The sequence below is a fragment of the Gopherus flavomarginatus genome, chromosome 4, assembly GCF_025201925.1.
Source record: "Gopherus flavomarginatus isolate rGopFla2 chromosome 4, rGopFla2.mat.asm, whole genome shotgun sequence".
Classification (NCBI taxonomy): domain Eukaryota; kingdom Metazoa; phylum Chordata; order Testudines; family Testudinidae; genus Gopherus; species Gopherus flavomarginatus.
This window is the reverse complement of record NC_066620.1, coordinates 47,784,509-48,042,460: the sequence shown is the minus strand read 5'-3', so window position 1 is coordinate 48,042,460 and position 257,952 is coordinate 47,784,509. Positions and strand designations below refer to the sequence as shown.

At 44.9% G+C, this 257,952-nt stretch overlaps 1 protein-coding gene and 1 pseudogene across 1 annotated transcript; both read right to left on the bottom strand.

Moving 5' to 3' along the window:
- Positions 1-17,285: 17,285 nt before the first annotated feature.
- Positions 17,286-44,012, bottom strand: LOC127049829 (centromere protein F-like). Its single transcript, XM_050951099.1, has 5 exons — positions 43,914-44,012; positions 39,024-39,131; positions 29,841-29,973; positions 19,359-19,491; positions 17,286-17,359 (listed from the first exon to the last, which is right to left on the bottom strand). Exons 1-5 carry the CDS (start codon positions 44,010-44,012, stop codon positions 17,335-17,337), a joined length of 498 nt encoding a protein of 165 aa, XP_050807056.1. The 3' UTR covers positions 17,286-17,334.
- A 58,651-nt stretch (positions 44,013-102,663) lies between these two features.
- LOC127049827 (spermatogenesis-associated protein 7 homolog) lies at positions 102,664-233,872 on the bottom strand (annotated as a pseudogene).
- Positions 233,873-257,952: the final 24,080 nt, after the last annotated feature.

Below are 257,952 nucleotides of genomic sequence, written 5' to 3'. Positions count from 1 at the left end.
CCTGCGGATGGTCCACCGAAAGCTGCGGGACCAGCAGACCCTCCACAGGCACGCCTGAGGGAGGTCCACCAGAGCCGTTGCCGCCCTCCCAGCAACCAACAAAGCGCCCCCCGCGGCATGCCACCCCAAGCATGCGCTTGGCGCGCTGTGGCCTGGAGCTGGCCCAATGACATGTCTCCACAGACGGCTGTTAAATAACTACATTACACTCCCCCGGAAGTTAGGAGCTTTGGTGGAGTGACTCCTACCATAAGGAAGTCTGAGCCTGTTCATTTTTCCATTTTGTCCTTTTCCAGATTTTCCTCTTGAGATCTGTGTCTCAGACATGAGCAAAAACAGCTGATGCATCATAGACTTACTCCCACAGGGTTACCGACGTGTAAGTTCTCAAAGGCCTCGAGAAAGGCATCTGTGACTGGTTGGATCACAGAAACCCCTGGGAGCTGCCACCTGATGAGCCCAGACTACTTCCAACCCCTGCTTTCCCTGCCAGCTCAGGACCCCAGCAACCTGTCTGGCTGAACCAGACACTCCCGTCTGCTCCAACACAGACCCAGGGTCTGAATTACTTGCCCCAAAGATGCAGGTTTACCGAAAGAGGCTAACAGAAGTGTTCCTGTCTTTAACAACCAGATGCCCAACTCCCAATGGGGTCTAAACTCAAATAAATCCCTTTTACCCAATATAAAGCTTCAAATGTGCAAATCTATATCTAATCAAACTGAATACAGATAAGATCCTCACCAGTTCCAGAATGCTCCTTTTACAGACCAATCTCCTTTTAGCCTGGGTCCAGCAATCACTCACACCCCTTGCAGTCGCTGTCCTTTGTTCCTTTTCTTTCAGGTATCCTGGGTGTGGGGGTGGGGGGGGGGGGGTGGGGATGGAGCTGGAGAGGCTCTCTCTTTAGCCAGCTGAAGACAAAATGGAGGGCTCTCCCAAGGGTTAAATAGACTTTTTCTTGTGGGTGGAGATCCACTCCTCACTCTTATGCAAAGTCCAGCTTCAAGGTGGAGAGTTGGAGTCACCTGGGCAAGTCACATGTCCATTCATGACTCACAGTTTTTAAAGGGAGCATCCACTGTTTACATGCTACCTTGAACTTCCTCAAGTAGACTTCTTATGTGGATTGGAGCAGTCCAAGATCCATTGTCCTTTAAGTGTTTCTTGATTAGTACTTAATTTCAACATTCCTTTCCCAGGAACTGACCAAATGCTCTACTACGGTTATTTAGAAATCAAGCGGTACACAGCCAACATTCATAACTTTGAATAGAAAATGATGCATGGATGCAAATAGGATTGATACATTCAGTAGATGATAACCTTTATGGAGATATGTTACATGGCATGTGTAGCATAAAACACATTCTAAGCATATTTCCATAAAGCCTTAAGGGAGGTACCGTCACACCCTCCCCCTGAGCTTACTCTCAGAGACTTGGACACTGTCCATGGCGGAGGCAGTACATGGAAAATCCCTGTTTGTCTTTGGTCACACTTCTTTCAAGTACTTTTAAACTATATGATGTCATTCCTAAAGGTCCTAGCCAGTTTTGGGGTTCCTGGTCCCCAGATGCCGGAAAACAGGTTGGGCTGTAGTATTGTTAACAGAATGCAGACAGCAATATCTTTTACAGTGGAGGTGTTTTGGCATTTAGCTACCAATGCCATGAGGCGGTGTGCCTCAGTTTCCCCTTCTACACAGCAGCATGGGCCTGTTATGCTTTTGCTGCTGTGCCAAGCTTCCAGACTGTTTACAGGATATAGGCTGAAAAGTAACATGCCTGTGGGGCTCTTCTGTCACCCTCCCTAGCATGTACAACAGTTTCTTCCACAAAGCCGGGATGTCCCACATCTTTAAAGGCTTTAACACTAGTACAAATTCCTTTGTTTTATCCCATAGGTGAATTAGCAAAAGACACAAGGTTAATAGCAAATCTACGGTGCACGGGCTTCGTTCACTCAGTTTGACTCATTTAGTGTCTATTGCATTTTCCCAGTTCTTTGTACCCTCTGGTAGGCACTCTGCCTCTTTGGAGAAGGCTTTTAATTCAGGCATGTGGTTGAGGCTTGGGCAAGGAGAGGGTGTACTGCAATCATGCCTGCCCTCGGCCCCTCCCTCTGGAATTTCTCTGGGCTGGACCTCACTCCATTGGGAAGTACCACCCATGCAGAGATTCCCCCCCCCCCACTCCTCTTGGAAAGAGAGTTTTATCTCTTACAGGTGTAAGAAGAACAACATCTTTCAAAGGGGTACTCTGGACCCCTTTGGGCACCCCACTTTCTGTTCCCAATAGGTCAGCTGGATGGACTCCCCCTTTCAGGAGATCTGACCCCCAGGTTTCCCTTAAAACTGATCAACAGAAGAAGGGGCTGGCATTTGAAATGCAAACTTTTCACCCTCCTTCTGGGAAAGTCCCTTCCCACAAAAGGTGGGCGGACTGTCTGCCCCCCCTTCCATCTTGACTTCAATCTCTGGACTCCCCTCTGAGTCAGACACTCCTGTGTCCCCCGAAAGGGAAGGTGACCCTTGGTCCAACTGTGGGCTCACAGCTACCAGCTATGGCAGACTCTTCACTGGCCAGCAAAATTCCCCCCTTTTCACTCAGGTTGGGTTTGCTTCCAGCTACTGAGATCTTGGGGTCTGTTTCCACCACAGAGGTCACCAGGACCCCAACTTCCACCTTTGGGACACCTCTCTATGCACCCCACCCCTGCTGACCTGCAACTTCCTGGCAGTCAGCAGCTGTGGTGGCCCTCGTTACAAGGTGGCACATCCTCCTTGCCCAGGGAGATGATTACGGGACAGGAGCTGGCTTCGACCAGCCCCTCCCTCTGGAACTTTCCTTCAGCCCCAGGACTACAGGAACTAGCCACAACCATCCCTGCCCCTAAAGCTGCATTCTTTACTGCCGCAGAGCAATCTAAGAGACACCCTCCTATTCCCCCAGCAGTCCATGTGACTTCACCCCGCACCGACCTCTCCCCCCCCGGGGCTTTTACCTCAGGATTCCTTCTCACTGCTAACCAGCCCTGGGACACATTCTGCCACACTAAAGAAATCGTTTCCCAGTAGAAACGCTGCAAAATTGTGTGCCACCGTTGCAACAGTCAGTTCGGCCTGCAAATCCTTAGTTTGCATGTGTACTTTCGCTAAAGGTGCAAAGACTTTGTAACCCACTAACAACTCTAATTCTGCCATTTTACCTGGCAACAAATCTTTCTTCTGGATAAGGTCCCTCCTGACCACAGAAATCTCAGCACCTGTGTCCCTCAATCCAAGAAGCACTGCACTATACATTTTAAGAGCATGCATATGCTCATTGCTTGGTTGTGTGAAGCAAGCTTCACAAATCCTGTGTGGAAAGAGGCCACAGCCTGGCTCTGAGAAGCTGCAGCTTCATGTGTTACTTGTTGCTTGTTTCTACTCAGAAAGGGACACTTAGTCCTCAGGTGCTCAGCTGACTTACAATCATAGCACCTCTTGGGCTCCTCTGCTTGCATAGGAAATTTGGGACGAGTACCAAGGGAATGGGGAGGTGACTGCCCAGCCTCCTTTTTCCCCAGGGGTAAAACGGTGATTCTGCTTTCCCACAACCCTGTACCCCTCTCCCAGTGGTTTATGTTTGATTGCAGCTTGTGCTTGCTCATAAGAGTCTGCACACCCAGATAATTCAGCCCCTGCATTTACCTTTTTGTCTCACAAATACTGTTTTACATCATCACTGCACATATTCAGGAAGTGTTCCTGTGTAACCAGATCACACATCCCTTCGAAGCTTGTAATGCCTTTTCCCTGCACCCACTTGTCTACCAAATCTCTCATTTCATTGCCATAAGCCACATTACTCAATCCACATCCCCTATTAAGACTTCTGAATTTAACCCTGTAGGTTTCAGGTATAATCTGAAACTCTTTCAAAACCAGATCCTCAAATTTACCATAGTTTGAAGCATCATCAATAGGCATCTTACTGAATATGTCCAGAGCTCTACCAGTCCATTTTGCTATCAATGTGGTCATCTTTTGATCTTCAGGGATGGTATGCAGGGTGCCCAGTCTCTTGAAGGTGAGGAAATATTCGGCAATATCGCTGGAGTCCTCATACTATGGACACAGTTGCTCCCATTTAGGGCTTTTTGGGGAAGTGGACCCAGCAGGTGAGAGTTTTGTCTCTTCAACTCCATTACAGCCAGTTCATGCTTCTGGGCCTCCATAGCTCTCTTGTGGGCAGCCTCTTCCCTGGCTTTTTTCTGCATCCACCCTTGCTGTCTCTGCCTCCATAGCTCTCTCGTGGGCACCCTCCTCCCTCTCCATTACTCCTTTATGTTCATTTTCTTTCTCTTTTGCTTCCAGTCTAGCCAGCTCTAGTTTGTTAGCTGCTTCACTGGTATTCATTTTCTTGCTTTCTTCTTCTGGGCCACACCCCCTCTGCAGTTCACTGAAACTGGGATGCACTCAGCTCAGGAGATTCTTAGTTAACAGAGACTTTCACAGTTCCCAATGTTCAGCCTTTCTGGGCAATTTGCACCCTGTGCAGTTTTAGCACCTTCAGATCTTCTTTCTTATTTATTTTGCTTCCTTTTCTGTCCCTACTTTCCTTATCCAAAATAAGCAAACAGAAAATAACAAAACCAGTAACCACTTGGTCTGTTCTCCAGCCACCACCCTCAAAACTCATTTAACATCACTACCCGGACCTCAAAGCAATCAGAGGTGCACAAATCCTGCCAACTACGCCACTGTGACAGGTTGGATCACAGAAACCCACTGGGAGCTGCCACCTGATGTGCCCAGATTACTTCTACCCCTGCTTTCCCTGCCAGCTCAGGACCCCAGCACCCTGTTTTGCTGAGCCAGACACTCCCGTCTGCTCCAGCACAGACCCAGGGTCTGAATTACTTGCCCCAAAGTGCAGGTTTACCTGAAAGCAGCTAACAGAAGTGTTCCTGTCTTTAACTCTCAGATGCCCAACTCCCAATGGGGTCTAAACCCAAATAAATCCCTTTTACTCTGTATAAAGCTCATACAGGGTAAACTCATAAATTGTTTGCCCTCTATAACACTGAGAGAGAGATAGGCACAGTTGTTTGCTCCCCCAGGTATTAATACATACTCTGACTTAATTCATAAGTAAAAAGTGATTTATGAAAGACAGAAAGTAGGATTTAAGTGGATCCAAGTAGTAAAAGACAAACAAAGAAGTAGCCAAGCAAAATAAAACAAAATGTGTAAATCTATATCTAATCAAACTGAATACAGATAAGATCCTCACCAATTCCAGAATGCTCCCTTTTACAGATTAATCTCCTTTTAGCCTGGGTCCAGCAATCACTCACATCCCTTGCAGTCATTGTCCTTTGTTCCCATTTCTTTCAAGTATCTCGGGGAGAGGGAGGGAGGGCTCTCTCTTTAGACAGCTGAAGACAAAATGGAGGGCTCTTCCAAGGGTTTAAATAGACTTTTTCTTGTGGGTGGAGATCCACTCCTCACTCCTGTGTAAAGTCCAGCTCCAAGATGGAGTTTTGAAGTCACTTGGGCAAGTCACATGTCCATGCATGACTCACAGTTTTTACAGGGAGCATCCTTTGTTTACATGCTATCTTGAACTTCCTCAAAGACTTCTTATGTGGATTGGAGCATTTCAAGATCCATTGTCCTTTAAGTGTTTCTTGATTAGGTACTTAATTTCAACATTCCTTTCCCAGGAACTGACCAAATGCTCTACTACAGTTATTTGGAAATCAAGCCAGTACACAGCCAACATTCATAACTTTGAATTCAAAAATGATACATGCATACGAATAGGATTAATGCATTCAGTAGATCATAACCTTTATGGAAATATGTTACATGGCATGTATAGCATAAAACACATTCTAAGCATTATTTGAGTTATGTGAGTTACTGTCACAGCATCGTCAAACTGTTGAGAGATTTTCAGAAAACAAACAGTGTAAGAACCCCATTGCTTGTTTTTAATTTATGCAATCCCTGGTTTTTTGCCCCATTACACCCTCTCCTCGACCACTGCTTTTTAATCATTCATTACCTGAGTGACATCTTTTCCGCTCACTGTGTCTGCCTGTGACTCCCCTAAGCCATGATCACTTTCCACCTCTAGGGAGATGAATGAGAGGCCGTCACACTCATCGTGGTGCCTAGCAAGGGTTTCGGGGTCGGATTCCAATGTATCCATCAACAGTTGATTCAAAGGGTCCTCCTTGGAACTGTCACTGAGGTAGCGCTTTCTCCACACAAGTCCTAAAAGTGCTCGGGGTTAAAACAAAGTCCAAAGTTCTCATGGGAGTGGTAAAGGAGTACACGTTTCCTGTCAGTAGCCTTTCCACAATTTCTAAAACAACGTGTCCTTGTCAGAGATGGCCTCCTCTGCCCAGAGCTGGGACTTCTGGGGTAATAGTGCTGCTCTCTGATTGGCAGAGGGTGTTTTGGAGGAGTTCTTAGAATGGTCACACGACCACTTCCGAACAGGTCACCCCACCCCAGAACTCACTCTGATTGGTCAAATCTCCTCTCAGGACAGTCTATCGGGGTGAACCCCATCCTGATTGGGAGAGGGAAGTAGGTGGAGTTCTTAGAGGGGTCATATGACCCACTTTCAGATGGGTCACTCTGCCGCGGAACTTGCCCTGATTGGTCAAATCTCCTCTCGGGGAGGTCCCCAGCGGCTGCAACCCTTCCTGATTGGTAGAGGATGGTCACATGACACATCTTGCTTCCGGTCATGTGGCCATCTTGACCCCGAAAGTAAAACCCCCCTGGAGAAAGACTTCTGGTGACAGGTGAGCAGGGTTTAAGGGGTCAAGGGGCAGAGTTTAAGGCATCAAGGGGTGGGGTTAGGGTTTGATTCATGGTAGGGGCCTGAAGGGTATGGTTGTGTTTATTTTAAATAAAATGTGGTTTACAGGGTGCTTATGCATAGGGAAGCATGCTGTGGCTCACCGGCCTAGCAACATGCTGGAGAAGGCCATGGGGAGGGGTGTGAGCTGGGCATGTGGACTGGAGCACTATGAGCATGTGATAAACAAACCCATATATGGGTTTGTTTAACTCTGATTGGTTAAGGTTCATGTTATGTAAGTTGTTATATAACTTGTTATATAAGCACCATGTGCTATAAAGTAGCGAGGGGAGGGGCTCCTTGCTGGAGGGACTCTGCCTGATTTCTTTGTACCAGGTGTCTCTCTGTGCACATGTTGAATTAAAGCTTTATTGAATTGAATCGCATTGGATCGAAGTCCCATGATTTCTAACCCAGCATCAGACTTACTGGGAACCACCAAAACCCAACAGTGTCTTGGCGCAGCGAGCAGGGTTTGAAATATCCTTCAGGATCACGACCTACAATCAAATTAGAGAGTGAGATTGTTCATTTTTTATTTGGTTGTGTGTGTCTCTGACCTCACTGGTGACTCTCATACCTTTTGTAGTAAGCAAGTCTAGGTGCTTGGGAATTCAGGGGGTTTGTTGCAGTCTTAAGGCATTGTACTTAGTGTGGGGGCTGGCCAAGCTATAAGTTCCTCTGACTAAGTGCTGTGAAGTGGGAAATCATAGAGGCTGTAGGGACCAACAGTTAGTGTAGGGGCAGGTATAGTCATAAGTACCTCTAGCTGATGTGTTGGCAGGCTCAGATCTCCTAACTGGAATTTGTTGCAGTCTAAGGCATTGTACTTAGTGTGGGGGCTGGCCAAGCTGTAAGTTCCTCTGACTAAGTGCTGTTGAAGTGGGAAATCATAGAGGCTGTAAGGACCAACAGTTAGTGTAGGGGCAGGTATAGCCATATAGTGCCTCTAGCTGATGTGCTGGCAGGCCCAGATCTCCTAACTGAAATTTGTTGCAGTCTTAAGGCATTGTACTTAGTGTGGGGGCTGGCCAAGCTGTAAGTCCTCTGACTAAGTGCTGTTGAAGTGGGAAATCATAGAGGCTGTAAGGACCAACAGTTAGTGTAGGGCAGGTATAGCCATAAGTACCTCTAGCTGATGTGTTGGCAGGCCAGATCTCCTAATTGGACACTGTAATTGTGCAGATCAAATAAATTGGAGAAAGGATTAATCTGCTGATTGAGCATTTCAGTCTGTTGTGTTTTATTGGAATAAATTGTTGTTAGTCTGTAAACAGAATTTGTAGATATAATGATCCACAATATGAAAGAGTATATGGTTAGTGGCTTTTATAACTATTGTAGTTGTAAGTTTATTAGCTTTCTTGTGGAGATATTTTGGCTGTATGGTTAAAATAAAGGATGACCACCCCCCATTACAAGCAGGCAACATTGATTTTGTGCATAAACCACAATATTTATCTGAGGAAGATGATGTCCTCAGTGTAGATGTAAGGTTGCTGGCTGTGAAATCTGTCCTGTCTCAGTATGACAAGGCATTGAAACAAGGATATCCAACACATGATGATTATCCAACTAAACATCCCTATTATATTGCTTGTTGGTGTACAAGGTTAAAAAACAGCAAAGAGAAGGATGAAATGGCTGGTATGTGTTTAATTGTTGATTATGAACAGCTGGTTAGAAAGAGTAATATGATAAAAGGAAGGGTAGAAGAGTTAGAAGCAGAGGTAGAAAAACTGCAAGGAGAAACAAAAAAGTATAAAGAAGCAGACTTGCAGGGAAAGAGATCTTGTCCCTCAGCACCTTTGGACCCTACATATGGAACATGGGGCTATCAGTCTAGTTTCATGGCTCCAGTGAGAGTGCATACTGTCCCTAATCCTAATCAAGGGGAAGGGAACCCTGCTATTGTTAGTCGTCTAGAGCATACTCCTATAAGCCCATCTGATTTGCGGAGCATGTTAAAAGAATTGCCATCTTTGCAGCTTAATAACCCAAACCTACCCTTCTGGGGGAAGGTACAGGAGTGGATGGTAGTGGGAGGCTTATATGCTTTCGATGATCACATAGTGTTTTTAGCCTTGGACATTAGCAGTGGCTTTTGGTCTGTTCCTGTGCACCCTGACAGTAAATTTTGGTTTGCATTCACTGTTAAAAGGAAGCAATATACCTTTACTCACCTAAACCAGGGTTTTCATAACTCACCTAGTTTGTTTCATAGAGTGTTAGCTGATGTGCTGGCAAAGCTGCCAGACATGACTTTTTGTGTTGTACAGTATGTTGATGATCTTGTCTCCTCACCAGATGGCCAAACGCACATGAAAGACTTAGAAGTGATCCTGCAGCACTTGGCAGACAGTGGGGTAAAATGTAATGCTAAAAGGCTCAGATCGCAAAGGAGGAAGTATCATACCTGGGGTATCTAAGATCCAAGGGTACAAGTGTTTAACTGTTGACCTCATTGAGGCTATGAATGCATGCCCACAACCAATTACGGTCAGGGGAGTTAGGAAAGAGTTGGGGCTATTCAATTTCTGCCAAACTCAAATCCCAAGTTATTCAAGGATTGTCCAGCCCCTTAATAATCTCCTAAAGGGTGCTGGTGGACCACATAATGCAATTAAGTGGATATTTGAATGTGAACAGGCATTTACCACATTGAAACAGAGGCTAAGTACTGCCCCAGGGTTGGGACTTCCTAATCCATTAATGCCTTTTACATTGTACACGCATGTCAGTGAGGGACATATGGCAGCAGTGTTAACACAAAAACATGGGGATAAACAGCACCTAGTAGCATACTACTCTTCTAAACTAGATGCTGTCGCTCAAGCAATGCCACTGTGCCTCCAGGCAGTGGAAGGAGCTTCTATGGCCCTAAATCAGGCCTTACCACTTATTGGTGCACAGGATGTAAATATTGTTGTGCCTCACGCTGTCCTTGCTATTTTATCAGGAAAGAAATCTTCGGCAGTCCATGTGGCAAGATGGACTCGATGGGAAATAAGCTTGCTAATGCCTTCAGTACATCTGCAACGAGCATCATCGCTAAACCCTGCCACCCTCATTCCTAGCCCAGATGAGGGACACCTGCATCATGGTTGCCTTAAGGTAGAGCCCATGGACCTTCCATTGGTAAAAGAAACTAAAATACCTGATGCTCCTTGCCTATACGTGGATGGTTCTTCCTTCTATGTCAACGGCAAGCGACACACAGGATGGGCTGTTTGTACTCAAGATGGGCAGCTGGTGGCGCATGGCAGTTTACCTGGACCATCGGCCCAAGTAGCAGAACTACAAGCATGAATTGCAGCATGTGAAGCTGTGGAAGGTCATGCTATAAACATATATACTGATTCTAGATACGCATTTGGGGTTGTACATGATTACGTTAACTTGTGGGTAAATCGAGGATTCCTGACAAGTACAGGATCCCCAATACAAAATGGGGGGATAGTGCAGAAACTTCATGCAACCATGCAGAAACCTACTGAAGTAGCAGTAATAAAAGTAAAGGCCCATACAAAAGGGACAGATCCTCATAGCAAGGGGAACCGAAGGGCAGATGAACTAGCTAAACAAGCAGCAGTGGAAAGTAAAGAGACCCAATTAATAGCTGCAACACAGCCTCTCATAAAAACCCCAAACTTTTTTGAATTACAGGACATTCATCACGCTGCACCAAGGGCAGAGAAGTGGTTATGGATGGATAATGGGGGCAAACTGTGTGATGATAACACTTGGAGAGGTCCAGGGAACACATTAGTGTTACCAAATGTGCTAATGGGAACTATGATACAAGTGTATCACATGTTGGGACATGATGGAGCACGGAGGGTGATTCACCGTATGTCAAACACCTGGTGGCACCCTAAGCTTAATGCAAACGTGCATGATTATGTGAGAAGGTGTGTAATGTGTGCCCAATGTAATTCTGCTCCCACAGTGAACGTGAGAATGCGACATCAGCCAAGACCCACACAGCCCTTCGAGCAGTTACCAATAGATTTCATTGGTCCCCTGCCAAGGTGCAGAGGGAAAGAATATGTTCTGGTGATCATGGATCACTTTACTAAATGGGTAGAAGCTTTCCCAGTGGCCAAGGCCACTGCAGCTGATGTAGCTAAAATATTAATGTAATTACCTGGGGAGGAGTCACTGGATCAGTTGTAAATGCCATCACTCAAATATAATACTAGGGACTGGGTTAAAATTTGTTAGTAGCAGGAATGACAGTTTACTGTGGTAAAAGTGGGGTTCACGTCTAATCAAGTTAGATACTACCTTAACTCAGCAACAGTTGGTCAGGTCCTCACTGCTGTACTCAGCCATCTATTAAGAACTTCTAAAATGTATGAGCAAGCATTGGTCTAGGCATGTGGAAAAATTGTGTTATCTTCCTGGCATGGTAACATCCTGGTGTTCAACATGAAAGTTGCAGCCCTGCTAGGAGACTCACTTGTGCCACAAGTGCCATGTTGGGTGACAGCTGTGGTTCTTGAGAACTGAACGTCTTCACCTTGAATGGTGGCAGGGGAGTGGTCCCTATCGATAACAGGGGTATGTTGAGATGGTCATTGCATCCTTGAAGGGATGTTAATTCCTGAACTGGAGGCTCAGCCAGGGCACCCACTTCCTTTCGCATGTCACAGACACCTGTGTAACATAAGGGCCGGAGATAACTACATGGCTTTCCCACGGGACCAACGTTCCATCCTAGGAGGATGGGTTTTGTGTATGGGAAACCTGAAGTCAGGACAAGCCTTATCTCAAATGTTGGGACCTGACTTAATGATGCATGTAATGTAAGTTAATGGATGATATAGCAGTGAGGAAGGACTCCACTATTTGGTGTGAAAGTAAGTGGTTAACTTTGGCAGGCAAGCCTTGCTTAAATAACTAGTTCTTCCTATTGTTTTAAGCCTTTTAAAAGAAATATTGAAAGAAGTTGTAGGGCACTTACACTGATTCAGTGAATAAAAGGGTTTGCCATTGTAAAAACAAAAACAAATGAAAATGGATTTGGGTTGTGTTCTCGCAATGGCATAAGGACTTATTATTTTATTGTAAATATTACGTATTAGTTTATTTGTTCCTAAAATTATAGTTAAGTGTTAATAAAGCTAATTATTGCTCCTAATAAATTCAAGGAAGTGGTGTTAATGGGGTCTAAAAATTGTTCTTAGCCCCAAAACCAAATGGGGGAGCTGAAGGGTATGGTTGTGTTTATTTTAAATAAAATGTGGTTTACAGGGTGCTTATGCATAGGGAAGCATGCTGTGGCTCACCGGCCTAGCAACATGCTGGAGAAGGCCATGGGGAGGGGTGTGAGCTGGGCATGTGGACTGGAGCACTATGAGCATGTGATAAACAAACCCATATATGAGTTTGTTTAACTCTGATTGGTTAAAGGTTCATGTTATGTAAGTTGTTATATAACTTGTTATATAAGCACCATGTGCTATAAAGTAGCGAGGGGAGGGGCTCCTTGCTGGAGGGACTCTGCCTGATTCTTTGTACCAGGTGTCTCTCTGTGCACATGTTGAATAAAGCTTTATTGAATTGAATCGCATTGGATCGAAGTCCCATGATTTCTACCCAGCATCAGACTCACTGGGAACCACCAAATCCCAACAGGCTCTTATACTACTCAGGTTTACTGTACTATACAGTTTTTATTTTGTTCACTTTGATCAGGTAGTTTTTGTGTGCTCAGGGAACATCTGCCTTAGAGTGTGTTGAGATTCTCCCTAGAGTTCTCAGCAACAGCTTTTGGGGGTTGCTTATTCATGCAAAGAGGAGATCTTGAACGAGATTCCACGGGTTCAATAGTTGTTTCTGCTTGGCACTGCTGAGTATCATCTACCTGCAATACAAACAAAAAAATTCTCATGCTTTAGTGGTATTGGAGAACCTTGTTAATTACCAGCAGGAAGTGAAAGATCCATTCCAAGCAACTGAATAATATGAATTAGCAGACACACGGTAAAAGCAAGACTCTTCAATGTTTACAGTTATCACTTTGAAAATACAACAGCGCTATGCAGAATGCTTTACAGTAACTACCTACTCCTCACCATGTTCAAGATTAGAATGGGCATTATCATCCATGCTTTACAAATCACAAGTCACATAATTTAACAAGGTATAGGCAAAGCTAAGGAGTAGTACACAGTAATTCCTTGTCTAATCTCTTCTTGCTCAATCACTGCAGAACTGTATTTGAGAGATGTAATTTAAGATTAATTACTGATATTTCATAATGAATTTGTAAATGTCCTATAGTTTATTCTGTAAATATGATAGCACTTGAAAAAGTTGTTTAGTCCCGAAGCATTTACATTGGCCTGCAGAGGATATCTTGTCCAGATGTATTGTGAAATATTCAGGAGAATGTCATGTCATTCTAAATGTTTAACATCATCTTCACAATATGGTTGTTGTGATGTTCAACACTAGCTTTGTAAAACTGTTGAAAATTTTCACAATACGTATACCTTTGAGGTTCTCTCAAATTCCGGTCCCCAGGGCCGTCCTTAGGCATAGGCAGAATAGGCAGCCGCGTAGGGCCTCACTCTGCCTGGGGGCACCACTCTGCAGGCAGCCCAGGCAGTGTCCATTCCTATGTTTTTGTTCCAACACTACTGAATTCTGTAGAAATAAACTAAAAGGAAGTATACCCTGACATATTGAAAATTGTACAGCTGTTTAGAAAGCTGGATGCTCTTTTTTCTGAGTGACCCACCATAACCCTGGGGGCATCTTGTCTTCCAGGTATGCTTTTCACCAAGTGAGGTGTGTTCCTGTAGCAATCATACAAGGAGCCAAAGTGAAAACTGGGTTGGCTTAAAGTATGTTCCTGCTACTTACCTGCCCCAAAAGAGACATTTGGACAGGATCCGAGAATGACGTGTCCACAAAAGGAATTTCTGGAGGCACATTGTGAAATCCCACTTGGAGGACAGTACCAATGCATGGCATCAGCACCCTGGCCACTGGGGAAGACTAGCTACAGGGTGAGTGTCTGCTGCCAGGATACAATTGATGAGATGAAGTTTTGGGTCTTTGTAAATCTTTACCATAGTGGTAAATTTAGAGTCAAAGCCATGCCTATTTTAGCCTGGTTGAACAATGTCCTGCACTAGATTCAGAATATTCTGATTTTGAACTCTAGGGGGGTTGGAATCCTTTCTAGCAGCTGGCAAATTGTGAATGGATCTGTTTCTCTGGACAGGGCACAAACAGTCATGTTGTCTGTAAATGGACAGGGTTGTGTAACTTGAGACCTCAGCCTTGCTGTGATACTACCAGCCATTTAAACTTCTCGACACAGAAGGTAGGTCAAAACAAAGAGTCTTGTATAGGAATTGTAAACTCTTCACACACAAATGTTCATTTTGTCTTTGTGATGCTGAAGATTTAATTGTTTGAGAAGAAAAATATTTAGGTCTTCCATGTGAGCTTCTGCTTCATACTTTCCCCTCTGCTAGGCAAACATTCCCTTCATGAATACCTTTGGTGTTGGCAGTGACCAATGGATTACTATGCCGGCTTTGACAAGCAGGGTTCAGGCTTTTGTTGTCTCAGCTACTAATTTCACTGGTTCCCCAAACAGCCTTGCGCTTGTGAAAGTGGATGCACGGGATGGGTGATTTTTTTTCACGTTCATGAGTGTAAACGGTTTCCTTATAGCCAGAGAGTAAGAACGCTTTGCCACGAATCACATCAAGAAAGAGAAAAAGTTGCCATGAAAGAGTATCTTACACAACACTTCTAGGATTTGACAAGAATGTCATCCAGAGAACTCTCACACTCAAACTGAGGATCATACCCTAGAGACTATGGCCTACTTGCCTGCCACCAACTAGATTTTCCTTACTAAGTATAAGAAATGGTCACAGTTGGAGTTTTGAAATTTGCTGTAGTATCCTCACTCTTTTGGTCAATGGAATCGTTTGGAAGGAACCCCCTTCCAGAGGCCTGGCCATGTCTTTCTCTGGTAGGACTACTGCTGCACTTAGGTTCCCCAAACTTACAAGTTTTCCTTATATTTTTACAAAACATTTTAGTTTAATATCTAGATTTAATCGGAAATGAATGGAATTCTCTTGTGCCTCTGTTCTGGGCACACACTGTCTAAAGTGCTCTTTAATCCTTCAATGCTGAGCAAGCCTATGGAGAAGGGGAGGAGACTCCAAACTCCTTTCCCTGGTAAAGCCTGGGTCCTTGACCTGATAAATGGACAGGGAGAATTCTCACTCCATTGTGCCTAAAATTTAGGTCCTCTTCCCTACTTGAAAGAGGATCCCTGGCTGAAAAGCAGAGATGAACAATTTACATTATCCTGCCACCTGAGACAGGGCTTCACAGAAGTAATACGTGTCTCTGCACACCCAGATATATTCGGGGGTGGGGGGGAGGACAGGCAGAGGGGAGGCAGTGAGTCTGATACAGAGCACTCCAGGAGACCCATATATAGGAGAAAATCACAGCAAACACATCCTAAGAGTATGTCCAGACTACTCCCCCTATCGGCGGGTAGCGATCAATTTATCGGGGATTGATATATCGTGTCTCATCTAGATGCGATATATCGATCCCTGAACGCGCTCCCCATCGACTCCGGAACTCCACCGGAGCTAGCGGCGGTAGCGGACTCCATGGGGGAGCCGTGGACATCAATCCCGTGCCGTGAGGACCCGAGGTAAATCGATCTAAGATACTTGGACTTCAGCTATGCTATTCATCAGCCCTAAGACTGGGAAGGCAAGAGAAAAGATTTAAAGCCTGATGTTTATACAACCAGCTCATTAATTGTACGTATTACTTCCTTACAAAGGGGACAATTCCTTTTGTCTTTCGGGACCCAGAGCATATGGAGTTTCCAAGTATCATTCCTGAGCAGACTATGTCGGGTTCTCAACCCTTGGAGAATCCTCATGCTCCTGATCAAGCCTTCTCACAATGGAGTCAGAGCTTCAAATGGGTGTGTTTATGTGCACATGCATGGCACTAGTGCGCTGGTCCAACAAAGCCCCGTCCCCTCACAGAGCAAGGGTTGGTGGCTTGTAGCAGCAAGACATAGGTTACCCTCTAAGACCCCTAAAAAGCTGCCTGCTGAACTACTTGGACTTAGCTTGATCTTGCAGGGCTTTTCTAGCAGTCAAAGGGAGTTACTGAGAGGTGCTGTGTTTGCGGATCCAGAGAACTTACTTGAGGAAAGGGAAAGAGGAGTAAGAAGTTGAAATAAAATCAGTATTGCAGAAAAATGCACAATAATTAATTAGAAAACAAAGTTGTTGGGAGAAACTGAACCGCCAACTTGTTCCGCTGGTGGACACACTTTCTGGTGGCCTGAAGTGAAGGATGGTGCTTACTCCTGGGGCCTTCAGCAACAACACTGGCCCACCTCCCAGTTCTACAGGTGAGAGGAATCACCTCTTTGTTACGAATGAGAAGAAAACCTGGGCCACAGAATAGACAAAACGTGCACATTTTATCATGTTTTGAGGTGTCCCGCTAAAGACCTCCTGTATCTTTGATAGCCAGAAGTTTATAAGATAACAGATTTAATCACATTTCCATGCTACTAATGGAGAAGTTATAGCAAATGTTATATTAGAATAGAGAATAGATATTAAAAAGGACACAATTTAATATTATGGCTGCTAAAAGTTTAAGTAGAAAATGCCTTATTAACTGTCAGCAAAGGATATTGATATTGCTCTTCTCCGCCATTGATAACAGAGACTGAAAATAACATGGCTTTGTTGGCTTCTGTATTGTACCATTTCAACTAAGATATAGGACAAATCATTTTAAATAGTTCATGACAGGTAAAATGGAAACTAAGTAACGTGCTACTGATTCATTCTCTCTTTTCATTACCTTCCTCAGTTGCTCATTTGCTTGAAGCAAGATGTTATGTTGTTCTTGCAGTTTCTTTTGCTCTGCCTTGATGTTTAACATTTCCTGTTTTAAACAAGGCAACTCAGCTGAAGATAGATTTTGCAGATAGGCAATCTCAGCTTGTTTAAATTGCAAGTCTGACTGCACTTTCTCAAGTTGCTGGATCAAATCTTGATTTTTTCCCCTCTAAATCTCGAATCTCTGCTTGTTTCTTTTTTAATTGTATTTCCTGAGACAAAGTCTTATCTATAGTAATAAAAACAATTAAGTACTTAATTTGTGAAAACAAACTACGTCAAATATGCAATATTAGCTTTTATGGGTAACACTATAAAATGGCAATATTGACAATTTTCAATTTTTCACCTAGCAATACATTTTCTTAGTATTTCAGAATATACTTACTTATGTGTTGTAAAGCTGCCTTTATTCCCAAACCATGACATTGTATAGCTGAGACAATCTGAGATTGCCATAATTCAGTTTTGCAGAAAGAACATACTACTAGTCAAATCGCTCCGTGCTTCACAATTGTAACGGTTTCTACAGCCCATCTTTACTGAGGTCTGACGGCTTGTACTCTGAAACCCATGGTTGACAGGTAACAGTACCAATGGCTAGATCAAGAATTTTGGTGCCCTATTTGTCCGTTTTCCTCTCTTCAAAATCCAGAATATATAAAAATGATCAAGGTGTTTGATGAACTGATGTATGGAGTAAAATTAAGAGACACGGACCATACAAGAGATTTCCTGTATTGCAAAGAGAATTCTATTGAATAACACCAACTTACCATATAAAACAAGACTACGCATTCCCTTCCTACAGGACAAGGAAAATTCAGTGTCTCCAAGACCCAGAACTTGGCGAGAAACAGGAGCAGAGAGAGGGGAAGGGAAATGATAGCAATCAACAGTTATTTGAAATATGTCAACACCTAGGATGGAGAAGGATTATTTAGGGTGGTGATTCAAAGGGGGGTGTAGCGGGCCGGTTGGCCGCTCTAGCCCTGAAGGGGTTGGAACAGCCCTGCAGAGGGCTGTGGCTGAGGAAAGCAGCAAGCCTAGGCTGATTGGGGAGGCAGCTACTGCTGGGCCACGTCCCAATCAGGCCACAGCTGGCAGGCACTTAGTCTCCCTCTAGCTCTGAAGGGAGAGGTACTTAGCTGCTGGGGAAGCTAAGGGCACTAGAGTGAAGCAGGGCTAGGGAAAGGCCAGAGGAGCTGAGGAGCTCCAGACTGGCAACTCCCCAGGCTGCAGGGCCTTGTCCAAGGCCCACAGAGGTACTGAGTTGCAGGGAAAGGCAGCAGGTCCAAATCCCCTGGCCAGTGATGAGTGGCCATTACGGACTGCAGTCAGCCCCAGTGAAAGGGGGCTAGATGGTGACTGGAAGTAGCCACTGAGCGAAGGTGGAGAATAGGGGTGGGGATTCCCCAGGGTTGGGAGACCCAGAGAGTGGGCTACTGCTGGGGGCAAGACTCTGACGGGGGAGGGTACCGGGGTCTGGGAGGGACATGGGGGCCAGTGAGGAGAGGGATAGTGACCAGGAGAGAACGCTCCGGCTAGAAATGAGCTCAGTCACTGGATGACCAGAAGAAGCCCCGCAGGGGTGAGAGGATAATCAGAGACTTGTTAGAGAGGAAGAACTGTCCGGGAGTTAAGGGTGACAGCCTAGGACTCTGGGCACCCACATTCAGTTATGTTTCAGTTAGGAAAAGTTTTTGTCGGTTGCAGTGCAGAGCTACAGCACAAGCATCTTCTGACTTATTTTTTGTTCATAATTATTCCCTCCAGAAAATGGAGATAATGCTACCATTTGACACCTTAAGAACCACAGATAGAAGATAGCGAAAGCAAGAAAATAGACTTAGAAAGCATTACATTTTATTAGCTAGCCGAAAGTGCTGCCACTTGCCAAGAATAAGATCAAAACACAAAGCACTTATTTGGATGTCCTCATGGATTGGAGTGTGCAAACTATTGATTAAAATGGGAGCAGGACTGGGTCCATACATTTAATTTTGAAATCTCATTAAGTAAGGTTAGACTTCCACAGGGATAAGAGGGAGCAGTCTCCTTCTTTACAATGGCTATTTAGCAGTATTACCTGTTCTCCTAAACCTCAGTCTGCAAAATGCATTTTCTCAAGGGAAAAGTCAAATTAGAGCTCGGCAGGTAACACTTCATCACGTTTAAGCTTGATGGAGTCCACATACAAGCTAAAGGATAATAGTTTGAGGTATATTTGTTTGCTTGGGATTTTAAAACACAGGAGCACATTGTAGTATTTAATTTGCTGACCACATAGTTCTGTTTGGGACATATTTATTCCTCATTTTAAATTGCTTTAAAACCATATAATTTTATGAGTTAGTACTATATATTTGTATGAAGAAGTTCCATCTGAGTTTGGAAAGAGAATTGTGTGTATTAGCTGAAAGTTAATTTAACTATTCACACAGTGAGAACTTTTTTTTCTTGGATATTCTTCAAATAACCATTGATAATGAAGTTTACGGATCCTCCACACTGAAGTAATAGTTAGTAACGGGATTTAAATAGGTAGAAATGTGTAACTCACTTTTCATCTCTTCCGCATAATTCTGCATCTCCTTCAGAAAGTGTCTGACTGTTTTCAGTTCTTCTTCCAGAAGATGGATTTTTTCTGACTTTTGAGCAGACTGGAAGGAAAGAAGGTTTTTTTCCTTCATTTCCTACAACAAAACATTAGTTACAAAACAGCTGATTAAGTCAATAAACTGAGAGTAGTGTCACTCTCATCACTCTCCTGCACATCACTGCAAAGGTGAGATCTACCAGTATTGATTAGAGCCTAGTGTAGGACAGGTTGAGTATTTAAAAATAGCCTGGACATTACTCAAAAATCACTCTGCTTTTACTACAGAATAAGTCAGCCTCAAACAACTAGAGCAGCTTCAGTACAAGACTAATTTAGAGGGAAAGTCTTAGACATGCCAGAGGCAGCAAATTATATTCTCCACTAGGCTCTGAAATTCATTAGTTAAAAAACTGAAAACACGGAAGTTAAAAATGTATTTAAATACAATTGAGGCAAAAAAAAACACTTTAAAAAATGGGTCTAGGCTAGTTAGAGCTCATTCTGTTTACATGAGCATAGAGAAAGCAGGGAACTATACTTGTCTTGATTCTCCACCACTTTGGTCCTTGTGTCGTACAAAGGAGGTATACAGTGCCAGCAAATGCACTCTGCATTCACTTTGCACATACATAAATGACTATGTGCAGCTGAGCTGCTGCATTTTAAAGGGCTTTTTAATTATTGCCCCCATGTGTTTGTTTAGGTACCTTTGAAAAACGCCAAACATCCGGCCCACATGCTCAGGGTTTAGCAGATCACTATATTTGGGGTCGGGAAGGAATTTTCCTCCAGGGCAGATTGGCAGAGGCCCTGGAGGCGCTTTGCCTTCCTCTGCATCATGGGGCATGGGTCACTTGCTGGAGGATTCTCTGCACCTTGAAATCCTTAAACCACAATATGAGGCCTTCAATGGCCCAGACATAGGTTGGGGGTTTGTTACAGGAGTGGGTGGGTGAGATTCTGTGGCCTGCATTGTGCAGGAGGTCAGACTAGATGATCAAATGGTCCCTTCTGACCTTAAAGTCTATGAGTCTATGATGTGGTATACTACCCATCTGAGTCCCATGAAGACTCTGGAAAGTTGAGCCTTGGTTTCTAAACACATGCATGAGTTAGGAACACGAATTGCACTCTTGGCAGTCCTCAGAGGGCAGACAATCCTTTTGGGATGTCTCCCAGCTGGCACAGATCACAGCAGTACTTAGGTGGCTCGGGATATGGAAACCAGGGAGCTGCAAACCAGTTCTCTGTTGCCTGCCCCTAGCAGATCTTGACACAGGATAGAATCCAGCCCACAAAAACTGAGAGTCAGTGAAGTTAAGTGACTTGCCCATAGCCACAGAGGGGAGTCAGTATCAGAACACAGGAGAACTTTCCAGTTCTAGCTCCTGTTCTCAGACCACCCATCTGTCCGTGTGGATCAGTCAAATATATGAAGTTGCTCTTGTTCGCAAGATAGCATTAGATGTAAAGTATTATTAGTCAAGTAATACCTGGGGGTTCGGGATAGTACATTTTCTAAGCATCTTTTTTTCCAAATAAGTTAAGAAAAGTTAAAATACCCCATACAACTATGTCCTACCTGGGAACTGAAATAAAGTTATTTCTAAGAAACTAACTCCTTGCACCCAACTCCTGCATTGCTGGGTAACAGATGGCATGGCACTGGTGGGACTCTATTGGAAGCAAGCCATCATTTATTCATCTACTTACTACAAGCAGATGGGCACCAGTGCACAGAAGCCAAATTCAAGAAAACGGAGGGTCTGGATGGAAAACAAATTTAAACCTTGCTAGCACAGCAGGTCTGTATTTTCATCTATTTAAACAAGTCACCCAAAGAACATAACTAAAACCGTTGATGCTTCTAGTTATTTTCCTTTTGTCTCACAATCTCCTAGTCCAAAATATCCAACTGCTGTACCGAAACAAACACATTGTGACAAAGTTCCTCCTCTACCTTGGTGGGTCCTGCGCTTATTGGCAGATTTGCTCACCTCAGTGATCTCCCCCACAGTCTGGATCAGCCCCTCCTGTGTCTGATCAGGAGTTGGGAGGACAGTTGGAAGAATTCCTCTGGGCGGTGTCCACTGACTCCCTTGGTGCCTTCGAGGAGCAGTGGGCACTGTCCAGGGTTCTCTGCTCGGTGTCCCATCAGGTTCCCTTTGTTTGACTCTTTGACAGCACTTCTGTCCCTGTTATTGCATTAGCTGTCCCCTGAAACAACTTGGTTTCCAGGCCTTGTTGATCCCCCCTTACGACTGGGGGGATCTTTAAGCAGTGGGCTCGCCCGCTTCCTGGATCCCAATAGGATCACTCTCCTGTAGCCCTCTGGCCCGACCCTGTCACAAGACCTATAGCTGTGATACAAGATAAGGCACTTTTTGCAATTGATTCTATGTGGACTGAGCCCAGGCAAAAAATTGGTTGTATGGTCAGGGTTTAAAAAAGTGATTTTGCACCAGCATACTACAGATTGGGTTACAGTTCATATAGAATTATTTGTCTAATCTAATTCTGTAGTATGGTTCAAGAGACTCTTTCTTTAGTCCTAAAAATAAAATACATGACATATCTGTTTGAGTTCATTTGGAACTTCTACAATCATTAGCTGCTTCCTAAGTATAAATGTGTGTTGCCTAGTTCTAAGATTTCATGGAGGAATGGGTACTTTTTTGGTCACACAATCAATTTAAAGCAAGAGAAAATCCCCCAAATGATTTCTACATTTTTACTTTTTCAAGCACTATAGACCAGCATCAACAACAAAATTCTAACTAGGAAGCCAGATCCTGATCTGGCATATATCAGCATAGCTCCGTTGAAATCAGTAAAGTTATTCTAATTTACACAAAAAGGATCTGACTGTAAATTTTGATTTTTAGAAAACCTTGATTGTAGATTCAAAGATTTTTCCTTTAATTTGGCGTTAGAAGGAAAATGAAAGGGAAGAGAACTCAGAATAGTCATAGAAGCAACATCAGCGATTGGGGTTTTTTTAAGTTCTTCAGTTGTGCCAATTGCTGTTGTATCTAAATGCTTTCCAGAGTTAAGAATAATTAAGTATCAGAGGGGTAGCCGTGTTAGTCTGGATCTGTAAAAGCAGCAAAGAATCCTGTGGCACCTTATAGACTAACAGACGTTTTGGAGCATGAGCTTTCGTGGGTGAATACCCACTTCCTCAGATGCATGTAATGGAAATATCCAGGGGCAGGTATATATATGCTAGGAAGCAAGCTAGAGATAACGAGGTCAGTTCAATCAGGGAGGATGAGGCCCTGTTCTAGCAGTTGAGGTGTGAAAACGAAGAGAGGAGAAACTGGTTCTGTAATTGGCAAGCCATTCCCAGTCTTTGTTCAATCCTGAGCTGATGGTGTCAAATTTGCAGATGAACTGAAGCTCAGCAGTTTCTCTTTGAAGTCTGGTCCTGAAGGTTTTTTGCTGCAGGATGGCCACCTTAAGGTCTGCTATAGTGTGGCCAGGGAGGTTGAAGTGCTCTCCTACAAGTTTTTGTATATTGCCATTCCTAATGTCTGATTTGTGTCCGTTTATCCTTTTCCGTAGAGACTGTCCAGTTTGGCCGATGTACATAGCAGAGGGGCATTGCTGGCATATGATGGCGTATATTACATTGGTGGATGTGCAGGTGAATGAACCAGTGATGGTGTGGCTGATCTGGTTAGGTCCTGTGATGGTGTCGCTGGTGTAGATATGTGGGCAGAGTTGGCATCGAGGTTTGTTGCATGGATTGGTTCCTGAGCTGGAGTTATTACGGTGCGGTGTGCAGTTACTGGTGAGAATATGTTTCAGGTTGGCAGGTTGTCTGTGAGCAAAGACTGGCCTGCCACCCAAGGCCTGTGAAAGTGTGAGATCATTGTCCAGGATGGGTTGTAGATCCCTGATGATGCGTTGGAGGGGTTTTAGCTGGGGGCTGTATGTGATGGCCAGTGGAGTCCTGTTGGTTTCTTTCTTGGGTTTGTCTTGCAGTAGGAGGCTTCTGGGTACACGTCTGGCTCTGTTGATCTGTTTCCTTATTTCCTCGTGCGGGTATTGTAGTTTTGAGAATGCTTGGTGGAGATTTTGTAGGTGTTGGTCTCTGTCTGAGGGGTTAGAGCAGATGCGGTTGTACCTCAGTGCTTGGCTGTAGACAATGGATCGTGTGATGTGCCCGGGATGGAAGCTGGAGGCATGAAGGTAGGCATAGCGGTCGGTGGCTTTTCGACTAGTGAAGAACTAGAAGGATGAGTTCAGCTCTTTCCTCTTCCCTTGTCTTCAACTGTCTTGTAAAGCAGCAGATTCTTCTCTACCTCTGACATTATTTCCATGGCCTCTGAGAGAAGTTCTGACCTTTAGTTACTCACTTATGTTGAAAGGTATACAAACATTCATACTTCAGAGCACAAGCCAACCTCTAACAGGAGATAGGAAGAAATTTCCCTTGTGGGTCCGTTATTCCATAACTGCCCTCTACAGGTTTCTTGAACCTTCCTCTGAAGCAACTGCTACTGGCCACCGTCAGATGACATACAGGAGACTCAATGGACCACTGGTTTGAACCCATCTGTCCATTCCTATGTTTTGTTCCAACACTACTGAATTCTGTAGAAATAAACTAAAAGGAAGTATAGCCTGACATATTGAAAAACTGCACAGCACAAGGTGTGCTGTTTAGAAAGCTGGATGCTCTTTTTTCTGAGTGACCCACCATAACCCTGGGGGCAATCTTGTCTTCCAGGTATGCTTTTCACCAAGTGAGGTGTGTTCCTGTAGCAATCATACAAGGGCCAAAGTGAAAACTGGGTTGGCTTAAAGTATGTTCCTTCTACTTACCTGCCCCAAAAGAGACATTTGGACAGGATCTGAGAATGACGTGTCCACAAAAGGAATTTCTGGAGGCACATTGTGAAATCCCACTTGGAGGACAGTACCAATACATGGCATCAGCACCCTGGCCACTGGGGAAGACTAGCTACAGGGTGAGTGTCTGCTGCCAGGATACAATTGATGAGATGAAGTTTTGGGTCTTTGTAAATCTTTACCGTAGTGGTAAATTTAGAGTCAAAGCCATGCCTATTTTAGCCTGGTTGAACAATGTCCTGCACTGGATTCAGAATATTCTGATTTTGAACTCTAGGGGGGTTGGAATCCTTTCTAGCAGCTGGCAAATTGTGAATGGATCTGTTTCTCTGGACAGGGCACAAACAGTCATGATGTCTGTAAATGGACAGGGTTGTGTAACTTGAGACCTCAGCCTTGCTGTGACACTACCAGCCATTTAAACTGCTCGACACAGAAGGTAGGTCAAAACAAAGAGTCTTGTATAGGAATTGTAAACTCTTCACACACAAATGTTCATTTTGTCTTTGTGATGCTGAAGATTTAATTGTTTGAGAAGAAAAATATTTAGGTCTTCCATGTGAGCTTCTGCTTCATACTTTCCCCTCTGCTAGGCAAACATTCCCTTCATGAATACCTTTGGTGTTGGCAGTGACCAATGGATTACTATGCCGGCTTTGACAAGGAGGGTTCAGGCTTTCGTTGTCTCAGCTACTAATTTCACTGGTTCCCCAAACAGCCTTGCGCTTGTGAAAGTGGATGCACGGGATGGGTGATTTTTTTTCACGTTCATGAGTGTAAACAGTTTCCTCTATAGCCAGAGAGTAAGAACGCTTTGCCACCAATCACATCAAGAAAGAGAAAAAGTTGCCATGAAAGAGTATCTTACACAACACTTCTAGGATTTGACAAGAATGTCATCCAGAGAACTCTCACACTCAAACTGAGGATCATACCCTAGAGACTATGGCCTACTTGCCTGCCACCAACTAGATTTTCCTTACTAAGTATAAGAAATGGTCACAGTTGGAGTTTTGAAATTTTCTGTAGTATCCTCACTCTTTTGGTCAATGGAATCTTTTGGAAGGAACCCCCTTCCAGAGGCCTGGCCATGTCTTTCTCTGGTAGGACTACTGCTGCACTTAGGTTCCCCAAACTTACAAGTTTTCCTTATATTTTTACAAAACATTTTAGTTTAATATCTAGATTTAATCGGAAATGAATGGAATTCTCATGTGCCTCTGTTCTGGGCACACACTGTCTAAAGTGCTCTTTAATCCTTCAACGCTGAGCAAAGCCTATGGAGAAGGGGAGGAGACTCCAAACTCCTTTCCCTGGTAAAGCCTGGGTCCTTGACCTGATAAATGGACAGGGAGAATTCTCACTCCATTGTGCCTAAAATTTAGGTCCTCTTCCCTACTTGAAAGAGGGTCCCTGGCTGAAAAGCAGAGATGAACAATTTACATTATCCTGCCACCTGAGTCAGGGCTTCACAGAAGTAATACGTGTCTCTGCACACCCAGATATATTCGGGGGTGGGGGGGAGGATGGGCAGAGGGGAGGCAGTGAGTCTGATACAGAGCACTCCAGGAGACCCATATATAGGAGAAAATCACAGCAAACACATCCTAAGAGTATGTCCAGACTACTCCCCCTATCAGGCGGGTAGCGATCGATTTATCAGGGGATTGATATATCGTGTCTCATCTAGATGCGATATATCGATCCCTGAACGCGCTCCCCATCGACTCCAGAACTCCACCGGAGCTAGCGGCGGTAGCGGACTCCATGGGGGAGCCGTGGACATCAATCCCGCGCCGTGAGGACCCGAGGTAAATCGATCTAAGATACTTCGACTTCAGCTATGCTATTCATTAGCCCTAAGACTGGGAAGGCAAGAGAAAAGATTTAAAGCCTGATGTTTATACAACCAGCTCATTAATTGTACGTATTACTTCCTTACAAAGGGGACAATTCCTTTGTCTTTTTGGGACCCAGAGCATATGGAGTTTCCAAGTATCATTCCTGAGCAGACTATGTCGGGTTCTCAACCCTTGGAGAATCCTCATGCTCCTGATCAAGCCTTCTCACAATGGAGTCAGGGCTTCAAATGGGTGTGTTTATGTGCACATGCATGGCACTAGTGCGCTGGTCCAACAAAGCCCCGTCCCCTCACAGAGCAAGGGTTAGTGGCTTGTAGCAGCAAGACATAGGTTACCCTCTAAGACCCCTAAAAAGCTGCCTGCTGAACTACTTGGACTTAGCTTGATCTTGCAGGGCTTTTCTAGCAGTCAAAGGGAGTTACTGAGAGGTGCTGTGTTTGCGGATCCAGAGAACTTACTTGAGGAAAGGGAAAGAGGAGTAAGAAGTTGAAATGAAATCAGTATTGCAGAAAAATGAACAATAATTAATTAGAAAACAAAGTTGTTGGGAGAAACTGAACTGCCAACTTGTTCCGCTGGTGGACACACTTTCTGGTGGCCTGAAGTGAAGGATGGAGCTTACTCTTGGGGCCTTCAGCAACAACACTGGCCCACCTCCCAGTTCTACAGGTGAGAGGAATCACCTCTTTGTTACGAATGAGAAGAAAACCTGGGCCACAGAATAGACAAAACGTGCACATTTTATCACGTTTTGAGGTGTCCCGCTAAAGACCTCCTGTATCTTTGATAGCCAGAAGTTTATAAGATAACAGATTTAATTACATTTCCATGCTACTAATGGAGAAGTTATAGCAAATGTTATATTAGAATAGAGAATAGATATTAAAAAGGACACAATTTAATATTTTGGCTCCTAAAAGTTTAAGTAGAAAATGCCTTATTAACTGTCAGCAAAGGATATTGATATTGCTCTTATCCGCCATTGATAACAGAGACTGAAAATAACATGGCTTTGTTGGCTTCTGTATTGTACCATTTCAACTAAGATATAGGACAAATCATTTTAAATAGTTCATGACAGGTAAAATGGAAACTAAGTAACGTGCTACTGATTCATTCTCTCTTTTCATTACCTTGCTCAGTTGCTCATTTGCTTGAAGCAAGATGTTATCTTGTTCTTGCAGTTTCTTTTTCTCTGCCTTGATGTTTAACATTTCCTGTTTTAAACAAGTCAACTGAGCTGAATATAGATTTTGTAGATGGGCAATCTCAGCCTGCAAGTCTGACTGCACTCTCTCAAGTTGCTGGATCAAATCTTGATTTTTCCCCTCTAAATCTCGAAGCTCTGCTTGTTTCTTTTCTAATTGTATTTCCTGAGACAAACTCTTATCTATAGTAATAAAAACAATTAAGTACTTAATTTGTGAAAGCAAACTACGTCAAATATGCAATATTAGCTTTTATGGGTAACACTATAAAATGGCAATATTGACAATTTTCAATTTTTCACCTAGCAATACATTTTCTTAGTATTTCAGAATATAATTACTTATGTGTTGTAAAGCTGCCTTTATTCCCAAACCATGACATTGTATAGCTGAGACAATTTGAGCATTGCCAGAATTCAGTTTTGCAGAAAGAACATACTACTAGTCAAATCGCTCCGTGCTTCACAATTGTAACTGTTTCTACAGCCCATCTTCACTGAGATCTCATTGCTTGTACTCTGAAACTCATGGTTGACAGGTAACAGTACCAATGGCTAGATCCAGAATTTTGGTGCCCTATTTGTCCGTTTTCCTCTCTTCAAAATCCAGAATATATAAAAATGATCAAGGTGTTTGATGAACTGATGTATGGAGTAAAATTAAGAGACACGGACCATACAAGAGATTTCCTGTATTGCAAAGAGAATTCTATTGAATAACACCAACTTACCATGTAAAACAAGACTACGCATTCCCTTCCTACAGGACAAGGAAAATTCAGTGTCTCCAAGACCCAGAACTTGGCGAGAAACAGGAGCAGAGAGAGGGGAAGGGAAACGATAGCAATCAACAGTTATTTGAAATATGTCAACACCTAGGATGGAGAAGGATTAGTTAGGGTGGTGATTCAAAGGGGGGTGTAGCGGGCCGGTTGGCCGCTCTAGCCCTGAAGGGGTTGGAACAGCCCTGCAGAGGGCTGTGGCTGGGAAAGCAGCAAGCCTGGGCTGATTGGGGAGGCAGCTACTGCTGGGCCACGTCCCAATCAGGCCACAGCTGGCAGGCACTTAGTCTCCCTCTAGCTCTGAAGGGAGAGGTACTTAGCTGCTGGGGAAGCTAAGGGCACTAGAGTGAAGCAGGGCTAGGGAAAGGCCAGAGGAGCTGAGGAGCTCCAGACTGGCAACTCCTCAGGCTGCAGGGCCTTGTCCAAGGCCCACAGAGGTACTGAGTTGCAGGGAAAGGCAGCAGGTCCAAATCCCCTGGCCAGTGATGAGTGGCCATTACGGACTGCAGTCAGCCCCAGTGAAAGGGGGCTAGATGGTGACTGGAAGTAGCCACTGAGGGAAGGTGGAGAATAGGGGTGGGGATTCCCCAGGGTTGGGAGACCCAGAGAGTGGGCTACTGCTGGGGGCAAGACTCTGACGGGGGAGGGTACCGGGGTCTGGGAGGGACATGGGGGCCAGTGAGGAGAGGGATAGTGACCAGGAGAGAACGCTCCGGCTAGAAATGAGCTCAGTCCCTGGATGACCAGAAGAAGCCCCGCAGGGGTGAGAGGATAATCAGAGACTTGTTAAAGAGGAAGAACTGTCCGGGAGTTAAGGGTGACAGCCTAGGACTCTGGGCACCCACATTCAGTTATTTTTCAGTTAGGAAAAGTTTTTGTCGGTTGCAGTGCAGAGCTACAGCACAAGCATCTTCTGACTTATTCTTTGTTCATAATTATTCCCTCCAGAAAATGGAGATAATGCTTCCATTTGACACCTTAAGAACCACAGATAGAAGATAGCGAAAGCAAGAAAATAGACTTAGAAAGCATTACATTTTATTAGCTAGCCGAAAGTGCTGCCACTTGCCAAGAATAAGATCAAAACACAAAGCACTTATTTGGATGTCCTCATGGATTGGAATGTGCAAACTATTGATTAAAATGGGAGCAGGACTGGGTCCATACATTTAATTTTGAAATCTCATTAAGTAAGGTTAGACTTCCACAGGGATAAGAGGGAGCAGTCTCCTTCTTTACAATGGCTATTTAGCAGTATTACCTGTTCTCCTAAACCTCAGCCTGCAAAATGCATTTTCTCAAGGGAAAAGTCAAATTAGAGCTCGGCAGGTAACACTTCATCACGTTTAAGCTTGATGGAGTCCACATACAAGCTAAAGGATAATAGTTTGAGGTATATTTGTTTGCTTGGGATTTTAAAACACAGGAGCACATTGTAGTATTTAATTTGCTGACCACATAGTTCTGTTTGGGACATATTTATTCCTCATTTTAAATTGCTTTAAAACCATATAATTTTATGAGTTAGTACTATATATTTGTATGAAGAAGTTCTCTCTCAGTTTGGAAAGAGAATTGTGTGTATTAGCTGAAAGTTAATTTAACTATTCACACAGTGAGAACTTTTTTTTCTTGGATATTCTTCAAATCACCATTGATAATGAAGTTTACGGATCCTCCACACTGAAGTAATAGTTAGTAACGGGATTTAAATAGGTAGAAATGTGTAACTCACTTTTCATCTCTTCCGCATAATTCTGCGTCTCCTTCAGAAAGTGTCTGACTGTTTTCAGTTCTTCTTCCAGAAGATGGATTTTTTCTGACTTTTGAGCAGACTGGAAGGAAAGAAGGCTTTTTTCCTTCATTTCCTACAACAAAACATTAGTTACAAAACAGTTGATTAAGTCAATAAACTGAGAGTAGTGTCACTCTCATCACTCTCCTGCACGTCACTGCAAAGGTGAGATCTACCAGTATTGATTAGAGCCTAGTGTAGGACAGGTTGAGTATTTAAAAATAGCCTGGACATTACTCAAAAATCACTCTGCTTTTACTACAGAATAAGTCAGCCTCAAACAACTAGAGCAGGAGCTGTTCAGCCAGCTTCAGTACAAGACTAATTTAGAGGGAAAAGTCTTAGACATGCCAGAGGCAGCAAATTATATTCTCCACTAGGCTCTGAAATTCATTAGTTAAAAAACTGAAAACACGGAAGTTAAAAATGTATTTAAATACAATTGAGGCAAAAAAAAAACACTTTAAAAATGGGTCTAGGCTAGTTAGAGCTCATTCTGTTTACATGAGCATAGAGAAAGCAGGGAACTATACTTGTCTTGATTCTCCACCACTTTGGTCCTTGTGTCGTACAAAGGAGGTATACAGTGCCAGCAAATGCACTCTGCATTCACTTTGCACATACATAAATGACTATGTGCAGCTGAGCTGCTGCATTTTAAAGGGCTTTTTAATTATTGCCCCCATGTGTTTGTTTAGGTACCTTTGAAAAACACCAAACATCCGGCCCACATGCTCAGGGTTTAGCAGATCACTATATTTGGGGTCGGGAAGGAATTTTCCTCCAGGGCAGATTGGCAGAGGCCCTGGAGGCGCTTTGCCTTCCTCTGCATCATGGGGCATGGGTCACTTGCTGGAGGATTCTCTGCACCTTGAAGTCCTTAAACCACAATATGAGGCCTTCAATGGCCCAGACATAGGTTGGGGGTTTGTTACAGGAGTGGGTGGGTGAGATTCTGTGGCCTGCATTGTGCAGGAGGTCAGACTAGATGATCAAATGGTCCCTTCTGACCTTAAAGTCTATGAGTCTATGATGTGGTATACTACCCATCTGAGTCCCATGAAGACTCTGGAAAGTTGAGCCTTGGTTTCTAAACACATGCATGAGTTAGGAACACAAATTGCACTCTTGGCAGTCCTCAGAGGGCAGACAATCCTTTTGGGATGTCTCCCAGCTGGCACAGATCACAGCAGTACTTAGGTGGCTCGGGATATGGAACCAGGGAGCTGCAACCAGTTCTCTGTTGCCTGCCCCTAGCAGATCTTGACACAGGATAGAATCCAGCCCACAAAAACTGAGAGTCAGTGAAGTTAAGTGACTTGCCCATAGCCACAGAGGGGAGTCAGTATCAGAACACAGGAGAACTTTCCAGTTCTAGCTCCTGTTCTCAGACCACCCATCTGTCCGTGTGGATCAGTCAAATATATGAAGTTGCTCTTGTTCGCAAGATAGCATTAGATGTAAAGTATTATTAGTCAAGTAATACCTGGGGGTTCGGGATAGTACATTTTCTAAGCATCTTTTTTTCCAAATAAGTTAAGAAAAGTTAAAATACCCCATACAACTATGTCCTACCTGGGAACTGAAATAAAAGTTATTTCTAAGAAACTAACTCCTTCCACCCAACTCCTGCATTGCTGGGTAACAGATGGCATGGCACTGGTGGGACTCTATTGGAAGCAAGCCATCATTTATTCAATCTACTTACTACAAGCAGATGGGCACCAGTGCACAGAAGCCAAATTCAAGAAAACGGAGGGTCTGGATGGAAAACAAATTTAAACCTTGCTAGCACAGCAGGTCTGTATTTTCATCTATTTAAACAAGTCACCCAAAGAACATAACTAAAACCGTTGATGCTTCTAGTTATTTTCCTTTTGTTTCACAATCTCCTAGTCCAAAATATCCAACTGCTGTACCGAAACAAACACACTGTGACAAAGATCTTCCTCTAACTTGGTGGGTCCTACGCTTATTGGCAGATTTGCTCACCTCAGTGATCTCCCCCACAGTCTGGATCAGCCCCTCCTGTGTCTGATCAGGAGTTGGGAGGTTTGGGGGGAACCAGGGCCTATCCTCTACTCCGGGTTCCAGCCCAGGGCCCTATGGATTTGCAGCCATCTATAGTGCTTCTTGTATCAGCTGTATGACAGCTACATCTCCCTGGGCTACTTCTCCAAGGCTTCCTCCAAACACGTTCTTTATCCTCACCACAGGACCTTCCTCCTGGTGTCTGATAATGCTTGTACTCCTTAGTCCTCTAGCAGCACAGCCTCTCAGTCTCAGCTCCTTGTGTCTTTTACTCCCAGCTCCTCACACGCACTTCCTCTCCTCTAGCTCCTCCCCATCTGATTGGAGAGAGCTCCTTTAAAAACCCAGGTGCCCTGATTAGCCTGCCTTGATTGGCTGCAGGTGTTCTAATCAGCCTGTCTGCCTTAATTGGTTGTAGCAATTTCCTGACTACTTTAGCGCAGACCCTGCTCTGGTCACTCAGGGAACAGAAAACTACTCACCCAGTGACCAGTATATTTGCCCTCTACCAGACTCCTGCACCCCACTGGCCTGGGTCTGTCACAACACACACACACACACACACACACTCTGCTATCAATCAATCAATCAATCAATCAATCAATCAATCAATCACAGGTGTCAAGAGACAAAATTTTCAGACAATGCTGATGTATGACAAATGTTTCAAAGCTGTATGAATTCTCACTTCCTGTGTTCAAAATACCAACGAAATTCAAGGGTTTAAATGGCTGAAATGCCCACCCCTCTTGCTGTGACTCAGCACAAGTGGCTCTGATTAAGAAGCATTCAACAAAAATCTGGAACCAACAAACTAACATAGCTGCAAAAAAAATCCCATGCTCTGATGCTGGACTTTCACAAAACCGTTTACAAGAAATGCATTCAGCCACCTTAGTCTGGTAAGGCTACATCCCATCATTTGCAATTACAATTTGGCCTCAATCACATAGGCCATCATTAACTCTTGCGTGAATCATCAAAATCCAATGTATTTAGACTTGAATGCATCTGCCCTGCAAAATCTGCAGGAGTTACAGAACACAGCAGCACACCTCCTCAGTAATACAGGTTCATTTGAGTACATCAGTCCTATGTTTCACTCACTCCGCTGATTCCCCAACAGAACACTGAATCGAATCTCAGTCTTTATTTTCAAAGCTATAAAGGAAATGCGCCCAATATACCATCTTACTCTCTCAGACTTCAGTAGCTGTTTTCCTCAGGAACAACTGTCTACACATCACATGTAAAACTAAAAGATGCAGGAGACAGGGCCTTTTCAGGAGCTGGCCCAATACTATGAAATTCACTCCTGCAAAAACTTAGAATGACAACTAACATCACCATTTTTCATATATACACCCCCCCACCCACACACACACACCCTCCCTTTGCCCTCTGGGAAAGTGGTTTTCAATCTCTTTTCCATTTGCAGACCCTAGAAAACTTCAAAAGGAGGTGCAGACCTCTTTGGAAATCTTAGACATAGTTTGTGGACCCCCACAGGCTACGGCTTGAAAACCACTGTTCCTTTTTAACGATAACCTTTCAAGAACCCCTTAGACAGTCTGCAAACTCCCACAGGTCTGGGCACCACAGGTTGAAAACCACTGCTCTGGGGGATATGGGAGAAATAGAAACCTCAAACAACATATGCTAGTCACCTTAATTATTCTTAACTCTGGAAAGCATTTAGATACAACAGCAATTGGCACAACTGAAGAACTTAAAAAAATCCAATGGCTGATGTTGCTTCTATGACTATTCTGAGTTCTCTTTCCTTTCATTTTCCTTCTAACTCCAAATTAAAGGAAAAATCTTTGAATCTACAATCAAGGTTTTCTAAAAATCAAAAGTTACAGTCAGATTCTTTTTGTGTAAATTAGAATAACTTTACTGATTTCAACAGAGCTATGCTGATATATGCCAGATCAGGATCTGGCTTCCTAGTTAGAATTTTGTTGATAATGCTGGTCTATAGTGCTTGAAAAAGTAAAAATGTAGAAATCATTTGGGGGATTTTCTCTTGCTTTAAATTGATTGTGTGACCAAAAAAGTACCCATTCCTCCATGAAATCTTAGAACTAGGCAACACACATTTATACTTAGGAAGCAGCTAATGATTGTAGAAGTTCCAAATGAACTCAAACAGATATTTCATGTATTTTATTTTTTAGGACTAAAGAAAGAGTCTCTTGAACCATACTACAGAATTAGATTAGACAAATAATTCCATATGAACTGTAACCCTATCTGTAGTATGCTGGTGCAAAATCATTTTTTTAAACCCTGACCATACAACAAATTTTCTGCCTGGGCTCAGTCCACATAGAATCAATTGCAAAAACTGCTATAGCTATAGGTCTTGTGACAGGTTCGGGCTACTGGGCTACAGGAGAGTGATCCTATTGGGATCCAGGAAGTGGGGGAGCCCACTGCTTAAAGATCCCCCCAGTCGTAAGGGGGGATCAACAAGGCCTGGAAACTAAGTTGTTTCAGGGGACAGCTAATGAAATAACAGGGACAGAAGTGCTGTCAAAGGGTCAAACAAAGGGAACCTGATGGGACACCGAGCAGAGAACCCCGGACAGTGCCCACTGCTCCTCGAAGGCACCAAGGGAGTCAGTGGACGCCGCCCAGAGGAATTCTGCCCAGATGTGTGAATGGATGGAGGACCAGAAAGAGGTCCCACAGTTACAGGAGACTCCATCGGCCAACCTCCTCTCCCTGCTTTTATAGATGGCCATTTTAGCCATGGCCAGGAGGAGGTTGACCAGGAGGTCCCGTGACTTTGTGGGTTCACCGATAGTGAGTGCATAAATAAGGAAATGAGGGGAAAAGTGCAGCCAGAAATGCAACAGGCTATCTGTGAGGAGACAGAATTGAGGATGCAGCCTGGTGCACTCCAGGTAAACATGCACCAGAGTCTCCCTTACGCCGCAGAAAGGTCAGGTGTCCAGGATGGGGGTGAACTGCGCCAATTACATGCCCGTGCTCACAGCCTCGTGAAGGAGCCGCCAGCTGACATCCCTGGTGAGCCTTGGGAGCAGGGTGGTGTATAAGCTGGCCCACTGGGGCTCCCCACCCTCTAGAGGTGGCAGGAGGTCCCTTCACTTTGTGTCTGGGTGGGACGCGAAGGTGAGGAATAGATGTTTCCTTGACACGGTCTGGAAATGAACCAGCTTTAAGTCATGAGGACAGCTTATGGTGAAGGGGCAGGAAGGCCAGTTGGATTCATGGGGCAGGGGCCCGCTATAGGAGAGTGAGAGAAGGCAAATATATTAGCCCCACATTAAGCAGGTCCCTTTTCCCTGGGTAAGATAACAGGGGCAGTTCCAGAAAAATCAGGAACTTGCTGGAACCAATTAAGGCAGGCAGGCTAATTAGGACACCTGGTTTAAAAAGGACCTCACTTCAGTCAGTGAAGGGTGCGCAACGCGCTGAGAGTGAGAGGGCCTGCGGCTGGAGGACTGAGAAGTACATACGCTATCTGGCATCAGGAGAAAGGTCCTGTAGTGAGGATAAAGAAGATGTTGGGAGGAGGCTATGAGGAAGTAGCCCAGGGAGTTGTAGCTGTCATGCAGGTGTTACACGTAATACTGTAGACAGCTGTGATGCACAGGGCCCTGGGCCGAAATCCAGAGTACAGGGCGGGTCTGGGTTTCCCCCCATTCCCCTCCCCTTTACTGGATATAAGAGGAGTTGACTTGGACTGTGGGTCCCACCAGAGGGGAAAGTCCCTGGCCTGTCCACGTGACTCACAAAGTAGGTCAGGAGAGCCTGTGGGGATTGTTCTCCTTCCTTTTCCCCATGCTGCTCAGTGATGAGGTTAGCTGAGTGAATGGCAGGTTTGAGCCACAAAAATGGCCAAACTGAGGGCTGCCATGAATCTCTGAGGTGAGCAAATCCGCCAATAAGTTCAGGACCCATCAAGGCAGAAGAGGAACTTTGTCACAGTCGTTTAAGATGGTCCAAAAAAGGACAGCCAGAATAAGACATTATCGAAACACAACTTCTGGTGGAAATACACTATTCTCCAACACAGAGCTTGCAGAGTTCCCCTGTGAGTCAGTAAGGCATAAATGGAACCAGTTCTTACTGATTTCCAGTTTAAATTATTAATTATTCCAGTTCCTTTGACTGGTTTGCAAGTAAAGCCTGTTCTGCTCTGCACAGCTTCTGTGTTAAGCTCAATGCAGTCGTTTTCCAAACGGTGTTTCACTGCTATTGCCTATGAGGAAAACACATCACATTTTATTTGTAGTCATATTTAATCTATTTTAAAAGATTAAAAATTCCTGATGTCCCTTTAAATGGTGAGCTCCAAAGATACCTTAGAAAACAGAGCAAAAAGGATAAGCTATGTTCTACTTCCTCCTGCAGAAAGGGAAGTTAGGAGTAACTGTTGACTTCTATGTTGTATAATAAAGAGCAGAATTTGGCCCTAAACCTTGAAACGCAGCATGATGGCTTTAAAAAAGTGCTATTAAAAATAGCCCCGATATCTGAAAAATCCATCCTCCTCTCACTGTCCCGTCCTGGGTTCTAGACTCTGTATCATACCAAAACCAGAACAGGTTAAGGTAACACAAATCTTTAACTCAAGACTGGGAAAGGTTGTGAAAAATATTTTCAGGCACATTTTCAAGTATAGAGTTGTAATGTATAAATTTATTCATAATTTAAGCAATAGTTATAGTACAGTCTGTTAATCATTGGGAATGCTAACCAGTGCTTTCTTTTAAGCTCAGTCATAAGGGCAGCAGATTTAACACTTGCTCTCCATTTTTTAAACGTAACATATTTGGTCAAAGGGAGCACCTATCGGGTTTAGAAGATCCTTCCCCATTCCCACTCAGTCCTCAACTGCTCATTTGAGAGGTAACATGTAGGTGTTGGACTGATGATCAGCTATCACCAAATATGCCATTGAACAGCCAACAAACAGAAAGGATCAATACCAAACTAGACTTAATTCGGTACAATCCAAATACCAAGAAATTGACAAATTACTCTACTTTTTCCACTTACTATATACTTAAGGAATAGGTTACATGTTGGGAAAAAACAGTATTTGTACATCTTAATTCCCCATATTTATGGACCAACAAAGACATTCAGCTTGCACCTCTGTCTCCATAACCACATTCTTTGGGGCTAAGGGAAATTAGTGTCATGCTATCTTCTATCTTAAATTTATCACCTGACTTTATATCACAGGGGTAGGCAACCTATGGCACGTGTGCCGAAAGCGGCACACGAGCTGATTTCAGTGGCACTCACACTTCCCGGTTCCTGGCCACTGGTCCAGAGCCTCTGCATTTTAATTTAATTTTAAATGAAGCTTCTTAAACATTTTAAAAACCTTATTTACTTAACATACAACAATAGTTTAGTTATATATTATAGACTTATAGAAAGAGACCTTCTAAAAACATTAAAATGAATTACTGGCACGCGAAACCTTAAATTAGAGAGAATAAATGAAGAGTTGGCACCAAGGGCAAATCTAGACAATTCGCCGCTCCAAGTAGGGCGGCATGCAGCGGGGGGAGCCCTGTCGGTCGCCGGGAGGGCATCAGGTGGCTCCGGTGGACCTCCCGCGGCTTTGGTGGATCTTCCGCAGGCACGCCTACAGGAGGTCCACCGGAGCCACCTGACACCCTCCCGGCGACCGGCAGAGTGACCCCCGTGGCATGCCACCCCAAGCACGCGCTTGGCATGCTGGAGCCTGGAGCCGCCCCTGCTTGGCACCACCACTTCTGAAAGGTTGCCCACCCCTGTTATATCGCTAGCTAAACCAGGAAGTTAACAAGATCATAACTGTAACACCACCAAATTCTAACTGCTTTTCAACCTTTTTAATCTGTTTTATATTGGTCATAATAGCTCTATAGTACTCCAAATTAAAAAGGAGGTAAATTTATTACCAACATCAAGAGAGAAAAAAATGAGAATGAAATAACCTAGTTCCATTCTAGAAAGGAGTAGGCTTTTCTCAATAAAAACCTATAGACATCCAAGTTTCAGTATGAATCGAGTGTTTCAAGAGTAAACCTGGAAAGAAGAGTATGTGTAGAGAAAATACTAACCACCTCTGTAGAAAATGATTGATTAATGTGCTCACACAGCTAGGATGACACATCGCTATGGCAGACAGCTATCGTGGACAAATTTACAACCTCTGTATTAAGTCAGTGTAGACCATGTGTATCATAAATAAAAAAGCAGTTTTCTATTAGAGAGTGTGGGTAGAAAAGAAGCAGTGCTCATATCAGAACGATGCTAAAGGGAATGGTTGTAGGGCATTAACCCCAGATTGCCTTTGGGCCCATCTGCTACCTCAGTTTACCTTCAATCTTGCATCAAACCAGCTGTCACATGTGGTGATTTTACAGTAGTGTTCTCTTCCAGGTTTGTTTATTAGCATAACACAACACTCAAACATATCCTTACCAGCCTCAATTATTCCTTTCTGCTTATAATGCCTCAAGTTTTTCCAGGTCTTGACCAGAGCATACAAATCCTTGTAGTCCAACCCCTCTCCTAACTGAGACTTCTGCATCCTGCAGGTCCATCAATGGAGGTTCCTGCACAGTTTCCAGTTCCTTGTAAATCTCTTCCCCCAAAAGGCTTCTGTCTTGGAGTTCTGGAAAATTGTCACCTGTCCTCTTCACAGACTCTCTGCCTGGGCGCTAATGAGACAGAGTCTGTCTCTGAACTTTTGGGGTGGATGGGGGGGGTGTCTTTCTCTTGAATGACCACAGGCTGCCCTTTTACCTGCCAGCAGGCCTGGTTTAGATGCATACTTCTGTCACATAACCCTTGTATTTATTTCCATCATACAGGGAGATGGGCTAAACCTGACAAAAGGTGCAGCTGTGCCCCAATCTTTTAATGGACCAGCTCACCCTGTGACAGGAACATACCGCAGCTTGCTCTGACCTGTGATATATTTAGTTGCACTTAAATATTTGTCATATATAGATCGTCAAACACAATAAAGAGGACAGTTAAATTTTACATAAAATAAAAACTCAGCATCACCACTTCCATTTGAATTCCATTTGAAGATATTAAAAATCTTACTTTGTCGAGTTCTGCCTGTAGAGTATTATTGGCTTGCTGCAAGTCCTGGTTTATCTGTTCGCACTGCAGATCTTCTGTCAGTAAGTCATGTAGCTGACGAAACACTTCCTAGAAATGTAGAAGATTTGTGGGGAAGAGCAGGTAGGGGAGAGAAACACACTCCTGTTACATGTTTCTAGTCAAGTTACTATAACTATTAAAACTGGAAAACGCGGGAGAGGGACTGGGAATCACCTCTGTAAATAGTTACTAATTATACTAAAGTGCTCTCTGACAGAAGCAAAAAGAGTTTAAAAACCATTTTTAAGTAAAGCATAAATTCTGTTATGGCCATTAATGGCCATGACCCACTTTGGCCAATCAGAGTAGCCTACTTCATCTGGTACGCCAATACAGGTGGATCAAAAAAATACTAGCAAATCATGGAATGAAGCTTCTATATCGATTTAAAAGTAGATCTCCATAACAACATTGAGCATTACAACAAAGCAACCAGACTAATCCCCAATAATCATGATCCTTTGGGGTGGGGGGAATTTCCTTCTTTGCTATGATGACATGTTTAACTTAGTGCTGTAAAAATGTTTTTCATGAGGAAAATGCCTTATTTATTTTCAATTTGACTTAACACAAGATTGAGCAGCAACAGAAGTTTGGTAGAGGGGCATTGACTCCTCCCACCTCAGGTCTTGGGGAGCAGAACTTCACTTATGCACATCTCCTAAGATCCTTAGGAATCTAGCCCATCTCCTGCAATCTTTAGGAGATGCAAAGTAGATATCCATCCAGGTATAATTAGTTTTTGAGGCTTCTGGTTGGGGCTCTACATGAATTTGGGAGGGGATTTATATGGGGGAATAGGGCTATGAGGGGCATGGGACTTTTAGTAGGGAGTGTTGGGGTTGGTAAAGAAGAGAGAGGGCTAAGCAGGGGAGCAGAAAGCGGAGGAAGATAGGGAGAGAAAGCACCAGTGGCGTCTCCTGGCAACAAAGCTCTCTGCCAAACTTCTCTTGGCAACAGCTGCAGGACTCCCCTTTAACAAATCATAGCAGGTTTGTCGGATGGAGAAAGTAGTGAAGTGCTAGTGCTTCCCCTCTGCTTTCTCCTAAGCACCCTCCTATCCCCCAGCAAGACACCTGCTCCATCCCATGTCCTGAAGTACCCCCACAGCCTGTTCCCACTCTCATTGCCAGCCATCCTATGAAGTCCCCAACCCTCTTGGATCCCAGTGATCCACTTCCCCAAATCTTTATGTCTCCTCCCCTTATTATACCCAGCCTCTCTGCCCTCATACCCTTTCCAAAGACCCACTCCTATCCTGCGTTGGCCTGCCAGGAGCAGAAGAATGCAGGCGGGGAGAGTCAAACTCAGGAATAAGTGAGCAAATTATTAGCAAAATGTTCAAACTTTTTTCTGATTTTATTTTTATCATCTAACTATAAATTAGAGGTGTCATAAACAGATAGGTAAGGGTTAATAGAACAGGAGTACTTCATGTCTCTTTTGACTGTAAAAGGTTAACAAGTTCAGTAAGCCTGGCAGTCACCTGACCAGAGGACCAATCAGGGGACAGGATACTTTCAAATCTTGAGTTAGGGAAGTTTTTGAGTGTGCTGTTAGTGTTTGGTTGTTGTTCACTCTGGGGGTGCAGAGGGAGCAGACATGCAACCAGGTTTCTAGCCAATCTCTTTGATATAGTCTCTTATATGTCCAGAATAGTGAGTACTAGGTAGATAAGGCGAGTTAGGCTTATGTTTGTTTTCTTTATTTGCAAATGTATATTTGGCCGGAAGGAGTGCAAATGTGTATTTGGCTGGAAGGAGCTCAAATTTTTATTTTGCTGAAAGGGTTTTAATTTGTACTTGTATACTTAGGCTGGGAGGGTATTCCCAGTGTCTATAGCTGAAAGGCCCTGTAACATATTCCATCTTAAATTTACAAAGATAATTTTTACTATTTTTCTTTCTTTAATTAAAAGCTTTTCTTGTTTAGGAACCTGATTGCTTTTTTATTCTGGTGAGAGATCCCAGGGGACAGGGTCTAGATTCACCAGGGAATTGGTGTGGAGAAAGGAGGGAAAGGGGAGAGAAAGGTTAATTTCTCTCTGTGTTAGGATTACTTTCTCTCTCAGGGAGAGTCTGGGAGGGGGAGAGAGAAGGAGGGGGGAAGGTGGATTTTCTTCTCTGTTTTAAGATTCAAGCAGTTTGAATCTCAGTGATCTTTCAGGGTAACCCAGGAGGGGAAGCCCGGGAGAGGCAATGGAGAGGGAAAGGGTTTCCTTTTCTTGTGTTAAGATCCAGAGGGACTGGGTCTTGGGGGTCCCCGGGCAAGGTTTTGGGGGGAGCAGAGTGTACCAGGCACTGGAATTCCTGGTTGGCGGCAGCGCTACAAGTACTAAGCTGGTAATCAAGCCTAGGGGAATTCATGCTGGTTGGTACCCCATCTTTTGGACGCTAAGGTTCAGAGTGGGGAATTATACCATGACAAGATTGGTAGCCTGCCTGCCCAGCCTACCTTGAACAAATACGGATTCACTTCCTCTTACCAAGTTATAACCACCAGACTACTATTATCAACAGCTAGGGAACATGGCTTTAGTCAACTTAATTCGTGGTAGGCCCGTAAATTGTTTCATTAACAAATGCAGATCCATTCAGCTGACAAACTAAAATAAAAGAAAAATCCAAATAAAAATAGCAAGGAAGACAGTGACAAAGGAGAAAAAAAATGAAAGGGGGAAGGTCAAAGTGGAAATACTTAAAATATTTTCCCATTAACTTTCCCTCAATTTGCATACGAGCTACTAAAATTTGCCCCTTAGTAGCAAAATCAGAATATCATGTTACAAAAAAGTTATTTTCCTTACACTAACTGGTTTCTTTTGAGATGTTTTCTCTACATGGATCCTGCTCTAGGTGTGCATGTGCCCCATGTGCATGAGATTGGGTTCTTTTGGGTCGACAGTGCACAGGTGTAGCATCAGCAGGTATCTTAATATGCACGCGCGCACACATGCCCCCCCACACACACACATAACACCTGCGGGCAAAGCAGGCCCAGCCACTTCTCAGTTTCTTTGCCAATACACAATCCCAAAACTAATGGATTTCACAGTAGTAGAGAAAGAGGAGTGGTCGGGGGCTTCATGTGAGCAGAACAGACAGAAGAACCAGAATTACTGTAAGGTAAGTAACTGGGGTTTTGTCTCCCAGTATCTGTTAACATGGATCTCACTTTAGGTGACTAGCAGTTATCTCCCTATGGAGGGGGATGTCAAGAGTCTAATTTACATGAAGACTGCAGGACTGCCTTGACAAACTTGGCGTCAGATCTAGTAGTTGCAACTACCGAGTAGTGCTGAATAAAAGTACGCAATGAGCTCCAAGTGGCTCCCTAGCATATTTCTGACATAGGAACATTCCTCAAGCCTGCCCGTGTCACCTGGGGCCTAGTATAGTTTGCTTTAATATGAGAAGGTGGAGCTAATTTATTTAGTTCACAGAAGATCTGTATGCAGTCAAATCTCCATTTCAAGAGTCCCTGAACTGAAACAACGAGCCCTCTAGACCTGTCTCAAATATTACAAAAAAAGTTCTAGGCCAGTTATGGAAAGGCTTTGTTCTATGGAGGTGGTAGAAAAGTGCCGTAAACACACCACTCATATGAAATTTTGCCTCTCCAGGAGTCAAATGAGGTTTGGGGGAAAATACTGAGGGTGTATGCACTGATGCAAACAAAAGCATGAGACCACTCTGAATAAGAACCTAGGGCAAGATCAAAGAAGAGTCATCTTGTCTTTGTAAAATAGAGTAAAATATAGTAAAAAAACAGCCACCAAAAATCCTATCTTGATAGAGAGGTGATAAAGGCTCTAACAATCCAATACTTTGGTCCCAGGAAGGTCCCTCACTTGGGGAAGTGTAGTTGCTGTAGCCAAGATGTTGAACAGGTGGTGTGGCTGCTGCCAGATGTGGCTCTTGGGGAAATCGAGCAGCCCTGTGCAGGTCTCGACTCGTGTGGGAACTCCCAGGTAGCTGTGCGTGGTGCCAGAGAATGACCTTGTTCCAGCCGTGACTTCTTATGCCTCTTCTTAGGCATGGGAGAAGGGGAGCAGCACCAAGAAGATCCTGGTGTCGGAGGGGCACTCCGCACCGAAGCCGAGGTGCTCAATTCAGAGTCGGAGCGGCATGGTTCCAATGTGGGGCGCAGGGCAGCCTCCATCAACATGGTTTTTAATTGGATATCACTGTCTTTAAGAGTGTGAGGTCTGAAGTTGTTGCAGATTCTGCATTTCTCTTTAATATGAGCCTCTCTGAGGAACTTAAGGCAGCTCGTGTTCAGGTCACTAATAGGCATAGGTTTGCTGCACCCAGAACATGGCTTGAACCCCAGGGACTGGGGCATACCCCATCCTAGGGGCTATATCTCTAATGGGACTCCACTCCTAAATACTAACACTACGAGTAACAGTAACGAAATACAAGAAAAACTCAGAGTCTAAAGTTAGAGAAACCACTGTCGGACTTGCGAAAACAAGGAGCGTTCCAACAACCATCACTGGTGGAAAGAAGGAACTGAGAGGGTGTGGGACCACCAGGGCCCAATGTACTGACGCATAAGCACAGGGCTCCAGAGTTTGCCAAAGTAGGTCCTAGGGATACCATTAGGGGGAAAAAAATCTGACAGCGTGTACGTGGGCACACACACATCAAATATGGAATCGTCATGAGCAAGCACTCAAAGAAGAAGAATCCAATCTTGCGTGCCTGAAGCACATATGCACCTAGAGTGGGATCTACATGGACAAATACTAAATTAACAAGTTGTTCGCTCCGGTAATAGCAGTCTGGAGGCAACTTTAAACTTGTGAAAAAATAGGTCTCGTCTTACCTTTTCCTTTTCTTTTATTTTCTGTTCTAAGGACAGACGATTCTTTTCGACAAATTGTCTGTGATCACTCAGTAGGGCATCCACTTTTCGCTCCAACATTTCATTCTATACAAAGTTTAATCATAAATCACAGTGATGCAAGGGGAATATTTATTATTTGTACTACAATAGCAATCCTGCCCTCACAATCAGGATTGAAATCCCACCTTAGTAGGCACTGTTAACAAACAAACAAACAAACAAACAAACAAACAAACAAACAAACAAGACATACATATGAGGAAGTCATGGTCTCTGCCCCAAAACTGCTTAAAGTGTTCCATGACTTAGTGAATACTCACACAGGTATCCCATACCAAACTGAGAACAGATTACACTTGGCTATAATTGATTGAACAGAAAAAAATTACTGAACTATTTTGAACGTATTTACTAATATAATTTGCCATCCAATCAGATTTCAAACTCATGTAAAGGAGCTAGATTATAATAAGAAAAGCTCTCAACAATCACACCTAGAGGTTATGGTGACAGAGCTCTGCCAGTAACTCAGGTGATTTACAAGTAGCATCATTGTGACATCAGAAGTAGCAACCAATCAATCTTTCCTCTGCACTTTGCTATCAGTCAGTGAAGTGGAGAGTGCCTATTCACAGCTCAAAAGTTCTCATTGTTAAATTACTTGAACATCTGTATACAAACATGATAATAACCCTGGATTGACTCAATGTCCCTGACCTCAACCTACTCCCAGCCAAGACCTTCTCTCAATGGGGTCCTCACAGAGGTAGCAAAGAACCGCCATTACCCTACCTCTCCAGAGGCAAATTCTTAACCCCTGTTCATATGATGGTATAATCTTCAGCATCCTGTATATAGGATGTAGGAAGCAGCAGAATTTTCTAACATTCTTAAGTAGGCAGCAGAATCTGCATGCCAGCAAAGGGTAGGTGACAACCATCACACCTATAGAAGACATATGTGGTGGTGCCTTTCCCCACGGCAACATAACTTCTTTAATCTAAGTGTGTATGGAGGGGCAGAAAGGAGATGGGAAAAGAGTTAATCTAAAGATAAATATGAAGAATCGTGGAATCCATGACTTGCATGAGCTACAATGTTCTACCCAATGCACATGGAAACTGTGGAGCTGCAACAATTGGCAGAGGCCAAAACATTCAGCTGGACTATATTCCCCATGTTACATATGGTGAAAAGTCAATGATTTTCAAAGGAGACAGTGGTGCTGTTAAAACATATTTTTATGACACTTTCAAATGGTTTTAGTATATATACAATATCTGTGTTTCTTATATATTTGTTATCGTTATTCACTCTACCGCAATAACAATACTGCATTGCTGGCTGCCTCATTAGAGAGCTGGCCTGCTATTTGTTCAGCGTATCAGAGCAACTTATCCATAAAGGAAAAGTTCCCTTGTGCCGATCTTCCTCACAGCACACACCCACGTAACTGGTATTTTAAAAAAAAAATGATAGGGGAAAAAAGGAACCAATCACTAATCCCAAAAGTCATAGAGCAGCAGATGATCCACTAGTTTCCATAGTTCTCCTGCTATGTTGTCCAGTATATCAGTGCAGTGGTTGACCCACTAAACCAAACAACCACAGCATGCAGTGGCAAGGAAGCTCCCGCAGAGAAAGGAAGTGCTGTGCAGGCTGCTGAAATCTTGCCCACCCTATCCCGTATAGCAAAATGCAGGTCCCTTCACGGGAATGGAAAGATGGGGCCAACTAAGGATTTGCCTCTTAATGAAAGGTTGGGTTTGAATGGCTTTATTTCTTTACTCTTATCAGTGTACACCTGTTTGGCATCTGTTTTAGCTAGCCAAAAAAATCCATTTTATATGATTCACACACATTTGCTCCACTAATACAAATTATTTCAACATTTCAATTATATCAGTACTATAGCCACAGAAATTTCTTGGCTTCCTTGCACTGAATACAAGAGGGCCTTTTCCCCCTTGATTCTTCTGCAGCAAAACAGAGAGGTCTTGGAAGGACCCAAGATCTTGCATTCTGAGCACTTTAAAACTCTTCAGTATAGTGTGTGAATTCTTTCCTGTCATGGAAGGAATCCAGAGGTACCACCAGAATTTAGAGGGTCCAAAGGATATAAAAAAATTCTGTCCTGCATCGTGCAGGTCTGTGACTCTAAGTTTTCTTGTTTATATACCAGCCTCACAAACTGCAATACAGTTCTAATAATCACCTGTATTAACTTCTGCCTGTGCTAGTGCTGCATAAGCAAAAGCACGAGATGTTTTAGCTCATGTAAAGCTATTTAAATCTTTTAAAGGCACAGAGAAATGGTGGATTTAACTATACAATAGAACCTCAGAGTTACGAACTCGGGAATGGACGTTGTTCGTAACTCTGAACAAAACATTATGGTTGTTCTTTCAAAAGTTTACAACTGACCATTGTCTTAATATAGCTCTCAAACTTAACTATGCAGAAGAAAAAATGCTGCTTTCCCTTCATTTTTTAATCATGTAACACAGTACAGTACTGTGTTTGCCTTTTTTTGCGTGCGGGTGGTGGTGGAAGGGATGTGTCTCTGCTGCTGCCTAATTATGTTCTTCCGGTTCCAAATGAGATTTGTGTAGTTGACTGATCAGTTTGTAACTCTGGTGTTTGTAACTCTGAAGCTCTACTGTAAATTATGGAGCCACCATTAGCAAGCACATACATAGTTAAGCTTTGTTGGAGAACTGTGTAATGAATTGTGTTAGTGAAATATGTACTAAGTAATGTTAGAGAAATTATTATACATAATTCTAGAAGAAAATAGGACTGTTTGCTTTTTGTATGTAGTTCTGCTGCTTTAGATCATCAGATTTTGCTGAAACAGTCTGTAAATCAGAAAACTGGTTTTTATGTCTCATATATAAAGTTCTTGACCAAGCAGATAGCAGGGTAGAGAAGAGAGCCGTTAGCTTTCAGTAAGTCAGGTACAATCCCTCATCCCCCCACCATCCATTCAACAAGCTAACAAGTTTTTTTTTTAAATCACAATATTAATAAAATTCACTGCTTGTTCTCTCACCTTATTCTTGGCTTTGATTATTTCAATGACAGAACACCCCAGACTCTTCATATATTCCATAGTTACTCATATAATTTGCAATTCAATAGGATTTCAAACGTATGTAAAGAAGCTAGAGTATAATAAGAAAAGCTCTCAACAGTCACCTCTAGAGCTTATGGTGACAGAGCTATACCAGTAACTCAGGTGATTTACAAGTAGCATCATTGTGACATCAGAAGTACCAACCAATCAATCTTTCCTCTGCAATTTGCTCAGTAACTCAGGTGATTCATAAGTAGCATCATTGTGACATCAGAAGAACCAGCCAATCAATCTTTCCTCTGCACGTTGCTATCAGTCAGTGAAGTGGAGGGGGCCTATTCACAGCTCAAAAGTTCTCATTGTTAAATTACTTGAACATCTGTATACAAACTTGGTAATAACCCTGGATTGACTCATTGTCCCTGGCCTCAACCTACTCCTAGCCAAAACCTTCTCTCAGTGGGGTCCTCACAGAGATGGTAAAGAACCGCCATAATCCTACCTCTCCAGAGGCAAATTCTTAACCCCTGTTCATAAAATGGCATAATCTTCAGCATCCTGTATATAGGTTGTAGGAAGCCGCAGAATTTTCTAACAAGCAGCAGAATTTTCTAACATTCTTAAGTAGGCAGCAGAATCTGCATGCATAGATAAAATCCCTGACAGCAAAGCGTAGGTGACAACCATCACACCTACAGAAGACATATGTGGTGGTGCCTTTCCCCATGGCAACATAACTTCTTTAATCTAAGTGTGTATGGAGGGGCAGAAAGGGGATGAGAAAAGAGTTAAGCTAAAGATAAATATGAAGAATTGTGGACTCCATGACTTGCATGAGTTACAATGTTCTACCCAATGAACAGGAAAATTGTGGAGCTGCAGCAATTGGCAGAGGCCAAAGCATTCAGCTGGACTAACTTCCCCATGTTCTCAGGCATTCCTGTAGCCCCTCAGAGTTTCTCCACAAAACTCAACTCAGAGTGCCTGCAAAGTTCAGTAGCTCCACCAGAACCTCCAATCCTCCTGGTAACCACAGAACCTGAGGGACCCCTATCGTACTTCTAAGTACTACAATGTTCCCTGTTTCTTAGCTCCTCCATTGTTCTCTGCATAACACTGGGGGCTCCTGCCAGCTTTCTTTCTTTGTATGGGAAAGATTTGAAAATGTCTTAAAAAAATAATCAAGAAAATCCCCAGCCAGAAACCAAACAAAACAAATCATTAAACTCTGTGAGTAAAGGTGACAGTACATGTAAGTGTTGGTTTTTTAAAAAATTCATAACGCTGTAGTTATTAAAAACAAACAAAATGAAGCATTAGAAACCAAGGTAATTCAGAGTTAAGATCAAAATAAAAGACAGCCTAACATTTGAAAAGTAGGCAAGATCAGGGCCTTCTCCAGGCACGAGGCTAGCAAGCAGGTGCCTGGGGCAGCTAGTGAAGAGAGCGGTGGCACATGCAGCAGTTCGGTGGCAATTCGACGGTGGGGTCGTCACTCCCTCTCGGAGCGAAGGACCTGCCGCAGAATTGCCGCCATAGAAGAAGCTGCGGTAGAGCTGCCACCAATCGCAAACGTGGCTTTTTTTATTATTATTTTTTGCTGCTTGGGGCAGCAAAAATGCTAGAGCCAGCCCTGCTTCAGATGCAAGTCTGTGACAACTGTCAGTAGGAACACAGGATGTGTCCAAAAGACACTTTGTCCGGACATAAGATAAGCAGAAGCATAAGTTGGGTCTGCATAAAAGCCTGGATTTCTCCATCCTTCTCTTTGAGGAGATCTTAGTCTGGGATCATCTCTGGACTCTTCCATGCTCTGTACCTTTTTCATGGAAAACTTCTTGTCCAACATGCCAGATTTTAAAACAGGATGTTGCTGATGAGACCCAGGAAGTTAGGGACCCAGTACTAGCACTCTAAGGAGCAGAGAAGGCATTTACAGGATGATTATATGACCCAGGGCCTGAAGCTACTCTCATTGCTTTACCCATTAAGTACATCTGGAGCAGGGCTTCTCTAGATTTGCAGGTCCTGCAAGTGAAGGACTTGCAAATAGGACATTTTCCAGGAACATTCCCCCAGACAAAATACATATTTTAAATGCCAAACATTACAGGGTATAGTGCCCTTGTTTGATGGGTAGTATGTTAATCCAGGGGACTTAAAAGAAGCCATCCTGACACCAGAAAGAAATAGCTATTCTGGTTAAAAAACCAAAATGCCAATGGGCAACAACTAACTATCTCTATCTACACTCTGCACAGATTTGAAAAGAGTCAGGTATTTTGTTAGCACTGCTCACTGCCCATGTTCATCTCAAAGCCAGGAGGCACGAGAGGAACTGAGTGGTAGCTGGCCTGCTCCACCCTTTTATGCCCTCGGTGCAGGATATAAGGATGCTCAAGGTGCATGAGACTCTGAACATGGGTGAGTGGGGTACATTGCACACCGTTAGCAAACTGTGCAAATGGATAACTACTCGAAGGGAAAAAAGTTACACAGGGATAGCAGTGGTTTGTTCATTAAACCAGTAATACACTGGCTTTTACAAAATGTCCTGGAGCCAGTACAAAAAGCCCTTGATCAAAACACCAGTTCTGTATGGAGACCTTATCTCGCAAACTCTTATGTGAAGGACTTGAAAACAGCACATTTTCCAGAAAGAAAGATTAGAGGCTAGAGTCACTGAAGAGGCAGAGTTGAGGTTGTTTGAAAGCCTGAAATATACATTTCCAAACTTATAAATGTTGGGTTGCGATTTACGTTTAACTTAACTTTGAATTTCCCATATTTTTAATACTTCTTTTTAATTACTACAAATTTATTGTAAGGCACTCTCATCCTTAACTCGAATTTACCCAAGCATTTAGCCTGCGATAGTTTAGAATCCAAGTAACTTTCCCCTGAATTTATGGCAGTTTAGGCTGAAAATGTTAAACTATATGACAGGGTCTCTTTAAGGTCACAATTGGCCACCAGGTGTCAGTCTTGCTCTATATAATATTATTGGTAGGGACCTACGGTCCATTTTTGGCAATTTTACGGTCATAAGATTTTAAAAACCATAGATTTCATGATTTCAGCTATTTCAATCTGAAATGTCACAGTGTTGTAATTATATGGGTCCTGATCCAAAAAGGTATTGTGTGTGTGTGTATTGGGAGGGGGAATGTCACAATGTTATGGGGGTGGTTGCAGTGCTACTACCCTTCCCACTGTGCTGCTGCTGGTGGCGGCGCCACCTTCAAGCTGCGAGGCTGGAAAGTGGCAGCTGCTAGCTGGAAGCCCAGCTCTGAAGGCAGAGATAGTGTCAGCAGCAGCACAGAAGGATGGCATAGTATGGTATTGTCACCCTTATTTCTGCGCTGCTGCAGGTGGGGCACTGCCTTCAGGACTGGGTGCCTGGCCAACAGGCACTGCTCTCCGGCTGCCCAGCTCTGAAGGCAGCACAGAAGGACCCTCAATTTGAGAAACCCTGGTCTCCCCCATGAAATCTGTATGGAATAGGGTAAAAGTACACAAAAGACCAGATTTCATGGTCCATTTGGAGAGAAACCATGGCCCCGCACCTGCTGGGGATAGAGAACTCCAGGGCTGTGGGCGCCGGTGCTCTCTGTCCCCGGCAGGCACGGGGCCGCAGCTTCTCTCCCCAGCTCAGGCACTAGGGGCACTAGGCGGCACACATCTATGCACCGCATTGGGGACCACTGACTTAAACTGACCGGTTTGAAACCCCGCTATATCGCGACCCCGCATTTATCGCGATGGAATTTTTTGGACCCCAAACATTGCGTTATAACGGGGTTTCACTGTACTTACTGTATTAGTACTTTAAAGCAGCCTACACATTCTAATTAGACACTTGATAAGATGCAAATTAGAAAAAAAACTATTTAAAAACTGCTTATCAGGTTAAGTATGTAGCAATATAAAACATTTTAAAAATCTATTATCAAATTAGGAAAATTGAAAGGCCTTTAAAAGTCTGGTTGGCACAATTTATAATTTTTTTTGAGCTTGGATAATGGCTGTAGATCAGTTTCACTTTGTTTTTTACTAGCTTCATTTTCTGATTCTTATGCATTGGCACAACACCGCAGTGTTTAGGCCACAAATTTTGCAGAGGTTCTTTGTCAGGGGTTCTCAAACTAGGGGTTGCGACCTCTTAGGGGGTCCTGAAGCTATTATGTGGGGGAGTCTCAAGCTGTCAGCCTTCACCGTAAACCCTGCTTTGCCTCCAGCATTTATAATAGCGTTAAATATATTTAAAAGTGTTTTTAATTTAACCGGGGGAGTGGGGGGCTTGCTATGTGAAAGGGGTCACCAGTACCAAAGTTTGAGAATCACTGCTCTTTGTTTATAAGAACTACCTCCACTGGAATTTTCTAAAACGTTATTGAAACATTTCTACTTGGTCTTAAGTTTTGAAAAAGCTGCTTCTGAAGAAAAGCTATTAGAAACCTATATTTTGGGCCAAATTTAACCCAATAGTGTTCATTTAACTTATTCAATGCATGTCTCCCTTTTTGGAAGGGGCCTTTAGTAAATATCATATAGGGTCTTTTTTTTTCACATCACTAAAACACTGTGATCTAAAAATCAAAACTGCTTTTCTCATGATACACGTGTGTGTGTTTGGGGAGGCTCAGAATCTATAGTTTCTCTTCCACAGACTTCAATGGAATTTTGCACATGAAGAACAGTAATCATCAATTTCAGATTATTAGCATGTGAAATAAATGATCTGATCATTCTTTTATGAGGACCTATTCCACTGGTACTCTATCTGCGAACAAACAGATGGCAGCCTATGGCAGTTGAGAATTTTCCTTTTTTTGGTCACTGATCCTTCTCCCTGCCTCATCCCCTTCCTCCCCTCCCAACACTAGTCACCCACATGAGTGACATAACTTTCACAGAGTTAAGCATCGGTGCGGACAGCACTGTGTCGGCAGGAGACATAGCTGCCACTGCTTGCGGGGCCCGGAGTAATTAAGCCAGCAGGAGACCTCTGTCCCATCGGCTTAGAGTGGCTACACTAGAGAGCTTAAGCTCAGAAGACTTCTCAGTTGAAGAAGCTCCAGATGCTCATTCTACTATGGTTTTAGTTTAAGCAGGCAAGGATCGCCATGAAAAATGACATCTTGATAGAGCAGATTACTCTACAGAACCTTCCAAAGAATTAAATTCAAAAACACAATAAAACAACTCAGTTTCTTAGCTCAGTTAATTTTTTCCTACTGGAAAAACTTTATAAACCAAGAAAATAATTAATAAACATGTACATAGTGTTTTTTACCCAGAGATCTCAAAAAGTCTTACACGTTGAGTAGGTATTTTACCTCCATTTTATATCTCAAATAGTCTTAAATGAAGTCCTTAAACACAGAGGGTTTTTATCTTTAAAAAAAAAGATGTTCTTATTTACAAAATAGATTTAACGTCATAAAAGATGGTTACTCACCTTTGTAACTGTTGTTCTTCGAGATGTGTTGCTCATATCCATTCCAGTTAGGTGTCCGCGCGCCACGTGCATGTTCATCGGAAGACTTTTTACCCTAGCAACACTCGGTGGGTCGGCTGGGCACTCCCTGGAGTGGCACCGCCATGGCACCGGATATATACCCCAGCCGACTCAGCCACCCTTCAGTTCCATCTTGCCGGCTACTCAGACAGTGGGGAAGGAGGGTGGGTTTGGAATGGAAAGGAGCAACACATCTTGAAGAACAACAGTTACAAAGGTGAGTAACCATCTTTTCTTCTTCAAGTGATTGCTCATATCCATTCCAGTGAGATGATTCCCAAACCTTACCTAGGCGGAGGAGTCGGAGCGAGATGTGGCAGAGTGCAGAACCACTGAGCCAAAGGCTGCATCATCTCTACACTGTTGGACCGGAGTATAGTGCAAAGCAAAGGTGTGGACCGAGGACCAGGTAGCTGCATGACATATCTCCTGGATTGGTACATGGGCCAAGAAGGCAGCTGATGAAGCCTGAGCTCTGGTAGAATGTGCAGTGAAATGGCCCGAGGGAACATGAGTCAGGTCATAGCATGTGAGGATGCACGCCGTCACCCATGAGGAGATCCTCTGGGAGAAGACAGTGAGGCCTTTCATCCGGTCAGCCACAGCAACAAAGAGTTGGGGCGATTTCCGGAAGGGCTTCATCTGATCGATATAAAAAGCGAGCGCCCTATGGACATCTAAGGAGTGTAACTGCTGTTCCCGCCGAGGTGAGTGAGGCTTCAGGAAGAAGACCGGAAGGAAGATGTCCTGTTGGTATGGAAGGCCGACACCACCTTAGGGAGGAATGCCGGATGTGGTTGCAACTGTACCTTGTCCTTGTGAAAGACAGTATACGGTGGGTCCACCGTTAGCGCTTGAAGCTCGGAGACTCATCTGGCCAATGTAATGGCTACTAAGAAAACTGTCTTCCAGGACAGGTATAGCAGCAAGCAAGTTGCCAATGGCTCGGATGGTGGAAGCATAAGCCTGCTTAGGACTAGACTGAGGTCCCAGGTAGGGGCAGGGCGGCGTACTTGGGATTAGAGGTGCTTCAGGCCCTTGAGAAATCTAGTAACTAAAGGATGGGAAAACACGGAGTGTCCACTCTCCCCTGGATGGAATGTGGAGATGTCCGCCAAGTGCACCCTCAGAGACAATATCGCCAGGCCCTGCTGCTTAAGGGACCAGAGGTAGTCAAAGATAGTGGGGATCGAGACCTGAGAGGGAGTAGTATTCTGCGTTTCACACCAGCAGGAAAAACATTTCTACTTGGCCAGATATGTTGACAGAATGGAAGGCTTTCTGCTACTTAGGAATATATGTTGTACCGGAGAGGAGCAGCGTAACTCCGACCTGTTTAGCCACGCAGGAGCCACGCCGTGAGTTGGAGGGCCTGCAGGTCCAGGTGGCGAAGATTGCCATGGTCCTGCGTTATGAGGTCCGGGTGGAGAGGCAGGGTAATTGGGCTGGCTAAGGACAGGTTGAGCAGTGTGGTGTACCAGTGCTGTCTGGGCCACGCTGGCACGATCATGATTAGGTGCGCTCGCTCTGTCCCTGAGGAGTTTTATCAGGACCTTGTGAACCAGTGGGAACAGAAGAAAGGCACAGAGCAGCCGGTGCTTCCACGACATGAGGAATGCGTCTGAGATTAATCCCGGTGAAAGACCCTGGAAGGAGAAGAACGCTTGGCATTTCCTGCTCGTGCGATAGGCGAACAGGTCTATGTGGGGAAAGCCTCACTTCTGGAAGACCGAATGAATAACATCTGGTCTTATCGACCTTTCGTGGCAGAGGAAGGATCTGCTCAGCTGATCCGCTAGAGTGTTCCGAACCCCTGGGAGAAAGGAAGCTACCAGGTCTATCGAGTAGGCTATGCAGAAGTCCCAGAGTCGGATGGTCTCCTGACAGAGGGGGGGAAGATAGAGTCCCTCCCTGTTTGTTGATATAATACATGGCCGTTGTGTTGTCTGTAAACACTGAGACACAACGGCCGTGTAGATGCTGCTGGAATGTCTGGCACGCCAGGTGGACCGCTCTCAGCTCTCGGACATTTATGTGAAGCGTCAGCTTCTGTGGTGACCAAAGGCCCTGGGTACGAAGGTGTCCGAGGTGAGCTCCCCATCCGAGAGATGACGCGTCCGTCGTCAGGGACAGTGAGGGTTGTGGCGGATGGAACGGTAACCCTGCACATACCAGGGAGGGTGTTAGCCACCAGTCAAGGGAGCGTAGGATGCTCGGGGGAATGGTGACTATTGTGTCTATCGGGTTCTTGCCTGGACAGTAGACCAAGTTGAGCCACATTTGGAGGGGTTGGAGGCGGAGCCTGGCATATTTGGTCACATAAGTACAGGCAGCCATGTGACCTAGGAGACCGAGACAGGTGGGAGCCGAGGTCGTCGGGAAGTTCTGCAGACCTCGAATGATCGTTGCCATTGCCTGGAATCGCGGCTGGGGTAGGTAGGCCTTGGCTAGATTGGAGTCCAGGGTAGCTCCTATGAAGTCTAGCCTTTGTGTGGGGACCAGTGTGGATTTCTCCACATTGAGTATCAGGCCTAAGCCTGTGAATAGATCCCTGACAATGTCTATCTGCTGTCTGACCTGTGTCTCGGAGGTCCCTCTGATGAGCCAGTGGTCCAGATACGGGAATACGTGTATCCGACATTGGCGGAGGTGTGCGGTGACTACGGCCATGCACTTTGTAAACACCCTTGGGGCCATGGAGAGGCCAAAGGGGAGGACTGTGAATTGGAAGTGCTGGTGGTTGGCTACAAAGCAAAGGTACCTCCCGTGTGGAGGAAAAATGGCGATGTGAAACTACTCGTCCTTCATATCGAGGACAGCATACCAGTCTCCAGGATCCAAGGATGGGATAATGCTCCCTACGGGAGACCATGTGGAACTTCAACTTTATCATGAACTTGTTGAGGCCTCGCAGGTCTAGGATGGACCTGAGGCCTCCTTTCGACTTGGGGATCAGAAAGTACCGGGAGTAAAACCCTTTTCCCTTCTTGTTTTGCGGCACCTCCTCTATTGCTCCTATTGCGAGGAGTGTCTGCACCTCTTGTAGGAGGAACTGCTCGTGAGAGGGGTCCCTGAAGAGGAACCGGGTGGGAGGGTGGGAAGGCGGGGATGAAACAAATTGGAGGTGGTATCCTTGTTTCACAGTGCGTAGGACCCATAGGTCTGAGGTCAATTGGGACCACGCCGGGAGGAAGTAGGAGAGGCAGTTGGAGAAGGGAGGAAAAGGATCCTGTCCTGAAACTGGTACGCTGTCCTCGGGCATACTTTCAAAAGGCAGACTTAGGCCCCGCTGGTGGTTTTGAGGAGCCGTGGTTTTGGGCCCCTTGGGGTCCAGACTGGCATCTATGGCCACCCCGCCCACGCCGTCTGCTCAAGTCTTGCCTGTGTCTGGGCACAAAGTACGCGCGGTGAGTCTGGGGACGGAAAGGTCTGCGTTGGGTCACAGGTGTATGCATGCCCAAGGAGGGCATGATGACCCTGTTGTCTTTCAAGCTTTGTAGCCTGGGGTCAGTCTTCTCCGAGAACAGACCCTTACTGTCAAAGGGTAAGTCCTGGATGGTATATTGTAATTCAGATGGTAGGTTGGACACCTGTAGCCATGAGATGCGTCTCATGGTGATACCAGAGGCCAGAGTTCTGGCTGCCGAGTCGGTCGCATCTAGAGAAGCCTGGAGGGAGGTTCTGGCCACCTTTTTCCCCTCCTCTAGGAATGCAGCGAATTCCTGTTGGGAGTCCGAGGGGAGTAGCTCTGTATATCTACCCACCTCTGCCCAGGTGTTGTAGCTATAATGGCTCAGTAGAGCCTGCTGATTTGCCATCTGGAGCTGTAGGGCGCCTGCCGAATACAATTTGCAGCTGAGTAGGTCCATTCACCTAGCCTCCTTTGACTTTGGGGCTGGTGCCGGTTGGCCATGGCGCTCCCTCTCGACCGATTGGACAACCAGTGAGGAGGGAGGATGGTGGACATATAGATACTCGTACCCCCGAGAGGGTACTATATATTTGCGCTCGACCCTCTTCACCGTAGGGGGGATGGAGGCTCGGGACTGCCATAAGGTGTCTGCATTAGCCTGGATGGTCCTGATAAAGGGCAAAGCCACCCTAGTGGGGGCATCTGCCGACAGGATCCTCACTACAGGGTCCTCGACCTCCAGGACCTCCTCCACCTGTAGGTTCATGTTGAGCGCCATTCTCCTGAGGAGGTCCTGATGGGCTCTTAGGTCTATGGGAGGCGGCCCCAGGGAGGAAGTCCCTGCCACTGCCTCATCTGGAGAGGAAGAAGATGAAAAGCCGGGGACAAGCGGGTCCTGTATGGCCTCTTGCTCCTGCGCCGGTTCTTGCTCCAGTGGTACCAGGGAACCCGGTGGGTGGACTAGTGGCTCCTCTGTCCTGGGTGGAGGACGACGACTAACTGTGACCTTTGGTGCTCGGTGCTCTGATGAAGCGGAGCAGGCCAGAACTAGTGGAGCACCTTGGGCCTGGTGGTACAGCCAACGCGTCCAAAAGGACCACAGGTGAAGTCCTGGGTCCTGAGACCAGGCTTCTTGAAACACTCCGGTGGGCACATCGGAATCTCGGTCTTGGCTATAGTAGCTGTCCGCGTGGGAGGACACCGACGTATGCCTGGATGGCCATGGAGGAGCGGAGAAGCCTTGTGCAGATGTTCCATCAGACCTGGCTCCCCTCGGTATCGGGGACCGGTGCCGGGATGCATATTGGTACCGGGATCGAGAGCAGGACCTGCGACCAGATTGGTGCCAGGAGGTCAACCGAGATCTCGAATCCCGGCGTCATGAATGGCTTCGGGAGGCACGGTGCCTGGAGTAGTGCCAAGTACTGGAGCGGTGCCACGGATAATGAGCTGGTGAATGAGAGTCCAATCGGTGCCATGATTCTGACCAGTGCCGTGTAGTAGAACTGTGCCGGGACTGCGAACGGCGTCGAGAGCGGGAGTGCCATCTGGACCTGGAGCGTCTGCGGGAGCGCGACTGTGAGCGGTGCCTGTCAACTGCGCTGACAAAGGGTGGTCTAATCAAGGTCGGCTTGCCTATGGATTGGATTACACTCACTGGCGGTGCCGGGGGTAGAGGCAGTGCCGAGTCCATCAGAGCGATCAGGTCCCTCATCGCTGAGAATGCCTCTGGCATGGATGGCATGGTGAGCTCTACCGTGGCATGCGCCAGGGAGCTAACAGGTGCCAGACTTGATGGTCTTTGTGGGACCAGAATTGACGGTGTCGATTTAGTCAGAGCCACAGCGGGTGTCGGCGCCGGGCGATACGACTTAGGCATACTTTCTGTCTGCGGTGCGGTCGGTGCCGAAGCAGCAGGAGTCTTGGCCTTCCTCAACCTCAGGGAGCAGGAGCGTCGTTGAGCTGACTTCAGTGCCGGCAACGTCTGGTGCCATGAGTCCTTAGGCATACTGGTGCAGTCCGGTGCCACGGAGGCGCTTCTGCTCACTGATTGACCAGCGCTCGGTGCCGAAAGTGGAGGGGTGAGGGCCGCCTCCATGAGGAGCTGTTTAAGCCTGATGTCCCTCTCCTTTTTTGTTCTCAGCTTGAAAACCTTGCAAATGGGGCACTTAGCTGTCAAGTGTGATTCCTAGAGGCACTTCAAACAGGAGTCGTGCGGATCTCCTGTCGGCATCGGCTTGTGGCAGGCCGAGCATGGTTTGAAACCCGGCGAGCCAGGCGTGGGCTCTGGCACTGGGTGCGGGGAAGGGGCTACTCCCCGAACTCTGCTAACTATTACTAAACTAACTATTCTAGTAAAGAAAAAAGTATAACTATATATATATATATATATAAAAGGATTATAATATATAACTATATACACGATAACGAACGAGAACTATGAGAAGCTAGGGGAGTGGAGGTCAGCTAAGCCGCGCTCCACTGTTCCAACGACCGACACGGGCAGTAAGAAGGAACTGAAGGGTGGCTGGGTCGGCTGGGTATATATCCGGTGCCATAGCGGCGCCACTCCAGGCGGTGCCCAGCCGACCCACTAAGTGTTGCTAGGGTAAAAAGTCTTCCGATGAACGTGCACGCGGCACGCACACACCTAACTGGAATGGATATGAGCAATCACTCGAAGAACAACTATACTTGCAAGATACCTTGGTTCTGTGTTTTTAACTGTTCGATGACAGAAGAATTACTACAATTTTCAGGGAACTTGTTGTTGAAATCTGTCTTCTTTGATCTTAAGCCACTGTGACTAGGAATTGCCTCTTGTCCCCATGGAAAATGGGATGAAGTATATATCTAAGCTGGCCAGCATCTCAATGACAAGAAGTTTGATCTGTGGTTCCTTATATTTAGTATACCAAGTTTTTTGTTTTGTTTTTTAAGAGAGGCATCCTATCAATTAACATTGAGGTACCTTCCCTGCACATTCCTCACAATCAGATCAGTTTTCTAAAACTAGCTGTTGACATGCATAATATTCATTTTTCTATTTCGTTCTAGACTTACTGTACATTAGAACTGACCTTCATTTGTGTTCTGTGGACAAATATAGCTACATTTTAGACTGTGGGTTCTAGTCATCTCCAAATGTGTGGTGATCCCATTAGCAAGAATTCTACATGTAAATCGTTCCACACACAAGAGAGAGAGACTCATTTATTTGCACTTACTTTTACAAAATCCCTGGACTCAGAAAACATGCTTTGGCTCTAATATCACATATTTTTCTTTCCCTAAACCTCTGACTGCCAGAAGCAGGGACTGGATGACAGGGGAGGAATCACTCAATAAATAAATTGCCTTGTTCTGTTCATTCCCTCCGAAGCATCTGGCACCATCCAGAAGCCAGGATAATGGGCTAGATAGACCATTGGCCCTACTGGATCAGACCACTCTTATGTTCTAAAAATACAAGAAAGCTGCTATTGGTACTTACTGAACTTGGTTTTCCAATACGTCTAACATTTGAATGAGTTTTTGACTAAAGCACTCAAGGCCCCAATACTGCTCCCCAAGATTAACAAGAATGTAATCCCTGACATCAGTGGGAACATGTAGCGGAGCAACTTCCTCACTCAGGTAAAGCAGGGCTTAAAAACAGCCAAGCTAAGCTGATTGGGGAAGCAGCCACAGCTGGCCCTGATAAGACGGCTGTGAGCCAGCACCTGAAGGAGTCTCTCTTCAGCCCTGGAGGGAGAAGGGTGAGCTATCTGCAAGCAAGGTACCCGAAGCTGAGCAGAGCTGAGGGAAAGGGCAAGGGGAGCTGGAGAGCTCTAGCTTGGCAACTCCCCAGGCTGCAGGTCTTCATGGAGGCCTATTGAGGTACTAGTGCTGCAGAGGGGCAGCCCAGGAATAGGCAGAGGCAGCTGGCTCTAGCCCCTTGCCAACAATGAGTGGTCATTACAGACTGCAGTCTGCCTTAGTGAGCGGGGGCAGGATGATGATTGGCAGCAGGCACTGAGGCAAGGTGGTTTTAGAGGGTTGGGGGCTCCCCTGGGAGGGGAGACCCAGAGAGAGTGGGGGTATTGCTGGGGCAGAACCCCGAGGAAAAGGGCACCGGGGTCTGGGAGAGACACAGGGCCTGAGGCTGGCAAGACATCTGCCGGTTGAGAGTGCTCCAAAGGCTGGGAAGAGCTAATTCCCAAGACGAACAGCAAGAGGTGCCACGGCGGTGAGTCTTTGCCTCGCTACAGAGCGCTATCAGTCTTTAAAAGTGCTACAAAGGAAGCACCAACTGAAAAACAGTAATGGGAATATTCCTGGATATTTACACTGAGTTTATTGTGTAAATAAACTTCTAAATTTACTAGAAAGTGATTGTACATGTATTTGATTAATTTTGTTTCTAGGTTTTCAGTACACATTTCCTAAAAAGAGGATTTAAGCATGTTGAAGTAGTATAAATATTCTTAAGGTGGTAAAACAGAACTATGTCCAACTTGACTAGGTTAGGTTTTTTGTTTGTTTTGTTTTTAAAACAGAAAACATAAGTGGTCATTTTCAGATTTTAAATGTAAAAACATATACATTTCGCATAAATTCTTTCCCTCTTTATAACTGTAAGTATTGAGAAATTATCAGGCACGTGATTATTTATGTGAAAACAATATGTTTAAAAAGTCCTTTTTGTGTATTCTAATTAGTACTACTTCTCAAAATGCTGTCAGGAAATTAACCATACCCATTGCTTACTCTTCTTAAATCTACACTTTAATCTCAATGGTATGAACAATGAGCAAATTTAATTTAACCACTTTCCCTGAAAAATTCTATGGCTAATTTTGAAGAACTGCACCTTTCTCCATTTCACACGTTAAATGAGATTCTAATGCTGAGATACTCTAGCCCGATACTTTAATCTGGATATTTCTCAGCTTTTTTCTTTCTTCAACTTCTTTATTGTATTTTTCTTGGAGTTCTTCAGACTTAAAATCTACAAATTGACAGTGAATATTTACTAATAATCTGGCTTATTTCATACATAATCTTCCCATTCCATTTCTTAGGCCTAATATTAGACAAGGGTGATAAAAGCAACAGCCCTCATAAATCTCTACTGATATATTAAGACGATAACTCAACGGGAGTTCTTCTAAAACCGAACAGTTCAGGAACTGAAAACTGAGATCTGGAACTCAGTGCCACAATGAAATTGCAACCACTAGACTGCGGGACCAATACCAGGGGTACAAATGTATATTGTAATATCACCTGAATGAAGATTTTTTTCCCATCGCTCCCCTGGCATTAACATTCATTTGTAGCATGATTAAAAAATCAGGCATTAACATTCAAAGGAGCTTCAAAAGAACAATCAGTGGGAGTTGGACACCTAACTTCTTGCTAATGGGACTCACCACACATTTGAAAATCTCAGCCTAAAGTCACATCTTGCTTCTCTCCACTTTAATTCCTTCATAACTGTAGCAGCCACTTTCTCAAGGAACACTATAACCAGAATGCTCTGCCTCTTTCAAAAGCATCTGAAATCTCAGCTTTCAAATGAGAACAAGGACTGGGGATCTCCAGCTCCAGTTCACCAGGTAGCCAAATGCAAGTTTTTGGCAGTACCTTCTTTTGGTGTCCATGAAATCTGTGTGTTTTGTTTTGTATTGTAGAGTCTGAATTTCACAACCCTAAACTCAAGCAAATTGTGTGATGGTACATTGCCACTGGTAAGCATTTTGAACTCTGAGCGCTTACTACTAAATCCCTCAAGCCCCCGATTCGCCAGCTAGCAAAACTGAATTTCAGTTATTTTGAATAAAAACTTCACCTGAATATTTTGTTATAGAACATAATTAGGATGTACGTATGCTATGTCCATATTAGTATCTGCATTTGTACGCTCCTCTGAATCAAGGCAAACCATAGTCTTGGAATCACAAAGCATACTCACTTAAATTCCTACATATTCACTCATGGGAATTAATTTTCAAATATTGGAAAATTATAGACATTAACAGATTATAAGCCAAACACATGGTCACCTGTTTTTCTCATTCACCTTTTGTTTTCTTTTATGCTTTCTGGAGTGATCCGTACTTTCAAAGGAATTCACATTTTATTCAATTGCATACTAGAGGGGGAGAGGGGGAGTGACCATTGTGATTTTGATTCGGTGTTAAAAGAGCAGTAAAGTTCTTCTGTGGTGTAGTACTGAGTGATAAGTCTCCTGTAATCAATGTTTGCTGACTTCTCTCAAGTTCAGATTTGTACCTGTTTAAAAGAGAATTAGAAGTACAAGGAATTAGTTACAGAAAAAAATAGGGCCCAATCCTACATTTTTAAGAGGCCCCAAGTGCACATTGAATGGCAATTTTGGTTGCTCAAGGAATATAAAATTAGGCATAATAAAGATATAGCACTAAAAATATGATTCTAGATGACAACACGACACCTTCAAATAAATATTGGAATCTGTACTTTCACTTCTAGGGATATTGGGTTGTTGTTTCAATTCTTTCTTCTATGAAAGAAACAATTATCTTATATTTTATATATACACTCAAGGTTTAATATTTCAGAAGACTCATAACTAAAAGAATTATACACAAAAAGGACACAGAGATGAAAAGCAGTTACAACGATTATCCCCTCTTAAAATCAGTCACAGCTCTGATAAGGCTCCCTCTGCTGGACATTCGCAAGACTGCTGTGTTTGGGTCTCAATATGCTGGATTTGTGCTCTTAAGCTTCCCTTGGCCTGAAAAGGTTGCAGCAACTGCTGTTTCCCTTGGCTTCTCTGGTACACTTCCAGGGCACAGGCTCCTAGTTTCACTTCCCAGAAACAGGACCACACAACCTAGCTCTCTTAAGCCACCAGGCCAGCACTGACCCCTCAGACTTAAACATACCCTTTTTCCAGAGCTTCAACATTTTCCAGAGCAAAGAATCCTGTGGCACCTTATAGACTAACAGACGTTTTGGAGCATGAGCTTTTGTGGGTGAATACCCACTTCGTCAGATGCAAGTAGTGGAAATTTCCAGGGGCAGGTATATATATGCAAGCAAGAAGCAAGCTAGAGATAATGAGGTTTGTTCAATCAGGGAGGATGAGGCCCTCTTCTAGCAACTGAGGTTTGAAAACCAAGGGAGGAGAAACTGGTTTTGTAGCTGGCAAGCCATTCACAGTCTTCGTCTAATCCTGAGCTGATGGTGTCAAATTTGCAGATGAACTGAAGCTCAGCAGTTTCTCTTTGAAGTCTGGTCCTGAAGTTTTTTTGCTGCAGTATGGCCACCTTAAGATCTGCTATTGTGTGGCAGGGAAGTTGAAGTGCTTTCCTACAGGTTTTTGTACATTGCCATTGCTAGTACCTGATTTGTGTCCATTTATCCTTTTCCGTAAAAGAGCAGAAGACTTTGTTGGACTAGAGAACATTAAATGTGGACATACACCAAGCTGTGGTGTAAAGAAAAATGAAAGTTGTCTTGGCAAAATTTAAGTGTAAGCAAGGGCCTTACATAAAAGGCCTTATCTTGACAGGCACAAAGTAACGGGTTTGAACCACAACTTTTTTGCCCAACAAAGGAAGAGCCAAATATTCAAATGTGCTGAGTACCTATGAATTCCACTGAGGTTAGTGGGAGTTTCAGGTGCACATCACATCAGATAATCTAAACCACTTTATTCAGAAGCCTAACCATTGTAGGGACAGGATTGTATATAGCACTAGAAGAATTAATGTATGATTCGCTTTCATCCTGCTAGCCACCCTCTTTGAATAGTAGAAAGAAATGACCCTCTGGGACCATGAGATTCTGATTTCCCTATGCATTACAAATGGGGCCCTCTTTACTCTTTGTTTTCAGATTTAGTTAGTAAGAGACAGGATTCTGTATTGTGTCTATCTTAAGTAGGTTAGAGGAACCTTGAAGGCCTGGGTCTCAGTGTAAATTGTCTTGCTTATTGATTGTAAAACGTAGCAAGGTTTAATTTGCAATGCCTTTTTGCTGGATATAAAATACTACTGTTTGTATTCTCAATCTGTTTGTGTGAGTAAGGAATGTACGCATCAGGAAAAGATAAGGTGTGAAGGCCATTGTTAACCAGATGGTCAAGAAAGGAGGAGCGAAGACACTTATCAAGATTTGTTGACTCCAAAGAACCATCAACGCGTAACCATGATTGAGGAAGGGCAAATTGACAACACTGAGGTGAAGGCTGGCACCCCTAAGGGCAACTGATTAAATCGGAACCAGCACAGGATGCCCCTCTCGGAGGTGTATTGGAATGGTTACATCAAAAGATACTTCTTAATTGGTGTAACCCGATCACAAACTGACACAGCAAACTGACACAGCAAAATCCATAGACTTCAACAAAGAAAAAGGACTCTGAGAACAGGGTGCTTGGCCATGAGACTTTGAGGGTTTGTCTTGCCACACTCCCGAAGCATCAGATCATGACCGACAAAGCCCTGCTCCCCTTTGCGACCAATCTGGCTGGCCACTAGATTGATCCAGATGCTGGACTGGTAACTATAAACATCAACTGGCAGGACTGTGTGCATGGTGTGTGTGTGTGTGTGTGTAAGAGACAGAGATTGAAAAGCATATGCTAACTGTAGAATTCTCAATAAATGCGGCACGCTGCCTTCTTCCTTATAAAGATGTCTTGTGCTTCTTATAAGTATAAGAACATGGGACTCAGGAACCTTGTTTTAGGCACCCAGGTTTGAAAATTTTGGCCACAAACTCAAACGTCTATTTAAATATGGAGTACGGTTAAAGTAAGATTAAGTGGACAAAGACAGTAATTCGAGAGTCATTTACATATCTAAGCAAAATAATACATATATGAGATAACAGCCACACTTAAATTAAAGCAGAACAGTACGGTCTCATCTTTTAAGTTTCCGTTCTAGTCTTTCAATTTGTTTCTTGCTTGAAGTTAGCTGTCCTGCTTGATAATTAACTTGTGATTCTTTTACTTGAAGATCATATAAAATTTTCTGCTTTGTTTTCTCAAGATTATCACACAATTCCACCAACCTCTGGTTTTCTCTTTTTAGTGTTGCTCCTTCATTTTTTTCATTTTCAACCTAATTTGATTTTATTGGTTATGAAAAGCACCTATCCAGACCAGTAAAGTGCTTATAGCCCTTGCACATCATCAGAAGAGCTAAACTTAAAAGCCATACGACTCTGATCATCATCTTGCTCCTCTTCCTTCAAATCTGTCAGTGTTAGCAACCAGTATTTCCTGAATGACTAGTGTTACAGATCAATGCTTAAGTTGTGTTTCCTCAAGATAGCAGCTGGAACAGCCATGTCTGATTTGAAGCAGGGATGCAAGATAGGAATCAGATTAATGCAATTTCAAGATCCTCTCTCTCATGATCTGTGTTGCGTTATGTAGCATTGGACTTTGCAAGGTATACAGCATACATTCCTATCCCTGACAGTTTATCAGATATTGGACATAGAATGGTCCCAGAAAAGTACTACCAGAGCAAGAGGCCAGTGACAGTTTAAGACTGAATACACAGCAAGGCCTGGATAGTGGGCTAGTGTAATTTTCCTTCACCACTTTACACAGGTGTCAATCACTGCTCACAGAGTGAGTATTAGCACCGAAAAACTGTTAGTGAGTAGTCTACATTTTACTGACATGTCAATTGTTTGAAGGCAGCAATGATGTTATGCAGATATTAATCTTATCAGCTATAAACCTAGGTGTTATGGCTTTTTTGTGACTAAAGCCCTGATTAAATTGGAGGCTCTGTACCGAAGAGTTAAATCCTTTTAGCTCAAGCGATAGCCATCTGTGCTACAATGACGACGGTTTGGGGTTCAGACTATACTGATGATGCATAAGTGGGGAATTATTACTGTTATACAGAATATTTTTAAATGTTTAAGTCAAGTTTTCTCTAAAAGATCTGCTCTAGGAATTACTTCTGGGAGGTTCTGTGACTTGTATAAAAGATCAGAACAGATGATCAGAGTGGTCCCTTCTGGCTTAAGAATCTATGAAAATAAAAGCAGCAATTTTTAATAGGCCATTACAACAGAACGTATTCCAGTATTGTAAAACCACCATGTTCATGTAGACAAGTTGGTGTAAATTCTGCACGAGCCTGTTGTTGGGTAAAAAAAAAAAGTTGAGCTAATCCTTCACAAAGTACCAATGAGTATCTGATATGAGAAACTGGGCGCAAATTATCAACATGACAATTTCGGTATGTTTATAAAAAATATATTTTATATGAAGTGATGAGTGTTCACAGATATCCATTTGTAGAAATAATTTGTTTTACAAAGCACCCTTTACAATCAATTTATCAAAACAATTTACATAAAGATATTTTTAAAATGTTTTGCTTTTTCCACTGTGCCTCATAAGTTTAACGTTTGCACAGCATTCTAGACGCATAGTATAGGAGACTGTTTGCTAGCACCTAGGAGCCCTCATCATGGACCAGCACCCCACTATGTTAGGCACTGTAGAAATAGAGTAAAAAGACGATCCCTACCTCAAAGAGCTTATAGAAGAAGGAGGGTGATTTAAAAAAAAAAAAAGGGTAGAAGGTTAAGGGACCATTACAGTTGGTGAAGCAGCAATGGAAGGGGTTTACGCCTTCTCCAGGAACTAACATTCTGGACTTTGTAAGCAACCTTCAAAGCACCCTCCGACACTCTTTAGCCCTTGCTAGAGAAAACCTAAAGGATGCTCAAGAAGAGCAAAAGGCCTGGTATGACAGACATGCCAGAGAACGTTCCTTCAAGGTAGGAGACCAGGTTATGGTCTTGAAGGCACAACAGGCCCATAAGATGGAAGCATCATGGGAAGGGCCATTCACGGTCCAAGAGCGCCTGGGAACTGTAAACTACCTCATAGCATTTCCCAATTCCTCACTAAAGCCTAAAGTGTACCATGTTAATTCTCTCAAGCCTTTCTATTCCAGAGACTTACAGGTTTGTCAGTTTACAGTCCAGGGAGATGATGCTGAGTGGCCTGACGGTGTCTACTACGACGGAAAAAAAGACGGTGGCGTGGAAGAGGTGAACCTCTCAACCACCCTGGAACGTCTGAAGCGGCGACAAATCAAGGAGCTGTGCACTAGCTTTGCCCCATTGTTCTCAGCCACCCCAGGACGGACTGAACGGGCATACCACTCCATTGACACAGGTAATGCTCACCCAATCAGAACTCCACCCTACCGGGTGTCTCCTCATGCCCAAGCTGCTATAGAACGGGAGATCCAGAACATGCTACAGATGGATATAATCCGCTCATCTACCAGTGCATGGGCATCTCCAGTGGTTCTGGTACCCAAACCAGATGGGGAAATACGCTTTTGCGTGGACTACCGTAAGCTAAATGCGGTAACTCGTCCGGACAACTATCCAATGCCACGCACCGATGAGCTATTGGAGAAGTTGGGACGTGCCCAGTTCATCTCTACAATAGACTTAACCAAGGGGTACTGGCAAGTACCGCTAGATGAACCTGCCAAGGAGAGGTCAGCATTCGTCACCCATGCGGGGGTGTATGAATTCAATGTCCTTCCTTTCGGCCTTCGAAATGCACCCGCCACCTTCCAGAGGCTGGTAGATGGTCTACTAGCAGGACTGGGAGAATTTGCAGTTGCCTACCTCGATGATGTGGCCATTTTTTCAGACTCCTGGCCCGAACACCTACTACACCTGGAAAAGGTCTTTGAGCGCATCAGGCAGGCCGGACTAACTGTTAAGGCCAAAAAGTGTCAAATAGGCCAAAACAGAGTGACTTACCTGGGGCACCAGGTGGGTCGAGGAACTATAAATCCCCTACAGGCCAAGGTGGATGCTATCCAAAAGTGGCCTGTCCCACGGTCCAAGAAGCAGGTCCAATCCTTCTTAGGCTTGGCCGGATACTACAGGCGATTTGTACCACACTACAGCCAAATCGCTGCCCCACTGACCGACCTGACCAAAAAGACCCAGCCAAATGCAGTTAAGTGGACTGATGAGTGTCAAAAGGCCTTTACCCAGCTTAAGGCGATGCTCATGTCTGACCCTGTGCTCAGGGCCCCGGACTTTGACAAGCTATTCCTAGTAACCACAGATGCATCTGAGCGTGATATAGGAGCAGTGCTCATGCAGGAAGCAACAGATCACAACTTCCATCCTGTCGTGTTTCTCAGCAAGAAACTGTCTGAGAGGGAAACTCACTGGTCAGTCAGTGAAAAGGAATGCTATGCCATTGTGTACGCCCTGGAAAAGCTACGCCCATATGTTTGGAGACGGCGGTTCCAACTACAAACTGACCATGCTGCACTAAAGTGGCTTCATACTGCCAAGGGGAACAACAAGAAACTTCTTCGTTGGAGTTTAGCTCTCCAAGATTTTGATTTTGAAATTCAACACATCACAGGAGCTTCTAACAAAGTTGCTGATGCACTCTCCCGTGAGAGTTTCCCAGATTTCAGTAGTTAAAAAGTGTTCTTAAAATGTAGAAGTCTGTTAGTTATATACTTAGTAGTATATGTAAAGGTGCATGTGTTGTAGTAATCTGTTTATTTTAAAGTTCTAAAAGGAAATCGCCGCCAGTGAGCTTCCCCACTGTCTGCAATTTGGGGGGCATGTCATAAACAGATAGCTAAGGGTTAATGTCTCTTTCACCTGAAGCACCTGACCAGAGGACCAATCAGGAAACCGGATTTTTTCAACTTTGGGTGGAGGGAATTTTGTGTCTGAGGTCTTTGTCTGTCTGCCTGCTTTCTCTGAGCTTTGGAGAAGTAGTTTCTGTTTTCTAATCTTCTGTTTCTAAGTGTAAGGACAAAGAGATGAGATAGTAAGTTATATGGTTTCTTTTCTTTGGTATTTGCATGAATATAAGTGCTGGAGTGCTTTGATTTGTATTCTTTTTGAATAAGGCTGTTTATTCAATATTCTTTTAAGCAATTGACCCTGTATTTTGTCACCTTAATACAGAGAGACCATTTGTATGTATTTTTTCTTTCTTTTTTATATAAAGCTTTCTTTTAAGACCTGTTGGAGTTTTCTTTTCTGGGAAATTTCAGGGAAATTGAGTCTGTACTCACCAGGGAATTGGTGGGAGGAAGAAATCAGGGGGAGATCTGTGTGTGTTGGATTTGCTAGCCTGATTTTGCATTCTCTCTGGGTGAAGAGGAAAGTGCTTTTGTTTCCAGGACTGGGAACGGAGAGGAGGAGTCACTCTGTTTGGATTCACAGAGCTTGTGTCTGTGTATCTCTCCAGGAGCACCTGGAGGGGGGAAGGGAAAAAGGATTATTTCCCTTTGTTGTGAGACTCAAGGGATTTGGGTCTTGGGGTCCCCAGGGAAGGTTTTTCAGGGGGACCAGAGTGCCCCAAAACACTCTAATTTTTTGGGTGGTGGCAGCAAGTACCAGGTCCAAGCTGGTAACTAAGCTTGGAAGTTTTCATGCTAACCCCCATATTTTGGACGCTAAGGTCCAAATCTGGGACTAAGGTTATGACAAGAGGGTTTATTTGTTTTTTCACCGCAATGGATGACTTAGTATGGGCATTGATACAAGCTACAGCAGCCCAGCAGGAGGCTACCCATGTCCAGGCAGCTGCCCAACAGGAGGCAGTGCGGCTGCAGCAAGAGACTAATCGCCTGCTGATGGACCAGGCTTCTCAAGACTGAGCTATGTTGTGAGAACTGGTGAACCAGGTAAAGACCCTTACAGAGTTGAACTGCGGCCATGATAAGACGCAGATCATACGGGCCAGCCATTGGCTGCAAAAAATGACCCAGGAGGATGATGTAGAGGTATACCTTCTGGTCTTTGAGAGGACAGCCCTATGGGAGGTCTGGCCTCGAGATCAGTGGTCTGGCATCCTTGCCCCATTCCTGTATGGGGAGTCCCAGAAGGCTTACTATGATCTGCCTGAAGAGGCTGCAGCAGACTACCCCCAGCTGAAAGCAGAGATCCTGACCAGATCTGGGGTAACGACTGCAGTGCGGGCCCAGCGGTATCACGAGTGGAGGTACCAGGAAAATAAAACCCCGCGGTCGCAATTGTATGACCTCATCCATCTCGCACAAAAGTGGTTGCGAATGGAGTTCCGGAGTCCAGAAGAGATATTAGAGGTTTTGGTCATTGATGGATACATGAGGGGACTACCGCCAGACCTTCATGCCTGGGTAAGCCAGAACGAACCCTCCACCTATGATGAGGTTGTTGCACTGGTAGAAAGGCGAAGGATAGCGAGGGAGCTGACCCGACCAGTTAAGGAAGAGGCTCCCCGGGTTAAACTAGCAGCACTAAGCCCTAGAGCTCAAGTGACGGGGCCACTAGGAGAGCCCAGGTGGAAAAAGAGAGGGGCTGAAGGCTCACCAGAAGCCACAAAGAGTCAGAGCACTGAGAGAGAAGAGGATCATGATAGATTGCCCAAACCAAGAGATCGGGGAATGCCTAGGGCTCCACACAGATGTTATGCCTGCGGGGAGTGGGGACATATAGTTGCACAGTGTCCCAATGCTGAGGTTCCGATGCAGTGTAACCTGGGGAATTGGGCAGACCCATGCTCCCTAATCCACCTTGTGTGGGTCTCAGTAACCCCACATATGTATACCAGACCAGTAAAGCTACATGGGGTCGAGACCATGGCACTGGTTGATTCGGGGAGTGCTATCATGCTTCTCTTGGGGAAGCTTGTGAAGTGTAGTCAGCTGCTGCGGGCTAAGCATAGGGGGATAACATGTGTCCATGGGGCAGTTGGTTATTACCCTACCATCCCAGTAAAATTCGAAGTTCAGGGGAACACTACTGAGGTAGCAGCAGGTGTAGTCCCTAAACTCCCATACCCGGTGCTCATAGGGAGGGACTTCCCAGGGTTTGGAATCTTACTCTCAGTAGGAGAATTGGAGGAAAAGGGGAACCCTGAAGTTAGTGAAGCCTCCATAGTAGACTGTCAACCCACAGTTTTCTCTGAAATATCCCCAGATTTATTTTCCAGTCCCAGACAGGGCAGGTCAAAAAGGGAAAGGAGGGTATCTAAGGCCTTTGGAACCCAAATACTGACTCAAAGCCAGAGTGTCCCTCTCATAGGTAGGCGGACCCGAACAGCTGAAAAGGAGGCCACCCAGGAGGGAGAAACACCTGAGTCTGACCCCCACCCTAACGCTTCAGAGCCAGTAGAGGCAACAGAGACTAGGCCCCTAGATGTCGGGCAGATTAGCCCCTGGAGAGGAAATTTTGGGCGGGACCAGGCCGAAGACCCAAGGTATGACAACATTAGGAAGGAGGTGACTGAAATAGATGGGGTACCCGTGGAAGGGAAAACCCAGGGACCAGGACCCTACTTCTTAATGAAGAAGCAACTCTTATACTGGGTTGCACCAGTACAGGGGCAGAAGATACAGCAGATCCTAGTACCTCAAAAACTCCAGAACGCGATGGTGTCCTTAGCTTCTGTTGCTGGAAGCTGGGAATGGGAAACAAGGGATGGATCACTTGATGATTACCTGTTCTATTCATTCCCTCTGAAGCACCTGGCATTGGCCACTGTCAGAAGACAAGATATTGGGCGAGATGGACCATTGGTCTGACCCAGTATGGCCATTCTTATGTTCAGATGTTCTCAGGGTCTTCAGATGTGCTGGTTTCAAGCAAAGTTTCTCTGGAAATATCATCAGCTACTACTACAGGTGAAACGTCAGTACTACTGCACATATCGTTTTCCTGACTTAAACCATGACACGACAGATTCATGCTTGCTGCACTGAGAGGATGCCCAGAGGCCTGGAGAAGCTACCTTACAAGAAGAGACTTAAGGAGCTTGGCTTGTGTAACCTAACCAAACGAAGGCCGAGGGGAGATCCAGTTGCTCTCTATTAGAGGAATAAACACCTGGGAGGGAGAGCAGCTATTTAAGTTAGGGATAATATTGGCACAAGAACAAATGAGTATAAACTGGCCATCAATAAGTTTAGGCTTGAAATTAGATGAAGGTTTATAACCATCAAAGTAGAGCCCTGCAGTGGGACTGGGATCCCGTAGGACTCACTGCCATAATAGCGGGAGCGGGTTAAATGTTTTGTTATGGATGGGAGTGGATGTGCAAAAAAATCAGACCATGGTATTTTGTGGGAAAACATTAAATCTCTCATCAGTTGGTCATAAATAGAATTTCAGCAGTTTAAAGCAAGTTTTTCTTTTTTATTAAATAAAGATTTTAATACTAAAATTTAAGCCAGAGATTGAACGAAATTAATGGCTGTTATAAGAAGTGTTAAAGTATTTTTTTACATGGTTAAAAAGCAAGATTTGTGTTATTCTTTTAGTGGTAAAAATTGTGTCTGGATTCCATTTATATATATATATAAAACATATTAACCAACTGTGGTGGGGTTTTTTTGTTTGTTTGTTTTTGTTTTTTTTAATAGCCCGAGGGAATCTTTCTTGTGGGATTTGCAGACTCTTGTGTTTTTTTGCGGATCGGAGTGGGATAAATATAAAAGAAACAATGCAGGAGCAGGTGGAAGTAGATATTGCAGGGCAGGACGGGAGTGGGATTAAACAAATAGTCCCCCATAGGGCTTTACATCAGATGAGTGAAGTTTTGGAACATCTTTCAAAGGGGCATAGTGGGGGACAAAAATCCTAACTTGTTTTGAGACTGAGCTTGCTGAATTCATGGAGGAGATGGTATGATGTGAGTGCCTACAATGGCATATGGCCCACCTGCAACTACTGTTAGCAAATATCTCCAACAGCACTAGATGGGAAGGGCTATGAGTTACTAGAGAGAATTCTTTTCCAGGTGTCTAGCTCAGGGGTAGGCAAACTTTTTGGCCCAAGGGCCACATTGGAGTTCAAAATTGTATGGAAGGCTGGGTAGGGAAGGCTGTGCCTCCCCAGATAGCATGGCCCCTGCCCCTATCCACCCCTCCCACTTCCTGCCCCCTGTACTCCCTCATAATCCCCGACCCATCTAAACCCCCTGCTCCTTTTCCCCTGACTGCACCCTCTAGTGACCCCTCCACCCTAAATGCCCCCCCTGCTCCCTGTCCCCTGACCCCTATCCACACCCCTGTCCTCTGACAGGTCCCCTGGGACTCCCATGCCCTATCCAACCGCTACCTGTCCCCTGACCGCCCCGACCCGTATCCACAAACCCGCGGCATGACTGGCTGCGGCGAATGAAGGGATGGGGGGCAGTCAGGGAACAGGGAGCACTGGATGGAACGGATACTCAGGGGGAGGGGTGTCAGGGGAGGAGAAGTGGGGGAAGTGGTGGAGCTCGCCTTCCCAGCCGAGAGCTCAGGTGGGTAGGAGAGGACGGTCTTGTGGGCTGGATATGGCTGCAGGCAATAGTTTGCCCACCCCTGGTAGAGATCAACCTCCCTGAGCCACCCGCTGCTGCCCTTACTTCAGCTGCGTGTGTAAGCATGGCCCATAGCGGGCTGCCTATGCTCACAGGGAGCGTGCTGTGCTGGGTCAGCCTGCACAGAGCACTGGCCAGTAGGAGTAGATTTGCGGCGGGCACTCTATAGCAAGTGCCAGCAGGTCATTGTTTCTCAAAACCCTCGTGTACACTCCCCCTTGAAAAACTGTTTGTTTGTGTGCAGATCTCTTTGTTTAGCATCTTTTGACTCCTGTTGCACTGTTTTTTTTGGTGACTGCTGTCAACTGTTATAAGAAAAAGTCTTTCTTTGAAGCAAATGGCGAGCAATTTGGCCTGCTGATAGGATGTTATCTCTTTTTCTGGTGCCACCTTGGATGACTTGGGCTCCATATCTAGTTGGCAGCCAGTATCAAGTGGAGTGCCCCAAGTAGCGGTCCTGGGGCCGGTTTTGTTCAATAGCTTCATTAATGATCTGGAGGATGGCGTGAATTGCACTGTCAGCAAGATTGCAGATGACACTAAACTGGGAGAAGTGGTAGATACGCTGGAGGGTAGGGATAGGATACAGAGGGACCTAGACAAATTACAGGATTGAGCCAAAAGAAACCCAATAAGGTCTAGTAAGGACGAGTGCGGAGTCCTGCACCTAGGACGGAAGAATCCCATGCACTGCTACAGACTAGGGACTGAATAGCTAGGCAGCAGTTCTGCAGAAAAGGACCTAGGAGTTACAATGGATGAGAAGCTGGATATGAGTCAAGAGTGTGCCCTTGTTGCAAAGAGAGCTAACAGCATTTTGGGCTGTATAAGTAGGGGCATTGCCAGCAGATGGAGGGATGTGATCATTCCCCTGTATTCGACATTGTTGAGGCCTCATCTGGAGTACCGTGTTCAGTTTTGGGCCCCACGCTACAAGAAGGATGTGGAAAAATTGGAGAGAGTCCAGCGGAGGGCAACAAAAATTATTAGGGTGCTGGAGCACATGACTTATGAGGAGAGGCTGAGGGAACTGGGATTGTTTAGTCTGCAGAAGAATGAGCGGAGGGGGGGATTTGATAGCTGCTTTCTACTACCTGAAAGGGGGTTCCAAAGAATCATAGAATCATAGACTTCAAGGTCAGAAGGGACCATTATGAGCATCTAGTCTGACCTCCTGCACAATGCAGGCCACACAATCTCACCCACCCACTCCTATATCGAACCTGTGTCTGAGCCATTGAAGTCCTCAAATCATGGTTTAAAGACTTCAAGGTGCAGAGAATCTTCCAGCAAGTGACCGTGCCCCACTTTTCAGAGGAAGGTGAAACCCCCCAGGGCTTCTGCCAATCTGCCCTGGAGGAAAATTCCTTCCCGACCCCAAATATGGCGATTAGCTAAACCCTGAGCATGTGAGCATGACTCACCAGCTAGACACCCGGGAAAGAATTCTCTGTAATAACTCAGATCGCACCCCATCTAACATCCCTTCACAAGCCACTGGGCATGTATACCGTTAGTAGTCAAAGACGAACTAATTGCCAAAATTAGTCTATCCCATTATAACCATCCCCTCCATAAACTTATCAAGCTTAGTCTTGAAGCCAGATATATCTTTTGCTCCCACTACTCCCCTTGGAAGGCTGTTCCAGAACTTCACTCTTCTAATGGTTAGAAACTTTCATCTCATTTCAACTCTAAACTTCCTAGTGTCCAGTTTATATCCATTTGTTCTTATGTCCACATTGGTACTGAGATTAAATAATTCCTCTCCCTCCCTGGTATTTATTCCTCTGATATATTTATAGAGAACAATCATATGTCCCCTCAGCCTTCTTTTGGTTAGGCTAAACAAGCCAAGCTCTTTGAGTCTCCTTTCATAAGACAGGTTTTCCATTCCTCGGATCATCCTAGTAGCCCTTCTCTGAACCTGTTCCAGTTTAAATTCCTCCTTCTTAAACATGGGAGACCAGAACTGCACACAGTATTCCAGATGAGGTCTCACCAGTGCCTTGTACAATGGTACTGACACCTCCTTATCTCTGCTGGAAATACCTCGCCTGATGCATCCCAAGACCGCATTAACTTTTTTCATGGCCATATCACATTGGTGGCTCATAGTCATCCTGTGATCAACCAATACTCCGAGGTCCTTCTCCTTCTCTGTTACTTCCAACTGATGCCTCCCCATCTTATAACAATAGTTCTTGTTATTAATCTCTAAATGCGTGACCTTGTACTTTTCACTATTACATTTCATCCTATTACTATTACTCCAGTTTACAAGGTCATTCAGATCTTCCTGTATGATATCCTGGTCCTTCTCTGTATTGGCAATACCTCCCAGCTTTGTGTCATCCGCAAACTTTATTAGCACCTTCCCACTTTTTGTGCCAAGGTCAGTAATAAAAAGATTAAATAAGATTGCTCCCAAAACTGATCCCTGAGGAACTTCACTAGTAACCTCCTCCCAGCCTGACAGTTCACCTTTCAGTATGACCTGTTGTAGTCTCCCCTTTAACTGGTTCCTTATCCACCTTTCAATTTTCATATTGATCCCCATCTTTTCCAATTTAACTAATAGTTCCCCGTGTGGAACCATATCTAATGCCTTACAGAAATCGAGGTAAATTAGATCCACTGCGTTTCCTTTGTCTAAAAAATCTGTTACCTTCTCAAAGAAGGAGATCAGGTTGGTCTGGCACGATCTACCTTTTGTAAAACCATGTTGTATTTTATCCCAATTACCATTGACCTCAATGTCCTTAACTACTTTCTCTTTCAAAAATTTTTCCAAGACCTTGCATACTACAGATGTCAAACTAACAGGCCTAGTTACTTGGATCACTTTTTTTCCCCTTTCTTATAAATAGGAACTATATTAGCAATTCTCCAGTTGTACAGTACAACCCCTGAGTTTACTGATTCATTAAAAATTCTTGCTAATGGGCTTGCAATTTCATGTGTCAGTTCCTTTAATATTCTTGGATGATTGATGCCCTTCTCTAGGAACAGGCAGAATCCCACTGAAGATCACCTGAGCCTCAATTTCATTAAGCATCTTCCCCAGTCTGGCATAGTCTCCCTTGATACGTTCCAGCGAGAATCTCGCCATATCATTCATGCCCACATGAAGGAGAATCAGCAGATTCTTTCCCACTCCCATTAGGATCCTTTTCAGCCACAGATCCACATCCTGTATCTTAGCACCCAGCAGACAGCACACCCTCCTGTTCTCCGGATAAGCTCTAGTTACAGGCCTGTCTATTCTTCTCATTAAGGATTTCCCAATCACGTAGACCTGCCTTTTCCTGGTGACAGTGTGATTCGACGGTCTATCCCCTGTTCCTTCTGGCTGCAACTCCTCTCAATTTCTATTGTCTCTTGCAATCCTCCAGAACCCATCCCATATCCTCCTGGGGCTCATATTTGGTGCTGTCTCCATTGACTCTTCTCTTCTTCCCATAGGACTAGCTGCTCTTCTCTTCTTCCTTGCTCTCTCACCTTCAGCAACCACATGCTGTGCCCCTTCTTCATTTTCCAACTCTGCAAACCTGTTCCTGGGCTCTATTTCTTCTTCACTGGCCCGTCTTTTTTTCTGCCTGGTTCTCCTAGTCACGTGCTTCCACCATCCACTTTCCTCACCCAGCAGTCTCCCCTCAGAATTCTTTGGTCCTGCTTCCATCTGCAAGACTGAGCTTTTCCCTTCAGCATCCTCATGTCTTTGCTCCATCATCCGCTCGAAACCCCTTCTAAACTCGACCAGAGTATCCACCTGCATCTCCAGTCCTTGGATCTTTTCTTCCATCAGCTCTATCAGTCAGCACTTCAGGCAGCTGAAACTCTTTTCAGGTACCCCCTCCAGATTTATGTACATGCAGCAGCTTCCATATCCAGTCATCCTCATTCTATCTTTCACTGCTGCCTCTGTATTGGTCGTAGCCTTCCCACCTAAAACTTGTAAGTCCAGGAAACACAAACCGAAGCAAACCACCACCACCTACAGCAAAACAAACCCACAACAGGCACCAGAACACCGTCAGAACACCACCGACTCCCTTCACTAGCCTGTCAATTCCTCTGCCTAAGTCTCTTAGTCTCCCCTGCAAATTCCCCTTGCAAATTCCCTTCTCCTCCTCCTCCTCTTAGCTCTGTGTCTTCTCTGTGTCTCCTCTACATTCCTTTCCCCCTCCCCCTGCCTTGTCTCATAGTCTCCCAGACCTAGCATCGCCTACCAGCTCCCTGTCCTTGGCCCCCTCCCCTCATCCCCATTCCAGTCCCAATCTTGACATACTCCTTGTCCCAGTCTGCCCCTCCCGCCCCTCCATTTCTCTTTTGTCCCCTCTGCATTTGACTCCAGTATCTTCCTCCACCACCGTGCTTGTGCAGCAGCTTGGAGGGGTCATTGAGAGTTTATTGAGAGAAAAGTTCCTGCTCTCAGTTCTGGTGCCTGGACCAAAGCAGCTGGGAAGAACCATTGCAGGGAAACTCTGGCTTTGATCCTTATAGGCCTGGGCTGGAGCATATCAATTGCTCTGCGGAGATGGCACAGTGTGCCCTGTTTTCACATCCAGGAGCTGTGGGGAAGTGGCACATGTGCAGTTACTCTGTGAGGAATAGTTCATGCACAGTTTGGTTAGCACAAAGAGCTGTACGAGATTCAAATATACTCAGCGAGGACGAAATCTTCAGAGATTTTAGCTGCTACAAGTCTAAGAATTCTCTCTGAGTATCCGTGAACTGTGATTTTTTTCAAAGGCTTATAACTTGGCCAAATTTGGGCAGGTTTTCATGGGGATGGCAAAAAGGACATTCTCTGCACAAAGGCCACTCCCTGCCAAATTACAAGTCCCTGCTCCAACACATGGAGTTTTTCAAAGAAAAGTTGCCAGAATATTTTAATATGAGAAAAATGTAGCTTTTCCTAGTCTTGATCTTGGGAATAGCTGAACCATTTTGGCTGAAATTCTGCCTCTGTCCCCACCCCCGAAGAAAAAGAGCATGAGGCAGACATACAGCATGGAAAATTTCAGCCCAAGCAATGAAAGTTTGTGAAGTTATAAGCAGCAGAAAACAGGGTCTTGTAATGGGAGGAGTCAGGTACCCTTAATAATAAATGGTCCTGCTAGCTGTGCCAGTAATATATGTTGGTAACAATTTTGTTTTTGCTGTTGCATTGCTGTGAACTTAGCCAATTTAAACAACACACAAAATCATTCTTTAAATAACAATCTCTACAAAAACAATCGCACTTCAACACATTGTTTAAAGAGAGATTCTTTCCCCAGAGTTTTCATTTTTAGGGCCAGACCCTGAAGTCTTTTCTCAGTCCTTACGCAAACTTGATCTGATTTTTTTCCTTTGCCTTTTATTAATGAGGACACTGGAATGAAAATTGATCGCCTTTGTTAGAAGTTCTGGTACTGAACTTTGTCTTAATGCTTGTATTGTGATAGCCTCAACCAGACACTGGTCACTGCATGTCTGCAATCTGAGATTTTGCCCATTGCTAGAAAAACACTGTTAGAGTGAAGGAAGAATTAGAGAGGTGGCACTCTATCCCCACAACTTTGGGGTCTAAAAAGGAATGCTTCCACATTCTCTGCTTTCAGTGGTAAAAATCATTTATTTTTAGATTTAGTCTCATATTTCTCAAGCCATTATTACAGTGACAGAAGTGTAAGGACTGTCTTCCCTTTTTCCACTTGACATCAAAATTTTAACAGCTTTTATTTTGATAAGTATTGGCACTAGAAGGATAAGCCCTGATGCTCAGCTCTCACACAGGACCCACATCAGTGTCAGTGGGATGAGAATTGGGGCCAATTACCTATACTCTCAGAAGCTTTGGCATTCAGGATTTCAATTGTCATGAAGCACACATTTATAACTACTGAAGTTTTAGCTAACTGATGCTAAAATCATGTCAGAATTTGGTGGGGAGTGCAGGGGAAACAAGGACGATTGTTAATAGCAGTGGGCACCAGAATTTGAGAGAACCCCACAGGTATACATATTGTGAAAATTTTCAACAGTTTTACAAAGCTAGTATTGAACATCACAACAAACATATTGTGAAGATGGTGTTAAACACTTGGAATGACATGACATTCTCCTGAATATTTCATAATACATCTGGACAAGATATCCTCTGCAGGCCAATGTAAATGCTTCAGGACTAAACAACTTTTTCAAGTGCTATCATATTTACAGAATAAACTATAGGACATTTACAAATTCATTATGAAATATCAGTAATTACGTTTAAATTACATATCTCAAAATACAGTTCTGCAGATTAGTGATTGAGCAAGAAGAGACTAGACAAGGAATTACTGTGTACTACTCCTTAGCATTGCCTATACCTTGTTATATTATGTGACTCGTGATTTGTAAAACATGGATGAAAATGCCCATTCTAAACTTGAATGTGGTGAGTAGGTAGTTCCTGTAAAGAATTCTGCATAGCGCTGTTGTACTTTCAAAGTGATAAATATAAAGATTGAAGATTCTCGCTTTTAGCGTGTGTCTGCTAATTCATGCTATTCGGTTGCTTGGAATGGGTCTCTCACTTCCTGCTGGTAATTAACAAGACTTTTTTTTTGTTGTGTTGCAGGTAGATGATACTCAACATTGCCAAGCAGAAACAGCTATTGAACCCATGGAATCTCGTTCAAGATCTCCTCTTTGCATAAATAAGCAACTCGCAAAAGCTGTTGATGAGAACTGTAGGGAGAATCTTAACACACACCAAGGCAGATGTTCCTTGAGCATACAAGCATTACCTGATCAAAATGAACATGACAAAAACTGTATAGTACAGTAAACCTGAGTAATCTAAAGGCTCTACCATCAATCAAACCCTAACACCGCCCTTGATCACTTAAACCCTGCCCCTTGACCCCTTAAACCCCGCCCACATGTCACTGGAAGTCCTGCCCCGGAGGTATTACTTCCAGGGTCAATGCGGCCGCGACTGGAAGCAATGTGTGTCATGTATCCCCTCTAAAAACTCCTCCCAGTGCCCTCTACCAATCATGATGGGTTTCACCCTGATAGGACTGCCATGAGAGGAAATTTGACTAGTCAGAGTGAGTTCCAGGGTGGAGTGACCTGTCAGGAAGTGGGTCGTATGACCTCTCTAAGAACTCCTCCCAACGCCCTCTGCCAATCCGAGTGCAGCACCATTACCCCATAAGTCCCAGCTCTGGGCAGAGGAGGCCATCTCTTACTAAGGACACATGTTTTAGAAATTGTGGAAAGGCTGCTGAGAGAAAATGAGGACTCCTTTACCACCCCGATGAGAACTTTGGACTTTGTTTTAACCCCCACCACCTTTGGACTTGTGTGGAGAAAGCGCTATCTCAGTGACAGTTCCAAGGAGGACCCTTTGACTCAACCCCGAAACCCTTATGAAGCACCCCGAGGAGTCTGACGGTCTCTCATTGTTCACCTCCCTAGAGGTGGAAAGCGATTATGACTTGGGGGAGTCACAGGCAGACAAGGTGAGTGGAAAAGACATTGCTCGGGTAAATGAATGATTAAAAAGCAACGGTCGAAGATGAGGTGTAATAAGCCTAGGAACCAAGGATTGCATAAATTAAAAGCAAGCAGTGGGGTGCTTACACTGTTTCTTTTCTGAAAATCTCTCCATAGCTTGACGATGCTATGACGGTACCTCCTATAAGGCTTTATGGAAATATGCTTAGAATGTGTTTTATGCTACATATGCCATGTAACACATCTCCATAAAGGTTATGACCTACTGAATATATTAATCCTATTTGTATGCATGTATCATTTTTGTATTCAAAGTTATGAATGTTCTGGATGTTGCCTGTGTACTGGCTTGATTTCCATTTTATTTTGCTTGGTGACTTACTGTGTTCTGTCTGTTACTACTTGGAACCACTTAAATTCGCCTTCCTGTATTTAATAAAATCACTTTTTATTTATTAATTAACTCTGAAGATGTATTAATACCTGGGGGAGCAAACAACTGTGCCTATCTCTCTATCAGTGTTATAGAGGGCGAACAATTTATGAGTTTACCCTATATAAGCTTTATGCAGGGTAAAACGGATTTGTTTGGGTTTAGACCCCATTGGGAGTTGGGTGTCTGAATGTTAAAGACAGGAACACTTCTGTTAGCTGCTTTCAGGTAAACTTGCAGCTTGAGGCAAGTAATTCAGACCCTGGGTCTGTGCTGGAGCAGACAGGAGTGTCTGGCTCAGCAAGACAGGGTGCTGGGGTCCTGGGCTGGCAGGGAAAGCAGGGGGAGAAGTAATCTGGGCACATCAAGTGGCAGCTCCCAGTGGGTTTCTGTGATCCAACCTCTCATGGTGATGTAGTTGGCAGGATCTGTGCACCGTTGATTGCTTTGAGGTCCTGGTAGTGATTTTAAGTGAGTTTTGAGTGTGGTGGCTGGAGAACAGACCAAGTGGTTACTACTTTGTTATTTTCTGTTTGCTTATTTTGGTTAAGGGAAGTAGGGACAGAAAAGGAAGCAAAATAAGTAAGAAAGAAGATCTGAAGACGCTAAAACTGCACAGGGTGCAAATTGCCCAGAAAGGCTGAAAACTGGGCACTGTGAAAGTCTCTGTTAACTAAGAATCCCCTGAGGTGAGTGCATCCCAGTTTCAGTGAACTGCAGAGGGGGTGTGGCCCAGAAGAAAGCAGGAAAATGATTACCAGTGAAGCAGCTAACAAACTAGAGCTGGCTAGACTGGAAGCAAAAGAGAAAGAAAATGAACATAAAAGAGTAATGGAGAGGGAGGAGGGTGCCCACGAGAGAGCTATGGAGGCAGAGACAGCAAGGGTGGACGCAGAAAAAGCCAGGGAAGAGGCTGCCCACGACAGAGCTATGGAGGCCCAGAGGGAGGCCCAGAAGCATGAACTGGCTGTAATGGAGTTGAAGAGACAAAACTCTCCACCTGCTGGCTCCACTTCCCCAAAAAGCCCTAAATGGGAGCAACTGTGTCCACAGTATGAGGAATCCAGCGATATTGCCAAATATTTCCTCACCTTTAAGAAACTGGGCACTCTGGATGCCATCCCTGAAGATCAAAAGATGACCACATTGATAGCAAAATGGACTGGTAGAGCTCTGGACATATTCAGTAAGATGCCTATTGATGATGCTTCAAACTATGGTAAATTGAAGGATTTGGTTTTGAAAGAGTTTCAGATTACACCTGAAACCTACAGGGTTAAATTCAGGAGTCTTAATAGTGGACCTGGATTGAGCAATGTGGCTTATGGCAATGAAATGAGAGATTTGGTAGACAAGTGGGTGCAGGGGAAAGGCATTACAAGCTTCGAAGGGATGTGTGATCTGGTTACACAGGAACACTTCCTAAATATGTGCAGTGATGATGTAAAACAGTATTTGTGGGACAAAAAGGTAAATGCAGTGGGTGAATTAGCTGGGTATGCAGACTCTTATGAGCAAGCACAAGCTGCAATCAAACATAAACCACTGGGAGAGGGGTACAGGGTTGTGGGAAAGCAGAATCACCGTTTTACCCCTGGGAAAATGGAGGCTTGGCAGTCACCTACCCATTCCCCTGGTACTCATCCCAAACTTCCTGTGCAAGCAGAGGAGCGCAAGAGGTGCTATGATTGTCAGTCAGCTAAGCACCTGAGAACTAAGTGTCCCTTTTTGAGTGGAAACAAGCAACAAGTAACACATGAAGCTGCGGCTTCTCAGAGCCAGGCTGTGGCCTCTTTCCACACAGGATTTGTGAAGCTTGCTTCCACACAACCAAGCAATGAGCATATGCATGCTCTTAAAATGAATAGTACAATGTTTCTTGGATTGAGGGACACAGGTGCTGAGATCTCTGAAATCAGGAGGGACCTTATCCAGAAGAAGGATTTTTGCCAGGTAAAATGGCAGAATTAGAGTTGTTAGCGGGTTACAAAGTCTTTGCACTGTTAGCTAAAGTACACATGCAAACTAAGGATTTGCAGGCTGAACTGACTGTTGCAACGGTGGAACACAGTTTTGCACTGGGAAACGATTTCTTTAGTGTGGCAGAATCTGTCCTAGGGCTGGTTAGCAGTGAGAAGGAATCCGGAGGTAAAAGCCCCAGGGGGGAGAGGTCGGTGCTGGGTGAAGTCACATGGACTGCTGGGGGAATAGGAGGGTGTCTCTTAGATTCCTCTGCAGCAGTAAAGAATGCAGCTTTGGGGGCAGGGATGGTTGTGGCCTGTTCCTGTAGCCCCGGGGCTCAAGGAAAGTTCCAGATGGAGGGGCTGGACGAAGCCAGTTCCTGTCCCGTAATCATCTCCCTGGGGGAGAGGGATGTACCACCTTGTAACAGGGGGGCCACCACAGCTGCTGACTGCCAGGAAGTTGCAGGTCAGCAGGAGTGGAGTGCACAGAGAGGTGTGTCCCAAAGGTGGAAGTTGGGGTCCTGGTGACCACTGTGGTGGAAACAGACCCAAAGATCTCTGGAAGCAAACCCAACCTGAGTGAAAAGGGGGGAATTTTGCTGGCCAGTGAAGAGTCTGCCATAGCTGGCAGCTGTGAGCCCACAGTTGGACGAGGGTCACCATCCCTTTCGGGGGACACAGGAGTGTCTGACCCAGAAGGGAGCCCAGAGAGGGAAGCCAAGATGGAAGGGAAAGGCAGAGAGTCCGCCCATGTTTTGTGTGAAGGGACTTTCCCAGGAGGAGGGTGAAAAGTTTGCATTTCAAATGCCAGCCCCTTCTTCTGTGGATCAGGTTTTAAGGGAAACTTGGGGGTCCGATCTCCTGAAGGGGGGAGTCCATCCAGCTGACCTGTTGGGAACAGAAAGTGGGGTGCCCAAAGGGGTCCAGAGCATCCCATTGAATGATGTTGTTCTTGCTACACCTGTAAGAGATAAAACTCTCTTTCCAAGAGGAGTGGGGGGGGGGGAATCTCTGCATGGGTGGAACTTCCCAATGGAGTGAGGTCCAGCCCAGAGAAATTCCAGAGGGAGGGGCCGAGGGCAGGCATGTTTGCAGTACACCCTTTCCTTGCCAAAGCCTCAACCACATGCCTAAATTAAAAGCCTTCTCCAAAGAGGCAGAGAGTCTACCAGAGGATACAAAGAACTGGGAAAATGCAATAGACACTAAACGAGTCAAACTGAGGCCACGTCCACACTACAGAGTAAAATCAAAATTAATAAAATCTATTTTATGAAACAGATTTTATAAAATCGATGTTACACGTCCACAGTAGGGCACATTACTTTGGTGGTGTGCATCCATGGTCCCAGGCTACCATCGATTTCCAGAGCGGTGCACTCTGGGTAGCTCAGTAAAAGAATGGGACCAATAACTTCGATTTCCGTCCACACTAATCCTAAATCGATATAGTAATATCGATTTTAGGGTTACTCCTCTCGTTGAGCAGGAGTACAGAAATTGATTTTAAGACCCCTTAAAATCGATTTTAAGTGCCTTGTAGTGTGGACGGGTACAGCGTTAAATCGATTTAACGCTGTTTAAATCAATTTAACGCTGTAGTGTGGACCAGGCCTGAGTGAACGAAGCCTGTCCACCGTAGATTTGCTGTTAACCTTGTGTCTTTTGCTAATTCATCTATGGGATAAAACAAAGGAATTTGTACTAGTGGTAAACCCTTTAAAGATGTGGGACATACCTGCTTTGTGGAAGAAACTGTTGTACATGCTAGGGATGGTGACAGGAGAGCCCCACAAGCATGTTACTTTTCAGCCTATACCTGTAAACAGTCTGGAAGCTTGGCACAGCAGCAAAAGCATAACAGGCCCATGCTGCTGTGTAGAAGGAGAAACTGAGGCACACCGCCTCATGGCATTGGTGGCTAAATGCCAAAATACCTTCACTGTAACGGATATTGCTGTCTGGTTTCTGTTAACAATACTATACCCCAACCTGTTTTCAGGCATCTGAGGACCAGGAACCCCAAAACTGGCTAGGACCCTTAGGAATGACATCATATGGTTTAAAGGTACTGAAAAGGAGTGTGACCAAAGACAAACAGGGATTTTACATGTACTGCCTCCACCATGGACAATGTCCAAATCTCTGGCAGTAAGCTCAGGGGGAGGGTGTGACGGTACCTCCCATAAGGCTTTATGGAAATATGCTTAGAATGTATTTTATGCTACATATGCCATGTAACATCTCCATAAAGGTTATGATCTACTGAATATATTAATCCTATTTGTATGCATGTATCGTTTTTGTATTCGAAGTTATGAATGTTGGCTGTGTACTGGCTTGATTTCTAAATAAGCATTTGGTCAGTTCCTGGGGAAACCAATGTTGAAATTAAGTACCTAATCAAGAAACACTTAAAGGACAATGGATCTTGGACTGCTCCAATCCACATAAGAAGTCTACTTGAGGAAGTTCAAGGTAGCATGTAAACAATGGATGCTCCCTGTAAAAACTGTGAGTCATGCATGGACATGTGACTTGCGCAGGTGACTCCAAATCTCCATCTTGGAGCTGGATTTTGCATAGGAGTGAGGAGGGGGTCTCCACCCACAAGATAAAGTCTATTTAACCCCCGGGAGACCCCTCCATTTTGTCTTCAGCTGGCTATAGACAGAGCCTCTCCACCCTCCCACCCACCAGAAATTGGAACAAAGGACAGTGACTGAAAGGGGTGTGAGTGATTGCTGGACCCAGGCTAAAAGGAGATTAGTCTGTAAAAGGAACATTCTGAAACTGGTGAGGATCCTATCTGTATTCAGTTTGATTAGACATAGATTTGCGCATTTTAAGCTTTATATTGGGTAAAATATATTTATTTGGGTTTAGATCCCATTGGAGTTGGACATCTGAGTGTTAAAAACAGGAACACTTCTGTTAGCTGCTTTCAGGTAAACCTGCATCTTTGGGGCAAGTAATTCAGACCCTGGGTCTGTGTTGGAGCAGACGGGAGAGTCTGGCTCAGCAAGACAGGGTGCTGGGGTCCTGAGCTGGCAGGGAAAGCAGGGGTAGAAGTAGTCTGGGCACATCAGGTGGCAGCTCCCAGGGGGTTTCTGTGATCACACCTATCACAGATGCCTTTCTAGAGGCCTTTGAGAACTTACATGTCGGTAGCCCTGTGGGAGTAAGTCTATGATGCATCAGCTGTTTTTGCTCATGTCTGAGACACAGATCTCAAGAGGAAAATCTGGAAAAGGACAAAATGGAAGAATGAACAGGCTCAGACTTCCTTATGGTAGGGGTCATGGCGTCCATTTTTACAGGTGGCTGTAAAAGGTTGTGTTAGACTCATAGACTTTAAGGTCAGAAGGGACCATTATGATCATCTAGTCTGACCTCCTTCCCAGCGCAGGCTACAGAATCTCACCCACACACTCCTGTAACAAACCCCTAACCTATGTCTGAGTTATTGAAGTCCTCAAATTGTGGTTTGAAGACCTCAAGCTGCAGAGAATCCTCCAGAAAGTGACCCCTGCCCCATACTGCAGAGGAAGGCGAAAAACCTCCAGGGCCTCTGCCAATCTGCCCTGGAGGAAAATTCCTTCCTGACCCCAAATATGGCAATCAGTTAAACCCTGAGCATGTGGGCAAGACTCACCAGCCAGACACCCAGGAAAGAATTCTCTGTAGTAACTCAGATCGCACCCCATCTGACATCCCATCACAGACCACTGAGCATATTTTCCTGCTAATAATCAAAGATTAATTGCCAAAATTAGGCTATCTCATCATACCATCCCCTCCATAAATTTATCAAGCTTAGTCTTAAAGCCAGATATGTCTTTTGCCCCCACTACTCCCCTTGGAAGGCTGTTCCAGAACTTCACTCTTCTAATGGTTAGAAACCTTCATCTAATTTCAAGTCTAAACTTCTTAGTGTCCAGTTTATATCCATTTGTTCTTGTGTCCACATTGGTACTAAGCTTAAATAATTCCTTTCCCTCTCTAATATTTATCCCTCTGATATATTTATAAAGAGCAATCATATCCCCCCTCAACCTTCTCTTGGTTAGGCTAAACAAGCCAAGCTCTTTGAGTCTCCTTTCATAAGATAGGTTTTCCATTTCTCGGATCATCCTAGTAGACCTTCTCTGAACTGGTTCCAGTTTGAAGTCATCCTTCTTAAGCATGGGAGACCAGAACTACACACAGTATTCCAGATAAGGTCTCACCAGTGCCTTGTATAACGGTACTAACACCTCCTTATCTTTGCTGGAAATACCTCGCCTGATGCATCCTAAAATCGCATTAGCTTTTTTAATGGCCATATCACATTGGTGGCTCATAGTCATCCTGTGATCTACCAATACCCCAAGGTCCTTCTCCTCCTCTGTTACTTCCAAATGATGTGTCCCCAATTTATAACTAAAATTCTTGTTATTACTCCTTAAATGCATGACCTTGCACTTTTCACTATTAAATTTCATCCTATAATAATTATTACTCCAGTTTACAAGGTCATCCAGATCTTCCTGTATGATATCCCGGTCCTTCTCTGTGTTAGCAATACCTCCTAGCTTTGTGTCATCCGCAAACTTCATTAGCACCTTCCCACTTTTTGTGCCAAGGTCAGTAATAAAAAGATTAAATAAGATTGGTCCCAAAACCAATCACTGAGGAACTCCACTAGAAACCTCCTTCCAGCCTGACAGCTCACCTTTCAGTACAAGCTGTTGTAGTCTCCTCCTTAACCAGTTCCTTATCCACCTTTCAATTTTCATATTGATCCCCATCTTTTCCAATTTAACTAATAATTCCCCATGTGGAACCGTATCAAATGTCTTTCTGAAACCAGGCAATTAATAAAACTTATTTAAATATGTCAATATGAATGTGTCCCCCTCCATACTTGTGTTAGGAAACGATGGTACATGATATGTCTCCTCAGACGGCTGTGTTAAATAAATATATTACACCCTCAGGGAAGTTGGGAGCATCAGTGTGGTTGCCCCTTTTTCCAAAGCACCTTTGGTTTTAGATACTTTGACGTGGTAGCCTTTTCTAAAACGGGCAACAACCAGTTTTATTTTAAAACCATCTCCACAAACCGTTTTCCATACCTTCAGAGAATTTGAAGGTTTAACATCAGCAGGTCTGGTACATATAGTTCTGTGAAAGCTCTCGTTCTAACTCTTTATAAAGTCAAGTAACATGTTGATGTAGTGAAAGGTGTTATGGGCTGTAAAATATCTCCGCATCTTAGTTTTTAAAGTTCTGTTAAGTCACTCCACAACCCTTGCTTTGACTTCAAACATTCACCATTTTGTTACTAATAATGAAGGTTTGTTTCAAAACTCTTTCCCCTAACTGGTTTGTAAATTTTGAGGCACGCCCCTTTTCCTAAAAAGAGCTTTAAAGGCCTTGGATACCTCACCACTTGTCTTGTCTTTTAGGCCTAAGACGTAGGCATATTTGGATAGAATGTCTATCACTGTTAAGATGTACTTAAAACCGCTCTTTGTGTTTGGAGAACCAGTGCATATCCACCAATGATCCACATCTGAAACCATGGTCTTGTTTCTTTTAAAACGTATTTGAGCCGATTTGTGTAAAGTGTAAGCATCCTGGTCTGAAACCCAAGCTGAAACCTGTCTTCTATTTAGAGTTTTACTATGCTTTTTGGCCACCTGAAAAAGAGGGTTCACCTCGCCGAAGCTCCCAACTTCTCTGGGGGTGTAATATATTTTCTTTAACAGAGCCATCTGTGGAGACATGTCATGTACCATCTTTTACTAACAGAAGTATGGAGGGGGACACATTCATATTGACAGATTTAAATAAGTTTCATTAATCGCCTGGTTTAACACAACCTTTTACAGCCGCCTGTAAAAATGGACGCCATGACCCCTACCATAAGGGAGTCTGAGCTGGTTCATGTTGTCAGTAGCTACTGGTGTGATGCTCCCTGACAATGGACACAGCTGTCAATGGTGGGACTTTCCACTGAACCCTAGACCGGACAAAGATGTGCTCTCTGTTACGTATTCTTATACACAGGTGCAGAACAGATTACTCATCACTCCTGATGCATTGAGGTACAGCCCCTTTACACATTACTGCCTTTCTCCTGGCACAGGTCGTTTCAAACAAATCTAGCCATCACATTATGTACCCATCATACTGTCTGTCCATCGTATTGTCCTTTCATATTGTCTATTCGTCATATTGTCCTTTTACACTGTCATTAGGCTGGATCTGTCTGTTCCTTGTTATCTGTGTGGCATGTGTTCGTACCCAGCTGTTCTGGTGCTGTCTTGGCATATGTTCCTCTTCTAGCAGCCCTCTTCTTGCCAATTTCCATGAGCAGGGCCTGCCTCTGACTCACAGCCTAACTTTGCTTAGCAACATCTTGACCCTTACTTCAGATCAGGCCTCAGGCCTCATCTTATTACAGTTCATTCTTCTATTTTGTCCTTTTCCAGATTTTCCTCTTGAGATCTGTGTCTGACATGAGCAGAAACAGCTGATGCATGATATATTTACTCCCACAGGGCTACCGATGTGTAAGTTCCCAAAGGCCTCTAGAAAGGCATTGTGGAGCTGTTGAATGATTTTCAGTAAAGAAACAGTGTAAGTGCTTGTTGTTAATTTATGCAATCCCTGGTTCCTAGCCTCATTACACCCCATCCTTGACCATCACTTCTTAATCATTCATCTACCTGAGCGACGTCTTTTCCATTCGCCTTGTCTGCCAGTGACTCTCTCAAGCCATGATTGCACCTTTGGGAGGTGGACAATGCACCTTGCACCTTGCACCTTTGGGAGGGTGGACAATGAGAGGCTGTCACACTCATCAGGGTGCACACAAGTGTTTTGGGGGCAGATTCCAACGTATCCATCAATGGTTGAGTCAAAGGGTCTTGCTCGGAACAGTCACTGAGGTAGCGCTTTCTCCACACAAGTCCAAAGGTGCTTGGGACTAGAATCAAGTCTGAAGTTCTAACGAGGGTGGTAAAGGAGTCCATGTTTCCTCTCAGCAGCCTTTCCATAATTTCTAAAACACATGTCCTTGGTAAGAGATGTCCTCCTCTTCCCACCGCTGGGACTTATGGGGTAATGGTGCTGCACTCTGATAGGCAGAGGGCATTGGGAGGAGTTCTTAAGAGAGGCAACATGACTCACTTCTGGACAGATCACCTCGCCCCAGAACTCACTCTAATTGATCAAATCTCCTATCTGGGCGGTCCTGTCAGGGTGAACCCCTATTGATTGGTAGAGGAGAGTGGGACGTGTTCTTAGAGGGGTCACATGACCCACTTCAAGATGGGTCACCCCACCCAGAAACTCGCCCTGATTGGTCAAATCTCCTCTCGGGCCGGTCCCCAGTGGCTGAAACCCCTACTGATTGGTAGAGGAGGGTGGGAGTAGTTCTTAGAGGGGTCACATGAGACACCTTGCTTCCAGTCATGTGGCTGCCTTGACCCCAGAATATCCTCTGGGGCGGGACTTCCAGTGACAGGTGGGTGGTGTGTAAGGTGTCAAGGGGTAGTGTTTAAGGTGTCAAGGGGTGGGGTTAGGGTTTGATTAATGGTAGGACCCTTGTACTACTAACCTGCAGTTCTTCTTCGAGTGCTTGCTCATATCCATTCCAGTTAGGTGTGCACATGCTGCGTGCACGTTCGTCAGAAGATTTTTACCCTAGCAACACTCAGTGAGCCAGCAGGGCACCCCCTGGAGTGGCACTGCTATGGTGCTGGATATATACCCCTGCCGGCCCATCCGCCCCTCAGTTCCTTCTTACCGCCTGTGTTGGTTGTTGTAACAGTGGAGCGTGGCTTAGCTGATCTCCACCTCCCTAGCTATCCGCTCGTTTCTAATAGTTATTGTGTATATAGTTTGATCTTCTATATTTCTAGTTAGTTTCTAGTTTTAGTAGTTCTTTGTAGTAGTTATTGTATATAGTTAAGGGGGATCGGGGGTTAGCCCCTTCTCCTCACCCAGTACTGGGGCCCATGCCCGGCTCACCAGGCTTCAAACCGTGCTCGGCTTGTCATAGGCCGATGCCCACAGGAGACCCTCATGACTCCCGTTTAATGTGGTTGGGCGAATCCCGCCTCGCAGACAAGTGCCGCATCTGCAAGGCTTTCAAGCCCCAAACGAGAAAGGAACGGGACATTTGTCTAAAGCAACTCTTGATGGAGGCAGCTCTAATTTCTCCATCTTTGGCACCAACTGTGGCACCGGGGACAAGTTCCTCCTCCGCACCAGAGCGCACGGCTACAGTGAAGGCTCCTCGACACCAGCCTTCACTGGCCCAAGCTCCTGCCAGCATCACTCTCTCTCCCCAAGAAGCAAGAAGCATAAGACTCCTGCGGCTCCCGTATCTATGCTGCAGTCAGAGCGTACAACTAAGTTGGACTGCTCAGCACCGTCAACTGCTGCGGTACCGAAGTCTTCTGCACTGTTGATTCCGGTCTGCAAGAGCCGTTGAGTCTGGTGCCTATCAGCTCCCTGGCACACACCGTGATTGAGCTTATCATGCCCTCCATGCCGGAGACATTCTCCACTGCAAGGGAGTTGATTGCCTTGATGGAGCCCAAGCTGCCTCAACCCCTGGCACTGCCGGTGCGGGTTGTTCAATCATTAGGCAAGCCCGCCATGATGAGACCATCCTTGCACGGTACCACCGAAAGTCACCGGTCACGATCCAGGTCTCGCAGACACTCTCAGTCCCATCATTGATCCCGGTTCCGACGCCGCTCGCAGTCCCGGTACCGCTCTCCATCTAGGTACCGGTCGTACTCGCAGCACCGTTCGAGATCCCGGTCGCCGTCCCGATAATCTCGGCACCGGTCCAGGTCCCGGTACCGCTCACGGCACCGTACCTCTCGCAGCCGATCTCGGCATGGAGATTCAAGGCACTGGTCGACCTCCCAGCACCGCGCTGATTGCAGGTCCTGGTCTCACTCCTGGCACCGGTACGACTCCCGGTACTATTCTCCAGTACTGCGTGGAGAAGGATCGAATGGACGCAGAGACCCTGCCCAAACGGCCTCAGCTCCTCCGTGGCCTTCTCGTCATCCATCCATCTCATCCCATGTGGACAGTGTTTCCTATGGGGATTCGGATACTCACACCCATGGTCTGGACCAGGGACATCATCAGTGGTCCTTTTGGACACCTTGGGCTTATCAACAAGCCCAAGAGGAATCCATTGGCCCATCACACTCCGGTCGCTCAGAACATTGCGTGCCAGAGGCCATTGTTAGCAGACCTCCCCCAGCTAGTACGGAGAAAGCTCCTACCCACGCACCGGACCCACACGATCTTCCTGCTCCAGAGGTCCCCCAGGATCAGGAGTCAGTACAGGACCCACTCGTCCCGGGGCTGCCATCCTCTTCTTCTCCGGATGAGGCAGTAGCAGGGACGTCATCATTGGGCCCACCTCCGATTGACCTCAGGTCACACCAGGACCTTCTGCGGCGTTGTCATAAACAGAGTGTTAAGGGTTAATGTCTCTTATACCTGTAAAGGGTTACAAGCAGGAAACTGGACACCTGACCAGAAGACCAATCAGAAGACAAGATACTTTTAAATTCGGGTGGAGGGAAGTTTGGGTGTGAGTTCGTTGTTCTTTGTTCTTCTCTCGGAGGGTCTGAGAGAGACCAGACATTACTACAGGCTCTCTAAGTTTCTTTTCAAATAGAAGGTAAAAACCAGGCGGTTTAGGCTTTTTTAATTGTTTTACTCTATTTGCAATTGTGGATCTGGCTGGTTAACTTTTATATGTGTAGTTGCTGGGAATATTTTGATTTGTATTGGTACTGAGGGGAAAGTCTCTCTGGTATCTGTAAGCTATAGGACCCTGTATATTTACATCTTGAAGTTACAGAGATAATTCTTTACTTTTTCTTTCTTTTATTAAAAGATATCTTTTTAGAGAATCTGACTGATTTTTTTCTTGTTTCCCTTGTTTTATCCCAGGGGATTGGGATAACTCACCAGGACGGGTGGGGAGATGGGAGGTGGAGAGATAAAATCTCTCTCTGTTTTCCTTGAATCTGTTTGCCTCTTTGTGGAAGGGAAGGGAGATGCTTCTCTGTATGGTGATTTAAGAGGTTAGATCAGTATCTCTCAGAATAGCCCAGGGAGGGAAATTCTGGGAGGGGGAGAGGTGGGGGAATGGCTTATTTCTCCTTGTTTTAAGAACCCAAGGGATCTGGGTTCTTGGGGGCCCCAGGGAAGGTTGGGGAGGTCAGAGTGCCCCAAAACACTATATTTTTGGGTGGTGGCAGCCTATCAGATCTAAGCTGGTAATTAAGTTTAGGGAAATTCATGCTAGTATCTCATTCCTGGACTCTAAGGTTCAGATTTGAGAAAGAATGCTATGACAGGCGTGTTGCACAGAATATCAACTTGCCGGTAGAGGAAGTTCCAGAGGTGGAAGAGCCGGTGATAAGTATATTGTCAGCGGAGACACCAACTAGAGTGGCTCTCCCCTTCATCCATTCAATCTAGGCTAGAGCAGACACCATCTGGCAATCCCCGGCATCCATCCCGCCCACAGCCAGAGGGGTCGAACGGAAATATATGGTGCCTTCCAAACGGTATGAGTACCTATATGTGCACCCCCCTCCCCGTTCATTGGTTGTACAGTCCGTCAACGAACGGGAGTGCCACAGCCAACAAGCCCATGCACCTAAATCAAGGGAGGCCAGGCGAATGGATTTGTTGGGACAAAAGATCTATTCTGCGGGAGGCCTCCAACTCAGGGTAGCAAACCAACAAGCCCTCCTGAGTAGGTACAACTACAACACCTGGGAGGCCGTAGGGAAGTTTATAGAGCTGGTCCCGCAGGACTCCTGCCAGGAATTTACAGCACTCCTGGAGGAAGGAAAGAGTAGCATGGACTTCCCTACAGGCCTCGCTGGATGCCGCCGATTCGGCAGCTAGAGCAGTCGCCTCTGGAACAGCCATGTGACGTATATCATGGCTGCAAGTGTCAGGCCTGCCACCTGAACTTCAACATACTATACAAGACTTACCATTTGATGGCCAGGGCCTGTTCTCACAAAAGACGGACCTTAGGCTTCAGAGTCTAAAAGACAACTGCGTAATTATGCATTCGCTGGGAATGCATACGCCACAGACTCAAAGACGGTCCTTCCGCTCCCAACCTCAGCGCTCTTACCCCCCGCCTAGGCCAAGGCAAGACTTTACCAGAAGGTGAGGTCATACCAACCGCAGACATCAGTCTGGACCTCAAGGGGGTAACAATTCCGGTCCCACCAAGCCAACAGCGGGACCCAAATCAAACTTTTGAGAGTGCGCCTGAAAGCAGTGTACCAATTGTCTCCCAGGATCCTTTTCAGTTCTACAACCACCTTTCCCCGTTCCTCCCTGCGTGGTCCCAATTAACTTCGGATCCTTGGGTCCTATGCACGGTGGAGCTTGGATACCATCTTCAGTTTCTTTCACTCCCTCCCTCCCAACCCCCCTCCTCGTCCCTCTTCAGGGACCCCTCTCAAGAGCAATTCCTCCTGCAGGAGGTTCGGAGGCTCCTTACACTCGGAGCTATAGAGGAGGTACCGGATGAATTAAGGGGCAAGGGGTTTTATTCCTGATATTTCCTAATCCCCAAGGCGAAAGGGGGCCTCCGGCCTCTCCTAGACCTGCAAGGACTGAACAAATTCATGAAAAAGTTCAAGTTCCACATGGTATCCCTGGGAACCATCATTCCTTCCCGGATCCCGGAGACTGGTACGCCGCTCTCGACATGAAGGACGCATATTTCCACATTGCAATTTAGTCCCCACACAGACGGTATCTACGCTTTGTGGTGAATCATCAACATTATCAGTTTACGGTCCATCCCTTTGGCCTCTCCTCGGCCCCTTGGGTATTCATGAAGTGTATGGCGGTAGTCGCCGCTTCCCTACGTCGTCGTCGAATACATGTCTTCCCATACCTCGATGACTGGCTTATCTGAGGGACCTCCGAGGCACAAGTCACCAGTCATGTGACCATCATCAAGGACCTACTCATGCGTCTAGGCCTGATAATCAATTTAGAAAAGTCCACTCTGGTGCCTACGCAGAGGATAGAGTTCATCGGAGCCATGCTGGACTCCAATCTTGCAAAGGCCAGTTTGCCTCTACCTTGTTTTCAGGCTATAGTCTCCCTCGTACAAAGACTTCAAGGCTTCCCAACAAGCTCTGCCTGCACTTGCCTTGGCCTCCTCGGTCACATGGCTGCATGCACATTCGTCACAAAGCATGCCAGACTGCGCATGCGTCCTCTTCAAACTTGGCTCGCCTCAGCCTATTGTCCGGGCAGAGATGCCATAGACATTATACTCATCATCCCACTGAGCATTCTAGGCTCCCTCGACTGGTGGTGGATGCCATCCCTGGTGTGTGCAGGTCTGCCGTTCCACCAACTGCAGCCCTCCACGTCCCTAACAACGGACGCGTCATCTCTTGGATGGAGTGCTCACCTAGGGCACCTTCGCACTCAAGGCCTTTGGTAGTCTCGGGAGCTGGCGTTACACATAAATGTCTGAGAACTGAGAACGGTCCGACTGGCGTGCTGAGCGTTCCAGCATCATCTACAGGGCCGTTGTGTTGCAGTGTTCACAGACAACACAACGGCCATGTATTACATAAACAAACAGGGACGGACACGGTCCTCCCCCCTTTGTCGGGAGGCCATTCAACTGTGGGACTTCTGCATAGCCCACTCAATAGACCTGGTAGCCTCCTTTCTCCCAGGAGTCCGGAACACTCTCGCAGATCAACTGAGCAGATCCTTCCTGTCTCATGAGTGGTCTGTCTGTCTGGACATTCTCCATTCTGTTTTCCGGAAGTGGGGCTTTCCTCACATAGACCTCTTTGCCTCCAGAGAGAACAGGAAATGCCAAGTGTTCTGCTCCCTACAAGGTCGCTCCCCAGGCTCCCTCTCGGACACGTTCCTAATTCCGTGGAAAGGTCGCCTATTTTATGCCTTCCCACCATTTCCTCTCATCCACAGAGTTCTACTCAAGCTCTGCAGGGACAGAGCCTAGCTAATACTGATCGCTCCGGCATGGCCGAGACAGCACTGGTACACCCTGCTGCTCGACCTCTCTCTGGCAGACCCGATACCTCTGCCACTCTGCCCGGACCTCATAACGCAGGACTTCAGCAGGCTTCACCACCCAGACCTGCAGTCCCTCCATCTGACAGCATGGCTGCTGTCTGGTTGAGCCAATCTGAGTTGCGCTGCTCCACCTCAGTGCAACAGGTGCTGCTTGGAAGCAGAAAGCCTTCCACGCAGACGACATATCTCGCCAAGTGGAAGCGCTTCTCCCACTGGTGCCCCAGCGTGACTTTATCCCAGAAGGTGTATCGATCCCCATTATCTTGGACTATTTATGGTCCCTCAAGGAGCAGGGCCTGGCGATCTCTTCTATAAGGGTGCATCTTGCAGCTATTTCCACCTTCCATCCTGAGGAAACTGGCAGTTCAATCTTTTCTCATCCTATAATTTCCAGATTCCTCAAAGGCTTGGAGCGGCTCTACCCTCAGGTCAAGCGCCCAACCCCTACCTGGGGTCTAAACCTCGTATTAGCTAGGCTCATGGGTCCCCCCTTTGAGCCTCTAGCCACATGATTGCTGCTGTACCTGTCCTGGAAGACAGCCTTCCTCATCGCTATCACCTCGGCTAGGTGAGTCTCGGAACTTTGAGCTTTGACTGTGGATCCCCCGTATATGGTATTCCACAAGGACAAGATACAGCTGCGACCACACCTGGCATTCCTCCCTAAGGTGGTCTCTGCCTTCCACATTAATCAAGACATCTTTCTACCAGTCTTTTTCCCGAAGCCGCACTCATCGCGTCAGGAACGACAGCTGCATACTCTGGATGTCCGCAGGGCTCTTGCCTTTTATATCGAGAGGACCAAACCCTTCCAACGTTCACCTCAGCTATTTATAGCTGTGGCAGAGCGCATGAAGGGCATGCCAATCTCTTCCCAACGGATTTCATCTTGGGTGACTTCCTGTATCCGGGCATGCTATGACTTGGCTGACGTCCCAACTGGCCATCTCACCGCCCATTCTACTCAGGCTCAAGCCTCATCTGCCGCTTTCCTGGCCCATGTTCCCATCCAGGAAATATGTCGTGCGGCTACCTGGTCTTCCATCCACACCTTTGCACCACACTACGCTTTGGTCCAGCAGTCCAGAGACGATGCCGCATTTGGCTCAGCGGTCTTACATTCCGCAATGTCTCGCTCCGACACCACCGCCAAGGTAAGGCTTGGGAATCACCTAACTGGAATGGATATGAGCAAGCATTCGAAGAAGAAAAGACGATTACTCACCTTTGTAACTGTTGTTCTTCGAGATGTGTTGCTAATATCCATTCCAAACCCGCCTTCCTTCCCCACTGTCAGAGTAGCCGGCAAGAAGGAACTGAGGGGCGGATGGGCCGGCAGGGGTATATATCCAGCACCATAGCGGCACCACTCCAGGGGGCGCCCTGCCGGCCCACCGAGTGTTGCTAGGGTAAAAATCTTCCAACGAACGTGCACACAGCTTGCGCACACCTAACTGGAATGGATATGAGCAACACATCACGAAGAACAACAGTTACAAAGGTGAGTAACCGTCTTTTATATCACTTTCGATCAAAATAACCTTTGAAGATAGTTTTCATGACTAGGTATGAAAATTATATGCTCACAATTTTTTGTCAATATACTTTGTATAATACTTTGAACACTAAATCATTTTTACATGTCTTGTTGCTAAACATTTACTGATAACTATGTAAGTAAAACTATGCTGAAAGAATGGACATATCCATTTTTATTTCTCAACATGTTGGTAATATAGGTGATCTTTGTACAATATTCTGTAAATAATTCTGTAGAAACTTGTTTGAAATAAAATTTAATAGAAATGCAGTTAAATACCAAACCACACTTTACATTAGCAGTATTCCTTCTGTATATCAATGTTTCATTAAATTTCCAAAACACATTTCTGAGACTATTTATTACTAGAAGTTCAGCTTGATCGATCGGTCCTTCAGCTCTTGTCTCGATTGCGCCAATTGCAACACATCTTCCATTCTTCTCGTATCATGGCCTTCCTTCTCCACCTGCGGCCATGTCTTTTCATGATAACATCTTCCCATCTCTTTGGAGTTTGGCCAAGTGCAGCTGCAGTCCATCGATTGTCAGTGAGCCTCATTATATGCCCAGCCTATCAGCTTTTACTATGCCTGCTCTCAACTACGACATCCAGCACTCCATTCTGCTGTCTGATCTCTTTGCTGGGGACTTGGTCGTGGACTGAAATTCCCAGAATTCTTCTTTCCATTGCCCTCTCCATGATAGACAGTTGCTGCTCCTCTGTTAGCACCCATGTTTCGCTACCGTATAACATTGCAGTACAGTAATTCCTCACTTAACGTTGTAGTTATGTTTCTGCAAAATATGACTTTAAGCAAAACGGTTGTTAAGCAAATCCAATTTCCCCATAAGAATTAATATAAATGGATGGGGTTAGGTTCCAGGGAAATTTTATTCACCAGACAAAATATATATATATATATATATATATACTTATATATACTTATATATATATATACACATACATATATATATACACACACACACACACTAAACATTTTAAACAAACAATTTAATACTGTACAGATTGATGATGATTGTGAAGCTTGGTTGAGGGGGTGGAAGAGGGTGGGATATTTCCCAGGGAATGCCTTACTGCTAAATGATGAACTAGCTTTTGGCTGAGCCTTCAAGGGTTAAAACTTTGTTAATGTAGCCTCACACTCTACAAGGCAGCACCAATGGGGGGAGACAGTATGGCAAACAGACACACATGCCCTGTGTGAGGGAGAGAGAGAGAGAGATGTGCATTGCCCCTTTAAGTATGCTGACCCCACTCTTCAGTACACTGTCTTTTTAAGTCTATCAGGAGTTGAGACAGCTACTGCTGCCCCAAGCTCTCTCTGTCTCTCTCCATCAGTGTCCCCACCCTGCTCTACATGGAGAAGAGGTAAGCAGGGTGCAGGAGCAGGGGAGAGGAGGAAACCCTGACATAGCCCCTCTCCCCCGCACAGCAAGCAGGAGGCTCCCAGAAGCAGCTCCAAGGCAGAGGGCAGGAGCAGCACATGCCAGTGGGTGGAGGGACAGCTGAACTGCTGGCAATTGATAGCCTGCTGGGCAGCTGCTGCACAGGAAATTTAGAGGAGCAAGGAGCTGACGGGGGTGGGAGGCTGCTGGTCCACCTGGATTCTAAACCCCCACCAGCTAGCTGCAAGAGACTGCTATTCCTGCAAGCAGTGGACAGAGCAGGTAGCTACCAGCTAAACAATGTTATAAGGCAGCATTGCACAAATTTAAACGAGTGTGTTCTGTAACTGATCGGCAACATAACAATGAAACACTGATAACAGGGATGACTTTAAGTGAGGAGTTACTGTACTGTTTAGTTGAAGAGGCTTGCACGTGTTGCCTTGTTGATTTTTCCTTGGAGGACATTCTTGATAGAATTGAATGTGCACCAATGTGCTTTCTTTCTTCGCAAGAGTTCAGCTTCCTGATCGTGGTGCATGTTAATTCCTTGGCCCAAATAGACATATCACTCAACTTCTTCTATTTCTTCTCCCTTCACTGTTTTTTGGGCTATTGGCAAGGTATCAGATCGTATAAATTTCATTTTGAAGCAGTTAATTTTCAGTACAATTTGGCTGCCTTTTGTGTTGAGTTCTCGCAGCATTTTCTGTAGTTTGATAGTATTTTTGGCAATCAATACAATATAGTCTGCGAATCCAAGATGGTTAAACTGCTTTCTGTTGATATTGATTCCACCCTTCCAATTCATCTGCCTCATTACCATTTTGAGGCAGGCTGTGAAGAGTTTCGGTGAAACCATGTCGCCTTGTTTCACACCATTCTTAACTGGGATGGGGAGTATCAAATAAGGTTGTATCTGTTGTGCCGTCAATTTGCTTCCTTTAAGAGTTTGATATAGTTTGTGTCAATGCCCTGCTCTGCAAGAGTATTCAAGACTATATTGACCTCTATGCTGTCCAATGCTTTTTCATAGTCGACACAGGCAACACATAAAGGGAATGTAGTGAAAATATGGTCCATGTGCTGAAATTCCTTCGAAAACCTGCCTGTTCTCTGGGCTGTTGCTCATCCAGACTCTGTGAGAGTTGGTTTGTTATTATTTTGGTGAACAGCTTGTAGACATGTGACAGCAGGCATATTGGACGATAGTTCTTTAGATCTTCATGAGCACTTCTTCTACAGTAGAATGGTGTTGGACTCCTTCCAGTTAGATGGTATCTTCTGCATTTCTAAGTAATGGCTAAATTTCTGAGCAAGGGTTTCCCAGAGGTCTTGGCCTCCAGCTCTTATCATTTTGACTTCTAAGTTCATCTTTACCTGAGGCTATTAATAGAATTTACTGTAAATATAACAAAGTTAAATGGACAAAGGATGACGTACAAGTGGATGATTAAGTCCACAGTAGAATGCCTACAAGCCTAGCTGCATTTCAGTAAAAATGGGAATTCCACCTTTTTCATCATAATGCACTTGAGTTTGGGATAAATCATCCAAATAAACTCTACATTAAAAAAATGTATTCACCACTTCAAAAGGCCTTAGTGGGCTCAATCTAGCAGCCCACTGCAATGCAGTGGAACATATAAAGGGTCACATCAGCTGAATCAATTAAAATCAGTAATTGTCCAGCTGAATAGAAATGACTTTTCCCAAAGCAGTGCTGATCATGTTTCCCTATCCAAGCCATGCATTAGAAAATTCAGATAGGCTATGACACTAATATTAACACTGTAAGACTGTAACTTGTGTAATATATACAGATTTAATTTTTTCTTTGTATCTTCTACTTTTTACAGTCTCTCTTCTTCAGTTAATGATCTGAGTTGGAAGAAAAAAATTGATCTTTCAAGAGCTTTATTAACTAAACAAACAGTATAATTTTGCTCTAAGCTAAACTGGTGTTAATGGTTCATTTTTTCAGTTATTATGAAGGTACTAGTATTGACAGCATAATAAAGGTTGAGCATTAGACTCAAATAAGGATTCAACGTCTTTTATGTATGGAAAACACAGCATTATCCTATCTGCTCAAACTTACAGGACTTTCCTTTTGAGCACAGAATTAATTTTCTGAGAATTACAAGAAAATAAATAAATTAGTTAAATTAATTGAAAACTGGGACCCTTAAGAAATTTAGCATTTGTATCACTCTTTTCTACGTCCCAAATGATCTTAACACAAACTCTTCAAATGTTTTATATAATTAAAATTAATTGAAAACTTGTGCGTAGGCTATATTGCAAGAAATTAGGTTGCAATTAAGCTATGTTAATGATTTTTTAATCTAATTGTTATATAGATTACACACTGGGTCAGTTCAACTGGTCAGGTAACTTTTAATTGGGACCATTATGACATCAGATGGAATTTCACCAATCCCACCCCCGTTTTTCTAAAGTTAAGCTTCATGCAATAGTTCTATGAGGGGTAATGACTCTGTGGATGAAGGAGACTGGACATGAGTTGAGTGCTCATTGGTAGATTAGTTGGCCCAATTTCACAGCTCTTTGAAGGTTCCATGCTAGCACACTAGCTTGGGTATCAATGCCTGAAAGGATCCCGATGGCACTGCTGCCTTAGCTCTACTGTGCATCCAGGCATCCCCTGCAGGGAAACTGAGGTGCATAGGAGGAGTCTTTAAATTTCACAGACATTGAGACCTGCAGACTGTGCTTTACTCATCCCCTTTTCACACAGCATGACTCTCAGTAATACCGCTCTCTAAAGCAACAAGTCAATTGCAAATTAAGAGAGAGATTCACCAGTACACTTTATCGGCTTTGTGTTGTTCTAGTGATGCCAATTAGCATTAAGTTTAAATGGCCAATTCGTCCTGGCTACTTTAGGCTGTTCTGGTACACCACCAAATCTGACCTTAACAGTTAAAATTAAAATAAAATGATTAAAGATTGACACAGCATATCTTCTAATAATTAGAAATATCATAGTAGCATTTTCTTTTGAGTCCTTGTTTGGTGATCATGTGTGAAATTTTCAGTAACTAAAAATTAACAAAGCTCATACAAAATGTACATTAAGATGAAGTTATGGTTGTGAGTATATATCAGTAATGTAAGGGTAAAGAAGATTATAGGAGTGTTATAATTTTTCCCAACCCATCTTGACTTTGTGGTGACGACACGAGGGAGATGAGTTCGGAAAACAGTCTTTTAAGAAAATCAGTTTTAGCTGAACGGGGGTCACAAAAACTAAAACATTTATTGTCCTACAGTTATTGCATGGTGTCACTACAGGGAAGAGTTAAGGTTGTATTAACTGTGTATTTTCATTTCTTAACCTGTGTGTACTACTTTTTAAATGTAACTTTAATGCTGAATTTCCTGGATTTATGGTACTTAGTTTTGGGAAAATTTAAAGCATTCCTGTAATGTGTTTTAGTGGTATGGACTCTCTACCTTAACTCCGTCTAAACTGAAATTTTTTTGTATGATAAAATTTTCAAAGGCTCCCAAATTGCTTAGGAGCTTAAGTGTCTGGAAACAAATGGGACATGATCTCCTGAGTTGTTTAGGTGATTTTGAACATTTTACCCTCAGTTCTTAATTTCTGATCTATCTATAACCAGGGGTGTGGCACATAAAACAAGAAGAATTCCTAGAGTGAATTCCTGGTAAGATGGTTGTATAAATTAAGGCAACTTTGTGAGCCAGGGCTGATAAATAATCAGTGAAAGCACACTTGTCTTTAGCACTCCATTTTGATTTATGAAAGTCTCCATACAAATGCTGCCATTGGCATTCCAGTATTGTTCTGTGCACAGTAACCTGACTATTACAACAGTGATATTAAACCATTTTATATTCTGTTGCAGAGAATGCATTGGCTGGATTTTTCCTTTTTGTGCAAGGCTCACAGTACAATTCATGCTAATATAGGTCTAGTTTGTCTCCTGAAGTGTCAGGAAATGGGAAAAAAAATCAATGTGACTTGATAGTAGTAGGCTACAAACATGTTTTAAAGGTGCTTGTATCACTATGCTGTATGCCAATGTAGCTGATGGAACGGTCTAGTTGATAAGTGCGGTTCAGCTCATCCTTCAGGTCTTGAAATAGTCTTCTCATTTTTACCTAGTAATGAAAGAAAAAAGTACAAAACTGAGATTTGTTTGGTTGCTGCTCATTTGTAGGATTATTACCAAGGATGAATGTTTTGAGTTAGATTCTAGTACTTTGGATTTTTAAAGTTCACTAGGCTGCTCTACTCTGATTTCTTTGCAACCTATTCGACACCATTGATTTCAATGGGATTCCAAACTAGAAAAGCACTGATGTAAGCAGAGTCAGAATGAGCTCTACCCTGACATCTGATGGAAAGAATTTCAGAGAGTGTATTTGCATAGGCACGCCTACCACATCCCAGGCTGCCAAGCTGTGGGACCGCTTTGTGACAGAAATGACTCAACCTCAGTTGGGTGGTACTTGCTAGACAAGGGACATGGGTTCCAAAACCCAGTGAATTGAGAGAGGCTGGGGACAGGTATCTGTGCCTGGTGGTGCAGTCTCCTTGTGGAGCCAGAAGCACCAGTTCCACCCCCTCCTCTCTCCACTGTGGAATGTCAGAGTTGATTTTTTTATTCCCTCAAGAATCTAGATACAGATTACTGAGCTGAACTCACTTTGGGCTAATGGTGCACTAGCATTGGGGCTCCCCTACTAAGAGCTGAGATCACTAAGAGCTGAAATTACTGAGTACTGTGCTAACTAGTGGGGGAGCCTGAAGCTATACTGTGGAACAGAGCAGTTGGCGGAGTGGAGCAGTTTGTGGGGATGGCTGGAGCGGATCATGGGACAGCTGGTGGAGCAGAGCGGCTGGCAGAGTGGAGTAGCTGTGGGATGGGTGAAGCGGCCCACAGAGCGAGCGGAGCCGAGCAGTTTGCAGGGAGAACTGGAGCAGCTCATGGAGCAGAGCAGCTGGTGGAGCGGAGCAGTTTGTGAGGATGGCTGGAGGAGCAGAGAGGAGCGGCTGGTAAAGCGGAGCAGTTCATGGAGAAGGCGGAAGCAGAACCCACGGAGAGGCAGGGCAGTTGGCCTTGGACCACGTAAGGTGCCCCTTTCTACCCAGGCTGCGGGGAGGGACCTCTACAGATAAACTCTCCAACTCTGGAGTGGCACTGACCAGAGACTTTTGGGTTGTTGGACTTTGGGGTGATTGGACTTAAAACCCTAAGGGGAAAAAGGACATTGCCAAACGTACTTGGAGGTGGGTTTGTTTATGGTTTGTGTTATAACCCTGTTTGTGGTGTTTCTCCAATGGGATGCCGCATTGATTCCTTCCTTTATTAAAAAGATTTTGCTACACTCAGACTCCGTGCTTGCGAGAGGGGAAGTATTGCCTCCTAGAGGCGCCCAGGGGGGTGTGGTATGTAAGTGTCCCAGATCACTGGGTCGGGGCTCGAGCCGGTTATGCATTGTGTTACTGAAACGGAACCCCTGGATACTGAACCCGGCCCTTGTTGCTGCCAACTCAGAGGGGCAGAAGGGTTACACTAAGAACCCTCTGTCACAAAACCTCCATAGGTTTACATGTACTCCAAGAGCAATGTGTCAGTGATCACACTGTAAAGGCACTCAAGGCTAGCTCAGTGGACCTCTTTTGAGATACTCAAGCACTAAGTCACCAGGGTAATACTGGACAACCGCATAAAGAAAAGGAGATGAAGTTGTTGCATATAGGAATGAAGAAACCCTTGATGTACAGTAAGGACCTGACCTGTTCCCATTGAAATCAACAGAAGATTTGTCATGGGACTGAGCAATAGTGAAGTAATTAGGTTTTGCCATGATTAGTGAGTTGACTTATCATAAGAACGGCCATAGTGGGTCAAAACCAATGGTCCATCTAGCCCAGTATTTGGTCTTCTGACAAGGCCAATGCTCTCAGCTTTTGGAATTTAGTGGCTAGGAACACCCAGAGCTTGGGGTTGCATGCCAGACCATCCTTAGTAATAGCCTATCTTCCATTACCTTATTTAATTCCTTTTTGAACACCTTTGTAGTTTTGGACTTCAACATCTCTTGCCAATGAGCATAGATTGACTGTTCACTGTGTGAAGAAGTATTTCTTTTCATTTGATTTAAACCAGCTGCCTATTAATTTCATTAGGTGACCCCTGGTTCTTGCATTACGTGAAGGAATAAATAACTCTTCCTTATTCACTTTCTCCACTTATCATGATTTCTCAACATTTGCCATGACAGCTACAGTCGACCTAGCAACTCAGATCATTCATGTCCAACAGTGCACATATCTAGCTCTCAACTGAATTAAACACATTTACCAAACCTCATCCTGTGCTGCTTTTTGAAGCACTAGTATTCAAAAAGAACATGGGACTGCCCTGTTGTGTACACCACTGCAGCAGTTAATGCTAGCTATACATCACACTGTTCACAAGAATTTACTAGTCCTGTAAGGATTTTTCTTGAGAAGAGGAAAAAATGCCTTAACACCATCCATGTTGTTGCTTTTTCTGGTTCTCTCTGTTGTCTGCTGCTGGTATTGATTGCACACAATTGTGTCACATGTTAAGGAGAAAATGTTAATAACGTATTAGGTGGAGCTACTATCTATATCCAAAACCTAAGCAGATTCACACAAGTACGTTGGAATATAATTCCACATAGTCCTACAATTCTTAGAAGAAGATCAGAGAGAGAAGTAGAACATGTGTACTAAACTGGATTTTCTTTGCATCATGAATTACAAATGTGCTCATTTTACAAATGAAAACTTGGCAGACTAAGGTAAATGTGCCCTGTCCTGAAGAAAAACATTGGCCCTTGGTGTAGATTACAGCTCTTCACTATAGATTTTCCCCTGTGACTAGTTCTGCCTGGCTGCTTCATGTTCCTGTTCATTAGGATTTAGGCCAACTTGAGCCTTGTAATGGCTTTAATTCCCATCACCACTATGAAGGAAAACATGGCCTACCTAGCAACAGCCTAATTAAGCAAGACATACTGAGGCTTTCAATCCTCTGTGGAGAGTTCAGTTGCTCAAAACATTTTTAAAACTTTCTGGCAATGCTGATAAGTATTTATTTGGTTGTCTTCTATAAAATTTGGATTACAATATAATCTCAACCATGATAGTACTTCAGTTGAATTTATAAACCCATGGTAAATTCCTGGATTTGCATCAAAATGGAACTGTTAAGACTGCGGTTCCAAAGATGGTATGGTCATATATAAAACTTTTCAATTTGTAATGTGCTCAGAAACTGAACAGCACTTTGAAAAGCTAGAGGGTAGCTTTAAAACAATTCAGCGTCCTCAAATATATTTGCACTGATTTGTCTTCTTTGAATGCCTGACAAATCAGTCTATATTCATAATTCAAGCTTTCAGATGTTTATGTAAATGCTTCTGAGATTGATCTGTGTGCTGCAAAATCCGCAGCCCTCAATGTTCTCCTTTCCATTTCCCATTTTACAAATTAAATAGAAAAATGACAGATTAGTGAGAGTCTGTTTTCAATATTCCATACTGTCTTTTGAGAGTTGTGAGTTCCTTGAGGGGAGCCACTTAGAGTAGGTATGGAACACCGATGTAAATGCTTCTAATAACATTGCTGAAAAGACAAAAGGCAATCCATCCAGACCAGATTAACATGTTCTACATTTTGAGTTTCATTGTCCTACATCTTTTAGAGGCATATGAGACAGAATTGGTTTTTTTCCATTAATTTGCACTGAAATAAGTATTTGTTTTTATTCTTTCAGCCTTGTGCTAAGTAACTCTCAATACACTGTGCTACTACTGATTTTTAAAAGTATGAATGGCCTGGATTTATTATATAATTGAGAAATAACCTATCAGTAGTTTTGTACAGCAGTGATCAATTAGGGTCCTCAATTCTTCTGAGGAAGTCAAAAAGAAATGTAAGCAAAACACAAGAAGTAATTCTACCACTCTATTCAGCACTCATAAGACCCCAACTGGAGTATTGTGGTGAGTTATGGACACCACACTTTGGCAATGAAGTGGACAAAATAGAGGAAGTGACGAGGAGAGCAACAAAAATGATTCAAGGTCTAGAAAACGTGACCTATGAGGAAAATTTGAAAAAATTGGGTTTGTTTAGTCTGGAGAGGAGAATACTCCCATGGAGGCAACACTCCAGGGGTCACTGGGGCGCTCCTCCCTATGGGTATTGCTAGGGGGAAAACTTCTGGTGCATGTGGCGAGCATGCACACCTACTGTGGAATAGACATGAGCAACACATTTCGAAGAACACCAGTTATGGAAAAGGTAACTGTCTTTTCCCCTCTATTCAGCATTGATGAGTCCTCATCTGGAGTACTGTGTCCAGTTTTGGGCCCCAACTACAAGGAGGAATTGGAAAAATTGGAAAGAGTCCAGCGGAGGGCAACGAAAATGATTAGGGGGCTGGAGCACATGACTTACGAGGAGAGGCTGAGGGAACTGGGATTTTTTAGTCTGCAGAAGAGAAGAATGAGGGAGAATTTGATAGCTGCTTTCAACTACCTGAAAGAGGGTTCCAAAGAGGATGGATCTAGATTGTTCTCAGTGGCACCACATGACAGAACAAGGAGTAATAGTCTCAAGTTGCAGTGGGGGACATTTAGGTTGGATAGTAGTAAAAACTTTTTCACTAGGAGGGTGGTGAAGCACTGGAATGGGTTACCTAGGGAGGTGGTAGAATATCCATCCTTAGATGTTTTTAAGGTCAGGCTTGACAAAGCCCTGGCAGAGATGACTTAGTTGGGAATTGGTCCTTCTTTAGGCAGGGGATTGGAATAGATGACTTCTTGAGGTCCCCTCCAACCATGATATTCTAGGATTTCCCATTTATGTGTGTGCAACTGTTTGTTCCTTCATAAATGGAGTACTTGGCATTTGTCCTTATGGAATTTCATCCTATTTACTTCAGATTATTTCTCTAGTTTGTTCAGATCATTTTGAATTTTAATCCTAACTTCCAAAGCACTTGCAAACTGTGATGCCCCAGGGCCAGGGCAGCAAAGCACAATGGTCAGAGTCTATTGAGCAGCCCTTAGTGCAGGGCAGTTAGGCCTATTGACCAGAGTCTATCAAGGATGGAGTGCCCACCGAGGGGTGCAGCGGTCCTGGTACAGAGGCCCAGACCCACCCGACTGCACGAGGCCCCCAACCTAACAGTGGCATAGCATCCTGCCACTGATTCAGCCAGGTGTCCTACCAAAAGACGCTGAGTTTTCCCAGGTGGGAGGTACCACTCTGTCACCTTCCCTGGGTCACTTCTTACTGGTCTCTGTGTTGGTCTCCCATAAGCCTTCGGAGTCTCCCTGGACAGCTGGGCTGGCCACCTGCTCTGACTCCTCCAATTGCCTGAGTTCAATCGGGCCCAGCGAGGCTCTGATTCCCGGTGCAGTCAGGGGCTGTGGCTGACCTACTACAGAAGCTTCCCAGACAGGTCCTTCCCCTGCACCTGCCATCCCAGAATGAGCTGGGCTTCCTCCCTTTATACTACTAGAGCATTTAGAGCATTCCCAGTCCTGCGGGACTTCTGCTGTCAATAATATGTGCCTAACACTGTCTGGGCTAGTGCAGGGTCAGCAGATCCTGTCACACAACCCCTCTCAGCTTGGCATCATCTACATAATTTATAAGCGAATTCTCTATGCCATTATCTAAATTATTGATGAAGATATTGAACAGAATTGGACCCAGAACTGATCCAGCTTGACTATGAACGGATAACTACTCTCTGGGAATGGTTTTCCAACTAGGTATACAGCCACCTTACAGTAGCTCCATCTAGGTTCTGTTTCCCTAGTTTGTTTATGAGAAGATCATGCAAGATAGTACCAAAAGCCTTACTCAAGTCAAGATATACCACATCTACTGCTTCCCCGCATCCACAAGGCTGTCAAAGAAAGCTATGAGGTTGGTTTGATGTGATTTGTTCTTGACAATTCCATGCTGACTATTGATTATCACCTTATTATCTTCTAGCTGTTTGCAAATTAGTTCCCCCATTATCTTTCTGGGTACTAAAGTTAAGCTGACTGGCCTGTGATTCCCTGGGTTGTCCTTACTTCCCTTTTTATAGACAGACACTATATTTTCCCCTTTCCAGTCTTCTGGAATCGCTCCCATCTTCCATGACTTTTCAAAGATAACCAAAGACATGCTCCAACATGTTCTGGAGGGTAGTCACAAACAAGTCCCCCAGAGACAAAAGGCTGGCCAGTGGCTTAGCCAGGTGTTAATGAGCTCAAATGGACCACTACCTGTGTAAGTGGCCAATCTTTGGCAGAAGAGAGGTATGGGGGAAAACATCTACATGTTGACAATGAAGTAGTTTGTTTCCTGGCCAGACATCAGCTGGAGATGATACTTGAGCAAGAGACAGGGCTATAAGAGGAGAGGGCCGATGTCTCAAATCATCTCTCCTTTGCTCTCTGTCCTTGGCATCATCCACACCTGAAGAATAAAGGAAGTAGCACTGGACTGGGGGAGAGATCCTAACTGAACAAGGTTCACTCAGTAAGACTGCTGGAACATGTGGTGAGAGAGAGAGGGAGAGATCTTTGCTTTGTATTCATTTATCTTGTTAAAAGGTAAAACATAATGAATTCCTAACTTATTTCTTTGTAACCAATTCTGATTTAGATGCCTCATTACTTATAGTAATTTAAAATCTATCTTTCAGTTGTCACTACATTTGTTTTGTTGTTTTATCTAAGACAGTGTGTTTGGACTGAAGTATTTGGGAAGCTACCTAATCAAAATGTTTAGGATTTCTTCACAAGAAAACCCCAGCAGTTCTCTCCTCCTTATGATTTGCTGGGGACGAGAGGGTTTAATATACTTGCTTTTCACAACTGCTGAGCTGGGGAATTTGGAGAAATAAGTTTCTCACTTCAGTTGGACATGATTGGCAGTCTGTGCATAGGAGGCCCCAAACTGCACACTCTGGCAGATCAAAGCAAGTTCAATATAATGCGGTTTCACCTATAACACAGTAAGATTTTTTGGCTCCCAAGGACAGCGTTATATCGGGGTAGAGGTGTACTATTTTTGCTTTCACCATCTCATTCATTTATATCTTTTAGCTCATTAAAAGGAGACTCAGTGACTTGGTATCTTTCTTTTTATTCAGCGCCTTTCATCTACAAGCCTCCCAAAGAGATTTGCACCCCACTATTCAGACTGCATAGCCCAGGCTCACTTCAATCAGCAACAAAATGCAGCCAGTGCTGGGATGAAATATAATAGCCATTTAACAGAGTACAGGAGTGCAATGCAATAGCGTGGTGTGGGAAGTGAAAAGTTCTCCCGTATCAAGTTGAAACTGCAGAGTGAGTTTAAGTAAGCCAAATGTAACTACTTGTGGCAGAAGACTGTCCTCATGGCATTTTCTAACCAGAGAATAACCACAGCATGTTGATGAAAGAATTGCAGGACATTCTGTGATTGTTCTGGGGGAACCAATTTTAACTGTCTATCAGCACCAATATGCTTTCTATCTACACTAGAACGGCAACACAGCTAGCAGCAAGAATTCCTTTAAGGAGGTGTAATTGTAACTGCTGGCAGTGCTTGTGAACCACTGCAAGCACTTTTTTTGTGCACAGACACATGGTTTCTTACCAAGCATGGCAGATGTTTGCAATTCCAAAATTCTCTAGTGTAATCAGATTTTTCTGTGCTATCCTATGACCGACTTTTGTCCACTGCAACCTTATAAGTTATGGGATATGTGCTAAATGCATCTGTGATCCAGCATAATAAGTGAGCAAGAGAAAGACTGATTTGAAGATGCGTCAACAGGTTAGATTCCTTCTAGTAAGTGGACCCATCAATAGGTTATTCTTACAGACTAGTAAGGAGCCCTACTCATAGCACTATTCCATATTTAAATAGTGCCTTTCATCATATAGGCATTCATATACCAAGCTGATCAGTGCTATTTTAAATATATACAGTGACAGATTCCAGAGAATCAGAAAGTGCTCTGCAAATGTAGAGTCTGATCCTACAACCTTTACTCAACTTGCAGGGCATTACTTGCATGAACTCATGTGGAGAGAAGGGTTGCAGGATTGGGCCCGCAGCCCACTGAAGTCAATGGGAAAACTGACTGCAACAGTAATTGAATGGCACAGAGGGATCACTATGTCCACCACCAAAATGCATGAAATAAGGCAAGTTTAACAGTATATAGCAGAGCTCTACCCTAGGTCAGGACAGGCAGTAAAGAACAGTGTATCCAAACAAAACCTCAAAGAGAATACAAGTAAGCAAAATGTAATCACTCAAGCTAGAATTTGACTAGGAAAGCACGGATAATGCTTCTGCTCTTACAGAGAATTACCATGGTATTGTTAATGGGCATAAAAGATCCCTGTTTTTAAGTCTCATCCTGAAGCTGCATCCTCCTGCAGAAAAGTATCATGCTGGGGCCATTGCTTCTGTGTTGACTCCAAGAGAAGAGTTCCATTTACTGGCTCACTTGCAGAATTTTCTGTAAGTCAAAAAACAATACAGAATTCTATCTAGAAAGTGCAACAGATTAACAGTTGGACCCTGTTTTAGTTTCACAGCAGGAATATTTTGATATTTACTGCTACCTGTCTTAAAATAGCTCTGAATGCCACATCTAGTAACAGCATATAAGAAAACCAAATTGTTGTTACCTTGGATTTAAACAATACCAGTACATGATGCTGAAAATGTTTGCTGTAAATGCTTATAAGTTTTGATGATTAAGCTGGTAATTAATGCTTTCACATATCTCAAGTTACGCTGGCCTGCAGCTATTCCTCCTTATATTGTGATCCCATTTGATCTGCCAATCTAAGTAGGGGAGGGGTTAGTACTGGGATAGGGGAAAATACCTAACCAGAGAACATCTAGGAGACAGTATTGAGGGATTCAGTACAGGCATTCTTTCTTCTGCTTCAGTACTGAACCAATGAGCCAGCATAGTGTTAGCACTGTGCTTCTAGCCTGACCATCTTTTGGATATAAGGTACTAAAACTATGGTCCTGACCACTTATGACTATTAAAATCCGATAGTGCTTTCTGCAGGATGTTGAATGTCCTACACAAATTCCAGATCTAGTAATTACTTTCTGCCTAGTTAAATGGCTCCCTGCTAGATGAGGCATAATATTCTTCACTTCCTATCCTAAAATGTTTAATAACATTGCTAAGTGCTGTTTAACAGCTGCTGTGCTTCATCCCCCAGGCTAGCTGGAGTGGTGTCTGGGTACCGTTGGCTGAAAGAGCACTTCAGGATCAGCTGAAATTAAAGGCATTCCATAAATGTCAGATATTGCTACACTGTCTTCTAAATCTATTTATCTTTTGGTTTCTATGACAAATTTCCAGGAAAGAAGTTACTTGGAATGAGCTGTTTTGCAGAAGAAGAGCCACCAGGGCCGCCCCCCAGCCCCTCCCCACAGCTGCTGTTATTTACCAGCCATTTCACAAAATGATATGCTGTATTTACTAACATATTGCAGCAGCTAGCTTAGGGCTACTTGATATCAGTCAGCTCTGTGTTCTTCGGGAACCAGGGCACAGTATGCAGCCTGTCTGATTCATGAAAGATACCCTCCGACCAGCCTCTGCTTAAACCAAAACCTATCAGAGAAAAGACTTGCAGAGAGCAGTGAAGGGCGGTGGGAGACACACCTGGACCCCTCCTGACAAGGGTGACAAGATTAAGACATCTCTATTAGCATACAGAATGAAGAAGAAAGACAACTCCCCTAGCCTTATCTGCATGAAAGATGGGACAGGGAGACATCTCAATTTGCATACAGAATAGAGAACAGAGAACCGCCCTGAACTCTAGGACCAGAAAAAGCAGGGAAGCACTGCATCATGGGAATCTCTGCTCCAGATGCTAATGAACCTACACCTGCACACACCCAGCTCAGCAATTATCAGACCAATTCTAGTAATAAATCCTTGATTTGTATCTAAAATACTGAGGCAGCCTAGTTGCACTATGAGATCCCTGGAAGAAAACATCACCCATAGCCAAGAGTGATCAGCTCCTATTGTCTAGCCTAAAGAAAATCCTTGAGCCATCAGCTTACCTATACACAAACCTAGTGTTCTCCCTTCAACCATTGTATTTTCTCTACTAAAATCCCTACTCACCCTCCAGTCAGTGTTCTGATGCTTAGATTCAAACTATGCATCAGTTCCACTGGGACTCCATATTCTCCCTCATTCACTCTACAGCAACACTTCTTTTACCTAAGCTAAAGATCCCTGCAGCGCCCAAAATACTGTGGGGTTTGCTCATCAAGTAGGTTACTGCCAGTACAATTGTGATGCGAGAGTGGGGATAGGGACGTGCTGAATCTAGGACGCATAAGGGTAACAGCTTGCAAGTGCTGCTTGACCCAATCCATGGAGCCCAGGGGCATATAAGGAGATACAGCTTGAAAGTGCTGCTTCCTCGAGCCAGTGAGTCCAAGGACAAATAAGAGGTCAGCTTGACAGTGCTGATTGACCCGGTCTGCTCAGACTTGCTCTGTTAATGTATATGTGGGTGTTCATCAGGTTCTGGGGCTGGAAGAACCCTGCCCTAGGGAACCTAGGTCCTGCAGGATAGCTCCACTGGGAGGGAACTTGCCGAAGGGAGAAGTAGAGTGCCATAGAAAAACACAAGTGACACAAGCAGTACATTGACAGAATTACAGAACACCTCAGACCTCCCTCCCAGAAGAGTAACCCAAATAAATGAGTCTACCCCAAAGTAACGGGCAAATCTGGTAACATAAGAGTGACATTTTCCACCTTGTTGAATTCCTAGAAGCCTTTTTAGGTCCTAACATGAGAAGATACATTTTTTTAAAGAAAATTTCCCATGGAAATTATGGCTTCTTGAATTGAATCTGAGCATGGAACAGATTTTGAGAATGATCTTCTGCATCACTAATGTACTTCTAAGGGTTAATGGACGCCCAAATTTATTTTTTGATCGGGGGAAAGGTAAGCAGCCCTTAAGACAGTAATCTCCAATCAGGATGATCCTTACTGCAGAAAATGGAGACAATATCTCTCCATAAAAGGCTGTCAGAAAACTCCTGGATTCCTTAATGTTAAAGATAAAAGGCTGCCATAAAGCCTAAGGAAATATTTATGTATGTCCAGGGCTGGATAGGTGCAAATAGTTTGGAATTATGTGTTCCTCATGCAAGAACATTAACTCCAAATGCAAACAAAATTGCTCCTCGAAGTATTTGGCTGAGCCTGGGATGAAAGTGGTGTCAGGGTGGAGACTAGTGAAGGGACTGAACTCCACCAGAGAGAGTACTCCCCCTTGTGCCTCCACTTGCCACTGATAAATACATAGTCTATATAAATCAGCCACTTTGGGTGTTTTATTTTAACACTTCTTAAATATTATAACTTCCTGTGGCTCCAGTGTTTGTCCTTCCTTCACTTTCCTTCCCAGAGTACCTTGTAGTGTATCGTTCCCTGTGTCATTCTACACACTTTCCCTCCCTCCTCCCTCCCAGCTTTCCCATTCTCCTCTTTCTTTTCTAACCTATCTGTTCAAATTCTCATCTCCCCAATATCCACGCAAGCACATAATCTCCTTCCCTAACTTGGCTATGATTCTGCTCTATCTTGCCTCTTCTCCAGAGATTGAGAGGAGGCTACTGCTGCTGCAGATGCTTGTCTCCTCATATAATATGGCTCCACGCACCACATTGGTGGCTGCTGCAGTTGTACTGGGGATTAGCTCCGCAGATCAGTACTCCCACTCCCAGTGGTTCCTCACCTGCCATCACTTCTGCTCTCAGACCCACATTACTCCAAGGACTACAGCATTGTCTTCAAAACACAGCCCTTAAGTCGCGTCATGATCTGTGCTACCCTATTCCAAGGGCAAGTGTTGCAGTCCAACTGTCCCACCATTTCCTCAGTTGTGACTGCAACCAACTGTCCAGCCACTTCTCTGTGGCCCTTGCACCCTCTTCACCCTTGCCTCAGCCTGCAAACCCCAGCAACCACCCAGCTCCCCTGGTCCTTGCTAGCAGCACTGCTCTGTCCAGGGTGATAGCTTCTTTCTGCCTGCCAGGCACCCAGTTCTCCCTCCGTGAGCTCCAGGGAGTAGCTGATCCTGCTCTGCCCTGCAGCTCTTCTTAAATAGGCCTGCTGTGCCCAGATTGGCTGTTCCTTGCAGCTCCTATTGCACACTACTGTGGGGTGGATGCTCTATCACACCTAGTAAATAAGAGGAAAAGCTTCAAGCCAAATTGAGTGGCACATGAGGCTCAGCACAGGCAAGTTAAAAGAACAATGGGCAAGGCCACTCAATTCACCTTAGCTCCCTGGTGATGCACACATAGCAAGGTCCATAGTAGGTACTGTTTCTATGTTTAGGTCTGAGGAACTGTGCTGTACATTCAGCTGCCATCAGGAATAGAGAGATCAACACTGACTTTGGAGAGTATCATGGTCGGCTCTAGGTTTTTTGCTGCCCCAAGCAAAAAAATTTTTGACTGTCCCCCACCCCAGCCCTGGGCTCTCCCCACCCCCACCTGCACTCCCTGCCACCCCAGCCCTGGGTCACTGGTAACTCACTCCCAGGGCGGGTCATTTAGCAGGAATTTTGGATGTGCACAAAACACAGACAGGATTGGGTCCCATATGGTTACAGAACTGCAGTAAAGTGGAACAATTTTCAGCTTGTGTGATTTGAGGATATCTGGATGCATATTATAAGACTGTCCTACATAAAAGAAGAAAAGTTGATTTTGTTCCACTCTTTCTTTCTATGGGGAGTTTGCCAGTGCAATATCACTGTCATCCTTTTAAACAAATAAAACAACAACAAAAAAGGCAATGGCTATTGAAAATAGCTATTCCAGTCCTAATAACCACTGGGAAGCATTTCTTGCTCAATTTTATCCTACTTTTTCTACAGCAAGTTACAGTGGATCAGTATATTTGATTTGGGAGAAATGAAGTAACAGTTGCCCAAACTGAGCTTGAGCACTCCTGAATTTTTAGGGTGTTCAAATCTGGAAGGCAGGTGCTAGAATCCCTTTCTGAATATAGCTAAATCTGAAAAGAAGGAGTCAATTTCTGCGTCCATAGCTCAGAACTGGCAATCCTCTACGTGCCTGGTACTGTATCTAAAGCTGCCAAGGTCCTCTAGTAGATTCTCCTCTTTATTATGTTTCATTTTAAATTCTAGTGGGATCCACGTACCTCCCTTGCTAGGCTTCAGATAGAGAGGTGCACTGTCCATTTAGCCCACCCAATTCTTTCTTTAGGGGCTGCAAAGTGAGGTCACACCATTATCCCTAATCCAGCCTGGGGATGTCTTCTGAAGGGAATATCTGGGCCAAAGCCTTCTACTCCTTGGGCATACTTGTTCCCCGTTCTAAGGTTACCTACCATACGTTCGTATTTTCATGGATATGTCCGGCTTTTTGGGTTTTAAATAGCCGTCCGGGAGGAATTTGTAAAACTCTCAAAAGGTCCAGGATTTTCCTCCCAAACATGGCACAGTTGACAGGGTGGCCCGGCCAATTGAGCCACTCACATCGGGGCCTCCAGCAGCCAGAACCCCTCCCCTGCGCCTCCCCTGCAGCCTCAGTGCACCGTGCCAGCAGCACTCTGGGGGGACGAGGCTGCGCACTCCACAGAGGAGTGCAGCAGTGTGTCTGCGGTAGCGTGTCTGGCTCCACACGCAGCACGGTAACGGGGTTAGGGGGCTGGAGGAGGGGCATGGGATCCCAGGGGGCAGTCAAGGGACAGGGAGCAGGTGGGGCTGGATGGGTCGGGGGTTATGGGGGTGCTGTCAGGGGACTGGGGTGTGGATAGGGATCAGGGCAGTCAGGGGACCGGGGTGGAGTCCTAGGGGGGCAGTTATGGTGGGGGTATTTCAGGAGGGAGAAGTCAAGAACAAGGAGAAGAGAGGTTTAGATAGGGGGTGGGGGTTCAAGGGGGCGATTAGAGGCAGGGGTCCCGGGAGAGGGCGATCAGGGGACAAGGAGCAGGGGGGGTTGGATGGGTTGGGGATTCTGAGGGGGGAAGTCAGGGGGCAGGAAGTGGGAGGGAGTGGATAGGAGACAAGGCTAACCCTCCAGCCCCTCCCCCGGTGGAGTGTCCTCTTTTTTGAATGTTAAAATATGGTATCCTACTATTCACAGTGCCACTCCATTCTTGCACTGAACTCTCCATTCACAGCAAGCTGCAGGATGAGGTCTCAACTACCTCCCTCCTCCCCATCCCTTTCCTATTGATAGCTGCCAAGAGAATGCTGGGAAATGTAGTTCTTTCCCTCCTTTATAGCAGGGGTCTCAAAGACATGGCCCGCGAGGTTATTTTCTGTGTCCTGCGAGGTCCTTGCAGTCCCACCCCCCGCCCTCATCCAGCATTTAGCTATAGCAGCTCTGGCCCGACGCGCACCCAGGGCAGGACCTCTTCCTCCCTGCCTGCCTGCCCTGCCCCTGCGCCGCTCCAGGAAGCGGACAGAACCTGCGGGAGAAGAGGCATGGGTGTGTGTGTTGCTGTTGCTTGATTCCCTGTTCCTGGCCAATGGGAGATGCTGGGGGCAGTGCCTGAAGCAACAGCAATACACACTCCCCGTGCCCCTGCTCCCCTATGTTCCAGCCACTTCATGGAGTGGTGCGGGGACAGGGTGGGCAAGCAGGCAGGGAACCTGCCCTGCCCCCCGTGTGCGCCGGGCCAGAGCCCGCCCCCCGAACCTCTTCTGCAGTCGACCCCCCTACCCTGACCCCCTGCCACACCCCTCCTGTACCCCAACCCACTGCCCTGAGCACCCTGCCATACCCTGCACCATGACCCCCTACCCTGAACCCTCTGCTGCACCCTGCACCCCTCCTGTACTTCTATCCCCTGCCCTGATCCCCTGCTGCACTCCTTATCCCTCCTGCACCCCACACCCCAACTCCCTGCCCTGAGCCCCTACCACACCCCACATCCCTCCTGCTCCCCCTGGGGGCAGGGAGGGGATGGAGTTGGGATGGGGATTTTGGGGAAGGGGTTGGAATGGGGGCAGGGAAGGGGTGGGAAGAGGCGGGGCAGGGGCAGGGGTTCATGGAAGAGGTGGAGTGGGGGCAGGACCAAGGGCTGTGGGGGACGGGAGATGTCAGTAATGCGGCCCTTGGGCCAATGTACTAGTCCTCATGTGGCCCTTGTGGTCATCTGAGTTTGAGACCCCTGATCTAGTAGATCATCCAGACCCTGCCAATGCAGGATTCTTCTATAAAGAGCTGATAGGGACAATGCACTAAAGTCTCAAAGTATTTGGGCTTCCATCACCTCCCTTTTGTGTGGGTGGAGAGTAAGGGAAACTATTCTCCATCTTACCTTGTCAGCAAGTTTCTGACAATCAGAATACATTTCTCATTTATTTAACCTAATCCTTATTTATACCTCTTTGTACCCTTCTATATGATACCCCTCCCTTCTCAGTGCTTACACTTTTCAAACTCATCTAGATGATCTTGCTGTTCCCCAGCAATCACTGCTTAGCCAACCTCAGTTATAGCTGGCATTTAAAAAACTCTCCCTTATAAATCAATTCCTCCTCTGCTCTAATCATTGTTGTTGTTTTCTGAATTCACTCTAGTTAGTTAATAATTTTGACAGGAATATGCCCAGACCTCAACTTTTTAGTCCAGGGAACAGTACAGTAAATTCTTGGGTAACAAATACAGTGCAGTGGCATAGAATAAAAAAATCCACTACCACTTAAGGATCCTATCTTTAGAAGTGCTGAGTGCCTCCCGTGAGGAATAAAGCCCCCTCCAACTCCCACTGGAGTTGAGGGTGCACAGTATCACAACATATGGCATTCAGGATTGGGTAGGATTAGAGCTTAAGCAATATACACTCAGCATTGTCTAGTCAAGACTAAATTACAGATCCTTTCAATTTAATGCATCCCTTCAGAAAGTTCCTTTGTCTATGAAATTAACCTAGAATTCACTAACTTCAGCTTTGACTGTTCTTCAATAGATTTTCCCCTGCCTACTGACTGTCACTCAGACTAATGTCTAAACTGCTACCAAAAACACCCATTCTAGCTGAACTGAGGCACTTCAAAAGACATAAAATCATGTTTTGCATTCCAATTACTTTGTAATTATCTAGATTGTTATTTAATCTTCACGCAAGGCACATGGTTTAACTCCCACATAACCTACTGCTTAAGAGAGTATACCAGACAGCACTCCTACACTATGGAAACAAGTAAGCAAAGACAGCCCTACAGTTTTAAAGGGCATTTCATGCCAATTCCTCAAAAACTGATTCTACCTGAATCTATTGCAGCAGTGTGACTTTTAAACAGCAATGTCCTAAGCCTTACCCAATTAACTCCTGTTGATCATTAAACCCTAGGAAATTCCCTGTATTAAGGTCTTAGTCATTATAAATCACACATTGTTGGTTTGTGTGACACTCAGTTTAGCTCTGTTGTGTATATATATTCTTATAACATACCCAGTATTTCTGAAGAATGAATGCCCGGTGCACCAATAATAAATACTGTTAATTTATATGTGTCTTTCCTCCTTTCATCTAAAAAGATGTCAAAGCACAGTACATAAATACACAAAGTCATATGGAAAAGGGCTCCCTACACCCTGAACTAAAAGGGACTTTGAGGGTGTGTTGGTCAAGGATACAGTGACTAATCTCTTCTCCTGTGAAAGGAACCATGAAGTCTTAGTTGTCTACTCAGAAGAGAAAGAAACTCAATTTTTAAATTTCTCACCCAAGGGAACCCCATGCAGTGAGCTGTATAAATACCCTGTTATATTTTAGTACTTTGTGCCTAGCACAACAGGGCCCTATTCATTGACTGGCAAAGCTCCAGATGCTACCAGAATGCAAATAATAATACATATATATCAATGATGGAAAGACACAGCAGTCAGCCAGTCTGACTCTGCTAAGCATTTAGGACCTGGGCATCCTGCCCACTAATGCAAGTGCAGAGACACAGATCAGAGGAGGTGGGCCTAGGGGAACGTGGTCTCTTTGACATTCTCCCTTTTCATTCCCCCCCCCACACACCTCTCCCAGCCCCTCTATATAGTTACTGGCTCTCTGAATGAGCATGTGGTGTGCTACATGCAGTGCCCCTCTCACATTGTATTCATGGGGCTCACTGGTGGAAATTAACAGTACAAGGTGCAAGACAATAGTGAATCAGACCCTTAGTGAGCATGCTGGTAGCTTACAGAAGGAAATCCAATTACTCATCCAGAATAATGCTTCAACAAGCAACAGATTTGAGTCTCATTGGAAAGCTGTTTCTTTCAGGGGCAGAGAATTGAATACTAAAATATTTAACATTTGTGAGAAAGTTTCTAATGCAAATGTTTCAGTGGCGTAATGTGAGCAACATGGTCCTGGGTCAGATATATGCATGAAGGAAAACAAAAAAAAGCTGAAGTTAGTGTCCAGCAGTACTGCCAATGAGAAGGACCCAGAACTTTGATTTCCATAAAGGTAAGTACCACAAGCTAGTGCAAGGGAAGCAAGTGACAGCTACTTTTCTCTAAATGTGCCATTCACCAGTTTCGTAAGGATCCAGGTATTTTGGGGGGGTCCCAGGCCACACACCCTACGGCCCTCCAGCCCAAGTTTTAGTCAGGGGTATGCAGTACAAGTCATGGACAGGTCACTGGCTGTGAATTTTTGTTTACTGCCCGTGACCTGTCCATGACTTCCACTAAAAGTACCCATGACTAAAATGTAGCCTCAATAATAGTTCACTGAAGGGTGGTGTGTAAGGTGTCCATCAAGAGCCAGAAGCCAATTGGTTGTCAAAATCATTGTGAAATGTATGTACCGATAATATTTAAGGAGGTATGTATCTATACTGAAAATTATGTTCTTAAGGTCTTGGAGTTAAGGCAGGTCACCAGGAGCTGTCATACCTTGGAGATGATCCTTTCAGGCCTGAAGTAACAGACACCTATCTCCCTGTCTGGCTGTTCGTGTACTGTATGCCTCACAATGTATGACTATCTGCATACTGAACCAGCTGCCAAATAAGGCACAGCGAAATCTACAGGATGGAACAAACAGAGGGAGGGAGGTACCCTCTTTATGAATAAAGACAAATGACTGATCTGATACATCATGGAGTGCAGAGTGACATACTAAATCCTTCACCAAGGGAGCAAGCTGATGGGATGCTTGTCTTGTGAAAGGAGGGTCATAGGCAGCCTGGTTGTATAGTGCTGCAAGGATTTTGGATGAGCAATACTTTACATGACATGAGAACATCTTGTTAATTAAATCTAGGCTCTCAAATGCCTGTTATGATTTTATTTTATATGTAACCATTTGTTTCCAGTCCTTCTGCTTGCTACAACTTGAGTCTCTCCGCTATGTTTTGCCAAATAAACTTAGAATTGATTTCACTATGTGCTGAGCAGAGGTGTGTGTATTGTTTCTTTGAAGCAGTGAATCTGAATACTGCAAGTGTCCAGTAGACCAGGTGCTGGACAATCCAGGGAGGCACTCAGAGGGATTGAGGTGTGCCAACAGCTAACCTGCAGAGTAACAGCAGGACCTGCATGGCTTACAGGGACATGCTTGTGTTGCTTGGGGCCTGTGAAGTGAGACAGGCACTGAACTCATTCCCAGAAGAAACTACATAGGTGCCTATGCCAGGGGAGGGGTTCCTGTTCATGGATGATTTGCCAATCTAGGCACCTCCCTGCGGCCTTGACTTAGATACCTATCTGTGAGAAAGGGGCTGGGCTTAGCGCATTAGATGCTCCCAGTGTCTAGCTTAGACAGGGAGCCATCTAGCAGGCTGGCTTTATGGACCATAGTCTAAAGCGCTCCCTCCCTCCTTGCATTATATAGACCAGTAGCTCTCAATCTTTCCAGACTACTGTACCCCTTTCAGGAGTCTGATTTGTCTTCAGTACCCCCAAATTTCACTTCACTGAAAAACTACTGGTACAAAATCAGATAAAAAAATACAAGCGTCACAGCACATTCTTTCTGAAAAATTGCTGACTTTCTCATTTTTACCATATAATCATAAAATAAATCAACTGGAATATAAACATTGTACTTACATTTCAGTGTGTAGTATAGAGCAGTATAAACAAGTCACCATCTGTATGAAATTTTAGTTTGTACTGACTTCACTAGTGCCTTTTATGTAGCCTGTTGTAAACCTAGGCAAATATCTAGACGAGCTGATGTACCCACAAAGGACCTCTGTGTACCCCCAGGGGTACATGTGCCTTGGTTGAGAACCACTGGTATGGAGGGGTGGGGGCTTAGCCACCTAGGTCGGCTTTGTGGATCATCGTGTTGTTCCTGTGATTCTTCTGGGTGTCTAAAAGTTCAGCGCTGTCAGGCTCAGGATTGCAATGCCTCAGTCTCTTCATGGATCCCACTCTAAGTGACTTGGCGAAGTTCACACGGGCAGTCTGTGTCACAGAAGAGACTTGAACCCAGTCTCCCAAATCCTAGGCGAGCACTCTAACCACTGGATCATCCTTCCTCCTTTTTTTTTAACTGTCCTAAGTGGTTATCAACTAACTTTATGATCCAGTATGGGTCAGTCCTAGAGCTGGACAAACCATTTCCAGAGAACAAGGTATTACTTTAAACCCCTCTTTCTGTTTGTGAGTTATCCAGAAGGAGGCTTCATGCTTTTCAGATTAGCTCATTATTTGACACGATTTGTGTGAGTGCATTGCTACATATGTGTAGCTCACAAACTCTTTGTCAGGGCTTTCGCTTAAAATGTTTCCTCTGAGTAATTTGCTGTTTGCAGTGACTGGTTTCCTGTTCTATTATTTATTTGAGTGGGATAATGTGGGCTAGTGGCTAGTGCACTGGAGTGCGATGCAGGAGCCCAGGGTTCTATTCATGACTTGGCCACTAGACTGCTCATTGACCTTCAGTAAGTCACATCACCCCTTCCGTGTCTCAGTTTCCCCATCTGTAAAACAGGGGATTGATCCTTACCTCCCTGGTAAAGCACCTGGAGCTCTACGGATGAAGAGCACTACAGAAGAACTAGATGGTGTGTTATTGGTGCCTGGGAGCCACCGCCAAAGGTCAGAACCCCATTTTGCTAGACACTGTATAAATATAGAACAAACAGGCTGTTCCTGTCCCACAGACACTACCCATGCTGACTGCTATCCGACTGGATGACTCCAAAACCCACAAAACCTTCAAGATGGCTGCCAAACACTTTCAGCATGGATGCATAGTCATAGCTCTTTTACATTTTTTTGCAAATGAAAATTTGCTTAGAAATACCGAGGGTGTGAAAACAAAAGGTATTACCTATAGCATCCAGACAGATCTGCTGTTCTTGTCTGAATTAATGTTCATGATGCTTTGCAGTGTTTACTTGGCTTCACTCAGCCTGCATTTTGGTCCACAACATGCTGCAGGGAATGGCTTTTGAAGCTGAGGGAACTTCAAAGTTTGTTGCTGAGCTTTGAAGTTCATCCTTCTATCAACCCACTTTCAAAACTAGGGCTACAAATCCTCCCTTGCTTTGTCTGCTACAGCAACGGCAGAAACAGCAGAAATCTGTAGAGACAAACACTTATTGCACAGAGGCCCTGTGCAATTTAACCAATCTGACCATTAAGTACTTTATCAAAAGCTTTTGGGAAGCCACACTAGAAATGTACATACAAGCATGTAGGAAAAATCCTTTTCTTGCTAGCTTTAGCTATAACACACCCTGTGGCTGTTGCCTTTTGTCAGAACAGGGATTCTTCTCTCCTTGCCACCTCACCTCTTTTCATTTAAATTCCGTAGGAGTCAGAATGGCATAAATTGTTGTTGCACGCTGATATTAAACCACTTCTGCTGCTCTGGGTGACAGAGTATTTAATAATAGATATTTTTGCTCACCTCATCAAGGTCATGCCTTCTACTTCTAATGTGCATTTGAAATATATCTTCTATTGCCCTTAGAAAGAGAAGAAAAAAAAAAGATCAGCACACAAAAAGACCACTCAAAAGACAATAAATTTTCAAATAAAAAATACCAATTGGTCCATCTTTCAAATCTTTATAGATACATCCCAACTTCTCACTTTTACTCTAGATCCCTATTTTTCTACCAAAGGTATAATCATATTTTTTTAACGTCACAAGTATCTGAAAATTAAAAAAAAAATCTAATGCCCTTCATTCTAAAGTACACACATCAATTAGTGAGAGTTCTGTCTGAGATGAAATACAGGCAGATAACAGTAGGGATCTCCCTTCATGCTTTTAATTTCAATCCCTATATATTCCTTTCTTCCACCTTTAATGGAGGCTCTGTCTATGGTACCAATATAACACTCAATTACAACATGGTGGCCCCCTTATCACACTTGTATTGCAGGTGGGATCTAAGTCCCAGTAAGCCACTTCAGACTCTCCTGCTATGTCCCAACCACACCACAAATTGTAACTGTGGGGCCAAGGGATTATTGCACCCTTTGTCCCAGCCATTTCTGGACAGATCAGAACCTGACAGCAAGACCTACGAAATTATGAGTTAGAGTTATCAGCAAGGTGTCCACCCAACAACTGAATCCACGGAGGAAGGCTCCTTGGACAAAGTGAACTGATAAAACATAGCTCAGGTAAAGAGATTATAAAAAGCGGAGGTCAAGGCAGTTCTAATGGGGTAGGAACTGACCTGGGGTTGTGTAAATCTAAACAGGGGACTTACAGCTGTTTCTTTTCTGAAAATCTCTCAACAACTTGACAACACCTTTCTAGAGACCTCTGAGAACCTACACAATGGTAGCGCAGTAGGGGTGAATCTATCATGCATCAGTTGTTTTTGCTCATGGCTGAGACACAGAGCTCAAAGAGGAGACCCTCCTCCTCAAAGAGGAAGAATGAACCAGCTCAGACCTTGTAATTGTCATGGGTCACAGCATTCTTTTTCCACAGGCTGCTATAAAGCGTGTTAAACCATGTGACTAATAAAACTTGCTTTTGTTTAAATTTGTCACTATGAACATCTTCTCCATATTCGTGTTAGTAAAAGACATTATAACTGTCATATCTACACAGGCGGCTCAGTTAAAGAAAACATATTACACCCCTGGGAAAGTTGGGAGCTTCAGAGGGTGAACACTCTTTTTCAAGCAGCCGAAAAACATACCAAAACTTTGCAGAGAAGACAGGTAACAGCTTGGCTTTCAGTCCAGGATGCTAACACTTTACACAAACTGGCGCAAACACATGTCAAAAGAAACAAGACACTGGTTTCAGATGTGGACGCACAATGGCAGATAGATTTGGTGAATATGCAGCAGGTCTCCGCAGACAACAATGGTTCTAAGTATATCTTAACAGCGATAGACATTATATTTAAACATGCTTAGGCCCTGGCCCTAAAAGACAAGATGGGAGGTGAAGTATCCAAGACCTTTAAAACCATTTTCAGCAAAGGTCTCGTGCCTCAAAAATTACAAACCAAATGGGGAAAAGAATTTTAAGTAAACTGCTAAAGCAACGTAATGTTCACCATTTTATTACTAATACTGAAGCTAAAGCAGGAGTTGTATAGCCGTTTAACATAACTTTAAAATCTAAGATGTGGAGATATTTTACAACCCACAACAGCTTTCATTACAATGACGTGTTACCGGAGTTTATAAACAGTTACAACTATACGTACCAGACCTGCTGATGTTAACCCCTCATCCTTTGAAGGTATGAAAAATATTCTTTGAAGAGAGTTTTAAACAAAACAAGATTGTTGCCCCTTTTAGAAAAGGTGACCACATGCAACCATCTAAAAGCAAAGGAGCTTTTGAAACAGGTTATGAAGAAACATTTACTGATGAAATATTCAAAGTGGATGAAGTCTTAACCCAGGAACAGAGAACTATATGCTGATGAAAAGATTATGGGGGAGAGAAAGTTGCTGGCTCTTTTTACCCTGAACAATTACAAAAAATTAACCCCAAACCGGACAAGATTTACAGGATTGGAAAAAAAAAGTTCTAAATGAGAAAAGAAAGTGGAAAAAAAAGTGGCTACTAGTGAAATGGTTAGGGTGGCCCAGTAAGAGTTGGGTGAAAGGTTCTCAATTGTGTGACATTTAGATGTGAAAGAAAACAATTATTCCTGCAAAGAGTGAAAAAATGAGTGACAGAGTCTTTACACTTGCACTGATTGGTCACATTGCTCTTGGGGAGGACCTATGGTGCTGAAACCATTTCCATTTGGTAGAGAGCAGTGGAGAGAGTTCTTAGAAGACTCACATACTAGCCTTTCCTTCCTGTCATGTGCTAATCTCAGCCCTGGAAGTAATACAGCATGGGAGGGTCTTATGGAGCAGGGAAGGGGCCTTACAGAGTTGGGGCAGGGTCAACATTTGAGTGACATTGTACCCTTACACTACTTACAAGCTATCAGTTTAAATTCTAAGAATTTCTTGGTCTTGCTTGCAGGCTAGGGAATCTCTGAGGGAAGCAGTGACTTGGGTCCTCTGAAACAGTCTGCAAAAGAGCCAGTCGGGAGAAAAGTGGGTTGAATTGTGCCCCTTTGCCTTAAGTGGCAGCCAGCTATATCACTCCCTATATTTGATTGTTGTGTGCTAGATTTGTGAATTCTAAGCAATAAAGTAGTGTTATGCTGCAACCTTCCAGGAAGAGTACCGATGTTTTGTTTCTAACTCTATATGTATATGACGCGAACATAGCACTATTCAGACAAAAATTTTTGGATTTCAAAATATGTTACCTTTTGGTATCCACATAGGTCATTTGTAGGCTCTCTCTAAACAGGCTTCCCTTTCAATGACTCTTAAGGGAATCACTAAGGGGTGAACTTTCAAAGCCCAAATCCTTGTTAACCTGAACACAACCTTTTATACTTTATGTACTACAAGGTGTGTTCTGTTGTGAAAATGCTTTCGGAATGTGTTGCTTAGTCCATTAGGTAAATCCCTATTTTTCGAGATGGCTGTGACCAAATGTAAAAGAAACACTAATGGAAACAGGTAGACATAAGAAATAAGGGTTTAACTGAATAGGGAAATTAGCGCTTCATGTTCAGATCTAGTTTTGCCCCAGTGATTGAAAACCAGACAGCCATGAAGAATGCATAACTGTAGTGAACTGGAAGTCTCAGTCCAATTCTTCAAGCATTATACTTATACTGCATATCTGAACTGGGCATTTTCCTTTGGAGATAGTGAGCTAAATGAGGGGAGTCTTTAAAACATACATCTATTGTATTCATTCTGCAAGAAATCAGCCAAGGCCACCAGTTGTGTCTTTTATAGGCTCTCCTTAAAATCAATTTAGCAATTCAACTTTGAGTTTTTAAAAAGAGACCATTACTGATCAGTTTTAATCTTAAAGGTTATTAAATGTTGTTGATAGAGTCAGCAGAACAACACTGAGTACTATTGACTTTTTATAAAAATATCTATCTTAGAGTTTTAGTCTGCCACCCATCACCTTAGTATCTGAGTGCCTTCGACAGAAAATCAACAGGAAAGTCCCCAGCAGACTTTGATTCATGCAGCCTATAGGCCTGTAGTGTGGACAACCTGCATCAAACTATATGTCCCAAGACCCATATATGTTCAGAGTGCAAAAGGGCAAACATTGTGGCTTTGAGCTGTGGGGAAGTGAGGCTGGGTGGAAGAAAGGCTATGTTCTGATGGCTGTTCCCAAAGACACTGTGATAGAGACAGGTAAGATACCTATGGGAGCCTCACACAGCAGCATCTGTGACTATATCAATTGAGAGCATGTGGTGCACACTCTTCTCTCATTCCCATGGATCAGCTCAGCTCTACTGGTCAATGGAAACAGGAGAAGCAGGACGATGACCTCATCCCACCTTATTTAAGGAGTCTAGCTCTGCTCTGGCTCCGCAGATCTCCTAGTACTTGCATGACAGAGGTGCTAGACTGGGATTGTGCCTGTATCCCACATTGCAGAGGATAGGCACCCTGCACCCTCTGTGCACCCAGACAGGATGAGGCATAATCTAGTATTACGTATGCCTAAGGAAAAGCTAAAAGGTGAACTGGCAAAGAGAACCACTTGTGACTCTTTTGGGAAACCACACTAAAGAAGGTTCATTTAGCTACAGTTGTATGATTTTTATTCATTATTATTTGCAGTATTTTCTGATGGACACCAATCCTTCCAATTAATTTAGTTGCTGCCAGTGCATGCTTTTAAATAATATCTAAGTTACAAATATATTCACAGGCACACAAAATATTTAATGAATTGCAACTTCCCAAACCTAGCAAAGCTTCCGTATTTTTTAAACGAATGATGAATGTTCCTAAGCAATTAAAAATGTAAACTGATATAAACCAGTTTGTAGAAGTGTGCTTTCGGCTGAGCCTAACGTAGTCAGAGACCTGTTCCATTTATCCTTGATGGTGCAGGAAGAAAACCCTGAACTTTAAGAAATTTCTCAAAAAAATCCAACAAGAACCAAAATCTCACAATTGTGTTAATGGCTGTTTGTTTGTTTGTTTTTTAATTTTATTTCAATCTTAAAGATTTTGGTTGGAGCCTGCTAGAAGGAAAATGAAAGATTCTGATTTGGTGTCAGTGACGAAAATAACTAGGAGATCCTAGCATTAATTCAACAGAAAAGAATTTCGTTCTGCAACTGGCAAAATGATTCCTCTAACCAACGAAAACATGAGGCTTACCACCTGCTCAGAGCTGAAGTCCAAAGGAGGCAATGAGATATCAAAAATAAGTGTTGGTAAGAGATCCTCTGAGATACAGGGTTTCAAAGACCGGGATGGCAGAAGCTTCTTTTAAGCAATAAAAGCTACATATGGGCCAAGCTCCAAAGGCCAACCCCTTTATGTTCCCAGGATGAGTGGGATAATGCACCATTAAACAACGCTGGAAGGAGAACTTTGAGAGCCTACTAAACCGTGAATCCATGGTCTCTGAAGACACCATTGAGTCTATTCCACAATGCTTGGCAATGGAACACCTTGCTGATCCCCCATCTTCTGAGGAAGTCCAGTATGCCATCACTAAGACAACAAATTCACAAGACATCAGGCCCAGATGGCATCCTAGCTGAGGTTTTAAAAGATCATGGAACAATGTTCCAGCACAAACTTTGGCAACTCCTCGCCAAAATCTGGATCTTTAAGAAATTCCACCTGACTTTAAGAACGTGAACACTGTTACAAAATTCAAGAAAGGGGACAAATCTTTGTGTGAGAACTACAGAGGTATTGCCCTTCTCTCTATCACAGGGAAGATCATTGCCCTAAACCGCCTTCTCCCCCTTGCTGAGGAACTTCTCCCCAAATCATAGTGTGGCTTCAGGCCATCCCATGGAAAAACTGACATGATCTTTGTGGCATGACAGATTCAGTAGAAGTGCAGAGAGCAACACCAGGAACTGTTCATGACATTCAGTTGTGATGCCCTATGGAAGGTGCTGTGTAGGTCTGGCTGTCCACAGAAATTCATTTCCAGCATCAGACTACTCCATGATAGGACAACTGGCATCACTCTGTGCAATGGCTCAGAGACCGAACCATTCATCATTCACACTGGTGTGAAGCAAGGCTGGGTCATTACTCCCACACTCTTCTCCATTCACCTTGCTGTGATCCTGATTCTCATCTGTGACCACCTTCCTGATGGAATCAGGATTGAGCTTTGAATGGTTGGTGAACTCTTCAATCTCTGACATCTCCAAACAAAATCTAAGATCATGAGAATTGGCATCACTGACCTTCAGTATGCAGATGACTGTGTCATTCTCGCACACACACAGGCCAACCTGCAAAGTACCCTAAATCTTTTTGCAGTTGCCTATCACAGCCTGGGTTTCTCTCTCAACATCAGGAAAACCAAGGTACTCTACCAGCCCTCACCTGGACTCTTTGTACTCCACAAATCACCATCAGCGGAGAACTCCTGGAAAATGTGGACCATTTTCCACACCTTAGCAGCCACCTCTCCCAGAGAACCAGCACTGACACAGAAATTGAATACAGGATCCACTGTGCCAGCACATCCTCTGGAAGACGACTCAAACAAGTCTTCAATGACAGGGATCTGCAAACAGGCACCAAGATCTTGGTTTACAAGGCAGTTGTCATCCCACCCTTCTCTATGGGCGTGAGACCTGGGTAACCTACAGATGACATCTCAAGCGGCTGGAGTGGTTCCAACAGCACTGCTTTAGGGGGATTCTCAGAATCAGCAGGGAAGACCAACACACTGACATCATAATTCTCTTTGCAGCCCATATCATCAGTATAGAGGCACAGGTCATGAAACTCCACTGGGCTGGCCACTGTGTACGTATGCCTGACACTCGCCTCCTGAAGCATGTACTCTTCTCTCCGTTAAGTCAGGGAAGAAGGGCTCATGGAGGGCAGCAGAAGTGCTTCAAAGACATATGAAAGAACACCTTAAAAAGGGAGACATCAACCCAACAAACTGGGAAGACTCGGTGCGGAACAGAACACAGTGGCACCACATCATACACCAAGCCGCAGCTCATTTTAAGGAGAACAGACATACTTATGAGATGGAGAAGTGACAAAGGAGGAAAGAAAGGGCACATCAGTCCAGCCAACAACTATGTCTCCTCCAAGATTATACCTGTCACTTCTGTGGGAAAATCTGCAGGGCATGAATTGGGCTCCTCAGCCACTTAAAAACCCACCAACGAACTCCCCTTGGAAGACGTTACCCTCGCATCAAGGGATAGCCAAAGAAAAAGACATGACTGATTGTGAAGGTTGGCACCTCTCCCTTCTTTAGATGGCACTTCACAAAGACCAAGGCCTAAACATGCTTGCAGTTAAATTCTCTCTCCTCCTTACAGCAAAAGCACCGTCCAGTTAGGGTGCAGGGCATCAAGTAGAATAGGAGAGAGTAGACTTACATCAAAGTATATTTTGTCATGCTTGGATTCACTGAGGGCAAACAGGGAAGTGTAGCTTATTAGAATCCTCCACAACCTTCATTATTAGAAATGTAAAACAGTGTGTGAGAGTGTAAATGCATAATTTAAATTAGGCAATATGAAAACTGCACATGATGTCACAGTTAGATACCGGAGTTGGCTGGGCATATTATTTTTTGATCTTCATTAATGATTGAACAAGAGAAGAAATCAAATGGAGTAATGCTTTGTATGCTATATAGATATTAATTTATTCCACCTTTTTTGTTCTTGTGTTGGGGAGAAAAATCCCACTGCGCAAAATCTCTTGCTCTGAGGAACTTTATTACAAAAGACTCAATGTAGCTCTGTGTTACTTTATCTAGGCTCTGAGAAACTAATTAAAACCAGAACTGGAACACAGAGCCATCACTACAACAACAATGCATCTCACCATTTTATGCAATGGCTCAGTCCTACAAATAGACTCTGAGAACATATGTCTGTTTACATCTACTCCATGTTATCCGGAAATAGGAAGATCACTGCAAATATTTCCCATTTTGTTTCTCAGCTGTGTGTGTTATTGGTGATTCTATTACAAAGTGTAAAAGCCAGGAGAAAAAAGGACAAATCAAAGGAATCGATTTCAAGAATATCATTATGGCCTTCTGTCATAACCTTAGTCCCAGATTTGGACCTTAGCGTCCAAAATATGGGGGTTAGCATGAAAACCTCCAAGCTTAGTTACCAGCTTGGACCTGGTACCTGCTGCCACCACCCAAAAAATTAGAGTGTTTTGGGGCACTCTGGTCCCTCTGAAAAACCTTCCCTGGGGACCCCAAGACCCAAATCCCTTGAGTCTCACAACCAAGGGAAATAATCCTTTTTCCCTTCCCCCCTCCAGGTGCTCCTGGAGAGATACACAGACACAAGCTCTGTGAAACTACACAGAGGGACTCCCCCTCTCCGTTCCCAATCCTGGAAACAAAAGTACTTTCCTATTTCCCCAGAGGGAATGCAAAGTCAGGCTAGCAATCCAACACACAGATCTCCCCTTGACTTCTTCCTCCCACCAATTCCCTGGTGAGTACAGACTCAATTTCCCTGAAGTAAAGAAAAACTCCAACAGGTCTTAAAAGAAAGCTTTATATAAAAAGAAAGAAAAATACATACAAATGTTCTCTCTGTATTAAGATGATACAACACAGGGTCAATTGCTTAAAAGAATATTGAATAAACAGCCTTATTCCAAAAGAATACAAATCAAAGCACTCCAGCACTTATATTCATGCAAATACCAAAGAAAAGAAACCATATAACTTACTATCTGATCTCTTTGTCCTTACACTTGGAAACAGAAGACTAGAAAAAAGAAACTACTTCTCCAAAGCTCAGAGAAAGCAGGCAGCCAGAAAACAAAGACTTCAGACACACAATTCCCTCCACCCAAAGTTGAAAAAAATCCGGTTTCCTGATTGGTCCTCTGGTCAGGTGCTTCAGGTGAAAGAGACATTAACCCTTAGCTATCTGTTTATGACACGCCCCCCAAATTGCAGACAGTGGGGAAGCTCACTGGCGGCGATTTCCTTCTAGAACTTTAAAATAAACAGATTACTACAACACATGCACCTTTACATATACTACTAAGTATATAACTAACAGACTTCTACATTTTAAGAACACTTTTTAACTACTGAATTCTGGGAAACTCTCACGGGAGAGTGCATCAGCAACTTTATTAGAAGCTCCTGTGATGTGTTGAATTTCAAAATCAAAATCTTGGAGAGCTAAACTCCAACGAAGAAGTTTCTTGTTTTTCCCCTTGGCAGTATGAAGCCACTTTAGTGCAGCATGGTCAGTTTGTAGTTGGAACCGCCGTCCCCAAACATATGGGCGTAGCTTTTCCAGGGCGTACACAATGGCATAGCATTCCTTTTCACTGACTGACCAGTGACTTTCCCTCTCAGACAGTTTCTTGCTGAGAAACACGACAGGATGGAAGTTGTGATCTGTTGCTTCCTGCATGAGCACTGCTCCTATACCACGCTCAGATGCATCTGTGGTTACTAGGAATGGCTTGTCAAAGTCCGGGGCCCTGAGCACAGGGTCAGACATGAGCGTTGCCTTAAGTTGGGTAAAGGCCTTTTGACACTCATCAGTCCACTTAACTGCATTTGGCTGGATCTTTTTGGTCAGGTCGGTCAGTGGGGCAGCGATTTGGCTGTAGTGGGGTACAAATCGCCTGTAGTATCCGGCCAAGCCTAAGAAGGATTGGACCTGCTTCTTGGACCGTGGGACAGGCCACTTTTGGATAGCATCCACCTTGGCCTGTAGGGGGTTTATGGTTCCTCGACCCACCTGGTGCCCCAGGTAAGTCACTCTGTTTTGGCCTATTTGACACTTTTTGGCCTTAACAGTTAGTCCTGCCTGCCTGATGCGCTCAAAGACCTTTTCCAGGTGTAGTAGGTGTTCGGGCCAGGAGTCTGAAAAAATGGCCACATCATCGAGGTAGGCAACTGCAAATTCTCCCAGTCCAGCTAGTAGACCATCTACCAGCCTCTGGAAGGTGGCGGGTGCATTTCGAAGGCCGAAAGGAAGGACATTGAATTCATACACCCCCGCATGGGTGACGAATGCTGACCTCTCCTTGGCAGGTTCATCTAGCGGTACTTGCCAGTACCCCTTGGTTAAGTCTATTGTAGAGATGAACTGGGCCCGTCCCAACTTCTCCAATAGCTCATCGGTGCGTGGCATTGGATAGTTGTCCGGACGAGTTACCGCATTTAGCTTACGGTAGTCCACGCAAAAGCGTATTTCCCCATCTGGTTTGGGTACCAGAACGACTGGAGATGCCCATGCACTGGTAGATGGGTGGATTATACCCATCTGTAGCATGTTCTGGATCTCCCGTTCTATAGCAGCTTGGGCATGAGGAGACACTCGGTAGGGTGGGGTTCTAATTGGGTGAGCATTACCTGTATCAATGGAGTGGTATGCCCGTTCAGTCCGTCCTGGGGTGGCTGAGAACAATGGGGCGAAGCTAGTGCACAGCTCCTTGATTTGTTGCCGCTGCAGACGTTCCAGGGTGGTTGAGAGGTTCACCTCTTCCACGCCACCGTCTTTTTTCCCGTCGTAGTAGACACCGTCAGGCCACTCAGCATCCTCTCCCTGGACTGTAAACTGACAAACCTGTAAGTCTCTGGAATAGAAAGGCTTGAGAGAATTAACATGGTACACTTTAGGCTTTAGTGAGGAATTGGGAAATGCTATGAGGTAGTTTACAGCTCCCAGGCGCTCTTGGACCGTGAATGGCCCTTCCCATGATGCTTCCATTTTATGGGCCTGTTGCGCCTTCAAGACCATAACCTGGTCTCCTACCTTGAAGGAACGTTCTCTGGCATGTCTGTCATACCAGGCCTTTTGCTCTTCTTGAGCATCCTTTAGGTTCTCTCTAGCAAGGGCTAAAGAGTGTCGGAGGGTGCTTTGCAGATTGCTTACAAAGTCCAGAATGTTAGTTCCTGGAGAAGGCGTAAACCCCTCCCATTGCTGCTTCACCAACTGTAATGGCCCCTTAACCTCGTGACCATACACAAGTTCAAATGGTGAAAACCCTAAACTGGGATGTGGTACAGCCCTGTAGGCAAACAGCAACTGCTGCAACACTAGGTCCCAATTATTGGAGAATTCGTTGATGAATTTTCGTATCATGGCCCCCAAAGTTCCATTGAACCTTTCCACCAGGCCATTGGTTTGATGGTGGTACGGGGTGGCAACCAAGTGATTCACCCCATGAGCTTCCCACAGTTTTTCCATGGTCCCTGCCAGGAAATTAGACCCTGAATCTGTAAGGATGTCGGAGGGCCAACCTACCCTGGCAAAGATGTCTGTTAAGGCCAGGCACACAGTGTTAGCCCGGGTGTTACCTAGAGCTACTGCTTCCGGCCATCGGGTAGCAAAGTCCACTAAAGTCAGTACGTACTGCTTTCCTCTGGGCATCTTTTTTGGGAAAGGGCCCAGAATATCCACAGCTACTCGCTGAAATGGGACCTCAATTATGGGGAGTGGCTGGAGAGGGGCCTTGACCTGGTCTTGAGGCTTTCCCACTCTTTGGCATACCTCACAAGACCGGACATACTTGGCAACGTCCTTGCCCATCCCCTCCCAGTGGAAGGACTTCCCCAACCGGTCCTTGGTTCTGTTCACCCCAGCATGGCCACTGGGATGATCATGGGCTAAGCTTAAGAGCTTCCCCCGGTACTTAGTTGGAACCACCAACTGTTTTTGCGGCTGCCATTCTTCCCGGTGTCCACCAGAAAGAATTTCCTTGTATAAAAGTCCTTGGTCTATAACAAACCGGGATCGATTAGAAGAGCTGAGAGGCGGTGGGGTGCTCCGTGCCGCCGCCCAAGCTTTCTGAAGGCTGTCATCTGCTTCCTGCTCAGTCTGGAACTGTTCCCTTGAGGCTGGGGTCACCAGTTCTTCCTCAGACTGTGGACTTGGGCTTGGTCCCTCTGGAAGCGATGTAGGTGATGGGGTTGTTTCCGTTGCTGGTGAACCGCTCTCCGCTGGTGCACCTGAGGGTATTTTAGGCTCTGGCTGAGCCTTTTGGGCATGGCTGTCTGTTGCTTCTGCCAGTTTTGGCTCGCTGGCGCCCTCTGGCGTTGAGTTTGAAGATGTAGTTGCACTTGCTGGTGCTGGTTGTTGTTCCAGTTCCGGGCCTGGGACTGGAGATGCTGTAGCTGTTTCAGTGGTAGGCATGGAATCTGGGTCCACTACCTCTGTCTGGGTCTCTGGTAACACAGACGGGGCCTCTGTGGACGGCTCAGGAACAGGAATGGGTCTGGAAGCTTGCCTGGTTTGGCTACGTGTAACCATTCCCACTCTCTTGGCCTGCTTCACCTGGTTGGCCAAGTCTTCCCCCAGTAGCATGGGGATAGGATAATTGTCATAGACTGCAAAAGTCCACATTCCTGACCAGCCTTTGTACTGGACAGGCAGTTGAGCTGTAGGCAAGTCTACAGCTTGTGACATGAAGGGGTAAATTGTAACTTTGGCCTTTGGGTTGATGAATTTGGGGTCAACGAAGGATTGGTGGATAGCTGACACTTGTGCCCCCGTGTCTCTCCACGCAGTAACCTTCTTTCCGCCCACTCTCAAATTTTCCCTTTGCTCCAAAGGTATTTGAGAGGCATCCGGGCCTGGGGATCTTTGGTGTGATGGTGGTGTAATGAATTGCACTCGCATGGTGTTCTTGGGACACTTGGCCTTGATATGTCCCAGTTCATTACACTTAAAGCATCTTCCATCTGATGGGTCACTGGGCCGAGGTGAGTTACTGGAGACTGGTGAGGTTGAAGGGTAGGGTATCTGTGGCTTTACTTGGGTGGTATGTGGGGTCTTTGGCTGTCCTCGGTTGTAGGGTTTATGGTCTGTGTGCCCCCTGGGGTAATCGTTCCCCTTGACAGTAGCTTTCTTGCTTTCTGCCAGTTCCATCCATTTGGCTCCAATCTCCCCCGCCTCAGCGATATCTTTGGGATTTCCATCTTGTATGTACCGCGTGATGTCTTCAGGAACACCATCCAAGAACTGCTCCATTTGTATGAGGAGGTTCAGTTCTTCCAAGGTTTGAATGTTGTTTCCTGTTATCCAGGCCTCATAGTTTTTTGCAATGTAGTAGGCGTGTTTGGGAAATGACACCTCTGGTTTCCACTTTTGGGTTCTGAAGCGCCGACGGGCATAATCTGGGGTTATCCCCATCCTGTATCTGGCCTTGGTTAGAAAAAGTTTATAGTCATTCATTTGCTGCTTAGGCATTTCAGCTGCCACCTCTGCTAAAGGTCCACTGAGCTGTGACCTCAATTCTACCATGTACTGGTCTTCGGGGATGTTGTACCCAAGACAGGCTCTTTCAAAATTTTCCAAGAAGGCCTCGGTGTCATCACCTGCCTTGTAGGTGGGAAATTTCCTGTGCTGTGGAGCAATAATGGGCGCCGGGTTGTTAGGGTTGGCTGGCACATGCAACCCAGCTTTTGCCATTTCCAGTTCATGTTTTCTCTGTTTTTCCTTCTCTTCATTCTCTTTTTGTTGTTTTTCCATTTCTTTTTGTTGTTTTTCCATTTCTTTTTGGTGCTTTTCCATTTCTTTTTGGTGTTTTTTCCATTTCTTTTTGGTGTTTTTCCATGTCTCGGCGGTGGGCCGCCTCTTCTTCTGCTTGTTTCCTTCGGTAGGCCACCTCTTCTTCTTCTAGTTTTCTTTTGTGTGCTGCCTCTTGGGCTGCCTGTTCTCTTTGGAAGGCTGCCAGTTCTCTTTGGTAGGCTGCCTCTTTGATCTGTTCTTCTCTTTCTTTCATCTCCATCTCTTTTTGTTTTATTTCCAGTTGTCGCCTGTGTTCAGCTTCTTTGATTTGTTCTTCGGCCTCAATTTTTGCCTTAGAAGTCATGATTCCTGTTTTCTTGTGTTGGGGTGCCCTCCGGTGTTTATCTTCTGAACTGCAGGTTCTCTGTTGCCTCCTGAAGTCTGCCTAGCAACAGTGCCTTTAGCTAATTTTCCTTTTCTCTCTCTAGCTAATGTTCAATGAAGGGAAACCAGAAAAACCACTTTATTTGCATGCCTATAAGTGCTGGTACTTGCCTCCTAATGGGAGGGCTATTGCATGACAAAAGACCCTTAACATGCAAGCCACAAACTGCGAGAGAGAGCAGAAAAAAAAATTCTCTCTGGTTCCCTTTTAAAACCAACTGCTTCTCTCTGCTAAAAAGCCCTTAGCAGAGAAAAGAAAAATACAATATTTCCACTGGCTTCTGGATTCTGTCTATCCCGTAACCGCTGCTACACCATGTCATAACCTTCGTCCCAGATTTGGACCTTAGCGTCCAAAATATGGGGGTTAGCATGAAAACCTTCAAGCTTAGTTACCAGCTTGGACCTGGTACCTGCTGCCACCACCCAAAAAATTAGAGTGTTTTGGGGCACTCTGGTCCCTCTGAAAAACCTTCCCTGGGGACCCCAAGACCCAAATCCCTTGAGTCTCACAACCAAGGGAAATAATCCTTTTTCCCTTCCCCCCTCCAGGTGCTCCTGGAGAGATACACAGACACAAGCTCTGTGAAACTACACAGAGGGACTCCCCCTCTCCGTTCCCAATCCTGGAAACAAAAGTACTTTCCTATTTCCCCAGAGGGAATGCAAAGTCAGGCTAGCAATCCAACACACAGATCTCCCCTTGACTTCTTCCTCCCACCAATTCCCTGGTGAGTACAGACTCAATTTCCCTGAAGTAAAGAAAAACTCCAACAGGTCTTAAAAGAAAGCTTTATATAAAAAGAAAGAAAAATACATACAAATGTTCTCTCTGTATTAAGATGATACAACACAGGGTCAATTGCTTAAAAGAATATTGAATAAACAGCCTTATTCCAAAAGAATACAAATCAAAGCACTCCAGCACTTATATTCATGCAAATACCAAAGAAAAGAAACCATATAACTTACTATCTGATCTCTTTGTCCTTACACTTGGAAACAGAAGACTAGAAAAAAGAAACTACTTCTCCAAAGCTCAGAGAAAGCAGGCAGCCAGAAAACAAAGACTTCAGACACACAATTCCCTCCACCCAAAGTTGAAAAAAATCCGGTTTCCTGATTGGTCCTCTGGTCAGGTGCTTCAGGTGAAAGAGACATTAACCCTTAGCTATCTGTTTATGACACCTTCAACTTCACAAGTCCTTCAATACTTCATACTGATTATAAAATTAGTCACAATTTATTTTTTCAGATGACTAAATAGGAAGAAATGTCAAGTACTTACTCCTTGCAGTAACAATGTCTAATCAAAATATCATTTGTAACTTCTTGAAGAAATTGAAGGTATTTCAACTCTTCTTCTCTATACAAACATGAAACAGACCATCAGCATCAATATTCCCAGATAAGATAGGGCTTTGTGTTTTATTTCCATCCTTTTTTAATGTATACAGAAGACAAACCAACTTACAGTACTAATGAGTGTGACCTCATTTCAACAAAGGTGTCTTTCATTTTTTACTACTGATTGCATTTTAAAGGTTTGTCTTCATTAGGAAATCTTATTGTGTTTCAATACAGCGTTGAGGAGTCAAGTTAGCAGAGTTCATGCTGATCACCATATTATCCTTGTCTGCGCTGACCAGTTTGTTGTAAAGAGAGACAAACCTTAAGAGGCTTTGTTAAAATGTTAACAAAAGTTCAAAGGTGTCTAGTAAAGTAAGCCTATGTGCCAACTCAGAGCATGGACAATGCACCCTTTCCCAGAGATACAGACAGGAAAACAGAGATCTTTTGGGGATGTCCCTACTCCTGTATGGAGGGCTTGCTGTCTGCCAATTGTTCCTATTTGCAAGGATTGTAAATATGCTGGTTGCTCTGAGATATAGGCCTTTCTTTCTTTGACCCTTGCTCTTCCCGGAGAGCAGTTCATGCTAGTCAGTGGTCTCCACCCCATTCCTTTATTATTCATCCTTATCTTAGCACGGTGCTTTTTCTGGGCCATTCTCAATGTTCTCTTACTGCAATCCCAATACCACTGATTTTAACATTCAAAAGAGATGCTTTGTTTTATTTGCATCTCTTCTTTAAGGACTGGTTTTACTGAGCAATCCTGCGGACGAAAACATTTACTGAAGAACAGTTCTTATTTGGCTGGCATTCATGGTGATTATAAGACGTTTCTAATAAAGAATTTGGTCAAGATTTTAGTAGTGACTATGGATTTTTGGGTGTCCCCACTTTTGGTTGCCCAACCTGAAAGACCTGGGACCTGATTTTCAGAGGCAGGGTGCTTTGCACTTTCTGAAAATCAAGCTTCTTTAAAGTATCTAAAGTTGGACACACAAATATTACTATGAAAAATCTTCGCCTTTTATGTATAACCTATTTAAGAAAAATAACAGCAACGTCTCGAGGTATGGTTACTGTGAAATAATCCCCCACCTATGTGACAAAAATCTGTATCATCTGTGTTGTCACTTCTGCTTACTGTAGTGTACCTGTTTCCTGGTGGTTAAACAAGCTCTGGTGATATGGTTTCAATTTTCTGTTAGCTTCTTACTTTAAATATTTCAACATATAATAAAAATAATTGAAAGGGAGAACAAATAATTCACTTACTTCTCCTTAAATTGTGATCTTAGAGAATGAGGTGTTTGAGGCTTCATAAACCACAATTCATGTTCCTATCATTTTCAGATGAAGAGAAATAAGATTCTTTAATACCTCTGTATTAACATTTTATAGTCCCAATGAAATAGTCAAGGGAAAACTATTTGGGCTTGAAACACATATAAGATCACTACAGTTCTGCTGCTTTTACACAGCAGCACAATGAAGCAACAGGCCAAATCAAACACAGTAGATGACCCAGTAGCACATGAAGCCCCCTGGTACCAATAATCAGTATGAGCAAAGTACAGGGGAAATATATCCTTTAAAGCAGAATGTGTGTATGCAGATATAGAAACAAACATATACAACCTCATAGACTTTAAGGTCAGAAGGGACCAATGTGATCATCTAGTCTGACCTCCTGATATGAAGGACACAAGCAATACAATAAATAGAAATGGCAGGTTCTGAGGAATGGAGAAAAGTTGAGGAGTTTACTAAAATAATTTCAAGACTTCTTCCAAGAAGCATCCTAAAATACATTTCTTTTTCTATAAAAGAGAGTGTGAGAAAGTGGGAATTTTTGTATTTTTTTAATGAAGCCAATGTGTGCCTCAGTTTGCCCTATGTGCTGCAGTGTTACCTAGGGAATAGAATGGGTTGTTTAGTTTCCATAAAGGCTCAGAGACTCAGGCATGAATGGCTCCTAGCTGTCTAGGGTTTGGCCCCCATATCAAAGGAGCTTTTGAGGAGACAATGGCAACCCTACTCAGCGGGACTTTGATATCTGGCAACCAACAACCATGGATGGTCCACCTCACTTCAAGAAGGCCAACTCTGTTTACCCATCTGGAGAACAAAGGACTGGGAGGTGCTAGGGATGGTGGGTAAGAGTTGGCTGCTGAGCGTTTCTGGCACACGCCTGAACTAGGACAAAGAGAGGTCAGAGGGACAGGGCTTTGAGCTCTGTGCTGACCAAGATGGACTATGCTATCACTTTCTTTTCTCTGTGCTAACCAAGGACTTCCAATGCTGTGTTTCCAGCCGACTAACAAACCCTACTGTTTGATAATGCTGGCTGAGTGTCCCTGCAGATACTGGCAGAGGTGCCTGGCTCCCTAAGATTGTACAAGTCTCCCTCAGGGGTCTGCCTCAGCTGGACTTGCTGAACAGAGCTCACAATGTGAAGCAGGGGTGCTGAAGGACAAGAGGTCCAGCTTAGGGAGGTAGTGAAGCCATGTGGTTTCCCCTGGAGGAAGAGTGAGACCTCTAGCGGGTCTGGCTCACTGAAGGGGTCCTCCCAGATACCGTTCCAAAGCTGGAGCCATAGCACCAATCCTTTGGATCCATGACAGGCAGACGCAAAACATTAATGAGGAAGGGGGTTGTATGGGACATATCTCCCACCGGAAGGTGCACAAGGGCTTAGCAGTTGGGAGCGGGGTTGAGTTTAAGGAGGATGCAGGAAGGTTTTGGCTGCTGGATTAGGGATATTGAAAGGCCCAAACTCCACTGCATTCCTGTGTGCTTAATGTTTCTATCGAGTGCTTCTGGGCTCCTAATCTTAAGGTTGGAGAGCATCCGGAGGTCAGCAGGGCTGAGGGAGTTCAGAGAAAGGATGGTTAGTAATGGGGGATGTTGGCCAGCTAGGATAAGAGAAAACTTTGCTTTGAGCAGAATGGGCTTGTGCATTCTCAGACAATCACGGCATCTGGGTCCAATCCAATGCATAAAGCACCTTCATCATATTGCAGGATGGATGAGATGCTGCATTTTTTATATCCCTGCACTAGAACAACTGCCCACTGTGTGAAGCTGTGTAACTTACCATTAGAGTGGCTTTGTTTACCAGCACATCTCCACTCATCAGTCTTACCTAACCACTACATTACAAGATGCATACAATGTTATTGTCTCACAAGGATCTAGAAGCATTTACTAAAAATACCAGTCCTTGCTCTAATGGTTAAGAAACCAAATCCAGTAAATGTTTCTCATTTCGCAGAGCTCCATGAATTCCTTCCTAGCTGTGAATTCTTTTTTCATCATCATGGTAGAGAATAAGATACATTCCATTACAGATACTGTAGATACACTTGGCTTTTGATTTGGGGTCACTCTTGCTGTCTTTGAAGACCCTTAGGAACTCTTCAGAGTACTTGGAGTCCCCACTGCCTTTGTAATATTCAAGACTGGCCAAATGGAAAAGAAATAGGGGAAGCTCTGCAAGATGGTTTCAGACTTCTTGTTCCCTATTGCTTTGACATTTCAAAAGCAAAATAAATATAGGATATAGTTTGAGAGCAAGAAAACAGCACTGAGAAACGGAATTGTGCATTTTCCCATCTGATAACTAACTATATTAGTCTAGTTTCACACATGAATAGGCCTTCACACTCATTCCCTGCCTAAAGAGCTCAGGGTGCTGGAATATATCGAGCTATTATTTTTATATACCTCAGAACCTAATTTGTGTTTTCCAAAGAACTCAGTTATTTTAGCTGTTTCTATTGTAACCACACACACCTATGTCATTATCTAGCCTAACATGCTAGATTCCTCAAATTTCTCACTTCTCAATAGCTTACATATCCTGTTTAAATAAATCACACCTTATAACATAATTCAATTTTTTGTTACTCTCCTTTAGCTATGTCCCATAAAGCCCCATTATGTTATCAATTGCTCTAAAAGCACATTACACTCGGAACCAGGTCAGCTTTTGTCTCTGAATATTGCTGACATATACTTTCACCTCATACCAAATTGGGTACAATAACCTTAACTGGATGCCGCGTGGAGTAATCTGCATCAGATCTCAGATGTGCATCTTCTACAGAGCTGAAAGATTAAATGGAAAATGCTCAGCAAAGATGACTGCAGTTTTAAATGATTTTCTTGGGAATGAAATCAATTAATTTTTAGCATTAATGTGCAAACAGAATGGAGAAGTACCCCTTTTCTTCCAGTATTTTACCTGCATAATTCTCTTGGCCTTACACTGTATGTTCCAATTGATCTAAGAGATGGTCTTCCGGGTGAGATATTCTTCATTTTGTGGGGAGGATTATAATACCTGTACTTTGAAAGAAATGATTGACTTGATGTCTTTAAAATTTGGGGGGCAAAAGGCTGGTTTTTTTCTGTGAACCAATCAGATGGTTGTCAAGAAGGTCGCCACTGTATGTTTTCTTCTGAGGGTCTTGAAATGTCAGCTTCCTGCTGCAAACCACTGCACACAGGTGAGCCTGGCTATGTGGTGTAGTGGATAGTTTGAGCATATTAGATCTGTGAACAGGAGTCTGAGACAAAGCTTGCTGAACCATGTCTCGAATAGTTTCTCTCACAGTTAAAACTGGTGATCGAATTCTTGAGGGGGGCTTCTGAAAGGGTACAGGTGAGCGCTGTTCTTCCTGAGTCACGAAGCAGACTTTCCCACTTGGTGCCAAATACAGGCGACTCTTATCCAGCCACTGCAGTTCAGAGAACAAAACAGTTGAGACACAAATGCCAAAGCTTACCAAAGACAGAGTGTCTCTAAAGAATCGATTTCACCATAGTATTCTGTTTAAGAATGATTAAGAGGAGGCTCACTGCCCCAGCAGGAGCTCTGAAAGGTCTTGGGTCACAATGATTTTCAAAGCTCTGGGGACTGCAAAGGAAGCAAAGCTGCTGTTCCACCCTTACACCTGGTCATGGCCTTGCCCCCAACTCCATGCCCTTTATGGAGGTTAAGGTTGGTAGTAACATTAGCTCTGGAGAGTCACTGTTCTCCCTCAGCTCAAGAGCTCCTGGTATGCTGGGCCTGGCTCAAGAAGAGGGATCGGAAGGGGAGAAAGGCTCTTTCATCTCCACGGGCTTCTGTGTATTCCCGCTTGTGGAACTGATGCCCCCTGGAACCAAGCTTACAGACTCTCTACCAAAACAGAATCCACTGAGACTGCATCATCCACTCTCTGCCTTATATACACATGCAGGTGTTAGCACTACTGGTCCCCAATGTTTGGATTCAAATAGGAAGTCGTATGCTGTCTGATTGCTCTAAACATAAATAGTGAAATCCTGGCCCTACTGATGTCAATGGGAGATTTGCCACTGGCTTCAATGAGGTCAGGATTTCATCTGTCAAGTGTGCTTGCCTCTTACATAATTGTCATAGGGTATGGCTACATCTGGAATTTCAAAGCGCTGCCCCGGCAGCGCTGCAGGAGCGCTGCCGCGGCAGCGCTTTGAAGTGTGAGTGTAGTCAGAGCAGCAGCGCTGGGAGAGAGCTCTCCCAGCGCTGCATGTAAACCACATCCCTTACGGGTGTAGCGTGCAGCGCTGGGAGCCGTGCTCCCAGCGCTGCTGCCCTGATTACACTGACGCTTTACAGCGCTGTATCTTGCAGCGCCCAGGGGGGTGTTTTTTCACACCCCAGTTGCAGCGCTGTAAAGTGTGAGTGTAGCCAAGGCCATAGATATGAAGATTTTAAGACCAGGGAACACCATCAGATCATCAAGTCTGACCTACTGTACAACACAGGCCATAGAATTTCACCCAGTTACCCTTGTGTTCAGACTAAAGCATATCTTCCAGAAAGACACCCAGCCTTATTTCATACAAGCTCCAGGAAAACATTTGTCATACCACAAACAAACAAACAAACAAAACCCCCAAACCGTCTAAGAAAACCTGAACCTCACAGTGTCGCTGGCTGAGCAATTTCTGCTCAAGACAGCGTCAGGGACTGATAGTAGAAAGTAGGGGGCTTGCAGGTCAGAAGTGAGGTCCTTTAGCAGAGTTTGGTATGGAAGATTTCACAGCACCTACCCACAGTGACATAAGTCTCTGCATGCTGCGGTAATTGACAGTTAACAAACACGTAGCCAGATTAAGCAAATTCTATTTGTCTTCATTTCTTCCTGAAATAATGAAATTACTGTATGGTGAATGGCACAACTAATTGAAAGATTGTATTCAAAGAGTAATCATCAATGGTTCCAGCTGTGAGAACATATCAAATGGGGTCCCAGAGGAGTCAATCTTGGGTCTAGAACTGTTCAATATTTTCCTTAATGACTTGTATGAAGGAGTGGAGAGTACACTTATAAACTTTATGGCCAACACTAAGCTGGGAGAGATGCAAAAACTTTGGAGGACAGGGTTAGCATTCAAAATGATCTTGATCAAATTGGAGAATTGGTCTGAAATCAGCAAGATGAAATTAAATAAAGACTATTGCAAAGTACTACATTTAAGAAGGAACAATCAAATGCTCAAATATAAAATGGGAAATAAGTGGCTAGGAAGTAGTAATGCTGAAAAGGATTTGGGGATTGTAGCAGATCACAAACTGAACATGAGTCAATAGTATGATGCTGAGTGTTGTATGTAAGAGAAGGGAGGTAGTTGTCCTGGTCTATTCGGCAGTGGTGAGCCCCAAGTACAGTGTCCAGTTTTGTGCATCAAAGGATGTGAACAAACTGGGAAGAGCTCATAAGAGAGCAATAAAAATGATCAGAAGTTTAGAAAACATGACCTATAGAGACAGATTGAAAGAATAGGGCATGTTTAGTCTGGAGAAGAGAAGGCTATGATTGTACAAAACAAACTTCAAATATAAAGGTTGTTATAAAGACGACGGTGATCATGCTAGATTCCTCAAATTTCTCACTTCTCAATAGCTCCCATATCCCGTTTAAATAAATGATACCTTATAACATGATTCAATTTTTTGCACTCTCCTTTAGCTATGTCCCATGAAGCCTCATTATGTTATCAATTGCTCTAAAAGCACATTACACTTGAAACCAGGACAGCTTTTGTCTCTGAATCAGCTGTTCAACTGTTCTCCATGTCTACCGAGAGTAGGATCAGAAGTAACCAGCTTAGGCCTTGGCTAACCGGCGCTTTACAGCGCTGCAACTTTCTCGCTTAGGGGTGTGAAAAAAACACCCCTCTGAGCACTGCAAGATACAGCGCTGTAAAGCACCAGTGTAAACAGTGCCGCAGCGCTGGGAGTGTGGCTTCCAGCGCTGCAAGCTAATCCCCATGAGGAGGTGGAGTACATGCAGCACTGGGAGAGCTCTTTCCCAGCGCTGGCCCTGCGACCACACTCACACTTCAAAGTGCTGCCGCGGCAGCGCTTTGAAGTTTCGAGTATAGCCAAGCTCTTCGTTTCTAGTAAGGGAGATTCTAGTTAAATATTATGGATGAGAATTTTTAACTGATCACTTTGCATTGATCCTTGGGGCTGATGGGTCAATATCAAAGTTGGAAAACAAAAATGACATGCCATTACATGTTAAAGAATCATTTGAAATAATTCACTTGTAAAACATTAACGAGGTACTTTTCATGACTGCTGTCAGGAAGGACTAGTTTTGTAAGAATACATTTTCAAAAGAGCTAAATGTCAGTCATTTCCATAGCATACACAAAAAATGCAATAGCCTTTTCTTGTATCATACTTCATAGAATCATAGAAATGTAGGGCTGGATGGGATCTCAAGTGCTGAGGTAGCATTACACATACCTAGATCACCCCTCACACATATTTCTCTAACTTGTTCTTAAAAACCTCCAGCGTCGGGAATTCTACAACCTTTTTAGATAACCTGCTCCAGGGCTTAAGTATCTTTCCTTTGCTGTACATTAAGACACCTTGGTTCAAATGAACAAACGTATTCTAGGAAGACCTATTTTGTCAATGGGGAGGCCAAGTAAGGATAAGAATAGTGAGATGAGTAGGTTGCAGTAGGCATAATGTGTAGCTATCATCAGACATGACTAAAGGCAGTGTATTGCAGCTTGTGTCAAATCTTCCGTCAGCGTGGTTTAGCTTTATTCAGCGTGAGAGTAGCAAAGGGGCTTTGGGTGGTGTTTTTTTTTAGTTTGTTCCCCAAACTTAAATCAAACATTAGCCTTGATTTAATAACTGTGTTAAACAATTACAATACAGTTGATTGATTAAAACACAAAGAACCCATAGGTAATAAAATTGCATTTACTACTGCACTACATATCTTTTAGACTACAGCCATTTGAGAGAAAGCGTGTGTCTGCTTTTCATGCACTTCAATGCCATCTCAATGCAAATGTACTCAGATCCTACAACAACAGCTGGCAAGGAATATGCTTACTTTTTGCTGTCCCATGGAAACACTCCTGCAGTTCAATTTGGGGGCAGAAACTATCCGTACACGTTCCTTCTTATATTTTTCAACTGCTTTGATAAGTCTTTCTTTTTTTTGCTGATCCCTGTTTGTACATGTGAGAATGCAAAAGGAACTGTTACAAGGCTAAGCAATGGTCAAGTCATGGAACAGTATTTCCCCGCCCCACCCCCCCATGGTGATATTTCCTTCTTTTGACACCCACTTACATACAGAGATGATAACTCCTCCGTCTTTGGAGGGTGATATCTGCAAGTTCACTCAGTTACTCCCCAGAGCTCACCAAAAATACACACTTCTTTGTATTTGGGGTGAAATTCAGCCCAGAACCTTGCATGAGCCATCTACACTAAAGAGATTTTCCCACTGGACAGTGAATAGAAACTGCACTCTCTAGTCTCTGTCTCCACTCAGTACAAAGTGGTCAAAGGACAAGGGCTTGGAGAAATGGAGGGGAACAGAGTTAAGCCAAAATGGAGTGCTTTGAAAATCCCACCCTTAAAACCCGTATATTAGAAGGAATTGGGAATCAAATGAACATTGAAGTCAGTGGGAGCAGATTTAAACCTTCACTGAGTACTTTTGAAAATCCCATCGTTAATATTATCTGGTCTTTTTAGCTTTTCAAAACTATCAGCGGACACAATAATTAATCACCAAAGGTCTGATTCAACTCCCACTGAATGAAAGGCTCTCCACTGATTTAAACAGGAGGTGGTTATGATCCAAAGTACAGTAAACAACTTCCTGATACTTTGCATATCAACACTACTCCTCAGCGACCTGTTCTGATGACCATTCAGAGAGCTTAATGTGAAGTGATCCATTACTAGCTGAAACACAAACGTGTTTGTCAATTATTTCAGTCCAAGGTTTGCAGTCTTTTTCAGGATCACCAGTGACAAAGGTTTTAGATATCTATGCAATCAAACAGACATACATGCCATGTCAATTTTTGTATTAATACTCACCAGATGTGCTACTTCTGACATTTATTTGAATGGCTGGCAGAATTTGACTTTTGTTTATAATTTTGATAAATAATATCAATGTTTATTTTTAAGCATTTTTTTTCAATTTTTATCTTTTTAAATTTTCATGGGTGCAGAACATTATAGGTTTTAAGCATTTTTTTAGTTTTTTAATCAATCTAAATTTTCACAGTTAGTGACTGTAGACACTGAGATTCTAAAAGGTAAATCTTTATAACGGTTAAAACACAAATTGTCAACATATGTCAAAATATTCAAAGTAAACAGCCTTCAATCAAACTCAGTTTCTCAAGCAGCATTTTTCTTACTTGGCCTATTTGTAAATTTCGATCATCATCAATGGAAATATTTTTTCATTGGTTTGCGTGTGTATGGTGAAATCCATATTTACCAGTAAACATGTAGTCCTTCCTAGCCTATTTTTAAGGGGGAAATAAAGGAAAATTCCCCCCTCTAAACCACTGTCTGCTCCTCTGCTCTAAACATTTAATAATTTCCAGCCCCAGGAAATGTTTTCTCCTCCCTTAAATCTCTTCTGCTGGTTATATGATCATTTCCTGCAAAGCTAGGCAATTGTTTGTCTTTCACATAAGTGCTTGCTCTCACCACCCCCCTTTCATTTCCCACTAGAAATGTGGGAAACAAAGAGCATCTGCCTATATTACAGACCCTTTTGGTGTAGTGAAAAGTTGAGGGGGAAGGTACATGTAGCAGGAGCAGGAAGTTGCTTTACTAAAGTTTAATTTTATAAATACTTAATTCGCTGGAGACATTTTTCCAGTCACAAACCACTTGCATTCAAAATGACGTTCATTAGCATTTAATACTGTATGGTCATCAGCATTGTGCATTAACATTTGGCATGAATGCCCACCAGTGGAAAGTCATGACTGTCAGCACTGCAGCTTTAAGTAGGCTTAATGGATTTATTTGATTATCCATAACCCTGTTTTCTTATTAGTGCGAAACTTAATTAATCAAAGCAGGGGGCATACGTGGGGCAGCCTGTTTTTCCTGTCACCAGTCCCCTGCTCGTTTGGGAGCACATCAGGAAAACTGTTACAGTGTATGAAAACAAGCACACAACTTACGCTACAACAGCTTATTTTGCACCTTAAAAGTACAAAAGCAAAGATATCTTGAGTTTAAAATGAAGCAGATCATTGAGCCCTTTTCTCCTTATGCCTTGAATGTAAGACTATTTATGTAGCTGTATGTAACCATCTGCTGACCTTGCATCTTTTTGCCTACTTTACCTCCGTAGCTACTCCATCAAGTTATCTTCCTCTGAATCTACATTGAGGGAGAAATCCTGATCCTATGCCGTCAATGGCAAAATTCCCATTGACTTCAGTGGAACCAGGATTTCACCTCAAATATGTCTTCCATGTGGCATCTGAGCATTGGTTTTTAGCTTTCTAAATGAAAGGGATATTATATTTGCATGAGTTGTGATATGTAACAAAACTCTGTCTCTTTATAATGTTATTTATATTACAGTAACACGTAGGGGCTCTAACCAACATTGTACTAAGTGTTTCACAAACCCACCATAAGAAACAGATCCTGCCCTGAGGAGTTTACAATCTAAAAGAGAAATAACATACAAAATCCAGAAACACACAGAGGTGAAGTGACTCTCCCAAAGTCATGTAATAGATCTGTGGCAGGAACAGAACTTATGTTTCCTGACTGTGACTAGCCCAAACTGCCTGCATATTATAACTAAAATAAAAATTATATAATGGGGACTAATTGTGCTGGTTGCTGTGCAAACACGGATAAAAGCTCAAGATATTAAACTCTGAATGACAGTTACTGAGCATAATCCTTTTGCTTTCCATTGCTCTGAATAGGATTTAGCATTCTCACCATGTTCTTAATAGGATGATGCTATGATCTCATGTCCTTGCAAGCCTGGAAGCCAGGCTACAAGGCTGAAGGGACGAACTGATTTCACCAGTTGTAGCTATTGTTCATAGCTATCACTTTTTTCAATGCACTATCAAGAGCCACTATCAAGAGCCACTCTCAGGCTGTTTATGTCCAAAATGATACCTATCACCAAATTGCCTTTTGGATTCTAAACATCTAACTGCTTTTTTTAAAAAAATCAACTATTGCTTCTACGAGTAAACAGAAATATTACTTTTTGTAGGACCTACTTTAGAAAGCTTATTCAGCAGCAGCACTTCATGCTGAGTTCAATGATGCTTTAACAAGTCATTGATCCACTCCTGCAGTAAGCTGGAGGTGCTTTGGCCAGGTGTGACGCCTTGGCTCTGACACACCACTACAGAGATGTACTGTGACGTCTCTCACTTCAAAGCAATGTCTGATATCAAAAGATACCAGTCAGGAAAAATCTCCTGTGCTGGCTTTTCTAGCCATTTCCAGTCCTCTTCCTCAACAATCAACAGATTCTTTTTTCCAGCCAGCAAGCATGCTGCTTACACACTTCCTCTGCACAAAGTCATTTGGAAATGGTTGGCCTGTCCAGGCTGGCTGATAACTCTCACAAAGGGCCCCCGTTGCTTTGCTCACTCTCCTACAAGCCCTCCTAGCAATGCCTTCTCCAGCTTTTCTCTTCTTTTGAATGATCTTTCCCATTTGTTTCTCTCCCTGTGCTCCTTTTCCACATCCCATTGCTCCAGTACTGCTAAAGCCCTCATACCCATACTCCCCCCCCCAATTCACTGTGCAATGCTCTTTGCACTTCCCACCCCCTCTTTCTGCACTCCTCTCCCATGTAACAGTGTGAACTGTCTCCTGGGGAGAAGAGGAGGAAAAGAAATCACAAGCAGCTGACTCTAATTAACTACTCTCTCTGAGGCACCTGGGAGAGGTCTGGGGTCTATGTAAGCCAGACCCAATTCATTCTAGAAAGAGAGGGGAGGAGGAGAGGAAACACTTAAAGACTGAAGGAGTGCAGGAGGATAGATAATCCCCTTAGGGAAAAGCTTTGAATTTAGGAAGAGCAGGGCATAGGCTGGGGCCTGCCTCCCTAGGAGACTTTGGACTTGGCTGGCAGATAAGAGAACTTTTAGGGAACTGGGGCTAAAGACTTTAGATGTGGATGATGATGTTTTAGAACTACATTTTCTGTGGCTTCCTTGTTTTCTTCTGACCATTACAGAAAGGGTTGAGGGAAGTCATCCTGGCCTACCACGCAATGGCTTGGTGACATTTGGAGCTGTGGGATTCGGGGTTTGGCAGGAGGACCAAGTCACCTTGATGATTGTCTACCAAAGTCCCTGGGGCTGGTGAGAATCCAATGATTCACCCCCTCCAAGTCAAATGTGGTAGCACTGCCTACCTTGCCACCATAGATCACTATTAAATTGATCAGTGAAAGAGTTAAAAGTGGAAGCCATTTTTACTTCTAGCTGGTTATTACTTTTTTCAAACACAACATGCACCAGTTCTCTTCAGGTTATGCAGTCATGTGCTCTTTGAATGTTATCTACTATCTTATCAAGCCCAACTGCTCAAGCTATTTAGGTTACACTGCTCATAAGCAAGAATTTTCTAAGGACACTAGATCATCTTTCTGTCTCTACTGCTCCATATAACCATTGTCAATGCCAAATAATTTTTTTTAAAAAAAACCCTGTAAAATTTATATCCGAAACCATACTTTTCTTTCTTTCATGGGAAGAATAGTGTAAATCTATGGAAATCACAGACCTGGAACTGGTCTAACATGGCAGTGAATCTAGCACAACAGGTTTTGCTTTTATCTTATTTCTAGCCTCCTAAACTGTAAGAAACTGATAAAATCTCTTCCAGCCATTTTGAATATCTCCCTCTATTCCTTGAAAGGGGCTGGTGTGAGGGGTGGGGAGGGGGACCTCAGCTGTCAGTTTTGCCTTGTGCCCTGTACTGATCAAAAAATCAAGAACCATTCCCGATTATTCTTGCAAACAAAATTTCATATCACAAAGCTGGGATATCAAATGATACTTTCATGTTTTTTGTTTTACCAGTTCCCTGAGTCAATCAGTCCTGAGTCCATCCGTATGCAATGTAAATGTGTATCTCTACTTCTGGAAAAAAATCCTTACTCTAGTTGAGAGGTGCCATTCATTCCTGGCCTTACGAGATGAAAATACTCACTGTCTTCTCAAATTTCCTTGGTTTCTGAACATATTTATTTATATCTGAATATACCTGCCCTGAAATAACAAATTTGGCTGCACTGTTATTCCATGAGAATAAGTTAACGATCAAACTACATAATGATGATAGAATATACAGAAATAATATTTAGTTTGCCTAAAAACTAATCAGAAGGAGTGGATTCTGGGTGTTCTTGACAAGCATATCTTTCCATGTCCAGTGTCTGCTTTTTCTGAAACGTTTGATAAGCCCAAACGAAAAGGAGATGGGGATAAAAAGCAACCCAAGATCCATTAGCATGCAACTGGTATATTGCAAAAAATGGAATTCCTAAAGCTGCAGTACCATAAGCACCTGTGATTTCTTTCAATTCTGTTAAGTACAGAAAGTTTGCTGACATTTACTTTGCTTTGACAATGGCATAGAGAAGTCCAATTAAAACAGACTCAATACACAATGCTTGTGGTAGCGTTCTTGCTCTCTGTATGCTGAAATGGTGCCAATAGTATATCTTTACATACACTCTCAACTAACACTATATTGGCTCACTGTGAAAGGAAGGATAGTTTTGTGGTGAAGGCATTGGTGTCCAAGTCATAAGATCTGAGTTCAATTCCTATCTCAACCCTAGTCTTCCAGGGTGACCTTAGGCAAGTTAATTAACCTCCTTGTTCCTCATCTGTTAAACTGGGATAAGATTTCCTTTCCTCCCACTCTGTGTCATGTCTTTTTAGGCAGTAAACCCTCTGAGATTGCCTCTGCCGATGTATAGGTGCAGCACTTAGCACAATGGGGCCCTCATCTCAGCTGGAGCTTCTAGGCATTACTGTGAAACTTGCAGAAAAAAGAACGAGTTGAGTTGATTAATCTATCATAGATATTTGAATATAATATAGTACACTAAACTCATACATGTGGTTGCAATCTCACTTACTTCATTAGAACTCTTTGTCTTTGGTACACATGCACAACTGTTTTCATAACTCACAAAATTAAAGAATTATTAAAATACCTGCACTACAAAATTTATAGAGCATTAATGGGTGTGGGGGGGGGGTGAGTGTATGTGTATAAACAAGTTAATTCTCACAGATTGCTGAATAATCCATCAAATTTTCCTAGATTTATGGTGACTAATACTCTTACATCCTACAGGGAAAAGGCTCTATTTATGTAATTGATTAATATAGATTTCCCACATAGGCTGCAGCTCTCTTGTGGAAAGATATTGCAATTTTGTATTTATTTGAAATATTTCCTTTTAACTGTTTAAGTCAGAGCTAACAGACTGAACTCAGCCCTTGTTGCTCCACTGGCACCTAGGAGCGGAATTATGTATATGTATATAAAATACATTCACACTGGACCTGATTCTCACTTCACTTATACAGATTTTAGACCAGTTTAACTCCATTGGGCAAGGGCGTCAGCTGGTGTAAACTGGCATAACTCCATCAAGATTTACAGTAATTCAATGAAGTCAAGTTGAGCTATGTCAATTTACACCAAATGAGGATCTAGCCTCTTGATTTCAATGAAGTCACTCCAGATTTACACTGCTCTGAAAGCAGAATCAGGCCCACTGTGTGTAATGATAAAAGATCTTAATTTTTCTTGAAGAATTTGTTTTTACTCTGACTCTTCTTTTGACACCCTAATTCTTATTTGCCATTAACACATGATTATTACACCCCATTATTTTCAGAGGAAGGTGTAGGATATTTGGCTTCCTCCAAGGTAGATCTCAAACTTAGTTTCTGACATGGTCTTGAAAGGAGTGAACCCGATGCCCTTTCCTCACAGAGTGAGTGCACCACCTTTGTAGCAAACCTGGTTTCTACTGATTCTGACAGTGGATAACCCAAAATTCCTCCTGAATAGGCATTTTCAGCGCAGCAGCCAGGTCATCGAGATGTCCATGAACTCACGTGTGTTTTCAGAGGTCATGCCACTTCTGTGGCTTTTGAAAGCCTTTTTATCTGCAACAGGGATGCTTATTTGTGAGACCACAGATTATGAACCTTGTCTCACATTCTGCTAGACCCTGATGTGACTGCAGCAGATGCTTCTACTTCTCAGCCATGAGGCTGATAGACCCTTCCTCACATCCTTTGAGGAGAGTTGAGTGCTGGGCACTTTCTTCCCATTCTAATAGCAAGAGCAACAATCTCACCATTATGACGAAGACTTGGACCCAACCATGTGTTGTGCAGCTAAGATAGCTCAGAGATTCTCCCAGTGCCACTACCCTTCTCCCTGCAACATTTGCCATCAGACTGCATAACCTCAACAGAAGTTTTGAATGGTGGCCATTACTAGTTTGAAGCATACAAACCTTATTATTGTTTGACCTGAGTTAGTTATCATTCCATAGCCAATACAAGAGACCACCCTTATTAGTCTTGCTCCTATCTTAGAGACCAACCCACAGCATCTCCACATGTACTGGGTACAGTTTTTTTTATTTTACACATCCATCCACCAATGAAGCAGTTTGCTGATGACCTGTTTCACTATGTGTGAAACTGGTAGCGTTCAGCATAAAAATTAAAGATGCAGCATTAAAACCTATAGTCCTGCCAATGCACTAACTACTATGAAGTCTCTTTTCAAGACTTTCCCTGATCAAAGGGTAAAATACTCTGGTTGAGAATCAGATATTTTCTTCCCAGCCCTATTATCAAAGTATTAACCTCTCCAACAAAAGCATATCCAATAGCCCTAGGATCAAAGGGTCTCATGAACTAAGACAATCAGTAAAATACTTTTTAAAAAAATACTGGAACTACCCAAAGATGGCAAAACTTTTTTTCATATATAAAATATGCCTTGAAAAGTATTTGGTTTGACCTTCACAAGTTTGCCAGGTAAAAACGCTTAGGTCTATTTTTGTTCACTCATATTTCTTATCAAGGGCTGTTACTATTGGAAAATTCTGTATGACACTGGTTTTCTTCTGCACTATTAAGTTATGTATTAAGGTGCCTACTGTACATAACCATTCTCTTTTTGTTGGCGGGCTCAGACTGTATAACATAAATGAGTCAGAAAAGCCATAACAAGCTTGTGCTGAAAATATATTAAAATCTGATGTACCGGAAAATGCATGGGCACTATATTTTGTATGCCATTCTAATCATATTTTATGTTCTAAAATTATGACAAACAAAAAGCACAGACAGTAATGCGGGGTTCTGGTGCTATCAAATTTCAATGGTGGCATATAGGCGAAAAACAGAGTCCTTATTTAGGAACACACATTAATATGCTGTCATTTGTGCACTGTGATGAGACTGCATCTAATGCAAGTTCTAAACCAAATTCAAAGGCCCATAAGAAGAGTGTTTCAACACAGTCTGTGGGAAATGAGTTCCCCTGCTTGAAGTACATACAGCTAATTCTCACCATACTCCTAGCTACTCTAGAGTACTTGGCTATGTAAATATGACCAGAGTAAAGGCAAATGACTATAAGGAGAAAAAAGCAATTTTAAATCCAAGGTCTATCTGAAGGCTTCCCAGGGAAAGTCCTACAAACTGGACGACTTAGCACCTGCCCTGCCTATATATGCCTTAATCAGTGAAAGTATAAATATCTTGTAAAACAGTGCATTTTCAGACCGTCATCAAAGGAGCTAACTACTTACAAGATAGATGTCTGTGGTGTATTAATTCTTCATTAAAAGAAACAAAGGATTTTCATACAGTATTTGTGCCATTGTCTCAGAATCTGGATTTAAATTTATCTCAGCAGCTGTTTGGGTTCGCTAGTGAATGATCTGAATTTTCTTCTTGCAGGCCAAATGCATGACCTGTATTTACAGGCGCTTTCCAAATGCATGACCTCTATTTACAGGAGCATGTGGATTAAGACAAGGTAAGAAATCATGAAGAATGATTGTTGTGATGCCAGAGTCTGTGTTTATCAAAGCCCGTGCCCATTAAGATAACCTGCATAGATTTAAAGGGATGCCATACTTATTAAACAGTAACATCATTAACAGGGGAAACGTTTTCTCAATTTTTTTAAATGAAAAGAACACACTCTAATCTTCTACTAGGGAGAAAATTAGCTGTGTCCTCATATCACTCTAATAACCTGGCAAAACATCCCCTGTTTATTCAGTACTTTTCAAAATGCAAATGCTAAGCAGACGCCTATTTTTGTAGCCATTAAGTCATTGTATACTGCAGGAATGATTTGCACATCAACCTCATTAGCTGTGACTGTAGTTCCATTGTGTTAGTGTCCTATGTAAAGCTTTAGAGGAAAATAAATGAGTCCATCAATTCCCATGGGTCACTTCACTTTGACTTCTTACCTGTGGATATGACACTCTTGATCTATTGTGATTTTGTCCATTGGAGCTTACAAACCTTTATGGCACAGGAAACAGTCATTTCTGGGGTTTGTCTGTCAGAAAGAGGACTGGCTGAGCATCTAGTGCCTTTTGGTAAAGGTAAGTATTAAAGAACAATGGCCATTTACATCTGCCTACAACATTATTGATAAATAAAAGGCAAAGATACCTTGGGGCCAGCTTGCAAATGCAGCCGCCTATTGACATCAGCTTCCGTAGTGGGTGCTCAGCACCTCTGAAAAGTCAGACCCATTTCTATACACATTTAGGCCAACATTCACTTCAGAGCATAGAGCCTTCAGTGGGCTCTCCACACCACTTCAACCCGATTGTGCTGGCAAGGGCAACAGGAGCACACGGGTGGATCACATGGGGATATGAACCTTCTGCCCAGTTGGATCACAGATCTGCGGGTGAACGCTGAGGGCTAAACACAGAAAGGTGGTGCCAGAAAATTAGCTGTTTTGTGGATCCTTTGGTTTTTCCCCTTTCCCCCATCTCTGAATGGAGGAGCAGCACCAGTGGCATAGAAGCCATTGAGCCATTCGCCTGGAGAAGCCTCCACAGTGAGCTCTGTAGGCCGGGATGGAGGGAGGATGCCTCCATCACTTCCCCCTGTGCAATTCACAATGCCCACCTCAGTTACTTCGGGTAGAAATTGGAGAAATGGATCTCTTCCATCTCTGCTGTGATCCTATTGTAACCCACTGCTCAGTGTATGTTACATGTCCCCCTCTGTGCTTGATCCACAGGGGATATGAATTGAGCACAACTCCCACCTAGAAGACCTAGTGCTCTACTTCAAGCTATAAGGGGTGGGGCTTTTAGCCCTGGAGATCACAGGTTCACTCCCTGGTGAAAATCAAAATGGCTTTTTTTACATTTTTAGCACATCAGTGTATCTTGGTTAGCCTTTTTATTGAGTTTAATTAAATGGGGTACCAGTGAGGTCAAGAGTTTCTTTTGACTTTGATCTCCAGGTCAGAAAAGACAGCCACAATTAATATTTTTATACTAAGCAAAACACGTTGGGGTAGATTTTCAGAGTACTGCACAAAGTTTTGTCCCATGGATTTTCTTACAATACTGGGAGCTGTGCAGCTAGACCCCTGTGTAACATTTGAAGAATGCTCTGCTTTGAAATGTATGTTATGGACACATTGGCAAGTTAAGACAGAGCTGTTCATTTCCTTGTATTGCAGCAGTAAGTGTAAAAGGTGAACTATCTACCCAGACAAGTATGTCTTTGGTCACCTATCCCTTTAACGGGAAGATAAAAGACAGAGAAAAACAAGTGCTACTTAAGAAGAGATTTTCTTCTGATGACACAAATGACTCTGTGGAGAGCATTTCAGCTTTCCCCTGACCAATAGACAAGGGAAGGAGATGTAGCCCTAGTATATGAAGGAGAGACTATTGGTGTCTTGAGAAAAAAATCGAATGACTTTTCTTGTTCCTACACTCTTCCAGCGGCATTTTCTAAGCAGCACTCTCCCCAAGTGAGGAACAGAGGCTACGAAGTAGATTAGATTAATTAGCCAGTTCCAGCTGTGCTCTGTAGGACACAAGGAGCCTTCCCATACAACCTTGGGCAGTGCACATAATGATCAGGTGAAACTGCAGTCTCTGTACATAGGGGACTGTAAGGATTGATCCCTCCAACTCCTGGGGAGGTGGGGTAAGGGGAAGGTGACCCAATATGGGTGTGGAGGTTCTTCAAAGCAGAAAATCTTGCTACTGGAAATGTCAGTTCAGTGGTATGGAGAATACTAGCCAAGATCAAAGAAAAAGATTTTACAGCATTGGACAACATTTATATACACTGGTATTTCCTAGAAGGTCAGAGATATTAAGTCTAACTATGGTCAAGTGATTCAGGCACAGTACTAGACTTTGGAATTCTGTGTTCAGTTCCCCTGCTCTGCCTTATACTCCTTGTGTGATCCTGAGCAAGTCACTTAAACTCTCTGTGCCTCTGTTCCCCAACAGTAAAATGGAGATAATGCTTCCTTTATCCCATCCTCTACCTACCTTTCTATGTAGACTAAGATCTTTAGGACAAGGATTGGGTCTTACTTCATGTATGTTCAGTGCCTAGTACAAATAGATTGCAGTTGGGCCTGTAGGTATATTGTAATGAAAACAGTACATAGCATAATACCATATATCTATTGTGACAGACCCAGGCCAGTGGGGTGCAGGAGTCTGGCAGAGGGCAAATATACTGTCACTGGCTGAGTAGTTTTCTGTTCCCTGAGTGACCAGAGGAGGGGCTGCACTAGAGTAATCAGGAACTTGCTAGAACCAGTTAAGGCAGACAGGCTGATTAGAACACCTGCAGCCAATCAAGGCAGGCTAATCAGGGCATCTGGGTTTAAAAGGAGCTCACTCCAGTCAGGTGGGGGGGGGGGGGGCGAGGCAGCAGAGGAGAGGAAGTGGGTGTGAGGAGCTGGGAGCAAGAGACACAAGGAGCTGAGAGTGAGAGGCTGTGCTGCTGGAGGACTAAGGAGTACAAGCGTTATCAGCACCAGGAGGAAGGTCCTGTGGTGAGGATAAAGAAGGTGTTTGGAGTAGGCCATAGGGAAGTAGCCCAGGGAGTTGTAGCTGTCATGCAGCTGTTACAGGAAGCACTATAGACAGCTCCAATCCACAGGGCCCTGGGCTGGAACCTAGAGTAGAGGGCAGGCCCGGGTTCCCCCCAAACCTCCCAACTCCTGATCAGACACAGGAGGAGTTGATCCAGACTGTGGGGAAGATCACTGAGCTGAGCAAATCTGCCAGTAAGTGCAGGACCCACCAAGGTAGAGGAGGAACTTTGTCACAACTGGTGTCAGAGGTGGGATCTGGTGTGCACAGTGCGGCAGAAGAAAGAGAGTGATTTAAAAAAAAAAAGGTAGAGGGTTGTTTTTTTTCCATCACAATGGATGTTTTAGTATGGGCATTGATACAACCTACAGCAGCCCAGCAGGAGGCTACCCGTGACCAGGCAGCTGCCCAACAGAAGGCAGTCCGGCTGCAGCAAGAGACTAATTGCCTGCTGATGGACCAGGCTTCTCAAGACTGAGCTATGCTGCAAGAACTGGTAAACTAGGTAAAGACCCTTACAGAGCTGAACTACGGCCATGATGGGACGCAGATCATATGGGCCAGCCATTGGCTGCAGCAAATGACGCGGGAAGATGATGTAGAGGCATACCTTCTGGCCTTTGAGAGGACAGCCCTACGGGAGGCCTGGCCTTGAGATCAGTGGTCTGGCATCCTTGCCCCATTCCTGTGTGGGGAGGCCCAGAAGGCCTACTATGATCTGCCTGAAGAGACTGCAGCAGACTACCCCCAGATGAAAGCAGAGATCCTGGCCAGATCTGGGGTAACGACTGCAATGCAGGCCCAGCGGTATCACGAGTGGAGGTACCAAGAAAACAAAACCCCGTGGTCCCAACTTTATGACCTCATCCATCTCACACGAAAGTGGTTCCGAACGGAGTCATGGAGTCCAGAAGCGATACTAGAGGTCCTGGTCATCGACCTATACATGAGGGGACTACTGCCAGACCTTCGTGCCTGGGTAAGCGAGAATGAACCCTCCACCTATGATGACGTTGTTGCACTGGTAGAGAGGCGAAGGACAGCGAGGGAGCTGACCCAACCGGTTAAGGAAGAGGCACCCCGGGTTAAACTAGCAGCACTAAGCCCTAGAGCTTAGGTGACTGGGCCACTAGGAGAGCCCAGGTGGAAAAAGAGAGGGGCTGAAGGCTCACCAGAAGCCACAAAGAGTCAGAGCACTGAGAGAGAAGAGGATCATGATAGATTGCCCAAACCAAGAGACTGGGGAAGGCCTAGGGCTCCATACACATGTTATGCCTGCGGGGAGTGGGGACGTATAGCTGCACAGTGTCCCAATGCTGAGGAGTCGATGCAGTGTAACCTGGGGAACTAGGCAGACCCATGCTCCCTAATCCACCTTGTGGGGGTCTCACTAACCCCACATATGTATACCAGACCAGTGAAACTAAATGGGGTAGAGACCACAGCACTGGTTGATTTGGGGAGTGCTATCACGCTTGTCTCGGGGAAGCTTGTCAAGTGTAGTCAGCTGCTGTGGGCTAAGCGTACAGGGATAACATGCATCCATGGAACAGTTGGTTATTACCCCACCATCCCAGTAAAACTCGAGATTCAGGGGAACACTACTAAGGTAGCAGCAGGTGTAGTCCCTAAACTCCCATATCCGGTACTCATAGGGAGGGACTTCCCAGGGTTTGGAAATTTACTCCCAGTAGGAGGATTGGAGGAAAAGGGGAACCCTGAAGTTAGTGAGGCATCCACAGTAGACTGTCAACCCCCCGTCTTCTCTGAAATATCCCCAAATTTATTTTCCATTCCCAGACAGAGTAGAAAGTCGAAAAGGGAAAGGAGGGATAGCTCAGTGGTTTGAGCATTGGCCTACTAAACCCAGGGTGGTGAGTTCAATCCTTGAGGGGGCCACTTAGGGATCTGGGGCAAAAATTGGTCCTGCTAGTGAAGGCAGGGGGCTGGACTCAATGATCTTTCAAGGTCCCTTCCAGTTCTAGGAGATTGATATATCTCCAATAATTACCTTTAAACAGACAGGAGCCAGCAAACAGGGGAGTTTCGGGGAGACTAAGACCAAGACAGAGGAACTGACAAGCTAATTAAAGGATACAGTGGTGGTCTGGTGCCTGCGGGGGGCTTGTGTTGATTTGACTACCAGGCTTCAGGTGGGAAGGCCATGACTAACAGAGGTAGTAGCAGTGAAAGACACAATGAGGATGACTGGATGTGGAAGCTGTGGCATGTACATGATCCTGGAGGGGGTGCCTGAAAAGAGCTTTGTCTGCATGAAGTGCCGCCTGATAGAGCTGATGGAAGAGAAGATCAGAGGACTGGAGATGCAAGTGCAAACTCTGGTTGAGTTTAGAAGGGGGTTTGAGCAGATGATGGAACGCAGAGACGAGGGGGCTGAAGGGATAAGCGCAGATGGAAGCGGGACCAAAGAATTCTGAGGGGAGACTGCTGGGTGAGGAAAGTGGATGGTGGAAGCACGTGACTAAGAGAACCAGGCAGAGAAAAAGACGGGCCAGTGAAGGAGAAATAGAGCTCAGGAACAGGTTTGCAGAGTTGGAAAATGAAGAAGGGGCACAGCAGGTAGCAGCTGAAGGAGAGAGGGCAAGGAAAAAGAGAAGAGCTGATAGTCCTGCAAGAGGAGGGGAGGAAGTTAATGGAGGCAACACCAAATGTGAGCCCCAGGAGGATTGCAAGGGGGAATAGGAATCAAGAGGACTTGCAGCCAGTGGGTGTGAGGGATAGATGGGAGAAGTGCACTGTCACCAGGAAAAGGCAGGTCTACGTGATTGGAGACTTCTTACTGAGAAGAGTAGACAGGCCTGTGACTAGAGCTGATCGGGAGAACAGAAGGGTGTGTTGTATGCCGGGTGCTATGATACAGGATGTGGACCTGAGGCCGAAAAGGATGGGAGAGGGGAAGAATCCGTTGATTGTCCTTCATGTGGGAATGAATGATATGGCTAGATACTCTCTGGAATGTATCAAGGGAGACTATGCCAGACTGGGGAAGACGCTTAAGGAAATCAAGGCTCAGGTGATCTTCAGTGGGATTCTGCCGGTTCCTAGAGAAGGGCGACAAAGGTGTGACAAGATTATGGCGATGAACAGATGGCTCAGGCAGTGGTGCTATAAGGAGGGCTTTGGGATGTACGGCCATTGGGAAGCATTTACGGACAGAAGACTGTTCTTTCAGGATGGACTTCACCTGAGCAAGGAGGGAAATAGACTTCTAGGATGGAGGCTTGCCGACCTGATTAAGAGAGCTTTAAACTAGAAATTTGGGGGAGATGTTCGGGAGATCTCCACGCCGGAATTTAACCTTGAGAGGGAAGTAAACAAAGTAAGAGGGGATACAGCCATGGACAGAAGAATTAGCATAAGGAGGAAGGGTAGTATAGATAACAGACTAACAGGTGATGTTGGTGGTAGAATGTCTGTGCCTAACAGGGTACAGAATGTGAGTGAAGCCAAACGGCAAAAATTAAGATGTTTGTACACTAATGTGAGGAGCCTAGGGAACAAAATGGAGGAACTAGAGCTACTGGTGCAGGAAGTGAAACCGGATATTATAGGGATAACAGAAACATGGTGGAATAGTAGTCATGACTGGAGTACAGGTATTGAAGGCTATGTGCTGTTTAGGAAAGATAGAAATAAAGGCAAAGGTGGTGGCTTAGCATTGTACGTCAATGAGGAAGTTAACTGTAAAGAAATAAGAAGTGATGGAATGGACAAGACAGAGTCTGTCTGGGCAAAAATCACACTGGGAAAGAAAGCTACTAGAGCCTCCCCTGAGATAGTGCTTGGGGTGTGCTACAGACCACTGGGATCTGATTTGGAGATGGATAGAGACCTCTTTAATGTTTTTAAGGAAGTAAACACTAATGGGAAATGTGTGATCATGGGAGACTTTAACTTCCCAGATATAGACTGGAGGACAAGTGCTAGCAAGAATAGTAGGGCTCAGATTTTTCTGGATGTGATAGCTGATGGATTCCTTCACCAAGTAGTTGAAGAACCAACAAGAGGGGATGCCATTTTAGATTTGGTTTTGGTGAGTAGTGAGGACCTCATAGAAGAAATGATTGTAGGGGACAACCTTGGTTCGAGTGATCATGAGCTAATTCAGTTCAAACTAGATGAAAGGATAAACAAAAATAGATCTGGGACTAGAGTTTTTGATTTCAAAAGGGCTAACTTTAAAGAATTAAGGAAATTAGTTAGGAAAGTGGATTAGATTGAAGAACTTGTGGATCTAAATGCGGAAGAGGCCTGGAATTACTTTAAGTCGCAGCTGCAGAAACTATCAGAAGCTTGCATCCCAAGAAAGGGGAAAAAAAACATAGGCAGGAGTTGTAGACCAAGCTGGATGAGCAAGCATCTCAGGGAGGTGATTAAGAAAAAGCAGAAAGCCTACAAGGAGTGGAAGAGGGGTGGGATTAGCAAGGAAAGCTATCTTAGTGAGGTCAGAACATGTAGGGATAAAGTGAGAAAGGCTAAAAGCGAAGTAGAGTTGAACCTTGCAAAGGGAATTAAAACCAATAGTAAAAGGTTCTATAGCCATATAAATAAAAAGAAAACAAAGAAAGAAGAAGTGGGACCGCTACACACTGAGGATGGAAAGGAGGTTAAGGATAACCTAGGAATGGCCCAATATCTAAATAAGTACTTTGCCTCAGTCTTTAATAAGGCTAATGGGGAGCTTGGGGTAATGGAAGGATGACAAACGGGAATGAGGATATGGGGGTGGATATTACCACATCTGAGGTAGAAGCCATACTTGAACAGCTTAATGGGACAAAATCTTAGGGCCCGGACAATCTTCATCCAAGAATATTAAAGGAACTGGCACATGAAATTGCAAGCCCGTTAGTGAAAATTTTTAATGAATCGGCAAACTCAGGGGTTGTACTGTACGACTGGAGAATTGCTAGCGTAGTTCCTATCTTTAAGAAAGGGAGAAAAAGTGATCCGAGTAACTATAGGCCTGTTAGTTTGACATCTGTAGTATGTAAGGTCTTGGAAAAAATTTTGAAGGAGAAAGTAGTTAAGGACATTGAGGTCAATGGTAATTGGGACAAAGTACAATATGGCTTTACTAAAGGTAGGTTGTGCCAAACCAACCTGATCTCCTTCTTTGAGAAGGTGCCAGATTATTTAGACAAAGGAAATGCGGTAGACCTAATTTACCTCGATTTCAGTAAGGCATTTGACACAGTTCCACATGCGGAATTATTAGTCAAATTGGAAAAGATGGGGATCAATATGAAAATTGAAAGGTGGATAAGGGACTGGTTAAAGGGGAGACTACAACGGGTCATACTGAAGGGTGAACTGTCAGGCTGGAAGGAGGTTACTAGTGGAGTTCCTCAAGGATCAGTTCTGGGAACAATCTTATTTAACCTTTTTGTTACTGACCTTGGCACAAAAAGCGGGAATGTGCTAATAAAGTTTGCAGATGACACGAAGGTGGGGGGTATTGCTAACACGGAGAAGGACCGGGATATCATACAGGAAGATCTGGATGACCTTGTAAACTGGAGTAATAGTAATAGGATGAAATTTAATAGTGAAAAGTGCAAGGTCATGCACTTAGGGTTTAATAATAAGAACTTTAGATATAGATTGGGGACGCATCAGTTGGAAGCAACAGAGGAGAAGAAGGACCTTGGGGTATTGGTAGATCACAGGATGACTATGAGCCGCCAATGTGATATGGCCGTTAAAAAAGCAAATGCGGTTTTAGAATGCATCAGGTGAGGTATTTCCAGCAAAGATAAGGTGTTAGTACCATTGTACAAGGCACTGGTGAGACCCCACCTGGAATACTGCGTGCAGTTCTGGTCTCCCATGTTTAAGAAGGATGAATTCAAACTGGAACAGGTTCAGAGACGGGCTACTAGGATGATCCAAGGAATGGAAAACCTGCCTTATGAAAGGAGACTCAAAGAGCTTGGCTTGTTTAGCCTAGCCTAAAGAAGGCTAGGGGGAGATATGCTTGCTCTTTATAAATATATCAGAGGGATTAATATTAGGGAGGGAGAGGAATTATTTAAGCTTAGTACCAATGTAGATACAAGAACGAATGGGTATAAACTGGACACTAGGAAGTTTAGACTTGAAATTAGACGAAGGTTTCTAACCATTAGAGGAGTGAAGTTCTGGAACAGCCTTCCAAGGGGAGTAGTGGGGGCAAAAGACATATCTGGCTTTAAGATTAAGCTTGATAAGTTTATGGAAGGGATGGTATGATAGGAGAGCCTAATTTTGGCAACTGATCATTGATTATCACCAGATAAGTATGCCTAGTGGTTGGTGATGGGATGTTGGATGGGATGGGATCTGAGTTACTGCAGAGAATTCTTTTCTGACTGCTGGCTGGTGAGTCTTGCCCACATGCTCAGGGTTTAGCTGATCGCCATATTTGGGGTCGGGAGGGAATTTTCCTCCGGGGCAGATTGGCAGAGGCCCTGGAGGTTTTTCGCCTTCCCCTGCAGCGTGGGGAATGGGTCACTTGCTGGTGGATTCTCTGCAGCTTGAGGTCTTCAAACCACAATTTGAAGACTTCAGTAACTCAGGCATAGGTTAGAGGTTTGTTATAGAAGTGGATGGGTAGGGTTCTGTGGCCTGCTTTGTGCAGGGGGTCGGACTAGATGATCACATTGGTCCCTTCTGACCCTAGAATCTATGAATCTATGAATCTATGAGGGCAGCTAAGGCCTTGGGAACCCGAATACTGACTCAAAGCCAGAGGGTCGCTCTCATAGGTAGGCGGACCCAAGCAGCTGAAAAGCAGGCCACCCAGGAGGGAGAAGCACCTGAATCTGACCCCTACCCTAACGCTGCTAAACCAGTAGAGGCAACAGAGACTGGGCCCCTAGATCTTGGGCAGATTAGCCCCGGGAGAGGAAATTTTGGATGAGACCAGGTCGAAGACCCAAGGTACGACAACATTAGGAAGGAGGTGACTGAAATAGATGGGGTCCCCGTGGAAGGGAGAACATAGGGACCAGGACCCTATTTCATAATGAAGAAGAATCTCTTATACCGGGTTGCACCAGTACAGGGGCAGAAGATACAGCAGATCCTAGTACCTCAAAAACACCAGAACGCTGTATTAAGTCTTGCTCATGGTCATCTTTTTGGGGGACATTTGGGGATAGAGAAGACCTTGGCACGAGTCCCACAACAGTTCTTCTGGCCTGGAGTACATGAAGAAATGCGAAGGTACTGTGCATCCTGCCCGGAGTGTCAGCTGCACAGCTGCCGTCCCCACCTGAGGGCATCTTTAGTGACCCTTCCCATCATAGAGGTCCCCTTTGAGCGAATAGCCAAGGACCTAGTGGGACCCCTGGAGAACACGGCTCAGGGCCACCAATATATACTTGTTGTTTTGGACTATGCTACTCGCTTCCCAGAAGCTGTTCCCCTGAGGAACACAGCCTCTAAAACGATAGCCAAAGAGCTGGTGGGGATCTTTGCCCGAGTGGGGCTACCAAAGGAGATATTAACAGACCAAGGAACCCCATTTATGACAAAGCTAATGAAGGACCTCTGTACGCTGCTCCATATATATACCCTAAGAACTTCAGTCTACCATCCGCAGACTGATGGATTGGTAGAAAGGTTTAACTGAACCCTCAAGGTTATGATACAGAAGGTGGTAAGTCGGGATGGGAAGGATTGGGACACCCTACTACTCTATCTTATGTTCGCTATCTGGGAGATACCTCAGGCCTCAACTGGGTTTTCCCCCTTCGAGTTATTATATGGACGTCACCCCCGTGGCATACTAGATACCGCCAAAGAGATCTGGGAAGAGGAAACCAATGAGGGGAGAAATATAATAGAACTTGTAATACAGATGCGAGACCAGATAGCCTGTGTCACCCTTATTGTACGGGAACATTTGGAAAAGGCACTGGAGGCCCAGAGAACCTATTACAATTGCCAGGCAAAAGTCCGACAGTTCCAACCAGGGGATCGGGTGATGGTGTTGGCACCCACAGCAGAAAGAAAGCTTCTGGCCCAATGGCAGGGGCTCTATGAGGTGGTTGAACCCGTGGGAGAAATAACCTACAAGATGCGGCAGCCAGGACGCCGAAAACAAGAACAGATTTATCACATGAACCTTTTGAAACCACGGCATGCACAAGAGGCATGCATAACTGTCCAAAAAGACCTAACCCAGGAAAACAAGCCTTCCAAACAGGTGAGAGTGTCTCCCAATTTAACACCAGACTAGAAGAATGAGGTGTCTGAGATGATCTTCCGGAACCAAGATGTGTTCTCGACAAAACCGGGTCGAACAACCGAGACGTATCACCACATCATTACAAACCCTGGGGCCAGAATAACAATGAGGCCCTATCGGGTGCCAGCGGCCAAAAGGGAGGAAATAAAAGCAGAAATAAAAAAAATGCTGGAGTTGGGGATCATCGAAGAATCTCACAGTCAGTGGTCCAGGCCAATCCTGCTGGTGCCCAAACCTGATGGCACCACAAGGTTTTGCAAAGACTTCCGGCGACTAAACGAAGTATCCCAGTTCAACGCATACCCCATACCTCGCAAAGATGAGCTAGTGGACCGTCTGGGTAATGTCCAGTACTTGACTACTCTAGACTTGACAAAGGGGTACTGGCAGATTCCCCTTGTGGAAGAGGCAAAGGAAAAGACTGCATTGTCTACACCAGAGGGTCTTTTTCAATATACTGTCCTCCCTTTTGGATTACATGAGGCCCCAGCTACTTTCCAGTGCCTCATGGACAAGCTATTACGCACGCATAACAGTTATGCTGCTGCCTGCTTGAACTATGTGGTCATTCATACCCCAGACTGGGAAAGTCACCTAGAGAAGGTGGAGGCGGTCCTCGATACCTTCAGGTGAGCTGGCCTTACAGAAAACCGCGCCAAGTGCGCTGTAGGGTTTACAGAGGCCAAATATCTTGGCTACATTGTGGGTAAAGGTCTGGTAAAACCCCAAGTGAACAAGTTGGAGGCCATCCAAAATTGGCCCCAACCATGTCACAAGAAACAAGTCCGGGCATTCCTAGGTGTAGTGGCGTATTACCGATGATTTATCCCCCACTTTGCCACAAGGGCAAGCCCCTTGACAGACCTAGTGAAAGCCCGTGAACCTGAGCTGGTGAGATGGTCTGACGCAGCAGAGGACGCATTCACAGACCTACGGACTGCCCTCTGCAGTAACCCCATACTGATAGCCCCTGATTTCACCAAGGAATTTATTCTTCAGACAGATGCATCAGAAGTAGGGTTGCGGACCATTCTATCACAGATGGTCGGGGAGGAGGAACACCCAATTCTATACCTCAGTAGGAAACTCCTTTGGAGGGAACAAAAATATGCAGTGGTGGAGAGAGAGTGCCTCACCATAAAATAGGCCATGGAAGCATTGTGCTACTACTTGCTCGGGCGCAGATTTGTCCTCGTGACCGACCATGCGCCCTCCAATGGATGAAGTGGAACAAGGAGAAGAACACAAGGGTGACCAGGTGGTTCTTATCCCCCCAACCTCTCCAGTTCTGTGTGCAACACAGAGCAGGGAGCCGTCATGGCAATGCCGATGGCTTGTCACGTGTGCACTGTCTGGCTTCCCAAGCTGCCCAACCCCTTGGTGTTGAGCAGGGGGGAGGGATATGTGACAGACCCAGGCCAGTGTGGTACAGGAGTCTGGTAGAAGGCAAATATACTGGTCACTGGGTGAGTAGTTTTCTGTTCCCTGAGTGATCAGAGCAAGGGCTGCACTAGAGTAATTAGGAACCTGCTAGAACCAATTAAGGCAGACAGGCTGATTGGAACATCTGCAGCCAGTCAAGGCAGGCTAATCAGGGCATCTGGGTTTAAAAGGCGCTCACTCCAGTTAGGTGGCAGGGGAGCCAGAGGAGAGGAAGTGGGTGTGAGGAGCTGGGAGCAAGAGGCTCAAAGAGCTGAGAGTGAGAGGCTGTGCTGCTGGAGGACTAAGGAGCACAAGCGTTATCAGACACCAGGAGGAAGGTCCTGTGGTGAGGATAAAGAAGGTGTTTGGAGGAGGCCATGGGGAAGTAGCCCAGGGAGATGTAGCTGTCATGCAGCTGTTACAGGAAGCACTATAGACAGCTGCAATCCACAGGGCCCTGGGCAGGAACCCAGAGTAGAGGGCGGGCCCAGGTTCTGCCCAAACCTCCCAACTCCTGATCAGATACAGGAGGAGTTGATCCAGACTGTGGGGAAGATCACTGAGGTGAGCAAATCTGCCAATAAGCACAGGACCCACCAAGGTAGAGGAGGAACTTTGTCACACTATATAAAACAAATACACTTGTTATAGAAATGTAGGTACTGTTCCATCTATACACATCACTTTATCTGAAAAACTCCCTGTTGTATACATCATAGGTTGAATAAATTCTGTCCTCCTGATATTTCTGAATCAATGAGGTTTGTGTGTCTGTATATGTTTTTTCTGTAAATACTAAGCTTATACTGGGGCTTTTACAGTATTTTGCTCCATTATTGTAGAACTAGTTTCATAAAATGGTTAATGGAAAAAACATAAAGAGAACAAAATAAATGAAATGCACAGAAGAAATATTAACATTGTTAATCAAGAAGAGTTATTCCACCTCAAAATAAGAATGAAAAATCTAAATTTTCTGCCGTTATGACCCTTAAATTGTCCTCTTGTGTTTCTGTGTTGAAGAACACACGTAATCTGCTAGTCTGAGCCCCCAAAAGATGTAGTGTCTATCTGTGTTCTAGGGTAAACATAGCTGTAATGTCTGTGCTCTACCATAACCTTAGTCATGAGTTTCTTGGCTTCCAAGTTTGTTATACTCTGTGATGTCCTGGTTTAGGTATCTAAATAATCATAATATGGAGCTATGATTCTACTGTGGACAATAGAAACTTTCCATTTTTCCTGATTTTTTTTATTTGATTATATATTGCACCTCTCTGTATAAAGGAAGTACATGTTACTAGCTATACAGCCATCCCACAGAGAAGCAGAGGGATGCCTCGCAGGGGTGGGGAATGAAGGAACCTGTCTGCATGCCAAAGGGATGCTATGCCCATGAGAAGGGGATGAATTTACTCCTCTCCATGTACCACCAGGCTCTTTACCTTTTGGAAGAGAAAGTTTAAGAAAGGATTTCCCTGCACACCCAACTGCAATGATATTTCATGTTTCAGCCAACAGATGGCATTAGGATCTAGTGCAATGCTCCTCTGCTTTAATGATATCACTAAGCAATCACAGCCTGCGTCTACCCAGATGTTCTTTGCGGCTTCATGAGCAGTAAAACATTGTTTGCCTTATGGCCAGTGTTGACTAGCAAGGAATACAAAAGTCTGGTAAATATCAATTCTATGTATCTGAACTAGAATTTCTGGGTTGTGATGGGAAAATAAAGCAAGAGATTTATATCCCAAATAAACAGTCAATACTAAGTTCCAGGGCCTGGGATTTAGCCCATATCAGCACAAACGTGCATCGCACAGTAGACATGGTTACTTTGTTATCTTGATCACACTTGGAATGATGCAAACTTTAGTTATACACGTGCCTTTTCAAAACAGCACCAGCATAGCACAACAAAATGAGATTATCCGAGACAAATATTTCTAAATCAAACAAATGAAGCCAGACGTATTTGGAAACGAAAACAAAACTATACTCACATTTAATGCTAGTATGCAAACTCTTTGGTACAGATGAATCAACAGCAGCTGGATTAACAGAAAAATAAGCATATTTAGCTATGATCTCAATATTTCACTTACAAATCACAGTAGAGAGCATTGGACTAAAACTGAAAAGGATGAACACTGGGGGTCTGATCTGCCAAGTACTGGATTCACTGGGAACTTTGGGTACTTGGTGTCAGGGTTTAAAATAGTAAAGATAGTCACATTTAATTTTGTTTAAAAACAACTAAGATCCATTACTTTTCTAATCACCTGCACAGTTCTTCCTCTTTGTTCTTAGCCATTATTGAGCCACACCCCAAGATAGTCTAAGCTGGTGTAGCTCCACTGAAGTCCATGGAGTTCAGCTGTTTTATACCAACTGAGTTTCTGGCCCACAACTTCTGGATCAGAGACATGAGAGGTGGCACAGCCATTCAGCTGACTGAATGGCTGCCTCTCACAGGCAGTGAGCTGGTGCCTGTCATTACTCCAGTTGTGTAAAATATTTGGAACACGATTGAAACTGGACCAAACTCACCTCCTTCCAGATGGTGTTACAAACCTAAAATATCATATCGGATTCACAGGGATTAGAGAATCAAACAGTCCCTGGCCAAACTGAGCTGAGTTAGGGTTGATTTATGGTTACACATGGAAATGTTTTGGGCTGAGTTTTGCTTTGGAGTTTTCCTACAATCTAAGGGTTGGAAACCCACACAAAGCAAAACCTGCAAAATAATTCACATGAAACTCTGTCTCTTGAGATTGCCATTTTTCTCATAGCTTGAATCATCTTGATAAGACACTGTCAGCCGGGGGGTCTATTGGTACGGGTGGGAAAACTCTTAGCTAAGCAGCCGTGGCATCCATGTTGTAGCAAGCCTGAGACGCTATGTCTGTGCTGCAGCTATGTCTAATTCTGTGCACTAATCAGGTGGCACAGTTGGTTGCTCTGGTTAGCCGCTCAAGTACAATCCCGTCCGATCTCCTAATGTACATACTTGGGTGCTCGAGCCATTGTCTGTGCTGTCATGGCCATGCTACTATTTTAGCACACTAACTTGAGCAGAGCTAGCATGTGCATGTGTATGTCCCAACTGCAGCACATGTATCCTCAGATGGAAGCAGGTTTGAACAAAACCAGATCCAAACATGAGAAACGCATTACCAGATCTGGATCTGTATTTTGTGGGTTGGGCCTATCTCTACTTATAATACCCTGAGGGATAATGACAATTAATAAAAAATTAAAAAATCCTGTGACAGCAGCACCCTCCTCCTTTCTATGGTATTAATCAGGAAAGATAAAACTGAAGCTAGCCCAGGTGTTTGGAAAAAGCATGCATTGTTACCAAGAAGCTCTCATTCAGGGGTAACTTTGGGAGAAGTTACAAGATGATGGGGAGATTCAATTTGTTCCTAGACTCAAGAAGAAGCCATCAGTCCTCCACTGCCACCGTAGCCACAAGACTTAATTGAATATAAATTATTTTTGCAATTAGTAGTTACTCCTTTTTTTGTTAATTCAAGTTTTATTTTGTAAGGCTAAACCAGAAGAGACTCCATGAGGAGGACAGGTAACATCCAGTAGCCAACAAGGAATTCCTAACATAAATCTTATTACTCTTCTGATTATGCATGTACTGTAGCCTCATCTATAGAGTATGTATTAATTATTTGAATACATACACTACACAATAAGCACTTAACACTGCACATATAAGTTTACAGATGATACCAAACTGGGAGGGATTGCAATTGCTTTGGAGGATAGGGTCATAATTCAAAATGATCTGGACAAATTGGAGAAATGGTCTGAGGTAAACAGGATGAAGTTTAACAAAGACAAATGCAATGTGCTCCACTTAGGAAGGAACAATCAGTTTCACACATACAGAATGGGAAGAGACTGTCTAGGAAGGAGTACGGCAGAAAGGGATCTAGGGGTTATAGTGGACCACAAGCTAAATTGAGTCAACAGTGTGATGCTGTTGCAAAAAAAGCAACATGATTCTAGGATACATTAACAGGTATATTATGAGCAAGACACGAGAAGTCATTCTTCCGCTCTACTCCGTGCTGATTGGACCTCAACTGGAGTATTGTGTTCATTTCTGGGCATCTCATTTCAAGAAAGATGTGGAGAAACTGGAGAGGGTACAGAGAAGAGCAACAAGAATGATTAAAGGTCTAGAGAACATGACCTATGAAGGAAGGCTGAAAGAACTGGGTTTGTTTAGTTTGGAAAAGAGAAGACTGAGAGGGGACATTATTGCAGTTTTCAGGTATCTAAAAGGGTGTCATAAGGAGGAGGGAGAAAACTTGTTCACCTTAGCCTCTAAGGATAGAACAAGAAGCAAAGGGCTTAAACTGCAGCAAGGGCGGTTTAGATTGGACATTAGGAAAAAGTTCCTAACTGTCAAGGTGATTAAACTCTGGAATGGATTGCCTAGGAAGGTTGTGGAATCTCCATCTTTGGAGATATTTAAGAGTAGGTTAGATATATGTCTATCAGGGATGGTCTAGACAGTATTTGGTCCTGCCATGAGGGCAGGGGACTGGACTCGATGACCTCTTAAGGTCCCTTCAAGTCCTAGAATCTATGAATGAATGAATAAGTGGAGGCATTCCTCCCAAAAATGGTAAATAAACCCCTATCAGCTGGTTTTAACAATTACTTGAACAAGTACCAAGAAAAAGCAGAAGGGGTGGGGGGGTTGCTCCATCTCTCTTCCCTTGATGGCTAACAGGTTAGTAATCAAGAGGTGTTTATCCTATCAGGACCCACCGACTAACTAAGATGGCGGTACAGATCAGGGCACAGCCCTGGAGAGCTGTGAAACTAAAATAAGGTAGCATGGATCTGTGCAGGTTCTGAACTACTGTGGCATAAAACTCCAATGGTGAACTCTTACTCTGTAGTAACTGTGGTCTGGAACCAATGGTAGCAGCCCATTGTAATGGTAGTCTTTGATGCACTGGTGTTATCTTCAGAACAGTATGATCTCATCCCCAGATGGCAGTATATAGAATCTGGGAAAGACAGGTACCTCAATAGTACAACACAATTCAAAGCTATATGCTTAATAAGGGAGGGAGAATGGACCCCCGAGGAGCCACATGATTAAATACTCTTAAAGAAATAAGAAGGCTTTAGAAAGTGAGGGAATACTGGTTGCCAACTGGCTGGAAAAGAGATAGCCACTTACAAATAGAGCAACGTTCCAGTTTCATTTAAAGGCCAACAGCTCCATTCTCATCTGACATGCACAGGCATTATGGATTATCACCAGATACTATATCAAAGCAGAGTTTGTACAAGTGCACCCAGAAGATGTTTCAGATCTACAGAGGAGTGTTCCTCCAGATGTCTGACTAAAATCAGGTCAGGAAGGCCATATTTTCAAATGAGAGCTGAGACTGCTCAGCACTTCACTTAAATAAGGTCCTGAAACAAAGGGTTTTCAAAGGTGCTGAGCACTTATAGTGTTCATTGACTTCAGTGGAACTTGTGGATGGTCAGCACTTCTGAAAATCAGATCATCTCTGGATAAAAGAGGGGGAATGTGGATGTTACAACGTAATTTGAACATGTATCCTTGAGATTTGGCGGTATTTTTATGAAAAGAGCTACATAGGTGCTTCATAATACTAAGCAGAATGCAAATGGAGAGCCTTGCAGGATTAATCTTTCTACATCTCTCTGTTAGTTTAGCCCCACAAGGAAAGAACAGAAGTAATTTATGAAACATAAGAAGTAAAGTACATTTTAATATTTTGTTTCTCAGATGTGACTTCATGCAGAGTTTTTTTGTTTAATGCTCTAAATCAGACTTTTAAATAAAAGTCTTCAGAGACTTTCCTAGTAAGACACACAAGTATTAGAAATCTTTAGCAATCAGAATAGGGTTTGATTTATAGCTAATATAAAAAGAAAATTAACAATCTTGCTGAATTTTGCTATGGATGAACAGTATCATCATCTGAATGAAATAAAATTTAAACCCGTTTGAACAACTAAGATATAGTACTGGAGAGCTTGTTCTGCCAGAAACTTCTCCTCATAAATTCTCTTTTGTGCTATAAGAGTGTAATAGACTAAAAATCTCCTAAAGATTATTTAAAAAAAAATCCTTGCATCAGACTTCTACCATGTGTGGCTTGTCCCCTCTCTCCTCGCCTCATGACCTGAAAGGCAGCTTTGGTTTAACTAGCAGAAAAGAGAACAAGTGTTAATTATGTATAGCAGTCTTCATTGCCCTCAGGTAGTCCAGCTGCATCTGTATATTTATGGGCAAAGCATTTGCTTGGGAAGAAGGGTATTTGGGTTCTACAGACCCAGGTGTGCATTTTTTCTGAATTAAATGTATTAGCCACACATGAGCAAAGGTCATTTAAACCCAACACACTACAGCTGAGGGCCAAACATGTTTGTGTATGAAAGATTTAAAAAAACATGTGGTGAGGTGAACCAAACGTTACCCAGGATGATTTTCAGCCTCACATTCTCTCTCCTGGTTGAGGATTAGTTATGATTTTCTAACAGCTATTTGTCCTTGTAATGGAGTACCCACCCCACACAGGCCCTGAGCAGATTAATGTGGGACAGAAGGGGCCAGTTGAACTTATAAAATGCACAGGGAGGGCTTAGTAAGCACTAATTACAGATGAAGCCTCGCTGTGGGAGGAGCTGGATGGGAGTACAAAAGTTAGGAAGAGCAAGCAGGAAGGGTCAGTTGGTTTGCAGGTTAGCTAAGCAGAATGAGATAACGAATGAAACTAAAACCAGGCTAGGCAACAAGGACAGGGAAAGCATTGTGGAAAACTGGATGCAGATAAGAAGAGGGTAGATTCTCTAAAATCAGAAGGACCAGGAAATAAGAACGCAGGAAAGAGAAATGGGGAAAATTACATAATAGTAAAATCCTTAGGTAAGGACCTAAAGATAGGGGATATCAACTCCCTGAGGATAGCTGAGTGGATCAATAGAAGTGCTGGAAATCTAGTAAGAGCTAAGAAACCATTTGGAGGAGACTAGTTAGTAGACTAAAAACAAAGGACAACTAGGGAAGCTCCTTAAGACAAAGGTGTTAAGTAAAAAACAAAACAAAACAAAAAAATCACAACTAAAGTGTTAGATACCCATATTCCTCACAGGAACAGGAGGGTGTATATAGTGTGCCAGATAAAATGTCAAAAGAGGAAATAAAACAAGGAATAGGTGAAGAGACTAATTCAGCAGACTAGGCAGTGATAGAAAGCCCTGGACAGCTGTGCTCGTTACATTTAAGGAGCAGATGCTACCAGACAAAGTAATTTTAGGGTATTAAATATTCTGCATTAAGCCCTATAATCTTCCTTCTCCTTCTGTGAGATGCCAAAGATTTGGTCAGGTAGCAAATAATTGCAAAGGGAAAATATATGGTGCAGTAAGTATGGAGGTAAACATTGATACAATAATTGTGAGGTAGGACCAAACAAAATGTTGCAACTGTGGAGGAAAAAACAGTTTAGCCTACAGAAGATGTACTGAGGCAAAGCAAGCTAGAGAACCACAAAACCCCCAAAATTACTAATAACATCTCATATGCAGAAACTACTAGGAGACATCTACAAGGGACAAGGGGTGGGGGAAGAGAGAGAACCTGATAAAGGGAAAGGGAATAGCCAGCCATAAATTAAGAGAAAGGAAGTAATGAGCGACAACCAGGTAAAAGGAGATGACATACTACTTAACATAAACAGAGATTCATTGAGTTTATGAATGAAGTAATAAATCGTATGTCTCAAATAGGAGAGAAAATGAGAATTATAATTAAAGCTGCAGAAAAGCACCTATGAGCTAGCAACCTAAGTGAAGGAAATATTGAAGTAAAAAAGCCTGGTGGTGACTATTTTCAGCTGGAATGCCTATAGCTTAGTAGCGCATGGGCAAGAATTAGAGAAAAATATTATTGATATGAAAACAAAGCTTGATATAATATGCAAACAGGAGGCTTGGCTAACAGAAAAACTAGACTATAAAATCCCAGGATATGGCATATAGAGAAATAGGAATGCCCATGTTGGGGTGTCTCCACCTTCATTAAGGATAATGTGAGCCACCTAGAAGTAGAAGTTTAGAGGGAAAAAAAAAAAGCTAAATATCAAATATATGCTAATGGACACCAATATAAAACAATTCTGCATCTCTAAAGCTTTTTAATGTCTATAACCCATGCAAAAAACTAGAGGCTATGAACCTGGCATAATTAACTGCAGATCTTACATGCCCCTTTGTTATCTGTAGTGATCTGAATAGCTACAACAGATTATGAGGAAGTAAGAAAAATGATAAAAATGGAAAATATTTGGAACCATTCTTTGAAGAGAATAATTTAGTAATATTAACTGATGGATCGTCTACCAGGTTCAATATGGCTAATGGAAGCTTCTCATGCCTGGATCTGGGAATAGTTTCTAGCACAATAGCAAGTAAATGCAGCTGACATATATAGAGAGAGGAGGAAACAGGTAGCGACCACTTCCTGACATTAATTACACATCAAGGAAAAGGAAATACTGAAGACAAGGATAATATCCCTACTTGGAATCTAAAATAAGAAAATTGGAAACTCTTTAGAAACAAAAATCTTTACCCTGTGTGACAGACCCAGGCTAGTGGGGTGCAGGAGTCTGGTAGAGGGCAAATATACTGGTCACTGGGTTTTCTGTTCCCTGAGTGACCAGAGCAAGGTCTGCACTAGAGTAGTCAGGAACTTGCTAGAACCAATTAAGGCAAACAGGCTGATTAGAACACCTGCAGCCAATCAAGGCAGGCTAATCAGGGTACCTGGGTTTTAAAAGGAGCTCTCCCCATTCAGATGGGGGAGGAGCCAGAGGAGAGGAAGTGTGAGAGGAGCTGGGAGCAAGAGACACAAGGAGCTGAGACTGAGAGAGTGTGCTGCTAGAGGACTAAGGAGCACAAGCGTTATCAGACACTAGGAGGAAGGTCCTGTGGTGAGGAGAAAGAAGGTGTTTGGAGGAGGTCTTGGGGAAGTAGCCCAGGGACGTGTAGCTGTCACACAGCTGTTACAAGAGGCACTATAGACAGCTGCAAATCCATAGGGCCCTGGGCTGGAACCTGGAGTAGAGGGCGGGCCCGGGTTCCCCCCCAAACCTCCCAACTCCTGATCAGACACAGGAGGAGCTGATCCAGACTGTGGGGGAGATCACTGAGGTGAGCAAATCTGCCAATAAGCACAGGACCCACCAAGGTAGAGGAGGAACTTTGTCACACCTGATACAATGTGACTCGATATAACGCAAATTTGGATATAACATGGTAAAGCAGAGCTCTGGGGGGGGGGGATGTGCACTCCAGCAGATCAGAGTGTCTGGCTCCGACACTGGGCTGCGGACAAGGGGTTGCATAAGGGGCAGAGCATCTCGGGGGGTGGTCAGGAGACAGGGAGCAGGGGGGAGCTCAGTCCCAGGAGAGGAGCTGCAGTGCAGGGGAACGTCACATGGGCTCCAGTCGGTGCCGAGAAGTTGGGGAAGACTGGTCCACGCTGGGAAGTTGTGGATCCAGGGCAGGCAGAGGTGCCTGTCCTAGATGGTGCCATGCAGATGCCCCTGTCCTGGCGCTGGAGGGCTCAGCACACAGCAGGCTCAGCTAGCAGGCTGTGCCCTGCTTGCAGCAGCAACAGGTGGGCTTTCTGGGTCCATAGCGCCGCACTACTCGCCCACAGTCAGGGTCTCCCTGCGCCCCGGCAGGCAGTTGGCCTGGCATCCTCACTGGGGACAGGCTGTGTGGGGTTCTGTGGTGGAGGAGGAGAGATGGTCTCACACTCCCCCAGCACCGCATGGGCATGGGGCAGGGACCAGGTGCACACGGGCACCTCGGATGAGGCTGCCAGCCCTGCTCCTCCTCGTGGGCTCAGCCGCTGCACTGGGCTGGGCACGCTCCATGGACAAGGCAGTGGCCGCTAGGCCAGTTCCCCTACCCGATCTCTGCGGGGCTCACCCCAGCTGATGTAGTCAAGCAGGTGTGAGTGCTTCCGTGCGCCGTCTCCTTGGGTCCTAGCGCCTATCCCAGTGCAGCTTGTGGCTCAGCGTGGGAGTTCTGGGGGTAATTAGGGATGGGGGGGAAATTGGATGGGTCGGGGATTCTGAGGGGGCAGGAAATAGGTGGAGGTCAGATAGGAGGTGGGGCTACTCACTGACTATTAATAATGGAGATCCTCGAGGCCAAAGCAAGTTCGATATAACACTGTTTCACCTATAACGCAGTAAGATTTTATGGCTCTCGAGGATTGCGTTATGTAGGGGTAGAAGTGTATGTGAATGAGCAAAGTACAGATGAAAAATTTGAGGAATTATGTAGTAATGTTACTAAGAATCATAAAGACAGCCTACATAGCTATTCCTAAGATACCAACAGTACTTAAAGATAGGAAAAGTGTTCCATGGTGCAACAAGGAATGTGAAATAGTAATTAAGGAAAGGAATAAGACAAACAAGACCTCAAAAAAATTCCTTAAATAGTGAGGACTGAATGAAATATTAAAGTAAGAAAATTGAACAGAGGGCTATAAATAAAGGGCAAAAAAGAGAGCTGGAGAACATACTAGGAGACAGTAACTAAAATACCTCTGCTGTATTGGTATCATCAACAACTTAGGAAAATGAATTCAATAAAGAGTCAGAGCCACATATAATACCAAGCCTTGGATTTGCAGGGTATGGAGTAAAGAAAAAGTGGAAATTCTGTCCACCATATTACAAAAAGTCAGTAATGATGAGGATCAGAGGATAGAAATTAGGGAGAAGAAAAGAACATTCATTAAGGATTGTTATGAGATGCTGAAGAGGTGGGAGAAAGATGTGGATATTATTTTAAATCAAAACTTTAATATGAGAGAACTCCAAAAAGCGATAATAAGGAGCAAAAGCAGATCATCAGGCAAGGATGAAATAAGCATTGAAATGCTTAAGCCCCTAAATTAAGCAAGCTTGAGGGTGATACTAAAATTTATATAACATGTGGCAAAAAGGTAAAATATCAAAGGATTGGAAACATGCGATTATTGTCCCAATGAGAAAACCAGGTAAGTTCTGCTCCAGACTCTAAACATACAGACCAATTGCCCTCACGGCATATTTAAGTAAAACCATGGAAAGAATGTAATGGAAGAACTGGTAGCACACCTACAAAGAAATAGGTTTGGATGGAACGCAAACTGGTTCAGAAGAGGTAGGACTGCAATTGACCACACTGTAAGCATAGAGGCAGAAGCGCAAAAAAGCAGGAGCCCCAAATAAACTTTGTATCTTTTTTAATGACTTAGTCTTGCACTTAAATTGCAGAAGAGCTTTTTATGATTGAGGCCCCATTTTCCTTGTTTTCTTGATAGATGTTGCAAGGAAAATTGTTACTTTAAGTTTTCTTAGGAAGCAAGTCTGCTACACCACAAAGCCGAGGAAGAGGCTGCAGGGAGGCAGGCTGCAGTCACTCCCTTAGAAGGAAAAGGAGTTGGCCAGGGACAAGGAGGAGATCCAGAGGAAGAGTAAACCCCAAGATCCTGCCCTGGACTAGGGAGTCTTGCTAAAGTCCTAGAAGGGTGAAGTAGCCATGGGAACAGAGGAAGCTTCAGTGGTAAACCTAGAGATAGGCAAGGGCATGGACTGGGGAGTAGGAAGGAGCAGAGGGAACAGGGTCTGAGACTGAGCAGACCTAGGTTGCTAGTCATAGGGTCCCTGGGCTGGAACCCAGAGTAGTGGGTAGGGTTGGGTTCCCCTACTAGCCATTGGGAAAATGGCACAGGCCCTGAAGATGTGGAATGGGGGGACTGAGGGAGCATTTGGACAGCTTGTTCACTGGGACTTTTTTACCCTAAAAGGGAGGGATTACATAGTGACTTGGCCAGAGGGCTGAGTAACAGAGAGAGGGGCCACAGTGCAAGCATCCAGCGAAAAGAGATGCCAGATGTGGTGAGAGCTAATTCCCAGCCCCAACCCCAAGGAGGCACACCTGCAATGAGTGGGCCCCTTCACAGTCATCCTCTACCAACTTGACCAAGAGATGCTATGGGGCTACTGGTCTTAAAACAAAGACAGATGGGATGGCCCTGCAGTTCCTTAACATAACTGAATGGCATTCCTCTTTCATGGGGAGGTGCTGATACCACCTTAAAATACTGCTCCTCAATTTGAGTCGTGGGTTCAAGATAGAGCACAGGATACTGGAAAATGTTCGGTTGACAGGCATCCTTGTAAAAGATGATAGCAGCTACAATCTGTTCTATTGCATGAACATTACATGAGATAACCAGGCTCACAGCATGTTATCAATGCAGACTTTGGTTGGACAAAGTCTAGGTAGTGTAGGACTAGAGGATTTACAATAGTGTTAAAATGACTATGGATTGTCACTCACTTCTTCTATTGTCATCTCTTTCACCTTCTTCTGAAGCATCAGATGTTTGCCAACGCTCCAGGCAGGACTTGCTGGAGCAATGCACTGATACAGCAAATTCTGTGTTCCAAGTTCTCTCCACAGTTTGCAGCCATTTACAGATAGTGTTTGGAACTGCTGCTGGGCCACAACCATGAGTCTAGACACTAACGGAATCTCCCATTAGTCTGTATAGCATCACCACTTCAATAATTTTCCAGATCTCTAATGGCAGGAAGCAGTCACCCAATGTCACCCTTACAATGAGTTCTGCCAACTGAATACCTGAGCTAGCTCCAATTTTATCTTTCCTTGGTAGTCAAACATCTCAAAACAAGGAAAACGCTATTGAAATAAGATTGGAAACTACTTGGTACTCCCTCTGCTGATATGGATTTGTCACTTTGCTGAACAATTTGAGGGGATATCTACTGCAGCTCTCAACAATCAGTCTGGCTGCTCCAAGACAAGTCTTCAGCTCCAGTCAAGCTGTCTATAAATCCTACCTTCTAGAACATACTTCCTGCAAATTCCTTGGCTGCTCAGTGTAGGCTTAAAGAGTGAGAATGAGTGGGAGATCATTTAGTTGAATCATCTGAATGGGCTGCAGCTTATTTTGTAGAGACAGAGAATTCTTCACAAAGGAGCAGACCCATTAGTCTGGTAGCCAGTCAACAACACTGACTTGTAAACAAAATGTTATGGTGAAAGAGTCAGTGCATTTTTCTCTGTACGAGTGCATTTGAGTGACAAAACTATAAAGAACTCTAAGAAGAACCCATGCTATAATTCACATAAAAGATAAATTACATCCTTCCCCAAACAATTCCAAGAAAAATTACAACTTCCTCCCCCCACAAACTCACCCCAGGGACTTTCCACATGCTTCCCAAGATACACAAACAAGGGAACCCAAGCAGACCCATTATATCTGGCCACAGCACTCTTACTGAAAGAATATCAGGACTCAGAAAAAACATCCTCAAGCCACTCACCACACAAAGGGCCAGTTTCCTTCGAGACACAATGGACTTCCTCCAGAAACTCTGCAATATTACCAACCTCACCCAGAACACCATGCTTTACACCATCGATGTCACCTCTCTATACACCATCATCCTTCACCATGATACCATCGCTACCTGACTCAAATACCTCCATGGTAATGTACAGTGCTCAGAAATCCACCCTAAACACATCACCGAACTCATCCACTTCATTCTCATCCACACCAACTTTACGTTCAACAATAAACACTTTGCCCAAACCATCAGATAAGCCCAGGGTACTAGGACTCCCCAATATGCCAACCTCTTCAAGGGCCACCACAAGGAAGAATTTCTGGAAATATACCTGAGACACTGATATTTTCATCCTCTGGACAGACAACCAAAACTCCCTCGTAGATTTCCACCGCAACTTCAACAACCACTACCCATCCATCCAACTTTCTCCAGAACACTCCCATGCCTGCATCAACTTCCTGGACACCACAATCAGCTTAAACACTGGAACCCTACAAACAACTATATACAAGAACCCCATGGATCATCACACTTATCTTCACAGATCCAACAACCACCCCAGACACAGGCATAAATCTGCCAAATGTTCAGATACCACAGAATTTGCTTCATAGAGAGAGCCCAGGATACACACCTAAACACACTTAAAACAATCTACACTAAACAAGGGCATTCTACCAGAGAAGTAGATTACATTAAGGAAAGAACCACCCAAAAATCCTGGGAGAACCTGCTTCAATACAGAACAGCCCCCCTTGACTGCACACTCCTAATAGTCACCTATCACCCCACACTGGAACCCCTACGTAGTATCATCAAATTACATTCCATACTTGATGGGGACTACATCCTGAAAGAAATCTTTCCCGAATCCCCTCTTGTGGCCTTCAAACAACCTTCCAACCCCGTCATGCTAATCATCAAAAGCTCCCAGCAAACCAAGACACACCAACTCAAAGCGACACTAAACCTTGACAAAAAAGCAGATACACCTGCAGACATCTCCACTGCTATGATGATCAATACCCCCCACAACACACCTTTCAAGATCCATGAGTGCCATACACCACAAGCTGTGATAGGTATGTATCTCATCCAGTGCATCAAATGCCCCAATAACTATGTGGATGAAACAATCACTACAATCTTGAATGAACTCAGTGAGAAAAACAATAAAATAAAAACACCACATCAGCCATGGGTGAACACTTCTCACAGAGTGATCACTCTATATCTGATCTTTCAGTCCTTGTCCCCGAAGAAAACCTGCACAACACCTTCAAAAGGGAAGCCTGGGAACTTAACTTCATAACTCCGCTGGACACCAAAAACCATGGACTTGCCAGAGATACTGGTTTTATGTATCATTACAACAATTTGTAGCACATCCACTTCCCGCTAACCTTTTGTTTCCCACTTCTCCTACAGCATATGTGAACCCTTATGCTTAACTATCTGTCACAATTTATATTAGGCTTAGGCACTCTGGTTACTTCCCCACAGCTGAAGAAGAGCGCTCTGAAGCTCAAAAGCTTGTCCACCAACAAAATGTTGGTCCAGTAAAATATTACTTCGCTACACTGTCTCAATCAAAAATAACTCTCCCATACCTATCCTAGTGACAAGCACTTTGCCCTCCCTATCAGCTGACTAGTCCTCCTGGGTATTGCAAACTGAACATCCTCCCATAACCTGCCGTCTATGGTTGACAGAACCCTTTTATGTCCCCTCCTTGTAATTTGACAATATTTGGTTGTGGCTGTCAGTAATATTACAGGATTTACTTACATCCAGCACGTTGTTAGTCATCCCAGGCCTGAAACATAATGCCACTGGGTGATACAAATGCTGAAGTTATTCTCTTGAGCCAGTTGTTGTGAACAACCCAACAGCTGTATTCCTTGCATCTTTTGTTCTGAACAAAGATGTGACACTGTACCACACTGTGGGTCCTGTTTTTCTAACCATCACGTAGTATGTACTGAAGCATCTGCATTAAAGGAGAGGGTGTATTGTGGAGGAGAATTAAAGTAGACCATGCTAAAGCAATATTTGGGCTGGCTAAGTCATTGACTCTGAAGAGTAAGAGCCATTTCCGTACACTGGTATCAGAGTCAGTGGGTTGAGGTAAGCACCTACGGTTGGATGGACAAGATTCAAAAGCTGCCAAGCAGGAAAAATATCTTTAAGATTCTAAAATTGACCCATTCTAGTATATTTATTCTGAAAAAAATTCTAATGTGGTATTCTGAAAACACTCTATGTGAAAACACTCTTTAACAGACATTGATAAATACTTGTTTATATAGTGCCAAAATATGGTAGGTGCTTGTGGCAGAGCTCTGCTAAGAAAGCCCTTAATCAGCTCCTGCCACCTCAGCCCCAATCGGGGGGCAGATTGGGGCTGGGTAAATAGTCAGTGCTTGCCTGGGAACCCGCGGCACCTGCCAGCCTCATTAGCAGGAGCTAAAAGGCTGGGAGGAAGTGGGGGAGGGGCAGAGACCAAGAGTGAAAGGCCAGGCCAGGCTCAGAGGGAGAAAGGAGCCTACTAGTTTGTTGCTGGTCAGGCTGGTGTGAGGCCAAGCTGTGTAAATAGCCTGTAAATAGTGGGAAACTGGTGGTGAGGAAAGGACACAAATGCATCAGCGTGGACCCTCCCTGAGTCTTTAAGGAGCAGGGCCAAGGTGCTGAATCCTACAGGGCGCAGTTTGCTCCCTGTTATAATGCTCTGCAAACAAGAACACAAACAAGCTCCCTGTCAAAAGGACATTGATACCTAAATAGCTAAAGGAGGGAGAAGGCACAGAACATGACACCAGTGACTGTGCAATGATATTTAGCATGTGTTCTTGAAATGGAGTGACCTGCTCCTGTAGGGGTCAGAGGCCTGGATGTGGGCAACCCCATCCAATTAGTCCCACGTTAGCTGGGTACAGAGATGGGGATTCCCCTATAAAGAGCATCAGGAAGCAGCAGAGAAAGGGAGGAGACAACCAGAGTGAAGCCAGATTGAGACTCCAGGGACTGCTGGGAGTGAGCTGGCTCCAGCAGGGAAACTCGAGTCTTTGGGGAAAAAGGCTTCAGGCAGGAGACCCTGGGCAGGAAAGACTGGGAATATGAACTTGATGATTTGAGAACTTTTATTTTGAATCTTTAACGTAATAAATCCAGCGCCAAGGAAGGCTTTGCTGAATGAGAGAAGAACCTGTGTGTGGAGCTTTTAAGAGGGGGCTGAGCTGAAGAAGGAAACTGAGACAGGGCTCTGCCAAGCGACCTCATGCCACGAGAGGATACTAGGGAGGCAAATGGCCCATTCGCTGTCCTGTTAGTACTACTCTTTTCTATTCCTGCCTTTGTTAGCATTTCAAAGAGGTTCTCAGCAAGGTTCGCAGCATTTGTGGAAGAAATGTGTTGGGGGAGTGGAAGCACAGTCCAGGAGAGGATTTCAGACAATAGGGAGCCTTATTTATGGAAAAAGGCAAGGGGATAATAGTGAAAGAAGAATATGAAGAGCTCATACGATAATGTGGTTGTGGTTTTAATGATAATGTCATAAACAGATAAGTAAGAGTTTATAGAACAAAAGTACTTCATATCTCTTTTGCCTGTAAAGGGTTAACAAGTTCAGTGAGCCTGGCTGTCACCTGACCAGAGGACCAATCAGGGGACAGGATACTTTCAAATCTTGAGGGAGGGAAGTTTGTGTGTGTGCTGTTAGTGTTTGGTGGTTGTTCTCTTTGGGTTCTGAGAGTGACCAGACGTGCAACCAGGTTTCTCTCCAATCTCCCTGATACAAGTTCTTATAGCTTCAAAATAGTAAGTACTAGGTGATAAGGCGAGTTAGGCTTATGTTTGTTTTCTTTATTGCAAATGTGTATTTGGCTGGGAGGAGTTCAAATGTGTATTTGGCTGAAAGGATTTTAATTTGTACTTGTATACTTAGGCTGGGAGGGTATTCCCAGTGTCTATAGCTGAAAGACCCTGTAACATATTCCATCTTAAATTTACAAAGATAATTTTTACTGATTTTTCTTTCTTTAATTAAAAGTTTTTCTTGTTTAGGAACCTAATTTTTTTTATTCTGGTGTGAGACCCCAGGGGACTGGGTCTGGATCCACCAGGGAATTGGTGGGGAGAAAGGAGGGAAGGGGGAGAGAGAGGTTATTTTCTCTCTGTGTTAGGATTACTTTCTCTCTCAGGGAGAGTCGGGGAGGGGGAGAGAGAAGGAGGGGGGAAGGTGGATTTTCCTCTCTGTTTCAAGATTCAAGGAGTTTGAATCACAGTGATCTTCCAGGGTAACCCAGGGAGGGGAAGCCTGGGAGGGGCAACGGTGAGGGAAAGGGTTTACTTTCCTTGTGTTAAGATCCAGAGGGTCTGGGTCTTGGAGGTCCCCGGGCAAGGTTTTGGGGGGACCAGAGTGTACCAGGCACTGGAATTCCTGGTTGGTGGCAGCGCTACAAGTACTAAACTGGTAACTGAGCTTAGAGGAATTCATGCTGATACCCCATCTTTTGGACGCCAAGGTTCAGAGTGGGGATTATACCATGACAAGTAAAAAAATGTTTCCTTACATTAATTGCCTCTCTGTGATGGTGCATACAAAAATAACGTGGTATGGCATACGAAGGCCATTGGTTTAACTGGAGACACAACTCCATCAAAAATATGCCCTAGTCCGGGACTAGGGCTGTTAGGTGCTACCATAATACAAATAATGAATCATCATCATCATACTAAACCTAAAGGAACAACATAAATTAACCTGCAATAATCTTTCCTCTGTCTCCCTTGACTATCATGTTTTAAATCTCAAGGGCCTGATTTTCACCTCACATCAGTTTTACACAAGTGTAACTCTATTAACTTCAGTGGAGCTATTTCTGTCTTGGTTCTGACCCAAAACCTGTTGAAGCTCCTGAGAGCCTTTCCATCAGGTATTTGCACAGAATGGAGAATCAGGCCCTGACTGTGTAACTTTTTTAACTTTACAGAGAAAAATAAAATGTGAGATTTGTAAGAGTAGCACTTGTTAAGGTAGTAATGCTATGCTTGTTGTGAGTCAATGATGCATAAGAATCCAGATGGTAAATAGGGGGACTCTGTGGCAAAATTTGTCTGGACAGTCTAACCTGTCCTGAGGTTCCCTTGTATTACAGAGCAGCTGCACAAAAGTAGGGTTGATGCCCAGGCTAACCTTTGGTGGTCAAATGGTCCTAGGTGAGGAGCTTTGGGCTAGGGGCTTTTCCAACTAAAACACAGAGGCTGAGGCAGGAATAGGAGGCAGTGTGTTTATGAACGTCCAGGTGAGTCTCAAACAGGGGCTCAAGACAGCTGCTTCTTGGTGAAGGGCAATGGTGATTTAGCGGACGTTTCACCAACAGGGACTTACCCGTGTGCAGTTGGTGAGTACCTCCATTTAAGGAACCAGTTATTTTGTACATAAGCAAACAACACTAAGAAAATATTCCATTTACCGGTAATTGATTTCTACTTCAAATGAGAAACTGACCCACAAGGCCCTGAAATCTGCTACTGCTTGGCAAAGGGACACCATACTATTTGAATGGTACTCCAAAGGCAACCCAAATCCCAGACATACTAACTAATCATTCTTCTACATATAAATACCTTATTTTGTGTGAATAGTCCTGGATTGACAGCTTAGCTGAACAGGCATAGGAAGGCAACTGCCCTGAAGATAGTTGTTCCACTTTCAGAGCAGAGGCAGTAACACTTGCACTGGTTCTGCCATATTGTGCCTGCTCTACTGAAAGCGTACTTAAATGCCCAAGCCATCCATAAGGCATCTTTCAAGGACATTTTAGTTACAAGAAAAAGTTAAATACAGTCAGAAATGTAAGATCTTCAATATTGAGATGAAACCAGATTTCAAGTTCCAGATTGGTGTGTCACATCACATACTTGTCATACCTAGAACATAGTTGTATGTTCTATTGGAGTCCTCTGAATGTATTGTGCTTCAGTTTTCAAGTCTACTGACATCCATTGAGTTAATGTGGGGGGAAACAGCAAGCTGGCCAAGAACAAGTGTAACCAACCGACTCTTAACTATGACTTTATCTATCAGCCTGATGGCTGCAGTCATCATGATAGATTTCAAATACCTTTGGAGGACAGCAATTTCCTATAATAAGTAGCCATGTGATCTTGAATAATGTACTGAGTTGACAGCTTGGAGGAAGATCCAGGAGAAAAAGCTGAAAGAGTAAAATTTTATTTCAGTCAACGGGCTAAGAAATGGCTCTCAGGCATTAATAGCTTTAAACATTTTTAAAGATTTGCCTTGTTCCACTTGTAATGAATTTTTTTTTAAATTTTCATACTGAAAACAAAGCAAAAAAATTTAAGTTATAAATTATTGCAGTTTTGTATGGCTTTGGATACTTAAATTGTGGTTTGCAACAGAAGTATGAGAACTGTCCGTAAATCACCCATAGTTTATGTATTATTCTTTACTATTATATATCTCTGGAGAAAATTAGGTATTTAATCTTCTCTTTAATGATAAACTTTTGCAATTTGAAAGATTTAAAGCTGGAGACTGGGCAAGGAAAGAAATGTGCTTGTACTTCTCTAACTGCTACACCAATACTGGGCTAAATGATATGCAGAGTTATATTTTGAAAACCCCGTTGTCATGAGTGTGGTTGAATGGATGTAAATGATGGTAGAACTCGGCCCACTGAATTAAACTGGGATGCAGAGTAGAAATCTATTTCCCTATAAACTGAAGACAGCACTCTTTCAAGTCTCTAAACTGCAGGGATTCCAGAATATTCATTTCAAACTGTTCTGGTGGTCCAGAAAATGAGGCCACTTACCTAGATCCTCCATTACGTTAATTGATTTCTCATCCACTTCAGAAATGATTCAGCATTTCCCTCATGATTTTCAGAACTTTATACCGACTTACTCTCCACCTTGCCTATTTAACCTCATATCTACCTAATCCACCACGTGCACAGTCCTCTTCTATTAACATGGTCTTTTCTGTACCTTCTCCACTACTGTCTACAGTCACTCTTTCATCTACGCAGTTCCATTTTCTCTCTGCCTGTGAGCTTCTGAGTCCATTCCCCTCTTCAGAGCTCACCTTGAAATCAAAGAAAGGCCTGACGCAAAACCTATGATTAACTGAACATTCCTGAACTTGGGGGAAGTTCAGAATCCAAACCTGGATCTAAGCTTTGGGCTGATCTTTCTAACAGTAAGTGTGTGGCCAACTGGGATGTAAATGTTCTCCCCGATAAATGTTTGCATAGACCTTGCTGTCATTCACTAAAAGTTCCATACGGTGCTTTGAAATGGGAGTAGATTAAAGTGAACTATGAAACTTTTAGTGCCCAGCAGCAGGGTCCACACAGACACTTGGGGCAGGGCAGGCTACTGCAGGGTAGATTTACATCCCAGCTTGCTATGAACTAAGTGTTCATATACACAAGCCCTTAAATTTCACAGCTGGCCCTTACATCTCAAATGGACCAAATCAAAACCTCTAATGCAAATACCCCTAAACTCTGGGGAAGTTTAGAACCTAAATCTGAATTTTGCAGCTTGGTTCTATTTCTGCTTAAATACTTCATCTTAGCCCACAATGAAGTGAAAAATACACAGCTTGTTACTTTTGAGTGTTTATTGAAGGCTGAGTCCAAATTCAGGGTTTGATCCTCCATACACTTAAGACTAGGCACAGGCCCATTGAAATCAGTGGGACTATGAGTGGTGTAAGGAGGCACCCTGGCTTCCCACCGCGCCTGAGAGGGACGAGCCAGAGCAGGTGCCTCAGTGGGTGGAGCCACTGCTGTCTGTCCCCGGCCCCCGGAAGTCAAGGGGTGGGACAGGAAGTATAAAAGCCCGGCCCAAGCGCTCAGTTGGCGGCCGGCTGCCAGAGAGGACAGACACTGGTGCCCGAGCTCCCGCCGGGCCCAGCCTACCCTGTGCTCACTACCCGGAGGAGCGCTGGCCTGACCTGCCCCGCGCTCACTACCCGGAGGAATGCTGGCTGGACTTGCCTCTTACCCGTACCCGGAGGAACGTCGGCCTGACCTGCCTTATGCCCGGTACCCCAAGGAGCGGCTTGAGCTTCCCTACGACCGGTATCCCGAGGAGTGGCCTGAGCTTCCCTACAACCAGTATCCCGAGGAGCTGCCTGAGCCTCCCTGCGACTGGTACCCGGAGGAGCCCATGGTCTGGGACCCCCCAGACGATGCTGGCAAGAGACAGGTACCCAGAGAGGGGGAGGTCAGAAGTGGTCCGGGGGTAGCCGACCCTGGTTTGGCTCCTGAAGAGCCTGAACCCATGTCAGTGTGTTGCGGCCAGGATCCCCACTGACAGCAGCGTGCCTTTGCCGCTGCCAGGGCCCCGGGCTGGAACGCAGTGGAGTGGGAGGGCCTGCGTTCCCCCTGCCACCTCCCCAAGGGTGGCAGACTCCCCCTCTCCCTGGCCTGAGGAGGCCTTCTGTGTAGCCTTCTGAGATACTGTGTTTGCTCAGCCTGCTGAAGGCCTGAGCCTGAACTGCTACTGCCCCACCCTGCCCAAGGGCCTGGGCTAATATACTGTGTTTGCTCAACCCCTGCCTGAGAGTCTGAGCCTGAACTGCTACTGCCATGCCCTGCCCAAGAGCCTGGGCTGATATACTGTGTTTGCTCAGCCTGCTGAAGGCCTGAGCTTGAACTGCCTACTGCCCTGCCCTGCCCCAGGGCTTGGGCTTATGTACTTTGTGCTTACTCGACCCCGGCTGGAGGGCTGGGACTCTGCCTTGTTTGCAGACCCATTATTCCCTCAACGCTTGCTGAGGGGTTAGGCCTACTGAACTGCTGTGTGTGTAAGGAGGCGCCCTGGCTCCCCGCCGCACCTGAGAGGGATGAGCCCTGACACCACCGGCTTACAAGTGGTAACAAGATCTGGTAATGTTTGCAGGACTAGGTCCTTAACATTTTCCTCTAAAATTAGGTAGAATCTTCCCCTTGTCTAATAAAAGTTGCCTTTTAGCTACAGAGAGTTTGTTGCCTAATGGCAAAAAAGATGGAGAGAAAAGGACAGTAAATTCTTCTCTCTTATGTAGGACTAATAGTGAAGCTGTTGTGGATCCCAGTTGCATTAGGTCTCGATCCTGAACCCACAACTATACAGTGGCCCCCTTTGTCCATGTGGACTGAAGTCAGTGCAACTCTGTACAGGCATGTAGTCTGCCAGCGGGACTGAGGATAGATGTGTGATTGATTTATGTATTTCAGCAGGGGAGGTGGAAAATGGTATCTAGAGGCTTAAATTAATGGCTTTCCATCAGGTTTATATATGAGAGCACTTTCCATTCTATTCTAACTCCTTTCTGAACAATGTACAGTAATTTTCTAGTCCAGGATTCTTTCTCCAAGCATGACCCAGGCTTTGTGGATGGTCAATCTTTGGCAGATAATATTAACAAATTTTATACAGAATACTGGAGGCTAAAAATGGAACTTGACTTGGACCTTTACATAAACAGGTTCAGAAAACTTCTTAATAGGGTAATTAGCCCAACCTATTCAGATTCAGCTTTGTAGCTGAGTAAAGTAAATAATTGATTGATGCCTTGTGTCCTCATCTTGTTTTTATTTAATATCCTGTCACTGCAATTCACTGTGCAAAGGCATTAGCACAGTGCCTAGCTATCTTCAGAGGGATATCCAGACACAATGGCTTATCTGAATACTATCAGTTGCAGGAACAGGGCCTTATTCTGGCTCTTGAACCCTAGTTCCGATACTATGCTCAGAACATGTAAGCACAAGTCAAGGTTCTAGCCAGATGGCATTTTATTACTATGGAGAAGACAGGCACATATTGTACAGCCCATAGACACGAACATAAGATTGCTATAAAACTCTTTAGAACTTAGTGCAAAACAAGGGTTTGATTGTGATATCTTTATTCATACTGAATAGTAAGTAACAGCAGTGGTTCTCGAATGAGGGCCGCCATTTGTTCAGAGAAAGCCCCTGGCGGGCAGGGCCGGTTTGTTTACCTGCTGCATCTGCAGGTTTGGCCAGTTGCAGCTCCCACTGGCTGTGGTTCACTGCTCCAGGCCAATGGGGGCTGCGGGAAGCGGTGGCCAGTACGCCCCTCAGCCTATGCCGCTTCCTGCAGCTCCCACTGGCCTGGAGCGATGAACCGCAGACACTGGGAGCTGTGATTGGTCAAACCTGCAGATGCAGCTGGTAAACAAACCGACCCGGCCAGCCAGGGGCTTTCCCTGAACAAGCGGTGGCCCTAGTTAGAGAACCACTGCGTTACAGCGTAAGTATGTTCAGTTCCATGGAAGTCAAGGGGACTACCTGTGAACTAAGATACTATTGAATGAGAGCAAAGACATCACAACGGGACCCCACATTTGAGGCAGAGGAACATAAAGCTAGATTGTGAGTGACTTATTCATACCGGTGAGTAGTTGTACCTATGAGCAGTCCAATTTCAATCAATATCACTCATGGAAGTAAATACCAATATAAATAAAAGGCTCACTACCAGGCCCATAATATTTCATAGTTATTGGAGTTATCTGCAAAATATCTAAAGCACAGTTTTTCATAAGTTTCGCTAACTGTAGGAATTTTTTTTACAGAGGCTTATTCTTGCATTGGCAAATGTTTTACAATAATCAAAACAAAATATTTGTAGATATCTGTCCATAGCCATAGCTATGTAAACTGGTACAGCTCCATTTAGTTCAATCAACAGAGGTATGGTGACTTATACCCTTGTCACTAAAGATGTAGTTTTCTTTCTGGGAAACACCAAAATCCATTGCTGATCTGCTGTGACAGGCTGGTTTTAATACATGCCGGAAAAAAAAGAGAGCATGGCAGAACAGTGTAATAATGAAACAATATTAGAAGGAGAAAATTGGCTGGAAAATCTATTTGCATGAGGAACATCCTTCCCAAAATTAATTATGGCCCTGAACTTGAGAAGCTGAAGACACACAGCGTGGTAAGACTATAATACTTTTCATTTCTTGTCTTTCATAAAATATGATTCTTTCTTGGATCAAAAAAATTACTGTAATCTTGCAGTATGACAAATTGTGGGCATGCTGCTCCTACATAAGAAATAATAAAAAGTGTTGATGGGTTCAATTCCCTGAACTTCCTGTGTGGCCTTAGACAAGTTATTTAGCCTCTCTGTGCCTCAGTTCCCTACCTCTAAAATGGTCATAGTAGTACTTCCCTACCTCAGAGGGGTGTTGTGAGGGTAAATACATTAAAGACGGTGAAGTGCTCAGATACCATACTAATGGGGGTCATATGTACAGCGTAACTGTACTGTAATGACAGTTTAATTCCAGTACCCTTATTATAAAGTATGGACAAAAAAGTTGACTTGCTAGCGTCTTTTGTAAACAGCAAAAAAGTAGAATTCTAGTGGAGAAGCTAAGGGTAGTGGCAAAGTATTTTCAGTTAAAAGCACAGTGAAGAACAAAGTCACCTCTTAAATGCTTTTCAAATCATTTTTGGTTCATCAACCAAATGAAAGAAACATGTTTTATCACTGTCATTTTGAATCAAACTTTAGTTCCAGATTTATGATGGAGAACATATCTTCCGACATGAGATTTTCTTCAAACATGATGTGCAGAAGAAATCTACCCTAGTTCCTTCTATGAAGGATGGGTAATTAGTCATCATGCAATAAGACATGTTAAACTACGATAAATTCCTTGAGAGACATCACAAAATGAGAGAGAAAAAGAATCAGTGTTGCGACATTTATCACTGTTTTTTCTTCGAGTGATTGCTCATGTGCATTCCACAATAGATGTGCGTGCTCGCCATGTGCACCAATGCCAGTTTTCCCCTAGCGATCCCTGAAGTGGCGTCTCTATGGTGCAGTATAAGGGGCGCTGCACACTCCCCCCACCCTCAATTCCTTCTTGTCGCCAGTGAAAGTGGATTGAAACTGCTCTGCTCCAGCTTGGTTGCAGCTTTCCTATTGAACTCTTGTTCATTCATAGTTAGTAGTACCTGTAGTTAAAGTAGTTTAGAGTAGTGTTAGTTCAGTTTAGTGCGCCTGGGTTGGGCCAGTCCCTTTGCCCCAGGCTTTAAGTTGTGCAACACTTGCAGACGGCTGATGCCAGTGAGTGATCCATACATGGACTGTTTACGCTGTCTGAGGGAAATCCATCTCAGCGATCACTGCAAGATTTGCAGATCCTTCAAGTCTCGGACCAAGGAGGAAAGGGACATTTCGGCTTCGAGCCATTCTGATGGAGTTGGTGTTGACCCCGACTCCAGTGCATCGCTCCGAGTCGGCACCGAGTACTGTGGTGTCCATGCACGGTGACCCTTCAGTGCCTTCCACCAGTCGGCACCCCATCTACAGTGCATGCCAAGAAGGCTAAGAAGCGGTCTTCTCCGCCAAGAAAACATAGCTAGACTGGGGAGAGACTAGACCCATGTTAGGCAGTTCTTGATCCCTGTCTGCCTCCAGGCCTCCAACTCAGGTTGAGCAGACCAGCCCGGCCCACTCGGAGGCCCTGCAAGCGGCCCGGGACATCATGTCTCTGCCAGTACCAGGGGCACCACCACCGTTGGCTCCCCGGTCCACAGGCAAGCCACTGCTTGGATCTCCGCAGCTGCCACCTGATCAGTACCATTCGCAGTCTAGGGAATGTTCCCAATGCCATTTGCCGATCAGCGACCGCCCCATGCGCAGTCTGCGTTGGTCCCCATCAACCCCCACCAGGTTGTGTGGCTGGGTTCCGAGTGGCAGGGGTTCCAGGCACTGCTCTGCCTCAAGGGACCATAGACCTTGCGAGGAGAGTGGGCCACGTCGAGACCAGGATAGATGGCACTGGAGGTCCTCATCTCTGAGAGGCCATTGTAGCCCATCGTCATACAGGCATCGACGCCACCCCACTGTAGCACCGCTCCCGCAGTTCTTGGCATCGATCGCCGGCACCTTGCCGTCATGGATCTGCCCACTGGAGCCAATCGCTGAGCAACTGCTACCGGTGGTACTCCCACTTCTCCATGACGAGATCACTCTCTCGTAGTCGGCATTGTTCCCAACACCATTGCTCCTTCTGGTCCCAGGACAGCAGCAGGTCGTACGCCAGCCCAGCCTCCCTTCATAGTCATCAGTCGACAGGACAGGCTAGTCAGCTTGAACATCCTGCTCTGCCAGTGCCACAGCAGGTGCAGTGGCACCAGGCTCCTTGGCCGGCACCGTGGTACCAATGGGCACTGTGGCCGCCGACGCAGCCCTGGTGGTGGCTCGCTTGGTGGCCGGTGCCTCGGAGGGACCGCTGGCTTCTCTATCTCGGCCTCACAGAAAGGACTCGGTGGGGCATTCATCTCCAGTTCTGTGTCAGGATAGCGACCAAGTGGTGGGACCTGCAGCACCGGTGGGTATTGCACCCCCATCATCATCCTTCCCTGATGAGGTGATTACAGCCCCTCCTCCATCTGTTCCGCAGAAGGACTCTCAGGCCTGCCAGGAACTGTTGAAAAGGGTAGCATTGACCCTCAGCCTTCAAGCCGAGGAGGCTGAGGAGCTCTCGGACTCCCTCTTTAAATCCTCTAGGCCTCGGTGCCAGGCAGGGTGGCCCTCCCATTCCACGAAAGAGTGGCGAAAATTTCAAATGCCTTGTGGCAAACTCAGGCTTTCTTGCCCCCCATCTCTAAGAGGGTGGAACGGAAGTACTTTGTGCCTGCCAAGGGGCATGATTACCTGTACACTCACCCTGCTCCCAACTTCCTAGTGGTTGAGTTGGTCAACCACAGGAAGAAGCAGGGCCAACCAGCCCCTACTCCAAAAAATAAAGACTCAAGGAGGCTGGACTTATTTGGGAGAAAGGTTTATTTGTCCTCGGGTTTCCAGTTAAGGGTGGCAAACCATCAAGCCCTCCTGGGGCAGTATGAGTTCAATTTGTGGGGCTGTCTACCCAAATATGAGGACTCCCTCCAGGAGCATGACAAGAAGGAGTTCAAAGCTCTGGTGGAGGGTACAGCGGCTGCCAGGGCGATCCAGCAGGCAGTGTCAGATGCCGCGGCTACAGCTGCACAGTCCATGGCCTCCGTGGTGTCCATGAAGAGGGCATTGTGACTCCTGCTCTCTGGGCTGTCCAGAGAGGCACAGAATTCCTTGCAGGACCTTCCATTCGATGGCAAGGCCCTGTTTGTGGCACAGATATGAAATTGCATGGCCTGAAAGCTTCCCGCACAACACTTAAGACACTTGGCCTCTATGTCCTGGCTCTGGCCAGGACCAAGTTTAAGCCTCAGCAGGCTCCCACCCAGGCTACCCTCTCTAAATATGAGCCCCCTTATAAAAAGTCTTGGGACTATAAGGAATGCTCACAGAGGCAGTCCTGGTCTGCCCCCCAGGCAGGGCCTTCCAAGGACAAACAGGAGGGAAAACGTCAGTTTTGACGGGAAGCCCAGGGGCGACTTACCAATTCATACCAGGGATCCACCCAGTTGTGTGCTTTTCTCCCAGAGTGGTCGTGGCTGACCTCAGACAGTTGGGTCCTCAACACCATCTCCCAGGGCTACACCCTACAATTTACCTCTACCCCACCCAACCATCCTCCATCCCCATCCCTCCTGGGGGACCCCTCTCATGAGGCCCTGCTCAAGCAGGAGGTTGGGCAGCTCGTTGGCCTAGGAGCAGTGGAAGTGGTGCCAGCAGAGTTCAGACACAAGGGATACTACTCCCACTATTTCCTTATCCTGAAGGCCAAGGGGAGGCTCAGGTCCATCCTGGACCTGTGAGACCTGAACCAGTACATGATCAAGCTAAAGTTTCACATGGTCTCTCTGGCCTCCATCATCCCTTCCCTGGATCCTGGGGACTGGTACGCTGCCCACGAAATGCATGTCTCTGGTGGCGGTCTAACTCAGACATCGTGGGATTCAGATCTTCCCCTATCTCGACGACTGGCTGGTCAAGGGCAGCTCCAGGTCACAGGTGCGGGTTCATGTGGTGCTCCACCTGTGCATGTGTACCACCCTAGTCCTGTTGGTAAATGACACCAAGTCCATGTTAGTCCCAGTGCAGTGCATACAGTTTATTGGAGCAGTCCTGGACACGACATTGGCCACAGCCTCCCTCGCACCAAACAGATTCAAGACCCTAAAAGGGCTCATAGACATAGTCACAAGGTTTCCCACGATCACAACCAGAGCATGCTTGCAGCTCCTGGGTCACATGTTGGCGTACACATATGTGGTTCGCCAGGCCAAACTCAGGATGAGGTCCCTCCAGCTCTGGTTGGCCTCAGTGTTCCCCCAGTCCAGAGACAGGATGGACAAAGTCCTCAAAGTGCCCGAATCAGTGCTTGCCTCCCTACAGTGGTGGTCCTCCCTGGGAAACATGCTCCATGGGATCCCGTACAGAGGTAGGCTGGTGGAGCTGGTGTCCGACGCGTTGGACTTGGGGTGGGGAGTCCATGTGAGGAACGTTCAGACCCAAGGTCTGTCATCTGTGCAGGACCTTGCCCTGCATATAAACGTCAAGGAGCTCAGGGTAGTCCAGCTGGCATGCGGCCTTCCGCTCACACTTGGACAGCAGAGTGGTTAGGGTTCTCACGGACAAGATGGTCTCGATGTTTTACATCAACAGGCAAGGAGGGGCCCGCTCCTCTGCCAGGAGCCCTCAGGCTGCGGGACTTATATATAGCCCATGACATTTGCCTACAAGCCTACCACTTACCAGGCACCTGGAACTTGTGGGAGGAATGCCTGAGCCAAGACTTCTCATCTCAGCACAAGTGGTCACTACACCCAGAGATGGTGCATAAGATTTTCCAAGAGTGGGATACTCCACAGGTGGCCCTGTTCACAATTCAGCAGAACCACTGATGTCCCCGCTTCTGCTCCAGGGGAGTTGGATATGGGCGCCATCTCTGATGCCTTCCTCCTATCCTGGTCGGACCAGCTTCTCTATGCCTTCCCTCCAATCCTGCTGATTAGCAAGGTCTCGGAGAAGTTTAAAAATGGACAGGGCCCAGGTCCTCCTGATTGCCCCGGCATGGCCCAGGCAGCATTGGTACAGGACTCTCATGAGCCTGCAAGTCGTCCCGCCATGGCCATTGCTATCCGTCCTGGACCTGCTCTCCCAGGACCAGGGCCGCCTCCTCCATCCCAAACTAGTGGCACTCCACCTCACGGCTTGGCTGCTCAATGGTTAGGCCAGGAGGAGAGGACGTGCTCGGAAGGGGTTCAGTGCGTCCTCCTGGAAAGCAGACAGCCTTCCACGTGTTGGGCCTGTGGTCTCAGTTTTCCCAGTGGGCAGCTTATTGGGGCGTTTCACCTGTGGCTGCTCTGATCCAACTCATTTTAGACTACCTCCTTCACCTTAAAGCCCAGGACCTAGCGCCCTCGCCCGTCAAGGTGCACTTGGCGGCCACATTGGCCTTCCACCTGCCGGTGCAGGGACACATGGTATTCTCCCATGCTATGACTGGTCGATTCCTCAAGGGATTGAATTGTCTCTTCCCTTACATTAGGCCCCCAGTCCCACAGTGGGACCTGAACTTGGTGCTGGCCTGGTTGACAGGTCCCCCGTTTGAGCCACTGGCTACGTGCTCCTGGTCGCACTTCTCATGGAAGGTAGCCTGTGGCAATTATGTCAGCTAGATAGGTCTCAGAGCTCAGGGCCCTGACCTGCAAACCCCTGAACACAGTGTTCCATAAGGATAAGATCCAGGTCCGACAACATCCTTCATTCCTCCCCAAGGTGGTCTCCACCTACCACATAGGTCAGGACATCTTCCTGCCGGTGCTCCATCCCAAGCCCCCTGTGTCCAGTGAGGATTACCGCCTCCACATGCTGATTGTGCGACAGGCTCTGGCCTTTTACCCGGAACAGACAAAGCCATTCAGGAAGTCCTCGCAACTGTTCATCGCCTCGGCCGAGCGCATGAGGGGTCAGCCAATCTCTACTCAGCGGCTTTCCGACTGGATCATCTCGTGTATTCATACCTGTTATGACCTGGCAGGGATCCCCCCTCCCCCACTGCCACTGATTATAAGGGCACACTCAATTAGGGTTCAAGCCTCATTGCTGCCTTTTTAGCCCATGTCCCCGTACAGGACATTTGTAGGATTGCCACATGGTCTTCCGTTCAGACGTTCACCTTGCATTATGCGATCATCTCCCAAACCAGGGAGGACACCGGGTTTGGCAGGGTGGTACTCCATCCTGAGAGTCTGTGAACTCCTACCCACGTCCAACAGATATAGCTTGGAATCACATATTGTGGAATACACATAAGCAACCATTCGAAGAAGAAAAGACAGCTTTTCCGTAACTGGTGTTCTTCAAGATGTGTTGCTCATGTCTATTCCACATCCTGCTCTCCTTCCCCTCTGTCGGAGTTGTCTGGCAAGAAGGCACTGAGGATGGGGGTAGTGCGCAGCGCCCCTTATACTGCGCCATAGAGGCACCACTCCAGGGGTTGCTATGGGCGCTCCACTATGGGTACTGCTAGGGGAAAAAATTCTGGCACTGGTGCACGTGGTGAGCACACCCCCCCATTGTGGAATGAACATGAGCAACACATCTTGAAGAACACCAGCTACAGAAAAGGTAACCGTCTTTTATAGCTCATTCCTGGTTCTATGTTTCCTAGATAGTTTTTCTGATGTATAATAATATGCATCCTTTTTAGATAAGAAATATTCTGTACCTGCATCCACAGAAAACAATACCCAGCATCATTGTTGGATTTAATAGAGGCAGGAGGCTTTCTAGATTTCCTTTAGCTAAATCTGCATTGCTAGGTAGAAAATTCTGAATCTCAAGTTTTTAAAGAGATTGGACTAAGCCATGTTTAAAATAATTCATTCACAAACTTTACACAGATGATGGAAGTTAATCCAGAAATTAGACTCTGTTCAAACATGAGTCTGAAAATTCTGCTTGCCTTTTCAATAAGCAATGGGACTACAGGTGCTTAAAGTTACACACCTTAAGTGTTTTGCTGGGTCCTATGTGCAAATCTCAATGTAGGCTTAATATGGGGCTACTAAAGATACCTCTAATATCTTTTAACTCATTTATTTTCTCAACTTAATAAAATGTTTGAAGATTTAAAACAAAACAAAAAAATCCTCAGTAAAATTAGCTGATTTGTCACTATGCAAAAACTGAACTACTTCCCCTTTCTTCAGCCTAACTCCCAATGCATTGCCCGAGAAGATACTTCCCCTGGGTCACAGTGAAAGCTGTTGCTTCTATTTAAAAAAGAATTAATGTCAAAGCTTGTTCGCCAAGCATTGGAAACATTATAGTGCCTATAATGAGCCCTGTTTTTCTCATGTTAAACTAGATAAGCCACCAACAACTCTCCCAAAGGAGAGACTAAGAGGAAATCGTTGAAGAGTTACTTTTGCTTCTTTAGAACAGTTATGTCATTTTACAAGTCGTTTCCAGCTCAATTTAGTCTAAGGAAAACTGGTGAAGCTGGAATACATCTCTCAAATAATATCGCAAACATTAGCTTCAAGCCCTGAAGAAGAGCTCTGTGTGGCTCAAAAGCTTGTCTCTCTCACCCACAGAAGTCAGTCCAATAAAAGATATTACCTCACCCACTTTGTTTCAGCTTCAAGATACAGTTATCTGCTTTTTTAGCATGGCTCTTTGAAGAGCTCTAGCAGGGCTCTTTGAAGTGAGAGCAGTGCAGTTTTTGATTGACTAGGCCAGCGATTAGAAGCAGCTGAGTGAGAGGGATTGAGTCACCCATCCTAGCTGTGTGTGGGTCCCATAATTTAAAAAGCACACAGGCTCTCAGTGGGAGACTAAGAAATGTTGCCAATGGAGGAAGGCAGGAAGGTAGGTATTCTACAAGAAAGAAGCCACAATGGGAGGAAAATGGCATATCGCCGACATCACTGCCAGCTCTTCCTCTGCCTGCAATTGTGGACCCCCCACCAGATAGGCTTCCACTTAAGCCCTAGTTTTGACTCGCTGGAAATGTGGCCTGCATGTCCCCAACGGCAAAAGTCAGGTGGGGAAAGCCATCTGGTGTGAGAGGTGTCTGTTGGTGGAGTTCTTCAGGAAGCAGGTAAGAAAGCTGCAGGAGGAGGCGGCTTGTCTGTGTTGCATCCAGGAGCATGAGGAATTCCTCGACAGGGTGCATGTGGAAACATCTGAGACAGGATGTCAGGTGACTATAGATAACTACAGCAGCACCAGAGAAAGAAGAACCAGCTGCTCTATGGGGAGGAGACTGGCTGCTGGCCATTTTGGTCAATGGACTGTGCTCCACCTCACCCACCCCAAAGGTTTCCTGTCCATAGAGGTGAAGAACAGATATGCTGTACTGGCAACAGAAGGTAAGGAGTAGACCTTAATGGCTAAAGAGGAGCCATCTGCCTCCAAAGCTGGGAGGCTCACAGCCACGGCACCCAAGAGGAGGAGGTGTAGGCTGCTGGTGGTTTGGGACTCCCTTCTGGGGTGGGGGAGGCATCCATCTCCCAACGGGACATGATGACCCAGGAGGTGTGCTGCATGCCTGGAGCTTATGTTTGAGATGTCACAGAGCGGTTGCTGAGGCTCATCCATCCCTCTGACTGTTATTCCATGCTGCTTAACCACATGGACAATAATTATACTTCTCAGTATTCCCCTGCACAGAGCAGCTGTGTGAAGGACTCTTACAGGCAGGTTGTGTTCTCATCTATCCTTCCAGTTGAGGGTAAGGGCCCAGGCAGGGACATGTGAATACTGGAGATGAACACATGGCTGCACAGATAGTGTTGATGGGAGGGCTTTGGGTTCCTCAACCATGGGATGCTGTTGTGGGAAGAAGGTTTGCTGGGAAGAGAGGGGCGTCCACATGACTAAGAAGAACAACAATAGCTTTGCACACCAACTCACCTACCTAGTGAGGAGGGCTTTAAACTAAGCTCAATGAGGGCAGATTACAAAAGCCCACAGGTAAGCATAAAAAGGCAACCTTACGAGAAGGCTAGATGTTGTTGGGGACATGGATAATTATAATAGCGTCTTAGAAGCAACAAAAGGAAAATCAGTGGGGGAATCTGCTCCACATCTTAGGTGTCTATACATGAATGCAAGGATATGGGGAATGAACTGGAAGTATTAGTCCATAATCTAAATTAGAACTTAATTGGAATCACAGAGACTTGGCGGAATAAGTCTGTCATGACTGGAATATCAGTATTGAGGGGTATAGGTTGCTCACAAAGGACAGGCAGGAAGGACCTTTTGTATTATGTATCAACAATATATAGACTTGTTCTAAGGTCCAGAAGGAGATAAGAATGCTTCCTCTGCTGTGTCAGACCATCTCACCAGATCAGGTCCATGGGCTTTCACTAGGTCTGTCAGGGGGTTTGCCCTTGTGGCAAAGTGGGGGATAAATCGTCGGTAGTACCCCACTACACCTAGGAATGCCCGGACTTGTTTCTTGCGACGTGGTCAGGGCCAATTTTGGATGGCCACCAACTTGTTCACTTGGGGTTTTACCAGACCTTTTCCCACAATGTAGCCAAGATATTTGGCCTCTGTAAACCCTACAGCGCACTTGGCAGGGTTTGCTGTAAGGCCAGCTCACCTGAAGGTATCAAGGACTGCCTCCACCTTCTCTAGGTGGGTTTCCCAGTCTGGGGTATGAAAGACCACATCGTCCAAGTAGGCAGCAGCATAACTGTTATGCGGGCATAATAGCTTGTCCATGAGGCTCTGGAAAGAATCCGGGGCCCCATGTAGTCCAAAAGGGAGGACAGTATATTGAAAAAGACCCTCTAGCGTAGAGAATGCAGTCTTTCCCCTTGCAGAAGATGCAAAGGAAATCTGCCAGTACCCCTTTGTCAAGTCTAGTGTACCAGGCACTCCCCAGACGATCCACTAGCTCATCTATGCGAGGTATGGGGTATGCGTCGAACTGGGATACTTCGTTTAGTCGCCGGAAGACGTTGCAAAATCTTGTAGTGCCATCAGGTTTGGGCACCAGCACGATTGGGCTGGACCACTGACTGTGGGATTCTTCGATGATCCCCAACTCCAGCATTTTTTTTACTTCTGCTTTTATTTCCTCCCTTTTGGCCGCTGGCAACCGATAGGGCCTCATTGTTATTCTGGCCCCAGGGTTCGTGATGATGTGGTGATATGTCTCAGTTGTTCGACCTGGTTTTGTCGAGAACACTTCTTGGTTCCGGAAGATCATCTCAGACACCTCATTCTTCTGGTCTCGTGTTAAATAAGGAGACACTCTCATGTCACCAGTTTGGGAGGCTTGTTTTCCTGGATAGTTATGCATGCCTCTTGTGCATGCCAGGGTTTCAGAAGGTTGATGTGATAAATCAGTTCTTGTTTTCGGCATCCTGGCTGCCGCACCTTGTAGGTTACTTCCCCCACGGGTTCAATCACCTCATAGGGCCCCTGCCATTGGGCCAGAAGTTTGCTTTCTGCCGTGGGTACCAACACCATCACCCGATCCCCTGGTTGGAACTGTCGGATTGTAATAGGTTCTCTGGGCCTATTTTGCCTTTTCCAAATGTTCCCGTACAATAGGGGTGACATGGGGTATTCGGTCTCGCATCTGTATTACATGTTCTATTATATTTCTCCCCTCATTGGGTTCCTCTTCCCAAATCTCTTTGGCGATATCTAGTATGCCACAGGGGTGATGTCCGTACAATAACTCGAAGGGGGAAAACCCAGTTGAGGCCTGAGGTACCTCCCAGATAGCGAACATAAGGTAGGGCAGTAGGGTGTCCCAATCCTTTCCGTCCTGACTTACCACCTTCCTTATCATAGCCTCGAGGGTTTGATTAAACCTTTCTACCAACCCATCAGTCTGCAGATGGTAAACTGAAATTCTCAGGGTATGTATATGGAGCAGCGTACAGAGGTCCTTCATTAGCTTTGACATAAATGGGGTTCCCTGGTCTGTTAATATCTCCTTTGGTAGCCCCACTCAGGCAAAGATCCCCACCAGCTCTTTGGCTATTGTTTTAGAGGCCGTGTGCCACAGGGGGACGGCTTCTCGGTAGCGAGTAGCATAGTCCAAAACAACAAGTATATATTGGTGGCCCCAAGCTGTCTTCTCCAGGGGTCCCACTAGGTCCATGGCTATTCGCTCAAAGGGGACCTCTATGATTGGAAGGGGTACTAAAGGTGCCCTTAGGTGGGGACGGGGACTGTAGCTGACACTCCGGGCAGGACGCACAGTACCTTCGCACTTCATGTACTCCAAGCCAGAAGAACCATCGTAGGACTCGTGTCAGGGTCTTCTCTACCCCCAAGTGCCCCCCAAAAAGATGACCATGAGCAAGACTTAATACAGCATTCTGGTGTTTTTGAGGTACTAAGATCTGCTGTACCTTCTGCCCCTGTACTGGTGCAACCCGGTATAAGAGATTCTTCTTCATTATGAAGTAGGGTCCTGGTCCCTGGGTTCTCCCTTCCACGGGGACCCCATCTATTTCAGTCATCTCTTTTTTAATGTTGTTGTACCTTGGGTTTCAGCCTGGACCCGTCCAAAATTTCCTCTTCCGGGGCTAATCTGCCCAAGACCTAGGGGCCCAGTCTCTGTTGCCTCTACTGGTTCAGAAGCGGTAGGGTGGGGGTCAGACTCAGGAGCTTCTCCCTCCTGGGTGGCCTTCTTTTCAGCTGCTTGGGTCCGCCTACCTACGAAAGCAACCCTCTGGCTTTGGACCAGTATTCAGGTTCCCAAGGCCTTAGCTGCCCTCCTTTTCCTTTTCGACTTCCTAACCTGTCTGGGAATGGAAAATAAATCTGGGGATATTTCAGAGAAGAGTGGGGGTTGACAGTCTACTGTGGATGCCTCACTAACTTCAAGGTTCCCCTCTTTCTCCAATCTTCCTACTGGGAGTAAGTCTCCAAACCATGGTAAGTCCCTCCCTATGATTACTGGATATGAGAGATTAGGGACTACATCTGCTGCTACCTCAATAGCGTTCCCCTGAATCTCAATTTTTACTGGGATGGTGAGGTAATAACCAACTGTCCCATGGACGTATGTTATCCCCGTACGCTTAGCCCGCAGCAGCTGATTACACTTCACAAGCTTCCCCGAGACAAGCGTGATAGCATTCCCCAAAGCAACCAGTGCTGTGGTCTCTACCCCATTTAGCTTTACTTGTCTGGTGTATATATGTGGGATTAGTGAGACCCCCACAAGGTGGATTAGGGAGCATGGGTCTGCCCAGTTCCCCAGGTTACACTGCATCGGCTCCTCAGCATTGGAACACTGTGCAGCTATATGTCCCCACTCCCCGCAGGCATTACATCTGTATGGGGCCTTAGGCATTTCCCGGTCTCTTGGTTTGGGCAGCCTAACATCACGATCCTCTTCTCCCTCAGTGCTTCGACTCTTTGTGGTGGGCCTTCAGCCCCTCTCTTTTTCAACCTGTGAGCCCCTGGTTGCCCAGTTACCCAAGCTCTGGGGCTTGGTGCTGCTAGTTTAACCCAGGGTGCCTCTTCCTTAACTGGTCGGGTCAGCTACCTCGCTGTCCTTCGCCTTTCTACCAGTGCGACAACCTCATCATAGGTGGAGGGTTCGTTCTGGCTTACCCAGGCACGAAGGTCTAGCGGTAGCCCCCTCATGTATCGGTTAATGACCAGAACATCTAGTATCTCTTCCAGACTCCGGGATTCTGTTCGCAACCACTTTCGTGTGAGATGGATGAGGTCATACAATTGGGACTGCGGGGTTTTGTTTTCCTGGTATCTCCACTCGTGATACTGCTGGGCCCACACTGCAGTTGTTAACCAAGATCTGTCCAGGATCTCTGCTTTCAGCTGGGGGTAGTCTGCTGCAATCTCTTCAGGCAGATCATAGTAGGCCTTCTGGGCCTCCCCACACAGGAATGGGGCAAGGATGCCAGACCACTGATCTCGAGGCCAGGCCTCCCATAGGGCTGTCCTCTCAAAGGCCAGAAGGTATGCCTCATAGGTGGAGGGTTCGTTCTGGCTTACCCAGGCACGAAGGTCTAGCGGTAGCCCCCTCATGTATCGGTTAATGACCAGAACATCTAGTATCTCTTCCAGACTCCGGGATTCTGTTCGCAACCACTTTCGTGTGAGATGGATGAGGTCATACAATTGGGACCGCAGGGTTTTGTTTTCCTGGTATCTCCACTCATGATACTGCTGGGCCCACACTGCAGTTGTTACCCCAGATCTGTCCAGGATCTCTGCTTTCAGCTGAGGGTAGTCTGCTGCAGCCTCTTCAGGCAGATCATAGTAGGCCTTCTGGGCCTCCCCACACAGGAATGGGGCAAGGATGCCAGACCACTGATCTCGAGGCCAGACCTCCCATAGGGCTGTCCTCTCAAAGGCCAGAAGGTATGCCTCTACATCAATCTCCCACATCATTTTCTGCAGCCAATGACTGGCCCGTATGATCTGCGTCCCATCATGGCCGCGGTTCAGCTCTGTATAGGTCTTTTACCAGGTTTACCAGTTCCTGCAACATAGCTCAGTCTTGAGAAGCCTGGTCCATCAGCAGGCAATTAGTCTCCTGTTGCAGTCATACTGCCTCCTGTTGGGCAGCTGCCTGGACACGGGTAGCTTCCTGCTGGGCCGCCACAGCTTGTATAAATGCCCGTACTAGGTCATCCATTGTGGTGAAAAAAAAATAAACCCTCTACTTTTTTGTTTTTAAAATCACTCTCCTTCTTCTGCCGCGCTGTGCACACCAAAATCCCACCGTTGACACCAGTTGTGACAAAGTTCCTCCACTACCTTGGTGGGTCCTGTGCTTACTGGCAGACTTGCTCACCTTAGTGATCTTCCCCACATTCTGGGTCAACTCCTCCTGTGTTTGACCAGGAGTTGGGAGGTTTAGGGGGAACCCGGGCCCGCCCTCTACTCTGGGTTCTAGCCCAGGGCCCTGTGGATTGCACCTGTCTATAGTACCTCCTGTAACAGCTGCATGACAACTACACCTCCCTGGGCTATTTCTTCATGGCCTCCTCCAAACACCTTCTTTATCCCACCACAGGATCTTCCTCCTGGTGTCTGATAATGCTGGTACTCCTTAGTCCTCCAGCAGCACACCCTCTCACTCTCAGCTCCTTGTGCCTCTTGCTCCCAGCTCCTCACACACACTTCCTCTCCTCTGGCTTCCCCCTCCCTGACCAGAGTGAGCTCCTTTTTAAACCGAGGTGCCCTGATTAACCTGCCTTGATTGGCTGCAGGTGATCTAATCAGCTTGTCTGCCTGAATTGGTTCTAGCAGGTTCCTGATAACTGTAGTGCAGCCCCTGCTCTGGTCACTCAGGGAACAGAAAACTATTCAGCCAGTGACCAGTATATTTGCCCTCTACCAGACTCCTGTACCCTACTGACCTGAGTCTGTCACAGCACCTAGAGGATAATAGGATTATAAGGAATAGCCAGCATGGAATTGTCCAGAGCAAATCATGCCAAGTCAAACTAATTTCCCCTTTTGACAGGGTTACTGGCCTAGTGGATTGTGGATGGGGGAAGCATTAGATATGATATATCTTCATTTTCAGTAAGGTTTTTGACACAGTTCCACATGACATTCTTATAAACAACTATGGAAATGCAGCCTAGACAAATTTATTTTCAGGTGAGTGCACAAGTGGTTGAAAGACCATACTCAAAGAATAGTTACCAATGGTCACTGACACTGGGAGGATGTATTTAGTGGGGTCTCATAGGGGTGAGTTCTGGGTCTAGTACCATTCAAAGTTTTCATTAATTACTTGAATTGTAGAGTGAAGAGTACGCTTATAAAATTTGTTGATGACACCAAACTAGGAGAGGATACAAGCACCTTGGAGGACTGGATTAGAATTCAAAATGACCCTGACAAATTAGAGAATAGGTCTTAATTCCACAAGATGAAATTCAATGAAGACAAGTGCAAAGTATTAACTTTAGGAAGGAAAACTCAAATGCATAACTACAAAATGGGAAAGAACTGGCTAGGAGGAAGTACTGTTGAAAAGGATCTGTGGATTACAGTCATTCATACACTGAATGAGTCAATAATGGGATGCAATTGCAAAAAAGGCTAATATCATTCTGGAGTGTATTAACAGGAGTGTTGTATATAAGACACTGGAGGTAATTGTCCTGCTTAACATGGTACTAGCAAGGCCTCAACTGGAGTACTGTGTCCAGTTCCGGACACTACACTTTAGGACAGATGTGGACAAATTGGAGAGAGTCCAGGGGAGAGTACACAACAAAAAATGATAAAGTTTAGAAAACCTGACCCCTGAGGAAAGGTTAAAAAAAATCCATGGGTATGTTTAGGCTTAAGAAAAGAAGAATGCTGGGGGATCTCATAAGTCTTCAAATATGTTAAAGGCTGTTATAAAGACGATTGTGATCAATTCTTCTCCACATCTACTGAAGTTATGACATGTAGCAGGGGGCTTAAACTGCTGCAAGGGAGATTTAGGTTAGATATTAGGAAAAACTCTCTAACTCTGGAATTGGCTTTCAAAGGAAGGTGCAGAATCCCTATCATTGCAGGTTTTTAAGAACATGGACGAACACCTCTTAAGGGATCATATAGGTTTACATGGTCCTACCTCAGTGCATGGAGCTGGACTTGATGACTTCTCAAAGTCTCTTCCAGCCCTACATTTGTATGATTCTAGATTTCATAATCCTCCTTGTGACAGAAGAAAAAAAAAAGTGAAGTCCCCTTGGAAATACTCTCAATACTGGCTTCTTGGGATGAGAGTTTTGCGTAAGGATGTACTGAGGGCATTATTATTATTATTTTTATTACTGTTGTTTAGACTGTGGTAGCGCTCACCATGTGCCAGATACACTCCACACACACACACAAACGGACAGTCCCTCCCCAGAAGTGTGTACACTAAATGGATGCAAGTCGAGAGAAGAGGTTATGGCTAGGCAGCAGGTGTACTAAGATCACTGCCTATCATCCCTATATTGTCTCATAGGGACTTACGCTCCCCCATCTATCTGTACTCACCTGTTGTCTCTTGTCGTATACTTGGATCATAAGCTCTTTGGGGCAGGGTCCATCATTTTGGTCTGTGTTTGTACAAAATAGGGTCCTGGTCCACGACTAGTGCTCCTAGGTGTACACAGAACAATAATAATGACCTATCAGCAGAGACACCACAGTGATGGCTGCCATACACATTGGTAGAGCCTCTTATTTGGGGTTTTTTATTTAATTGTGTAATTATCCCCAGCTACCCTCTTACTGAGTGATTATTTCTGTTGAGATTTTCAGGGATAACCCTGCAGGAGGAGCTCTGGCAGGCACTGGGCCTGAGGCAGCTCCCAACCATAGTGCAGCCTGATTCTCCAGGTGTGAAAAAGCAATGTGTCTGCTGCATTCCCCTTCAGGGAATGCAGCATACGTTCCCCTGTGCAGGTGGCCAGCTTTGGTGGGTACTGTGGGGGAACCTGTTGTGAGGGGAGTGGCCTGCTCTGTGTCCCCCATGTTCTCCACCTTAGGGGCCTTAACAGGCAGCAGTCCCTGTACTAAGAGAGTACATGGCTCTGACTGTGTCCGGCTCTTGAACAAGAGGCACTAGGACTGGTGGAGGTTTCTTGCCTGCCTTCATGAAAGGACTGCAGGACTAAACTCATAGCCCTCGTCCAGACTAACCCGCGGCATCGGCGGGTTAAAATCGATTGCTCGGGGATCGATATATCGCGTCTAGTCTGGACGCGGTGTATCGATCCCCGAGCGCGCTTACATCGATTCCGGAACTCCATCAATCCGAACGGAGTTCCGGAATCGACGCGGAGAGCCGCGGACATCGATGCCGCGCCGTCCAGACGGGTGAGTACCTCGATTTTAGAAATTCGACTTCAGCTACGTTATTCTCGTAGCTGAAGTTGCGTATCTAAAATCGATTTTAATTCCTAGTCTGGACGTGGCCATATATAGTGAGCATGTGGGGTAAGGCTGGGGGGTGGGATACACTTAAAAGGAAATTTCAGATGCAGAACAAATTTTCAATTGTTCCTATAAAGTTGCTCCAGGCAAAGATCCTAAGCTGGATTGCTGGCAAAATCTTACTTGTTCAGTATAATCATTAGCTGGGGCAGTCATTCATGGTGAAGGATCTGTCTGCTTTATCTCTTTAACCACTAAATTTTTCCCATTAAATAATGCCATTTCCACAAAATGAATGTAAGTCCCACAAATAGTTATATTATCACCTGAAATATAGAGCTTGCAGTACTCATTCAAGTATTCATTTTAGTACTTACAGCTACTTTTGATACTCATGTGTCCTCTGAAAGGACCCATCCTGGAATACTTGGGGATTATGGCTAGCTGGGATCCTAAAAAAAAGGGAAAATACTGGTTAGCTATTTATTAAAGCAGGAAATAGTCAACTGTGACAGAGTCAAGAGATGGTGAGGGAGGAGTGTTGCCTAGTGGTCAGAGTGCTCACATATTACCTAGGCAGGGAGCAGGGGACTGTGTCTCCTGGGTTCTTGTCCCAGCATACTCATTGTGAACCACAAGCTGCTATGACTTAAGTTCCATGAATCCCCATGACTCCACTGAAGTTGTAAAGAGTGTGAGTCAGATGAGGACTTGCCCCTGTGTGACTTTGAGTAGGTCACTGAACATCTTTGATCCTGTTTTCCACTGTAAAATAGGTTCAATAATATTTACATCTCTCCCAGAGTGGCACAAAGAGAGAGGCCTAATCTGTAAGTGTTTGTAAAGTTGTTTGGAACCTCAAGAGCTCTATAACAATGAATAGCATTATTATACTAATAATCTACCAGCTTACAGCCTGATCCAAAGCCAACTGGAATAAGTGGAAGTCTTTCCACTGACTTCAATTGGTTTCAGAACAGGCCTTTAATGAGGAAAAGCGCTCCTTCCATTTACAAACACAGCCACATAATTTACTCAGCCCCTCCTCCCCGCCCATTCTCTTACATGTAACTAGGTTGAATGAAGTTTGCTCATGCAGATTTCAGTGTGAGTCATGGTGCAGGGGTACACCATGAAAGCTCTTCTGTGGAGACTCTGCACGGTTCCAGCTGTTGAGATTTGGAGGAGCAGGACAGCCAGATTCACCTGAGTCACCCCTTCTCCCAACAACCAGAAGAAGCTGGCACAAGTGCAAGCAGCCTGCAATGATATATATTGTTTGTCCCTCCCCACTGTGCCATCCCCATACAAGTGTTCCAGGATAGCCTGGGTTTGGGGACCTCCTGGCCATCATGGTTCCCACAAGAACTAGGCTGTCCTGCAGAGGTAAAGAACTAGGATGGGGGAGAGGAGAATTTGGTCCTCGGTTAATGGTATAGGGAGATATGCCCTACTCCTGTTGCCTTTAAATAGGAATCAGGCATCTAACTGCCTCTTTGAAAAATCTCCTCAATATTCCCCCTCCTCCCTGTTCCTGTTACCAGTTGGCATAAGGACTTTGGCTAAATCACCTCAGGAGAAAACTCCCTGTCACAGCAGCCTCTCCCCGAGAATCTCCTCAATGCAAGAACAATGTACTATGTTGACATTTACACAATGTCACATAATATACAAGCATGTGAGACATCCACTGCGGAGCACGTAAACCTTTGTGCTAAAGAAAAGGCAAGCCAATATGCTGCTATGTAATGACTCCTGGCTGGCATGAGCAGTGAAAAGAACACAACGTAAATGACTTTTCTAAAGATTGGGGGGGACTGGGGCGATATGGGCCTGCAGCACAGAAGTCAGACCTAAAATGAAACACTGAAATGAGCCCTATGCAGCTTCAGAAGTGAGAGAGTAAGTACAGAAGCTGACAAGGAGAACTAAATTGCATTGACACTATGAAGGTCTGTTACAATTTTCAAAAGTTATTTAGCATTTGTCTTCATGAGAAATTTGCATCAACATCATTTGAACTGGCTTTTAAACCGATATAGTTCAACCAGTACAAAAGATTTAGCTTAAACTTGTTCCTAATCAACTCAAGCTGAACCACAATAAGCCATTCTTATACTAAAATAAGAGCATCCACACAGTCTTTTGCACCAATTTAATTAAACTGATTTAAATTCACACGCTGTGCAACTTTGTCATGTGGACAAGCCCTCAGGCACTTCAGAGCCTAAGTTTCATAGGATTTAGGTTCCAGAGGACTTGTCTACAGGAAGAAGTTGCACCAGTTTAATTTAAATCAGTTTAGAAAAAATTCTCTTCGGAATTATTTTAGAGTCACAGTGAGAAGGGGTAAGTCAGCAACCTCTAGGGACATAGTGACTCTACCATCAGAACCAGAAAAAGCAACAAAACTCTTCCTTCAATTTGGAGGCACAACTTTAATCTGAGGATCTTAGGAGCCCTGAGATTCTCCTTTAGTACGTGACAGATGGAATCTGTCTAGCTGCACCCATGCTGACAAAAGAGCCCCTGTTTTGGTTCTTGTCTATGCACCCCAGTACAATATTTTGCTCCAGATACACCTGTGCAACCCCACTGATCAAACTAGTGTTTACATAACTGAAAGTTAAGGTCAAGATTTTCAAAAGTGGCTCATGAGTTTGGGTGCTGAAGACACCTTTATAGGGTGCCTGATTTTGAGAGGGTAGGTGCGCTGCACTTTCAGAAATTCAGACCCCTTTATTGGCATTCATAATTTGGACACTAAAAAAATGGAGGCTCCCAAAATCACTAGTCGTCATTGACAATCTTGGCCTTCACTCTTACTTGTAAAGGGATGCAGTTAAGAGATGATAGCGTCTAAAGCACTGAAACTAGGGAGGCTATGAAAGTTCTGGATAATATAATTATTTGGACCAAATCCTGCCACCTCCAACAGAGTCTTACATAGGCTAATTTCCCTTTGAAATCAATAGGAGCAATGCTTGAGGATTGTGCTCCCCTCTGTTACTATTTCTAATCCTCATGTAAGTGAATAAAAGCCCTGAACTAAAGGCCAGTGGCTCATATTACAAGAACATGCCCTATAATCCCAGCAGGATAAGTACAAAAGGAAGTTTCTCGCTCAGCTCCACAATGCTAGTCTAAATGCTAGTTTAAAAAAATATTAAAAAAAGATTTATTTCTCAAGCACTTTTATTCATTTAGTATTGGAAGCCATTATAATAATTAGATCATCCTTTAATAAACTGACTTAACATTTAAAGAGGAACTGTCTGTTTCATTAATTTAACATTTGTGGTACCCTGCACTGCATGTTGAGAGAATTTAAAACATTACTGTTAATCACATCCATCTTTTTATTCCTTCTGATGCAACATTAGTAAATTATCTCTGGAGAAATCTAGGCTTGTCTCAACAATATTATTATTTATTGTGAAAGAACTGTAGAAAAGAGGGCAGATTTAAGGTCTCTTTATTTAAAAGAACTTTGACTCACATATGAATGTGATAAATTGTTAAAAAAATGGGGAGATTACTTATTTGTGCCTATAACGGAGCGAGACTCACTCCTGCAATGCCTCCTGCTGGTCTTCCAGGGAATTAAGTGTTTCCAGCTTCAGAGTGCCCTCTGCAGGCCAGTGTCCTCCTTGCCGCTGGACTCAAGTCCCTCCTGGAACCCATCGCCCCTTTCAGGACAGGGTGCTGTTCCTGGCAGTCCCCCCACAAATCTGGGTCTCCCCTCTCCAGGGAATCCCCACCCTCTATCCCCACCTCACCTCACACTATGGCTCCTGCCAGTCTCGATCTAGCCCCTGTTCACTGGGGCAGACTGCAGTGTAAATGCCACTCATCACCAGCAAACGGGGGGGTTGAACCTGTTGCCTCTGCCTACCGTTGGGCTGCCCTCTGCAACTCCAGTACCTTCTTTGGTCTTTAACAAGGCCTGCAGCCTGGAGGGTTTCTAGACTGTAGCTCCCCAGGCCTTCCCCCACCCCTGCTCCAGTCTTAGTACCCTCTCAGCTTCCAGGCAGCCAGGCTCTTCCCTCTTTACCCCCAGAGAGAGACTGTCTGAGCTTCTGGCCCACAGACTTTTACAGGGCCAGCTCTGGCCTGATTGGGGCGTGGCCCCATCTGAGGCTGCTTCCCCAATCAGCCTAGGTTTTTCTCTTCCCAGAGCAGCCCTCTCCTCGGGCTGTTTTAATCCCTTTGGGCAGGAGCAGGGTGACTACCCTGCTACAATGCCCCATTCTATCCCGATGTCCTTGTTCCGTGATAAATCTCCAAGTGAAGAAGGCAATGGGAGACTACCCTCAGGTAAAGACTGAATAAAAACTGAGCAGGATATTTGAGCAAGATCAGGCCTTTAATGATTTAGAAGAATATCAAATTGAAAATTTGCAGTAGCAAATTGTCTGATACTGAAACAATGGAAATCACCTTCACCTTTGTACCCTCCTGCTGTAGAAAATGGTACAAATGCAATAAGGCTGCAATTCAGCAATGCAGTTTACTGCATGCTAATGTCCCTTTGGCTTCACATACACAGGACATATTTTGGCACCTTTCCTAAAATAATTTAATGGTGGGAGTCACCAGATGGCAGTCACACATAGCATTATGCGTGCTTTTTCTTAGTGAGCAGCATACTGTCTGTGAAGGAATGTTATACTGTCACTTTGGTTTTGTGAAGTATTTTCTTCGGGGAAGCTACAGCAAGCAGCAAGAGTTTGCTCTCTGCCTTAATCTCTTTTAGTACAGTCAGTTATCAGAGTAGAAGTTACTACCTGGGAAACTCAACATTGGTGGTTTTTGGATTGAGATTTCTGAAAGAGGGGTTTACCTGCATGCCTGTTATGATCACCTCTGTTCAACTGGGGTATACAGAGTAAATGAACAAGTTGTACTAAGAATATATACAGACTCCCCATCTTTGACTTCTGATCCATCAGAAAATCAATCTACAAGGCCTGATTTTTATTTAACAGTGTGTTTGTTGTCTGTATAATCTCTATCCAGTTTCTCTGTATTTCTCTGAGTGAGTTTTATATTAATGTACTGTCTCACTATCCCCTGTATGATGTCTCCCGCAATTGCTTGCACCAAGCATCTGCTTTAATTTTTCTGGAGTATAACAAAAATAATTTGTGAAATAAAAATGCAACACTTTGCTATATTTTGCATCAGTGCACAGTTCTTTTAGCAACATTTTAATGGCAGACACACTGTAAATTTAATAGAAGAAAAATCAGATATTCTTAAAGCAGGTAGACAAAAGGCAATACCCTACCCAGGGAATTCTTTCTATTGATTATAAAACACAGCAACTACAAGAAGGTGAAAGTAAACATTAGAAGCGCTAAATAAAAATTACAGAACTCGAGATGCACTTTGCTAGGTTCCACCTCTAATAATGCACAAATATAACAAGGCATTGACAATGTCATTCACAAAAAAGAGGAGGCAGACTCACCCTGAATGTTTAGAATGAAACACAACAGAAGAGACTAAAGACCATCTAAAAGAAAATCAAAAGTATAAAGCTGAAGCAGTTATTGCTGTAGGAGAGGATCATTCTCCAAGGAAAAAGGGCCTGAATTTGCATGTTGGTGAGCGCCTCCAGCAAGATGCTGAGCACCTTCAACACCTATGGATTTCAATGGCAATTTAGAATGCTTTGTCCCTGGCAGGATTTGGTTCCTTCTGCAAAAGAGATAGTGACAAAAGCAATTCCTTATGAAGCCTTGTTCCCTGTAACATTATTCATTAGAGTTATGCTGTCTTGTATCACACACTTCTATTTCTAATGCAGGGGTTTGTTTGACAAATTTAGCGAGGCATATTATGGTGTGGTTTCAAATTAGCCACATGGTGTTCCTAGTACTAGGAATGTGCAAAGTTTGAAAGAGAAGTGGGTTTGATAACACACATTTAAGCAGATACAACATAGGATTTATAACCTTTTCGGACGTTTTCTATTAATCATGCAAGGTTGGATACACGGGGGGTGTGGACCTTTTTCCCCAGCAATACAGAAATACAGTATTTGAGACATGTACTATTAATGGTGAACACAGTAGCAGTTCATCTTGCACATACTCCACCAACAAAGCACATTTTAAACACTTTGGTAAACACTTTCAGCTTCTTAAAACACAGGATAGTGTCCTAATAGACTGTATTAGCTCTGGGCTGTTGTGTGAATACCTACAGGATGTAATGTTCCTGGTCTGGTATCAGAGGCAGCTCACATCACATAAACCAGAAGATCCCAAACCGCTCTTTATTGCTGTTTATATAGAGCTCACTTTGTCTGTACTATACAGAGTCCCAGCTGGATGCAGTTCCTAGTATCTAACTACTAGTTCTTGTAAAGACCCCAGTTCACCACTCCAGACTCAATTCACCCCCACTTTAAACAGCAGTAGAGAGAACCTCCAGGAAGTTCTGAATTATCTCACACCCAAGCTACCCAGACTATGCCCGTCCCTGGCTAGGAATGCCTACTTTTTTAGCAATGTACTAGACAGCTGTGGGGCTACTCTGTGGAGCAAGAGGAATCCCACTCCGAGTGGGCTTTCTGGCACCAGGTGGCCACCACTATAATTGTAGCTACAGAGAAAAGGTGAGAAGCAGCAAGAGATGAAAGAGAGAAAAAGCATGGCCTTTATCAACTTCCTTTGATATCAAGCAGAACTGTGCATGGATCTGTCCCTATAAAAACAGAAAAATAAGAACAGAAGACAAATACAATGAGGAGCACATGAAAGTAAGGGGCAAATTTAACTTCACAGGGAGCTTTTGACCCTTCTTCTTTGTCATTTTTCATTAATAGCACCTGGAATGGTAGCATCTGGTAGGTTTAGCTGGCAGGATATTTAGAAATGTCTTTCTTTTTTAAGACCTAGCAGCATTAGTTCTACATTTTGACTCAGTCTAGAGCTGTGTACATCACCCATACTGCTCTGTGCAGCTGCATTCATTACTGGCATTTTTTTACAACCAGTACTAGTCTCATAATTTTCTAACAGCATTTTCAAGCATCTTAAGTAGTAATTAAAACTCCCCAATTGCACTGGTCTTTTTCAGCTAATTAGCTAGCTCCTGTTTCTCAAGTAGCAGTACTCACCCCCTCTGCAACACAGTAACATGGACTGTGGTTCAGCTAAAACTTGTAATTTCTTATGCAGTATCCAAATGAGAGAACTTGTACACGCTGGGGAGCCTGTTCATCAGTGTTTAACCTGCATGTGGTGGCAGGACAGATGAACTAATTGCCAGCTAGAGCAGCCAAACAGCTTCTCAAGCATGCAGCCCAGCCATTGCATCTTGGTGGGCTTTGGCAGGAAGCACAGTCAAGCACCTGTTAAGGCAGAGAGACTTTAAAAATCCTTTAAGGTAAGGCACTTTGCAGGCAAAACACTTCAGAGTGCATTCATTAATAAAGAATACAGCCCCCTCCTGGGCAAGTAAGAGCAAAGAATAAATAGGTGTATGCTATCACTTCTGATGGCCAGGAACCTGCTGCCTGCACAGTATGGAAGTTATGACACTGCTACCTCAATATAACGCTGTCCTTGGGAGTCAAAAAATCTTACCGCGTTATAGGTGAAACCGCGTTATATCGGACTTGCTTTGATCTGCTGGAGTGCAAAGCCCCCCCACCCCGGAGTGCTGCCTTACCGCGTTATGTCTGAATTCGTGTTCTATCGGGTCATGTTATATCGGGGTAGAGATGTATTTTAAATTCCGTAAAGACAGTATTTGGACTGCTAAGAGTCATCTCAATTTCAATTGCCTAAAAGTTTTCTTATTACAGCTTTTGCATGCTCCCTGTGATGTTTCAGTACTTACTGGTACCTAGATTATTTATTGATTGACTGTACTGTAGTAGCGCCTAGAAACCACAAGTGAGATCAGGGCCTCCTTGTGTCAGGCACTGCTTAGTGAGACACAATCCCAGACTGACGACCTTACAATTTAAACAGCCAAGACTGGCAGAGGGTGGGAGAAAGGATGTAGATCCCAGGGTGACTAGTGCATGGAAATATGGATGTAAATAACTGCTTTGCCATCTCTTCCACTGAAGGGCAGAGTCTCTCTCTCTCTCTCTCTGGCACAGTGATTATTTTAAATTATTTATCCATAGAGGAATAGTTAATATGCCAAAGACAGACTCTGTAGTCCAGGATTTAGGGTACCCACTTGGGGGGAAGGGAGTAGGAGACCAGGGTCCAGTGACTCTTCAACAAGAGAGATTGAGGGAGCCCCACATTAGCCTCTTCTGTAGCTCAGTGGTTATAGTAGCTTTCTGAGAGGTGGGAGACTCCTTTCTCCTCCTCTAGCTGGAAGGGTAGACTTGAACCTGGGTCTCATATCCTAGACAAGTACCCAAACCACGGGGCTAAACATAAGGTATGTGTCAGCTCCTCCAGTCAGTTTTCAAACAGCACCTGACCTTGTAGGCAGCCTCCGAGCACGTTTGCTGGATCAGGCCTAACGACTTAAGCAGCTGAATGCTTATCATCCCCCAGTATGTGAATTGTTCTGGGGCGTAGGCAGGAGAGAGGCAGCCAGATGCCTAGAAGGCCTCAGTGTGCATACTCAGAGGCAGAAACATAGGTGCCTATGGAGCTTTTACACTGAAAACTTAGGTGTCAAATAAGTTTAGGTGCATATAGAGTTCAGAGGGAGTTTTGTGGATTGCAGTGGAGCCAAAACTGGGATTTAGGTGCACAAGCATCTTCTATGGAACTGGGCCTACCTGTTGGTCCAATGACTCACCAGGGGATTTAAGGAAGGAGGGCTCAGAGAGGTAAGAGAAAAGACTTCTAGGGAACTGCTTTTTTGTGTGTGTAGCTCATGAGTTTCTGTGTTTGAACAATAAATTGGGCCCTGAGGCAAGGGCTGGAGATGGACTCGGGCATGGCACTGGTTCTTTCCTGAGATGATAAGTGTGACGTTCCCCTCTCATATTATCCAGACCAGTGATCTGCTAGGTTACTCCAATCCTTAACTCTCTGAGCCAGCCTTACCCGGCTCTGCTGTGAGAACCCCCCTCCTGGGCTGTTCATGCACAGCCTCTGGCATGTAAGCTGCTCCTTTGATTGTGCAACCAAATGACACCAGCCAATATCTCCGGTTCCAGACACAACCCTAGGAACCTCTGTCTTGCAGTGTCCAGTTATGCCCCCTGGGCTCTGCAAGCTTATACAAGTTAGTCAATTTAATGAAGAAATTGATATGTAGCAGGCTTGTAATCCCAAGAGGAGCCTCTGACACACTTCAAACCAAATGCACTGCTTCTGGTAGAATAAACAAACAAATTTATTAACTATAAAGGTAGATTTTAAGTGATTATAAGTCAAAGCACAACAAGTCAGATTTGGTCAAATGAAATAAAAGCAAAACGCATTCTGAGCTGATCTTAACACTTTCAATGTCCTTACAAACTTACAGCATATCTACACTTGCAAAGTTACAGCACCGGCAGGTACAGCGCCACTCAGAGAGCACCGAAGTAGAACCGCTGTTGCATGTTCAGCTGCCTGCACAATGGCATGTTTACACTTGTGGCACTTGGGGTGCTATTCGGAGCGGTGCTCTCTGGGCAGCTATCTCACAGAGCACCTCTTTCTCTTTTGCTGCTAAGACTTGTGGGAAGGCAGAAGAGGTCACGGGGCATCCTGGGTCCTGTCCCAATGTCCCGTGATGCATTGCTTCACATCCCAGCAATTCCTGTGCTTCTGTCCGCATTTGGTGCCATCTTTCAATGGTTTGTGTACTGCACATCCTGCCCTGCCTGCAGGAATGGATCCCGAGCTGTTAACAAAAATGCTGTTTGCACTGACCAACATGTCACGAGTGGCAGTGGAGTTATTCCTTAAACTACAAAGGCAGGAGGAGTGCAACATTGATCTTGTAGCATTCACGGAGGTGCTGACCACAGTGGAACGCTGTTTTTGGGCTCAGGAAACAAGCACTGAGAGGTGGGATCACATCATGATGCACGTCTGGGATGATGAGCAGTGGCTGCAGAACTTTGGCATGAGGAAAGCCACATTCATGGGACTGTGTGATGAGTTCATACCAGCCCTGTGGTGCAAGGACACGAGAATGAGATCTGCCCTGTTGGTAGTGAAGCGTGTGGTGATTGCACTGTGGAAGCTGGCTACTCCAGACTGCTACTGATTGGTAGCTAACCAGTTTGGAATGGGAGAGTCGACCATTCGAGTTGTGTTGATGCAAGTGTGCATTAATTGCATCCTGCTCTGAAAGACTGTGATTCTGGGCAACGTACGTGAGATTGTGGATGGCTTTGCACAAATGGGCTTCCCTAACTGCGGACGGGTGATAGATAGCATGCACATTCCAATTCTGGCACCAGACCACCTAGCCACTGAGTACATTAATCGCAAGGACTATTTCTCAATGTTTCTCCAGGTGCTTGTGGATCACTGGGGGAGTTTCACAGACAATAATGGCTGGTCTGGAAAGGTGCATGCCACACACATCTTTTGGAACACTGGCCTGTTTATGAAGCTGCAAGCAGAGACTTTCTTCCCGGACCAGAAGATTGCCGTAGGGGAAATCTAAATGCCCACTGTGATCCTGGGAGACCCCGTTTACTCCCTAATGCCGTGGCTGAAGAAGCCATACACAGGGTTACTTGACAGCAGCAAAGAGCAGTTCAACAAGAGGCTGAGCAAGTGCAGAATGACTATGGAGTGTGCATTTGGCCATCTAAAAGCCTGCTGGCGATGCCTGTATGAGAAGCTGGACATGGCCGATGACAATATTCCTATGCTTATAGTTGTGTGCTGTACACTCCATAATATTTGTGAAGGGAAGGGTGAAAGCTTCACTCAGGGCTGGACTGCAGAGCTCAGTGCCTGGAGGCTGAATTTGTACAACTGGAGACCAGAGCTATTAGAGGGGTGCAGCATGAGGCCATAAGGATCAGGGATGCTTTGAGGCAGCAAGTTGAAGCTGAAAGCCACTAATATTTGTTGCTATGCTAGGGAATGCAGTGCTTGTAATGCTAAGAGATGATTAGTGCACAATATGCAAGAAGGGGCCTTAACGTAATTGTATGTTGCTTTGCAGTGCTCTTTTTGCTTTCACTTAATAAAGATTGCTTTGAAACAAACACAATTCTTTTATTGAAAGACAACAACCAGAGGAGAGAGTCAAACAAAAAAAATCATCAGCAGGGAGGGGGATGGGGGAATGGAAGGTCTCAAGTGCAGGAGGGGTCCCGGGATAGCTACAGATTTCTGTATGTCCAGGGATCATACCCAGTCTTCTCCTTTGGAGTACGATGCAGCGGATGCTGTACTTCAGCAGGGCCAAACTGCAGATGGATAGGTGTTGAATGCAGTGGGCACCGGGAGTCCACACTGCTGGACTGTGAGAAGGGAGAAGCCGAATGCTGCAGGGAGCCAGGAGGTTGATAAGAGTGTGTTGGTGGGGTGTGTGTGTGTGTGGGGGGGTATATGGGAAAGAGTTGCTCAGTTTGAAGAGCTAGTATCACCCAGAGTGTGTCTGCCTGGCGCTCCATAACGTTTAAGAGACGCTCCGTGGCTTCTTTCTGGTGTGCTGCATTCTCCTTTCATTCCCTCTTCTTGCTGTCACCTTCAATTCCTTTTTCTTGGCAGCGGAGTGTATCATAACCTCACGCATAAAGTCCTCCTTAGTTTTTCTTGGACGCTTTCTACTTCTTCGCAACTGTTCTGCCGCCAATAAGGGAGGCTGGCCTCCCAAGGTTATCTCTGTGAAATTTAAATGCAACATTTTACAGAAGTAGTATTGTTTGCAACCCAGACAACACTGTTTCAGTGTTTTAAAACACAGCCACTACTCACACACCTGACACTAACTTGCTGACCCCAGGCAAGCACACATAAGCCACAAGACCCCCAAAATGGTGAGTAGCCACAGGGGCAGGGTAAATCACTGTTCCCAACCCTGCTGTACACTGGGCACATGGCTCTTGGGCACTTGGGGAGAGCCAGCACTGTAGGAGGGGCCTGATAATCCTTCCTCTCCCCACACTTTCCACAGGAAGTAATCATTATGGAAGATAGCTCGCTGCTGAGGGTGAGCAGGGACTCAAGGGAGGGTCTTCTCCAAGTCTGCGGCTTCCGCCCTGGCCCCTTTGTGGCTAGCCTGTGTACAGCTATGGTCCCATCCCCCAGTCCCTCCCGCAACAGCACAGAAAGGTTACTGTTACTAGGGCAAGAAACAAAGCAGCTCTGTCGAGGAACCTGTGGGAGCAAATTGTCCAATATCTCCACAAGAGTTTCCTGGAGATCTCTGAGGGAGATTCACGTGAAGCAAGGGCATGTATCAACAGCCTGTTCTGACGTCAAACTAGGCATGAAGTGGGAGACAAGCCTGCTTTCTGCAACCCTCCTGCCCCCAACAATTCGCTTCAGCAATTCCCAAAATCAGATCCACTTAGCAGGGGCCTCCTCTCCTGTTTGCGCTTCCCCTAAATCCAACTGCTGTGACTGGCTAGGCGCCTCTGGGATAGAAAAGAGTTCCTGACTGCATTCATCTCTGGCCTCTGAGTCATCCTCCGCCTCTGGTTCCCTCTCCCCATCCTAGTCCAAGATTGCGTCCTCCTGGCTCGGTCCATTCTCGACTGACAACAAAACATCCACAGGGGACTTCACAGTGGAGGTGGGGTCACCACCAACTATCACATCCAGCTCTTTGTAAAACTGGCAGCCTGTGGGCTGCGTCCCACGCCTTGTAATAGGCATTCTGCAGCTCCTTCACTTTGACCCTGCATTGCAATGTGTCCTAGTCGTGGCCCTTTTCTTTCATGCATCTAGAAATCTGTCTACAGGTATCAAGTATCAGAGGGTAGCCGTGTTAGTCTGGATCTGTAAAAGCAGCAAAGAATCCTGTGGCACCTTATAGACTAACAGACGTTTTGGAGCATGAGCTTTCGTGGGTGAATGCATCTGAGGAAGTGGGTATTCACCCACGAAAGCTCATGCTCCAAAACATCTGTTAGTCTATAAGGTGCCACAGGATTCTTTGCTGCTTCTACAGGTATCATAATGCCTATGGCTGGAGCGCAGCTGTGACGGCACTGCCTCCTCTCTCCAAATGCCGATGCGGACCAGCAGCTCAGCATTGCTCCAAGCGGGGGATCACCTGGTGCGTGGAGCAGGCATGGCCACCAGGGATACCTGGAAAGATGCGCTGAGACCACTGCACACATCACCGAGCAAACAGGGGACTTTCAAATTTGCAAAGGAATGTTTGGGGTGGGGCTGCCGGTTGGTCATCTGAGGGCAGGGCAGTAGAGTTCAAACCGATGGCCAGAGATGTGAGAACAGGCATTGTGGGACACCTCCTGGAGTCCAATCACAGCGCTGTAGTCACCACGGTGTCTACACTGGCACTGGAGTGCTGTAGCCATGGCACAGAAAGCATTATGCCTCTTGTTGAGGTGGGATTTTTTTTTTAGAGTGCTGCATCTGCGCAGTTTCTGTGCACTAAGTGGCTTGGCAGTGTGTGCACCTCAGGTGTTACAGTGCTAAAAGCTGCTTTACTGTGCACAAACTTGTCAGTGTAGATGGGGCCTAAATGCTTGCCACCACAGGCTGGCTGGTTGCCTTTCAGCCAGCTCTTGATCAGTGCTTCAGTTGCTTAGGGCTTGTCTACATCAGAAAGTTGCAGCGCTGGTGAGGGAGTTACAGCGCTGCAACTTAGGAGGTGTACACATCTGCAGGGCACCACCAGCGCTGCAACTCCCTGTTTGCAGCGCTGGCCGTACTCCCGTTTTGTCTCGGGTGTAGAGGATCCAGCGCTGGTGATCCAGCGCTGGTAATCAAGTATAGTCACTTACCAGCGCTTTTCTTGACCTCCGTGGAATAAGCAGGTATCCCAGCATACCTGAGGAAGCCTCTGGTAATCAAGCTGGTCTCCTTCCCCGGCTTGCTCTCGCGTTCCCCGAACCCCGAGCAAGCAGGTCTCCTTCCCTGAGGTTTGCTGGGTGGTTCCGGGAAGGCGAGAGCAAACCGGGGAAGGAGACCAGCTTCGCCGCGGTTTGCTCTCGCGTTCCGCGAACCACCCTGCAAACCGCAGGGAAGGAGACCTGCTTGTTCGGGGAACGCGAGAGCAAACCGCGGCGAAGCTGGTCTCCTTCCCCGGTTTGCTCTCGCGTTCGCCGAACCCCCGAGCAAGCAGGTCTCCTTCCCTGCGGTTTGCAGGGTGGTTCGCGGAACGCGAGAGCAAACTGCGGCGAAGCTGGTCTCCTTCCCCGGTTTGCTCTCGCCTTCCCCAAAACCCCTTGAAGCCGCCCAACAGCGCTGCAGTGTGGCCACATCTAACACCACTTGCAGCGCTGGTTGCTGTAAGTGTGGCCACTCTGCAGCGCTGGCCCTATACAGCTGTACTAATACAGCTGTAACAACCAGCGCTGCAAAATTTTAGATGTAGACATGGCCTTTGTGGTGATGTCTGTAGATGTAGGTGGGTGAGAGAGAGAGACAGAGAGAGCATGGCAAATGTTTCTCTCTTTTATCACATCCTTTCTTCCCTCTTGGCTTTGCCCCACCCCATCCCACCCCTTTGGAGTCAAGTGAGCATTATCACATCACTGTTCCAAACTGACCAAAGGAATGAGAGTGACAGATTCTTTTGTTGCTGCCTAGGCCAGCACCCTTTGTTCCTGTGAGGCTCGGTTGGGTTTGTCCCATCTGCTCCCTGATGAAGTGTGAATTGCTCCTCTGCTTCTGGAGAGTTTTTGTCTGGGCTTGCTTTAAGCCATGAGGATACATTTTCAGCCTCATAACTATATACATGAAATTATAACCTATAACATCACTATAACCAGGGCTTTGGAGCGGAGCTTGGAGCTGGAGCACGGAGCAGTAGGTTTTTGCCTGGGGCGGAGCAATTCAAATATGTGATTGCTCCAAATCCCTGACTATAATAACATCACTGTAACAATTACTATGGCATCACTATAACAACCATGCTCAGTGCATCATGAGCCTTCCGAAGACACCCAACATGACAAACTTTGCATTGGATACCACCCACTCATTTTATAAAGATGAACATGGGGATGCTGGGTGTTCCCCTGAGGTACAGATTGCTACAGTAAGATAGCCCATCAACTTTTGAGAACTCTTTGCTCTGTTCTGCCAGTGAAAGGGAGTTTCATTTGGGTATAACTTACACTGGGAATTAGTTTTGTCTTCTAGGGATTAAGCACCAGTTTCAGATGTTAGCATAGCTGCACCTGTGTGATCCCTTCCTGTAGGAAAGGCAAAGATGTGGTTTGCCTTTGGTGCAGTTTACCCCTGCTTGCAACCAGTAAAAGTTCTATAGGTGTAGCTTGGTTCATCCTCACTATGGATTGGTTTTGATGCAACAACATCAGTGGCTGAAACGGGGGGTCATTCCCATGAAATAAAAGTCAAAACAAATCCAGTTAGCAGCAGCTAAATGCAATAGCAGATATCAATATTCTTTACTGATATATTTCCTGATGCCTAGATACCATTGTGCTAGTATAAATGTTCTTGCTGAACTTAATGATATTTACTGGAGAACAACAAAGTAGAAGTAAAAGGAAATAAAATCCAAAAAGTTTGAAGGATGTGGAGAAAGGAGGTTTAATATGAGGATTACTCATTATTGTTCTCTACTATTTTCTGTGACTTTACAACGATCTGTACTCTCTCCACTTATTTTTTCCCAGTTCAGCACTGGTATGGTAAGGCATATACTTCTTCTTATACCACAATATTAGAATAACAATGTCAATCAGATCAAAAAGAAAAATGTGAAATGGGACAAGTAACCCATTTTTAAGATGTTTGGTTTTATTCGGTAAGGAGTTATCAAATTTCTGTTTCTGATTAAGGCTGAGATACAATCTATTGTTCTTTGCAGAGGTGTTCAATAAGGGTCATGACCTACAAAATGTATTTTCATAGATCATTCCATTTTTTATATTCTATTATTTATTATTATTACTCTATTACTGCTACTTTTCTATGTTTAAACCAGGGGACTGTAAATCAAATTGATGTATCTGTTGGTACATTAAAGGTGACAATCTTGAACATAGCATCCTCTTCGGATACAGCAGATCACATTTGAAACCTGGTTCACAGCAGTTAGGAAGGAGCAAGTCATATCAGGTCTTCTGGAAGCAACAGAAGTACAGAAAGAAATAAGGTACATGGCTGCAGAGGAGTAGAAGACAGCAGCATTTTTTTTTAATTAATGCTGCTTTAATGGCATGCCTTGCATTTGTCCAGGCTGCCATGAAGCTTACTACAGTACATTAATCATGATCCTTCTCCACTGTACCACTGGGTCCTCTAGTGCTCTGTACTAATGGCTTTTTTCTAATAGATACTGGTGCTGGATAATTGACTTAAGGTATCACAAAGTAAAAGCAATGTCTGCTACCAGGTAGACTGACAGGATCTGTTCTGCCAGAGAAAAGGGAACATAAAGTCAGAGAATTTGGCTGGCTCTGAATTCTCATGAGTAGGGGAATTTCTAGGCAGCACAAAGCCAACATAGCAACTCTAGCTATCCACTCGTACAGGCCCCAGCTTGGGGTGGGTGGGTGTGGGGTGGGACATGGCCAGAGCATCTCTATGCCAGAGCAGTCCACTGGAGCTAGCCCCAGGCACAATTTGGAGAATCAGGGAGCTGTGAAGGGAGTGAAAAGCCCCTTTGTGAGCATTTCTTGGCCAGACCCAAGAATTGGACTTTGTAACTTTAAACACTATGAAGTTTTGGCCCCGCTCCCTTTGGTGACGTATGCTGACAATGAAACAATAGGAACATATGCAAATTGCCAAACTGTATCCAACCCTAGGATCTATCTAGTCTAGTATCCTGTCTCCAACAATGGCCAGTAATTCAGAGGAAGGTGTAAGAAACCTGAAGTAGGCAGAGATGTAGGATAATCTGCCCTCCCCCCACCCCCATGTTAGTCCTCATCCTCATTCTCTCTAGATTGATTTAAATCCTGAAGAATGAGGTTTTATATTCTTTGCAAACTTTTTGTTATAATTAATTATGAAACAGTGCATACAGGTATATTGGTCTTTTGCCTAAATATCAGGGATATAATAAAAAGGAAGTCATCCTAATAATATGTCAGTATATTTTTGTACAATCGATTATTAACAATTACTTCAGTAGTTATCTTGAAAACACTTCAATTGCCTTAAATAGCTAAGTAACATTACCTTGGCATTAGCAATATCCCTAAGTGTTCCTTTTAGTAACTACTGTACCGGGAATGCTTCAAATAGCTGACACCACATTAGCTAATTATCTAATGCACAACTGGGAAGTTTTAAGGAGAGTCGCTGATATCTAAATTACTAGGAAAAAATTAAAGACAATTTATAGTTAATCTAAAGTTACATGATCAAGAGATGGAGGTGGAACCGCAACAGAATAGATATCAATTACAATCTCTGTTTTATCTAATTGGACTTGTCTAAACAGATACTATGGGGGAAATCATGACATAGAGCAGTGGTTCAAACTTTTTTTTTTTTTTTTGGAGATCACTTGAAAATTGCTGAGGGTCTCAGCGGACCACTTAATGATCTTTCCAAATGCTGTTTGTACCATTCACTAACTATTGTAAAGCACTTTGGATAAAAGCACTATATAAATAAACCTTAATAATAAACTTTTTTTGTTCTACAAATAAAAGCACACAACTCATATTATATTATCAGTAATCTTACCTTTCGAATGTGATGGATCTGCTCTCTCTCCCGCAGCATGGCAGCCCCAGAATTGGGGCTGAGAAGGACAGCAAGTCTCTCCCTCTCTCCCTCGCCATGGCAGTGCCCGAGCTGGGGCTGGCAAGGAGGGGAGTCTCTCTCTGGAAAAGGGAGAGGCTGCCACCACAGCCTTGCATGTCCCAAATTCTCCCCACCTATCCCCTATTCTCCCCCAGGCCACCACCTCACCTTACATGTGTGTCTTGTCCTGGGTTCAGACACCTAATTAGTGGAGTCAGGCCTGTATGGCTCCACTTATTAAGTGGGTAGGCCTTTCATCCTCTCATGTGCGGCCACCTTAGAGGGAGCAGACCACAGTCTGAGAACTTCTGATGTAGAGCCTCATCCTCTAGTCATTTAGCACAGAAATTATGATGATTTTAATTAGAATTCATTCCATGTGCAGCATGATGGGGCCAAACAGCAGTGAACAGCTCTTAGACACTATAAGGGGCAAGGACTGTCTGTTCTGTGTTTGCAAAGCACCCTGCACAGTAGGTTCTGGTTTGACTGGGGCTCCCAGGCGCTGCAGTAACACAAATAAATAATTACAATGTGTTGAAAGAATGACTAGCACTAATGTCTAGCATCCCCACTGTGAATTATCAGTGTAAACACCTACTGAAATGAACTAAACAGGAGTTGAGGGGACTCAGCAACTCATAGAATGAGACTCTTGGTAAATCTCCACTAGGCACCTATCTGCCTCTTTAGGCACCTAAATACTTTTGAAAATCTGGCCTTAGGTGAACAAATATGATTAAATAATCCAAGTTGTGGTATCACTTCATTTATTTTGACAGGTGCAGTTTAGTTTTACAGTAATTATTAAAGATTTCTCAGAGTATATTAGTAAAAAAGACTACCATATTTTTGTTTAAAGAGTCATCTTAGTAATATGAGACATCACTCTATTAAAAATGACCTGAGAGTTGGGGTAAGACCACCACATTATTTGTGAGAATTATCAAATAGGCAGTTTAGCAAAGTGGTAATTAGTTAAGTTCTACTGTATTGACATGGCTAACAAAACTTATTTCCCTGAGAGTGTTGGCCTCTTCTTTTTGTTGGCTTTTACTTCTTGGCAACTGAGATAAAGTACATTAAATTTTGGTATAATTACAGCAATTTAAATCTGCTGCATGAAGAGACTGTTTTATCAGGAATATAGGAGTATACAAGAACAGACCAATGGTCCACCTAATCCAGAATCTTGTCTGCAATAATGGCCAGTTACTTCAGAAGAAGTTGAAGTTATGGAATAATTTGTCCATAGGTATAGTGTCTTCCTTATCTCTCTTTAATTATAATTGGTTTATGCCTTGGAGTATGAGGGTTTATATCTCTTCCAAAAGTCTTAAGAGTGAAATCCTGGCACAATGAAGTAAATGGCAAAACTCCTATTGACTTCAGTAGAGTCAGGATTTCACTCTTAGTTATTTGTTTTTCAATCATTGCTATTGCAAATCAAGGTGAAATCCTGGCCACACTGATAAGAATTTTGCTATTTGCTTCAGTGGGGCCAGGATTTCACTCTCAGTGTACAAATCTCCAATTACAGTTGATAAGAGTCCTGCACAAGAAGGGTTTGCAGACCCGTGTATGTAAAGCAATGGTTCCCAAACTGGGGTTTGTGAACCCCTGGGGGTTCATGAAATGTTACAGGGGGTTCTCAGGAAAAAAATCCCTAATGGCTGACAGAGCTGTTCACAAGGACCCTGGGGCCACAAGGGGTCAGCAGCCCAGAGCCCTTGGACTTCCAAGAACTAAGCAGATCAAAGCAAGCATACCTATCACACTGAGGAGATTTAAACTCTGAGACTCTTTATAGGAAAGGGAGGTGGATATTTTTTGCTGTTATTAAAATTAAATAGGCAGCTAGTATTGTTCTTCATAATAATCTAAAAAATAAGTTTAACTTTTGTTCTAATGTGCATTGTTTGCCTGGACTGCTCAAGATCTGAACGCTTGTGTATGAGGAACTCTCAGTTGGCTTCTTAAATATTCATGCTGTTTCACATCTCATAGTCCTTGACGAAATATAGGAGCCTTATCTTATAACAGGCTTATTCAAAGTGATACAAGCTACGAAAGATCTTGGAAGAGTGTTGTCGTTTTCATAGTGTAATAAAAATACTGTAATGATAAATAATAAGTGTGTAATAAGCATGTCATAAAAACAAATTTTTCTATTTCCAAGATCACTGCTTTTATAATTTATACTCAGGTAAAGGAGAAAATCTCTGGAAATATTCATTTTTAGGAGGTGGTTCGCCAGACTTGACATTTTAGTCAAAGGAGTTCACAGGTTTTTAAAGTTTGGGAACCTCTGATGTAGAGCCATCTCCTCAGTGTAAATCTGTGTAGTTCCACTGACTTCACTGGAGCTATGCTGCTTTACAGCAGCTGAGGTTCCAGGCCATTAATCTGCAATCCTGGAAATCAACTGCAAACAATGGAAGTTTATGCTAAACTACAAAATGGTCACAATGTTAGATTTTATCTTCTTCTTTAACCTTCTACCAATTAAATTTTGGATTTGCAATCTGTTTTTCTTTCATAGCTCTAGAGGTCTTGAGGTTCCATCACAAGCTACTCAAAATCTCATGCAGTGGAAGTTCATTTCTGGGATGCTAACTGCTGTTTCAACATTAGATTCAGAATAATCTTGGCAGTATTTAGCCCTGAAAGCAAAATGTTTGGAGCTTTCAATTATGGGCCCAATCTTACAAGGTCCAGATTTTTTTTCCTGTGAAAAATTTTGCACTGACATTTTTTCTTCAAAATACCTTGGGTTTTAGTTGTAAAACCTAACATTTATTGTCCTTTGGCAACTGAATGGTTTTTGATTTGAGAGTGGGATGAGGCATGGCTCCACCTTCAACTTATCCCTTCTGAGGCCACTGCCAGCAGCACTGGCCAACTACCCTATCTCCTCCTTCCCCTCACCCTTATCCCCAGCACAAAGAGATGAAATAGTGTTGCTGTTTGCACAGGTAGAAGGAACTTTGTGTTGTCCTCTTCAGTTCATCCATGACAGAGCAGCCATGTTTAGTCTCAATGCTTAGGCTTGGATTTGAACATCTTCAGAGTTCGGGAGTGTTCAGATGTGGTGCTTTAATTTGTTCCTTTGTAGAGATAAGCTGGGAAACTCAGATATGGTTCCAAACATGTTTGACTTTGATTTGGGCTGATTCTATTCCATTTGGGTCTGACTATGTTTATAGGCCCATCTATATTATAGTGACAATCCCTTTTCAAGTGAAATCTCTCTGCTCTAGGTCCACAGAAGGGACTTAGACTCAGTGCTTCAATGCCTAACTTTTAGGTGTCCTGCTGCCTTGTGAAATCCAGAGTTAGGCACCCTGGCTCCCTATACAACACATGGGGAGAGGTAGGCACCTAAGAATAGAATGCCCAAAAGCACAAAACCTGAGTAGATATCTGTCTAAGCCAGCCAAAAGGAAACACCAAGGAGAGGGTTGTGGCCTAAGAGCCACTCCGCAAAGAGTTAGGTGCCCAACAGGAGGTGCCTCCCTCTACTGAAGAGTCACAGCCATGAACCCTCTCCTGGATTTAGGAGCCTAAGCCAGGTCAGTCCATTCTCACAAGACAAATGAGATACTGTCCCCTTTTCTCAATAGCTCAGGGGTTAGAGCACTCAAGACTATGGAACACCCTAGTTCAAATCCATCCTCTGTCTCATATGGAGTAGGGACTTGAACAATGAGCTCCTGTGTCCCAGGTGAATAATCAACCCACCAGCCTATAGGGTATGCTGATGTACAGTACTCTTAATCTTTCCTGTTGAAGTTGTTCTACTTTTTATAAAATAATTAACTATGCTTTGGAGTAGGGACTTGAACCCAGGCCTTCCCCCTCAACCTCTCTAACCATCAGGCTATAAAATCATTTTCACAGATGCTCTCTGACCCTATGACAATTTAATTAGTGATACACATCGGAACAGATCCAACTGAAGAGATTGCCTAAGCAAGAACAAGATCAAGCACAGTGCCGGGGTTAGGGCATTCCCACAGGAGATGGGAAACCTGGGTTCACATCCCTGCTTGACATCAGGAAGAAGAATGATTTTAAGGTGGATCTGCCACACCCTACGTCAGTATTAACTGCTGTGCTACTAAAGGGGGTACCACACTATCCTTCTCTGGGTGTGTGTTTTTTTGTGGGGGAGGCTCCAATCCAGAACGTGCCCTGAGAACACCTACAGGATGGATTGGATGCTGTAGGTGAGAGAGGCAGCGGGGAGAGGGATTCTAGATTCTAGTTTGATTCTTACTAGGGCTTACCTGTGAGCTGGGCATTCAGAAGCTGGATGGAGGCAGCGGTGTGCATGCCCATCAGGGGAAATGCATGCACTGGGGGCCTTTACTGGTATTAAGAGACCTATAAGGTTAGGTGGCTCCGGAGCATGAGCTTTGAGGATCTAAATTTTGGATGCAGATGTTTAAAATGGCAGCTAGGCACCTAAATCCATCTGGGGGTTCAGCTCTGGCTCTTTTTCACCCTCTATATTTTGCAGCTCAATTGATGTACTAATCTGAAGGCCACCATCCAACCTACGTGAAAGCAGAAAGCCCCAAACTAAACAACCACCTGCGGGGAGGAGACTGTTTCTGTTTTTGTGTGCAGTGAATTTCAACTGCTGAAAAACCTGAAGCGCTTTGGGCAGAGCCAGAAACCCCTCGCCCCCGGGGAGCGGCTCCTAGCTCGATCCTGCCCCTACAGATCCCACTAGGCATTGAAGCTCGACTGACTGAAGACGGCTCCCCGTCAGAGCAGCGAGAGCCCCGCGGGGGACTTAAATCCCAGGCCCCTCCCCTGGTATTTCTCTCTCCCGCTTCCTAGTTAAAGCGAGGCCGCCTCACTCTGCGCCCGCTCGCCCGCCCATGTGCGGCAGGGCAGCCGGCTCCCTGGTTACCTGAGGGAGTCGCGCCGCGCCGGCTGCTGCCATGGCTCAGTCCCCCTGCCCCGGGGAGCGCCGCGGCCTTCGGGGCTTCCCTTCACCCCCTCGCGGGCGAGCGGAGGAATGTGCCGAGGCCTTGGGAAGGGCTAGTCAGCCGCGTGATTCTCCCCAGAACAGCGGGAACCAGGGGCCGGTCGCCCGGGGAGCAGTGAGCGGCTCTAGGCAAGCGGGACCCGCCTGGAAACCAAGCGGGAGCGGCCCAGCCGGGGCGCGCCTCTCCCGGAGCCCGGGGAGCTGCAAGGCTCTCCCGGGCCAGGAGGGGCCTGCACCTCCCGCTCTCTGCCGTTTCCCTCCGCCTGCCGTGCCGGGACAGGGCTGGCGTAGTTCCCGTCGCCCCCAGCAAATGCCCCAGGGAAATCACTGCTTCTTCCTCGTGTGGGGCGGGGTGCAGGATATGGCTTCCGTGCCACCTGAATTTCTGTGCAAAAGATGGCAGTGACCTCGCCTCTCTCTGGGGCAATAGGTGGAGACAAGGGCATAGTCCTCACCAGGACCGGCTCCCAAGTTTTTACCGCCCTAAGCAGCGCAAAACAAAAAAGAAAACAAAACAAGTCGCAATCAGCTCTACCACCACCACCTCAGAATTGGGCAGCTAACCCTTAGCTCCTAGGGGGAGTGAGGGACCTGCCACCGAAGAGCCAGATGTGCTGCCCCTCTCCGTTGGCCGCCCCAAGCACCCACTTGCTGAGCTGCTGCCAGGAGTCGGCCCTGGTCCTCACTAGAATTTCCAGGTAAAGCTGATGCAGAAATATAGATGGAGTTTTGCAGACCTGTCCCACTCTGACCCCCAAACCTCACTGTCTCTGGAGAAGTTCAGGGCTGCCCAAGGTGGGGCAGCGTACCTCACGCCCCATGGTAGAGAGAATTCCCCTACTAAGTGGCATTATGATTTGACGGCGCACAGGGACACAGCACCCAACCTCAGCCACATGAAATGTTGGGAGATCTGACAATAAGTCAGTGGCATCACCAAAAATGTTGGTATAAAATGGATGCAGAAGATGTCACTGGCACTTCCAAAATTTCCATGCACATCTCCAATTTATAGGATTATTTTTCCTGCTATGAGATTCACATCCCCTCAGAGCATCTAATAAATAATACTGTATTTTATTTCAAAGCAGTAGTGTTTAGAGGGTATTTTAAAAGCTTTTTACATTGTCTATTTATAGATTGTTCTTTTCTATTTTTAGGCTTGTCTGGGATTTCTACAGCAAAGGTTAGAAAAATATGTCTGGGTGTGGCTGGTTAACAAGAAATCAATTTTTATTTATAGAGCACTTCTTGTGTGAAGGAGGACTCCAAGTGCTGTTAAAAATGTGATAAGTACAGTCTGAGTGATAAAAAGTATCAGTCCACCAGCAGATTAAAAATTTAGAACTCCACAGTGGCTTTAAAACTGCTAATAGAAATAATATTCTTGACATCCAGGGCTACAGCTTCACTGAATTATAGACAAAGGTCTTAGTGCCAAAGGTTTAATATGAGAAGAGGATAAAATAACCAGGAACTGCACATTTAGATGCAAGGCAATCATCTATTTAGACACTTTCTAACAGGCATCTTTTTCAAATAGTTATGACAAATACACCCCAGAAATATAAGTTTGGAGATGGAATTGGAGGGGAGGGAAATGATTACAGCCTACCAGAAAGAAAAGAATAGCAGAAAAAAATGATAATGTCTGTACTGGCAGAATAATACATTAGTGATTTATAGTAAATCATATGTGAGCTATCAACTGACAATTATAATCCGCTGTTTACCTGTCAATAGCTGGTCTTCCAAATGAGTTTAGAAACAGGCTTTATTGTAGGAGCTCATTAGTGGTAATCATTTTGAGGGCATGACCTTACTAAAGGTATAGTCTCCTCATGTTTAGTAGATTAAATTCTCATTTATGATGATGGGAGTTGTAGATATATAATTGAGGCAGCAGCTAGCCCTTCAGGGGAATATGCTCCATCATCAAAGTCCAGTGTATGCATCTCAGAAAAGTCATTGAAGTGTAAGCCAGGGTTGTTGTGAATTGAGACATTCAATGGAGGACCTGCTGGGGTCTGCTATACTCCTAAAGCATGCTTATCCAGACCCCTATGTCTCCTGCCTTTCAGATTATGTAGCTCCAAAGGTAAGTGTTCATAACTCTAGATAATCATGTGGCAACTGGAAAATCCCCAGTGAGAGAAGTAAGTACAGAAAACAATGTTAGCTAAAACTGCCCAGCTATCATGTATAGGTAAGATGTGTAGTATATTTGACTGCATACAACTCCCCACCTTGAGTCATCAGCAGACATTAAACCTTGGAAGGACAAGGCACAGCCCTTAACCACCTGACTGAAAGAAGTAGCTCTATTTGCTCTTAGCAGGAACAGATGCTTAGCCTCAGGGATCTAGTCACTACAAGGGAACACAGCACAATTAGTTAGTGAATTACACCTGCTATTTGTCAGGGGATTTGGCTGTACTTGCTGTGTATGACAAGTAATGCTTGTTGTTACCTGAGTGCATTCAAAACCACTGAAATATATATAGTATGCACCAGTGAAGTATATAAATGGCAGAGCAAATGTTACTGTAGGGCAAAATTAACTTATGAGTTTTCTGTAGAAAGTTCAGTAGTATTCTAGTATCCCATATTGCAGTTATCCTGACTCCTCTCCAGTTCCTGCACCCTCATTTTAGACTTTGGCTGAGATGGCCCAAGCAGTGTGTTGTGATAAATCACATGTGTTGTGGTTTGGTGTTGCACTGTTGTTTTGCACTTAAATGTTCCCTGCTCTTCTAGTAGCAATTTATAATCTGTATCAGTCATGGGAACATGGCTCACTAGGAAGAGGGCTGGATACCTGCATTTGGCAAAAGGGCCAAATTCTACCTTTTGGTAGTAAACATGGAGAGAGAGAGTTTATCTTGGGGCTTATTGTTCTATAGCCATGGGAAACACTCACTTTTCTCCTTTTGTGATCAAGGAGCAAGTCTCAGTGACACTTTCATTCAAATGTTTTTGCCCTTTGTTTCAAGGATCATTGAAAAAACTTCTCCTAACTCCCATGTACCATGTTTTCATGGTATATATTATGTCCCTCTCTGGTGGCTGCTCTACGTAGAGAATAAGAGCCTATGATTTCTGCTTGTTAAAGGAGCAATTTTTTTAGCTGAAGTGGTAGAAGTATGTGCTACAGAGATGAAGGTTCTGCATTCCAACCTGTTGGTGACCTATCCTAGATGTTGTTACAGCTACTCCCAGCGAAAAATTGTGATTTTGGTTTTGATATATTTAAATTGTTACCAAATACATTTAATTAGGGAGGCTGTGTGGTTTTGTGGACAGAGTGATAGTGTGAGACTCGAGAGACTTGTGTTCTGTTCCTAGTTCTGTCACTGGCCTGCTCTGTGACCTTATGTAAGTCACTTCATCTCTGCCTGCCTCAGTTTTCTCATTTATAAAATGGAGATAATGATACTGACCTCTTTAGTAAATCACTTTAAAAGCCCCTCTTCCAGCACTTCCTGAAGATGAAACAAGGTGGCCAGCATTTGTCTGTTCCCAATATTATAACGAATGCTTAAATAGTCTAATGTCTGCAACTAACTTTGGAAGGGAGGAATCTGATCCTGGAAAGATCTCAGTTTATGTACAGCATCAGTCATCTGAACAGTGAGCACTACAGAGAGAATAGTGAGCACTGTAGAACGTTGGCACATGCAGAAGTCAAATAGTATTCATGCAGCTTTTCCTTATTTAAAAAAAACAAAACTTGGTGGTTTAGCTGTATGAACGCCTTGTAATTTAGACCACAAATTTATTCTGTCTAAAACAGAGACACCTTTGAACCTTAAGCTAGGAAACTTCTGAAAGAAAATGAGCATATGTGAGATAGTTTTGAATGGAAGAAGACAGAGAAACACTAAATACTACTGCAAGAGTTTCTTTTCAAAAACATGGAAACCAGGAGAGGCTCCAGGCACCAGCACAGCAAGTATGTGCCTGGGGTGGCAAGCTGCTGGGGTGACCTGCCGATCGCTGTGGTGCGGCAGTCAGGCCGCCTGTGGCAGCATGCCTGCGGGAGGTCCGCAGATTCAGTGGCACTTCAGAATCTGCATGACCAGCAGACCGCCCGCAGGTGTGCTGTCAAAAGCTGCCTGACTGCCATGGTTGAGGCAGTAAAAACCACAGAGCAGGCCATGATGGAAACTGTGTTGATTCATCCTAAGTAGGAGAGTATTGAAAACTTGAGTGCTTTATTCACTAGATTTAATAAGAATAACTGCACAAAGAGGAGGTGGAACTCTGCTCCTAGTGGTAGTAGTTTCTCTGATTCTATATTCAGTAGAACCTGCCTAGCAGAAAATTATTTAGCGGTATCTGTGTATGTATATTTAAAACTAATAGTGAGCTGGACATGTTGAGTGAAATGGGACCATATTTGCTGTTCTTTTCAAGTGAGGTTTCAGTTTTAAAATCAGTGGTACAATGTCATCCCTGGTCTTTAAAAACAAGTTTTAATTTCAGTGCATGTTAGTCTGAGATTTTGGGGGTTATCCTGTTAAGAAAAATTTCCAGCAGGAACTAATCATGTTTAATTAATATATTGATTTACTAGGTAACATAACTTATAATATGTATGTATAATCATACAGAATTTATATCAGGAGAATTTCCATGCTAGCTTTGGGATATCTTGTGTTTTAATATCTTCCAATAACTTCACTTAAAATCTAAGCACATTTCAAATTGAAAAGATGTGTTTTCCCTTAACTAAAAGCTTACACATTCAACAAGAGATCCAATCATTAAATTAGGTTCTTATTAGCTTGCACATTATCACACATGATCAAGTTTCTGCAAGTTATGCCTTAACTTTCACTTAGCTAGTTGATCTTCACACATGTAACTGACTAGCCTTGGAATTATCACACATGACATAGTTCTGTCAATAATAGAAAACAGAGATGTAGCTCACTCTTCCTGAGTTGTTTTGGTTCTGCAGGAATAAGAAGTAATCAAGTGTTTCTGTTACAGAAGTCAGCAGATGCAACTCTGAATTCACACAGGGAACAGATGTGATCAGTAAAAAGATACCATAGTCACTCTTCAGAGTAGTACTGCAGTTTAAGACAAACTTGCATAGATCCTAACTGTATATTCAAGAGAAGGCTGTTCTCAGACATACTAACACTCCTTAAGCCTCATAAAACCTTTTATAGTCCTTAAACACTCCTTTTTCTCCCATCAGCCATTGCATCAACTGCAGAGAAGGAAAAACACCATTAACACCTGATGTGGCAGAAGTAGTGCTGTTCTGAAGAGCTGCCATTACAAATGCTTCCCTTGAGACCCAAACTCCTGGCTGTGGAAGATCTCTGGTCTCAAACAGGCTTCCTTGTGAACAGGTAAGCACTGAGACTTTTATTCCATTTTAGGTTAGTGGAAAAGACTTTTACCCCTGTTATACTTCATTCAGAGTCTCCCTTTCTCTCCTTATACTTGCAGTCTTGGAGGGGGAAACTAAAGCTATGCTAAGAGAGTGATCTGATAAGAAAGATTCAGAAGGTTGAACAGAGTATGGATAGGCAGCCTCAGAAAGGAAAACAGAGAAATCTAGGAAGTCCTCAATCTCCCTTAGGCTTAGCTTCTACTGTTGGTGCTGGTCAACATAGCTACAACCTTGCCTGTAGTCCCACTCTGACATAACTAGGCAACAGACCTTTGATTGAATTTTATTTTGCAGAAGTCAGGTAATGCCAGTCCTAGTCAAGATGCTGGCTTCTAAATGAAGCATCTCTAACATGTTAAAGAACTTCTTCTAATTTTAAGATGGAAATATAATTCTTCTTTCCAGTGTCTTAAAAATGGTAATCACTGGGGTTTTTTTGTTTTAGAAGTAGTTCATATTAAATAGCTTTGTATTTTAAAGCGTAAGAGAAAACAAAAGCTTTGCACTCAATTATAGTGACATTTCACCTATGTTGTTTTTTCCTTCCATTTTAATACAGATCCAGCAGGAGAAAATACAAAGAGCAACAATAAAAACATCGGTCTGGTCCTGCAACGCTTACTCAAGTGAGTAGTCCCACTTACTGCAGTTGGGCGACTCACAGAAGGGTTGCAGGATTGGGTATTTAATCAACTGTTTAAAAATTAGATTTCTACAGTTAGTAGAACTCAAAAAGAGACCCAGAAAAATTCAACATTGTTGCTCTTTACAAGAGACGCAGCAACTAAACAAACATGGTTGAACGATCTAGTGGCAGCAGGAGACCTGCTAATGCAAATACTTAGTGGAGTGACTCATAAAAATAAACCAAAAGAAAAACATTAATCAGCTTGCTTTTTTAAAAACTTAATATCTTAAAAGCACAAGTAGATCAGCACTAAAGAATGTCTTCAAGCAGAACAGCAAGCACAAACTTTGAACACAGCTTACACATATTAGCTGTGGTTTTGTGTTTGTTATCCTGTACTTGAATGTGGCATATCCAGGAGCTTTCACCATAGAGTTGAAAGTAAAATAACATTTCTTGTTAAATCATAAATAAAACTTTGTGTTAAACTTGCAAGAGGTGAACATCTGAAGTGCTTGCCTAGCTGTCTATATATACTGTGCTGCTCATCATCATGGTATATAGTGGCTAGTCTAGACTGGGACTGTAAGATTTTAGGGGCAGGGATTATTTTCTTGGTTGGTTTATACAGTGCCTAGAGCAACAGGCTGTGATCCCTGCCTGGGACTCTTAGGCGCTACCACAATGCAAACAGAGTAGAACAAATATTGAGAGTAACATTTTAAATGCAATTGTATTGCAAAACCTATTTAGAAGTTCTCAGACCTCATTCTCAGAAGTGCTTAGTGCTTCCAGCCCCAACTGAAATAAATGGGAACTATGAGGACTCAACGCTTTTGAAAAACAGATCGGTAATGTATCAATAGGAATTCATTATATTCCCCTGTGTGTGTGTGTGTGTGTGTTTCCCCCTTTATATGTTTTCAGTGGATTGTATTATCATAAACTAAATGTATTCCAATATCTGTTTAGCTTGCTATGCAAGTTAGTATACCTTCATCACTCTAGGAATGTGTTAAATAAGCCCTACTACTTCTAAATCTTCCTTCCTAGGAACAGTGATCACAGGATTTAGACCAACAAACTAAAGCCCTGATTCTGTAAGTAGCTGTGCTAGCAAAGAGTCCATTGACTTCAGTGTGGCTCTGTGAAGACATGAGATTGGAGAGTGGTGTATGTAAGTCCCACTGCTTGCAGGATAAGGGCTCTAAAAAGCTTTTGTCTGTAGTCACTGCATGCAGTGACACCCAACTATTATGTAGGCATGAAACAATTTTGTTAAGGAAATCTTGAAACGAGCAAGGTTTAGCTTTGCAAGCGAATGGACAGTGCGCCAATACTTGGGCTAACACATGAAAATAAACGAGTGCTCAGCACCTTGCAGGACTGAGCTTGGCATAAAGATTGCAGATTGGGGCTACTACTTCTTAAACCTAAAACTGGCATAAACCACATCACGTAAAATCTGTAACTCCAGTGGTATTACACACAAGAACCAACATTAGTTCATCTGCCCTGGTTACTTTACTTACATCTGTTTGTTTACCCCTAAAATAGGCCTTAATGAAATGATTAGTCATTCCTTTTATTGAAATGGTAGCAGGAACGTTTGTTCCTTTGTCTCTTGTCTATTTGATTCTTGCAATCCTTAAATTTCTGGCTGCAGTAAACTGTTAGAGCAACATGTTTCCAAAATACATGTTTCCAGCCACTGGAAGGAAGCCTATTTTGCTATTATCTTTATCATTAATTTGCAATAATCATCCAGAAACTCAGACCAGCAGGAAGGATAAAAATATAGAGACAAGCCTTAAATAGCTTGTTGACAGATAGCACTGGAAATATATTTAACATCAATTTCTGCTACAATGACCACCTGCTTCCATATGGCATCATATTGCTTAAGCTGGTATGGTACAGAACATGTCCTGAAGGGCAAATCTTGCCCCATGCTCCACAGGAACCAATGTGGAACCGAACACTGCACTGGGCAGAGGGGAAAGAAGATTCGGGGAGCCTGAACTCTAAAAAGCATTTACTCAAACAGTGTTGGTGACTCCTCCTCTATCTGGATTCACCCGCCCACCATTGTCCCCTGATGGAGCAGAAGCACTGGAGTTTGGTAGGCTCTGCAATAGCAATCATGGAGTGGCTGTGCTGCTACAGTACTCTGGAATCCGGGGAAGAGAATTGTTTCTTCCCAGTCCCAGAGAAGCCCCTATGCCAAGTCTGGTAACACAGGCTTGGCGTGGGATAGAGGAGAATTTTAACTCATGTAGGCAGGGAACCAGGTTCTTATTTGAGCACAGCTGTCCTATGTTAAGGGCTGTACATATCTATAGTGCTATATAAGTAGTAGTATTTATTGGCTCAGTTGTAGAGATGGGTGAAAGCAACAATGGTTTTGCAGGATAGGGTTTTACCAGAGCTGGATTCAGGTCTCACTTTACTCAAGCCCTCAAAGATGAGCAGGAAGGTGAGCAGCACGGTTCAGCTAGATAGCTATGGTTTTGGCCCACCTGTAAATTTGTTCCATACCTAAGCAGAGCAGTTATCAACTGAATTGTAAGTGTAATATTAACAATGGTGATAATCTACGTAATTGGCCATTTTGTTGATCCATTTTGAACATAAAAGTGGCCATACTGGGCTAGAATCCTGTCTCTGGCAGTGGTTGGTATCAGATGCTTTAGAGCGAATGAACAGGGTAATTTCAAGTGATCCATCCTCTGTTGTAGAATTCCAGCTTCTGACATTTGAAGGTTTATTGAAACCCAGACGAAAAGGCTGTGTCCCTCACAAACTTATCTAATAGCAAGTTGATGGAGGATAGGTCCATTAATTATTGAATACTTTTTTGAACCCAGTTACACTTTTGGCTTTCACATCCCCTGCCAATGAGTTCACAAGGTGACTGTGAAGAAGTACTTCTCTTTGTTTTACACCTGTTGCCTGTTAATTTCATTGGGTGACCCCTAGTTCTTGTGTTATATGATGAAAGGGTAACTAATGCTTCCCTATGAAGAAAGTGAATAGCATTCATAATTTTACAAACCTCTATCATATCCTACCTTAGTAGTCTCTTTTCTAAGATGAATAGTCCCAGTCTTTCTAAGCTCTCCTCATACGGAAACTCTTCCATACCCATAATCACTTCTGTTGCCCTTCTCTGCATCTTTTCAAATTCTAATATCCTTTTTTAAGATGGGGTGACCAGAACTGCATGCAGTACTTAAGGTGTGGATGTATCATGGATTTATACGGTGGAATTATGTTTTCTGGTTTATTATCTACCCCTTTCCTAATGGTTCCTAACATTGTTAGCTTTTTAGACTTCTGCAGAGCATTGAGCAGAAGTTTTCAGAGAATTATCCATGATAATGCCAATATTTCTTTCTTGAGTGGTAACAGCTAATTTAGATTCCATCATTTTGTATATATAATTGGAATTATGTTTTCAACCTTGAATTTCATCTGCCATTTTATCATCCAGTTTTGTGAGATCTTTGTAACTTTTCAGTCAGCTTTGGACTTGCCTATCTTGAGTAATTTTGTATCGTCTGCAAACTTTGCCACCTCTCTGTTCACTCGTTATTCCAGATCAGTTATCAATATGTTGAACAGCATCATCCCAGTACAGAACTTCGGGGGACCCCACTGTTTGTTTCTTTCCATTGTGAAAACTACCACTTATTCCTACCTTTTGTTTCCTGTCTTTTTTTTTTTTTTTTTAACCAGCTCTGTATCCATGAGGATAAGGGAACCGCTCCCTGCCCCAGCTCACTCCACTCCACCACTGCCATCCCCCGAGTGCGCCACAATTCCCCTTCTCCCCCCTCCCTCCCAGGCTTACCGCGGGGGATCAGCAATTTTTTGAGGGCCTTGGGGTGCCAAATTTGTTAATCCACCACTGATTAGGGGCCCTCTTCATAGGGCTCTGTAATAGGCTTGGCTATGCCTTCCTGGCAATGATGAGGAAGAGTTAGAAGCCCGTGATTCCTCCTATAATAATCTTAAATGTCATGCACGTAACCCTATGACTCCTTCTGGAAACAGATAACTTACTGTGCATAAAAACATAAGAATGGGTATACTGGGTCAGACCAGTGGTCCATCTAGCCCAGTATCCTGTCTTACGACAGTGACCAATGCCAGGTGCCCCTGAGGGAATGAACAGAACAGGTAATCTTAGAATATCAGGGTTGGAAGTGACCTCAGGAGGTCATCTAGTCCACCCCCCTGCTCAAACCAGGACCAATCCCCAACTAATCATCCCAGCCAGGGCTTTGTCTAGCCTGACCTTAAAAACTTCTAATGAAGGTGATTCCACCACCTCCCTAGGTAACCCATTCCAGTGCTTCACCACCCTCCTAGTGAAAGTTTTTTTCCTAATATCCAACCTAAAGCTCCCCCACTGCAACTTGAGACCATTACTTCTTGTTCTGTCATCTGGCTGCCACAGAGAACAGTCTAGATCCATCCTCTTTGGAACTCCCTTTCAGGTAGTTGAAAGCAGCTATCAGATCCCCCTCATTCTTCTCTTCTGCAGACTAAACAAACCTAGTTCCCTCAGCCACTCCTCATAAGTCATGTGCTCTAGCCCCCTAATTATTTTTGTTGCCCTCCTCTGGACACTTTCCAGTTTTTCCACATCCTTCTTGTAGTGTGGGGTCCAAAACTGGACACAGTACTCCAGATGAGGCCTCACCAACGCAGAATAGAGAGGAATGATCACGTCCCTCAATCTGCTGGCAGTGCCCTACTTATACAGCCCAAAATGCCATTGGCCTTTTTGGCAACAAGGGCACACTGTTGACTCATATGCAGCTTCTTGTTCACTGTAACCCCTAGGACCTTTTCTGCAGAACTGCTGCCTAGCCACTCGGTCCCTAGTCTGTAGCAGTGCATGGGGTTCTTTCTCTTGCACCAGAGAATGCAGTAATTTGGGGATAGATTATTGTAATGACTTTTGTTTACCGTAATAGCTTAATTTCAGCTCTTTAGCTGGTATGACTTGCATTGGAACTTCTGTTGACTAACACACCACTTATTTATTATTTGGCATATGAAGTCCGGTCAAGCCAAGCCACAGCATTCTTATCAACGATGTTCAAGGCACAAAGACCAATATGTGTCATGTCAATGTGGGCAGCCACAAAACAACGTGTCTGTCTCTAAATGCCAGTGAAGTTCTGCTGTAGCACAAATTCCATGTCCGGTATGAAACTGGTTCAGAAGGCTCCATTGCTTTCACTGTAAATCAAACCTGGATTGATGTTGAGTGGGGTTCGAAATGAGAGAATTGTCACTTTCTCTTCAGACCATTACACTCACCACACATCCTTTACCATAAATCCCTTACCCAGTACATTTATCCACAACAGGTGTTATGAGGGCAGATATCCATGGGTGAATTAAACAAGTCTTGAATTAACAGTAGATGTGTCATATTGCACAACTTCATCGTGAACTTTGCTACACTTTCCTTTCTGTGAACACTAGGTGGAGCAATATTGCAGAGAACCAGTAACCATGGTAGAGGAGTAGATTTAAGTGTGCCTGAAATAATACACGGGACCCAATTAAATTGTGTGGCAATCGTCTTTGGGTGAGATGAGCAAGCCCATACTGGAATGTGATACTCCTTGACCAAGTAACAGAGTGCCAAGGCTGAAGTGCGTAACATTTGGGCACTGATCCCCCAATGTCATTCTGACCAGTCTTCTATGCAGAGTGTTGCACATTTCTGACTTTAGTCGCTGTCTTTGTAAGATGGTAATATGACACCTAGATGACCACTGAGAACTGAGGGGAGGAGGGATAGCTCAGTGGTTTGAGCATTGGCCTGCTAAACCCCTCAATCCTTGAGGGGGCCATTTAGGGAACTGAGATAAAAATCTATCTGGGGATTGGTCCTGCTTTGATCAGGGGGTTGGACTAGATGACCTCTTGAAGTCCCTTCCAACCTTGATATTCTATGAAACTGTATTCAGATCTCTGCCTGCTTGTGCATGATGTAAGAGAAAAATACTCAACACAGTCTTACTTTCACCTGATATCAGGCACCACTGATGACAATAATCTGCCATAACCACCATATCTGCATTCAGGGCACTCTCAAGTATGTCAAAGGAGTGTGACTGAGTGCCAAAGCATATGTTGTCTACATAAACAAACTGGTGGGATCTGGTATGTGGTAGGTCATTTGAATAAAAGTTGAATAATGTTGGAGAGAATACTTTGTGGGAGGCCATTCTTCTGGCGCTTTCAAGCACTTGTTCTATCACCAATACACACACAGAAATGGTGATATCTCAGAAACAGAGCCATTGCGCATACTAACCAACTTGACATAGTTTTAGACAATTTCATCAAAAGGCCTGTGTACCAAACTGTATTGTGTGCCACAGTCAGGACAAGGAAAACTGAACCAATGCCAACACTTGATCACATGTACTATGACTGCAGTGAAAACCGGCTTCCTCTGATACCAGCATGCCTTCCATAGATGGTGAAATTCTTTGCAAAATCAGATGCTTGAGCACCTTAAAGCAGATGCTTAGAAGTGAAGTTGGTCTGTAGCTGGAAGGCAAGTGTGGATCTTTTGCAGGTTTTGGCAAGGCAATGATTGTCGCTTGGTGCCAGTTTCTAGGCAGTCTGGATTCACACAGAACTCTGACAAGCCATTCTTGAGCACAAGGGCCCAGAGGTCTCATGAATTCATGAGGCAACTGTATCCTATTCAGGAGCTGTACCTATTTTAAAATCATTCAGCCCTTTATTCAATTCCAGACTAATGAATGGCTCGATCTTACTATCAGCTGGATTACTCCTTAGGAAACACTGCCACTCGTCATGTACCTGTCATTTGACAGCTCTGTCAACAGGAGCTTTGGTGACCTTCAGCAGATGACTGGCAGTCTGATTTGGAATAATTGCTGGCCTGCTTTATCCATATAGATGTTGAGCCGCACCTACTCGACAAGTTAAGCTCCAGCTCTTCTGGCTTGCCCACGTAAAGTCAAGCACCACTGTCGCTTCCTCCCATCGAGCATGGCGAGCGGAATGATTCTATAAGATTGTCTGCAATCTCCAGATCACCTGACTGCTCATACTGCCTCAGCAGGTCTGCACAATCCTCCTTCAAACATGGAATTTATACTGGTTGGAAACTGCATGGAATCGTTGCACTTGCAGCTTTGAAAATAGCACAACAGAAATGACAGTTTGCATCTTCCATGGAGATGATGTTTAATGGGATGGTTACAATGATCCATTCTAATTACTCTGTAAAGGAGCGCCAATGTGCCTTCCAGAAGTTCCATCTGGGCTTCAGTATGCTCCTTTATTATCAGAAGACTCATTTCCACTAATAGTAGAGGGAGGAAACCCAGTCACAACATTCCCCGGTTTTTAGGAAGTGGAGCTCCTAAGGCTTTTAAATCCGTATATCAAAGAAAACATGCACAGGTGTGATGGTATCAGCTCCCTAACACCACCATCCTGTTAGCCACCCAAGCAATCTCTTCCTGGAAATGCTAGACATTACTTTGTCTTACAGGTTAACAATAGGTGGACCCCAGTCCACAAGTTCATTTCAAGCATTCCACTCTAGTGCCCAGACCCTTATCCACTGAACACCCAGAGAAATACCAGGCCTGCTGTCCACAAGAGAACAGCATGCACACCAGCTTGTATGATTGCACTTGGGATCAGCTCCTTGTTTAATACTATAACACTTAACTTATTTTTGTTTTCGCATAAATATATCTATTACCAAAGACTTTGAGTGTGTGTACAAATAATGGAAATAAAAGGTTACATATAAAAGCATAACATGCTTTCCAAAAACTAAAATTAACAGGCTAACCTATTGTCTAAAGCAGCCTACCCCCAAAGTCCTCTGCAGTGTTTCAGACAAGACTGGTTGTGATCTCAGTTTTTGTGATTTTAAACATGCTGCCATTTGCTTCCTAGGTGCTGGATGGAGTGCGGGCAGGGATGTTGTCTTTTTTCCCCAAATATAGTCCAGCAAACCTTTTTGAAGTGTATCTCAAGACAATGTTCTCTTCCACCGCCGTTTCCATACCTGCTGGCTGAAATTCTCACAATCATTTGTCTGCATTTAGCCTAGATGGGTGATGCGAGACCCATTTGTAAATGAGATAATACTTAACTTACATTTCAAAAGAGAGACAAGTGAATAAACATGTCTTGACTAACCACTTTTCTGCCAGATGGCTCTGCTTTGATACAGATTTTAGAAAATATTTTCAGTAGGTTTACATAGCTCCTTACATAGTATCTGTACATACATTTCACAGTAATATAAATGATCTGTGACCCTGGCTTTCATTTAAGATACCATGTAACATATATTCTCGTTTACCAAAGAATATACCAGAATCAGGACATTCTTCTAACCCTCTGGCCAGTAGGCAGTAAGAGGTTCTTGGGTCACAGCAGGCATGATTAACTTTATCGTTTTGGTGGTAATAAAAAGTGAAGAGGTACGTTTCCAATACTGTTTCTAATGCTATAAAATACAGAGGCAATAACTGATATTTGTCATCTCCTGTTCCTTGGCTTCTTTCCTTTTTAAATAAGTGAAAAGTTTAGTCTGAATTCTAATCCCACCTATTAAATGCAGAAGTGTCTGTCTTTGTCTTTGTTAGTGCCTATAGATTTTAGTGTTTTGAATAAAAACTGGATTTACAATATGTGAAAAATTATAATGGACCAGCACAAATCAAAATAAGGTTGGAACCAGCTGAAAATAATTACACTTCACTCTGCACTTTGCTGGGTTTCTTCATTAGTAAAGGCAATTGAAATTCTAATTTAGCATACTTGCCAAAGCCATTATGCCTCCTGTGCATGCAATTCATACTCCCTGTGCCATGGGCTAATGAAGGATTTGCCAAAGTCTGTAGTCAGACCCTCACTAGTTTCTTGTCAGTGAGTAGAAGAACCTTCTTATCTTTCTGGATGTTGGGGAAGGGAAGTGCATGCATATGTCTTCTAGTGACATTGGTCCTTAGGACTCAATTGTTATGTATGGCAGATGGGCTGGATGGAATCTGACTCCATGCTTTTGGAGAAGTAGAGGATCGGCAACCAGACAAGAATGCGTAGCCCTCTTTCTTTTCCTCTGTCCAGGGGTAAAGATGCCCAACTCCTTGTTGGGATTTTTCCATCTGTTTCCACAGAGCCTTTCTGGGCCAAAGAACTACTGAAGGTTCTGTGGGACTGCTGGCTTTGGGATTTGGTCTGTAATGAGTAAATTGTATTGTATTTTGAATCTGCTGCTGAGTTACATTTCAAATCGGCAAACCTGTAGGAGAAACAAATACATACTTTAATAAGCCCATACATCTTGTATTTAGTTATCTTGCATCTCATTCTATTATTTTTGTACTTAAGACAAAAATACAATAACATGTCCAACTTAAATACATTTACTGCAGGATGCTAATATACCAAGGATATTGGATATGATGGTCATCCTGACAAAATGGGCCAACGGAACAAATAACAAAATACATAAATTAGTTGAAATGATTTGATGTGATTATTCTGCCCTGAATTTCTAGGGAAAATAATTATCAGTATAATTTCCTTCTCAGAAATCTCAAGCAGCCAAGTAAAGGAACAAAAGGTTGCTATTGGAGTCATAAACAGATAACTTTGACTTTTATCATTTACAGTAAATACTACATCAATTTATTTTAAACAGTATTTTAACACAAACAGAAGGGGCTCTTTCCTGTGAATGTGTATAATACAAATGAACAACACTTGAGCTTTACAAAGGTAAGCTTATACAATATTACTGTCTATAACAGGGGTGGGCAAACTTTTTGGCCCTAGGACTACATCAGGTACAGAAATTATATGGAGGGCTGGGTAGGAAAGGCTGGGGGAGGCTATGCCTCCCCAAACAGTGAGGCGTGGCCTGGCCTCTGCCCCCTATCCAGCCCCCTGGAACCTCCACTACCATCCAACCCCCCCAACTCTGACTCCCCCCCCCCCCCGGGACTCCCACATCCTATCCAAATACCCCTGCTTTCTGCCCCCTGACCATCCACCTGGGATGCCCATCCCCTATCCAATCCCCCCTGCTCCCCACCCCCTGACCATCCCGGGTCCCCTGCCCCATCCAGTCTCCCCTGCTCTCCCCGCCCCAGGTTATCTGTGGGGTTGGGGAGAGAGGGGCTCAGTTCTTTTCCCTATGCATTTCCCCTGCTCATTTGACCGCTCTCCCTGGCAGTCAGGCAGGGCTCGCTCCCTGTCTGGGCTCGGCTGCTGCGGACAGAGGCCAAGCATGCTGGAGGTGGAGGGGGGCCCTGGCTTACTCTGCCTCTGTCCCTGGCAGCAGGGCCCAGGCCCCCTGACTGCGCCACCTTGGAGCACCAGGTCTGGCGGCTCTATAGCTGTGCCACCCAGCCGGAGCTGCAGCCACACTGCCCAGGTGCTGGGGGAACTGTGACTGCGAAGGAGGGAGGGAAGCAGAAGGGGAGCGGCCAGGGGCTAGCCTCTGCCCCGCTCACTGCATTGCCACGGAGTTGGGCTGGCTCCTCCGCAAGCCTGTCCTGACCCCGCTCTCTAGCAGGAGCTTGAGGGCCAGAGGGAAGGGTCCTGTGGGCCGGATGTGGCCCGCGGGGTGTAGTTTGCCCCCCTCTGGTCTATAATATACTCGTTCTGTGGACAAACTTCCATCATCTGGCACTGATAATTTTATAAAGAAAAGGCAGAATATTTAATGTAGGCTTGCTACTCTGCCTTTCTAGTGGAAAGGCAAAATCCATCAAGCAGTGTTCTGAAAAGCTCATTTAAACGAAGTGCTGAATGATGGGTCACATTCAAAATCTGTTTCTGAGCTGCTACAAGTTGCAGTACTGTAACTGGAATCAGAGGAATTCCTCTGAATCTGCACCACTGTTGTGGAGATCACAATCTAGCTTATAGTACTATTGAATCCTGTCATCTCAGGTGAATTTTCCTTTTCTTCATGTTCCTTCTCCTATGATGGCACAAGTTCTAAAAGAATTGAATGAAGAGTCAAGCACATCAGAAAACCTACCCACAGGGACCTCATTCTCTATGGTCTGTTAATCAAACATAGTTAAGGTTAAGATTTTGTCATGGTTGTTATTCTTAGTAAAAGACAGGGACCGGTCACAGGTAATAAAAATTCATAGATGTTTGTGATTGGTCTTTGTCTTTTACTAAAAATAACTGTGACAAAAGTGAGTTGACAGTGATAAGAGCCCAAGAACTGCTGCAGAAAGTGAGGGGGGGTTTCAGCTCGAAGCTCTAAGCCTGCCCCACCCACCCCCCCGCAACCGGCGTTGAAGTGGAAAATGTCAGATCTCTGGCAGTCTCCGTAGCTTCCGTGACACAATCTAGGCCTACGCATAATAAACATGAGCACCAAGGGAAGGTTGAGTAGATGCTTCAGAAATTTCTTCTGCAGGCAATCTTCAAAGTGACTTTAATAGAAGCTGCTTCCACTGCTTATCATTGTCTCTGAATGAATAAAGAGCATTGTGAGGGGGTCTCTAGTACACACACTGCATGGGTGGAACGGAGTTGCATAGTGGCTTCCAAATCAGCTTTCACTTTACACAGAGCTTACGTTATAGTGCCATCATCTCTCATAAGTTGTTAGTTTTCTGGTGTCATTCACATCATCCATTCCACTGGAGTCCAATTCCCACACTGTGTGTGTGAACACACGGCATACAGCTCTAACATTTAACAGTAGGAAAAACAGTAGTTCAAATATTACATGGAGTAATATTTGCAAAGCTTTCTTATGGTGTTAACTTGACAAACCTCACTGGGAGTTCCAGTCCCTGCGCTGTCATCCTGTTGCTTTACCAGTGTGATTGAAGGAGGCCTGTGTTCTAATCTTCAGAGAGCCATCTGGGTTTTATGTACCAAAGGTCTACAATGAGATGTTTGTTTTGTTTTGTTTTTTTAAACAAACTTTAAAATGTGATCTGTAGCTTTCTCTGAAATTTGCACACAAGCTTTCCTCGCAAGTGTCCCTCATTTGAAGGAAATCACTCAATTTAATCCTACAGTTACTAACATGCCAGCAGGGCCGGCTTCAGCTTTTCTGCCGCCCCAAGCGGGCGGAGGGCGGGAAGGAGAGGAAGCCAATTGTGTCACTTCGGTGGTAGGTCCTTCACTCCCTCTCTTCCTCTTTGGCAACTGAGCTGCCGCCGAAGTGCGGCTGATTGACTTTTTTTTTTCTTTTAATCTGGTGCTATCGTGATACCGAATGGAGTGCCGCCCCTTCTATTGGCCACCCCAAGCACCTGCTTCCTTCACTGATGCCTCTAGCTGGCCCGACATGCCACACAAACTTGGTATGCCCTCCCTTTTAGTGTTAAAAATTACTTGCAGCAGGAATGAGGAACCATGAAAGAGTTATTTACATGAAATCCTACATCACTTGTTTGTTTTTTCTGCATGAATAATTGTTGTATCCCTCATATTGGGTGTTTGATTACGTTGTCTGGAAGGTTGAGGTATGTACTGTAACAGCACCACTTTTTTATGGGAAATCTGGGTATTCATGAATTGTTATGGATGTCTAGTTTTGTCTACTAGCAAAATCAAGATATCTTTCCTTAGAATGGAAATAAATGATTTGATAAAAGTTACAGAGTTAGTCACTACATGGCTTATAGCCTCTGAGTACCCCTCAGATGGCGCAAAGAGGCCATAATTCTCTACTAGGCATTTGCAGCTGGGCTTTGTTGGAAGGCAACTTCCTTTTTTGTGCCAGTCCCTGCAACTCTGCCTTCTCCTTACAGCATAGGTGGGAGACATGATCTGGCAGGACAGTGTGTGCTCTGCTATAGTAGTCCTGAACTTGCTTAGGCTCTTGAAGATCCTAAGCCAGTTATGTAACTTAAAGCATTTAGTTCTTCTTCGAGTGGTTGCTCACATCCATTCCAGTTAGGTGTGTGCGCCGCGCGTGCACGTTTGTCGGAAACTTTTTACCCTAGCAACTCCAGTGGGCCGGCAGGTCGCCCCCTGGAGTGGCGCCGCCATGGTGCCCAATATATATCCCTGCCGGCCCACCCGCTCCTCAGTTCCTTCTTACCGCCGTGTCGGTCGTTGGAACTGTGGAGCGCGGCATAGCTGTCCTCCACGTCCCTAGCTCTCCTTGTTATCTATCGTTTATCTCTAGCACTATTGTAGTTGTTAATTAGATTGTTAAGTGTAGATAGTAGTAGTTAAGTTAAGTAGTTTGTAAATAGTTCTTTGCCGGGGGCTTAGCCCTTCCCGGCACCCGGCACCAGGCTCATGCCTGGTTCGCCGGGCTTCAAGCAGTGTGCGGCCTGCAAAAAGCCCATGCCTACCAGCGATCCCCACGACGCGTGCCTGAAGTGCCTGGGGGAATCGCACAGATCCGACAAGTGCCGCATCTGCAAGGCTTTTAAGCCAAGGACAAAGAAGGAGAGGGATCAAAGGCTCCGGACTCTCCTTATGGAGGCGGCACTTGACCCGGCGGCTTCGCAGGCCGTGATCTCGGCGCCGGCACCGGATCGCACCGGCACCGAGAAGACTCCCCGGCACCGACCTTCTCCGGCACCGGGGACAGAGCCTAGGCCGTCGAAGTCTATTACTCCGGCCAGGCAGACCCGACTGGAGCGCCCGGCCTCAACATCGGCCGCGGCGCCGCCGGCACCGTCGACTCCGGGCCCGGCGGGTCCGTCGAGTCCGGTGCCGCCAAGCTCCCCCATGACATCTGGGGTTGAGATAGTGGTGCCATCCACACCGGAGACCTTCGCCTCGGCACGGGACCTCATAGCCATGACTGAGCCCACTCAGCTGCCACCCCCGGTACCTCCGGTGCGGGTCGTGTCCAGAGGCAAGCCTATGATGTCGGCACCGTCTCGGGACTCACGTTCTCGATCCAGGTCCCGACGTCACGGTCGCTCCAGATCCCGCCGCCGCTCGCAGTCCCGGCACCGCTCCCCTCAGCGGTACCGGTCGCACTCGCAGCGCCGGTCGACATCAAGACGATCGCGGTCGGACTCCAGCTGCCTATACCGGCACCGCGATTCCAGGAGCCGATCCAGACATTACTCGCCGCACCGGTCGACCTCCCGGCACCGAGCTGGTGGCAGGTCCCGGTCCCGGTCGACCTCCCAGCACCGAGCTGGTGGCAGGTCCCGATCCCGGCACCGAAGCGGCGCCCGGTACCGGTCCAGATCCCGGCACCGTGACAGAACCTGGTCCCGGTCCCGGCACCGATATGACTCCCGGCACCGGTCCCCGGCACCGAGAAGATCGTCCGTGCCGGCCCGCGCAGACCCTTACCATCCAGGGTCCGCCCCGCCATGGCCCTCTAGGCAGCCGTCCGTATCTTCGCAAACGGACAGCGGGTATGCGCTGGGCACTGACCGGCAGGCAGCGCTGTTCAGCGATACGCCACAGCAGGACCAAGGCCCGCATCAATGGGGATTCTGGACACCCTGGGCATACCATCAGGCCCAGGGCCCCCAACAGCTCCCTGCTAGGCCGGCGACTGCGGAGCGCAGGGCACCTGAAGCCTCGTTGTCTCGCCCCCCTCCCTCCCCGGATGGGGAGGAAGGGTCCAAGCATCAAGACTCCGCTTTGGCTCCTGAGGCAGAGGCGAGGGCCGAAGGAGACCCGCCGTTAGACACTCTCTTGCCGGGGGTCTCCTCATCCTCCTCCCCGGATGAAGCGGTGGCTGGTACCTCCTCCAACAGCCCCCCCCGCTGGACCTCAGGGCGCACCAAGACCTCCTCAGGCGAGTAGCCCAAAATCTGAGTCTGCAAGCCGAGGAGGTCTCGGAGATAGAGGACCCAATTGTTACCATCCTCTCGGCAGACGCTCCCACCAGAGTCGCCCTACCATTCGTACGAACCATCCAGGCCAACGCCAACACCATCTGGCAGTCTCCGGCCTCCATTCCTCCTACTGCGAAGGGCGTCGAGAGGAAGTACATGGCTCCTTCTAAGGGCTACGAGTACCTCCATGTGCACCCGACTCCGTGTTCCCTGGTGGTTCAATCAGTGAACGATAAGGAGCGTCACGGCCAGGAGGCTCCAGCCCCCAAATCCAGGGAGGCCAGGCGGATGGACCTCCTCGGCCGTAAGGTGTACTCGGCTGGGGTGCTGCAGCTCAGGGTCTCCAACCAGCAAGCCCTGCTGAGCAGATACGCCTTCAACTCCTGGGTGGCAGCAGACAAATTCAAGGAGCTGCTGCCACAAGATGCTCGCCAAGAGTTTACGGCCATCTTGGAGGAAGGCAAGAAGGTCGCACGCACGTCCTTGCAAGCCTCTTTGGACGCTGCAGACTCGGCTGCCCGTACCCTCGCGTCGGGCGTAACAATGCGTCGCATCTCCTGGCTGCAGGTTTCTGGCCTTCCGCCGGAGCTCCAGCACACTATACAGGACCTTCCTTTCGAAGGCCAGGGCTTGTTCTCGGAAAAGACAGACCCCAGACTCAAGAGTCTGAAAGACAACCGAGTCATCATGCGGTCACTCGGGATGCACACACCCGTGACGCAACGCAGACCCTTCCGGCCGCAGCAGCAACAACAGCGCAGGCCGTATTCCCAGTTCCGCCAGCGGCAGGACCTTAACAGGCGCCGCGGCAGGAACGGAAGGCGCAGGCACTCGGGGAACCAAGGGGGGCAGAACCAAGGCTCCTCTAAAGCCCCGCCTGGACCTAAGCCTTCATTTTGAAGGTGCGCCCGAGGGCGCAGTAACAGTTTCCCCAATGGATCCTTCCCCCCCGTTTTCCAACCGCCTTTCGTTTTTCCTCCCAGCGTGGTCCCTAATAACATCAGACCGCTGGGTCTTAAGCACGGTGCAGTCGGGATACCGCCTGCAGTTTGTTTCATTTCCTCCTTCCCGCCCCCCTTCCTCGTCCCTCTTCAGGGACCCCTCTCACGAGCAATTCCTTCGACAGGAGGTGCAGACGCTCCTCGACAAAGGAGCTATAGAGGCGGTGCCGGAGAACGAGAAAGGCAAGGGGTTTTATTCCCGCTACTTTCTGATCCCCAAGGCCAAGGGGGGCCTCAGGCCTATCCTCGACCTGCGAGAGCTCAACAAGTACCTGGTGAAGTTGAAGTTCCGCATGGTATCCCTGGGGACCATTATCCCATCCCTGGATCCGGGAGACTGGTACGCCGCCCTCGACATGCAGGACGCGTATTTTCACATTGCCATCTGGCCACGTCACAGACGTTTCCTTCGCTTCGTTGTGGGGCCTCTTCATTATCAATTTGCAGTCCTCCCATTTGGCCTGTCCACGGCCCCGAGGGTGTTTACGAAATGCATGGCAGTTGTTGTGGCGCAGCTTCGGCGCAGTCGTATCCACGTGTTTCCATATCTGGACGATTGGTTGATTCGGGGCACGTTGGAACAACAAGTCTGCAGCCATGTCCGCGTGATCACCGACATGTTCGCCACTCTGGGCCTCTTGGTAAACACGGACAAGTCCACCCTGATTCCCACACAAAGGGTGGAATTCATCGGGGCCGTCCTGGACGCCACTGTGGGCAGGGCCTTGCTGCCATTGCAGCGGTTCCAGGCCTTGTCGGCGATCGTGCAACGGCTGCGGACAGCCCCCTTAACGTCAGTACGGACATGTCTAACCCTGTTAGGCCACATGGCGGCTTGTACCTTTGTGACCAATTACGCTCGGCTCCGCATGAGGCCCCTCCAGTTGTGGCTCATCAGTCATTACAGGCCGACAAGACAGCCGCTAGATATGTTAATCACAATCCCCCAGAGGGTATTAGATTCCCTCGGCTGGTGGCTAGACCAGTCAGTGTTATGTGCGGGTCTCCCCTTCCACCCACCTCAGCCCTCGGTGTCCCTAACAACGGATGCCTCGGATCTCGGCTGGGGGGCCCACCTAGGGACCCTGAGGACACAGGGCCTGTGGTCCCAGGAGGAGGTGGGGCTACACATCAACATGCGGGAGTTGAGAGCGGTCCGTCTTGCTTGTCAAACGTTCTGTCATCAGCTTCAGGGTCGCTGTGTCGCGGTGTTCACCGACAACACGACGACCATGTATTATATCAACAAGCAGGGCGGCACCAGATCCTCCTCCCTGTGCCACGAGGCGATACGACTCTGGGACTTTTGTGTAGCCCACTCCATTCACCTCATGGCTTCCTTCCTCCCAGGAGTACGGAACACGCTGGCGGATCGATTGAGCAGATCCTTCCTGTCACACGAGTGGTCCCTTCGCCCAGACGTCGCCCTCTCCATCTTCCGGAGGTGGGGTTATCCCCGGGTGGACCTCTTCGCGTCCAAGGGGAACAGGAAGTGCCAAGCGTTCTGCTCCTTTCAGGGCAGGGAGCCCGGGTCGATAGCGGATGCCTTCCTCATCCAGTGGTCGACCCACCTGTACTATGCGTTTCCCCCATTCCCTCTGGTTCACAGGGTCCTTCTGAAGGTGCGCAGGGACAGGGCTCACGTGATCATGGTAGCCCCGGCATGGCCCAGACAGCACTGGTACCCCATGCTGCTGGACCTGACCATAGCCGACCCAGTTCCCCTGCCGCTTCATCCGGACCTGATTACCCAGGAGCACGGGACCCTCTGTCACCCGGACCTGCAGTCGCTGCACCTAGCGGCGTGGCTCCTGCGTGGCTGACTGGCTCTGAGCTGCGCTGTTCCACGCCGGTGAGGGAGGTGCTCTTGGGCAGCAGGAAGCCGTCCACAAGAGCGACATATTTGGCCAAATGGAAACGCTTCTCCTGTTGGTGTGTGGAGAGAAATCTCCGCCCTTTGGAAGTTTCGGTAGCCGACATCTTAGACTACATTTGGTCCCTCAAAGGACAAGGTCTGGCCATATCGTCGTTGCGAGTCCACCTGGCAGCTATCTCCACCTTTCACCCGGATGCGGATGGTCGCTCTGTTTTTTCTCACCCGACGGTGTCTAGATTCCTTAAGGGGCTGGAACGTTTATACCCTAACGTCCGTCCCCCTGCTCCAACCTGGGATCTTAACCTGGTGTTGTCCCGGCTCATGGGGCCCCCCTTTGAGCCGTTAGCTACTTGCCCCCTGCTTTACCTCTCTTGGAAGACGGCCTTTCTAGTAGCTATCACCTCAGCCAAAAGGGTGTCGGAACTCCGGCCTCTTGTGGTAGACCCCCCATATACGGTCTTCCACAAAGACAAGGTGCAGCTGAGACCACACCCTGCTTTTCTCCCCAAGGTGGTCTCAGCCTTCCACGTCAACCAAGAGATATTCCTCCCGGTTTTTTTCCCGAAACCTCACTCCTCAGGCAGGGAGCAGCAGCTCCACTCGCTTGATGTCCGTAGGGCTCTCGCGTTCTACGTGGAGAGGACCAAGCCCTTCCGCAAATCCCCCCAGCTTTTCGTGGCAGTAGCGGACCGCATGAAAGGGCTTCCTATCTCCTCCCAGAGGTTATCCTCTTGGGTAACGTCCTGCATCAGGACCTGCTATGACTTGGCCCAT

Bases quoted from the DNA above. Each gene is read 5' to 3' on its own strand.
- LOC127049829 (XM_050951099.1), bottom strand. From the start codon at position 44,012: ATGTTGGAGCGAAAAGTGGATGCCCTACTGAGTGATCACAGACAATTT. The intron at 19,492-29,840 runs GTGAGTTACACA...GTTTTGTTGTAG, and splicing joins TTATGCGGAAGAGATGAAAA to GAAATGAAGGAAAAAAACCT. The intron at 17,360-19,358 runs GTGAGTTACACA...CATGGGTTTCAG, and splicing joins TTATGCGGAAGAGATGAAAA to AGTACAAGCCGTCAGACCTC.